The 245271-nt window shown below is 44.1% G+C and overlaps 2 protein-coding genes, 1 long non-coding RNA gene and 2 pseudogenes across 5 annotated transcripts in view; 3 read left to right on the top strand and 2 right to left on the bottom strand.

The window, feature by feature from the left end:
* The first annotated feature begins 11721 nt into the window (after positions 1-11721).
* Positions 11722-12192, top strand: LOC122215057 (annotated as a pseudogene).
* Positions 12193-72167: 59975 nt separating this feature from the next.
* TGFA (transforming growth factor alpha) lies at positions 72168-183641 on the top strand. Of its 2 annotated transcripts, none has more exons than XM_042932607.1 (6): positions 72168-72346; positions 109087-109140; positions 159725-159842; positions 172813-172962; positions 175899-176008; positions 178166-183641. In XM_042932607.1, exons 1-6 carry the CDS (start codon positions 72307-72309, stop codon positions 178171-178173), a joined length of 480 nt encoding a protein of 159 aa, XP_042788541.1. In that variant the 5' UTR covers positions 72168-72306; the 3' UTR covers positions 178174-183641. The 2 variants fall into 2 exon arrangements, with proteins under 2 accessions (XP_042788541.1, XP_042788540.1); XM_042932606.1 differs by having other exon boundaries at positions 159722-159842.
* An 8830-nt stretch (positions 183642-192471) lies between these two features.
* On the bottom strand, positions 192472-200842 carry LOC122215243 (annotated as a pseudogene).
* Positions 200843-214711: 13869 nt separating this feature from the next.
* LOC122215056 lies at positions 214712-219006 on the bottom strand. The gene is made up of 2 exons (XR_006200219.1): positions 218806-219006; positions 214712-214966 (listed from the first exon to the last, which is right to left on the bottom strand). It is a non-coding gene; the product is annotated as an uncharacterized LOC122215056 (long non-coding RNA).
* A 101-nt stretch (positions 219007-219107) lies between these two features.
* The window catches only part of FAM136A (family with sequence similarity 136 member A), a 74379-nt gene continuing 48215 nt past the window's right edge, over positions 219108-245271 (top strand). Inside the window, exons 1-3 of one of the 2 annotated variants that reach the window (XM_042932603.1) lie at positions 219108-219238; positions 223483-223556; positions 225128-225215. In XM_042932603.1, the coding sequence (XP_042788537.1) occupies positions 225147-225215 (69 nt within the window). In that variant the 5' untranslated portion in view covers positions 219108-219238; positions 223483-223556; positions 225128-225146. Of the gene's footprint in view, positions 219247-223482; positions 223557-225127; positions 225216-245271 lie in introns of both variants that reach the window. The other variant, XM_042932601.1, reaches the window with a different exon arrangement.

Raw genomic sequence — 245271 nt, 5'->3', positions numbered from 1 at the left:
GCCTGACCTCAGAGCGTGAGCAGGGTGCCAGGGTTCACACTGTGGAGCCCTGTTTGCAAGGTCTAAATGAGGAGGTGAGAAGGGGGATGCTTGAGCACCAGGATCCTGACAAGCATCAGAGAGGGGTGCCATGACCCTAGGTAATGCTGCCTACCCTAATAAATATGCAAAAGGAAATTTTCAGCCAAGTTATTGTGGATGCCATGGCTGCCACCTAGCCATAATCTGACAAAATGTAACAATTAGAAAAGTAGAAATCTTTCCTTTTTTCTTCCTTTGGGCCTTTGGACACAGATCCACACATCTCTGACAGGAACCACACTTAATCTGATAGAGATCTCACTCTATCAAGAATCAGCATGGAGAAAAATAATGTGGTAATAGTTTAAAACTATTGATTTAATAGTTCAAAAGAGGGAGGCCATTCTGACAAACTGGAAGACATGCTCCTCAATGAAGCAGAGTTACTGCAAGAAGCAGGAGGAAGGCTAAGAATATCTCTGTTAATATCCATTTATCAGAAAGCACCAGCCAGTCATGAAAAGGGAGCACTTCAAATCAAGAAAACATTTTTTGGTGATGAAAAACAATGCCATATTTTAAAATGAGGCATAGTCAGCAGCAGGTTGAATATTGTTGATGAATGAGGAGAACATAAAGATATGTTTAGACATGGAAAGATCCCAAGCCCGTCACTTGCAAAAAATTAGCCAGTCATGCATCCTGCTGATTGGGAAATCAATGTAAATAAATAATTCACAAATGAGGAAAACACTGAATTAAAAAATGGTAGTAAGCAATTAAGTCACATAAATTTGTAGCAAAGTCTAGTTTTGCATTATTAATTTAACAAACTTAAAGCAATTGTTTAAAAAGTAGCTATTGGAATACATACACATCTAGAACAGCAGAGAGGTAGACTATGCTAGACTTATCATTACTGATGAGAGAAAGATGTAATCATTTCATCTTTTAAATTGTTACTATAGGAATAATGGTTCACTTACATATAAAGTTGTAAACAGAGATGATTTATAAAAATGTAAAGATGATTTTTATTAAAACACTATATAGCTTCCATATCACGGAACAGAAAAATAACCATAAAAAAGAAATTAATAGGAATCCAGCTAAGATGGAATAACAGAGACCATTTTTACCATCCTGCTAAAATAAATACCCCCCAAACGGATAAAATATATGAAATAATGATTTTTACAGCACTTGGAAATGATTGTCCATGGAGGACACAAGAAAGTTTCCCTGCCTTAACCACCAATCCCAAAGCTAAGGCTGCTATGCCTCCTGCTGCCACTACTAAAGATGACCACCAGGAGGCGACATTTCTCTTCTCTGCTTCCACTTTGCAGAAACAGTCCCAAGCGGTACTCTTCCATTTTCTGACAGATAGACCCCAGCAGTGCTGTCGTGGAACCCGACCTCTTTTTGTCACCAGCAAAGGGATCAAGGATGAGCAGTGAGCCTCCTTACCCAAGACCTAACAACCTGATTTCTGAGCAGCTCTTAACACTTACCTAATACTCAGTACTCTCTGCCTGGTTTCCAGATTCCCCATCTTTTGGGGAGCTGGCCCACTGGCCCCAGCTCACCGAGATCTGTTCTGGCCAAGAGGCCATGCATGATAGTGAACTGGGTTCTAGAGCTCTGGAGCCACACTGCTTGGACTGAATCCTGACCCTGTGCCCTTGGACAAGTCATTTAACATCTCTAAACTACAGTTCCCTCAGCTGCAAAATGAGAAAATAATCGGTATGGAAAATCCCAATTTGGGGGTCTAATTTTGATGATTAACATTACTTTATTTTTCAATTGTACAGTGAAGGACACCATAAAATCTTCACTCCTTTGAGCTTCTAAAGGTCAGCCTCTACTATTCTTAAACCTAATGCATGTACAGACATATCCACACACACTCCCAGACACACACCCACACACATCCCCACACACACGCATAGTGCTCTCATGCACACCCCCACATACAACCAACACATCCACCCACACATTCTCTCTCTGTCTCTGTCTCTGTCTCTCTCTCTCTCTCTCTGTCTCTCTCTCTCATACTCACCCTTGGCCTTATTCTAAATGAACTTGAAATAGATTATCTCAGCCTCCATTGTTTTATCTGCTCAAAAGACCCTGACTTCAGAACAAGCAGCAGGAGACTCATCTCTCTAGAGATGGATTTTTGCCTCGTACAGTCTCAGCATATAACAAAGGTCACCCCTGACCAACATAACCACTCTGAACCTTTGGAAGTGCAGGCCCAGAATATACTTGGAAGCTCACATACCATATATCTAAACATCAAAAAGTTTTAGTGCACCTGGGTGGCTCAGTCGGTTAAACATCTGACTTTAGCTCAGGTCATGATCTCGCAATCCATGAATTTGAGCCCCGCATGAAGCTCTGTGGTGACAGCTCAGAGCCTGGGGTCTACTTCAGATTCTGTGTCTCCCTCTCTCTGCAACACCCCCCCACTCCCGCTCCACTCGCACTCTGTCTCTCTCCCTTGGCCCTGCTGACTCCACCCCCATGGAGAGCGTGGCTGGAGCAAGCATCAGGGCAGGACCTTCTATAGTACAGGACTCAAGGCAGGGGCCCCTCTTGTTCAGGTCTAAGGGCAGTATTTTTTCCCAAAGCCCTTGGGAGGGGCCAGGAAGCAGTGGCTACTGTCTGTAAAGTTCCTGAGAAGACAGCACAATATCCTTATTCCCATTAACCATAAAATGGACACTCACCATGGGCTTGGGTGAGAAATGTTTGGCTACAACAAGGGAAGATAAACACTTGACAAGACCTGGTCTAAGATGGTAGGTTGATTTGCCAGGTTCATGAGGGCTGAAAGAAACCAAGCTGTCTTTTGCCTTCACTGGATCTAAACAATCGCATGAGTTTCTTCCGGTGATGCCAAAATGCAGTGAGACAAGGAACCCTCTTGCGGTGTTGAAACCAGAATGGTGAGCATTTCCATTCTCTCCCTCTCATTCATGGCTACTGAAACATGGTGAGTACAAACAGGAAACAGCACTGGACTGTTGGTTAGTTCACTACCCATATGCCTCTCCCCTTTGTAGGGCCAGATAACTGATTTTATCAGATCCCCCAGGGGTGATCTGGCTCAGGATTATAGCTTATTTTCCAGAGATTGCATTTTTGTGTGACTATTTCCTGGTGACATGCAGGGAGGCACCTTCGTCTTATCCTTTAGGCCTCTCCCAAACACAGGCTCCTTCTGGGAGAAACTGCAGGTCTCTAATTCCAGCCTCCACATCTCCATGCTCCTTAGTGCCATACTGGCAATGGCATCTGCTGACCTGGCCTCTAGCTCTGGGCCTGCAGCCTCACTGTACTGTCTATTAATATCAACCATGACCCACAACTCACCTTGGGGTGCAGATGTGATCATCCCACTGATTGTTCAGTCTACATGGGACCATTTTTGCAGAAAGATCGGCTTTCCCCTCCTGAGGCCTTCCCCAGCTGCCTCTAGAATTGTCCTAACACCCAGGCTGGGGAGACTGGGTCTGAAGTCTGGCATTCAAACACTAGGAAGATAACCAGACAGTAACACGAACCCACTTCTGCCATTGTGCCTGTCAGTGAAGCTCTGCTTGGCTGTGGAAATGGATCACACATGGCCTGAGGGACACTTGCCTACAGTGCTTCTCTGACACTGGCCCAATCCCCACAGAGATCAAGCCTTGAGGCAGTCACTTCTTCCCAAAAGACTCCACCAGAGGCTGGGGGAGCCGGGTCCAGTGGATCATCCAGCCTCAGCCCCACCAGCTCCTAGGGTCTTTGCTGGGCCTGGGACACCAGCCACATTCCTTAGAAGCCTACTCATTCTTGCCAACCAACAGACATAAGTCACACACACTTTAGTCTATCCTAATGATCGAGACACAGGGAGAGCTTATAAGGTCTTGGTTTCTTCATTCTGCAAGGGCCCCTGGGTCTTACCAGAAACTAGCTTAAACAAAAAGTTTGGTTTACTGGATAGATGTGGAGGTGCTCAACAAACCAAAGGAAGCAGTGCAGGAATGGGGGCAAGAGCCTTGGGGACAGGAACCAGCGCTTAAAGTCCCAGGACTCAACTTTGCCTCGACTCATTATTTTCTCTGCTGCAGATAGGTTTTCATCAGGACACTCCATCTCATATCTCATACCCCCTCAGCTTCATAATCCAGGAGACAAGGGAGTCTGCTCCCTGAGATGCACACAAGAAATCTCAGGAAGGGCTCTGATTGGCCTGGCTGAGGCCCCATGTGCACTCCAGGGCCACTTACTAGGGCCAGGGGTGGCCACCACTGGCCCAGCTGGATCATTTGCCCATGCTGAGACAGGGAACGTGGGAGAAGGATCCGGCTGGAGGAGGGCGTGAGCTTCTCTTTGGCACACTACGTTGCAGAGCTCCGAGACATCCAAGTTGTCAGACGTTTGAATCTAGAGCTCAAAAGAGATGTCTGGCTGGACATGTCACCAATGACCAATGACCCGGCTTGGGGGACAGATGAGGATGATGAAGTGAGGAAATGGATGAAGGGAGAGAGTAAGAAAAGAGCCTTAAATGAAGTTTTGAGGAGACTCTAAGACATGGGGGAGAAGGGTGATCTGGTAAAGGAGACTGAGAAGGAGCAGCCAGCGTGGTAGGAGGGAAACGAAAGAGTGTGGTCCGTGGGGTCCAGGGGAAGAGTGTGCTGAGAAAGTGGGAGTCGTCAACAGTGGCAGCAGCTGCTGACAGGCAGCCTGAAAGTGCCTATTGAATTCAGTGACACGGAGGCCATCGGTGACCTTGGCAAGACCTGCTTCAGAGAGATGACGCGGGTCAGAAGAGAAGGAAGGCTCGAGATAGGGAAATGAAGACAGGGAGGATGGCAATGTGATTCTGAAAAGGAAGGAAAAAGAACAGTGACAGCTGGAGCAGTATGGGGGGTAAGGAGTATGAGTGTTTTAATTTATTACCATATGTGGTAATATATTTTTTATTTTATTAAAGATTAAATATGTCATAAAATAATAAAGTATGTTATTATATAATACACAACAGTGGTATATATACTAACATATTTTATTAGTATATAGTACATAATACATGCTGTGTATTATATATTACACATTATGTATACATGTGTACACATAAGAGCATATATAAGGATTATTATTAATATACTTTATAATAAGATTATATATAACAGTAATAATTGCATGTCTTAGTTCATAGCACATCCTCATCTTAGGTACATATCTGAGATATTTATTTACTAACATTAATATTATAGGAAACAGTTGTGAAATTATCGTCCTACATAAGAACTAGCCTACTGACAATAACTTACTATGTATTCCTTCCCCATCCCGCCCTTGGCCACCCCCCACCGAAAGTGACCACCATCCTGAATCCCATTTTTTATCATTCCTTTGTGGTCTTTTCCCACACAGAACATTTCAGAGCAGTTCATACAAATGAATTGCAATAACATGCAACCAAATGGAAGAGTCTTAGCGATGCATAGTAAGTGAAAAAGGTAAGTCCCAGAAGAATGCCTACCACATGCCATCCTTTTAATCACATTGCAGACAACGTTAAATAAATGTATTACGTTAAGAAAAACTACAACTGGAGTCCCTGCAGAGAAGGAACATGTGAAGTGTGAGGTGCAGATGGCTGGGCAGTGTGGCTACAGAACTGTGAGTGAGTTTCTTTGGGGTGACCGGTTATTGGTTCCTTCTGAAGCAGGAGGCGAGGTTGTCTGCCGCGAGTCAGGGGGACCCGGAAGGGAGGCTAGAGGTGTGCTGAGAGCAGAGACCGTTGAGGGGTAAGTGGGGGGGGGGGGGCGTGCTCACGAGACAAACCCCTACCACCGCCTGGCAGGCGGCTGGTGGGCACTGACTGTGCAGTGCCCGTGCTGCTGGCTTGTGGCTGCCCGAAAAGCCCGGGACCCGTAGAGTCAGGGGAACTGCTGTGGTGGTTGGCCTGGCAGGGAATTGAACTGAGCAGGGGCCAGAGGCATCTCGTTTGTTGTCAAGATGACACTGAGAGGTGAAGGGCAGAGAGACTGAACAGGGAGGGAAGCAGAGGAGCCTGCTGGCTGATGGGCTCTGTGAGGGTGAGGGAGGGCCAGTGGGGGCCGATGGATGAACACGGGAAGGGCAGAGTCTGAACCTGGGGTCACGACGAGCTCAGGCGTGACCTTGAGGGTGGGGCAGGTGGCTCAGGCTGATGGATGAGAAGATCCTAAAATGACACTGGATTCTGGAGAAAGAGCTAATACTGAAAACCTGACAGGAGGAAGTGAGGCCGTGCTCACTGGTAGATCACAACTCAGAGTCAGGCAGAGACGGCAGAATCTTTGTCCTGAGGGCTTAAGTAGGAAGCCCACTGGCCTCACGAGTAGGACTCCACTCACAGCAGCCTGGGGCACAGGAGTCCCGCACTCTCGGCTCCGTGGCCACCACTGTTCCAAGAGAGGCTCTGCCTTTATGGTCAGCCAGGCTGCTATCCCATCAAACTTTCCTCTCCCGGCCCCAGCTGTCAGGGAGGGAGACTGGACCTAATGGCTGTTTCCCTGTGGGGGAACACAAGCTTCTTGGAGGCACAGGCTGGTCTTACTCCCCTGTAGCCCAGGGCCCAGCAGAGCACTTGGACCATGCATGGTCCCTGGGGCTCAGATATTTCTCAGACTAACTCAGAGCAGCAGATATCAGAACTGCAAGAAGTCATGGAGATCACAGGGCTTACCACCCCTCCTTCATTCTACAGATGAGGAAACTGAGGCAAAGAGGGGCTGCCACCTGCCCAAAGTCACACTGCCACTCAGTGATTGAGACCAAGAAAGTGCCTAAAGCAAAGACTCTCTCTCCCAAAAAAATACACATGTACACAAAGCTCTTACGTGTATCTTCTGGCTAAAGAACCCTCTGCAGCTCAGTGCCACTAAATGCTGGGCACGTTGGACATGTCAAGTGATGAGACAGCAGATCAGCAGCCGAGAGGGGGCTCCAGAGCCAAACTGCTTATTTAATGTCCTCACCAACAAATGGGAGATAATAACAGGTCGTTGCAGACATTAACACACTGACCTGTTGAAAGTTCCTAGAGCACAGCAGGACATGTAGTAAATGTTCTCTAAGTGTTTGCTGTTGTCATTACGGTCACCAAGTGAACCCCTAAGTGAAGAACAGCAGCAGCAATACTTTTAAAAAGGATTTAACAGGGGCGCCTGGGTGGCTCAGTCTTCAGCTCAGGTCATGATCTCATGGCTGGTGAGTTCCAGCCCCTGGTGGGCTCTGGGCTGAAAGCCCAGAGCCTGGAGCTGCTTCCAATTCTGTGTCTCCCTCTCTCTCAAAATAAATAAACATTAAAAAAATTTTTTTAAAGGATTTAACAATCTCCTCCCCCCCGCCCCATAAATAAAAATAAGAATAAAATAAAAGGATCTAACAATCCATTGACGAATGATTTCTCTGTTCCAGTTTGTGCTGGGACCCTTACAGCAATCATGAAACAACTTACTTTTGAGGAAATCTTGTTTCGTGTCTTAGATTCTCACTAACTACACGGATGATTCAATAGGCAGCAGCTTCTTGCAGAATGCTGGACAAGGATTAAAAAGAACACTTGGCGTCCGGGTCGCCAGTGCGTTGCCGTCTGTCTCCCAGGCTTGGGGAAGCAGCCCCCTCCTCCCTGCCTCGCTGCACTGCCCCACAGCCGCCAGAGGGCGCCCGCCCACACAGGACTCTGGTCCCTCCGTTCACATCCTTGCTTCAGCGCCTTCAAGGACCGCCCGCTCCAGTAGGCCACGCCACCTATTTCACGAGACTTACCAGGATACCTTTTGGATCTGGACCTAAGCGCGCCGCAAGCCTCACCTGCTGGACTCTGGGACACCATCTTGTGTCCCAGCATCCCGTGTTCCTGTGCCTGCCTAGCCTACCCTTCACCTCTTCTGTCAATACTTCACCCATCTGTCAATACTGGCCAAGTGTGGACTCCTAGGGCTCTCCACCTGCAGCGGGGGTCTCCCCATCCTCCCCCCTCCCCCCCCCCCCGCCCCGTAACTGCAGCACCCAGCACCGTGCCCAGCAAACTTGTAGGGGGAGGAGTCGGGGGGGACAATCGAGAAAAGTCTCTTGGAGGGCGTGACAGGCCATGGGGACTTTTCTCCTGGCTGGTTATTCACCTGCACTCAGGCGAGTGCTATGGAACCCTGATGTCACTAATTTAGAGTGCACACCATTAATTACAAAATCAGCGATCTTTTCAACACCAAAAGGGGGAAAGACACTTCATATCCTACCCCAGTTTTTTTTTTTTTTTCCTCCATCTAACAATATTGCTCAAGCTTTGGGAAGGGGTACAAAGTAACACAGAGAATAGTCTTTTTTCAATTATCATCTCACTATGACAATTGTTTGTGCAGAATTGATTAAGGCTAGAATGGTTTGGCTTTCCTGGATGAAAGGATTCAGAAGCCGTGTGGGGGTTTTGAAAGGAACAAAATGTTTTAATCTAGAACATTCTATGCTGTTCCTCCCACAGAATCAAGCCACTGGAGATCTAAGTCTTGCACAAGCACCATCCCTGAGAAAGTTGGACCCAGAGATACAATAGCCTGTAGCCTGGGGTGGAAGGTGGGATGGCAGCCCCGGCCTGGAACTCTGGTCCTGACACTCACTTCTGTTACCATGCAATGTGGAACCTGCTTGAGCACTCTGCCACGTACTGTCTCATTAGATTTTCATATCAGCCTATCAGCCCTTGCTTTGCCCTCAGCTGACCTGTGTTCACCCACCAACATCTCTACTTACCTCCAAAGCCATTCATTCTCTCCAGGACTTGATGTTCTCATCTGCAAAATGGGTTCCATGGTGGTACCAGCCTCCTGAGATAAGGCAGGTGCAGCTCCACAGAATAGCACTGTGGACACATAGTGGACACATAGCACTGGCACAATATCCAGCTCCACAGAAGTGTTTCACAGAGGTTACTATTATCATTACTAGTATTATTACTCTTTCTCCCATTTGTAGCATAATGAAACTAAGACTCCAGTCAAGGAATTTGCCTGAGAACCACATGCTGACAGGCCAAGGCTGGAACTCCATCTCCTGGCTTCAGTCCATTGCTCTCCGCTTTCCCAGTGAGCTGAGATGTCCTTCCACGGTGACAACCATAGGGTTCCTTCTCTATCCAGAGGCAGGAAGACGTAATTAACGCTTTCAAGAGAATCCAGATGCTTAGATGAAAGGAAGCTCAGGCATGTCATTACCCAGCTTTTCTGTCTTATCACTGCCTTTGAAATTTGTTTTGGTGGAGGAACATAATGGTTTCCCTAGGTCTCGTCCATGTGGCTAGCCCCTGGGCCCTGGGCTCCCCATGGCTCTTGTCAGCCCCTGGGCCTCCATCTCTAGGCCCTCCTCTAGCTAGCAGACTGGGCTCCCAACACCAAATCCCACTGTCTACATCAGTTCTGAGCAGAGTTAGCGGTGAGCTAACTGGAAGCCCTCTCCCCCCAGATTGCCTTCTTTGTACAAAGGGTGCTTGGTGCTTCTGTGTCCCTCTTTCTGCTTTGCTCTTTAATAGTGCAAAGCCTCCTTGGAGGGATGACACCAGTTAACACACAGGCATGAGATACGGCTTTTAGAAGGACTGGTGGGACCTTAGGACAGCTAAAGGGAGAAGAGGAGCAAGGAAGGGGAAGTAGAGAAAAACTTCTCCTCCCTCAAAATTACGGGGAAGGCTGAATCATTAGAGGCATGAATCAGATTTATTCTCGTGGCTTTTAAAATAAACACCACAGGGCTATTGTGACCTGACAGCCTGTCCTTATCCACAGAGGCCTGTGGTCTCAATTTAAAAAAGAAAAGACAGCACGTTCCAGCCCAAAAGATTGTGTCATCCTAAATGGGTGAGACCATCATTCTTGTTCTTCCATGGCAAGAAAGAGACCCGTGACCCTGGGCTCCTGTTTCCATGTCATCATGAGCCGGGTCACGTCAATGTGGCAACTGGAGAGGAACAGGCCATTGGATGTGGGCAAGAAAGGCACAGACCACAGATGACAGCACAAAGGCAGGCATTATGGGAATGTTCTGTTGCCACCTGCTTTCCCAACCTCCCAGCCACTGCTGGAGGCCCGGGATATGGGGGTGCTGGCATATGGGAAGCAGAAGAGGAGATCTATCCTCTCGGATGAGGGCGAGCATTTCTATCCCCAAATGCCTGCCTTCACATCTGAGCTCATGAGGAGAGGGCAGAAACTCACAAAGTGCGATGGAGGGGTTCCAGGAAGGACACTTTCTCAAATATCTCCCCCCACACCTTTCACTGAGTTTGAAATTCTGTCTCTCATTTAATCACTTATTCCATTTATTTCGCTCTCAAAGGAATCTATGGTTTTTTAAGAGCCTCTTTTAATATGCAAACTGACATTAAGCAGTAATATTAAAGTATTCCTCCCAGCAAGCTGGACAAGCTGTCTTCATGGGGTGGGAGCTGGGTGGAGCCAGGCTGTCCAGCCTGGGGGGGCGGTGGGGGAGGGGACAGGAAGGCAACCATGCAAACAAGTGGGCAACCCAACTGGCCAGGTTTAGAAAACAGAAAATCCTTTTTCCATCTTGTTACGGGTGGTAATGGGTCCCCTCCCCAAAGCTACGTTCAAGTCTGAACTCCTGCTACCTCAGAATATGACCTCATCTGGAAATAGGGTTGTTGCAGATGTAGTTATGATGAAGTCATGTTGGAGTAGGGTGGGCCTTTTATCCAATATAATTGGTGTTTTTATACAAAGGAGATGTGAAGATAGGCGGGGAGAACACCATGCGAAGACGCCCAGCACAGAGGGAAGATGGCCACGTGAAGACAGGCAGAGATTGGAGCTAGTCTTTCACAAGCCAAGGAACTCTTGGGGCCACCAGAAGCTGGAAGAGGTAAGGAAAGACCCTCCCCCAGAGCCTTTGGAAGGAGCATGGCCCTGGCCACACCTTGATTCTGTACTTCTAGCCTCCAGAACCATGAGAGAATAAATTCCTGTTGTTTAATGCCACCCATTTCTTGGTGCTTTGTTACAGTGGCCCGAGGATATGAGTATGCACACCTACTTCCGTATCTAACTCACCAAGTGACCTGAACAAATGCTGGCTCCTGTCAGGGATTTTGCAAAATGAGGTGGTTGGACTAGATCAACTAGGATCCCTTCAGCTCTCACAGCAGTTTAAGGATTGTTGTGAGGTTAGAAAAGCAGTTCATTCATTCAGTTAATTATCCTAGACTATATTCTGTGCCAAGCTCTGGGTGGTGAGTGGGACACTGCTCTAAAGGAGGGGATGTCCTTGTTTTTCAAAGGGAAGATGAGCCGGTTGGAAAGAACTAGACACGGGCTTAAGTCAGCAGAAGCCTGGGCCCCACAGAGTCCCCAGAGCTGGTCCCGAAATGTGGGAAGCCATCAGTTGCCTGAGAACTGGACTTCAGTCCAGGAATGCAAGGGGGGAAACTAAAGATTTCCCAAGAGGTCAAAAAGGAAATTAGGGACATGAGAAATTAAGATGGCTGATAAATGCAAAGTGTTGAACTTGCATTTAAGGAATTTACAGTTCTAATTTTCTTGCCACGATCACTTTTTTCATTCTTCCATATAAAATTACATAGGGCACTGTTCTTTGAAATAATAGCCCACTTTAAGAAACACACACCTATAAAAGATGGCGAATCTCTGGAGGCTGAGTGTCCTGTGTGGTGCACAAGGACGCCAAGCTCCATTTCTCCGAATTCCAGCGGTCAGACCTGCTTATGTCTCAAGACCAACCTACCCCAGGACAGTGTAGAACACAACACATTCACCTGTCACCCAACCACCATGCTGGTTCCAAGGCTGTATCTCTCCGCTGGACTGGTGAGAGGGTGGTCAGTATTTTGCTCCTGGGCCTAATTCCAGCTGCTTATTTGAATCCCAGCTCTGCGATGGACTACTTCTTGGCTGCAGCCCTCATGCTCCATAGTCACTGGGGCCTTGGATAAATGGTTAACTGACTACATTCCTGGAGACGCTTTGCAGAAAACTGCCAAGGCAGGCATTTTGGCCCTGTCAGCTTTAACCTTTGCTGGGCTGTGTTATTTCAACTGTCATGATGTGGGCATCTGCAAAAGCTGTTGCCATGCTGTGGAAGCTCTGACCTTTTTGACTCAATACCACGAGAATTGATGTACACCTCTTTGCCTCTGCCTTGTCATGCCATTCAACTCACAATAAGGAGGAAATGACAGGTAAGTCCATTGGTGAGACAAACCTCTTCACCTAATTGCCTTGTTATTTTTAGAATTTTGTCTTTGAGGAGAAGGTTTGAGAGGAATTGTATCCAAGTATTTTGGGGACTGAGTTCCTTGTTCTGGTGAGTTTATAGGGGTTGCCTCCCAGCTTCTCATAAGACTCAGCATAACTAAACATTGCATATGAGCTTTTGCCTGTTAGCTTTTCAAATTCTTAAAGGGAATTCAGCTTTATTACTATCAATACCTGATCAAACGTATATGTTTGTCCTGGGAATGATGGTGAAAGGGCAAGACTGTTCATTCACAAGTAAAGACTTTGCAGAAAATTAGTCAGTGTTTAATTTTTGAAAACTTCCCTCTCTGTTATACCAGTTATTAATGGTTACATGTCCTAGGGAAACTTTAAAGTTAGGAAATACTGCTCATTTCTAAAACTTGGGAGGAGAAGCCTGGAGAGCTTCTGAGTGTAGAAAAATTCCATGTAGGGAAGAGGTCCCCTTATAGATGTATCAAAATATTACAGATTCTGAACTGGGACTTAATCCTCAAATGTGTTTATTTCACTTGTCCTAATGTTCTACAAATATAAAACTGTAAGTAATAGTTATTCTTCCACTGTAGGAATCTCTAATGTGAAAATGTATTCTATGAAATAAAGTTTTTTTTAAAAAAATTAAATGCTATAGGGGCGTCTGGGTGGCTCAGTCGGTTAAGCATCCGACTTCAGCTCAGGTCATGATCTCGCGGTTTGTGAGTTCGAGCCCCGCTTCGGGCTCTGTGCTGACAGCTTGGAGCCTGGAGCCTGCTTCAGATTCTGTGTCTCCCTCTCTCTCTGGCCCTTCCCGTCTCTCTTTGTCTCTCTCTCTCTCTCTCTCAAAAATAAATAAACATTAAAAAATTTTTTTTAATAAAATGCTATATAATAAAAAAAAAGAAAAGAAATATACACCTATAGAAAAATAAGAGGTAGTTTTTAAGGGTGTGTGGGATTGTCATCTTCTAAGCCTTACCCCTTGACCAGGGCAGCCAGAAAAAGACACCGGAGCATTCAGAGGCCATGAGGAGACGTGGAAGAAAAGATGCTAGGAAAAATCCATCCATTTTTAAAATTAATTTTTTAGCAGTGCACACAGTTTCAAATGTCAAATTGAACGAACGTATCTGGAACAAAATACAAATTCCTTGTTCCACCTGTCCTATTCCACATGGTTCCACCCCAGGGGCCAGCACTGCCAACTGCTGTTTCCCTGGGTGTCCTCATCCCTGTGTTTCTAAATAACAAGTTTATGCTACCTTTCACTTCATCAATTCTAGATGTGATCCACTGACTTCCTATTGTGGTAGATGAGGATCTCAATCTCATTCTTGGACACCACTGTCCGCATCCCTCTGTTTCCTGTCCCTCCTCCTCCTCATGTAGATTACAGTTTTTAGATCAATAGTCGCTGTTTACATTGTCCGCCTAGACAAATATTATTCACAGTGAGCATTGTAGTGCACTACGATTATGTTTCCTTTCTTAATTCTTGTTTTATCTGTAGTGGATAATTGCCTTGCTTTTTCATTTACTTAACTTTTTTGCATTTAATTGTCAATTAACCCTACAACTTCCAAAAGTCTCTCAGAACATTTTTCTACAAGGTCAACAACATCAAGCAATTTAATTTTCTTTCTTTCTTTCTTTCTTTCTTTCTTTCTTTCTTTCTTTCTTTCTTTTTCTTTCTTCTTTCTTTCTTTCGCTATTGGAACCACCTTTCATGAGGACCTGCTTTCTCCTACAGGAGCTGGCTTCTGGTCTGTAGGCCTGCTGCATAGCTGTATTCCTGGGACTGACTTCTCTTTGCTGCCATCCCTAAATTATTTTGCCTTTCTCTTTGGGTTGGATTTCCTGTTTCCTTGATGTCTTCCTCTTTTTAGTTTAATACCTTGTTGGAATGGAATTTGTGCTTCAGCAACCTCATCAGGTTAAAAAGATGGTCCAACAGTCTAGGGTATAGCCATGCTCATCACCACACCTGCCTTTTGCGTGACACTGCTCCAACCTGAGAAATACACCTGCCCTATCACCTGGCCTACAGCTGTCACTCTGGGATCTCCCTTCACCATATTTCTCATGATTTCTTCTCTGGGTTGAAGTTAATTTTCTTTATCCCATGTCCTTCTCTTCCTTGCTTTACTTCCAATAGTCTTCTTGAGAAGGATGCATGGGAGGTGGAGGTTTTGAGCCCAAAGATGTCTTTATTGTGCCTGCCCTCACATTTGCTTGATTGTTAACTGACTCTAGAATACTTTTTTTTTAATTTTTTTTACATTTATTTAATTTGAGAGACAGAGTGAGGCAAAGTGAGAGTGGGGGAGGGGCAGAGAGAGAGGGAGACACAGAATCCAAAGCAGGCTCCAGGCTCTGAGCTGTCAGCACAGAGCCCGACACAGGGCTTGAACCCACAGACCATGAGATCATGACCTGAGCCGAAGTCGGACGCTCAACCAACTGAGCCACCCAGGCGCCCTGACTCTAGAATTCTAAGTTGGAAATAATTCTTCTAGGCTGGAATTTTTTTTTTCATAATTTGCGGGGCATTTCTCCACTGCCCTTTATTTCCAGTGTGGCTATTGAGAAGCTATTTGAATTCTTTTTTTTTTTTATTTTTTTTAACATTTATTTATTTTTGAGACAGAGACAGAGCATGAACGGGGGGAGGGCCAGAGAAAGAGGGAGACACAGAATCTGAAGCAGGCTCCAGGCTCTGAGCTGTCAGCACAGAGCCTGATGCGGGGCTCGAACTCACGGACCGTGAGATCGTGACCCGAGCTAAGTCGGACGCTCAACCGACTGAGCCACCCAGGCACCCCTATTTGAATTCTTTTATATGTGATCTAGTTTTTCTCTCTGGAAGCTTGTAGGATCTTCTCTTTGCTCTGAAATTTCACAATGATGCCCCTTCACATGGATTTATTTTTAATTTGGGGGCTCTCACATGTGAGCACATGTGTGAGCAGGGGAGGGGCAGTGAGGGAGAGAGAATCCCAAGCAGGCTGCATGCTGTCAGTGCAGAGCCCGGGGCAGGGCTCAACCTCACAAGCCATCAGATCATGACCTGCGCTGAGATCAAGAGTCAGACACTTAACTGACTGAGCCACCTAGGTGCCCCTCACTGGGCTCTTTGAATCTGAAAAGTCATGTTCTTCAGCTCTGGTAAATATTCTTAAACTATTTTTGATGATCTAGTCCCCTTAGCCTTCTCTGTTCTCTTCTGAAATTCCTCTTGGTCAGATTTTGGATCTTTTATACTTATCCTCTAATTTCTCATGTCATATCTCCTAATTTCCATTTCTTTATTCTTTTTGTTCCATTTGCCAGGAAATTTCTTCCCATTTACCTTCTGGTTCTTCTACTGAGTGTCTCATTTCTGCCACCCTATTTTAATTTTCAAAAGCATTTTTTGTTGTTATTATTTTTATTTGAGGACTTTTCAGTAACACTTTGTTCTTGCTTCATTGATAACATCACCCTCATTCTCCAGGAGTATTAATGATAACTTAAAAAAAAAGTTTTCTTCTAAACTGCATTCATTCTATTTCCTCTAGATTTCATTATTTACCTGTTTGGACCTCTTTATTCCACATCAGAGAACTTTCTCGATGTCCGACAAGACTTGGCTGTCTACTCTTGGCTAAGACTGGGCTCTAAAAAGAGACTGGAAGTCCTAAATGTGTGAAGGGAAAGAGTGGCGTTTCATCCTGGGTGGTCCAAAGCCGTTGTGTATTGGGAACCTCCAAGTCAACGTCTTTCTTCTCAGGCTGGCCAGATTCCCTGAGGGAGAGTCTTCTCTCCCGATTGCAGGGAAATGTTCTGGATGCTGACATTTTTCAAGATGAATGAAGAAGTGAACTGGGGATCTCAACATTCAGGTGCACATGCCCCCAGAAGCCTGTTTTCTGTGTAGCACACAGGACTTTGTTTCCCTCCTTTGCAGAAAAGCCTTCAGTGTTGTACCGAGACGGGAAAAGGGCAGCCACAGCAGCGTGGGGTAAGGAAGAAATCTTATTACTCCTTGACAGCTCGCCCCCACTCCCTGGCTTCTTATTTGAGCCCCTCCCTTACCCCCTGTTCTGAAGGCACCCAATGCCACCCAGTTCTGAGCTCCGGGAGGTTCTTCGGGAGGTTCTGCGGGATGAATCAAGCTGAGTTCTCACATTCTCCACTGAGGGCATAACGTTCAGCTCCATCAGCTAAGCGGATTCAGCTGCCACGCGCCCTTCTGATTTGTAGCTTCACAAATTTGATAGCTCTTGTCTTCTCTTGTTCTCCCTGTTGCCTTGAGTTTATGTTTTTGTTCTGTTTTAAAGTTACTTTACTGAGGAAAAATGCTATATATATATATATTGTATCCAATCAGGCACCTCAACCCAGAGGGTCTCAAAGCTAATTGACAAGCTTAATGACAGCCAATATTTATTATTTATTGTGACCCAGGCAGTCATCTAAACACTCACATGTACTAATTCATTTAATTTTCATACCAGCCCTAAGAGAGAAGTATCATTATGAAATGGGGAAACTGAGGCAGAGATGTTTTGTAAGGCCTCCCAACCAGAAAGTGATATAGCTGGGATTCAAGCCCCCAAATTTGGACCCATATCTGTACATTGTCTTGCTCGGGAGATGTTACTGTATTTACTCTAAAACCTGTTACCAAAAGACAAAGAGGGATCTGCACAGATTCTCTTCAGTAACTTTTCTAGTTGTATCTTTGTCCACTTTGCCTGTTAAGTATCAGGCACTGTGTGCAATTTTCATGTAACTTTCACCACATTATTACATGATAGGTATTCATGGGCATATTATACAGGTGAGAACACCAGGGCAGAGAGATGCTAAGTAACCTACTGAGATCTCTTGTAGTAACTGGAAGAGACAAGATTTAAAGTCAAGATCATATGGCTTCAAAGCCAAAGGAGGCTTTGGTGTGCTCAGAATTTTGGAAGGTATTGTCAAAAATGAGAGACGAGAGCATATGCCGTCACTCCCTTTCCGCATGTCCAGATATTTAACGAAATATATACTTATGGTTCACGATTTTGGTTTTCTTCTTCAGTTATGCATATGTTGGGTCTCCTTTGTCTGCATCTCAAATCCCCAATTTTCCCTGTAATCCTTTTTAAGATTTTAGATGCATAGATTCCACGGTGGGAGTAAATGCACTTGTATGAGAAGAACAGGAAAGAGCTGGGCAAGTCCTGGAGGACCTTCAGACCCTGGTGTAGGTTAGATGCCAAGTGATGGAGACAGGGAAAGAAGGTTGGGTAGAAGTGTTCTAGACTGCCACTGAGTCAACAGAACGGTTTGGCAAAGACACTGGAGAGTCTCCTGTGTCCCAGAGGCAGGTTTGCTTTAGTGTCTCTGCTAGAGTCATAAACTAGCTAACACATGTGTAATGGATTTTAGGCACGAAAGTGGGCCCACCTCAGTTACAGTCCCCATAATCAGAGATCTGCAGCGTGCGTTTTCATAACAGCTGCACCTAATTTGCTCTGCATTTCTCAAAACATTTTACTGCAGCTTCACATTTGATTAGAATTCAAGATCCGAAATAATTTGTCCTTAGAACTTTGGAGGAATTGGATCCATCGTCTTCTAAAATCCAGCTGTTGATGAGAAACCTGATGACAACCTGACTTCCTATTTTCAAAGAATGTCCCTTTCTTCCCCTCTCTGTCTCGTTCTCTCCCTTCCCACCCCTGAATCACCTTCCCCCACCCCTCTCTCCCCTTTAGGATATACCCTATCCTCAGAATGTAGAAGTTTGTGTGTTTTTTAATGTTTATTTATTTTCGAGAGAGAGAGATGGAGACACAGAATCTGAAGCTGCTGCAGGCTCCGAGCGGTCAGCACAGAGCCCGATGCAGGGCTCGAACCCACAAACCATGAGATCATGACCTGAGCCGAAATCAAGAATCGGATGCTTAACCGACTGAGCCACTCAGGCACCCCTGTAGAAGTTTGTCAAACTTGTGCATGGCCGTCAATACTATTTGAACTTTTAAAATGTGAAAACTACATTCCTTTTGAACCCTAGGGAAGTAGCTTATGTTATTGTTTTGATCCACTTTCTCTGTTTCTCCTCTAGAATGTCTATTAAGCAGGTGATTGTCTTTCTGGATTGATACTTAGGGCTTTTAACTTTTCTCTCAGGTTTCCAGGTCTTTGCCTTATGTCCTAGGAAACTGCTTTGGCTTTATCTTCCAATTGTTCTATTAACTTTTTTCTAAATAATTTTCTGAATGTTTCTTTAATAGCACCGCCTGCTCTTGCTTTTATTCATATCCACACAAAATCTCAAAAATTCTGAGGATATAAGTTAGAGGGTTGCTTTTATGTTTCTTCTCTTCGCTGAAGTAACCTGTTTCCTTTGGAGTGATTTTGTTTGTAGAGTTGTTGTTTTACACTCAGGTGTTTGTTGCCTGGTGATTGTCAATTTCTACTTAATAATGGGAAGGGCACCTGGGTGGCCCAGTTGGTTGAGCCTCTGACTTCTACTCAGGTCATGATCTCATGTTTCATGAGTTCCAGTCCCGCGTCGGGCTCTGTCCTGACAGCTCGGAGCCTGGAGCCTGCTTCAGATTCTGTGTCTCCCTCTCTCTCTGCCCCTCCCCTACTTGCACTCTCTCTCTAGAATAACTAAACGTTAAAAAGAAATTTTTAAATAATAATGGGAAACGGTGTTGTTTTCTACAGAGCTGCTGTGGGCTTCCTGGCTTACGCAGGGGTGTGGCTGTTTTTCTATCTAGGTCTCTCCTAGGAGTGAGTATGCGGACCACTGTGGGCAGGGCTCAGCGGTGGGTGCACTGCTCTTTTTGCATTAGCATGTAGATAGCCAGACCTAAGCTGTGGCTTCCCAAATGCATAAGGGGAGGGCTTTACTCATCGGTACTAGAACCCAACCTGGAGTCCTGTTTGGCCCTGGAGGTAAGTCCAATATCTTCAGAGAAGAGGCTTATAGTTTGGGGCCTGAAGGAAAATGCTAGGCTTCCTACAAATGACCTGGTGGCGAAAGAGCTGAAAAGTTTGCAGCCTTGTGATCTCAGCTCTCTGGTGGTTTCAAGAAAAATTGTGATTGTGTAATGGGTGAGGATGGGTGACAATTGTAGCTTTCTGCATCCCCAGAAGAAGCAGCCTCTCCACTGATTGCACTTGAAACTCATGACTGTGTTCCCTTTACTGCTGCTTGGCAATCCTGCTGTGCTCCCCACCCCTCTCCGTGTAATCATTTTCTCCTTCTCCTAGATGACTATTTCAAACTTTTCACTCTTGCCTCATGGAAACTCAGGTGAGGGATTTGCTTCGCATTTCATTGGTAGATTCAAAAGAAACCTTCCACTGTGACACCTGCACACCTACCTGTGACTACACTCTGCCTTCCCTCCTGTTACAGGGTGAACAGCCCATGATCCCAGCAGAGAACCACACCCTCATCTGTTGGCCATGTCCCATCCTCTCTCATCTGCTGCTCGTATCACCCCTGCATGGCCTCCTCCCTCCCTCCTCATCAACTTCCTCTCTGTCTCAAACAGCAACCTGTGCGCCCTTCTAAACTTTTCCAGCTATACTCTATAACAGGGCCTGTATTTATGTATTTTACTTTCTCATAATGGTTATGTTGGACTTTATTGCCATTATAAAAGTAGAGGCAGGCCTAATAAGTTTCCTTGAACTTCTCAAGTTCTCTCAAATCCTCTCCCTGTAGACTAGGGCAAATTGGCTTGCAAATTGCTGAAAATACTCCTTGCTGCCAGCAGAGGGCACTCTCACCATGCCCACATTTTCCAGGAAGTGTATTCTGGAGTCCAGGGGAGCTTTCGTCTGGGAAACATTTGCCTGGGGTTTCTGGTTATCATATTTCCCCAACAGGCACCTGTTTGACTGGCATTTCCTGGCATGTACCCATCTTAGCATATTTCTTTGTCGGCTGAGTCTGGCTTGAAGGGAGGTTTCAGTAATTCATTACTTCACACCATCAGGTAAGTTCCAATTTCCTTAGCTTAGAAACCAACCTAAGCCAAGTGATGAAAATAAACATAATCTTGAGTAACTCTACATGGATATTGCTGTTATACTAATAGGGTGTTAATTAGAAAAGAGTGCTTAACTTTTTTACTGCCAACCTAAACAAGCCAGCTTCGTGTTTGGCTGTGGGCCCTACAATTGCATCTCAAAGTGATTTGCAAACATTAATTAAACACTTCAGTGCACATCCAAGCAGTAGGTATCATCAAGCCCTTTTCCAAAATGTAAAAAACAGATGCCCTAAGCCAGTCTATGACTTACCTAAGGTTAGCACCACACCGGGGCTATACTTCGAATTCTGTGAACAGTTCTAAGACTCTCTGTACCCATTTCCCCAGAACTCTCTGGCAAGTCTTCACCTTTCAGCAAACATGGACACTCTTCCTTTGCCAGCAACTACAGCATCAGAATGTTCCAGGGTGGTGCTGATGTCTTATGCCCTGTGCACTTGTCCCTACTGATACATAACCTGTCATCTCCCTGTCTCCTAATTTCTGTTCTAGAAAATGTGATCTTCAAGAGCATGGTTCACAGCATTCAATGCACAGACAGCCTAGACATTTCACAGTAACTACTACCCTGTAAGCACATTCACCACAGTTAGCTAATGTCCTCCAGAAAAGGGAGGCTTTGTCCTTTTATCATGGTGGCACTCAGTTTCCGGACCACAAGGTTTGGTGGTCCCAAACCTGGGAAATGCTCAAGCTCTCTGAGGAGTGAAGGGCTCCTTCCCTGGGTCTATTCTCAGAAAACAAATAGCCCCCGAAGCAAGGAGGCCCCCTATGCATTCCATGTTGGTGAGCCCAAGGCAAACTATTTGTGCTCTGTCCTGTCTGGGGGGCGGGGGGCAGTGGCTCACAGGCAGGCTGAGCCAGTTTCACAGAGAAGGTGGAAACACGTCCCATGCCCAGAGGCCAGACTGGCTCTCAGGTGTGAGCCCTGCAGAGTATCTGGCTCACAACTTCCGTTTTGTACACCCTGGACACGTGCTGGAGTTGCAAACCTGGAGGCTGCAACACGCCCTGGGCTTTACTGTCTGGCTTCCAAAAGTGATGTCAGGCTGACCTGTCCAGCTGTGACAAGCATCTGAGAGCAGGCCAATGACACCACTCTGCCGAGTTACTAGGGTATTCCCCCAAAGAAGTTTCATACCAGATGAGTAGTAGGAACTCAGAACGCGGCTACCCGTGTGTAGCTCACACCTGGCTCCTCCCCCAGGCCAATCCTCTCCTTTTAGTTAACTAGGGAAGGGGGAGTTTCATGGCAGTCCTGACCTCCAGCTGATACCCAACAAGGGTGGCCTAACCGGGTAAAAGATTTTATCTGCACAGAGAGCCAGGCAGTGTATAACACATTTATTCCAGGAATGAAAGGTAAGTGCAACATACAAAAAACAATCAACGTGGGGCACCTGGGTGGCTCAGTCAGTTAAGCTCAGATCACGATCTCACGATTTGTGAGATCTATCCCCAAGTCAGGCTCTGTGCTGACAGTGGAGCCGGCTTGGGATTCTCTCTCCCTCTCTCTCTGACCCTCCCCCCTCAAAATAAATAAATAAACTTAAAAAAAATAACAATCAATGTAATACACCAGATTAATAGAATAAAAGGGGGGGAACCCCACATGATTATCTCAATAGATACAGGCAAAGCATTTGACAAAATCCAACACTCTTTATGATAAAAACATTCGACAAACTAGGAATAGACAAAACTTCCTCAATTTGGTAAAAAGCATCTATGAAAATTCCACAGCTAACAACGTACTTAACGGAGAAAGACTGAAAGCTTTCCCACTAAAATCAGGAACAAGATAAGGATGTCTGTTCTCCCCATTTCTATTCAATAGTGTTCTGGAAGCTCTAGCAAGGGCAATGAGATGAAAAAAAATCAATAAAATGCATCCAGGATGGAAAGGAAGAAGTAAGACTATCTCTATTTGCAGATGACATGGTTGTGACCCTGAAAGGGAAGCATGGGAATGGCCCTTGGCCATCTTCTAGCCTCACAGGCTTCTGCTGAGGGGCAGCTTGTCCGTGAGGTCTTGACATCCTCTTTCTCCCCAGCTGCATCTGTGAGTCTGTCAGAGTCACATTCCCTTTACCCTCCTTGCCCGAGGACTGGGCCTGTTTGGGTCAGCTGGTCCTCCTGCCCACCTCCCTGAACCACACAGGGGGCACATGCCCTGCAAAACTGTTCTCAGGTCGACCCACCGAGATGCCAGCGCTTCTTGGGTGTCAGGGTGGAGACAGGTTTTTCAACCTCCCAGGCTATACCTGGGGGTACCAGGCCCGTGCTTTCCCGGAGAGTGAGCTGTTCAAGGCAGGAGGTGGGAAAAGGGGCTCTGTGAAGAGCCTGAGGACATGGGGATATGGAGCAGTGGTCTGCTCGAAGGGATTATATTCGAAAGGATTATCCCATTATTGGGAGGGTTGGGAAGGACATTCTCAATGGAGAATTCTCTCATGGAGGGAAGAATCAGGGAAGAAGTCAGAGCGGTGTGGCAGGAGCAGGTGTGGAAGTTTTCGTTGGTGGGGAGGAGGCTGCTACGGGAACATCCAGGCTGTGGAGGGAGGAGCCCAAGCAGGGGTCAGCAGCATGGAGTGTTTGTTCGGGGTCACACACAGATTGCGGGGCACGGTCACTCTGGTCTCCCCACCCCCACCCCAGAGAGGTACCTAGACAGCGCTTGCCAGAGGGACCAGCCCTGGGCCCTGGAGATTAGGGAAGAAGATTCGGTAGCTTTAAAGGGACTCACTTTCTGAGAAAATGAGCAACATTTCTGAAGAGAAGCTTCCAACATGCCACCCACTCAGAGATATTTATAGAAACTGATTTTAGACTCCATCTTCCACTGGCAGCAGGAGCAGAAGTCCATCTGAACAGCCGACGAGGGCCCTCCCACGTGCCGGGCAGTCCTGTGCTCACTGAGAATCGGTTCTACCCCACACAGATGTCTCCAGTATACCCTGATTCTCAGCACGGTGCTATCACTGTGATTCCAGCCAGATGTCTCATAATTGTAAACCCTTGCGTAAAAGTCATTGATGAAATGTGCGAATAAGTAGGTTGTCAGTCGTTGTGACTCCTTCTATTCGTACGTATTTATAAGTTAGAAAAAGGCCTGGTCAGACTATGTGTCCTGACTTTTGGTTCAGGAAAGATCACCACTTCACCTCCCTGCTCTATACATGATGTAGGGGCTGGGGCCCCGTCTGCTAGGTCTAACCTGAGTCAGGGCAGGAACAAGGGGAAAAAGGGGTGCTGTAGGCAGTGAGCACTCTAAGTTCAAAGACAATGAGCTGCACCCGGTCCAAAACCTACCAAAATGAAAAATGTCCCTCCCACCCCCTAGGCCATTGGGCAAATACCCACTTGCTCTCTGATGTCATTCAGTGTTGAGCTGCAAATGTTTATGATGTCTCAGTAGGCCCTCTGAGCAGAAGGAAACGCAAAACACATTACTTTATGGATTCCTTTGTATGTAATGGGAAGAGTATTAATATTAAGAGGCTTCCATGTCACAAAGCCTACGTTCTAATCCCAACTCCACCACTCAGATTTGTGTGGCCACAGCTAATCTCCTTAACCCACTTGAGTTCCCCACCCACCCCTTCTGTAAAAGGGAATCACAGATCTGCTTCGCGGGTATTGTGCAGATTAAGGAAGGCCTATTCAAGAAAGTGTCCACGACGGGTGTTAAATAAAATGCCTGTTCTTGTTCCTTCTTTAGTGGAAGGGAGAAATGACACAAGCCAATTTGGGACCGGTGAGGGCTCTTCGCACTGCCTGGGATAGAGGGACCACCCTGGGCTCCTTTTATTCTTGGGTTTATTTGGATGACTAATCCCAGGGCTTCATCTAAATAGAATTTGGTCACACAATGGAGCCTCCAGCATGAAAATATACAATTTGTTTCCCTCTCCCTCTGCCATCTCAGCCTTTCTTGGCAACCTCCTGAATAATGCATGAGCTCCTCAGAAGGCTTATCTTCATTGCCCTTCCAGTTTCAGCCATGCTCCAGCAGAAAGAGGGCCATACATCTTCCCTCCATAGAAACTGTCATGTCCTGGAACACAGCCTGCCTTTTCTGGGTCTGGGCCTTTCACCTCTCAGGCTGACGTCAGTCCTGGTCTCCTTGGGGCTCTGCACAGACTGAATAGGCGTTCTGCATTGAGTCCTCACCCTGGGGTTTTCAATGGCCATCGTGTGGGGAGCAAGACAGAGGATGTGTCCATGGCCCCAGCCGTCTCTGATGCTGTGGCCCAAGAACCCCCGGGTCACTGAGCCAAGTGCTGAGTTGGCGGGGGTTCCTACAATCACAGCGGCCAGGCCTCCACGTGACATAAAGAGCAGCATTGTCTTGGCAGCATAAGAGATGATTAGATGAATAAGGCTGGTAGCAGGACGGCTTATTATTACCTGACCTCAGTTGGTTCTATGCCCAAACAGTGAAATACAGGCGATTCATGGAATTCCTTTCTTTCCTTTTACAATCATTACACAGCACAAGCTATGCAAGCCTGCTACCAGTGGTATTTGCAAGTAGATGTCTTACAGACCAAATTTCACATTGATATTGTTTTCTGCATGGAAAGACCATCCCTAAAGTGTCTCATTCACTTCTTTCTTTTTCCATATGGCCAACCTGAGCCGAATCTTCAGACCTAGCTGATGACCCTTAATCTTGCCCATGGTCAGCATTTTCTCTCTTTCCAAGTCCTTAGAACTATATCCAAGCTCCCTATTCAATCAACCCCCTAGCTATTATGCCAACAGGGGACCTACCACCCACTTTATCAAGATAATTGGAGTGGGTACCAGGAAACCACTTCCCTTTCCTGTCTCCTGCTTACAAACTTATTCACATACCACCACCACCACCACCACCACCCCCCCCACCCCCTGCCCCACATCTTTACCTCCATCCCTCCAGACTCAGAGGACCCGGTGTCTGGACTGGGGCCCAAAGCCAACTTTCCCCTGCATTCCTGCTGTGTTGTTTGCTCCTTGCCTTTGGGACTTTGGTCTGCTAGCCGGCTCCACCCTTTCCATTATCTTTAGGCTCTCCCTCTCTACTGGCTCTTTCCCTTCATCCTATACAAATGCTGAAGCCTTTCCTACCTTAAAAAATGAGTACAAGGTCCCACCAGTTAGCTCCTTTCCTAGCTTCTTCTCGGTGAAGCCAAGCCTTGAGAAGCCAGTTTACACTTGCTCTGCCCCCTCCCTCCACTCAGTCCTCTGCATTGAAGCTCCTGCCTCAGCACCTTGCTGCAGCTTCTCTGGAAAAGGTTACTAGCCTTCTGGAAGGCTAAATCAAGAAGCTCTGTCCTTCCTCCACTGTGCCCTTTACGGCAGAATTTGCTGCACTGATCACTTCTGGCTTCAAAGTTTCCTTCTCGTTGTTTCCAAGACAACCATCCTCTCCTCCTGCCTCTAATTGCTCCTCTTCAGGGTTCCCTTCTTGGCATGCTGCTCTTCCCTCTCTGTTCTCACCATGTGATCTCCTTCCCTCATCATCTTACTACCGTGTTGTGCTGAGGCCATTCAAACAAAAAGCACCAGCCTTGGCTTCTCCGCTGTACTTCCTCACACTGGGGGGCGCAACTGCTCGAGAGCTGTCTCCACCTGGCGGATCTGTAAGCATCTCAGAGCCGAATATCTGAAATCCATCTTCCTTTTCCCCTTTCCCAGACCTACTCCTCCTCCGGGGCTCCCAATCTTATAATACATCCGCTATATTAAAATGCCAAGTTATGAACCCAGTGGTCTAGACTCCTTCCTTTCCTTCATCCTCCACTTTCCAATAATCACCTAGTCTTGTCCTGTTGATCTCCTAAATATTCCTAGAAGTTGTCCTTTCTCTCCACCCATCCTACTACTATCTCTTTTCAATAATGTTTCAATTTATTAGATTCCATTTGGGTCACGTTCAAATCCCCCTGCCACATAGCCTCTAGAAGAGTTTGCATTAAAAAAATATCTTATTGTTTTGCTTCCATGTGTGACAGGAACAGACAAATTAAATTTAAAGTTTTAAAATTCCTGCCTGACTTCTGCTTCGGGGGAGATAGAGTAGATACACCTTTCCTTATCCCTCCTGCTAAGTACAACAAAAACCCTGAGGAGGATGTGGAAAACCAATGTGAAAAAGACTCTAAAAGGTATAGAGAAGAAGGTAGACAAATGGGGACTTTGAGATCCAAGGAACCTCCACAGTGATGTCAGAGAAAGCCAGCTAAAACAGATCTAAATAAGATCCAGAATTTCCAAACACAATATAAAAATATCCAGGTTTTAACAGAAAATCACTCATCTGATTTTCAAGAGCCATGAAAATCTCAAGCTGAATTAAAAAAAAAAATCAATAGATGTCAATATCAAGACTTCAGAGATGGTAAGTTTATTTGACAAAGATTTTAAAGCACCGATGATAAAAATGTCCCAATAAGCAATTAGGAATATGTTTGAAACTTATGAAAAAAACAAACATAGAAAGACTTAGCAAAGAGACAGGACATAGAAAGGGTTAAATGGAAATTGTAGAGGTGAAAAATATAATAACTGGAAAAAAAAAACAACCCTCAGTGGATGGTCCTAACAGCAGAATGGAAGGGCAAAGGAAAGAATTTGTGATCTGGAAGATAAACCAATAGAAACTGGCAAATCTGAATAAAAGAGAGAAAATGAACTGAAAAAAAAAAAATGAGCAGACCCTCAGGGACCTGTGGAACTATAACAAGAGATGTAATATTCGTATTATTAGAATCTTAGAAAAAGAGAAGAAAGGCAACAGGACTGAAAAAGGGATATACACAAAAAAAATTGTCAGATCTTCCTAGAACTAATCAGTGACTCCATCAAGATCACAAGGTATAAGATAAACATATAACTATTGTATTTCTATACACTAGCAATGAACACATGGACACTGAAATTAAAGATGTAATATAATTAAATCTAACATAACATTGTGTACAACTCCACTTCAATAAAAAAATGAAAAATAAAACAATACCATTGAGAACCACTAAAAAGAAAAGAAACATATAGATATAATTCAGATTAAACATGTACAAGATTTCTATGCTGTACAGTAGGCGATACTGATGGAAGAAATCAAAGATCTAAAATAGTAGGAGGGACATAATGTGTTTATGGATGAAAAGATTCCACATAGTAAAGATGTCAGTTCTTTCCAAACTGATGTACTAGCATGACATGATTCCTATCAAAATCTCAGCACGATTTTTAAAAATATGGACAAGATTACTCTACGATTTATATGGAAAGGCAAAGGCACTAGAATAGCCCAAACAATTTTGGAGGAAAAAAAAAAAAAAGAAGAAGAAAGTGGGAGGAATCAGGCTACCCAATTTCAAGAATCCATAGCTACAGTAACCAAGACAGTATTGGTACTGTTGACAGGGTAGACCCATAGATCAATTACACAGAGCAGAGAACACAGCAATAGATCCACGTGAATTTGCCGAGTTCTTTTGAAAAAAATTTTTAATGTTTATTTATTTTTGAAAGAGAGAGAGAGAGAGAGACAGAGCCTGAGCAGGGGAGGGGCAGAGAGAGACAGACAGACAGACAGACAGAATCTGAAGCAGGCTCCAGGCTCCGGGCCGTCAGCAGAGAGCACGATGCAGGGCTCAAACCCACAGACGGGACCGTCGCAAGATCATGACCTGAGCTGGAGTCGGACATTTAGCCAACTGAGCCACCCAGGTGCCCCTGCCCAGTTTATTTTTGACAAAGAGAAAAATGCAGTTTAATAATAGCCTTTTAAACAAATGGTGTTTAAACAAATGGTGGAACAATTGGATATAATAAGAAAAACAAAAGAACCTTTCTCTAAATCTCATATCTTACATAAAAATTAACTCAAAACTGAATCGTGGACTCAAATCTAAAATCTAAAACTATAAAACTTTCAGACAAAAAACACAGGAGAAAATCTTTGAGATCTAGGCTTAGACAAATTCTTAGATTTGACCCTAAGAGCACAACCCATAAAAGGAAAAGTTGATAAATTTGACTTTACCAAAATTAAAAATGTTTGCTTTATGAAAGACCTTGTTAAATTGATGAAAACACAAGCTACAGAGAGGGAGAAAATATTTTTAAACTACGTATCTGACAAAAGACAAGTATCTAGGGTAAAGAACTCGCAAAACTCAACAGTAAAAAAAGCAAACAATTCAATTAGAAAATGGTCAAAAGACATGGAGAAACATTTCACTGAAGAGTATGTACAAATGGTAAATAAGCACTCAAAAAGTTGTTCAATATTGGGGCGCCTGGGTGGCTCAGTCGGTTAGGCATCTGACTTTGGCTCAGGTCATGATCTCGAGATTGTTGAGTTGGGGCCCTGTGTCAGGGCCTGCTTCGTATTCTATGTCTCCCTTTCTCTCTCTCTCTCTCTCTCTCTCTCTCTCTCTCTCTCTCCCCCCCCCACCCCCACTCACACTCTGTCTCTCAAAAATAAATAAAAAACATTCAAAAAATTTAAAAAGTTGTTCAATATCATTAGCCACCAGGGAAATGCAAAGTCAAACCGTAATGAGATATCACTACATACCTGTCACAATGGCTAACTTTTTTTTTTTTTTTTTTTAATGGTAACACCATAAAATGCTGGTGAGGATGCAGAGAAACTGGACTGATGGGAATGGAAAATGGGATAGCCACTCTGGAAAAATGTTTGGCAGTGCTTTAAAAATTAAGCATTCAACTACCATATGACTCAACAATTGCACTCTTAGGTATTTATCCCAGAGAAATGATGACTTCAGTTCATACAAAAACCTGTACACAAATATTTATAGCTGCTTTATTTGTAATAGCCTCAAGCTGGAAACAACCCAGATGTCTTTCAAGGGTTGAAAGGGTAAACAAACATCCTTACCATGAAATACTACTGTTCTTGTCTGAATGTTTGTGTCCTGCCAAATTCATATGTTGAAATCCTAACTCCCAAAGGTGATGGGGATTAGTAGGTAGGGCCTTTCAGAGGTGCTCAAGTCAAGTGGAACCCTCACAAATGGGATTAGTGTCTTGAAAAAAGAGGCTCCAGAGAGTTCCTCAGCCCCTTGCACCATGTGAGAATCCAGCCAGAGAGCACTGTGGCTGTAACCACGAAGTGGACCCTCATGAAAACGAGACTGGGCCGGCACTTGGTCTTGGACTTCCAGCCCCCGGAACCGTGGAGAAAGAAACTTCTGTTGTTTATAAGCTACGTAGTCTGTGGTATTTTATTATAGCAGCCCAAACAGACTAAGACACTACTCAACAATGAATGAATCTCCAGAGAATTAGGCTAAGTGAAAGAAACCAATTCCCAAAAGTTACATGCTGTGTAATTCCATTTCTTTAATGGTCTTGAAACGACATAATTACAGAGATAGAGAACAGATCAGTGGTGGTGGGGAGATGACGAGGAGACTGGTGAGGAAACGGGAGTGGCTATGAAAGGTGACCCCGAGGGATCCCCTGTGGTGTTGGAACTGTTCTGTACCTTGACTATTTCAATGACAATATCGTGGTTGTAAAATTGTACTAGAGTTTGCCACCTCTAGTTTTATCTTGTTGGGAAGACAGTTTTATCTTGTCGGCCAAAGAAGCGGATGTGATAAAACACAGGACAGAGGGAGAGAGGGAAAAAAGGAGAGAGGCAGAAAGATAGGGATGAAAGGACAGAGAAAAGGAGGGAAAAGCAGAGAGATTTAGATCTGGAGCACTCGCCATAAGAAACTGATGAGAAATCAAAGTTTGGGCATAAGAAAAAATTTTAGAAAAGATTTTAGGAGATATTTTTGTACGGCATGCTAAGTAATCCTTTCTTCTGGGTCTAGAAGAAAACTTCAGTAAAGACCCGCATTACTTATCAATTTTTTTTTTTTTTGATGGGATATGTGTTTATTTGGATATGACACCATAGCAGTGGTCTGCAAGGCAGCTTGGAATGTTCAGGTCATATTTGGTGGTTTGTGTGGGTTTTTACCCCCCTTGAACTGGGGCATGAATGAGCTTTCACGATGACCATCCAGTTGTTATGCTCATGGTGCAAAGGAGCAGAGAGGGTGGCCCAGCAGGAGTTGTGCAATCCTTGGAAAGTCCTTCAAGAAGAGGGAAATGGCAGGGGCTCTTCTGAAATCGGAATTAGAACCATGGTGGGAGGGCATAGAATTTTAGGGCCCAGATGGGCCCTAAAATGGAGAACCACACTTCATGTGGTTTTACGTAAGCAAGGCTGAGGGAGTCTGAGAAAGTCCGTCAGAATTAGTATTAGCTCATACTGGGAATTAGTATATAAATACACGATTTCTGTAGATACTGGGTTCTTTCCTGGATGAGGAGGTCAGTGGCAGACATGCCTGGACATGTTCAGAGCCCCTGTCTGGGCGCTGGAGAGAAGGTCACGGAGGGACCAGCGATCAAGCAGACCACCTGCTGTACCACACGCACCCAGTCTGTGGTTAAACACTCCTCCCAGCGCTGCAGGGGAGGCGGACCGGAGGCTGGCAGCAGAGGAGGTTAAGAGGATGTGCAAGGCCCAGCCCTAATAATTACCTGTGGGCACAAAGCCACAGAGACCAGCTCTGTGGCGGAATGCCTGCCAGGCCGAGAAAGGCTCTAGAGCAGAGTGGAGATGTGCCGGAATTCAGCCAAGCTCATCACTATGTGTCACGGGGAAGGGAAGTTGGGAATGAGGTGTGTGGTCAGGGCCCACGGCCTTCTGCCTCAGTTCATTCGAGGGCACAGCTGAGCGCTGTGTGGAAAGGCAGGAACAGCTGGCTCAGATAACTGAGGAACAATTAATGGTCAGGCCCGTGCGCAAACCTAGATTTCCTCAGGAAGCCTGATTTCTTGCTGTTGGGGAACCTAATTCAGGAGACGGAAGAGACGGCAGCTCCCCTCAGGGAATGTGCTGGGGCTGTGGGTGGGTTGGGGCCGGAAGAGGGATGCCGATCTGAGCCCCGGCAGTGATGCAGGTATGATTCAGCCTGCTGAGGTCAGGCCCCGACAGGACAGGTTTGGTGGGTGGGGATGAACCGATGGCCATGGTAGATTGCTTTAGGTAAGAAAACACAGAGAGGAAAAAGATTTTGGGGGTGGTGGAAGAGGAGGAGAAACAGATTCCAAGGAGAATTTTAGGAATGACTGCAGTGTCCCATCTCGGGCAGCCACCTCCCTCCTCGTCATCCTCAACTAGCCTCCAACTGTGTCCTATGTCACATTCCCCTTTCCCACTGGGGAGCAACTCCCCTATGGACAGCTTGTCAAGACTCCAGAACTTTTTTTTTTTTTTAATCACTTTTAATTATTGAAACAGCCTCACTCCAGTACCAGAAACTCCAGACTAAAGTTGTGACCCAGCAGCTTGGAGTTGGGGGAAGGGGCCCACCTCAGGTGCTTCCCATCCTGTCCCAAGCCCCAGCTCTGAGGGGAAACCAGGAAGAGGTCCCTCTAGTGGTCCCTCTGTGGGTGTTATTAATTTTCTAGGTAACACTGACAAGCCCCTGGCGGCTTCTGAGGGTCAGACACCCAAATGCTATCCTGTCTTGGGGCAATAAGTTCTCCCCCACGCATTTCCCTGACTGGGGTGGCCTATTCCTCAGAAAATGCTGCTGGGGTTTCTTCACCTAAAAGGCTGTTCAAGCTTTGCAATCTTCTGTGGTGTCTATTGAACCTTAGGAAACCCCCCTTTTTTGCTGAGCCAAACAAGAGGGGTGCAACTGTCCTGTGGCCACCCTTATAGCAGCTCTGCCATCTCTCTGCCACCCCTTTCTCCAGGCTCCAGGAGAACTAGAAGCTCTGTGGGTCCAAAGACCCAGGAAATCCCAGAAAGAGAGAACTACCAGGCCCCAATTTGGTGGAAGTGAGGATGATCCAACGTTCTCTTGGGTCACCCTCCATTAACGTGGGGTGCTGTATCGACCTCTCCAGCCTCAGCTATGGTGGCCTCCAGCATACATTTCATGTTCTGGTTACAATAAAGTGCTTCTATTTCCTCTGCTCTGTGGGGTCCACACTTCCAGGTTCTTGCTGCCCCTCCGCCCTGGAAAATACTATCCCTTGAAATCAGGTCAGTCTTTAGTCCTCTCCCATGCAGACTGAGCTAAGCGTCCCTTTCCACTGCTCCAATCCCACCTGTGGACATACATGTTTCTAGCATGTGCCTCATGATATTAAAACAGTGCCCCTAAGGACCTAACTCTCCCGATTGGACTCTATATTCCTTGAAGGCAGAAATTGGCTGTTTGATCTCTGTATGTTGTGCTCACAACAACTTCTGATTCATAGAAAACAGTCAGTATGTTCTTGGTGATCAGGCTAAGGGGAAGAAAGAGGAAGACGGTCTAAATCATCAGTCACTGTGATGGGTGTGTGCCATAGACACTTCAGTGTGGGGAAGGCCAGCCTCTGACACATTCCTAGGTTCAGAGAGTGGGAAGTGAGGCCAGCCTTTCTCGACTGAAGTTGAAAAACCCAAATACTGTCCTCCTAGACCCCTGGCAACTAGAGCCTGGGTGGGTGGCCTATGGGTGGCCTACATTCAGCTACTAGGAAGTCCCACCAGGATTTAACCCAGAGGAAGGGAGGTCAAGACAGGGAGGCCTGTGCCCTGGGGCTGTGGTGGCCGAATCATCAGCTTCCTGACCCCTGTACAGAAAGTTGGACTCAATAACTTAATGGAAGGTACCAAACTCCACTCCTCCAGCTTTCCCTAAAGCTTCAATAAGCACCTAACTTTCTGCTTTAAACTTCTTTCCATTTGAAGACCTAAGACAGTTTCTGTTTCCTCCACAGAAATCTGAGTAATATATACTGTTTACAAAAGGCAGGCCTAAAATAAAGTGACCCATAAAGCTCTTCTCTAAAACAATGACAAAGATGCGGTACATTAATGAAAAAGCAAAAACTAAAGTAAGGATGGCAATATTAATATCGAACAAAGAATATAGAATATTATCAATACAAGATGCAAATCACAAAGAAAATATAAGGCTCATGAATATTTATGTCCTGCATAAAATAGCATGTAAATATTAAAAATAAAAATCTCAGAAACCAAGAAGATGTTAGGACTGTAATCCTAAAGGTAGCATTTATCATTTCTTTTATGTACTTTGATCAAGTGGACACACAAATCAAGGAACTAAATAACAAGTTTTTCAACATTTATAGTCTACAAAAATCTACTTCATAGTCCTATAAAATAGCTGTTGGATATTTATAAAGTAAGGTACTATATTAGGCCATAAAAGAAATTCCAATAAATTCTTAGATGTAAACTCTTTTTGACCATAATCCAGCAAAACAAAGAATTAGAAAAATATTAAATAATAGAATCCAAATACCAGGAAATTAAGCAATATTCTTCTAAATAACCCTTGGGTAATAAAGGAAATAAAACATGTAATTAAATAGTGTTTTGAAAATAACCATAATAATAATACCAAGTTTCAAAACTTCTGGCATGTGACAAAGCCATACTCGGAAAAAAAAATTCTAAAATGCTATTATTATTTTTAAAAAGGAATCGTAAAAATGATTAAGTATTCATCTCAAGAAGGAAAGTTTTGTTGTTTTTTGTTTGTTTCCTGTGTAATTAGATGCTGTGGTTTCATCTCTTTATTCACTCACCTCTATCCAACAGCCTTCATTGTATATTCTTTTTTTCCCCAGCTTTATTGAAGTATTTAACAAAGAAAGATTGTATATATTCAAGATATGCAACTTGATGTTTTGATATACGTATACTCTGTGAAATGATCACCACAATGAAGTTGATTAACATATCTACCACCTCATGCAGTTACCATTTTTTCTTTTCTATTCCTTCTGTGTGTGTGGGGGGGTGGGGGGGTGGGGGGTGGGGGAGGGGTGATCTGCCCTCCTAGCAGGTTTCAAGAATGCAATACAGCATTGTTAACTATAGTCACTGTCCTGTACATGAGCTCTCCAGAACTTAATCATCTTGCATAACTGGAACTTTCGACCCTTTGACCATCACCACCCTGTTTCCCGCTCCTCCCAGCCCCCACTCTACTCTCTGCTTCCATATGTTTCACTATTTTAGACTAAGAAGGAAAGCGTTTTTTTAAATATAAAATAAACGTAAATCTATTAAAAAGTATTAATACAGTGAAAGCATAAATTCATTGAAAAGCAGAAAAGTATCATTGATCATTCCATCTAAAACAAAACAATAAATTAGACAACACCCCCAAAAGGCTAGTAAAAAAAGAGAGAAAAAACTATGATAGCTTGTTTGAAGATCTTGATGAAACAGACTGATTTTCTTTTTTTTTTTTTATTTTGTTTTAATTATTATGTTTATTTTGAGACAGAGAGAGAGAGACAGAGACAGAGCGCGAGTGGGGGAGGGGCAGAAAGAGAGGAAGACACAGAATCCTAAACAGGCTCCAGGCTCTGAACTGTCAGCACAGAGCCCGACATGGGGCTCGAACCCACGGACTGTGAGATCGTGACCTGAGCTGAAGTCGGACACTTAACCGACTGAACCACCCAGGCGCCCCGAAACAGACTGATTTTCAAAGGAATATGTAACTTACCAAAATGGACTAAATAGGAGGTAGAAAGCCTGATAATACTACTAATGCTTAAAGAAATTTAAAAGTTGTAGAAGAAAACTTCCAGTTATGGTGTTTGGGCAATCTCTTGAACATCTCTTGGCCGTACTTGGAATCCTCCAGACCTCAGTTCTTCCCTCAGTGTAGGATGCCACTGGGACCCTGCCTGCTCAACCAGGGTAAGAAGTAGTAAATGTCCTTTGGGGCAACCCTCAACCAAGGCTTGGGGGAGGGAGCAAGTGGATAAATGCTTCCCCATTTCTTTCCCTAGGAGCAAGGCACTGAGATGCATGTCATAAAATTCAGACTGTCCATTGAGATTGAGCATCCTGGAGCGGTAAGTCAATTTGATAACACACCCTTGTTTTGACTCTCCCTCTTTCCCTATTTCATTTCCCTATGCTTCCCTCACTCCTATCCCAATCCCAGATCTATCCTCACAGATGAACAATCATACATGAGCCTTGGTCCCAGGCTCTGCTTTTTTTTTTCCAGTTGGTTTTTTATTTCATTTTCAGTTTAAAAATCTTAGTTTTTACATTGGTGTATTTAATTCATTTATGTTTAATGTAATCATTGACACATTTGCATTTACATCAACTTAATATGCACCTATTTGTTCTTTTTGAAAGATTTTATATTTTTTACAGAAGTTTTAGGCTCACAGCAAAATTGAGACGAAGGCACCAAGATTTCCTGTATACTCCTACCCCCATGCATACCTAGCCTCCCTAGTGTTACATTCGTCATAACTGATGAACCTACACTGACACATCATGATCACCTAAAGCCCATTGTTTACCTTGGGGTTCACTCTTGGTGTTGTACATTCTACAGGTTTGGACAAACGTATAATAACATGACTCAATCATTATAATATCATACAGGGTTATTTTCACTACCTTAAAAATCTTCTGTATTCCATCATCCCTTTCCCAACCCCCAACCTCTGACAACCACTTTTCTTTTTACTGTCTCCATAGTTTTGTCTTCTCCAGAATTTCATACAGTTGGAGTCATATAGTATGTCAGCTTCTTTCACTTAGCAATGTGCATTTAAGTTTCCTCTATGTCTTTCTATGGCTTGATAGACATGGCTCATTATTTTTTAGCACTGAATAACAATCCATCATCCGGATGTTCATTCATTTACTGAGGGGCTTCTTGGTTGCTTACAAGTTTTGGCAATTATGCATAAAGCTTCTACAAACATCTGTGTGCGGGTTTTCATGTGGACGTAAGTTCTCAGCTCCTTTGGGCAAATACCAAGGAGTGTGATTGCTGGATCATACGGTAAGAGTATGTTTAGTTTTATAAGAAACTGCCAAACTGTCTTCCAAAGTGGCTGTGCCTCTTTCTATTGTCACCAGCAATATGTGAGAGTTCCTGCTGCTCCACATCCTTGTGAGCATTTGGGGTTGTCAGTGTTCCAGATTTAGGCCATTCCAATAGATATGTACTGGTATCTCATTGCTGTTTTAACTTGCGTTTCCCTGATGACACATGATGTGGAGCATCCTGTCATATACTTATCTGCCATGTGTATATCTTCTTTGAGGTGTCTGTTAAGGTCTTTGTCCCATTTTTTAAAATTGGGTTGTTTTGTTATTGTTGAGTTCTTTGTATATTTTGGATAACATTCCCTTATCAGATGTATCTTTCGAAAATTCTTTCTCCAATTTCTTTACTATATATAGGCCTATCCAGATTGTCTATTTCCTATTGCGAGAGTTTGACAGATTTTATGTTTCAAGAAATCTGTCCATTTCATCCAGATTATGAAATTTGTGGCATAGAATTGTTTGTAGTATTCCTTATTGTCTTTTTAAATTAATGGGATCTGTGCTGATATCCTCTCTTCCATTTCTGATATTAGTAATTTGTGTCCTGTAGAATTCGTTTTCTCATTAGCCTGGCTAGGGGCTTATTGCTTTTACTGATCTTTTCAAAGAACCAGCTTTGGGTTTTGTTGATTTTCTCTATTGATTTCCTGTTTTCAATTTCATTGACTTCTGCTTTAATTCTTATTTCTTTTATTTTGCTTACTTCGGATTTAATTTGTCCTTCTTTATCTAGTTCCCTCAGCTGGAAACTTAGATTATTGATTTTAGAACTTTCTTCTTTTCTAATATACGCTTTCAATGATATAAATTTCCTTCTAAGCACTTTTGCTGTATCCCAAAAATTTTCACAAGCTGTGTTTTCATTTTCATTTCATTCAGAATATTTTTTAAATTTCTCTTGAGAGTTCTTCTTTGACCCATGTGTTATTTAGAAGTGTGTTGTTTCACCTCCACATATTTTGGGATTTTTTAGTTATCTTTCTGTTATTGATTTCTAGTTTAATCCTATTGTGGTCTGAGAGCAGACATTGTATAATTTCTATTCTTTTACACTTATTAAGATATGATTTAGGGCCCATAATATGCTCTATCCTGGTGAATGTTCCATGTGAGCTTGAAAAGAATGTGTATGCTGCTATTGTTGGATGAAATCATCTATAGGTGTCAATTATCCAGTTGATTGATGGTGTGGTTGAACTCAGCTACGTCTTCACTGCTTCTCTGCTTTCTGGGTCTGTCTATTTCTAATAGAGGGGTGTGAAGTCTCTGATTATGATAGTGGATTCATCTATTTCTCCTTGCAATTCTAGATTCTGCTTTTAGGGGAACCCATGCTAAGATAGTTGGCACCAGGAGTGGTCCTAGAAAGTGGTCCCTCAGGATGGAACTTTACAGATGGGTCATTCACAGGACATAGGGCCATCAAATCCCCATAGCTGGTGGTAATGGTGGTGATAACTCCTAACACACATTGGCATCACAATTACCAAGTCTCTCACCTATGGTTAACTGGGATAAGGTATAGATGAAAGGTGAAGTGTTGGGTTTGGAGGGACGCGGGCTTGAATTATTGGAGGCAATTGCAATTATAAGGATTTTGGAGTTTAGTTTTTGTTAACTGCATTCAAAGTCTTGAAAAAAGAAAATGATGGAATCAGGACAGACAACTCGCAACATACAAAACAGGCTGAATTAGCCAGATTGCTTCTAGGGAAGTATTTAGTGAGACCCCACCCTCATTTCCAGCCGCTACAGGACACACCATGCCAAAAAGCAGGCCCAGAATCTAATTGTAAAGGTACCAGAATAGAAAAGGAAACAATATGTATCTACAATAGATGTCACGTGTTAGAGTCAGGGCCCTGATACAAAAAGAATGAATTTATGAATTTATGTCTCATAAATTAGATGTAAGACTCTAATGATCTTAACCCCCTAGATTCCCCCGAATTGTCTATACTAGGAGAATGGCCACCTCCCCCGTGTCAGGGAGAGCAATCTCCTCTTGCCTGGAGACTCTGCAAGGACTTCACCTGAGGCAGGTACCTTGCAATGTCGACCCTCATCATCCTAGTCATCTACAGCCTGACAACCATGATTGTGTCTCAGAGCAGCCTGAAGTTATAAATACGGTTCTTGATCCAGGAGGAATTGTAGGGCCTAACTCCTCAGTATTGGCAGGAACCAGGGAGCACATCTGGAGTGGACCTTGAAGATATGAGAGGTGGGGATGCAAAATGTAAGGCTGGGTAGGGAGAATACACTGATAAGGAGCACTCACCAGTGACTTGGGATGTAAGATTCTGAAAGGACAGATCCAAACAATTTACTGAGAGTTATTTCAAGCCTTTAAGAAAAAAATAATTAAGAAAAAGGTTTTTTTTTAATTGCTCCAACGAATACAAAACTATAAAGGCTTTCTGATTTATAAAATAAACTCAGTTCATAAAATAAAGCTAACAGAGCCCTGACGGCAAAAATGACAATAGAAATTACAGATCAATTTCTATTATCAATACAAGGGGAAATTCCTAAATAAAATATTAGCAAATCTTTTTTGAACATATGTATATTTTTAAAGATATACCACACAGTGTCCAGATAAGTGTTTATTCCAGACTCTAGTGGAGCTATCAGAAAGAGAATACGTTCAGAGGGAGGGGGTGCTCCTACATGATGGTACTGTACCAAACTGTTTTCAGGATTCATCTGTCATCTTTTGGAATAAATTATTATTCTGCTTTCTATGAAAGAGCATTTGAACTAATAGGAGAGTACTTAATTGTTATGTTCTAAAAATATATATTAAAAAGTCAAGGGTTTTACTATATTAGAAAGTCCAGATACAGATCAAAATATACATAACACCATGATAAAGGTGATCCTTCAAACTGGTTAAATAAAGGATAAAATTTTCAATAATTGGTAAATCGGCTAACCACTTGGGGAAAAAATGAAGTTCATATCTCACATATTAGATTTACTGGTATCACAACCAATAAATCTAATATGTAAATGTAAAAAGTGAAATTATAAAAACCTTAAGGAAAATAAAGAAACTGTTATATATATTTTGGGGGTGGGGAAGTACTTTCTAAGAATGATACCAAAAACAGAAATTATAAAAGAACTAGATCATTAAATTTTGACATAAAAAAATATGTATATCAAAAAAGAATCTTAAATAAGATCAACAGGCAAATAACCAACTGGAGGAAAATATTTGCAACTTGTAAAGGAAGCAAAGATTTACTATCTATTATATAGGCAGTGCTTTTATAAATTAATAGGAAAAAGACAAATGGTCTGACAGAAGAATGGATGAAAAGCATGATGATGCAATTCACAAAAGAAAACAAATGCTGCTGAAAAGAAAAATGGTCAAGGTCAATAATGACCAGGAAATGCAAATTTTAAAATATGAGATATCATTGTATACCTACCAATTTGATAAATATTTAATAATGCAAATAATAACTAGAATTAAAGAAGATGTAGGAAATGAGTCCTTTCATGCCCTGCTAGTTTGAGTATAGTAGCCATAAACTCTTTGAAGGACAATTTGGAAATAAGTATCAAAAATCTGAATAATGTTTATATATTTTTGAATGAGAAATTCAATACCTGGTGCCATTCTAGGGCATTTATATTAAAAATATGCACTTTGACTTAAAAAAAAAAGGCTTTGACCTCACAAATCTCAGGGCCAGTAGCAAAAGCTATAGAGGCAATCTAAATCTACAATAGGGAATAGATTAATATTAACATATACTGTCAAATATAATCGTATGCAAGAATTAAAAATAACGTGTTAGAGGCATCCTCAGTGACTTGGAGAGACTATAATGTTAAGTTAGAAATCAGTTTACTAAGCATGTGTACCACATTTTTATTTTTATAAAACAAAATATAATAAAGATACATGTCAATAGTGGTTAACACTGGCTTACGGGATTCTCGTTTAATTTACGTTATCTTGCATTACTTTCTGCCTTTTCTAATAGGCAACATGGCACTTTTATAATTTTTTAGGAAAACCATAAATGCTAAAACAAACAAACATACAAACTATAAGGTCATACCCCAGAAGTGGCTAAATTCTTTCTGTTGGGCTTATGAGCTGCCCGGGACAAAAGTGGCAATAGGAAATCGAAAATGAAGTTATTATTCTTGCATTAATTACTATTATTATGGAGGCACAATTGCAGTCTGTCGGTTGCTGAGTTCCTGTTATTACCTAAGTCTAAATCTTCAGGGAGTCTCTGTGCCCCTCTGGTCTCTTTCATCAGCAAATCTCAGAGCAGCACACAAACATCCCCTTCCGGGTGAATTAGCAATGTGGCAAAGACTATCCTGACTTCCGGATGGATAAACAGCCTCAGAGGGGAAAGGGGGTTTCCCCACCACAACAAAAGAATCCTTGAACCTCAGAGCTGGAAAGCACCCAAGGAGGCATCTGTCACCCAGTGCCCTGCGGAGTCCCCAGTCCCCTTCCTCGGTAGAGCTCCGTGCTTGAACCCAGAGCCAGGGAGTGGACCACGTGACAGAAAACATTCTTTCTCTTCCTGGGCCTTGCTGATAGTCAGAAGGCCTTTCCTGATATCAAGACAAAACGCACATCCCTGGAATTTCCACCCACTGGTCTTGGTCAGAGAAAACGGAACTTCTTGAGCTGTTCCATGCATCTCTGGGTTTTGCTGGGGTCACGAACAGTTGTTCATCCTGCAGGAGAAATAACTCTTTGCATCTATAATAGCTCTCTGTGCTCTGCCTTTTATTTTTTTTAATTTAACAGCTTTTGTGGTAAAACTCAGATAACGTAAGTGTGCAATTCAGTGATTTTTAGTGAATTTATGAAGTTATGCAACTTACCGCCACACTCTAATTTTAGAACACTCCCATCACCCCGAAAAGAAATCCTATGCCCCTTGGCAGTCACTGCCCTGGACCCTGCCCTTTTTACCTGTCCCCTAGGCTTCCGTTTTCTATAGGAGCCTACATCTAGAACATCTCTTGATTACATTTGAGACCAGCATTTGCCTCCATACCTTTTTTTTTTTAATGTTTATTTATTTTTTTTTACTTTATTTTTTTTCAATATATGAAATTTATTGTCAAAATGGTTTCCATACAACACCCAGTGCTCATCCCAAAAGGTGCCCTCCTCAATACCCATCACCCACCCTCCCCTCCCTCCCACCCCCCATCAACCCTCAGTTTGTTCTCAGTTTTTAAGAGTCTCTCATGCTTTGGCTCTCTCCCACTCTAAACCTCTTTTTTTTTTCCTTCCCCTCCCCCATGGGTTTCTGTCAAGTTTCTCAGGATCCACATAAGAGTGAAAACATATGGTATCTGTCTTTCTCTGTATGGCTTATTTCACTTAGCATCACACTCTCCAGTTCCATCCACGTTGCTACAAAGGGCCATATTTCATTCTTTCTCATTGCCACGTAGTACTCCATTGTGTATATAAACCACAATTTCTTTATCCATTCATCAGTTGATGGACATTTAGGCTCTTTCCATAATTTGGCTATTCTTGAGAGTGCTGCTATAAACATTGGGGTACAAGTGCCCCTATGCATCAGTACTCCTGTATCCCTTGGGTAAATTCCTAGCAGTGCTATTGCTGGGCCATAGGGTAAGTCTATTTTTAATTTTCTGAGGAACCTCCATACTGTTTTCCAGAGTGGCTGCACCAATTTGCATTCCCACCAACAGTGCAAGAGGGTTCCCGTTTCTCCACATCCTCTCCAGCACCTATAGTCTCCTGATTTGTTCATTTTGGCCACTCTGACTGGCGTGAGGTGATATCTGAGTGTGGTTTTGATTTGTATTTCCCTGATAAGGAGCGACATTGAGCATCTTTTCATGTGCCTGTTGGCCATCCGGATGTCTTCTTTAGAGAAGTGTCTATTCATGTTTATTTATTTTTGAGAGAGAGAGAAAAAAAAACAGGGCATGAGCAGGGGAGGGGTAGGGAGACAGGGAGACACAGAATCCGAAGCAAGCTCCAGGCTCTGAGCCATCAGCACAGAGCCCTATGCGGGGCTCGAACTCACAAACAGTGAGATCATGACCTGAGCCAAAGTCTGACACTTAAGCGGCCCAGCCACCCAGGTGCCCTGCTTGTCTTTTTTTTTTTTTTTTAAACTATTTACAACAGTATTCCCTGTTTTTTTCAGGACCAATTCTAAAGAATCCCAGCTAACCCAGGTTTAGAAACTGCAGAGGACTAAAGGTCAAAGGGATATCATGCCCACACTATGCCGAGACGCATGGGTGCTGGGCCCATCTCCACCAACACGCTTTGCAAGCGGCTTTTGAATAAGGTGGCCAGTCTGCTCGTGAATGAACATTGGGTGTGATGTAGTTCAGTTTACCAGGGGTCATTAATACCCAGGAGAGGACAGGACACATGGTCCACCTTTGAACCCTGCATATAGATTGTTTTTCAAAAAGAAACCCTTGCTTCACACTCACCTTGCTGTGGCCAACACTGATGATTCAAGAATGATGTCAGCCCTACATGGCACTGAATTGAATTGTGAGGGTGCTGGGTATCTTAAATTTTTTTTTAATGTTTATTTATTTTGCCGGGGGGGGGGGTGGAGAGAGAGAGAGAGAGAGCGAGCGAGCGCATGAGCGGGGGAGGGGCAGAGAGAGAAGGAGACACAGAATTGGAAGCAGGCTCTAGGCTCTGAACTGTTAGCACAGAGCCCGACTCGGGGCTTGAACTCACAGACTGCGAGATCATGACCTGAGCCGAAGTCAGACGCTAACCGACAGAGCCACCGAGGTGCCCCAAGGGTGCTGGGTATCTCAAGCAGAAACCCTTTGTACAGCAACTGGAGGCCAAGAAAAGCCTTCCCACATCTGTGTCCAGGATGATTGGGGATGCAGTTGAGGTAGCGAGAATTTGGGGAAGATGTAACCGTCTGCGTGGGCCCTGAAATGGAGATGTGTGTCCTGTTGCTGAATGTGTCAGGCAAAGCAAGGAACCTGAGGAGTTCTTTCCAAGTTGACTCTAACCAGGGACAGAAATCTTAAACTGCGAAATACTTCTGTAGCATACTACTCTGGCCATATGTTCCTAATTAATGCTGTTGTGCCCCCCCTTCATGTTAATGTCATCAAGCTAATCCCTTAATCAGCTACCCACTTCAGCCCGCCCCCACAAACGCTTTTTGGTTATGTTTCCTAATCCTCCTTCTTCCAGGAACCCTGCAGCCATTATGTTTAAACTAAACTGAGATGTTCAAGGTCTCTTTACCTCCCAGCTTGTTGAAAGATTTCACTCAAACTACCATTACCCGACCTATTTCTCAGAACGTGCTTCACCCACTGAAGTCTCAAATCACTATTCTTGGGGGTGTAGTGAAGGTGAGCGGTGAAGAAAGCCTCTGAAAAGCGGAAATAAAGCCCAGGAAAGGGTTTAAATTTCCCTGGGGTTTACTTCTGAATCTGAAGTTTCTGCAGCCCATGTTAGCCATCCTCTTCCACCTAAGGGGAGAGAAGGAAAATTTTTAAATGCTTGTGAAGTTCACAGTCCAGAGGCACAAGCTCACTAAAAGCCTGAGACCCAATCACAAGATTACAGAACATTTCCCCTCCTGCCACCAACACCTTACCACCACATTTTAAAGGCAATTCCTTTTACTTCATACGTCACGTCCTGCTATGAAGAAAAAATCAGGAGGCACACCAAAAGGCACCAAAACACCATTCAAAGTAGAAGCGTAAACATCAGAACAGACTGTGAAGGATGTTGGAATTATCAGGCCAACATTTTTTTTTTTAATGTTTCTTTATTTTTTTTTTAATTTTTTAATGTTTATTTATTTTTGAGACAGAGAGAAACAGAGCATGAATGGGGGGAGGGTCAGAGAGAGAGGGAGACACAGAATCGGAAGCAGGCTCCAGGCTCCGAGCTGTCAGCACAGAGCCCGACGAGGGACTCGAACTCGTGAACCACGAGATCATGACCTGAGCCGAAGTCGGACACTTAACCGACTGAGTCACCCAGGCACCCCGATGTTTCTTTATTTTTGAGAGAGACAGAGACAGAATGAGAGTGGGTTAGGGGCAGAGAGAGAGGGAGACACAGAATCCGAAGCAGGCTCCAGGCTCCGAGCTATCAGCACAGAGCCTGACGCAGGGCTCGAACTCACGAGCTGTGAGATCATGACCTGAGCCAAAGTCGGACGCTCAACTGGCTGAGCCACCCAGGCACCCCTCAGGCCAACAATTTAAAACAAATATTAATATGCTAAGGGCTCTAGTGGATACAGTAGACAACAGGCAAGAACACAAGGATAGTGTAAGCAGGGAGGTGGAAATCTTCCAAAAGAACCACAAAACAAAAAAAGTAGAAATAAAACACTGTAACAGAAATGAAAACTCCCTGTGAGGGGCTTACCAGTAGACTGGACACAGCTGAGGGGAGAATCTCTGAGCTTGAGGGTATGTCAATAGAACCCTTCGGAACTGAAAAACAAAGAGAAGGACTAAAGAAACAGAACAAAATACCCAAGGACTTGGTGCCATCACAGAAGGTGTAACACACATGTAATGAGAATACCAGAAGGAGGAGAAAGAAAGGAACAGAAGAAATGTTTGAAACCATAATGACAGATTTTCTCCCAAATTAATGTCCAACACCAAACCACAGATCCAGAAAGCCTAGAGAACACCAAGTAAGGTAAATGCCAAAATGATTATATCCAGGCGTATCATTTTCAAATTACAGAAAAATTTAAGATAAAAAATCGTGAAAGAAGATACAGGTAAAATAAACTATAAAACAAGAAACGCCTCGTCAATAGAGGGACAAAGAATGACATCTGACTTCTCTTCAGAAACCACGCAAGCAAAAAGAGTAGTGAAATATTCAAAGTGTTGAGGAAAAGGGTGCCAGTGTAGAACTCAGTGCCCCGTGGAACCATCCTTCAAAGGTGAAGGAGAAATAAAGACTTTCTCAGATAAACAAAACTTGAGGGAATTTATTGCCAGTAGACCGGCTTTGCAATAAATGCTAAAAGATGTTCTCTAAAGAGAAGGAAAATAATAAGTCAGAAACTCATATCTACATAAAGAAAGGAAGAGCATCAAAGAAGAATTGAGTGAAGGTAAAAAGCATAAAGCACAAAAAAGGGTTTGAGGAAGACAAGTAGTTCAGTCTGCCATCTGCGATTTGCAGAAGACACATTGAGTGTGCTTCTGCTTTTTTTTTTTTTTTTTTGAAAGAGGGTGCAAGTGAGCGAGGGTGGCAGAAGAGAGAGAGAGAGAGAATCCCATGAGGGACAAAGAGAGAGAGAGGCAGGGCTCACCCGAAGTGGAACCCAAGATCATGACCTGAACCAAAGTCAGATGCTTAACTGACTGAGCCACCCAGGCGCCCTGTGCTTCTGGTTTCTGAGAGAAGTCATCTGATGGAGGAACAATTAACTGCAGAGTTCAACATTTGGAAAACGTGGACAGTGAGCAGGAGGAGCAGGGAAAGGGAAAAGAGAGAGGAAAGGACGATGGATCTCTGCTTGATGAAAGCAGCTTGAAAAACCTTTTAGGTGCCCCAAGTAACAGCTTATTATAATTCATAATCTTGCCACATTCCCTACAGGGCAGGATATCCCACTTAAAATCAAACTACTTGTGACTTCCCAGGGTTTCCAATGCCAGGCTTGTGGCGACTCTTTCCAAAGATGTATCTAAAGATGCACATAAACTCAGGAAGTGTTTAAGAAGCCCCATCTCTGTCTTCTGATTTGGAGTTTTCAGATTCTCTTCTTCACCAGAACTCTGCATCCGGCATTGCTGAATCAGCTTTGATCACAGGAAGGGAAATTGTGAGGCTTACGTTTCCCGTTGGAGTGCTATGCTTGGGTTTAGAGATAACGCTATCCCGCAGATTTTAAACATTTGCTTACAGTTTGGCAGAAAATATATTTTATTATTCCAGTTGGTTAGGAAGGGGAAATATATATATTTATAAGCATATATACACCAAGCATATATATATATTTACAAATGTATGTACACTACATATACATATACATATACACACTTTCTTTTGTTGGCATAGAGGCAGAGATGGATAGCAGGAGAATTGTTTTCAAGTGGGACATTAGGATAAAGATCAATTTTATGCAGTCGAAATAGAGGCTTTAAGCAGCAGAATGGGGGCACATTGGGAGAGACTTCATCACGAGACTTATTGGATGGATGTTCCCTGGGCCCCACTGATGTCCTATCCGGGCATTTCTAAGCATCAGGTCCTGCAGAAAAGTGACATCATGATTCTAAAGTGTCAACCACTTTTATGCTCTCTCTTGGCGGTCAAACTGACAGTTTAACACAGAACTGTTCCGTTAGAGATTCCAAAACCCCATCCTTCCTGCTGCGGATCAAAGGTGGATTTTGTTGATGTTCAGTTGCTCCCTTTCAAGCTATCAACATCCCAAAGAGCTTATACAGAATGCCGTATTCATCTACTAATTCATTTATGGCATTACCTAAATTGTGGCGTCAGGGTGCCTGCAGTCGGAACAATTTTTGTTGGACCACCAGGGTGAGAGTCTCTATAACTTCGGCAAGACCGTGGGGCTGATATGGAGCTGCACAGTGCTGTGTGGACTCTGAGTGTGGCGAAGGTGGATTCTTTTTACAACTCTTCCAGTTGGACAAAGACAGCCCCCACTCCAAATGAGATCGTAGGGTTTCTGATAGCGTGCTATTAACTGTTTGGGAAATACCTAAACTAGGGTGACCGCAAGGGTGTGATTGGTTTGCTTAAGATGGCTTTTTATTTCCCTCAGAAATTGTAGCATTTATAACCTTCAGGGGCCCTGGTCGTTATTTCCTCATCATCCAGCCCTGCATTCACCTACCATGGCTAAATACGTAGAAGGTGTAAGAAGGTGAACAGACAGTAAGTTGGGTGTTTTGGTTTTAGGTATATTCAGTTTTGAAGACTGCAGAATCCACAATGCAAAAGTTGATTATGTTAATCAGTGTTGTGCAGGTATATCTTGTCATGAGGCCATTCAGAGAAGGATACGACTGTGGATATCTTGCTTGGGTTACACAAGCCCCACAAATGAAGCACATGCATAGTATTAAAGATTAGAATGAAGCCTTCTTCATCTCCTCCAGATGGTCATTCATAGAGTCGAGGTTGACAAATTAGCTCGTTTAAAACATCAGACACAGGGGCGCCTGGGTGGCTCAGTCGGTTGGGCGGCCGACTTCGGCTCAGGTCATGATCTCGCGGTCCGTGAGTTCGAGCCCCGCGTCGGGCTCTGTGCTGACAGCTCAGAGCCTGGAGCCTGTTTCAGATTCTGTGTCTCCTTCTCTCTGACCCTCCCCCGTTCATGCTCTGTCTCTCTGTCTCAAAAATAAATAAACGTTAAAAAAGAAAAAAAAAACAAAAAAAAAACATCAGACACACTTAAAGACTGCTACTACCAGAAACGAAATAAAATATCCAAAAGAGAGTGCTAAAAGTATATTTAGAGACCATTTATAACAAGAAAGAACACATTGCTCTTACAGAGCAGACAAATTCAATTCATGATCTACTAGAAATAAAAGCAATGGGCTATGCATATCAAGAACTTTGGTTGAAAGTGACAGGATATAAAGGAGAAATAAGAACAGCCAATGAATATATTAAGAAATGATCAACCTCACTGGTATATGAGGAAATGCAAATTAAAAATTGGCAAAGATGAAAAAATAGTGAAAAAGTTGTTTGCAGAGTGCTGATGAGAATATGAAAAGTGATTATTTGTAAGTTTCATGTGGCAACACAACCTCCAAATCGTCATTTGGGTCACCCTTAATTACAAGCCACGGTCATACCCAGGAAATCCTAGTATTGCCCTTGGTGCCCAAACCAGGCTTCAGAAGCCAGAGACAGCAAGGCTGAGACTGGAGAAACCCTCAGGCACGCTCATCATAACCACTAAGGACTGCTGGAGGTCCTCTGACCTTGACCTTGACCATTATGTTTTTTTCTTAAAAGGGAAAAAGTCTGAGAAAGGCACAGAAACAATTTTAAAATAGACTAATAATATTAATTTTTTCCAGTTTGTTCATTTCATGAACTCAGGTCCTATAACAAGGGCCTATAGCATCTATGGGTGACTTCCCAGAATACATTGATCTTGAAGATATTTTTCACCTTCAGCTCCATCACTCTGACTTAATTCACTGATATCACATTAGTTAAAAACTGGATACTGGTGTTTTTCTAGATCACATTTCAATGTGCTACAGAGCAATAGAGCAATTCCTGTGGATGTTGAGGTTAACACAATTGTGGTCTGAAAGCATGGGTGGAGCCCCAGATGGATGCAATCTGTTATTTACAGCTGTGTGATTGAAACTAAACCACCTAATCCTAAAAGCTTTAATTACGGAAATGATAATTTGCCTTTTCCTGCTTGTTTTCAGTATGAGGAGGACAAAATTTCAGCTAATAAAGCAGACCTTTTGTTCCATGAAGGTTTAAAATTCATATGTCCAGCCAGACTGGTATATTCAACTGCTTGCTCACTTGACATCTTTGTTTAGATATCTACTCTTAAACTTACCTTGTCCAAAACTGACCTTCTTATCCCACCCCCCGAAAAGTTCTAGTTCCTGAGCAACTAGAACACAATTGTCATTGTCTTCCCCATGTCAGTAACTGGCTTTTCCAACCTCCCAACTGCTTGGGCCAAAAATCTCTTTCTCCCACACATTCATCAGCTAATCTTGCCATTCCTATCTATCATCAATATTTTTCCAAAATTCAAGCTTTTATCACAAACTCCATAGGTATCACTCTGTTCCAAGTAACCTTTTTCTTCCACTTGCATTATTGCAAGAGCTTTCTGCCTGATCTTCCTGCATATACTCCTGTACCCTCATTCTGTTCTCAACATTGCAGCCAAAGCAATCCTTTTCAGTATAAATGTCATGTCACTCCTCTGCTTAAAACCTCCAGCAGCTCCCATCAACTCACTCAAACAATGGGCAAAGTCCTTAAAATGGCCTACAGGGCTTTTCACACCCTGCCCCATGATCAATTACAGGTCTACTACTCCCACTGCTTCTCTTTGATTCTCTTGCCTCGGGGCTTTTGCACTTCCTTAGCCTGGACCACTCTGTCCCAAATATCTGTAATGTTTACTCCTCACCTCCCTTAGATCTTTGCTCAAATGACTTCTCTTAACGAAATCTCTCTGACTACCCTTTTTAAAAGAGCTACTCAACCCCCGCCCCCCTGTTCTCTCTCCCTCTTCCCTGTTTTACTGTACTCCATGGTACTTATCATCATCACATAGTTTATATTTTATTTATCATGTGTTTACCCACTAGAATGTGAGCTTCATAAGTGCAAGAACTTTTGGGGGGGGGGGTTCTACTGCAACTAGACCAATGCCTCATGTATAAGTGCTCAACATTGAGGAATAAATGAATGAATGTACTTTGATAGTCTCTCAATAGTACTTACATCAAATTGAGTGTTATGGTTCTCTTCGGGTGCTATTAGCATGTTTTCTAATAAAGAGGACAGCAACATTTTGCTATGGGAGTCAACAAAATGGGCAAACATTTTTGTTTTTACCTCATAAACATCAGGCGTCCCCAGAGAAGAGGCTGGGTGCTTATGGATGTGATTACTGTCATTCTGCTTAAGGACATAAACTCAAAACTGCTGTGTGTACTTTTCCAGAACTTGTTGGTTGATCACCAACAACCTGAAAAGAATATGACCCAATGTTCTGCCATTGCTTGCACTGTAGCCCTTGGGGGGAGAGCTGGTTAAAACGGTTTCTTTGTTTGCTACAGTCCTAGGGGACCCACAAATGCAAGTCCAGCTGGCCATAGGAGGCAGACGGTCAAGGGCTGTGTACCCTGGGCAGCGGCCACAAAAGCCAGAGCACCAGATAGGTGCACAGCTTCTTCCAGGAAGACACTGATGACCTGGAGCAGGCCAGGGAGAGAATGCGGAAATGATACCTGTCAGCCTCCCCCGTCTCCCATCTCTGGGACAATCACAGTCAGCTCCTAGATGTGTGATAAAATAGAAGCCTGGCCCTTGACAGCAGCTTTTGAAGTATGCAGATAGGTTTTATTCAGGGATAGACTGGGAGATGGGCACTTCTGTCTGCTTCCTCTCTGCTGAGCTCTGGGGGGATAGCCAGAGTCCTCATGAGCCCCTTAAGAAGTATTTGGGCTTTTTTTGCTATAGTCTTGTGGGTCTCATGGATGAAAGCCCCACTGACTTTAGAGATAGGTGCTTTGGAGTCCGATCCTCAGGTGGGGGTCTTAAAAGTTGTGGTGCTAGATGCTGAGTCCAAACCCTTTGCTCCTCACGGAGGAGCTGGGGGTTGTGTGTTCCTTCCCAAATGTATGTGACTGTGAGGTTTATGACAAGAGTGTATCTCAGCCTTTTCTACCCATTTTGATGTGGGTGTTTTCTCATTTTCCCAGCATGTAGGAATCATGTATCTAGTTTCTAGATTTCTCTCAGAGGGAATTGAGGGAACTGATCCATGTGTAGCTATAGATTCGGTGGGAAGTGAGTTCAGGAGCCTCCTAGGTTGCCATCTTGGACTGAAACTTCCAGGAAAAAGTTCCTTGGCATGGTCTGGGTAGTGATTTTTTTGATATGACACCAAAATCCTAGGCAATAAAAGCAAAATAAGGAAGTGGGGCAACATGAAAAACAATCTGCACAGCAAAGGAAATCATCAGCAAAATGAAAAGACAACCTAAAGAACAGGAGAAAATATTTGCAACTATATATCTGATAAGGGGTCAGTATCCAAAATGTATAACAAACTCCTAAACTCAATGGCAAAAAGAACAAATAAGATTTGTTTTAAAAATGGGGAATAGATCCAAATAGACATTTCTCCGAAGAAGACATGCAAAAGGCCAGCAGGCATATAGAAAGGTGCTCAGTATCACTAATCACCAGAGAAATACAAATCAAAACCATAAAAACATATTACCTCACTCCTGCTAGGTTGCCTTTTATTAATTAATAACAAAAAAAGATAAGTGCTGGTGAGTATGTGGACGAGGGTATACTGAGATGAAAATGTAAATTAGTTACAGCCATTATGGAAAACAACATAGAGGTCCCTCAAGAATTAAAAATAGAGCTGTCATATGATCCAGCAATCTCACTTCTGGGTATTTATCCACAGGAATAGAAATCAGGATCTTGAAGAGATATTTGCACTCCCACGTTTAGTACAGCAGCATTCACAAGGTATGGAAACAACCTACAGCCTAGTGACAGATAAATAGGAGAGAAAATGTGGTATATACATACTGTTATAGCCTGAGTGTTTGTGCCCCCCACCGCGGTAAATTCATATGTTGAAATCCTAACCCCCAAGATGATGGTATTAGGAGGTAGAGCCTTTGGGAAGCAATTATATCATGAAGGTGGAGCTCTCATAGATGGGATTAGTGCCCTTTGAAAGAGGCCCAAGAGAGCTCCCCTTTCCCTTCTACCATGTGAGGACACAGCAAAAATATACCAGTTATGAACCACAAATGGATCCTAACCAGACAGCAGATCTGCCAGTACCTTGATCATAGATTTCCCAGCTTCCACACCGTGAAAAATAAATTTCTGTTGTTTATAAGCTACCCAGTCTCTGGTATTTTTTTTTTTTTTAAGTTTATTTATTTTGAGAGAGAGAGTATGTGTGGGAGGGGCAAAGAGGGAAAGACAGAGAATCCCAAGCAGGCTCCACACTGTCAGCACAGAGCCGAACGCGGGCTCAAACTCACAAACATGAGATCGTGACCTGAGCCGAAACAACAGTCAGACGCTTAAGGCAGTGAGCCACCCAGGGGCCCCAGTCTCTGGTATTTTGTTATAGCAGCCTAAACAGACTAAGACACATACAGTGGAATGTTATTCTGACTTAAAAAAGAAGGAAATTCTGCCCTTTGTGACAACATGGATGGACCCAGAAGACATTAAGTAAAATAAGCCAGCCAAAGAAAGACAAATACTGTGTGACTTCACTTATATATGGAATAGTCAAACTCCTAGAAGCATGGGGTAGAATGGTGATTTCCAGGGACTGCTGAGGAAGAAATGGGGAGATGATGGTTAAAGAGTACAAAGTTTCAGTTACATAAGATAAATAAGAGATTTACTATACAGCAGTGTATGTATAAAAACAATACTGTCTTTTATACTTAATTTGCTAAGAAAGTAGATCTTATGTTAAGTGTTCTTACCATATATACATCATACCTTCATCATTATCATCATTATCTTCATCATAATAGACATGGGAGGAAACTCTGGAAGTTGATGGATATGTCTATGGCCTTGATGATGATGATGGTTTCATGGTGTATACTTATGCCCAAACTCAAGTTGTATACATTAAATATGTACAGCTTTTTACATGTCAGTCATACCTCAGTAAAATGGATTTAAAAAATAAAACAATGTAGTGACTTAAAACAATAATTATTTTATTATCTCCTTTTGTTGCTGTGGGTCAGGAATGAAGGAAGGACTTAGCTCTATGCTTCTGGGGTTTCATGCAGTTGTAGTTGGATGATGGCTAGAGCTTGAACACCAGGGAGCTGGAGCCACTGGGGGCTGACCAGGTATTCACATAGTCTTCTCTTTACATAATCCAAGGGCCTTTCTGTGTGATCTCTTTACATAGGCTAGTTTGGGCTTCCTCATAGCATGGCACCTCAGTGCAGTTGGAATGCTTACATGGAAGCTGAAGTCTAAAAGAGTGAGTATTCCAATAATCCAGGTTGAAGCTGCTTTGCCATTTATGATCTGTCTAGAAAGTCATACAGCATACAGGGGCGCCTGGGTGGCTCAGTCGGTTAAGCGTCCAACTTCAGCTCAGGTCACGATCTCGCGGTCCGTGAGTTCGAGCCCCACGTCGAGCCCCGCGTCGGGCTCTGGGCTGATGGCTCAGAGCCTAGAGCCTGCTTCCGATTCTGTGTCTCCCTCTCTCTCTGCCCCTCCCCCGTTCATGCTCTCTCTCTGTCTCAAAAATAAATAAACGTTAAAAAAAAAAAAAAAAAGAAAGTCATACAGCATACAAACCCATTTGGATTCAAAGAAAGGAAAATTAGCCTTCATGTATCGATGAGGCAGTAGCAAAGTCACATTGTAGACAAGCATGTAGGATTTGGATTGGGACTGCAATCCTATTTGGAGAGAAGTGATATCTAAACAATATTATATATTTTGATCCATGAACATGGTACATTTCTCCATTTCTTTGGGTCTTTAATTTTTTTCTCTCAGTATTTTGTGGCTTTCAGTGGAGAATCTTGAACATCTTATATTCATTTCTAAGTATTTGATGATCCTGATGCTATTATACATGGTAATTTTCCTTCATCTTAAATTATATATTGCTAGTACCTAGAAATTAACTGATTTTTATATTGATCTTGTATTCTGCATCCTTGCTAACGTCACTTATTAATTCTAATTATACATTATATTGAATTTTATACATATGGAATCAATCATGTCGTCTACCAATAAAGTTTGGCTTCTCTCCAAGCTGTATGTTCCACCCCTGCCCCCAAGACTTCAGGTTCTATGTTGCATAGAAATGGTGACAGTGGACATCCCTGTCATGGTTTCAATTTCACAGGGAAAACATTTATTAACTCACCATTAATTATAATACAAGCTATAAGTTTTCTGAGACATACTTTAACCAGATCAAAGATGTTCCCTTCCATTCCTACTTTGCTGAGAATTTTATCATTCTTCTATGTTCAATTTTATCAAGTTCTTTTTCTTCATCTATCAAAAATTTTTTTCTCTATTCTGTCAATACATGAATTACATTGATTTTTGCAAAACTAAATCAAACTTACATTCCTGGAAGAAATTCATTTGGTCATGATGTTGTGTCTTTTAAAATGTCTTCTCTGGGTTCTATATGCTAAAATTTTCATTAGAAGTTTTTATCTTTTTATGAGAGATACTTCCGTATAACTGGTGTAATTATTATTAAAGCCCCCCACTTCACTCTCAATTAGATAAATTAAATGATCACCCTGATAAATACTACATCTTCCTTCATTTTACTGAAGTTGTAACCTTTCTGAAATGTTCTTCTGGTTCTACCATATACTGTTTAAAAGAATCTTCAGAATTCTATTCCCTTTTCCTCATTCTGTAGGATTTTTTACATATGACCAGTTTTCACGTATAAATAAATAGTAGGATTTGGGTGTTTTTTTTTTCTCATCTTGAACTAAGCTGGCCTTTCCAGACTAGATGTTGGTCATCAGTGAGTTGCCCTTGGCCACACGCTTAGTCTACTGCGTGATGAGTATCTCCTTTTCAGACCTGGAATACAAGTTGACATGCACAATGTTCATACCAAATTTCAGTTTTTAGCAGGCATGCACCAAGCCTGGCTCAGTTCTACTGAGGTAGCACATTCCCCCACCTCATTCTCTATTCCTCTGACCTAAGGAGTCACCTGCAAAACTGCAGTTGATAGCATAATAGCATATACTGGTATTAGTGATCTTCCTGTCCCCACCCTTGCTTGTAGTGTTGAACTTGTAAATATTGCACCTCCCAGGATATAATGCAAAATTGCTGGTTCTCTTTCCTCCCACCCCTCCCCCACATATATACACACTTCATGACCAGTTATTTCCTGGGAGGGGCTACCTCCCGACAGATGTAGGATCAGCATCCTCAAAAAGCACTTCCATGGCATATGAGTATCCACCTCATCTTCTACTTGGTACAGACCTTGGATCTCTGTACCTCTAACAAGAAGTAGGGCAGCTAGCTTCCTATTGACTTCTGTTGCATGAGATCTTATGCGGATAGGTTTGTATCAATCCAATGTGTCTCACTTTAGAATTAACGAAAATGCTCCCTAAATCTAGGTAAGCCATTGACTGGGTCGAAGTTTCTAGTATTCCTTTGAGTTCTTGTCTTTCTCTTTGTTTTCATAAGTATCACTGAAAAAAATTTGGGAGAGGCTCTCATACGCTTATAACTAAATGGCATTTAGAGCCAGAAGTCATTTCTTTGTGGCTACCTATTTTTATATGTGTGTCATTAAGGAGAGAGGCAAGTTGCCAGAAATCTGTGAAATAGGACCGTATGGTTTTGGTTGGGCAAGAATGGTGTAAAGAAATAGAGTCCAGGCCTCAGAGAATGCTATTATCTTGTCACTTAAAATAAGCTGTTTATATAGGACCTGATTTTCTCTGTACACATCGGAGGTCACTCCACTGATTTCAGCACAAAGAGACCCCTTTTGCTGTCTCTCCTCCCCCAAGCCCTCTTGACAAGACACTTTTCTAACCATTGGACCACTGCCTTTCCCATCAGTTGAAACTCCTAGAATGCAGACCTCCTGTCAGTACTTTCTCTGCAAAGTGAAAACTTCAGTGTCTGCTGCTTGCTTCTCAAGTCTCCCTTGGTTTATTCTTTTTTTTTTTTTTTTTTTTTTTTTTTTTTTTTTTTCAACGTTTTTTATTTATTTTTGGGACAGAGAGAGACACAGCATGAGCGGGGGAGGGGCAGAGAGAGAGGGAGACACAGAATCGGAAACAGGCTCCAGGCTCCGAGCCATCAGCCCAGAGCCTGACGCGGGGCTCGAACTCACGGACTCAGGGACCGCAAGATCGTGACCTGGCTGAAGTCGGACGCTTAACCGACTGCGCCACCCAGGCGCCCCCCTTGGTTTATTCTTTTACAAGCATTTGATCAGGTGGTTAAGGCTGGAAAAATACAAGAAGAGGAAGGGGTGGTCTGGCAGGACCCATCAGAGGTAGAGGGTGAGCCCTTGGTAAAGATACCTAATCCATAGGGACTGAGGCCCATTCTTAGCAAAAGTCTTTATTCTTCTTACCTTAAAAAAAAAACAAAAACCCAAAAACCTTTTTTCAAAATTTGTGATTTCATACTTGCAGGGCTGATACAGATTTCTCAAAAACATGGATCATGGTAGTTTTATGATTTTGCTTTGGTAAAAGTTTCCAACAAGAGGGTTTGTTATTATTGGAGGATCACAGAATTTTTTGAAGATTAATTCACATATCCATTGAATGAATATTTGTATCAATATTTGGATCAACTACATTGTAGCCTGTTCTAGGCATATAAGCTTCTAACAGGGGAAAGTAAAAGGAGGTTAGAGTGGGAGAGAGCCAAAGCATAAGAGACCCTTAAAAACTGAGAACAAACTGAGTTGATGGGGGGTGGGAGGGAGGGGAGGGTGGGGGATGGGTATTGAGGGGGGCACCTTTTGGGATGAGCACTGGGTGTTGTATGGAAACCAATTTGACAATAAACTTCATATATTGAAAAAAAACTAACAGGGGAAAGTAGACATAAAACTGACAATTTTGGAAGTCCTTACGTAATTATAATTGTGGGATGAGTATAGTAGTTATGAATTTAGATAAAAGACCCTTTACTTTCCCTAAGTCAAATTAAATATTGCCTGAGAATCTACTTGCCCAGAATGGTGAAGTTCTCGCTGGTGACTCCTATTACCCTGGAGCTGATGCCGTCCAGGAAAACAGGGCAGGGCCCCATTGCTCAGGCTGGATGGCTCCCACCTTGGCTGACATTTATCCTGGCCCACATGTCCCTCAGTGGCAGGCGATTCTTCTAGAGGTTCTACCCTCTCCATCCAAGCTTGACCACGAAAGGGTCAAGGGTCAGAAGGGTCCACGTTGGCAGACTTAGTTCCTGGACTCCACAGGCCTTTTAGCAGTTGTCTACCAGAGGTGTTACCTCCAGAGAAGACGGTGTCATCTGTTCAGGCTCACAAAATCAGCAACTTTTCCAGCCCCAATCCTTCATGTTTCCAATGCCTACTTTGGCTCCCACCCACACCCAGGAGGGCCATCACCTCCACATCCTTCAGGGGATCCTTCTATTTAACACCCCAGAATACTTGTCAGCCCAGAAGAACCTAGTGAGGGGTGAGGTAGAACAGAAGAGCATCCATATCTGCATTTGGGGGTCAGATGAAATTCCCTGAGATGGGAACAAAAGAAATGCTAGGAGTGCCCTTGAGAAGCCTGCAGGGTACTGTCAGAGTTCATGGGTGGCCCTGAGCATGTCTGAGGAATCAGAGGAGGCTGCCTTGAGGAAGTGACATTTAGGCTGAGCCATGAAAGGGAGTTGGAGTTAACTAGGAAAGTTTTAGATTCAGTGGCATGGAAGGGTGTGTGTGTGTGTGTGTGTGTGTGTGTGTGTGTGTGTGTGAGAGAGGGGGGGGGTGGTTCTGAGAATGTAGCAAGGGTGAGAAATTTGTTAATGACTTAGAAGGATGACATTTTGATTGTGATCATAGCTTGGTGAGTAGGGCCACTTCAACTAAATCTCATATTTAGATACTTCTAAATGACTTTTGGAGACATTCCCAAGGAAACAGGTATTGGTCCTTACTTCCCAGCTGAACTGTGCAAGAGTCAGGGAATTCCAAGATGTCTCCCCAATTTTAGGTTGCCTAGAATGATCTACAGGGATAAATCATTAAACACGTTCCAGACTCTTCTTTGTTCTGACTTCAATTTCTCTCAAACTGCTCACCACCACCATACATGTGAGAGCATGTTTGGTGCTGAGATCCCTTGTGTGTGACGATGCTCGCAGGTGGAGCCCCTCCCAGAGGAGGCATGCGTGTCATTCCTCACTCTCTTAGTCACCTGCCTCTCTATCAAACTTCTTTTGGCTGTTGAGTTTTAAAATGTTTTTTTTTTAAATTGTTCCTTTCTCTTTTGTCTTTCCCCCCCACCAAGTTTTTAAAAATAAAAAATGGGCAAACCAGCTTTCTTTTTCAGAATCAAAATGAAAACAAAAACAAAAAAAGGAAAAATTACAGTATTTAACCTCTCCCAGTTGGAGTCCCCACAAATAATGCAGCCAAGTCTTACATTTTCATCAGCCCTTCGACATATACTCCACCATCTCTAACTTGGTGCCAAGTTTTACCTTCACTCCCAATTTTGCCAATTCCATTGTCATTTGAAAGGAAAAATCTTTCCCAGTTGCCCAGAAAACTCTAGAGAGGATGACGTGGAATGTGAGAGTCGAATGTAGTTCATGAGGGCCAGACTTAGTTCTCATGTGAAGCTGGTTGCTAACATTTCTATTAGATTGTGCCAATGATTCTCAACTGTCATTTCTGTGAAAAATGGGAAAATTCCTTTCTTCTTCATGCAAGTAGTACATAAAACAGCAGTCTCAGGGGAGCCAGAAGGGAAAATCCAAAGAGGCCAAGAAAGTTTGGAGACCTAAATAATTAATATCACAGCAGGACCATGTTTTTAATTCTTCTTTGCTGCAGGTCCTGGTAGTGGTAATGTCCTCTCCTGGAGAGGTGGCCCTCTAAGAGAGAAGCAGTGACTTTTGTTTAGCTTACAGAAGGTGTAATAGGACAGATCTTTACTGAGCCTACTCTGTGCCACGCCCTGGATTTGGAGTTCAGAGGCCAGTACTCAGATGCTTGCCCTGACACTTCCTTGCTGTGTAACCCTGGACAAATCACTTAGTCTCTCTGACTCTCAGTTCATACATCTATAAAACAGGGCTACACCCATAGCTTCACCACACATGGTTGGTGGCAAGAGCAAATGAGATAAGAATTCAGAAGCCCTTTGTAAGCGGTACCATAAGAGAGAAAGGTTGGTTATCTTACTCGGTGTGATCCAACAGCAATACCATAGAACCTGTCCTTCCTAGGAGGTCCCGACCAGGGGAATTCCAAGGTCTCACCTAACTGGAGAAGCAGGTCACTTGGCAGATTCCTGTCTGGCATCAGGAAGCCTGTAATAGCCAGCAGGCCAGATCTTAGTGATACTTAAGTCAGGGATCGGGCAAGAGGTACTGTAGGCAGGCGTGTTTGCTCTCGGATTCAGGATGCGGTTTCAAGATGCAGGTAAAGGTGAGGTCACGGGCAGGAAACCAGTTGTGCTGAGCTGCTTACTACTATCTTTGCAAACATGTGCCGTTAGGTTTATATGAATGCTCACAAGAAAAAATATTAAAAATCAGAGGTCCAGTTATATTAAGAGTAAGAAATAAAATAACTGCATAGAGTATCTTCCAGACCAGGATAGAGATCAGAGGATTTTTATTGTTGTTGTTGTTAACTGAGAATGACATACCCACTAAAAGGGGAAAAAGTGAAGTGAATCACATCTGGACAAAGGCCAACTAAATTTAGACTTAAAAAAAAAAAAAGATAAAATATTAACATACTCTCCTGAAACTAAGGACAAATTCTAAAACCTTACTTGTTTAAATGAAGTAAACAATCGTTGGACTGCTTAATTTCTTGTGTGGCTGGTAAACAGAGGGAGAAGGTGAGAGATGGCAGAATGAGAGGAAGAGGCAAAGAGGGAGAGGAGAGCAGGGCAGGGTAAGGGGCAGGGTTAGGCAGCAGGAGAGCAAGCTGAAACAGAGTAGAGGGGAGGGAAAGGCGAACCAACAGAAGGTTCTGGAGTCAGTCTGGAGCCAAAGAAACTGCACTTGCCACTTGCCACGTGGACTTCCAGATAACTTATTACTGACTTTTGCCTTCTGGTTATTTGTCCGAGCAATCACTTCTGCTCTAGAAACAGCTCATCTACCCATGGTAGGAAGAAATGCTAGTTTCCACTGGAACTCTGAGAAGTGTGTGATAGAATGGCTTAACTCTTAGGAGTTTTCTTTGTGTGATCTTAGTTCTATCTTAAAATCCACTGGCTTATTTTTTTTTCTATGTTCCTGCTGGTGGCCAATAAAAACTCAGTGGCTAAAGAGAAGTGGGAATGCCCACCTTACCGGCTAGCTAGCTATTCTGCTTGGTGTCTCAGGGTCTCAACTCTAAATAACATCCCTAGAAGAACTGAATGAGGGACTCTCTGGATCTGGAATGTGACAAGCAAATGTCCCTTCAGGCATTTGCCTCTGGTGTTAGTGACTGCTGAGATTCGACAGCGCTGGGGATGATCACGTGGATGTAAACCAGTGTCTCGCGTTTCCCCTTTCAATACCGTCCATTTGCACACCACACACCCCTGATGGGGACACCTCACCTCACAGGTGGCCCTTCTCAATCTCACACTGCTAGAAGAGCTCGTCAGACTCAGAGGGCAGGGTCAGATGTGCAGCACAAAAGCCCCTCCCCTAGGTGTCCACCCCCTTTGACCGTTACTGATGCTATGGTAGCTCCTCAAGAAGGAGCTGGTGTCAGGCAGAACACCACTGTCCATGCAAGCTGTGCTTTGCCAGAGCTACAAGCGCATCGGTTTGGCCCCATCTGCCCAAATTGGGCAAATACTGCGACTGCCTGTCCCATTAGAGGTGACAACAGCTGCAGGTCACAGCAGTAACACGGCTGTGATCACACCCTTTACACACATCGCCTCATTTCAGCTTCATCCAGGACTCTCTGTGCTGGGTGTAAGGATTATCCCCATGGTGCAGGTTAAACAATGGACTATTAGAAAGGTTTAGAAAGTTGTCTTTGGCTCCTCAGTGCCAGAGCTAGGATCTGAACCCAGAAACTACACGCCTGCATACAATTTGTGTCACCGTCACCTTCAAGAGCCTATTCCCTGTAGTCTCAGGCACAGTCTCTCAATGTAGAACCACCTTGACTTTTATGATGTAAAGAATCCTTTGTCTGATAAAACTTCGATCCTTTTGTGGGTCTCATTTCCTAAGAGATGGGGCTTTGAATGAGTATCCGAGAGGAAAAGTGTATTCCGATGTGTGGGAGGTTAGACGGGAGGGAGGGAGGACAGGGCGTGGCCATGAATCTGTGGGTGCTTCCAGCCTGTAATGGGCTTGTTGCAAAAGGTCAAAAGTCACTTGTTCCAGCTGACCAAGGTATTGGGAATGCCCCATTTCCTGGGAAATGAATGGACAATTCAGGGGCCTAGTCAGTCACTGCTACTTCTTAGCTTTTATACCATAAACCTAAAAAAATAATAAAATAAAATAAACAAGGGAAGCTCTTGAAGACTCCCTCGGCAATCTAGTCTGATTGATTTTTATTCAGGGAAGATGCCAAAAAGTCCCCAATTCACATTTTTTTTGGTAAGAAACTGAAAAGAAGGAAAATTCAAATGTTTTTGCTGTCCTTCATTTGAGCGTTTCTAATCCAAAGTAAACAGGGGACCTCTGTCCTTTGTGCTGGACAGTGGCAGACACAGGGCCCTTGTTCGAGGAGCGCGGTATCGGCCCATCACAGGCCGGGCACACACTGAGGCCCTGTGTCTCGAAAGTGAGATGGGGCCCATTCCTGCCCCTGCTGGGGCAGCAGCGCAAACAGTTGGTGTTCAAACTTCATCTCTCCAGACCCACCCATGGTCACCTCTACCGTGAAAAGTGGCTCTTTCTCGGCAACTCTGAAATCCACCACACTGCCCCTCACTGCCTTTCTTTCTGAAAGAAATCAGTTTCTTCACTGTGGAATATTTAAATCAGAAGTACAGAGAATAGACAGAGAATCCCTCACTTTAACCACCCAGACACAAGGGTCAGGCGTTTCGGTATCTCTATAGCCTCTTTCTGTTTCTCTCTGTGTGTTTGGATCATACTGTACATTTGTTAGGAATGTATTGTAAAGAATCCCTCGAAGCATGTCAATTGGATTTAAGAATTAAATGTAAAAGGTGTTGGAATAAGTATAAATGAATATTTCAGTTGCTGTTAACCTGGAGTCCATGCATAATCTTCAGGGTCTGTAAATGCATATAATAATATGCACAATTTGGTATATAAATGTAGATAGAAGCAGATAAGGATACAGATACAGACAGAGCTGTCTGGGGATGGTGGGGAAGACACTTCATAGTTTTCATTAGATTCTCCAAGGTACATGTGACCCCCAAACCTATGATTTATATTATCTTGGCTTGGGGAAAAATACCTAATACAGGAAACTGCCTACCACACAGCTGGTTGGAGTGTTAATTTGTTAAACTTTTCTGTAGGACACTTTGGGTACCCTCGTGTGTGTGTGTGTGTGTGTGTGTGTGGTTTAAAATACACATAAGAACATATTATGAAGTTAAAATAATGCAAAACAGTGTAAATTAAGGGACAGAGATAGACAAATTAGTAATACAGAGTATAAAGCCTGGGATGGGCGGGACCAAGAACATAACAGATTTGTGGTATGGTGAAGGTATTATTGCAAATCAGTGCAGAAAGAATTGGGAAAGTTAACGAGTTCCAAAAACCTTAAAGTTCTTCACTACCAAATCAAATTGTATGCAGAATGTTAATTAGCATTCTTGTTTGCTTCCTGCCTGCTAATGGGAATGCTTCTAATGTTTTCAGATGAAGGATTTTATGCATGCTGATTTGACACAGGATTTCCTTATGTTAATGAAGTAGCCTATTTCTAGGTAACTAAGAACTTTTCCCACAACTATAGAGATAATTATATTTTATCTTTGATTTTAAAATGTGAAAAAGTGGGGGTGCACTTGGGTGGTTCAGTCGGTTGAGTGTCCGACTTGGGCTCAGGTCATGATCTCACGGTTTGTGGGTTTGAGCCCCATTTAGGCTCTGTGCTGACAGCTCGGAGCCTGGAGCCTGCTTCCGATTCTGTGTCTCCCTCTCTCTGCCTCTCCCCTGATCGCGCTGTCTCTCTCTCTGTGTCTGTCTCTCTCTCTCAGAAATAAACATTAAAAAAATTAAAATGTGAAAAAAAGGGCACCTTTTTTTGGGTAGCTGAGTAGGTTAAATGTCTGACTCTTGATTTTGGCGCAGGTCATGATCTCACAGTTCGTGAATTTGAGCCCCACCCTGGGCTCTTTGATGACAGCACAGAGCCTTCCTGGGATTCTCTCTCCCTCTCTCTCTGCCCCTCCCCTGCTTGCGTGCACTCTCTCACTCTCTCTCTCAAAATAATAAATACATAAACATTTAGAAATAAATAAAATATGGAAAAAGTGTAATTACACGTGGGATGCATTTATCTAGACTTATGGTGATCATTTTGCAGTATATACAAATATTGAATCATTACGTTGTACAGGTAAGATTAATGTTATATGCCCATTACATCTCAACTTAAAATGTAATTATTTACGTTGATAAAATATTACCTGAATTACCAGAGCAAACTCTACTTAGCCATAGTAAATTGTTTTAAATAACATTTTGGATTTGATTTGCTAACATTGTATTTTACTTTTTTTCATCTGTGCTTTTAAGTCAGATTGGTCTTTAGTTTGGGCTCCTCCCCCCCTTTTTTATTTATTTTTTCACTTTTGTTAGTTTGGGATATCAGGGTTATTTTAGTTTAAAAGACTGAATTGGGATACTTTTTATCCTCTTTTATGTTCTAGAACTTTTATATAGCAAGGACATTAAATTCCTCGAGGGCTAAAAGAAATATACTTTATAACTGTGGAGAAGGCATCTTTTACAGAGTAACTGTTTAACAACTTTTCCATTTCTTCTCTGATTATTAGTCTTTTCAAATTTCTACTTCTTCTTAAGCCAATTTGGCAATTATATTTTCCTAGAAAAGTTAATAGTTTTAATGAGTTTTCAAACTCATTGAGTCATACATACTATTTTCTTATAATTTAAAGATCTTTTCTACATATGTTCTATCCTACTTCTCATTCCCAATGCTGTAAAGTTTTCCTCTTTTTGCCATACTTTTACCATTCTTCTCAAAAATGTTCTCGCATTTATTCTCTGATTTTTTGCTTTTCCTAATTCATTAATTTGTGCCTTAATTGTGTGACCTCGTATTTCTGCTTTCCTTAGAGTTTTCTTCTTTTAATTTCTACTTCAGTTAAATTGGTACTTCATTGTCTATTATTTCTTAATAATAAAAGAAAATTTGTGGCTACAAATGTTTCTTTGCACAGCTTTGGCTGAATCCCCAAATGTTTTCATTACTTACTTCATTGCATAATTTTAATTTTTCTCTTAGATCCAAGAGTAATTTAGGAAGCCAAAATTTTATTTCCAAGTGATTGTACATTTAAGTTGTCCTTTGTTATTAAGTTCTAATTTAATTGTATTGTAGTTAGTGACTGTAGCCTAAACAGTTTTTTCTTCTTAGAATTTTTTAAGGTTTCATTTGAGGGTCAGCATACAATCGTTCCTTAAACATCTTCTATGAATATTTGAAAGGAATGTGTTTATATTTGCAGAAGAGAACATCTTGATTTGTATATATGAAATTAATTGTATTAGATAAATTATTCAAATTCATCACAACTTTACTTAATTTTTACCCTTTTGAGGTGCCACAGATAGAAAGAAATGCTCAGATTTCAAAAAGCATATCCATTATCTATTGCTACATAACAAACTATTATCTATTACTACAAACAAACCCAAAATTTATAGTTTAAAACAATGACATTTGATTATTTTTCATGACTCTGTGAGTTGGCTGGGTTCACTCTTCCAACTGAATTCAACTGGTGGACCAGACGTGGCTAGGTTAAGGAATGGTGGCTTCTTTCTGCCCCACGTGGCTTCCCATCCTCTGGTAGACTAGATGGAGCTTCTACCCATGACGGCAGAAAGCAAGCTGTAATGCACAAAAGTGTTTGTAACTATTTGCTTGTACCATCCTTCTTGTTCACTGAAGTCCCACTGAACTAAGCAAGATGCATGGCTCAACCCGGATTCAGTATGGGAGGGGACTACACAAAGCCATGGGTGACAGGAAATATGCTTCACTGGGGGGCCATTAACGTGACATTCTGCCACACATGGACTATAATTTGTCTCTTCAGTCCTTCTTATCTCCTTATATTTCTAATAGTTTTGACCAAAATGATCTGGTTTGTAATCTAATTCCTCTTTTTTTTATCCTACAAATTTTAGTTTTCTCATAATTATATTGCCTCATCAGATTTCTTTTGGTCTGCACTTACAGGGCAATTGTTTTAGCTTTTTTTTTTTTTTAAGTTTATTTATTTATTTTGAGAGAGAGAAAGGGAGAGTGGGACAGGGGCAGAGAGAGAGGGAGAAGAATCCCAAGCAGGATCCACACTGTCAGCACAGAACCTGGTGTGCGGCTCGAACCCATCAACCATGAGATCATGACCTGAGCCAAAGTTGGATGCTTAACCTACTAAGCCACCCAAGCACCCGTTTTTGCTTTTTGTATCACTGTTGAGTCTGTTTCTTAAAAGCTTCTAGTTAGATTTTGTCTTTTAAAAGGTCAGTTAAAGTTATTAATGTTTAATGGGAATACAGATACATTTATGCTTGCTTAATACCATCTGATCATATATGTGCTTTCTGTTTTTCACATTTCTTGCTAACTCAATCTCCCTCCCTCCCTCTGTCTCCCCCTCTCTCCCTCCACTCCCTTTTTCCTCTAGAAATTTGAATGTTACATGTTCAATTTTTGTTCTGTTACTGGTTACTTTTAAAAATGTTTAGTGATTTGATGTCTCTATCAAACAAAAGGATTTTACAGCAGCTCTTCGAGGAAAAAGGACAAAATAAGCACATTTTTGCTTTCCCTTCTCCTATGCCATCCTGTCCTCCAAGTGTCTATAATAACCTGGGCCTTTAGATTTAGATGATTATGATTACTTAACTCTAAATCCTAACCAATGCATATATGTGTTCTTTCAAGAATTATCTTCTATAATTTTATTAAATTTCCAACCATACCGTCACCTTCACATATCAAAGTACCTAACAGTGGCTTTGACATTAAGGGCATTTAATTACACCATACAGAAAGGAGGGTGGAGGGAGGCAGGTCCATGTTGGTTCAGTAGCTCTTAAATGTCAAGGTGCTATGTGGGCCTCTCTCAGATTCTCTTGGCCTTCTCCTCGTGGTCACAAGGTTGATGTCATACTCCAGATATTTCATCCCTAGACAACCATCTTCAAGGGAGGAAGAAAGGTCAGGCCACCTCACTACCCGTCTATATCAGGAAGCAATTCTTCCCCCAGAAGCCTGACAGGAGACTTTCCCTGACATTTCATTGGTCAGAACTCAGTCACATACCCAGCCCTCGGCCAAACGTCAACAATGAGCAATGAGTTGTCTTGCTTCACCCTCTGGGTCAGGGCATGTTGTGATCACACAAAATTGGGATTCTCTTAGTAGGAAGGGAAGGAAAATGTGCATCCTTCTGGCATCCACAGGAATGCCACAATGTATTCAAAATCAGGCATAAGGTTCATTCATTAAGTTCTATTGTTTCCATCACTCACCGCCATTTCTTTTACACTATTTCTCTTACATTGTTGAGTTTATTTGCTTTTCTGGAACACTTTTATGTAGAGTCTTTTTTTTTTTTTTCTCAGTTGGGTAGTATCTGAATAGTTTATGTTTTTTAGAGCTGCTTGTCTAAGATATCTTGATAAGAAACAAATTTGTGTCACAGTCCTCTCCCCTCAAAATTCCATGCATATTGCTTTGTGGTCTTTGGCATTTATGTAGCAAATGCAAAGATGATTTTTTTTTTCTTTCTGAGGTAAGCTGAATTCTTTTGAGTGACTTCACAAAACAGAGAACACTCTACTTGTCCATTGTTGAATCCCTAGTGCCTAACTCAGTGCCTGGAACATAGCAGGCTTGTCATGAATGAATGGATGAAAGAAAACAATTAAGAGCCAGTTGTCTGTGGAGACTCTCAAAAGAGCAGTTTCGCCTTCATATTAAAGAGTTTCTTTTCCCTGCACGTAACCACATCAAGCTAGCTCCTTGGCAATGTTCTCTCTGTGCCAGGCATCAAATGTGAGCCCCCAGTGGGACCCTTGTCCTGTGTGCACCCCCATACCTGGGCAATCCTGCATGCTTCAAGACGAAGGAGATTTGCCCCTCCTGACTTTTCTGGGATTAATTTTTGCCCACAGCCCTTGTCACCACCAATTCTGGGAGCATCACTGGGTCCTGGTGGGGGTCCCTCCCTGGAGAGGCGGTTCTTTTCTGTGAGGGGAATTGAAGGTTGTCAAACCCTTCTCTCAAACTGGTTTCATCTGCATTAAGTCTCACAGAAATTCCTTGAAATGTCTGGTATGTGGGTGTAATCCTTCTTCAGTTTTGAAGAATGACAGATTTTCCCCTATCATTATTTTCCTTTGGCTGTTTCAATGGGAGTTTGGAAGAAAGGCAGGATGAGAAGTTCAATGTGAGGGTTTAAATGCCTGTCACAGAGTGGAAGTCTGTCCTTGTACTTTTCATAGGCCCTTTAGACAAAGTCCCCTCCACCTTATAGACCTATGGGATGTATAACCCCTCCTGGCGTCACTGACTCCTCCGATGTAGGGTACAAGAACAGTTTCTCCTCTATCAGCTCTATGCTCCCTTTCTGGGCACGTTATGAAAAGATTTTTAATATCTTGGCTTTGTCTTTTCTCTGTCTCAACTTTTATCTCTCACAATTTCTTTTGTCCTTTTCCTCTGAGCTTAAGGAGAATTTCTTGAGTTTATCAGGCAGATTGAGCCATCACTGAAAACTAAATTACCCACTCCTCTTTGTACCTCTCTTTCTTTGATTTCTCCTTGCTCAGTTCTTTATGCTTCCTTTTCGCTGCCTCCCTGTTGCTTTTCTGGATCATCACTACCCTATTTCCATCAAAATTGTTAGTTTTGCTTGCCTAAGGATTTCTAGGTGTTTAATTTAGGACTTTTCCCTCCAACTCCTGAGAATTCTGGGGCCGATCTTCTTCTCAGAAAGCTGTGGCTGTTGGGGCAAGGGCAGCAAAGACAGGATCGAGGGCATAGCTCTTCTGCCTCCAAGCGTGCTAGCTGGAATGGTTTGACATCAGCTGAGCCGCATCCTCTACTGCATCCTGGTCAGCTAGGCCGTTCACAAACTATATGAGCAAATGAATGTCTTTAGTTGTAGCAGCCAGCTGGTAACTGTCTCAGAAACTCTGACCCGTGCCTTAATGTCCTGGAGCTGCTTAGACCACATGTAGAGCCATCAACCTCCAGACTTCATGACTGGGCATTAGAGCCATGCTGTGATATCCCTTGTGGAGGACAGAGCCAAGCTCAATATATAACTTCAGTGTGCATTCCGGAAGTAGGCTTGAGAGCTGGAGGGTGGAAGACATTAAGCAGAAGGTCAGATCAGTCTCTGGAGAACATTGGCCATGAAAATCACCCAGGTAGCTGAGGATGAAGCAAATGCCTCTCAGGGCTTCACACCCCACCCATTATGCTGATGAAAACTGTAAAAATGATTCAGCACAAAGTTTCCTATTTTTTCTTTTGGCTACAGGTAAGGAGGACACTGATAGCTGAGGCTGCAGAGGGGGCTGATACTTGGACAATACCTTACATTGGACTAGATTTCTGTTCCTAAATCCCTCCGCACAGTCAAATCTCCTGTCTAAACACAGTTCTCCAGAGTTCTTTATAAAACCTTTCTTTCTCTCTCTCTCCCTCTCTCTCATACACAGATGACATTTGACTTTTGCCATCCTATTGGGCCAGGCACCCCTTCCTGTTTTCCCTCAGAGCACTCCATCTGCGGCTGCCACCCGAAACCAACTCTGGTCATTGCTCTCTGAAGCTTGTCTGTAGGAATCGCAGTCCATTCAGTGCTGTGGCCCAGAGCCGTGCTTCCTCCCCAAGAGTGTCCAGGCCATTTACTCCCTAATATCTTGGGTAACTGCCGAGCTCAACAGCAAGCTTAGCTGGCTTGAATCATTCAGGGAAGACTCTGGTGCTTATGGCCCCATAATCACTTCCCAGATGAATCAGGAAGGAGGGGGAGGCTGATTACAGTGAAGAAGGGGACTCTTTAAACCATACACTCTGTAATAAGTATGTAGAAGGAAGGGGAAAAGTGACAGTGGGATTTTACCAGCTTCTGAGTAGAACATAACATAGTTCTCTTGTTTGCACAGGGAGGAGAGGCTGTCACTGGCTTAGTACAGAAGGGACTGTCCTTGAGCTCAAGGCCAGCTGAAGCAAGGGTGTGCAAAGGCAGCCCAGGCGTATTCCTGGTGGGAAGGCCACGCAGTCACCAGGCCCCACATGCACACAGAAACCAGGTGGCCTGGCGAGGGAGCTGCAGCGCCTGTAGGTGAAGGAACACACTCACATCTCTGCAGAGCTTTAGGGGCCACAGCTAAAACTTCATGCAGCTCAGACAGCAACGTATTCCATACGGCTAAAACACAAAAAGAGCACACCACCCTTTAAAAAAAAAATGATTTCTTGGCTCTAAACAGCATTCTGTAATTTTCCCCCCTCTTTACTCTTATACCACAGGCTGAGAAACTAAATCCATGGCTCCCAATGAGCCTATGAAACTCTCCCCATAGGAAGGTGCGCACACACGCACACACACACACACACACACACACACATGAACAGGCATGAGCAAAGGAACTGATACGGAAGTGATAAAGGTAATGGTAGGAAATTGAGAGAGGAGAAAATATGTCCACTGAGAGAGATTTTCTTTAAACAATAGCTATATTTTTTGATAAATACTGTGCTACACATGCAAATAAATTCTTGCATCTAGTCCCCACATCAGCCCAGTGAGTTCAGTATTATCCTTATTAAAAATGTGGTAACTGAGGCAGCAAAGCATAGAAGCCAACATATCAGCCTTGAACCAGCTCGTTTTGCTTTCAAAATCAGGCTCTCGCAGGCTTTGGAACTCTGGTTATTTTCTAAGTTCTCTGGGTCTCAATTATTTTCAAATAAAAGGAAGATGGACTCTACCTCATAAGGGTTGCTATGAGGATTCAATGAGATGTGGAAGACGCCAAAGGCAGAATGTTCACATTTTAGGATATTGGGTTTCCTCCTACTTCTATAAATAAGTGTTCAAAAACTACCTCAACTCAGTTTACCAAGAAATGCTACAGATGTTTTTTTAAGAAAATGTTGATTATCTGTTTGACTTGAATGAGTTGGAAGGTTTATAAAACTGCACATGTGGGCTGGCTCCTGAACATGTTGGTGGAGAATTAATGATTCCAAAGCATTCGATGTACTTTGATTTGAGTACTCTTTAGTTTACAAGATATCAAATTATCTCTTGATTAAAAAGATTTTACAGACCTGAAGGGGATAAGCTCATTGGTTTGATTCTGCTGCTACTTCCCCCCACCTACGACTTTGTGTGTGGGCAGGAGAAAGAGAAGGGGAGACTGCTCAACCCACTCTTGCCAGCCTGGACAGCCAGCTCTCAGCCACAGTGAACTTGATGTGTGCATTCTAGCAGGAAACGGGGCGATGGGTCCATTCTCCAGTCCTAGCTGGGGGTCCTGGAGAACAGGAGAAGGCCATTGAAAATGGATTTCTTCCCTCCTGTAACCAAGGCAGGCCAGTCTAGGAAGGAGATGGAAAAGCCATCAAAATAGGTTAACACCAGCCTAAAGAGGTGAACACTGAATCAGGGAGTCAGGAACCACTTACTAAAGAGAGAGTCTGTGTGCATTCACCCTGTACAAGCATGGTATGGATACAGGAAAAGGTGCACTCCAGGACTTAGCACACAACCCTCACTGCAGATTATTAAAGGTTGAGAGAACAGCAAGGTATCCTCTGACAAATGTATTGAAAGGAATGGCTTCTCAAAGTAAATTCACACTGTTTTCAAAATCCCTTTCTACACTGGTATTTGCTGCCAAATGTCAAGGCCAATGGCCTGATGCTTCCTTTTCAGAATTAGGCCCCTCAGCTCATATGAAACAAACTTAACAGAAGTCAAACCTGAGAGTCCGAGTTTTAGGCCAAGAAAACATCAGGAGACTCCCCCCATCCCCATCCTCCAAGGAAAGTGGGTGTATCTCCTCCTAGTCTGGCGGGGCCAGGAGAAGAGTGTCCCTCAGCTTGGGGCATCTGGTATAGGATGGGTCACTGCCTCCTGGGAGCATACTGTCCCCTATGGACCGTCCTAAGGGAACTTATGGATGGTCCCCAAGAAACCTATGGTTCGTCCATTCTCTACCCAGAATGTCTTCCCTCTTCACTTCCCCAAATTCCAGCACTGGGGGCGAGCTCCAGGCCACAAATCCTGAAAGGGACACCCAGGTGGCTCCAGCCCATACATCCCTCTCTCTGGGCCCACCAGGCTGCATGCTAGCTACCCTGTTCTTGGCCCCGGCTGCCTGTGGCGGGGTCGGGGTGGGGGGCGGCCTGAATGGTAGTAATAATGGTGGATAACCAGGTGCCCCTTAGAGACCCATCTTCATTATTAATCCCAGGCCAGATGTGCGGAAGCTCGCTGATCTCAACAACGCCGCCTGACAACTTGGGGTGGCTGTGCCCTGGCCGGCATCCCTAGAATCGAGAATTCTCAGCTGGGATAGGGGTGCAGGTTGGAAACCTGGTTTAACAAATTCTTTGCTGGATACTGGGGAGCCCTTTCCTCTGGCCAAGTCTTTGGCAGGCGGCGGGCGAGGCTCTCAGGTCCCGTTCCGGGGCGCGTCTGCAGTCCCAGCGGGGAGAGCCCCCCGCAGCGGCCGTCCGCGCAGGTGCCGGACGCCCGGGCGGCTCCGCTCCCCCGCGCAGAGCCTGGAAGCGACCACCGCGCCCGGACGCTCGAGCCCCGCCGCGGCCGCACTGCGCTGCTAGTCTGAGGGTGGTGTCTGAAGTCGGGCGCTTCCTGCCTTTCCCTCCGCCTGGGTGCCCGGCTAGCGCGGCGGGGTTCCGAGATTCCCCGCTCGCCCCGCCCCGCCCGCCGCCCGCGCCCTGCACAGTGCGCGCGGCGTCCCCGCCCCCAGCCCCAAACCCCCACCCGCTGTGGCCGTAGGGGGGCACCCCCATCGGGGAGGGAGGGTGGTCCGCAGTGGCCCGGTCCCCGAGTGGCGGAGAGGTGACGGTAACCGCCTTCCCATTTCCGCCCGGCCGGCCGCGCGTCAGGGTGAGTGCGGCAGAGAGCGTTCGGTCCTGCCTCCGCCCGCCCGCGCCGGGGGCTGGCCTTGCCTCGCCGGCGCCTTTTTCCCCCGCAGCGCGGCGCCGCTTCGCCACTCGGGCACCGCAGGTAGGGCAGGAGGCTGGAGCGCCTGCTGCCCGCCGCCCGTAAGATGGTCCCCTCGGCTGGACAGCTCGCCTTGCTCGCGCTGGGTACGTACGCTGCCTGCTGCGCGCCCTGAGCCACCTGCCCTCGGCGACACCCCGCTTTCCGCTGGCCCCTCCATTTCTTTTTCCTGGGGGTTTTCTGCGCCCGCCTAGGAGAGTCGAGGGAGGTTCATGCTTTTCAAGGGTTGGAGGCTGGGGGTGGGGGGCAGTGGAAGTCACGAGGGCTTACTAGGGTTTTGGAGGAGCCCATTCCAAAGAGGGGGACCGTCGAGCGCCCAGGCTTTCCCCGGGGAGTGGCCGCCTGGGCCGTGCGTGAGAACGCCGGCCGGGGAAGGGGAAGCGGTGTGCGAACCGGCTTGAACTTTAATCCGCCGCGGCTCGGTGTTCGTACACTTGCCCACACCTACCTGCATACCTGGCTGTCTCCAACCAAGCCCGTCCTCACTGGTGGCGGTAAGCATAGACGCGGAGAAGGTGGCTGGCGTCAGACCCTATGCCTCTTCCCGGTCGTATCCCCTGCCTACCCCTGAGACCCAGTGACGGGCAGAAGGTCACAATCAGCAGAGGAGCCCTCAATCTTCTAACTTCAGGAGCTCTTGAGCTTTGGGGTATGTTTTGGATTTTTGTGCGGATTAATTGTGCTTTTAATTAACTTCCCTGGGAGAAGTGGTTTAAGTGTCAGCCGAGGGCAGGAGTGAAACCCTAGACGGAGCGTTGCCAATTTCCTTTGCGTTTGTTCTTGGAAGGGAACGCGAGTTGGGGGAAGGGAGGGAAAGTTAAACTTGCCAAACCTGGGTCTCGTCTGTGGAGCCCGTGAGTTTTTCCGCGGTGAAGTTCACAGGACCGTATGTAAGGGGTAAGGGGCGCAGTGCAGTGCGCTGCCTGGCGGGCTCTCGCCCCTCTCCGTGCCGGGCCTCTCTGCTATTGAGATAGCTGGTTAACAGCCCAGGTGTTCAGGTTTATTGGTGCAGCTTCCGTAAAATGAATTGCTCAGTCGACATCCCCTGAGCTTAACCCTATAAAGCAAGTTGCTCCTACCTGGATAATTTACTGTAGCCTGAGAAAAGCTGTGGAGCCCTTCCCCTCAAAAAATGCCCAGAGCCGCAGCCTCACCCAGTTCCTGTACAGTTTCAGAGGGCTCACGGACCCGCCTGTAATTCTGCCCATGAAACGCTGGTTAAGAACCGCAGCAGGAGGGGAGGCATCGTTTTAGAGGGAAACGGAGCAGTGGTGGAACCCAGGCTCAGAGATGCAGCTTACCCTGAAACTCACCAACAGGTGGCATGATTATGGATGGCTTTTCCTCCCCGTTTACAAAACCTTTTTAATTTTTTGTATTGACGGTTCTGATTTTAGATGGTTTTTAAAGCAACAAAACATTACTGGTACATCAGAAGCCTCCTGTCTGCAGGTGCCTTTGTAGTGTTTTTTTGTTTGTTTGCAAATTCTGGTAGTAATAATAGCTTATGCTATTTGAGCACTTACTCTGTGCCAGGCACTGTTCTAAGTGCTTTTCATTTAATTAATAAGTGCTATTCATTTAATTTTCCCACCAACCTGATGAAGAAGGTATTATCTTCCCTGTTTTACAGAGGAGGAAGGTGAAGTACCCAAAGCCCACAGTGAGTAAGTACTTAGGCCAGGATTGTTAGAGTGTGGGAGAATCAAGGGGTTGAAAGGTCACTTAACTGTGGTTGGTCACTAGAGTCCCATCTCCCAGTTTGGGGACTTTTCCTGAAGGTGAGATTATATGGAATACCCTAGAACTTGCTGTTAAATTGGGTTTTCTGTTGGACTCCTAGGATCTGAAGGCGGTCTTAGGTTATTCAGTGAAAATTAGAGGCAGGAAAAGATGGTGAACAAGTTTGAAGGCACCTTTGAAAGTTGCCCTGCCCTTGCCCATGAAGATTGCATGCATTCGTCATGTTATTTTTCCTTTTTGCCTCGGAGTTCAACCTGAACTTTGTTTCTTAAGAAAAGAATGTATAAACTTAAAAAGATTGATCAGTATGTAAAAGCTGGCTCATACAGTTCTAAAATATGAGCAGTTTCACTGGGTGTTGTATGGAAACCAATTTGACAATAAATTTCATATATAAAAAAAATAAAAAAATAAAGAGCTTTACCAATCCCCAAAAATAAATAAATAAATAAAAATAAAATATGAGCAGTTGGAAAGAGAAAAAAAAAGGAAAAAGAAGGTAGGAGTACTTTACACCAGTTTTTTTATTTATATTTCTTTTTTCTTAAGGCTTTAGTTCTGATCATTGACTACAACTTCTGCCTCCCACCTCACTTTCTGCTAGATTACTGAATAGCACTCATCAGTGCCACATGCATCTTTAATTTGCACATTTCCTCTCTAATTTCTCTTAAATTGGTTGAAGGCAGTTCCAGGCAAATCGGCAAATCTAGAAAGCCGAGATCTCTCCCCTCCTCCCCAATCTTTGTGGAGACAGTCTGAAAAGAAACTGGTTGTTTGGAGTCTCAGCTGATGCTCCTGATTACTTGGAACCTGAGCGATGATTGATGTTTTGGCTGGAAGAGTGTGGAGACTGTTGCTTAAATGGCAACATTGGAAATGTGATCCGGGTTCCTGTGGTGGCTGCCTCCATGTCAGATTTCCGTCCCTGACCAGGCACACCTCATAGGAGCTTGGCACCTTCAGTCCCACATCCTCCTCTGTGAGCAGGGAACAAGATGGTGTGATCCTGGGCAAGTCACTTAGCTTTTCTGTGTCTTGTTTTGCTCATCTGTGAAATTAACAGGATTGTTGGATATATTTAACGAACATAGAATGGTGCCTGTCACGTAGTAAGAATTGAATTAATCTTAATCTTAGTGCCATCATCACCATTGTTGTTATAACTTTGAACCCCATAGAATTCCAGATGTTACAGCAGATTGTGTCCATTCTGTAGCTGGAAAGTTTGTCTGTCTTATCTTCTAGCTCCCCACCTTTCCTAAGCCAGAAAATACCACCCAACCTAAAAACCCACTTAATGATTTAGTGAGGGTCATTTGGCAGATGCCAATTCAAGCAAGTTTGGGATTTTTTTTTTTTTGGACGTCATGAATTCTTTAATTTTTGATGCAAAACATTTGGATTTTCTCAGTGTTCAGTGGTCGGTTTATTGAAGTCAGCACTAAGTTCCAGTTTTCTTACCTGTAAAGTGGGAATAATAAAACTGCACCCACCTCACAGGCTGTTAGGAGAATCAAATGAGATGGTAAATATAGAAGCTATTTATAAACTATACTTATAAAGGACTACACACAAAATGAAATTGATTTGATAATACAGAAATGGATTTTATAATCCAGAAATAACCATTATGTTTATGGCAGTTCCCAGAAGTAGGACTGGTTGTAACCTAAAGAAGGGTCCTAGGACCCCAGGTGTCATTAAGGATGGGTACAGATGAAGCAGGTCAGCTTCCCTGTGGATTTGGGACTGAGGGACCAGTAGAGGGCATGAAGTAAGACAGCCCTCTTCTCCATTACATGGAAATGATGTCTTTCAGAGTAGACAGTGGAGGTTTGCCCAGGACACATGTTTTCCTTATTGGGCAGCCATAATTAGGGAAAGTTCACTTAGAACATGGGCTGTAAAGGTGTATATGGAAGGCTTAGAGGCTAAGTTTCCCATATTTGCTTTTCCAAAATTTGGTTTCCTAGGATAAAGAGATCTTTCTGTAAATATTCAATGTCCCCTGCAAAGGGGACCTTTCTTACAGGAGTAAATGATGCTTCCTGTTACTATGGTAACATAGGAAAAATAGCTGACTTTTCCATTAGACCTATCTCTAAGGGCCTTTTGAAAGTGTGTTTGAACAAAGTCCTACTCTGTGGACTGCCCGCTGAAAGGGATGGGCATTGGGAAGTGGAGGTTGGGTCAGCCAAAATGGGATTAGCGTGGCACACTGAATTGGGTATCTTGTGCCTGGTTTCACATGTAAAACCTCTGTAGGACCTTCCACAGCGTGCCTCAAATCACAGCCACCTGGAGGGCTTGGTAAACCAGGTTGCCTGGCAGGAGGTAGGAGTTTGCATGTCTGACAAGTGTCCAGGTGTAGCTTAAGCTGCTGGTGGGGAGGAGAGGAGAGGGGCCCTTGGAGAACCACTGCTCTTCAGCCGGTTCCTGTTAGGGAAGCTTCTGGCTTACCCAGTTGCGTTTTATCTAAAGTACGTGCTGATGTTTATGAATGCTGCTGTGGATTTACGAGCCATTATTAAAGGTGCTTCTGTGGCCTGTCTTGCTGACCAGAGCAGAGTTAGAACTCTTGCTGAGATCTCTTAATTGTCATAAGTGTCCTTGACCTTTACCTCTGGAAAATGTGACCATCTTCTCTCATTAGACTTAAGCTGACCAATGCTAAGCATCTCCCACTTTCTTTTTTGGGGGGTTGCCAAAAATTGACCGTTGTTTGGCTGTCATTTCAACTATTTTTAATCACCTCATTTTAAAGTACGAATTTAATTTTATGCTGAAGGCTAATATATTTAAGATTGCATCTAGATGGAGAATTCGAGCACTTTTACAGTGACTTCTGGTTTTGTTTTGCCTTTTTTTTTCCCTTGTGAAATGTCAAGTATAAAAAATCTTTCATAGAATCAGGAAAGCCTAAAATCTAGGCTACCAGAACCATCTCTTTGGAGCTCTTCAAGTACAAGGCACATTCTCTTTAGACCAACTCCAAAAATCTGGGTAGTCTTTTGACACATTATGAATTGGTTGTACTGGGGTGCCTGGGTGGCTTAGTCAATTAAGTGTCTGGTTCTTGGTTTCAGCTCAGGTCATGATCTCATGGTTTGTGAGTTCGAGCCCCACATTGGTGCTGTCAGCCCGGAGCCTGCTTAGGATTCTGTTTCTCTCTTTCCTCTCTCTCTCTCTCTCTCTCTCTCTCTCTCTCTCTCTCTGTCACACACACACAATAAATAAATAAACTGAAAAAAATGAATTGGTTGTATTGACTATGACGTAAATAGTTGTTACCTGGGCTTGGAAAAAGAAGTTTGTTGAAATGGAGTTTTATATTTGCTAGTGCCTTTTTCCCCCCTCAAGTCATAGGAAACACAATTTCACATGGAGTCTCTCCCCTAGTCAAGTGAATTCTGTGCTCAGCACTTTTGCTTTTAATTTTTTGTTGTCTGCTTCCTTACCTTGAAAAGCATTCAGTTTCCCCCACTCTAGTGTTTGCATTTCTCAAGTACTTGCAGAGAAATGGTTAGGACTTCCTCAAGAAGGGATGTATGCGTAACTCCTTTGTGTAACAAGCTTGTGTAACTTACAGAACACCAGCCAGCTATTGTCTTACGTTTTTTGGTTTTATCTTTGAATGTGTTAACTTTTCTGTCTGGGAACCTCAGCAGCAGCGCTCTGCTCCCTCCATGTCCTGCCTTGGATTAACATTGGTTGGTGCTTGTCCTCTCTAGCAGTTGGGGATTCTTTAGAGGCAGAGATCCTGGGTGTTCATCTCTGCCCTTGGCCCATCTAGAGCACAAGTGGAACCTCAGAGGAGACCACTACACACTTGAGGACCCTCTGGGGTAGTGTAGACTCTGTTGGCAAACACTTGGCCACATAGTTAACATTTATCCTAAACTATCAAGGGTGGTTGCATACAAATTCTACCAATGCTGATACAATTAGTCTTCAGAATAATTGTTTTATTGTTATTTTTCAAAAATAGATTAGGATTTAATGTTTTTAATGATTGCAGAAAAACATTTTTCCCCTTTTCTAGACCATTTGCAAATTCTGGAAAGCATAAGAGAAAAAAGTGTTTCAGTGACCTGTTGTTCTAACACCCAAAGATAACCATGAATAACATTTTGTTATAGAGCCTATGGATGAATATATAGGTAGATATTCTTTGAAAGCATATCTGAATTTTGATGGATTCACACTGCTTAACTTACTTGTTTTTGCAATTTAACAACCTTCATAATAAACACTTTTTAAGTCATTCATTTTTTAAGTCATTAAACATTCACCCATTACATCATTCCTAGTGGCTGGGAAATAACCGCTTGACTAGATTTAATATAATTAACCAATTTTGAAACACTTTTGTCCATATACATTTTTCCCATTTCTCACTGTGAAGAATCTGCACACTATTGGGAATATAAGTTGATACAACTGTTTTGGAAGGTAGTGTGGCAATAGCTATCAATTTTAGGCGGGCATAACTTGGGTTATCAGTTCCACTTTTTGATATATATCCTGTTTAAATAGTTGCCTAAATACGCAAATAAAAATGTAAAGGATGGTGATTATTGATTAGTTTATAACAATAACAAGTTGCCAGTACCCACTGTTATAACTATTTAAGGAGATTCCTTAAACAAGTTATCTTTGTATAACAGTACAATGATTTGCTATGTAGCTATTTGAAAGAATAAAGGTTTCATGGTCTATTAAACTTAGAAAGGCATAGAACTGTATATATAGGACAGTGCCTTGGTTTCAATTGGTTAATTTTTTTTAACAAGCCTATATTAAAATGCCTGAAATCAAGGAAGATAAATGATACAACAGACATTTGTGTACATAAATGTTTGGCACATCTTTAGAAAAATTCCTAGCAATTGGTCTTTTCTCCCACCAGCAGTGTATGAACACCATTTTCTTGAATCTTCCATAACTCTAGAAGTTAGTTTTAACATTTGCCAAGTTGATTGGAGACCTCAGTCCAGTCTTCATATTTAATATTTGCTGAGATGACTAAATTATTTTTGTTGGCCATGTCATCTTATTTGCAACTTAATCTTTTCAATTTTTTTTCATATTGATTGAGCATCCTTAGAGCTTTATAATAACCATTTATATAAAAAGGATATTAATATTTTGCAGGTGCTTCCCCCATTTATTGTATATCTTTTTTGGTTATGGTATTTTTGACATACCAAAGGTTTTTATGTAGCAGAAACCAAAAAAAATATATCTTTCCCCTTTAAGCTCTCTACCATCACTTACACAGTTAGGAGAACCTTCCTAAGGCAAGGAAAATCTTGCCTAAGATAAGGCAAATATTTACTTATTTTTTTTCTCCTAAGTCTCATATATTATGTTCAACTATTCTATCTAGAATCTATTCTTTTATATGGTATGAAGTACAACTCACATTTCATTTTTTTTAATAGTCAACCAGTTAATGGTCTCAATTGCTATTTGTGGAATAATCTATCCTGTCTACTATGGTTTTGATATTCCATTTTTATCCCATGCTAAATTCCTATAAGTACTTGAATCTGTATTTAATTTGGTTCTATTATTTTGTATTTTTGCACTTATTGTGAATTTGTTCATACATGTATTCTGCAAATGTTTATTGAGCACCTATTCTGTGCCAAGACAGCTTCTAGATGCTAGGGAATCAGCCAAAAATAAGACCTAGAGCTTGTGTTTTAGCGAGTTAGACATTTCCTCCTGCTCTCTATTATAACCAGTTGTTGCTAGTATTTAAAAATATATATTTCTGGGGCACCTGGGTGGCTCAGTCGGTTGGACATCCGACTTCAGATCACTTCATGATCTCACGGTTTGTGAGTTCGAGCCCCACGTCAGGCTCTGTGCTGACAGCTCAGAGCCTGGAGCCTGCTTCAGATTCTGTGTCTCCCTCTCTCTCTGCCCCTCCCCTGCTCATGCTCTGTCTCTCTCTGTCTCAAAAATAAATAAAAACATCAAAAATTTTTTTAAAAAAATAAAAATATATATTTCTTTTGTAATGGGTTTTGTTAATTCTAATAGTCCTTCAGTTTATTCTCTTTGGTTTGCCGGTACATGATCATGTAATCTTGAATAGTGATAGCTTTTCCTCCTTCCATTCCATGTTTTTAGCCCTTACTACTTTTTCTTATAGCTGGCTAGAATTTGAAGAACATTTTTTATTTTTTTTAATTTATTTTTTAAATATTTATTTATTTTTGAGAGGAGAGAGACTGAGTGGGGAAGGGGCAAAGAGAAAGGGAGACATAGAATTGGAAGCAGGCTTCAGGCTCTGAGCTGTCAGCCCAGGGTCCCATGCGGGGCTCAAACTCCAGAACTGTGAGATCATGACCTGAGCCGAAGTGGGACGCTTAACTGACTGAGCCAGTCAGGCACCCCAAAGAACATTTTTTAAAAGGCAATAGATATCCTTTCATTTTTCTTAATTACTGATAATATTTGTAGCATAAACAGTTAAGGATGACTTTGTGATTATGTATATGTGAGGACATATTATATATACATAGGTGTGAAAATGTATATATAGTAAAACCATGGTTTGTGAGCATAATCTGTCCCAGAAACATGCTTGTAATCCAAAGCACTTGTATATCAAAGTGAATTTCAAGAACCATTTGGCTCAGTTGTGATCACGTGACATTTACCGTCACATATTACTCACATTGCAAGACGTCACTCGTTTATCAAGTTAAAATATATTGGAAGTGTTTGCTCATCTTGCAGAACACTGGCAGAACAAGTTACTCGCAATCCAAGGTTTTACTGTATGTGTATATATACAAATAAACTTTATCACGTTAATAAAATGCACTTTATAACCTACTAAAAGATTTGGCATTTAGCTTTGTTTTTTAAAGCAGAGGAGATAATACGAGTTGTGGGTCTTGCTTTTTTCAAATGTTTTGAGGACTTTTATTGACCTGATTATGTTAAAGCCATCCTTCACTTCCCCGGAATGAACCCTCCTTGGCTCTGTGGGATTATTCTCTGTACATACTGCTGGATTTGATCCATTCTGAAGTTTGGGGGCCTTGTTTTCTTTTTTAGTGTTCTGTTTTGTGTTTTGTTTTTTGTTTTTTATTTAAGAGAGTGTGAGCGAGGGAGAGGGGCAGAGAGGGAGAGAGAAAGAATCTTAAGCAGGCTCCACGCTCAGCAATGAGCCCAACTCGGGCTCTGTCCTATGATTATGACCTGAGATCATGACCTGAGCCGAAATCAAGACGCTCAACCAACTGAGCCACCCAGGTGCCCCTCCTTTTTAGGTTTTGATATCAGCATTATGTCAGCTTTATAAAATACATTTTAAAACATTCCGTCTGTTATATACTCTTAAGTAGTTGAGATATGGAAGCAAATGGCTCTGTGAAGGCTTGAAAGAAATTGCTAGTGGTCAGTTTAAATTTTCCACCTCTTGAGTCATTTTTGGTAATTATTTTCCTCACCATCTATTCAATTCAGATTTCTAAATTTCTAGCATAGATTTGTAAACAATCTCATTTTAACTTAAAGTTTTCTTTTGCATCTGTGGTCCCAGCTAATGTGACTTTACCAAATATGAAAATAAGTAAGTACCTAGGCCCCCAAAACAAAATACATTTTTAAGTTTGTTTTTCTTGATAATACTTGGGGGGGGGGGACCCAAAATCTATCTATCTTTCTTTCTTTCTTTCTTTCTTTCTTTCTTCCTTCCTTCCTTCCTTCCTTTCATTCACAGGGAGAGACAGAGCATGAACAGGGGAGGGGCAGAGAGAGAGGGAGACACAGAATCTGAACCAGGCTCCAGGCTCTGAGCTGTCAGCACAGAGCCCCATGCAGGGCTCGAACTCACAAACCGCGAGATCTTGACTTGAGCCGAAGTCGGACGCTTAACCGACTGAGCCACCCAGGCGCCCCTTCTTTTTAATCTTAAACCAAATTCAAGCTAAGGCTTCATTTTAATAGTGTTCCCAGGAGCCCAGGGAAATAACCAGTTTATTTGCATAACTGCATGTGCCAAAGTTGTTATAGTAATGCCATTTCTGATTTGGATGATGCGTGGCATTGTAATTTCTAGCAAAGGCTACTAACTAGCTTCCTGTTGGCTCAAGCTTTAAAAAGTTTAAAAACCTCCAAATACACTACTGTGTCCATGAGATGCCACTAGAGTGTTTGAAGCAAGACAGCCAGTACTGGTGTGGGAGATTTTTGCCATTTGCTCATTTGCTTTTTGGTTCTTTTTTGTTTTTACGATCAGAACTTCTCAGTAAAAAAAAATATTGGATTCTTACAAAGAGACCATATCTTCAGCTTGAGTTCTTTAGGGCCTTTGATCTGAGTTTGAATGAGGTCAGTAAACAATTCTCCTGGGCACTTAAAGGACAGATGCACCTTTACTGCTGTTTCGTCATCTCTTGCCAGGTCAGAGGCATTCTCTGGGTAATTACTTCCAAGAGGTGCAGGAGATTAACTGGCTAAATGGTACACGTAATGCGGTGACACAAAAGTGGCTGAAGCAGATAAATGAGAGGTTTGCAATTACACACTCTGTTCCCCTCCCTCTGCTGGGCCTTGGGAACCAATACAGCGAACACAAACATAAGATACTTTTCTTGGTTGAAAGAGAAAGCGTAAGACCTATAACTTTGACCATGGCAGTGGCTCTGAGGAGCTGGCATGTGAACTATGGAGGGACATAACCTGTTCATCTTCTATGTCACTGAGCTCAGTCGGAAACTCTGGGCTTGAACACTTCTCACCTTGGAACAGCTTCTGGGTTATTATTTTTGCTTTGGAGGAGCGTTATCATCAGGCCTGTTTGCATGCTGTACACATTCCCTGCCAGCAAATTTAAACAATGACAGATGTTTTTTGCACATAGCAGACCTTGGGTGTTATAATTAGGGTTTCAGGGGATGAATCATAGGCCCCTGAACTGGAATGAAAGCAAGCTTGGAGCCTGAGCATTATTTAGAGAGGTGAGGTAAACTCATAGATCACACAGATGGGGAATCTTTCAGGATCTGGACTGTCTCTAAATCTCATCAGCCCCTCCCTTGCCACACAAAGAAAACCCCAAAACGGGCGCCTGGGTGGCTCAGTCGGTTGAGCGTCCAGCTTCGGCTCAGGTCATGTTCTCAGGGCTCCTGGGTTCAAGCCCCACATGGAGCTTTGTGCTGACAGCAGGGAGCCTCCTTCGGATTCTCTGACTCCCCTCTCTCTGCACCTCGCCTGCACTCGCTTGCTCTCTCACTCTCTCAAAAAAACATTAAAAAGAAAACCCCAAAACAAACAGGCTTCTTAGTGTCCACAGAACACGTCCACCCTCTGGTCACCACCTCCCCACGTGGGTCATTCGGGGTACACACCTTCTCTGCTGGCCTCGGTTAAATCCCCCTCACTCTTTTTCCAAAATGAAGTTCAAATCAGAATCTATAAACAAAAGAATCAAAAAAGCACCCCCCAAATTTGACATCATTTTACTAGGTTTAACTGGCAAGTATCCTACCAGATCTCTTTCTCTGTATGGATACAGATATTTGTAAACTCACTTCTTCCTTCAAACAAAAAAAAGCACTTGGTATTTTTAAATCTGCTTTTCACTTACAGTATGTAGGGAAGATATTTCTGTAGCAAAAATGCAAAAAAAAAAAAATCTATCAACCTATCCTTTTTATGATGTCTATAACACATTCCATTGTACAACTCTATCATTGTTCATTTGTCCATCCTTTATGGGTAGAGATATAGGTTGTCTCAAACTCGGATATTCAAACCTGAAATGAAAATTCTTGCAGCTAAATCATTACTAGTATCTTCTAATTATCTTCTATGACCAAATCCCCAGAAATGCACTACTAGGTCAAAAGGTACACACTTTTTCACCTCTTAATATGTTTTGACAATCTGCCCTCCAAAAAGCTGTACAGATTTATATGTCTACCACCTACGTGTGAATGCCTATTTGTTGGCAAACTTGCCTATGATTAGTATTTTAATTTTCTAGATTCTGTTAACTGTGTTAGAAAAATGGTGTCTCGTTGTTTTAATTTGTATTTCTTTGGTTAAAACCAAAGTTTGATAACATTGAATGCTTTTTTTCATGTTTGAGTGTTTGGATTTTCTTGTGAATTAGACCATGTTTCAGGTAGATTATTTTCTTATTGATTTTTAAGCAGTTTTTTTAAAAGATCTATTGAAAATATTTCCTTCATTGTCCTGGGTACATTTGTATGTGTTGTGTTTGGGTTTACAGAAGTATCATTTTGTTTTTGTTTTTAACTTTTAAGGACTTAAAATCTGTTCATTTTTCCTTTAGGATTTCTACTTGGGATAGGAAGGAATTTGCTGTGACTCTTTGTCTCATTTCCCCTTCTACTTTAAAAATTTTTATTAACGTTTATTTGTCATTGAGAGACAGAGCATGAGCAGGGGAGGGGCAGAGAGAGGAGGAGACACAGATTCCGAAGCAGGCTCCAGGCTCCCAGCTGTCAGCGGGGCTCGAACTCACAAACCGCAAGATCATGATGTGAGCCGAAGTCGGCCGCTCAACTGACTGAGCCACCCAGGCGCCCCTCCCCTCCTACTTTTATGTTGTTACTTTTTGGATTTAAATTTCAATTCTTGGGGCACGTGGGTGGATCAGTTGGTTGAGCGTCAGACTCTTGATTTTGGCTCAGGTCATGATCCCGGGGTCGTGAGATCAAGCCCTGTGTCAGGCTCAGCGATGAGCATGGAACCGGCTTGAGATTGTCTCTCTCTCTCTCTCCCTCTGTCCCTCTCCCCTGCTCGCTCACTCTCGCTCACTCTTGCTCTCAAATAAAAAAATAAATCAATTTCAATTCTTTGGGAATATATTTCGGTGTAACATGTGGGATAGGAATCTAACTTGCCTTTTTGCCAAATACTGATCCAGTTACTCTATGCCATTCGTTGAATAATTTATTCTCTAATCACTGATTCCAAATCCTACTTTTGTCACTTGAGACAGTTTAGGAGTATTTGAGTCTATTTGTGGAGTTTTCATTCTGTTCCATTAATTTGAGGCTCATCCTATAGTGAAACATTGTTTTGAGTTGGGAATGCGTCATTTGCCCCAGGAGGTGGGGGCAGAAAATATTGAAAACTGGGAAAGTAGACAGTGTAGTACAGTAGATAGCACTTCACATTCATGGCTCCCTTTCATGACAAGACTTCTACTTCTGTCCCACCTAGAGCCTGTTGGAGGAAGAAACACTTGTGGTGGTGGAGAGAAGGATTACTTACCATGTTTGAATCCCTGGGGAGAAAGGATGACTGACCTCATTCCTTAGCTTGCCTGAAGACTGATGGGCACTCGGTCTCACTGTTCTGAAAGGCATGGTGAACCTGCTTGTATGTTCTTATTGTTTCTGGAACTTTGTGCTTTGCAGGAACTGGGGGCATGAGGCAGGACTGCAGTCCTCCGTGTGTGATGTTCTGGTTAACGGAGACTGTATTTTCACGTCCCCTTTTCAGATGGGAGTACTGTGGAGTAAGTGTGCCATGGCATTCTCAGAGCCACAGACCAAATCTGGTGTGCCTCCTAGGAATAGAGAATAATTAAAGAATCAAAGAAGAATTTAACAGAAAAAAATCATCTATTATCTTCTATATTAAAACAAACTCAGGGGCACCGGGGTTGCTCAGTCAGTTAAGCATCCGATATTGACGCAAGTCATGATCTTGCGGTTTGTGGGTTCTGGCCCCGCATTGGGCTCTGTGCTGATAGCTCAGAGCCTGGAGCCTTCTTCGGATTCTGTGTCTTCCTCTCTCTCTCTGCCCCTCCCCCGCCAAAATAAATAAACATTAAAAAAATAAAACCCTCGGCTGTATTAGTTAATAGAATGCAAGATTGAAATACCAAAATTAACTTTTAGGATATAGGACTTCAGATAAATTTCTATTCTTTTTGTCCTTTTGGAATGTTTCAGGGTGTGCCCCCAGACTCTTGAGGAATAGGTATGAGTTCCTTCTCTTTGCCATTTAGGGGGCTTTAGTGGCAAAGTTTGAGGAGTACTGTCTCACGTGGATGACTGATTTTCAGATATTTAAAGTAGTCAAAACAGTAACTAAACCTATTATTCTAGCTTCGTTATTCTTCTGCTTGTTTTAGATTTAATTTGCTTTTCTAAGTTTTCCCAAGATGAAAACTTAGACTACTGATTTTAGATTTTTCTTTTCTAATATATTCATTCAGTAATGTAAATTTCCCTCTAAGCACTGCTTTTGCTGCATCCCACAAATTTTGATGAGTTGTGTTTCCATTTTTATTTAGTTCAAAATATTTTTTTTTAATTTTTTTTTTTAACATTTATTTATTTTTGAGACAGAGAGAGACAGAGCATGAACGGGGGAGGGGCAGAGAGAGAGGGAGACACAGAATCCGAAACAGGCTCCAGGCTCTGAGCTGTCAGCACAGAGCCTGACGCGGGGCTCAAACTCACGGACCGCGAGATCATGACCTGAGCTGAAGTCGGCCGCTTAACCGACTGAGCCACCCAGGCGCCCCAGTTCAAAATATTTTTTTAACTCCTCTTGAGATCTCTTCCTTGACCCAGGTGTTTTTTAGATGTATTTTGTTTAATGTCCAGTATTTGGGGGGTTTTCCAGTTATATTCCTCTTACTGACTTCAGGTGTAACTCCATTCCGGTCTAAGAGCAGACACTGTATGATTTCTAGTATTTTAAATGTGTTAAAGTGTATTTTATAATCCAGAATATGGTGTATCTTGGTGAAGTTCACATGAGGTTCTGAAGACCGTGTATTCTGTTGTTGAATGTAGTAGTCTGCGAATGTCCTATCCAGTTGGTTGATGGCGTGTCCTTACTGATTTTCTGCCTGATGAATCCATCCATTTCTGATAGGGGGTTATTGAAGTCTCTGAATATAATAGCGGATTCATCCATTTCTCCTTGTAGTTCCATTAATTTTTTCCTTCGGTATTCTGGCATTCTGTTAGGCACATACACATTAACATTAAGCCACCTCATTCTTCAATGATTTAGAAGCTGTTTCAGCATTTCTCAGTGACTTCAATGCCTGAAGGTCATCACTAGTAAACTCTTTAGCCCCACATGGTACCCGTAGTTGATGCAAAACTTCCCATGTTATCTGTAAATGAGAAGTCAAGTCTTCTGACTTGAATAGCAGAACTCTGCTCTGTTTTAACTTATGGAGAGAAAAAAATATAAAAGTAATTACTCCCAAGTTTCTGACTAGTGCTCTATTAGGGTCAAGAGAGTGGGATCTTCTTTGATAGAGATCATTTCAAGTACATTCTTATTTTGAATCCTATCCTCTGTAGGTTGTAGAAGATTTCCAAATGGACTGGGTATGCCTGGTGAACCACCTGAAAGTTAGAGATTTACATTTAGGAAAACAACACCAACTCACTACGTAATGTGAGCTTATTGTCTTGTGAAGTGCCTCTTTTCCCTACTGTGGAAGAGAGGGAAAAATAAACAAAACAGACCTTTAAACTAAATGGGATTTTTTGGATTTTCAGATAAAAGGCAGGCCATTTTTCTTTTAACAGTAATAACAGAGGCATTTGGAGTATCTCTGCTATCATCCCGTTTAGAATATATCCAAGGGATCCAACAGTAGTTGTGATCTTTGTGAACCAAGCCTAGTGTAACTGTTGGTTCTTAATTCACCCCAACTAGCTACTTTATTCATTTAATGCTGTGCTATAGAGCCAAAGGCATGAATAACCAAAATGAGATCTATCAGCTTGTAATGAGGGGTGCTATTTATTCGCTTTAGGTCATTTGTTTTCTACATGGAATTGTTCACTGCAGCAAACATTTAATGTGTATCAGATCATCTGCTGGGTTTGGTGATATTAATGCAAAGAGGGTCATGCCCTAGCCTTTGCCCTCAAGCCCTGAATTCTTGGTAGATTGTGGCAGAAGCAGACATAGTTTTTTACAATATGACGTGAGGTACACAGCGAGCACCTTGCACTCAAGAGGAAGGTTAGGGGTATGACAGGACAAGGCACAATCTGAACAGATAATGGCCATCACTTACAACAACACCTGCTAAGTGGTAATTTCTTTAGAGTCTTACCTGTTGCACAAACTCCTTTAACCCATCTAGCAACCCTTGGACATATGGTGATTATCCCCATTGTACAGATGAGCTGTAAAGCTGAAGCATTTACTTGCCCAGTATCCCACAGCAAGCAAGTGGCAGAACAAGAATTTGAACCTGGGACCCTTGACTGCTGGCCTAGTAATCCTGCTGCTCTGTGTCCATCACAGAAGGCTGTGGATGCTGAGATGCCTAGCCCTGTTCATGTATGAAAATGCCATTTTGTAGCAGACATTAAGCTAAATGTAATCAGACTTAAACAGCTGCTCTCTTAAGTTTTTTCTGTCATAGTGACAGTAAGTGTCATGCAAGTAATTGCCATGCTGGCTCACAAGAAATATTGCCACTTCCCAATGCTGTGAAATACAAACGAATGTGGTCTGGTCCTTTCTTCTCTCCTTCAGGTCAAGAGTTAGCTGTTCGGAAGACAGATAGTCACATGAGGCATGCTACTTAACATGTTGTGTTGTGACCAGGGAACCTCTAAAATGAATTCATTGGGGCGCCTGGGTGGCTCAGTCGGTTAAGCATCCGACTTCAGCTCAGGTCACGATCTCACGGTCCGTGAGTTCAAGCCCTGTGTCGGGCTCTGGGCTGATGGCTCAGAGCCTGGAGCCTGCTTCGGATTCTGTGTCTCCCTCGCTCTCTGCCCCTCCCCCATTCATGCTCTGTCTCTCTCTGCCTCAAAAATAAATAAACGTTTAAAAAAAATTTTTTTTAAATAAATAAAATGAATTCATTAATGGAGGCTGCTATGCATTTCTACCATACAGTTCAGAAAAATTTTTTACTATTTTATTTTTGAGAGAGAGAGAGAACGCGTGCATGGAGAGGGACGGGCAGAGACAGAGGGGGACAGAGGATCTGAAGAGAGCTCTGTACTGACCGCAGCGAGCCTGATGCAGGGCTCAAACTCACTAACTGAAAGATCAGGACTTGAGCTGAAGTCGGACTCTCAACCAACTGAACCACCCAGGCACCACCCCTCCACCGTACATTTCTTAAAAGGTTTTTGTTATAAAGGGTGATTTCTTCGATTTATGCAGGCAGGCTGTCCTCCAATGCGTGATGTCCCTGAAAGTCACAGTGTGTGTGCGCTCTAGCCTGTAAGACCTCTGCTGGAGTTCTGGCTTCACCTCCTCACCCTACCTCCATGTCTCTCCAGTTGACATTTCCCCCAAATAATAGTGGGAGAAGGCAAAGTCTTTACTGCTTTTACATTAACACCTTTAGTTCTTCACAGCCCAGCTAAAGATAGAATCTGTGTTAGCACATTTGCTAATAGCTGGCTTACGTTCAGACTGTTCACCCTTAACTTTAGCCATGACGTGTACCCACAAAAGAACACAGGTACTTATATTAACTTGATAGGACAGTAGATCAGGAAGGAAAGAACACTTAGCATTTCACTTGTATCTGGGAACTTCCTTTATTTGGCCGGCAGCACTTTTTGATGGCCTTTGCACCTCCGAGTAGATAATTTAATATCTGGCTCCTCGGGTGATGGAGCAGTGCTGTAGTGTGGACATTTTACAAATGTGTATTAAAAGTGCGGGTTTCCCCTTTAGGTAAAGAGGTAAGACCCTTTGTCAAGTCGTCTGCAGGTACCCCCTCCCTGTGTGCATTAGGCCACTTCACTTTGACAAAAGACATACATTAGTACCTCTTTTCACGAACCAAAAAGAAATCTAAAGAGAAATCGTAAAAGTTAAAATAGCTTCTGGCATTTGTTTTGAGCTTTTATAGAGGCAGCATGTGCCCCAAGCAGCAAGAACGGCCATGCCAAGCTTGTTCCCCAAACTATGCTCAGCATCTAGCTGCCATATTTTTGCACTGTGTCTGTGAGCGTCTGTGTTTTATCTCTATTTATTTTGTGCATCTGTTAGCAAGATGTGTCCTATAGTATCAGAAAAGCCCATGAGGTTATTTTTGGGGTCTAGGAATGCTCAAAAATGTTTCCATATAAATTAGCGGTGATTGCTTCTTCACTTCACGCCACTGTGGCTTACAGAAGATTTCATGAGAATACCCTTCTTTCAGATAGCGGCGGAAACCTGTGTGTATTGCTAACACAAAACAGCCAGCGGGATGGGCTACTTCTGCAATGACACACCTCTTTCTGGAAAAAAAAAATGTGGCTTTAAAAATCACTGTCTAGGGGCAAGTGGGTGGCTCAGTTGGTTGAGCATTCGACTTCGGCTCAGGTCATGATCTCATGGTTTGTGGGTTCGAGCCCTGTGTTGGGCTCTGTGCTGACAGCTCAGAGCCTGGAGCCTGCTTCAGATTCTGTGTCTCCCTCTCTCACTGCACCACTGTTTGCACTCTGTCTCTCAAAAATGAATAAATGTTTAAAAAAAAATGTTTTAAATCACTGTCTTCTTTAAAGGACTTTTCTAGAACATTCTCTCCTTTGCTTGTAAGTCCGAATCATTCATCTCTCTAGTTTGCTTGGATTGCCTCCACTGCAGTACCTTCCCAAACCCTCTAGAAAAGTTGACCAGTTGGTAATTTTGTAAAAGCCCATCCTGCTGGCCCATGGGGGAGGAAAAGTTGATGTTTTAGGCAGCCAGGAAACTAAACTATCTCCTGAGATTTAAACACCCAGATAGCACCTCCTCATAAAAATTCTGTTGTTCTCCGAGCAGAAGGCCTGCTTGTATTTTCCATGGGGCTTTTCCTCACTGCCCTGTAGGCTCCCTTGATCTATATTTGCGTCACCTCATCTCCAGCAACCCACTATCTAACATTTCTTCCTCCGATTGATGCTCTTCAGTTGTGACATTCATCAGGAGAAAAAGAAAGAAAGGTTTAACCTTTTGGAACGGAGCAGTCCCTTTGGGTCCAAATGCCCTCATCCTTTCAACTTGCACCTCAGACCCCGATGAACCCAAATTGCACGGAGCTAGTGAGTGGTAACAAGGACAAGATGTTGGTGGAATAACCCCACTGTTTTCCAGCAGTAAAGAAAATAAATGCGCTTAATCATTAGTAGATGTGCTTCACCTACTAATCAGGGCACAACCCTCTCCAGCTGTTTTCTCTTCCCCTGTGGGAGGCGCCGCCTGCAGTGGGGAGAGGGCTCTGCTCCAGTGGGTGACTGTTCCCGGGCCAAGGATGGAGCCGCTCTGTCTGAGAGCGCCAGCTCTTGCAAGCCCGCCCTGCGGACAGTTGATCTGAGCTCTCAGTCTTGAGAAGTGAACCAGGGAGGTTGCGGGGGCGGGGGGGATTATCCTAGAAAATAGGATATGATATGTGTCTTCCCTTGAATATGCCTCATTAAATGAGGCAGGTACCTGTGGCCCTTGCAAATGGAGAAGAAGGTTGGACTGCAAGGTAGAAGCCCTTCCTCCGCCTGTGGTCTTCATCCCTGAGGGCACCACGGCCCCCAGGCTGGTCCTGGCTCAGCCAAGAATGCCCTCTGGGGGCCGTGATGTCATCTGACTCCACTGCTGGCCGTGCAGAAGTGGGCGAATGGCCTCACTGTTTGGTCTTAAAGATAAAGTCATTAACTTTGTATAAAAGCATGTTTAGGCGCCCAATGAGGTCATTAGAAAGCATTGAAGAAGTCTGGATTGTTCTAAACCACTACCCATGCACTGTTCTTGGTTTTCCCCACTTTAGCTTCTTCGGAAAGGGCCTTGTTGTTTTTACCTGGGCTGTTTATCACTTGATAAGCTATTTTAGAGGCTCCAAAGGCAGAAATTTTCTGAAAATCTAGAACTTTGTTTATAGAAAAACCTTTCGCTTTGAGGATGGAGATAAATTGGTATGAATAGCTATTGGTATTTTTAGGTACTGCCTCCCTTATACTGGGGGGAAAGAATCCACTTTTATTTTGTCATACCAGTGAGTGTCTGCAGGTGACCTCTTGCTCCGTTGACAGTAATCGTGTGTGTGATGTGCGTCTCATCTAGAGGTTTCTGTTCCTACTTCTTGGCATTTTCTTTCACCTTCCCTCTTACCCTTATTCTCAACTTCTGCAGTGCCTTGCATAATACCTAACATTTAATGGTTGACTGATACACTTTTATTGATGACGAATAATTTACTTCGAGTCTCTTTCCTCTTCTCTCTCCTCTTCCTTTCCCTTCTTATCCTTACTCCCAAAATAGCATCAACATAGCAGCAGATAGGAACACTGACTTCTACCTTCCTTGGGGAAAAGGACTCCTTTCCCAAGGCTATGTGGCCTGTCCTAGCATTCCAGCCCCACACGCATCTCACCATCATGACACCCGCATTAGTGGGGGTGACCATCTCTGTTTCTCTCCCACAGCCACTGTAGGGGAGTATGAAGGACAATAGAAAGCTGGGCTATGCTCGTACAGGGCATAAAAGGTTGCTACAGAGGCAGGACATTTACAGCAGAAAAACCCAGAGCAGAGAATAGTCTCCTGGTCTGTACATTTTGCAGCTTGTGTGTCCTCTGGTCACAAGTGAGTGCAAAGCCTGTTTGCTTTGCTCCTTGTGGGCCCTTCTCTCTTGATCCTGGGATGCTTTAGTCCAGCCTGCAGGCGGTAATGGAAAGGATATGTGGTAAGTAGGGTTAGATACCATGTAAGCTTCCAGAAAGCCTTGAACACAGCTACCGTTACCCAGAGACTGACTTATCCTGGATGTTGTATGTATGTCACATAGATGAGCCTGTGATTAACTTGGACAGAGATTCCTTGGACATGCCTGGGGATGACCAGGGGAGGAAACTTCATTCCAGTTTGTAGCATTCTGGGGGATCTGAGGGATCCTGAGAAGACTCTGGAAGGGAACTGTCAGTAAAAGCTCTTTAGAGAAGTTTGAGAACATCAGGACCAAGATAAACTGACTTGTGTGGCTTTGACTCTTGTGGGTATTGAGCCTCTAGGCCTGTGTTCTTGTTCGTTCAGTCATTTTTTTTGCTTTTTAATTTTTTGAGGGAGGTGAGGTCCTCCATCTGAGGGGGTCAGGAAAGATATTTGAAGACGTTGGTGTTTGAACTGGGCCTTGAAGGTTGACCATGGCCTAGGAAGGTGAAGAGAAAGCAGAGGAATAGCAGAGGCAGAGACAAGGTGAAGAGAGGAGGGCCCCCAAAACACAGCCCCCAAAATAGTCTTGTCAGCTCTGTATCTATTCTGTTCCATACCTGACCACCTCTTATGTCCTCCCCCGCCACCCCTCTCATCTTTCACCTGGACTTCTGCAGTGGTCTCAGCCCCATTCTTCCAGTTTCCACTCTTGCCTCCATAAGGTTTCTTCCCTTCTCAGTATCCCAAGCAATTCTTCTAATACCTACATCGGGTGCCCTTGTCCCTCTGCCCAAAACCTGCCAGTGGCTGCCCATCTGGGAAGGAAATCCAGACTCTCACCTCTCTCTATGAGAGACATCTGCCCTGGCATCTCTCCAGCCTTGTTTCTCACCACTATCCTGCTCCAGCCTTCTTGCTTTTCCTTGAACAGGCTGAATTTACTCTTACCCCAGTGCCTTTGCACTTGTTTTCTCTTCAGCTTTGGTTGCTCTTCACCCAGATATTTGCAGTCCTTTTTCCCTCATTCAAGTTGCCATTAGATGTCACCAGTTCAGAACATGATGACTCTATTTATCTGTCCACACACACACACCCGTGATGAAGAAGATGCTCCGATGTCTGAGTTATTTCTTGAAGACCTGTCACCACAGAAAAGTTCTACTGGTGTCTTCTTCCAGAATGAAGAACCTAGATTTTATAACGTCCTTTTAAAGCGTTCCTGCTCAAATAGGAATTCAAGTGTTGGCTTTTGTGGTTCACACACCCTGGCCATCCCTGGAACTGTCTGACAGGTTTGGCTTAAAAAGGAACTGAATTCATTCAGGAAGTATTGTTGAGAGCTATCTATGTGTCAGGTACTGTTCTTGGCACTGAGAATACAGCCAACCGAAAAATTCCATCTCCCCCGCCCTGACTTGATCCCAAGGAGACAGAAAATAAACAAATAAGCATATGATAAATTGTCAGGTTATGACCATGCTGGGGATGGGGAGTAAGCCCCTTGCTTCATTACCTTGCTGGTTAGGTCTTCACAGAAGGATGATGTTGGACAATTAAAAAGCTCCCTGCAATGTCTTGTTCCTTTCCTGCCTAAATTACAAAAAGGACAGGAAAAGGGGGATGGAAGAGTTCTCTGTAACTGTAGCTTCATCTTGATGTGATAAAGGCTGTGCTTGACCCCCACTGGGAGTCCACTCTTCCGTGTAGCTAGGGGGTCACGAAATTGGATTAAACCACCCTTCTAGCAACTCTTGTGTTCTGCGCCCTTGGTCTCAGAGCTGACAGCCGGTTGACAACAGACTAAAAATTGCATTAATGACTTGTCCTCAGCTGAGAGATAGCGTGTCTACAATATGTCATCTATTTTATATTAGAAACCATCAAAGCAAGGCCAGTTTCCCTGAAACCAAGATGCTGGATTTCCTTGGTTGTTTCAAAGGCCTCAGATTCCTGATTGTACCTCCAGCCTCTCGTTGGAAGAAGACCCCTCACTTTCCCTCCCGTCGTCTCTCTCTGGCCTATTTCTATAGGGAACATGATTCTCCTCTGCTTCCTCTCATCTGACAGGCTCTCGGTTTGAGAGTGAGGCTTGGGGTACGTGGCAGCCCAGACCAGTCACCGACCCAAGCTGCTCATTGCCTCTCCCTGGGAGCCGCTGTCAGTAAAGGTTTATTGAGCACACTCATACAACACACTTCAAGACGTAAGAGAGCTGATTGTGCTTCTTGCCCTCTGAGCTTTCAGGCGGCTGGAATTCATAGTGATGGCAGAGCCTGGCCAGGGAGCGGGCTTTGTCCTCTGTACTTACACCCCACCAAGATGGTGGGCAGGGGGTGGTGCCGAGAGCTGTGGGGCTCAGCCATAGAAGGCTGAGCAGCGTCTTGTCTGCATTTCCAGAAAAGCTCAATTCGAGCTGCTTATGCCATGGTCTTCCTAGGAGAAGGACATTTTACTTGAACTTAGGGAAGCAGTATGACTGGACAATTTAGAATGTGGAGTAAAATAATTCAGCTTCATCGTGGTATCATTGTTATCAGCTATTTTTTTAATAGATTTTTTTTTTTAGTAGTAGTTTCAGGGTTCTAGAAAAATTGAGTGTAAAGCACAGAGAATTCCCATATACTTCCTTACCCCACCCCACAAAATCTCCCCTACTGTTAACATCTTGCTTGAGTGTGGTACGTTTGCTACAGTTGACGAGCCAATATTAGTACATTACTATTAACTAAAATGAATGTTTTTTTAACAAAATGAATGAGTAAGCAAACAGCAGAATCAGACCTATAAGAGAGCACAAACTGATGGTTGCCAGAGGGAGTGAGGGGATGGGCGAAATGGGTGAAGGGAAGTGGGAGATCTAGGCTTCCAGTTATGGAATGAATGTCACGGTAAATAAAAGGCACTGCACAGGGAATACAGTCAATAATACTGTAAGAGTGATATATGGTGACAGATGGCATCTATCCTTGTGGTGAGCACAGCATAACCTACAGAGAAGTTGAATCACTGTGTTGCGTGCTTGAAATTAACGTAACATTGTATATGGACTCTACTCAAAAACATAATAATAAATGGGAGGATAGCATAAACAGTAGCTGTAAGCTCAAAGGTATCAACCACACTGTTATTACAGATCATAAATATGGTGGCCAACAGTAGAGAAAATGCTGAAGAAAGTATGGTAGAGCTGCAGGGCCAACCATTAAGTTCCAGGGCATAGAAAATGGCAATTCTGAAAACTGGGCAGTGCAGGAACAGCGCTTGTGGGAAAAAATCAAGATCTAAACCTGCAGGAAAAATATTCAGAAGGTGAAACAGTCAACTGCTAATTAAAGTGGTATCCCCCCCCCCCCCAAAAAAAAAGTTAATGCTTTTTTGAACTAAATTTAAACTAAAGTCCTGGTTTAGACAAGAGCTTATTCTTTGTGTTGTGCATTCTATGAGTTTTACAAATGGATGGTGACCTGTATCCCCCCCATCGTAGTATCCTACAGAGTAGTTGCTCTGTCCAGAAGCCCTCTGTGCTTCCCCTACTGCTCCCTCCCTCTCTCCTTCTAAACCCCTGGCAGCCACTGATCTTTTTACAGTCTCCACGGTTTTACCATTTCCAGAATGTTGTATAACAGGGCTCACACAGTCACAGTTCGGAGCCTCATCTGATTGGCTTATTTCACTTAATAGCACACATTTAATGTTTTCCCCGGGGTCTCCTTGTGCTCGATAGCTAGCTCGTTTCTTTTTAGTGCTGAATAATATTCCATCATCTGGATGTACCACTGTTTATCCACTCATCTACTGAAGGACCTCTTGTTTACTTAAAAGTTTTTGCAATTATGAATAAAGCCACTATAGACGTGTGTGCAGGTTTTTCTGTGGACTTCAGTTTTGAGTCCTTTGGGTAAATACCAAGGAGCTCTATTGCTGGACCGTATGGTGACGCGATGTTCTGTTTTGCCACAAACCACCCAACTGTCCTCCAAAGTAGCTGCACCATCTCATTAGCTGGGTTTGGTTACTACACCACTTTCATTTAGAGGGGTCTGATTTTTCTAGTCAATGCTTCAGAAATACCCTGAATATTAATCAAGACCCTCTTCTCTCTGCCCTCCTCCCTGGGACTTACATGTGCAAGGTTGCCACCCATGTTGTTCTGTCATTCTCCTATTCTTGCCTGAGCTAAACCATCCTGGTGGAAAATGCCCTCTTTTCCCTGCTCCCTCTTCCCTTTTGCTTCTCATCTCTACCCTTGTGTCCCTCCAAAAATTCAAAAAAGTAAGTAGAGAAAGGGGCGGGAGCAGGACTGGCAGGGGAGACCCCATTCCCGTTTCCCCGTAGGAGAGCTACTATGTCCTCCCCAGGCTCTTGGTCTTCCCTTAAAATGCTTTAAGTTGACACCACTAAGAGGTACGTGATGCTCTCCACCCCCAAGCTGCGGGGACAGGCCTGCCCTCTTCCTTACTGATGTGTCTCCTGGCAGCAGACGAGACTTCTTCCATGTGACTAAGTGCTTTGGGGGCATTTACTGAGCAGCTGCGCTGCTTGTGACCAGAAGAACACGTTAGCCAGAGAAATTCATCAGGGGCCTGAAAATGAGGCAGTGGGCCAAGAGACAGAAGGATGCATCCCTACTCCTATCAGTTCCTTCCCCTTAGGGCTTCTGGGAGTCTCTCTGGAACCCCGTGACTATAAAACACTGGGAGTGGGTTCTGTTTGTGCTTTGTCAGTCTCGTTCCTTTATAGGTAGGCTTCATATTGTGCAACCCAAATGCTTCAGGTTAATACAGAGAGACAGATGAACATAAGAATAGGGGGAATCACTGAAGGGGGAGGGGAGCACCCCAGTTAAAGGAGAGCAAGCAGTTGAGCAGAAACCCTTTGTGAACTTCCCAAAGACCATTCACAAGGCTCTAACGAGTGACACTGTCCATTCATGTGACTTCTGGCTTGTTCCATTTCCCCTGAGTTTTTGGTGCTTCTGCCCATGTGCATTTGAAGGCTGAATGCCTTGTGGTTGAAGGGACCATCCCTGTGGGGGTGCAGAATTTCTCAACAGGGTGCTGTATGAGCAGGATAAAATCCTGTGCATTATAGCAATTTAGCAGCCCTGTTCTGGCTGCCTAAATACCAGGAGTGCCCCCCAGTCATTGTGACAATCAGAAACTACCCCCACAGGTTTCCAGAGGCACGCTAGGGAGCACCACCAGCGATGAGAACCCCTGGGGTAGAGGTGGCCTGCTCAGGGTCTCCCAGTACAAGGAGGTCAATCCAGTACCTCCTGCCCACTCTTTGCCCGGGTCCTTTCCAGCTGCTGGCACCTGCACTTGTCACCCAGGCCCTTTCTCACCCATTCTTGCCTCTTCCTCTCCTACCCCTCACTTCCAGAGCCCAAGGAAAAGCACTTAGATATTTTCCCAGTCAGCAATGTGATGTGGGTTGAGAAATGTAGGGTTACAAGAACTTCAGGGTGTTTTCCCCTTAACTCTTAAAAATCCGTAGTTCTGGGAATCTGTTCCCTCTGTTTGCACCTCAGTGGCCCTCATCTGATCAAGAGAGTTCTCCTAAAGGGTGTTCTGTGGCCAGCCTTGAGAACACAGAACACAGTGGAAAGCTGACAGTGGTGATTGGCATTGGGGCATCGCTGACCCCTCTGTCCACCACCCCCTTCCTGGGATGATGTTGCATTGATGAAATTCTTCCAACTCATACTGGTATTTATCTTGGCCCAAGCATCCCAATGCCTTTTTTCAGGGTGGTTCCGGGGGTGTCCTGAGTGAAGCAGTGGGAAGGGATGAGTTTGTCACCACCAAGCTATTCACATGGAGGAAATGGGGCAGGGTTCAAGGATTGCTTATTTTTTATCTCCTCCCAGCACATAGCCTGCTTCTAAGCCACTAGCTGTTGAGTGCTGTGTACATATCGCTGAGGGATTGGCCTGGCTTTGTTGGGACTTCTGAGAGGCTACCTCTGCTGGTCTGAGGTCCAGGTGGAGCTACTGCTGACCCTTGGCCTGGAGGATGGCAATTCTGGGGCCACAAGGCCCGGGGAAACTGAGACGTGGCCATGGGTCTCTGTGGAGGGGAAGGGAGATTATAACATCCGGCAGACTCTTCCAGAGCTGGCATTTGATTTCTGGGTTTCCTGGCAGCGAGGTCTTGGCCCATCTGGTCCTGGTACTGGGGGGAATGAGCCCTGCAGATAAAGTCAGCACCTCTGCCGCTTCACCCTGGCCTGGTCTCTAGCCCAGTCCTCCACTCCTTCCATCCTCTGGGACTCTGGCAAAGTCAAGCATGGCCTTTTCCACAGACATTTTGATGCCTCGTATCAGCTGGCACAGGTTTCTGAGCGCCTCAGCTTGGCACAGCTTCTTGCGACCTTAGAGCTCAGCCCTGGTCGAGCCTGTTGGTGATTCAACAGCCGGGGATCTCCAGCCGGCTTGGGAGGGCTCCGGGATCCTCGCCCTGCTACCCTGCAGTCCCTGGACAGGGCCCTCGGCCAGCCAGCATGGGAGCTGGCCTGCCAGAAGAGGAAGTCTGACTCAGTACCCAGGTCTTTGCTAAGGCTTTAACTCTCCCCGAGAATGACTGCTTCCTCCCAACAAAAAAAGGACGTGGCATCGATCTGTGTGGGTGGGAGTGGGCACAGGGCCTTTCCCAGCCAGAGGAGGTGCTTGGTGCATCCTGGTTGACTGACTTTTTGATAAAGATATTTATGCTGTTCGCTTTGGCAGAGCAGGTCCTCTTAACCACCGAATCAGCGGCCGCATTGTGCTATGAGACTTTGGAGTGGGTGGGGGTGTTGGAAAAGGAAGATGTCCGCAGGGCGGTGTGAGGTGCGACATCACCTACCAGACCTTACAAACAAAGGTACCTCAACAAGCAGCCTCTGCATCCTCCTGTGAGGGTCTCTGTGGCTTTTTTTTTTATTTGGTCCTTTTTTTTTTTTTTTTTTTTTTTTTTTTTTTTTTTTGCATGCCTTTCCAGAAGTCGGGAAGAGCATCCATCACCTTTTGTAGCTGCCCTCCTTCTCTGATGCCTGTGCATGCAGTGTCACTCCTGGGCGTTAATCAAGTTCTTGACTAAAAAGAACTCAAAGCACTTTGCAAATATTTGCATTTGCCCCTTGATGTAGGGGAAGAAAGACTAGATCAGAGGTGGTGGGAAATGAGGCCTGGGCTGAGAGAGGGAGAGTGAGGGAGACGGCCCATGTGAGTGACTGCTCTGGGCCCCACACCCACCCAGCGCTGAAGGGACTGATGGTGTCAGGGGGTGGAAGGAGAGGGTGTGCCTGCGGGAGAGGTCTGGAGGGCGCTCTGGAGGATGTTGGGGTCTAGCGGGCCCAGAAGGCTGGGCGGAAGAGGCCAGGGCAGCAGGAAAGAACGAGTGTATTTAGGAGACCTGAACCAGGTAGATACATTTGGGTGGAATAAAGGGCTTGAATGGGGAGCATGAGAGATACTTGCAGAACATGGGTGAGTGTGTTTGCTTCACTTGAGTCTCCTCCTCCAGACTGCTAAGTCCTTGTGGGAAGTCCTGCCTTTGCCCAAAGAGCCCCTGGGCGTGTAGTGCTCAGCAAATGCTGGGGCTGGCCATCCTGCTGCACCAAGCCATTCTCTAGGCTCTGTACCCCTTCTGACACTGTGCCTTCCTCCTTGGGGTCACCAGGTGCAGGTCTTCCTGTTTTCTCATCAAGTTTTCAGGAAAAGCCTACAAAATGAGTTAAGAATGTGAAAATGGAGGTTTCTAGGGTCATGTCATCAAGTGACCAAGCAAGTCAGGGTCATCTTGGCGTGCAGGTTCAGGAGACTCGCTCCAGGCTCGGGGGAAGGACGGCACTCCCCGCTTTTCCTCTGCTGAGGCTAGTTCACTCTGTTATTGAAATAGAAGACACACTTTAACTCCCCTCCCACCACAATTGATGGTGCGGTCAGACATTTATAATGTAGTTCAGTGTGAATGGTTGCCAAGAATTGGAAGGATTATTTCTCACAGGAAGGATATGTTGCAGACACTGTAAGAGAAGAGACTTTTAGTCCTTTTCTTTGTCTGCAGCACTTGGAATGGTGTCTGCCCTGTACTGGTGCTCAGCAAACACTTCTTGAATGAATGCATGCACGCATGCCAGGTTTCAAGAGTTCTTCATGAATAAGAACCAAGACTGAGAGCTGTAGCTCTGGAGGGTCCCACATAGAAGTGAGGAAGGAATTGTGAGGATCAGCTGGTTTTCCCATTCCCCCTCCGCACACTCTCAACACTCACCTCCCCCCCGACTCTGTTTTCAAGCTGGTGACCTCTTAGAGAAATTCAGTTCAACCCACATGTGTCAAAAACCTAACTTGGTGTGGGGCGCCTGGGTGGCTCAGTCGGTTAAGCCTCTGACTTCGGCTCAGGTCGTGATCTCACAGTTCGTGAGTTCGAGCCCCACATTGAGCTCTATGCGGACAGCTCAGAGCCTGCAGCCTGCTTCGGATTCTGTGTCTCCCTCTCTCTCTGCCCTCCCCCACTCATGCTCTGTCTCTCTCTCAAAAATAAATAAACGTTAAACAAAAAACCTAACTAGGTGCAAGGCATGGTGCCTACTGTGACGGCAGAGATGAGTGCTGCATGGTTCCTGGCTGCACCAGACGGGGAGATGAAGATGTGAAAAAACTTCCAAACTACAAGGCAGAATCCGATAAGGACTGCTCTAAAAACGAAATGATTATTTCTGACATTTGGGTGGGGATTTGACAGGCGAATTTGACTTCCATGGGTGGAAGAAGGGGCATGCCAACTTGAGAGATTAGAATATTCATGGCATCTCTCAATGACAGCTACCGGGTGTTGCGTGTTTGTTATGTGCCATTCAGTACACTCCACGTTTTCCATGTGTCCCCTCCCCCATTTAATCTTCACAACCCTGTGCAGGAGAGGGATATCTTTATCTCTTTCTACAGCAAAGAAAACTAAGGCTCAGACAACTAAGCAAATATCACAGAGCCACAAGGATTGGAGTCCAGGCCCTGGTAGCCTGAGCCCGTGGCACTGAGCTGAGTGAGGGCAGGTTGTGCACAGGGAAAGGGGGGGAGTGACAGGCAGCTGGAGTCCATGTGTCCAAAGAGAGTAGGCAGGAGGAAGCAGATGGAAATGGGGTTTGGGACCAGGTTCTGTACCTTACATCTCTGCTCAGGACTTCAGACTGAATTCTCTGAGCGGGGAGCCTGCGGGAAGTTTAGAGGAAAGAAGTGCTATGGCCCAGCAAGTGTTTCAGGAAACTCACTCTGGCAGCAGGAGCAAAGGTAAAAAAAAAAAAAAAAAAAAAAAAAAAAAAAAAGGCTGTTGGCAGGCAAACCAGTTAGGCAACTATTATGATAGCTCAGGAGGGATGATGAGGCCTGAATTGGGGCATTGGCAGTAGGGACATGGGGTGGGGGTGGGGGGTGATGGATGAGATGGATAGTGTGGGGGTGATCTGTGTAGGAGGCCTTGGCTTGAATATGGAGTAAAGGGGAGGGAGGGGTAGACAATGTCTTTCGGGTCCTCAGCCCCACCCAGAAGCCAGGCGGAGGTGGAACAGGTCAGGGATGAGACGGAGTTTATTTTTGAACACATGGTTTGAGGTGCAGTCTTCTGGAGAGTGGTCAGGGTGCTTAGGGCATGGAAGCAGGGGAAGTATCTATGGAGATGTGATCTCCATGGGTGCCTTTGGCAGCCCATACTCCTCTTCCTTTGCTTTAGTATGGAAGGTTCTATTTTTTTCTGATTTCGTATACTCCATTTTATTTTATTTAATCCTTGCAGTGGCCATGTGAAGAGTTATCCTTATTCATGAATGAGGATATGCCAAGGCTCAGCAAAGTTAGATAACACACCTTGAGGTGTCACAGGTAAGGAGTGGTAGATCTAGGATTTGCACCCAGTTCTGACAGCAAGGCTCCTTTCTGCTCTGCCATAACAGGCCCTGAGTCAGAATTAGAAAAGGGTGGAGGGCTGAAGTCTAGGCACCCATCTGCTCGTCTCTTCCTCCCTAATCCTGAAGGTTCATTCTGAATACATTGTTTTTTTTTTTCCATCTGCAGATATATTGAGATGGTTATGGAAAATACCTATGAGCATGCGGGTAACACTGGTTTATCTTCTGTGATGTCATAATCATGAGGTATTGCCTTAGCCTCATCATGGTGGACTTTGCCACTTATGGCCACCCCAGGGGTCATCAGGAAGGGCACCCTGGTCCCAAGCGCACTGACCTGAGTGCATTGCATTCCCCTGTGGATGGCAAGCCTGTAGTATATTATTAAGACTGTGTTGAAAACGTAGAGATGGAAAGTGCTTGTTTAGGATTAGATTTAGGGTCTCCTCCATCTTCTGATATTTGATGTAAACGCCATGCTAAATTGAAGGACAAAATTACCATAAACCAAGTTCACTCACTGAGACAAGAACGCAAAGCCTTTACTTTGTCTGATCCTCCTTCAGGGCAGGGTCTACCTACAAAGTGTTGGAATGAAGCCAGTGGGCCCCCTTGTCCCCTAGCTAGATGGTCGAGGAAGATGGACAGCCTTGTATCTTCATAGATGCCTGGAATTTATGGACTGGGCAGATATTCTGGCCCAAGTCTGCCATTTAAAGACAAAGAGCCTAAGATTGAGAGAGGTGAAGTGACTTGCTAAAGGTGACCACATTCATAGTTCACCCTAGTCTCTGGACTCCCTGTTAGCCTGTGTTCCCTAGGTCACAATGGATACCTGGCTTCTAGGCAGGACAAAAAAAGGAGGAGGAGGTGGTCTTCTCTAGCATGTCTGTGTTCTTTGTACTTCACGAGACAAGCAAAAACAAAGTGAGGCCAACTGGAACTTGTGATATGAGCTTGCAACGTCTGTCACTAATAAGCTAGGTGACCTTGGGCAGGTTATTTAATCTCCTATACCTCTACTTTCTTACCTCCAGAATGGGAGCCTAATAGGACCTACTTCCTAGGACTTGCTCTGAGTACTGAATGAAACTATGCGGGGCATGTAGTAAGTGCTCAAGCAAATGTTCCTGCTTATTACTATTACTAACGCCATCAGCCAGAATGGTAATCGTGACTGAATCATGTGAGGAGGGAGCTTGGGAGACCAATCAGACTCCAGTGATTTTCCCTCTGCCACCTGCCACTGGCATAGAAACATCTTCCTGATTAACTTGTCATGTCATGGCTGTGTTTGGACAAAGGGGCCAGGACCTCACCTGTATGGGTTTGTAACTAAAAGCTGCCCCCTCCCTTGCATAGTTGGTTTTCTTTCATGAGCACCAGGACCTGCCACCTGAGACACAACACTAACTTTTTCAGATAATTTCTCTGTAAGGCTGTCTCCTTGGGTAGCAGGGTCCAGCTTGTGTTTTAAAAGCAGTGTTCCAGATGCTGGGATGGTAAAAGAAAGAGCCCTCTGTCCCATAAGCCTGTCTGCCCATGGTGATTCATTCCCATGTCACATATTTCTACACTCTCCCTGCTATCCCCAGAGTATTCCTAATCCTGTCTGGCCAGTTCTTCCACAAATTCCTCTGCAGCTTTTCCTGACATCCTCTGAAGCCGGTGTCACTGGTGTATCCATAAGCAGGGGCAAATACGAATTGCTGCCCCTTCCTTGGAGAGAAACCATGGACTCTTCTGAGGGCCATCCTCCCCACACCCGGGCGATGGAGGATGCCATGTGGCTGCTTTCTGCTATGACCTGTAGGGATATCCTCTCCAGGGGCAGGCTCTTTGTCTCCTGGTCCCGCCAGCTTTCCGCTTTGTCCCTACCTGCAGTGTGTTCTTTTCTTTTTTTTCCTTCCTAATCAGTTCTTATCCTGAAGCCAGCATCTTCACCTAGATCAAAACGTTTTGCATTTAAAAATACAGATAAAGTCATACAATATTGCAGTTTTTGCTATGCAGTTAAAACCCTGCCACATTTGCAGGTAAAATTTAAATGTTGGGATGTAATTCATAGTATTTTTTTTAATGTATATTATTTTTGAGAGAGAGAGAGACAGAGTGCGAGTAGGGGAGGAGCAAAGAGAGGGAGACACAGAATCAGAAGCAGGCTCCAGGCTCTGAGCTGTCAGCACAGAGCCCAAGGCGGGGCTCGAACCCACGGACCACGAGATCATGACCTGAGCTGAAGTTGGCTTAACCAACTGAGCCACCCAGGCTCAGAATTGGGATGTAATTCATAAAGGAAGAGGCCTTAGAAGCTGTACCGAAGGCCCTGGGTACGATGTGACCCATTTACACAGTTTTGTGCCCACACGATTGCCCCGTGCATGTCCCTGTAGACTTCATGCTGAACTGCAGGATGCTTGCTCTAGGTACCACCCACCACTTCCTTAGTTCCTGGCTGTGTCCCTTATGACCTTCCAATCCCAAGTATGGTAGGAGAGGAAGGGGAGATCTTGGCTCACCCCCACCAGCACCCACCCTCCCTGCTGCTTCTCTCTCCCGCCTGCATTGTTTCTTTACCCATAGGTCTTTTCTCAGAGCCTCCTTTAAATCCAGGGTACACTTTATCCAAAAGGACCTCCTGCAGCCTCTCTCCATCTTCTCCACATCTCCCTGACACCACCACCTCGCCTTCACCCCTTCACTCGGGCAGCCTGACTTAGGGGATCTGAAACTGGATGGCATATGGAACTCTTGATTTTTGGGGTGGGGGGTGGCAGGGGGAGGGGAGGGAGAGGAACAACTGATCCCAACAGTGGAGTAGGTCAGAGCCTGGAAGCAAATACTGGCTGTCACAGAGGCCAGAGCCTGAGGCTGCTTCTCCCCTATCTGGGCACCAGAGCTGAGTATCCACAGAGGGAGGTGGCCACAAGGCTGGCAGGTGGGATAGGATAGAGAATGTCCCATGCTAAAGGCCCAGCCTGGGGCCCAGTCCCATACATGAGTTAGGGGCTGTGTTGAGGGGCTGGGGAAGGAGGTGCTCCTCTGTGGCCCAGGGAAGATAGGGACCCAGCACCTCTCAAAGCATTTTCCATTGGTACATCAGTGGATGGGTTTCATGGTGGCTTCAGTCTGTGAACTCATGAGATAAAAATGCTAACCTCTTTTATGGCATTCTTGCTGTTGTAAACTTTTATTTACTCTCCAAACAGCTGAATTATAAGCACTGCAACCCTTGTTCCCCCTTGAGGGCAGGCCTGGGTTTCTACTCTACTTTGGGTGGGGGATCAGCTTTCATAGGTTTTTTCTTCCCTCCCTTCTTCCCCTTATTTTTTTTTTTTTTTTTTTTTCTTTTTTGGAATCCACACAATCCAGGCATTCCCCTGTTTGGAGCTGTTTAAGCAGAAATATGCTGGCAAGAGCAGCCTGGTAGGGATTCTTGCCCCGGAGGGAGGCTGCTGGGGGATCCCTGCAGCCTCCAAGCTTCTGCCTGAACTCAGTGTTGTCTTCCTGGAGCCACTGCATGTGGCAGCTGTACTGTCCCCACACAGGTGCCCCAGACTGTACTGTTCTGATGAGCCTCAGAGCCTTCCAGGGCCACGTGTTTCTGGAAGACCTTCACACAGCCCGACTTTTCCAAGCATAGCCACGGGGCTGGCAGTCCAGGCACCTGGGCTTACACAGACTAGGCAGCAGGGGGTCTGGGTGTTCACACCCTGGCTCCTCAGACCTTGCTCAGAGCGGGGTGCAGGGGGGATTTGGGGTCTGCTTTCAGAATACAGAGATCAAGCTTAACTGTGGGGCCTGCCGAATCTGTGCATTTGTGCATTTGGGGGTTGTAGCTGGTGAGTACACACCCACCAGTGTTTTGTGACAGACTATGGTTAGAGGACTCCCGAGTGGTGTGGTGATAAAACACTGTCTCGGGCATGGGCATGGGACAGACTTGAACTTGACTGCAAGAGCTTGGGCAAATTCCTAACCTCTGTAAAGCCTCCGTTTCCTCACCTGTTAAACCATGTGTTTCCAGAGGCTGGACCAGAAGGCAGGGAGGCTGGGAGGTGCCTAGATTGTGGGTAATCATGAAGATGAAATAAGATAGCACATAAGTGGTACCCGCCCCCACTCGGGGGCTGAAGGAGGTCTGACCCCTCTCCTCTGGTCTGGGCCCCTCCGGAAAGCAGAGGCCTCACCTCTCATCACCAGAAGCTGTGCCTGAACAGAGATTGCAGAGAGATGCTCGGGCATTAAGCTATTTATCAGGGGACTTGGAGGGTATAGAGAGCAACTGTTCTATTCCGTGTTGCTCAAATTATGAATAAAAACCCAGTCGTCTCTCATCTGTGGAACATGGTGGTTTTTGCAAACTCTGATTAGTTCCCAGAACGCCTTTGTGAGTTTGGCAGCTGGTAGCTTATGGGTGAGGGACCGAGCGGATGGAGTAGCTTGCCCCACAGCTGGGGTAGTGGCCCCCCATGTATTCCAAAGAGTCAGTGTCCATCCCTGCTCCGTCCTGGCTGCATTTGTACAGTATTTGCTTTCCTGCTTTGGTTTTGCTCTAGCAGAGATCGATATGGAGACCAGAAACGGTGCTGGCTCTGCTCTCGATGACTGACCGGATATGGGGCCAGGGAGGGAGGCTGCAAGGTAAGTTCAGGGACAGTTTGCGACAGGCCAGCAGTGCCTCCTCAGAGATATGCAAAGAATTCCTGTATTCTTTATTTTACTCTGGGTCACTGGCTGACTTTGGCCCAGAGTGGTTTGTGGCAGTACCAGCGAAGTCAGGTCGTGACAGGTTCCCAGCTGGCAGTGTGGAACCTCTAAAACCTTTCCTGGCCTTGGCAGGAATGCTTCACTTTGATGCTTGGTGTGTGGATTGCAGACTTGACTGTTTAAACATATCCAGAGGAACCCTAAGAGCCATGCTTCCAAACTGAGCAGCAAGAAAGAATTGCACGGGGAAGGCATTTGATTTTACTCCTGTTCTCTCCTTGCCCCCTACCCCTACTCTAGCCCAATATCTGGTTCCAGGATGGTGTAGCAGTACTTGGGAAATCCCTGCCAGGCCTCCAGGAAAAGGAGTCTGAAGTTTTTATGATGTTTCTTGTTTCAAAGGCCTAAAGAAAAGTCATGAGCGTGATTACTTTACCTGTTGCGAGTATCTTTCTTGCCTGAGAGTCCAGGCCTTCTATGTCTCTACCCTGAGTGAAAAGGGGAGGGGAGTCCTGGCAACATGCATAGCAGAGGTTTGGGTTAGTCCTGTGCAGCAAGCGGTGACAGCACAGAACCTTGCTTGTTTTCTGTTCTGCTTGATTCAGCTGCCTTCCAGGCTAACCACCCACAGGTGGCCCAGCCTGTGCAGGGCCACCATGGCATCTTTTTGCCTTTCAGTTTTAGGAAGTCAGTCTAACTTAGTTCATGCTGATTGCATAACTCGCAAGAGGTTCCTTCTTCATTAGAACTTTGCTGCTGTTTCTGAAAACTTTTGGTACTTTAACGTGAGGTCACATAAGGTCATCTATTAGCAGAGGCAGCTTCATGGGTGTGTGACCTGTGTAGTCTCACAGAGTCCCATGTTCAGATGCCCCGAGCTTGGGGTTTTAGTGCTATGCAGCGGTAGTCTTGAAATTCTTAGTGATTTTATCTTTGAATTTATAGTTTGTAAGTGAACTCCAATGGGACAATGGAGTGTGTCCTGGGAACTTGGAGCCTTGGCCCAAGTTGATCGTATCAACTACCATCTATCAGTGGGTTCTCGCCCCTGCCACACTCTGCCCCTGTTAGGGCCTGGACACAAGAAAAGTTGGTGTTAGGTGCGTGTACCCCATGGCATCTCAGGGCAGGGCATGGTGGCAGCTGTCCCCACACTGGGCTGCTAGCTCCACGGCCTGCCTGTTCAGTGGGTGACTAGACAGGGGCAAGGCTCTCCTCCACCCCTGATCGAGGTACCTGATGATGCTTTCTGACCACGGAGGCTCCAATACCCTCGGGGGTCAGCTGTCTGCCTCAGTTGGGGTCCCTGAGAAGAAGAAATACCTGTCTGGATTGCCCTGCCCCAGCTGGGTCACAGCACATCTGCCCAGCTTCTGGCAGGAAGGAAACCCAGCGGTGGGTGGTTGCCTGTGTATTCACTCACTTGTCACAAGGGCCCCCACGTGCTCAGCCTGCAAGAATCCTCAAGCCTCAAAGAGAGAGATCATGACATGCACAACAACGTGAATGGACTTAATGCCACTGAACTGTATACTTGAAAGTGGTTAAAACAGTAAATTTTATGTATGTTTCACCACCACAAAAAAATTACAGGGTATTTAAAAAACACCAGAACAGGTGGAGAGAGACCATGGAAGGAAGGAAGGAAAAAACTTTATGGTTTTTTCCTGATTTATGAATAAGGGACCCACATTTTCATTTTGCACTGAGCCCCCCACCCCCCAAGCTATGTAGCCAGGCCTGCCTTTTGGCCACTTTGTAAAGTTGCCTGGTCTTTACCTTTCAAGCAGTCTGCCCTCGAGTCCTGAAAGTGTTTTGCTGAGCAGATGCTTACCTTTCCTCTCTTCTCCCCACACAGGTCTTCTGTTGGCTGTGTGCCAGGCCCTGGAGAACAGCACGTCTGCCCTGAGTGGTGAGTCCTGTCCCCTCCACGGGAGATGGTGTGGGAATACAGGAAGGGGGCAGGCCTTGGCTATTTTGTGGAGCCTGCTCTCTGAACTTCCTCTGGGGCTCCTGCCCTCTATGCTCACACGGGGCTGTCCCCTGAGCCCTTGCTGCCCTCTACCCCAGGGCCCGATTGCATTCCTGGGGGGTCTCCACTGTGGGAGCAGGAGGGCTGTTCCCCCTCCCTGAAGGTTCGCCATCTCCCATCTCTGCTCCGACAGTCTGTGTGGGCAAGCGTCGTGGACAGCAGAGCCTGCAGGACCCGAGATCTCAGAACTGTCCTCAGTTTCCCCGCTCATGTAATCATGCATCTAAAGTGGAACCCAGATTCCTAAACCCTTTTGTCTGCTTCTGCCTGGTGATCTTTGTTTCATTATTTTATGGCTTATCTTTGACATTTCTGGTAGTATTTCCCTTATTTCATTTTAAAGATCCTAGATCAACATATTGGAAGGTTTGGGAAATGTAGGAGACAGACCTCCCCTGGTCAGAATACCACAGAAACATCCACTATTGCATTGTGCATTGCTTTTAGCCTTTGTCCAGGTGCGCTCATGTTTTTATACAGTTAGTCATGGTGAGAGAACTATTCTGATTCCTGCTTTTTAAATGCAAGTTTTGGAGTTGTGCATTTTTCCATGTCGCTGGGAGGTCTTGAAATGTATCCTTTTAAAATGTCATGATGTTCCATCAAGATGGATAGATGTGATTCAATTAAGCATTCCCCATTGGATATTTATGCTACCCCCACTTTAAATTATGATGCTACCTGTTCATGCCTAGAAGCTTTTTCTTCTTCGGTTTCTTTCCTCAGGATATATCTCTGGGAGCAAGGACAAATTTATTTATGACCCTTGTAACAAATTGCCAGATAGCTTTCTGAGGGAATTAAGCTAACTTTAATGTCAGCAGTGCGTGAATCTTCCAGGTTCACTATTCCCTTGGTGACATGGAGTATGCTGTCATCTGTCACTGCAGTGGACACCTGCTGTATCTCCCTAGTTATTTCAGGGAGGTATATGTGGTGGGGGGGGGGGGTTGTTCTTATATATTCATAAATTCTCTCACCAACCACACAGTGTCCCTGGTACTTTGCTCTTCTCTTCCAGACCTTTCCCTCCAAACACACTGGAGGTATGACTCCCACTGGGTACCACTGATTCTGTAGCCCCACAGACTGCCCCTTGGAGCTGTTGTCCTTGATGCAATTGAACTCTTAAGGTGTCCAAACCACTTGGTGGCCCGTGATGCTACAGAAGAAAATGCCTTACTTTCTCTATATTCTATATTTCTGGGGCTGGGGTGGAAGGGTGTGTCCATCCCAAAGCAGTACTTCCCAAAGTCCAGGATCTATCAGAGTTTCTACTTTTTAATGACCTTCCCCATCACAAAGGGCTCAGATGTGAATATATTGGGGGTAAAGGAGGGGCATTGGTTTATGACTCCACCATGCTGGTCTCAGAATTGTCCTATCTCCCTTCCTAGGATCCATTTACCCCCAGATGCATCCTCAGCCTCTCCTGGTCCTCACTGTAGGACCTGGTAGGTTAGAGCCAGGTCGTCTACTGAGTCACTCAGTAAGTGATGTAGGCGGTAAGTTGCAGTGATGGCAAATACTGATGCTACCATCCATGGGGAGAGGGGGCTCCTCCTCCCAGTCTCCAGCCATTCATACAGACTACAGACAAGAAAGGCCTGGGGGATGATGTACCTGAGTCTATTCTCTCAGCTGTGGCTCCTGCCAAGATCCTTTGGGGTTTCCCCTGTCTCTCCTGGGCAGACATGAGGAGACCTGCTATATTCATCCCAAAATTACTGTCCTTGGTGCACTAGTGACCAGCTTCTGTTCCATCTTCTGGACTTGCTTCTGTGAGAATGCCTCTGATATCAACAAGTACTTGAGGTTTAGTCTTCCTCATTGTGTATCTTCAAAGAACTAGTCACACCCTACTGTGTTGCACATTACCCTATAACTGGCTGAGGGCCACTCTGTGACCCAATGTGGTGGGTGAGAGCAGGGGCAATGCCACAACTTCTAGTGTCCAAGGGACCTGAGGATTCCAATGCTGGTGGACAATCTATGGAGAAGGGAAGTGCACTGCCTGCCTGGCCTCTGCATTACTCTCTGTTTGATGGGTCAGTTAGCCATGGGACTTGTGCCCCAGAGAGGTTGATGGAATAGCTCTATCCATTTTTACTTACTCTCCACCCTGCCTCTTTGGACCCAGATGTGAGTCCAGAGAGAGCTGGGCTGGGAGACAAGTCCAAATGGCAGTGATGGTATCATAGCCACCTCTTCAAGGACTAGGGCTTTGTGACTGAATCAGGCTTGTTTGCTTAACTTCCTCTTCCTTTAGAGTGACCTTCCTTCTCCCCAAAGACTCCTCAGGCCCTGGGAGGCCTTGAGCACTCCCATCCCACCCCCACTCTGACCTTACCAGACATAACTGAAATCCTGTTGTGGGTGCAGTGCAAATGGGGGACCACCCCACCAGCCATATTCACCACCCCAACATCGAAGTGTGTGTATTGAACTCTAGGCTAATTCAATAAGTAAAACTATTTGTTACTGTTAACTATGGAAATCTTCATATCCGGAAGTAATAATGAAATCAGTCCCCAAATACCTGTCACCCAGCTTCAGCAGTTACCATCGCTCTACCATTTTTCTTTCATCTGTTCTCGCGCCATTTTGTTTTTTTCCCTTTGCTGGGATATTTCAAAGCAAAGCCCATTTCACTTGTGAATGTTACTTCTCTCTCACAGATAAGGACTTTAAAAAACAAACCGATAGTCCCGTTACACCAGTAAAAACAACAACAATCCCTTTTTGTTCGATCCTTAAATATGGAGGGTAGATGATGCTGCATTCAGTTTTTCAAGCTGTACTTTCAAGCTATATTTAATTTGCATTTCCTTTAATGTTTTCATATTTTGCTTTCTATTTAATTTCCTTTCTGGTGAACACTGTTTTTGTAAAGTGTGCTCATTTGTATACTGGATGACTGACTCACATCTGAGTCCCTCCTAACCCCTTATCATCTGGATGTTGGCAGGCTCACTTACCACTTACTGAGTCTCAGAGCTGTGCATTGAGGTGTAAAGATGGGTTGTTGTAGGACAAGAGCTACAAGGCTTTACCCATGATGTGAATATTCAGGTCTCTTCACTCAAGCGTTGACAGGAATGAGAAACAATATTGGTTATAAGAAGGCTTTGATACATTCTGTGCTGGAGCATAGACGTACTCAGGATTCAGCTCTCACTTCTTGATGGAGCAGCATAGAGAGAAAATTACAAACTCTGTATGCCAATCAAGGGTGGTGTGTGCACTTGAGGGAACATGGGACTGATCCCATGTGGCTTTCTTGTACTTTCTGGGGAAAAAAAAGTTCCATGCACTTATTACTTAACAGTTACCCTTGGCCTTTCTTGTTGAAGTTTCATTGGTTTCTTCCAATCTTCCTCTCTCTTAGACCCCCAAATGTGAAGGGTAAATTATGCCAGAGGCAGAGGAAACTGGCATCGTTGTCGTCAGTAAATGCTTTTCAGACCTCCATTTTGAGTGGGACACTGGAGCGATACATGCCTTAGGCTGGAGGTCAGGAATGCTGTGCATTGGGGCCCAACTGGTCTCCGTTTTGCCAAGACCCTGGGCAAGTTGTTCATCTGGTTCCTGTTTGGATCTGAGTTTCCTCATCTATTGGACTTGAATCAGGAATAGCCTATAAGATTTTTCACACAACCACTCTGATAAATTGGTAGAGACTGCTTGGAAAGCTTTGTTCAGAAGGATTATAACTCTGCCTTGAGGCATATTATGAAATATGGTCACGATCAATTATTGGTGATGCCTGCCACGGACCCAAGGTGGAGAAGCAATGGTGTGACTGCCATATATTTAATTATCTTGGAACCAGATTCTCTTTTACATTTCGGTTCTAACATTCTAGTTGAAGAAGCAGACCTTCTTCCTCCTTGTCCTCAAGGAGCCCACCACACAGGTGACAAGAGAGCGTGGGAATCCATAATGCGAGCCTCATTATGACCTGAGGCCACCTCAGCTGACTGCTTCGTGGGTGATTTAGACAATAATTGCTGTGGGAGTGAAGTCAATAGTCTGGGGGTTAGGACAGAAAATTTGTAACTGGTTGGTTGTTAATTTGTCAAGCACACAGAGAAACATAGCTGGAGGCAGAATGAGGGTGACAGAACCTACAGCTTAGAACATCCATCACACCCTCCCAAGGAAGGAGTTACGACCCATCTTCAAAAGGCACCTTTTACTGCCCCTTGAAAGGCACAGAATGCACCCGGTTAAGTTGTTGTGTGGCTCCTTGCTTAACCCTCTGAAATGTTGTGCATTTCCCAGGCTGCCCATCTGGTTCTCATGTTTTCATGAGACTCTAATGACTGAGGGGTGTGGTAAGGGCCTTGTTCAGACACCTGGCAGCAGGCTCCGGGCTTCGCTCTGCTATCTGCCTTGCTTGATCTGCATGCCTCTTTACCTCTGAACTTCTCCTTCCTCTAGCCGTGTCTGACACCACCTAGCTGGAATCAGGAAGCCTTTGAAGGCCCGCTGGAGTTAGCATCTGGGACTTTTCAGAGGTGGGGGTGAAAGAAGATGGTGAAGATGTTCTTTGGGGGTGTCGTTCGTGGGGAAGGTCACCATGATCGCTGGCTTGGGGAGGTGGTGGCGGCCGGATTTGGGTGAGGACATCGGGCTTAACGATACAGAGAAGGTGAGCTCAGGCTGAGGGCACACAGAGGGAGGGAGATCAGATCATATGGAAAAGCCTTTGAAGGCGTTACTTGTTTGAGAAACAGGTAGAATGTGGATCAGCCAGCAAGCAAGAGATCTATTGATTGCTCATCTCCCCTAACAAAAGCTTTTCAGAACTGCAAACTGCTTCCCCGTTCCATTGTCTGGAGTTTTCCCATGTGGAGCTGGAGTCATTCTAAAATTAGAAGGCTCACGTGCTCTACCCAGGTACACAGTTCGCCGTTCCAAGTAAGTGTCTGTAGCACAAGACACGTGGTGTGCTTTAGTTCGGGGGAAAAGCACATACAACTGAGTGTGGCAGGACTTGCCTGCTGCAGAGAATGTTTGGAGGAAAGTGGGGCCTCAGGAGAGAATCGGGGATTCTTTCCTTTCCTCTCTAGGATTTATCCCTGTCATCCAAATTTGAACTTCTATTTTTTGCAAAGGAGACCATGCCAGGGGAGAGGGAAGGTAGCTCAGGGTAGTAGACAGGCCAGAGGATGTGGAATCAAGGATTATGATTCTGACTCACCAGCTGCGTAGCCTTAGTAGATCTCTTCAGTCCCCCTGAACCATCAACAAAATTAAGGAGGGGGATTAGGCAGTATCTTTTCAAACCCTGAGTCACAAAATCACTTTAGTGGATCACAGCCAGCAGTTTCAAAAATGAAATTAAATAGCTTAGAATAGACAATTTTAGAGTGAAGGAAGGTCAGGGAATGATTCGTGAGAGTCTTGTTTTAGTTATGAATGGGCACATACTGACTGGCATTCTGCATCATTTACTTGTATAAACTATACCTCTATTGTACCCTCCATAATCTCCAGATTTATTTCTTTAGTATAAGAACTTGGACACTTAAAGTGCTATAAGTCTTTCTAAACCTGTATATGACCCTCCGCATCATACACCTAGTTTTTTATAGCTGACTTGTTCACCTCTAATTTAAAGCAGTTCTTTTAATCTATTCACCTTTATCAAGTCTTTCCAAAACAGTGAACTTACAATAGAAACAACCACTTATACACAGACAATTCATTAGTTTATGTAATATATAATTAAGTTACGTAAATACAGTGAGTATAACCAACATAAACAGGTTTGGGAACAAAACACAAATGTCCTGTGGGTAAACAGTTGGCTTACCTGGTAAAAACAGAAATGGGCTGGTAAACCAGACTAGCTAACTCACTACATTTTTGCACGCTGATCTAGATGATTTTAGGAGAGAGTGGGGCTATGTAAATCAGGGGCTTGGTTTAAGCCAAGCTCAGGTAAGAGACCATCTGCCATCTTCGAAAGAAACAAGGCAAACGATGCAACTTGTGGATTTTTAAAAACATCAGGGCCCATAGAAGGCTTCCTGTTCTCCCACTTCTCAGCTGTGGACATTTGTTAGCACACATTGATTGAGTACTACCTCCTCCTGGACATGGGGCTAGGCCCTGGGGATACATGTGAGAACTAAATGAGCCCTGCCATCAGAGGGCATAGGGCCGGTAGATAAAAGTGGATGATTTTTACATCTCAGAGAAGAGCATCAACAGAGACAATCTACCAAAATGGATTTCTTTGAAGAAAACACCTGCTTTTGTTCAGACTTACCTTTTAAAAAAATTTTTTTTTAATTTTTTGATGTTTATTTATTTTTGAGAGAGAGACAGAGTGTGAGTAGGGGAGGGGCAGAGAGAAAAGGAGACACAGAATCCAAAGCAGGCTCCAGGCTCTGAGCTGTCAGCACAGAGCCCAGTGCAGCGCTCAAACCCAAGGACGGCGAGATCATGACCTGAGCCGAAGTCGGACACTTAATCGACTGAGCCACCCAGGAGCCCCTCAGACTTCCCAGTTTTAATCAAAGTGCCACCTTCTACTTTTTATTCTCTTTGTTAAATTGTGTCTTGCTCCTTTTTTCTTTTCTTCCTGCATCTACTGTGAGCACGAAGACCTTGTCAGCCATCACTCCAGAAAACATCAACATCTCTCTGAAGGGCCCCGCTGTTATTGTGAAGGGCCCCAGAGGAGCCTGTGGAAGGACTTCAGTCACATCAGTGTAGAACTCAGTCTTCTCTGAAGGAAAAAAGAAAAGGCTCCGGGTTGACAAACAGTGGAGAAATAAAAGGGAATCGGCTACCGTTCACACTGTCTGTAGTCATGTACAGAACATGATCAAGTGTTACACTGGGCTTCCATTACAAGATGAGGTCTGTATATGCCCACTTCCCCATCAACGTCGTTAGTCAGGAGAATAGTTCTTTTGTAGAAATCCAAAATCTCTCGGGCAAAAAATACATCCGTGGGGTTTAGACAGGGCCAAGAGTTGCTCATTTAGTATCTCAAGCCCGGAAAGATGAGTTAATTCTTGAAGGAAACAATGCTGAACTTGTATCAAATTTCAGCTGCTTTGATTCAGCAAGCCACAACGGTTAAAAACAAAGCAGAAAATTTTTGGATGGTGTCTATGTTTCTGAAAAAGGAACAGTTTAGCAGTCCAATAAATAAGATCTAGGTTGTCCAGCTACAGAAACAGCAAAATCCTGGCTGATTCCTCAGCATTTTGATATTTTAAATGTGGAATAAAAGCTATATATTGATTTGAAGGGGGAAAAAAATTGCATCTTGCTCAGCGTGGCCCATGGTACTGAGCTGGCTTTCCCTGCAATTGGTCATTCTCCTGACTCTGCCAGGCACCTTGTGTTGCAAGAACAGAACCTGACTACACATCAGTGTAGGTAAAAGGGGCTTGATTTTTAAGGGATCAGCCCTCACAGAATCACTGGAAATGCTGCACAGCCTGGCCCAAGGAATTCAGGAGCCAGGGGATCCTCAGCTTTAGCTGTTTGTACACCCTGTACCTACTGCAGAGATCATTCTATACCAACTCCTCCCATCTCTGTGCCTCTTAACTCAGAGTCTCCAGAGAGAGAATCAGGTTTGTCTTGTCTTCCTTGGTCAAGCGGTCACCCAGCTGCTGTGGTCAGGCTGGGAGAGGAATTACCTCTGGCTAATGGAAATATAGGTGATTTTAATTTCCTTTGTACTTTCCTGTTTTTCTATCATGTCAGAAATGGGCATATTTTAATACCATAATCAGGAAAGGGGTTGTCTAGATTTTTTAAAGGACAGAAAAGGCAGTAGCTCCTGTCCGTTCGCAGGTCTGTGGGTCAGCATGGATTGAGCGCAGACAACGTCTGTCTTGCCCAGCGCCTGCTGCTATCACTAAGTCCCAAGTGGTGTTGCTGTTTCTGGAGCATGGGGACCTGCCCTCCTGGCCTGCTTGAGGGCTGCCTGCTCCCTGCAGCTTGAAGCCTACACCTTGCTCCTCGGCACAGCAGGCCCTGCAGAGACCTTGCTGTTTGGAGAGATGGCCCCTGATAGGACAATCACCAGTTCACCTCCCAGTTCTGGGGGTGCTTCTCCAAACTCTTCTCCAGTAGCCCTTTGGCTCCTAGATCTTGATCTACTTTGCAGAAATGCTCAGTACCTGATACCTCTGAGTTTCAACAGAGAAGGGGGGTCTTTCTGGGCTCCTGGCCTTGGGGTCAGTCTCTAGAATGTGAGACTCTAGAACTAGACAGGCTAGGTTCAAATTCTACCTCTGCCCCTTACTAGCCATGAGATCTTAACTACTTAACCTGTCTATACCTCAGCTTCTCTATCTATAACATAGGAATGGTCATAGCACCTGCTCGTAGGGTTCTTCTGACAATGAAGAGCTTACACGGCAAGCACTTGAAGCTATGTGGGCATACAGTAGGTGCTCAAAGTGTGAACCGCTGTTGCTTCTGTGCTCAGTATATGATTGGTGATACGCATATTGTGAAGCAAGACCTGTATCCTCACACTGCTTTTACCCCCTGGAGTGGCATCCTCAGGCAGTGGTTCTCATTTCTGTGTGTGAAAGAGTCCTCCCGGTGACTGCTGAAGCTCCAGTTCCGGGGCCCCGCCCCAGTGTGGTCCAGAAATCTGCACTTTTAGTCCTCAGCCACATGGTGCTAAGGCCCAGTGGGAAGAAGCCAATGGCACATGACCTCGTAGGCTGCGGTGCGTTCTCCTGAGGGCAACGGCACTTCCCTTCCCTGGAACTCTCGCTCTTCCTCAGCTGGACAGTGCTGGTTCTGGGAGTCCACAACAGACTTTCTAGCATTCACTGGAGAGCTTGGTAAAGAGAATCAAAAACCTCAGAACTCAGCCCATCACCTCAAAAGATCCTCTTTCTCATTATCCTTGCCTCTAGTGAAATGATGAGCATGATAGCTTGGGATAAGGGATCAGCTTTATTTTCTGAGAGCCCAGGCACAAGCCTCCAACTTCTGAGTTTGGGAACAGCCTGGAGGGTCCAGTTATTTACTAACGAAGGGACCTTTAGCTAATCCAGCCAGGCTCAGATGTCCTCCTTAGCAGGCTCAGCAGCTGTTTGATTTGCTGACTCCTTCCAAATCTTTCTTCTTAATTTCCTGACTTGAAAGTTATGGCCTTACTCTTTTATCAGGATGTGTAATGGGAGGTAATTTCTATATCTGGACATTTTTTTCAACAGGTTGCATTGACTAAGATGTTTCTTGAATGCCAAAGCATGCTAGCGCTGTTTTAAACGAGGGGAAAAACAGATAAGCTGAAATAGAATAGAGGTCTGTCTTAATTCTGCTCACATGTTGGTGCCATGTAGCCTGGGGTTCAGAAGGGGAACCTTTTTCTTCCCAACTGTCATTTGGCAGCCGGGCTAAGAATCTCTTTTTCTGGGCCTTTTTGCATCCTGTCTTTGGGGACTGGGGATATAATGAACATCTCTCCTTGCCTTACACAGTACGTCTCAGAAAGGCATTTTTAGAATCTTAAAAGGGGAAGGTGTTAGATCTTGCTATGAAGTCTGTCACAGTGACTCTTCCTGGTGTTCTGAGGCAGGACAAATGGCAATAGAATCAGGAATCACACAACACTCAAGGGGAGACTTGATAAAATTCTGGGGCTAGCAGGCTTTCCACCTGACACCCTGTTAAAGAAACACAGCCCAGCACAGTGAAAGGCTCTAGAAACCCAGACACTCATCCAACCAAATGACATCCATATTGCAGTTGTCATTACACACAGTTTCCCAAGGCTAGTACTCCCCAACCTTTTCCAGAATAAAGACCCAATCTGAACATCAAAAGTGTGTGACACACCACAGTGAGGTACCATTTCATACCCGTCAGAGTGGCCGCTATCAAAAGACAAGAAATAACAAGTGTTGGTGAGGAGGTGGAAAAAGGAACCTACTGGTGGGAATGTAAATTGGTGCAGCCACTGTGGAACACAGTATGGATGTTCCTCAAAAAATTAAAAATAAGGGGTGCCTGGATAGCTCAGTCAGTTGAGTGTCTGACTTTGGTTCAGGTCATGATCTTGCAGCTTGTGAGTTCAAGCCCCACATCGGGTTCTGTGCGGTCAGTGGAGAGCCTGCTTTGGATCATCTGTCTCCCTCTCTCTCTGTCTCTCTCTCTGTCTCTCTCTCTCTCTCTCTCTCTCTCTGTCTCTCTCTCTCTCTGTCTCTCTCTCTCTCTCTCTGTCTCTCTCTCTCTCTCTCTCTGTCTCTCTCTCTCTCTCTCTCTCTCTCACTCAAAAGTAAAGAAACATTTTAAAAATTCGAAAAATAGAAAAAATAAAAACAGAACGACCCTACGATCCAGCAGTTCTACTTGAGTATTTACCGGAAATGAAAACACTAATTCGAAAAGATATATACACCTCTGTGTTCATTGCAACATTCTTCACAATAGCTAAGATATGGAAACAACCAAAGTATCCACTGATGGAAGAATGGATAAAGAAGAGGTGTGCGCGCACACACACACACACACACACACACACACACACACACACACAGTGAAATACTACTCAGCCATAAAAAAGAAGGAATTCTCTCCATTTGCAACAACACGGATGGACCTTGAGGGTATTATGCTAAGTGAGCTAAGCCAGAGAGTGAAAATGCTATATGATCTCACTTATATTTGGAATTTAAAAAAACAAAACAAATGAACAAACAAGATAAACTCACAGATGCAGAGAACCAGATCGGTGGTTGCCCCAGAGGAGGGCACTGGCAAAATGGAAGAAGGGAGTCAAAAGGTACAAACTTCAAGTGTTAAATAAGTCATAGGGATATAATGGATGGCATGGGGAATCCAGTCCATAACATTGTATTTCATATTATGTGACTTTATATGGTGACAAAGGCTACTAGATTTACTGTAGTGCATGTTTCACAGTGTATACAAATACTTAGTCACAGATAGGTGTTTCTTAAAAGAATCTTTTTCATAGATTTATCTAAAACAACAGTGTTATTAGGCATATGAAACACAGGGGAATAAACCTGTAGGACCCCAAGCTCACACAGCCCATAGGGATGAAAACACAGTCTACCCAGGCTATGTGCAGTGCCCCCACTTGCTAGCTGCCTGGGCTGTGTATCCGGGGGATGGTTGCTAGGTTAGAAATTCTCACATTATTCAGAGCTTATGCTTTCCTTGATTTCAGCTTCTCATTAGCAGGTGAGGGAATTATGCCTTTTTTCATCTATTTAAGTTTGGCTTGATGGCAGGGTGCTTAAAATAAAAATCCTATGAATCTGATAGCACAGTGGTTGCAGTATAAGCTAGAGCCAAACAGCCATGGTTTAAGCCTTAACCGTGCCCCTCGAGGACTGTGACCTTGGGGGAGCTCCTTAACCGCTCTGTGCCTCAGTTTCCCCATCTGTAAAGTGGAGACAACAACTGAGCCTACCTCATAGGGCCATTATGAGGATTAAACGAGATGACCTATGTAAAGCATTTGAACAGTGCCGGGTGCATAGGAAGTTCTGTGTAAGTATCTGTTACATGAATCTTTTTGTTTAGATTTACAAAGACAGAGTGAGAAAGCAGTAATGTTTGTGTGAGAAATGGTATCTGAAATACCAAGAGGGCCTGAGCCAGTTTGGTGGCAGGGATGTGATTAGAGTCTGAAGGCGGACCAGTCCAAGGCAGGGTCAGCCTCACAACTCAGTGCTCAGGGGCGTGCCCTTGACGCACAGTGCAGGTCAGAGGAAGCCCCATTTTGCCACTGGGCAGTGATGTTCTAGAACCTGCCCCTCCAGTAGATGCTGAAAAGTGCAGCTTTGCTTTCAGAATTACGGCACCCAATGCAGAGGAAACAGTCTGCCCCTTTGGTGACAGGGGAAGCGTGGGATGGTGTGCTCTCTTTCTGAGCGGTGAGATTCAGGAGGAACAGAGGGAAATTGGAGAGCCACCATGTGGAAATGCTGGAGGTCAGCCAAGGCACCAGAGGGTAGAGAAGGTTGAGAACTTCTTGGCTTCCTGTGTCAGGTGCCTGACACGTGTCACAGGACCCCAGAAGGGAAAATGGTGTGGTCACTTGCCTGAGGATCTCACATTCTCTCTTGCTACACGGAAGCCCTTGGACACCGTTGTTTGAAGTCTGAACAGGCTGCTCTCACATCATGGGCAGGGTTCAGGGAGAAGATGATGATCACATGTAGGGACTATTTATAGTGATTTATATGAGAACAGTGCGCTCCTAATTCCCCTTTTGATTGTAATGATTTAAGAATCTAAGTGGGAGCACAGGTTAGAAATGCATAAAGATGGGAAAATAATTAGACAGTTAAGCCGAGAGTATACCTAATTGAGGAGCTGAAGGTTGGGATTCAGTGGCTCTTAGGATTAACCATCCAGGTGACAACGTGGAAGAAAATCCTATCTTTTCAAAAAAAGAAAAACTAGTTCTTTGGTACCCTTGAGAAAGGGGATATTATACTGGAGGGATCTTTGGCCCAATTTGAGTTGAATATATCTATCTAACTTCTTTTCTTTCTTTCTCTCTCTCTTTCTTACTTTCTCCCTTTTTCTCTTTGCTTCAGGATTCTTATGTTAAGAATATTTTAAGATTCTTATGATTGAATGTGAGGACTTACTGTGGAGGGCTGTGCTGGGCACCAAAGACAGACAACGGACAGCCCCTGCCCTCGGGGCCTTTAAGTGGTGGGGGTGAAGGCTAGAACTGCAAAGGGTAACCTGAATTAGATGACTGTCCACTAGAGTTATAAATTGAGCAGTGGCAGGAAGGGCCCACCACGGGCTGTCCTGCCTGAGGGGACTGAAGAAGGGCTCTTCAAGGCTGAATCTTTAATCTGTGCTCCGCTGCGGGGAAGGTCTTCCTGGTTTGGAAATTGCTTCAGCCATGACGGAGGGCTTGAGGATGTGTGTTGAGAGGATCCTTGATGGATTCAGAATCCAGGATCTCTTGTCTGTGAACCATGGAAAGGAGTACAGCCTCCAGACCATTTTTTAACAAGTTAAGTTTAATGTTTGTTAAGGATTCTGAAACACAGTGAAACATCTAGGCCTCCTGTTACCCATATGCACGTTGGCATGTCTTGTGCCGGTTATGCCCACAGTTGGCTTCTCTAAAAGGACGAAGGGCACTTCTGATTAGGAGAGAGTGGAGGACGCCCCCAACAGCCTGTTTTTACTGCGCTTGAGGGAAGGAGCTCAGCTGAACAGGTCTTCCCCCACTGCTCGTCCCTCTTCAAGTTAAAATTCTCAACCTTGGTTTAAGAGTGTTGATACTACTGAGCTATCCAAATAGTGTACTCTTGTAAAAAAGTCTTAAAAGGTGTGCTTTTGCCATTAATACTGCAAATTGACTTATTTTCTTAAAGTTGGCTTAAGTACTATAATTTGTGAGTAAATATAATCTCCTGAACCAAGATGTTGTTTGGGGAGAGGGCTTTGACAATGATAATATTTTTAAATATGCCTGTATTTTTATTGGTGTTCAAAGGCTTATCTAGTTAAAAATATGACACATGGAGGATACTGAGTTCTTGTTTTGTTTTTAAGTGAATGAGTGCCCAGTGCTCAGTGTATCCTCCTTGAAGATTTTTTTTTTTTAAAGTAAGCTCTACACCCAGCATGGGGCTTGAACTCACAACCCCGAGATCAAGAGTCGCATGCCCCAATGACTGAGCCAGACAGATGCCCTAGAAAAGTGTGTCTTTAGAAGCCTCTGGCAGCTGTCAAGAGCTGCATGGTTCAGCACTGCAGCCACAAGTGGCCACGGAGCACTTACCATGTGGCTAGTCCAAATTGAGGTGTGTTAAAAATATACAATGTACACTGGATGTTGAAGACTGTTTCTTCATGCTTCTTTTTATGCACTCTTATTAATGTTTATATTGGTGGCTTATTGAAATGACACTATCTTGACTATGCTGGGTTAAATATTCAAATCCATCTCACTCTTTTCTTCCCCCTAAAGGTGGCTTCTAGAAAGTGTGAAATCACCTAGGTGGCTCACATTTGTTTCTACTGGACAGCAGGGCTCTAGAACCTTGCGTTACCTTTGTTCCCTCTCACTTCCCTCCATCCCTGAATGCCAGCCCCTTGGGCCATCTCTCCTCAAGCTCATCCCGTTGTTTTGCGCCAACTTAGCTGTCTAATGCTTTCTTGCATAGCTGTACCCATGAACATGCTCTGCTTAGGCTGTGTTGACTTGTCCTTTAAGATCTAGGTCCTATACCTCCCCTTTCACAAAGCTGCTCTATCTTCAGGCAAAATTAATTTATCCCTCTTCTGTCCCATCCCCTTGTTTTTTTAAATATTTAGTATTTCCCCCTGCTGCCTTTTCTCTTCTGGTCTGCTCCTAGAGGACAGGGGTGCCTGCCTTATTCATCTGTTTCTAAGGTGAACACTTAAATCAGTGCCCGACATGGGTGAGTGCACAGTAAAAGTTTAACGAATCAATGAATCCTCTCTCCCTGAGCTCAACCAATTTCTGTATAAAGACCTGAAACACACACGCACACACAAAGACATGAAACACAGGAGGTTAACCCAGCATTGGGCTTACTTCTAAAAGTGGAGGCCACAGGCTGCTAGCATAAGAATCACCCCGATGTTTATAAAAGGTGATATTACCAGACTTCAGACCAACAGGTTCTGTCAGGAAATGTTAGGTTGTGCCGCAGTGACACACGTCATTACCTTCATAGCAAAAGTTTAATTCAGAGTGTACTGTGGGCCCTGGGTCACTCTCCAGGGAAACTGATGATTCAGGTTAGACCTTCAGATCAGCAAGAGGAATGTAAGGTCTAGTGACAGTGGTTGACACTCTCACCCAGATATGTGTCACTTTTTTTTTTGTAGTTTTATTTTTCATATTTGTGAGAGAGATCGAGACAGAGCACGAGCAGGGGAGGGGCAGAGAGATGGAGACAGAATCTGAAGCAGGCTCCAGGCTCTGAGCTGTTAGCACAGAGCCCGACGCAGGGCTCAAACCCACGAGCAGCGAGATCATGACCCGAGCTGAAGTCGGACACCCAAGCGACTGAGCCACCCAGGCGCCCCGATATGTGTCACTTTTTAGTGTTCACCTTTCATTGCCTGAAGCACTTATGTGGTTATTCCAAACTTCCAGAGGTTGAGGAAGACCAAGACTTCTGCATGCCTAGAAGTAGAGATACGTGTATATTGCTACACAAGCCTAATATGAATCTCGAAGTGAGGTCCAGGAATCTACATTTTTAATTCCCTTGGTGACCCACATTCACACTAAAGTTTGAGGGCCTTTGGGTAGGCCAGGAGTTCTCAACCTTAGCTGCTCATTATAGTTACCTGGGGAATTTTAAAAACACTGAGGCCCTAGCCCTACCCCCAGAGATCCTAATTCACAGGGGCTAGGGGAGAGTCCAGGCATCAGTAATTTTTCAGTCTTCCTAGGGAATTCTAGTACATGTCCAGGGTGGAAAGCCACAGGGGTAAGAAAAAGAGCAAAGACCTTTGAATCCTGACCATAATACTGACTAAGCCTCAGTTTGCATATCTGTCAATAGTAGTGAAGACCAAACAAATGTGAAAATATTTGTTAACTACAGTATTGAACAAATATTGGCTATTATTATTCACTGGCAGGTATGGACATTTAGATAAACTGGGTTTGTATACACTCTTACATGCACATGCCGTTTACTCCCTCCCCCACACAAAGCCAGGGAAGAAGGAAAGTGTCCTCTCCACCTCTGCCTTCTGCCTCCTCTTACAGTCGGTAAATGGGCGGTCCCTTCTCCCTCCCTTCTGCTGATGTTGCTGATAAAGGGGAGAAAGGGAAGGAGAAAAACATCTTCCCTGCCTCTATCTTCCTCTCCATGGCCTATTCCAGAATCCTCAGCCTAGGGCTTTTGTTCTGCCATAGCCTTTCCAAGGCCCCTTCCCCTCACACTCCCTTCAGTCCAAGACCTGTGTCTTATGCCTATAATTCATTACAACCCTATTTCCAACCTCTTCCCATAGCTCATTCCCCACTGACCCCCAGTCCCATGCCAGGACAGACAGCAAGCACCATGGCCCTGGGGGAGGCCCTTTCCTGCTCTCCAATAGGTTGAGCAGCATAGGAAATCCATATACTCAGAAAATGGGTCTCCAAGGCATTGTCCCAGAGCAGTGTCATTGGGACTGGCAGATTCGGCAGCTCTGTGTTTGAGGGGTAGGGTAATACCAGCTTTGGTGAGTTGCTCTAGCATTCTCACCCACTCTTTATAATATGTTGTTTCCTATGGTTTAGTATTTGGTGTTAGGTTAGATCCTGAGGTCTAACAACTGGTTTGCAAACAACTTCTTGAAATGCCTCTGTTCTGTCACCTGGAAATTGCCTCAGAAGTAGGCTTTCTTTAGTTACAAAAATACCACATTGGCTTTCTTCCATTGACAGAGCTAAGAGTTAATGCTGAAGTAAGCTGTTTTTAATTATTTTTCCTCTCATGTCCAACAGTTTTCAAGTCAGAACAATGCACGAGTCCCTCGGAGGAAATAAATGCTTATAAAAAATACAGATTTGTGCATGTGATGTGAATCGTGGGCTTATAAAAGGATCGAACGAATCCCTCAGCCTAAACAGCTGTGATATTATAGATCCTTGGAAATGATTCTTACTGGTATGACTAATACCACTGAGGTCCTTGGCAGTGGAGATTTGATGTCCATCATCAGATTTTGGCCACACTGGCCTGTCCAAAAGCTGGACCCCACTTCCTTCCTATGCAGCAGTCGGAGCCTCCCCCCTACCATGGGCTCTTAATCAGAAGTCAGCAGGGCTGGAATGCAGTGTGCCCAAAGGGAAAGATGCTCAGGGAGCTTGCACTTTGTCAGCAGGGACTGCTGGTGCAGCTTTTCCCTATTCCACCTGCCACATAGGTGCAGTTTTCTGTTTGTTTGTTTTTTTCATTGATTTGTGCCTGACATTAGGTCTAAAATCGATACTGGAGACTCATTGAATGAAACAGAAATGCTTAGCAATCTTCAAATGAGCCTCTGTATGTCTCTGTGGTATACTTTCTTGCAAATGACATAGTTGAACATGTATTTGAGTTTCTGATTTAAATTACAATCCAGTGCAGTATCTCCACGTGTCACCATCAGTTATAACAACAACAGCAGGGGTGCCTGGGTAGCTCAGTAGGTTGAGTGACTCAATTTCAGCTCAGGTTATGATCTTCCAGTTCATGGGATTGAGCCCCATGTTAGGCTCTGCATTGACAGCATGGAGCATGCTTAGGATTGTCTCTTCTTCTCCCTCTCCCTCCCTTCCCTCCCTTTCTGTCTCCGTCTCTCTCCCCCCCTTCCCCCACTCACTCATGCTTTCTCTCTCTCTTTCCCTCTCTCTCTCAAAATAAATAAATAAATTTAAAAAAAAAAAAAAGCAGCAGGAGAAGCAATGTGCTTTCAGAGTAAGACCCAGGCAGTCTCCTGCTGCATGCATCCCCTGCCTCCCCTCCCCGGCTGCAGCTAGCAGATCTGTCCTCCTTCCTCTCTGTACTCCAGCTCTCTGGCATCCTTTCCTTTTCTCCCATGTGGTGGACACCTCTCTGTCTCTGGGCTTCTGCACTTGATACTCCTTCTGCCTAGGATGCTCTTTCCCCAGTTTCCCCCACGACTGACCCATTTGTGCCCTTCGGACCTCAGATCTGCTTCCCCTTCTCAGAGACATCTTCCCTAATGGTAACATCCTACAGCAGCTCTCTGTCCCACCTCTGTTTCTGTCAATTCCAAGTGCTCACTGCTGTCTCTAACGCTTTCATTATTTCATTTGTTTGTTTACTTATCATTTGTCTGCCTCCCCCAGTAGACCTAAGTTCCTTGAGGGTGGTGATCTTGTCTGTCTGGTTCATTCATGTAGCACCCAGTACAGTGCTTGGCACACAGATGGCACTTGATAGTTGAGTGAGTGAGTGAATGAATTAATACCGAGCCTGGCCCAGTGCTTTACATCATGTTTTTATAACATTCACTATTGATACATGAGGAAACTATGGCCCAGAGGGTTTTGAATTAGTAAAAATTAGTAAAAAGAGGTCAGAATTAGTAAAAAGAGCTGAGATTTGAACTTAGTCTACCTGCCTGCAAAAGTTTGTGCCACAGTCGGGTCTGAAGTTACGGTTCAATCTTAAATTTTTGCCTCATTCTGTAACTTTGTAGATTTGTTAGTAATAAGTATTTTGCTTATTCTTATGGCTTAAAACTTTTTGTCCATGGGCCATGAAAACAGGTCATTTCCCATAGTTTTGTGCAAAAGAACTCGGTGGTAACAAAGAAATACTCCGACAGAAGCATATTTTGGGAAGAGTTGCAGACATCTGCTTGAGCGTGGGGATTTTGGATGATTCTTATTTGAGAAGTAAGGCATGTCTTAAAGTCTAGTTTTTGGAAAACAAAACAATGAAAGGAATTGTGGCAGCAAACAGAGAGCAGAGCCAAGCTCCAGACAGCATCGATGAGCCTCTGGTAGCAATCCTGCCCCCAGCGACAGGAGCTTCTGGGGCTCACCCATGTGGCCTTGGAGGGCAGCTCCGCCATGTTGCTGAGATCCCTGCAGCACCTGACTCTGTAGACTAGGCGTCTGACAAAAGGTGCTCAGTAAACTCTGGTCGGAAAGGAAATAAATTGCTGCTTTTACAAACTATATAATTACATACCTGAGGAATACAAACTACCAGAATGCCTAGCAGAAATATTAAGAGTATTTAGCAGGGTGCAAGTAAGAAAATAAACAATCCGTGGTTTTCCTATAAACCAGTTAAAAATACGCTGGGGAAGATCACCTTCAAGATGGTTGTGAAATAGACTATAGACTATGTAGGAGTGAACTTCAGAAGCTGTTCAAAATCTATTTGAAGAACGCCATAAAACTTTCCTTTTGAGATAATTTATTTAACTAAATACGGGAACCTGTGCCTCGATGGGAAAGTGCAATGTTCTAAAATTGTTCATTCTTCCCATTATTACTTTAGAAATTTAAGTGAGTTCTAGTCTTTCAGAACGGGTAGCAGAAATTTTACTAAAGGTTTCTAAAGTTTGCCTTCATAAATAAGGCACAAGAAAATGTTGATTTGAAAAGTAGAAGGGGAGGGGTGCCTGGGTGGCCCAGTCGATTGAGCATCCAACTTCAGCTCCAATCTTGATCTCATGGTTTGTGGGTTCGAGCCCCACATCGGGCTCTGTGCTGACAGCTCAGAGCCTGCTTGGGATTGTGTGTCTCCCTCTCTCTCTGTCCCTCCCTTGCTCGTGCTCACGGGAGCACTCTCTCTCTCTCTCAAAAATAAACATTAAAAAAATTGTTTTAAAGAAAGGTAGAAGAATTTGTACTATCAAATGTTATTAATAAATAATATAAAACTGCTCTAATTAAAACTTTGTGACACCAGCACAAGAATAGATCCATTCAAGTCAACATGGAAACCTCCGGAAGAGAGCCAATCACACAAAATAGTTTGATGTGATACAAAGTAGCATTCCGCATCCCTAGTGGAAAAGAGGGAAAAGGTCACAAATGATCCTGGGGTCATAGGCTAAACATTGAAAAAGAAATAAAGTTAAATAGGGTAGGCTAATGACATTCTTTAAAAAGTTCTAGGTTATGGGAATATTTTTTAGTGGAAGTGTAAAATTTCTCTAAGAAAATATAGGTGAATATTTATATAACTTCTAAAAGAGGGGACTAATCAGAACATTGAGGACAGAAACCATAAAGGAAAATAGGTACATAAAAATTATAATGTTCTGATCATCACCCAGAAAAACACAAAAACACTGTAAATAAAACCCATGGGCAATATTTGCCAATATTTGAATCCTAGAGAGGAGTCCTATCTCTAATAACAAAGTACTCTAGGGGCACATGGCTGGCTCAGTTGGTTAAGCGTCTGACTCTTGATTTTGGCTCAGGTCATGATCTCAGGGTTCGTGAGTTTGAGCCCCACGTCGGACTCAGTGCCAACAACACAGAGCCTTGCTTGGGATTCTCTCTCTCTCTCTCTCTCTCTCTCTCTCTCTCTCTCAAAACAAATAAACATTAAAAAAAAATAGCAAATTACTCTTACAAACAGATAACAAAACTTTTAACACACCAATAGGAAAACAAGCAAACTATTTGAATAAGTAAGTCACAAAATAACAACTGTGACCAACAGACATTGGAAAAGATATCTAGCCTTGCTAGATATCATCAAAGAAATGCAAATTAATGTGAGATATCATTTTCACTGATCAGATTAGCAAAGATAAAAATAACCAACTTGGTTGATGAACAAAGTAGATAAGGTTGGAGACTGGTATTGTTGGGTGTGTAAATTGTTACAGTTTACATGAGCCATTTGTTAATATTCATCATAAGGCTTTAAAATGCCTTGCCTACCCGTTGACCCAGAAATATCACTTCGAAGAATTTATCCTAAGAAAATAAGCATGGGTAGGTGGATTTGGATTATGTGTTAGCTACAATGATGTCCACTGAAGGAAGATACTGAGCAGGAAAACTCCAAGTGTTGAGATGGTAAGAGGTGCTGGGGAAGGATTAAAATTGCTTTGAAGTGGATTGACAGGGCCTGTGTCCGTATTACTGGACCACACTGAACATTTAGTGCTCAGATCACTAGCTGAGGCATGCATGTTAATGGCAATGATGCATTTGGTGGTCTATTATTTGGGGTTTTTTTCCCATTTTGTTGGAAGTTTTTCAAGTTTGTATTTTTCAAGTTACTGAGAATTTGGGACCAAATTTACAGTTTTATGTTGAATATCTGCTTAGGTGTGGATACTACTCGTGAACATGGTCATTTGCTTCAATTTCTAACTTATGTTGGCCCTCGGATTATAACTGTACAGACAGAACACTGGTTTCTTCTTCCTACTGCTCTACCCAGCTTTGCATTTTAGAGGGGCTGACAAATTTGCAAATATTCTTCTACAGACAGCAGATAACTGGACAAACACAAGAGAATTCTTTTTGCTTGGTGTGGTAGGATGAATAACAGTCTCCCAAAGATATCCACATCCTGAGCCCTAGAATTTGTGAACATGTTGCTTTACATGACAAAAGGGACTTTGCAGATTCATTAGGGCTTTGAAATGGAGAGATTTTCCCGGTACGCCTATTGTAATCAAAGGGCCCTTGTAAGAGGGAGGCGGAAGGTCCAGAGTCAGAGTGGGAAAAGAGTTAGGAAGCCGAGATTGGAGTCAAAGAATTCTGGCCAACCATAGAGCTGGAAAAAGCAAGGAAATGCATTCTCCCTGAAAGGAATCAGCCCTTAATGACACCGTGATTTTAGCCCATTCAGATTCCTGACCTCCAGAGCTGTAGAATGAATGATACATTTGTGTTGTTTTAAGTTGCCAAGTTTGTGGTAATTTGTTACAGCAGCAATCAAAAACGAATACATTTGGAAAAGGTGAAAAACTCAAATGTATACTTGAGCCAATAGTTGTACATCAGTTGGTCCTGGGTGAGAAGTTCGGAGACCTGGATTTGGGTAACAACCTCTCTCGATCTCATTTTCATCCCTAAAGTTGGCTTCTTGCTCCAAAATTCTGTGCCTCCTTAAGCATTTGTTTACCACCATTAGCTACATCGCTGTTATGACACCAAGAAGTATGGGTGAGGCTGGTGAGTAGATTTTAGTTTATTTGTTTTGGAAGCTTGCTACACTGTTGTTAGCATTTTCCTTTTTGGGGTGTGTGCCTGGGTGTGTGGCATGTTCTCATACAGCAAGCAGATTCTGGAATATTGCAGTGAGCATTGTGAAGGCAAAGGGAGACACACACAGAGGTTAGAAGCCACTGGGACCATGACAAAAGAATAGCAAAGTGAGCCTGAGATTGGGTACACAACCTTCACGAGGCCTCCCATGGTGATCTGAGATCCCCCTGAAGGATTTTTCTGGAAGATCCCTCCTACTCAGACCCCTCCTCCAATGGCTGCAAAGGTTTGCACACACAGGATGAGAAGTTTGAGGTTATAATGGCCCAGCGAGGTCCTTGTATAGGAACAGGCTAGGTGTCAGTCACTTGCCCAGCAGACCTCCAGGAGCTGCCCAGGAGAAAGAGTAGGGCTGATCCAGTCTTCTCTGCTCACGTGCTGTGTGCCCTCTGGACCACGGGAGGCACCCAGTAAGTGCTGCCAAAGAACAGTTTGAAATGTTAGCAGTGAGCATTATCACTTGATATCACAGAGCGTATGTGTGTTTAATAATTTGGTCTGTGGGCATTTGTCCATGCTTTCCTCTACATATTAGCACAGGAACCATAATCAATATCCATTACTGTTTGAGTTTGAATATATGAAAGATAAATATATACATATAATTTTCAAGCTATTGTTTGTGCCTAGGGATCAGGACTGCATTTAAAAATGAGAATGAGGGGCGCCTGGGTGGCTCAGTCAGTTAAGCGTCGGACGTCAGCTTAGGGCATGATCTCACAGTCTGTGAGTTCAAGCCCCGCATCAGGCTCCGTGCTGACAGCTCAGAGCCTGGAGCCTGCTTTGGACTCCATGTCTCCCTCTCTCTCTGCCCCTCCCCTGCTCATGCTCTGTCTCTCTCTGTCCCAAAAATAAATAAAAACATTAAAAAAAATTTTTTTAATGAGAATAAATTAATCTTATCAGCATTAGGAACAACCTACTGTAGAATTTAGCATTCACACCAAAAGTAAAGCTGTTTTTATTGGGGAATGACATGAAAGGCACCTTTGTTTTTTGGCGCACATTTGAAACACGATTGGTGATTGAGAAACATGCAGGGGGGTCATAGTTATCACTTGTTATCCCAGCCTATGGAAAGAAAGGTTGTTAAATGGACCTGGGGTTTTGCAGTTTAACATGGGAATATGGAAAACCCCTACTTTACACAGATGGAGTTCAAAAAGGATATCAAGGAACATCAAGGTGAACAAAAGAGCCGAGCACAGTGAAAAGGGGCGGGTCCGTAGAATCCCAGGCTTGATTAACCAGAAAGGCTCAGGTCCCTGCCGTGGCTCTGATACCAACCAGCGAACCAACTCTTGATTCTGTTTCCTTGTCTATTAAACAGGAAAAATAATAGTTGCTTGTCTGGTGGTGAGAAAGAGGGGCAATGGCTGACACATGCAGGTAGATAGTCATCTTGTCCCTGCCTGACCACAAGGGATGCGCAAGCCACCTGAGAAGATTGCCAGGGCCGTGCTCAACTGAGTAGGATCCAAGACATAACTCATTAATTCCTGCTCCACAATCCTCTCCCCTCGGCCCCACCTTGGCCAGGTGTGAAGGAAGTGCACATCTGAGTGCCTGTTGGCCCGTGGTAGGTCCATGGTAGTCCTGATCTCCATAATGATTGGAAGGCTCCAATCATTATGAGACATGCTCGATGGCTCTTCTTCCCTTTCTCAATCCCCTATTGTATTGAGGCCAAGGTTTTGTCCACAGTGTTTCCCTCCTTTCCTCTCATCCCTCTGAATATCTTTGTTTTTCTCAGTATTGTGGTTTTCTCTTCTACAGTAAGTTTTCTATAGTAAGTTTTCCCTGCACGGGTAATAAACCCTGTTCAGTTAATATGTGGTGGAAAAAAGTGTAAAGTTGAAGGTCTCACCTGTGAAACACTGGAGATGTGCCTTCATGCAACTCATTCCTGGTCTTTGTGAACCTTACCCCAAGCCATGTGGACTGGTGCCCTGGAGTTCCCAAAGGATGAGGGCAGGAAACGGACAAAGTCATGGTATCTGCCCTATGTCAAGGAAGCTGTATGTGAGCCTTTCCTTAGGGGATCAGAGGAGAGCAGAGAGGGCCATTCACTCAGCAGAGCAGAGCCCTTCTGAGAAGGAAGATGGTGCCACTAGTCACATGTATAAGACCCTGTTATGCCACTGTCACCAGGAAGGGGCCTGGCTGGGGATAGGGTATGAGGGAGGCTCTTCACAGTGTATGCTTGTGTTCCTCTTGAATTTTCATGAAGATAAAGAGAACTGATATTTTTGAAAACCAAATTTTCCTGTAGGCCTGTGCATAATCCAGAGAGACTCATGGAAGCATAGGTGGGCTTTGGTGGAGCCCTCTGGAGTAGAGCAGGTCTCCTTTGCACATGCGTGGTAGAGTGACTTCGGAATCATGCCAAGCTGGAAAGTCTGGTTTGAGTCTAGAGGGTTGTTGGTCCCCTGCATGCTACAGAACTGAAAGGCACTGGTCCTGGCCGACCTCCTGACAGCTCATTGTTTCCTACCTCAACATGCATCTGTCCTGGGGGACTCCGTTCCAATGCCCTTCCTGACACCGCATACCCCGGGGGCTGACTAGCCTGCAGGAAGCACAGCAGCCCAAGTCCTTGTCCTCAGCCCGCTCTCCGAGAACTTCCTGGGTTTCTGGTGGGGCCATGGGAGCTAACAGCACCTTCTTTAGAAGTTAAATTAAAGGTAGGTAGACGGGGGTGTGAAATCTGTGCTGCCCCTGGGCTTGGAACACTGAATACTGACCGTTTTTTCCGATATCCGTTTCCACTGAATATAGTCACGTCATATGTAAAACCTGATATGATTGGGGAAACCTGAGCCAAGAGTCACTTGGTATCTTCCTGAATGACTTTTACGAATGACTCGAATTGAAAGGCAGCAGCAACCGGCACACAGATATGTCTACACATTGTTGCGTTGACTTGCTCCGGCACCAGATAAATGTGCAAAGCGCAGGAAACCCCAGAACCCTCAGCTTGGCTTTGGGGCTGCCATCCTGCCTAGTGGCTGGAACGTTAGGGCAGATGTCTTTTCATAGCTCACCTATGAGTTTAAAGCAAAATAAGGCAGGAAGCCAGAGAGAGACCAATTCATACTCCCTTGATTATTTACTCAACATGATGCTGAAAGACATTTGTGTTTTTTGGAAGTTCTGTCCCCTGGCAATGAAATAAAACCTCCTTTTTAGGCTAGAAAGATTGATGTCCAACTACATTAAAGGAGTATGTGAGTAAAAGGAAACTCTGTATTCTGCAAGTGAACACAAGAACTTCCACTGTACTTACGTTACCATAAAGCAAAGCTCATTATTGGACCCAAAATGTGCAATGCAAAAATAAAATTGTCCTAATAAGACCAAAGCATGAAAATATTCTCACTTGCTGTGGTCTGAATTGTTATGTGAGGAGGAGGAGTTGTTTTTTTATTATTAGTCACAAGATGGGAAGAAGATAGGAGAGAGGAAGTACTATCTTTTAACTTCACTGAAGAGTCTGATTCACCCTTGTTTTAATTCTTCTCAAGGACATCATTTATGGATGCTACATGATAAAGATACATCAAATAAGCGGTTATATGTTCAGTTTCTTCTCAGTTGAATTTGCTTAGTTTGCAAAGCTTTTTTTAATTTTTTTAATGTTTGTTCATTTTCTGAGAGAGCAAGAGAGAGCACGAGTGGGGAGGTGCAGAGACAGAGGGAGACACAGAATCTTAAGCAGGCTCCACACTCTGAGCTGTCAGCACAGAGCCCAACGCAGGGCCCGAACCCATGACCTGAGCTGAAGTCAGATGCTTAACCAACTAAGCCACCCAGGCGCCCCTGCAAAGCTTTCTATGATTCCATTTTATAGTACTAGGAGGAATTTCTTATTTTTTTTCTTTTAATCTATTTATATATATACTAAACCAGAGATTTGCTGGGGAATCACCTGAGGAGTCTTTTAAAGCTCCCATTGTCTCAGCTGCACACGGGAGAAATTAAATGGTAATCTCTGGGGGTGGATCTAAACATGGGTACTTTTCCAAGGTGGTTCCGTCTTGCAGCCAAGATTGAGGAGCACTGTACCAGGGCAGCATTTCTCAGTCTTGGGGGACTTGGGGACCGGGTGTGGGGAAGGGTCCAGTTAGACTGCAGATTCTGATTCAGCAACTCTAGGGCGGGGCCTGAGATTCTGCGTTTCTAACAAGCTCCTGGACGGCACCAACACTGCTGATGTGTGGGCCACAGTTTGAGCAGCAAGACCCTACACTATAGAACTGACAGCTAGAACACCAGATTGGAGACACAGTGATTATAAAATGCTGCACGGGTTCTCACTTGTCCCTTGACTGCCAGCTCCTGCTTTTGCAAACAAACAGCAAAGCCACCTGAGTTCTTTCTCTTCCTTTTTCTGCAAGGGTGTTGTTGTTGTTGTTGTTGTTGTTGTTGTTGTTGTTATTATTATTATTATTATTATTATTATTATTATTTGCAAACCCAAAGGAAAAACCCCTCTTTCTCAGACATTGCCTGACAGTTTTCTTGTCCTTGAGAACATCAGCCACCCCCAAGGTGGCGATTGGGGTCCTTCGCCCTGGAGGGGTGCCCGGGTGCTGCAGTCTACAGGGTGGCAACCTGTGTTCTCTGCTCTGGCGGCTCGCCCAGTTGTGGGAACATTCCCCAGGCAGCCCAGGGAGTCCTGGTCTCGTGCTTCATCTGGTGGGGAGGAGAGATTTTAGTAAACACTGTGTGGGAAGAGGAATGAAATGGCAGAGAATGAGGTTAAGGAATGGGTGTGTGAAACTCCAGGTTGAGCGAGGCCAGGGTGCCTGGGAGCAGCATTCCTACGCCCACCTCTCCACCAGCTGGTGGGAGAAGGAGCTCACCTGCGGAGGGAGACAGGCAGCGTGGAGCTTTGGGACGCGTGTGCCCCGAGGGCCCACAGGCCCGCCACTCTGGCACAGCTCTGGGCGCATGGCCTGTCTGAGCCTCACTCTGGGGCCTGAGTGTGCAAGGAAGGGGCAGCTCCTGCCTGTGCCTCCTATTCTGGACGCTCCACAAAAGGTCTCCATGCTCTGTCCTGTTTCCTGGGCCAGGAAAGGTCATATTCTCTGTCTCCCCAGGCCCTCTCAACTGCTATAAAGGTCTGATTCAAGGCCAAGACCCCAAAGTTAATTTACCTGGATTCTTTGGCCATCTTTGGACTAAGGAAATCTTAGGATTGGGCTGCACTTTCTGGACAAGCCCTCTCTGGGGAGACTGGCTGGATTCTATGGCACTGCCCCCCAGGACTAAGCTAAAAGAAACAAACCTATGAAAACTGGCTCAGACTCTGTATTCCTCCAGTGTCACTCCCAAGTCAAGAGTCTACCATGGTCTGACTCTCTGGTGCATTAGATCTTACCTGCCTCACCCTACCTGCCAACCCTTATCCCTGTGCCTCTGTACCTGTGCACATGCGCTCTGCATCAGGGCACTGATTCCCACAATCAATCTCACCTCCTCCAACAAGCTTTCTCAGATTAAACTAGCCGCAAATAATCACCCCCGTATTCTTTACTCCTTCAGCACCTAAGCATACCACTAATAATAAGCATCACACTTTAATTTCGGTGAGACTCCATCCTCCTCAAAGGTTCTCCCATCTACCATCTCACTTTTGGGAGGATCCTAACTTTAATATGAAGGGAACCTTGGCTATATAGAGAAACCCATTTTACAGAGGAGCAAACAGAGACCCATGGAAGGGAATGATTTGGCCAGAATCATCAAGAGTCTTAGCCACCCCTAGGACTCATGTTGCTAACTTGGAGCTATTGCATGGCTCCCCTTCCAGCACTGACACTCCCTTGAAGCCTCCAGTGCACGCTTTTGCAGTGAGCAGAGTGGCTAGAGGCCTTTGCAGGTCCTATCGGGGACAGTTAACACTATGCTGAGGGTATTAACACAAAAATAATAAACCCAGCAATGGTGGTTGTGTGTGGGAGCTCCATGGAACTTTACTGCAGGATGCACAATGAAGACTGGAATAAATGGAAAAGCATAGCATTTGTGACTAGGAAATCTTCGTATTTATATGAGTCAGTAATCTCTAAGCTAATTTAAAAGTCTCCAAAAGATTTGGCTATGGGGGAGGGAACTTGAAAATGAGTTCATCGGGCAAAACTAAGCATGAGAATATCTGTTTAAAAAAAAAGAGTGAGGACAAAGGAAAATGACAGATTTGCACTGCCAGGTGTTCAACCATGTTGCAAAGTTACGATAAATAAAACGGTTTGGTACTGGTGCAGAAACAGCCAGAATCTCAAAGGAACTAAGTAGGAAGAACACACAAGGAGCACTTAGTGCATGATAAAGACCACATTTCAAATCAATAGGGAGGTGACGAACTGGACAATAAGTGGTATTGGGAAAATTGGTTGGCTGTTCAGAAAATAACAAAGTACACACTATACACTAAAGTGTAGACGGCTTAGAATTAAATGTAAACAATAAAATAATAGAAGGAAAAGTAGGTACATGTCTATATAATTAAGGGAAGGCCTCTACTCATAATGCAAGGTGACCTCTGCATAAACAAAATGAAGATCCAACTACAAATTATTTGCAATATATAGATAACAGGATACCAAGCTCATATTATTTTAAAGAACTCTTTCAAAGAAATAGGAAAGGACACATCAGTAGGAAAATGAGCCCAAAATGTAAAAAACTAATTAACCAGAGTTAAAATAAAAATGCTGATAATCATATGAAAACACGTTGGACATCATACGTGATCAAGAAAATGCAATACGAGATTTCCACATACCTGCATGAAGTTGGCAAAGAGGGAAAGGGAAGATAATATCCAGTGTTGGGAAGGATACGTAGAACCATTTATCTCCCCCTTAGGGGAGTGTAAATTGTTACAAATGTCCTGGAATGCAGCTTGACATTCTCAGAAGTCTTAGAAATAAGCATTCTTTTGTCACACTAATTCTATTCCCAGGAAAATGATCAAGATGTGCATGAACAAAGATGACGTAGGAGGGTATTTGGTTCTGCATTATTTACAAGACTGAGGCATTGGCAAGCCATCACAGTGTCTGACAAGAGGAGGTTGGCTGAAGAACATCTATCAGTGGAAAACTTCAGTCATTGAAGATTACCTTGCACTATAATACTTAGCTGAGGAAATGTTCATGGTAGTATCATTTTATTCCCTCTTGGGGACAAAGTGGGGACACAGAATAAAGAAAAGACAAAGGTTACCCTTCAAAGTGTTAACAGCGATTATCTATGAGAGATAGGCTTACAGGTGACTTAGGTTTTATCTTTCTTTGTGCTTTTCTGTTATCTCAAGTTTTCTGCCTTGAACACATGTTACTTTTAGAATTTCAAAAGTTACTAAAACAAGGGGGGAAAAGGGGCTGCAGTAAGAATCCGGGTGGGATTTACTCAGATATTTTTTGAGAGGCCTCTTAGATGCTTGTGGTTGGGGTCTGCACCCTGTGGGTGGAGGAATGCACCCTGGAGATACCCAAACAAAGATCAAAGGGGTGAAATATCCTGCCTTGTTCCTTGGGTCCTTCCCATAAGGACTGGTGTGGAATAGATGTGAATGTTCATTGTTTCACCATCTAGGTCTACAGGGGGGATGTTTGCTATGTTGTCTGGAGGCAAAATATAGCCCTTCCCCATTTTTATGAAGTATCTCACAAGTGACACATGCAGAAAAGGTCCACTTCAGTGGGCAGTAAAAAGCAATGACTTACTGACTTGGGAGGCTAGGAAGAATATATGACACATGAACAGGACACATGAACTAAGAGACTTACTTGCTCTGTGAGCCTTTGCCTTTCAAATACTATCACCTTGATACATGGGAAAGCAGAAGATCCTAAAGAGTCCCCAATTCCAGGAGGAGACAATATGGTTAGGAATTGTGATTTCTTATCCAAGGGTGTAGTGTTGACCCTGACGCAGCCAGTTAGCAGGTATCTGGTTTTTCTTGACCATCCATCTGAGACATGATGTAGAATGGCCAGCACAGCCATCAAAGTGGTCTTCTGCCTATACAAACATTATATATAATTACGACCACAGGGGGCCTGGGTGGCTCAGTCAGTTAAGGGTCTGACTTCAGCTCAGGTCATGATCTCGCGGTTTGTGAGTTCCAGCCCTGCATCAGACTCCACGCTGACAGTGCACAGCCTGCTTGGGATCCCCTCTCTCTCTCCCTGTCTCTCTCTGCCCCTCACCCCCACTTGTGCACCGTCTTTCTCTCACAAAATAAGTAAATAAACTTAAAAAAACTACGACCATGGCCTATAAAGATTCCTTCAGAAGAAGGACTATAGCATGTAAAGACAGGGAAATAAGTACAGGTTTGGCAAAAAGAGCCACCCACCTGACAAGTATGTCCTTGAACAGAAATTTGGAGGAGAGAGAAAGACTCAAAACTGTAAACCAGATGCTATGGAGAGGGTAGCAGGTGTAGTTTGTTTTTTGTTTTTTTTTAATTTTTTTTTCAACGTTTTTTATTTATTTTTGGGACAGAGAGAGACAGAGCATGAACGGGGGAGGGGCAGAGAGAGAGGGAGACACAGAGTCGGAAACAGGCTCCAGGCTCCGAGCCATCAGCCCAGAGCCTGACGCGGGGCTCGAACTCACAGACCGCGAGATCGTGACCTGGCTGAAGTCGGACGCTTAACCGACTGCGCCACCCAGGCGCCCCATGTAGTTTGAAAACTAAGTAGCACTCAGTCCTTTGAATTGATTCTCAGTTCTCAGATACAATATTGAATCTGTTGAAAACTAAGTAGCACTCAGTCCTTTGAATTGATTCTCAGTTCTCAGATACAATATTGAATCTGTTTTGAAATTTCACAAAACATTAAAGGAGGCCATGAAGTTATGTTACCTGCATAGAGACAGCTTGAGTTAAGAAAGAACAGTAATGATGTAGAGCACAGTATTACTATAAACAATACTTAAGACTTTCAGATTACTAGGGGTGCCTGGGTGGCTCAGTTGGTTGAGCATCTGACTCTTCATTTTGGCTCAGGTCAGATCCCAGGGTCGTGGGGTTGAGCCCTGTGTCAGGATCCACACTGATCCTCCCTCTCTCCCCCTCGGCCCCTCCATCGTGTTCTCTCGCACGCTCTCTAAAAAATAAAAAGACTTCAGATAACTATAGGCTTAGAGCTCACTTGGAGGCAGCCAATAGATTAAACTTGAAATTTTAATTCCCCTGTCCCTTGTGAGCTTGTTGGGGAAATGGAAATGGAAATAGATGACTCCAGTGAGTTGAGTAGGTAATCCAGGATGCTGTGGGCATCAGAGACTTGGTGGAAAGGAACAGTGTTGGAATCCATCATTGGAGAAATGTACCTTGTTCTGGAGCACACCAGCCGGGGTTCTTTGGTTACAGCAATCAATTCTAACTTGAAAAAACAACCTTGTTGAAAGGCTGTTGGAAGCCCACAAATCAGAAAAAAAAACAAAGCTGGAGAATCATAATTAGGAATGAACAGTAACCAAGGTAGCCCCAGGAAACCAAGAATTGGGAAATAGAGAACCCCTTTCCAAACACACACCGTGTTCAACATGCCACAGTTATATGCATGACCTCCACTTCTGCTGTGTCTTTGTCTTCTCCAAATTCAAATTCTAGAGAGCATGTAAGGGAGAGTAGGGCATCTGATTGTGGCCTTAAACCAGTGTAAACCCATGATGGAAAAGATAATTCCCAAAAAGAAAATCTGTGTGCTATTAGGAAGTAGAAAAGTGTTTGCCAGGCAGCCCCAAATTGTTGAGCACACGCTCAACAGAAACATCTATGTTTGATTCAAGATTAAAAGGAGGGAACGTCAAAAGTAATATCATATCACAGATCAACTCCGTGGATGATTTATCCAAGTAATTAATACTGGATGTTGATTACAAAGTAGTCATAAAGGTAGAATGTGGTTTGACAGCAAACTTCAGATTGGTACATTTTCTGGAAATTTCAGCGTGCCACAAATTGAACACCTGAAAAATTCTTTACATACCTGCTGGCTGTGGCATTACTCAAAAGGTTAGAGAAGACAACAGGGACACCTGTTGCTTTGAATGCATCTTGACCAGAAAGGATAGCAGGTTGATATCTGTGTCATTTTAAAGTTTATAACCTTGAAAGCCGGAAACACTGGACATAGTTCAGCTTCAGGAAAGCAGAATCTACAAAAATTCAGAGAAAAACCAGATGTGATTCCATGATTAGAATTCTAAAAAGGAATATGGCCTGAGGAGGTTGGAAGGCTTGTAAAGGTTCCAATTTTTAGTCAGAGGGTGCGTGAGACAGACAAGGAATTCACATTTAAAGACCCAGGTACATCTGGGTTCTCTGATGTAGTTCTCTGGTGCACCATTTAATAAGCTGTGCAGAGAAGATCAAAAGAAAGACATGTCCCAAGAGGTATGACAAAGAACGGTATTGAATGACACTTTGTTGAGTGAACAAGGATGTTGGTGCTTCCTGGGTGGCAGGTGTTTCTGTGGGTGCTGGCAGGTGTTTACAAGAATGTCAGGAAAACTGAAGGACAGAAGAAACTGAGGCATGGCCCACATGACGATTGGCCACACTCGAATAAAGGGCATTTTAAAGCTATATTTGGGAACAGACAAGTGAAAAAGGAAGGAATAAGTCCATTCTTTGGGGCAGGTGAAATACGGTTAGTACGGAACCAAGAAAAGACTACTCCTAACTATAATTTTGTTTTCATATTTTCTGTCAAGGAGAAGGATCTTCAAATTAGAGAAGATAAAACAAAGATAGTAAATAATAGAAGGAATCTTAGTAAAAGACTACCTAATGCTATAAATCCATTTATTTTCAAGGGTACAGCTGAATCACACTTCAGTATACTGAGGAAAGTTGTAGCAAATATCATTCCATCCCTGTTGGTAATTTTTAAGAAGCAGTAGCAAATGTGAAAATGGCTCAGACAGTGGAAGAAGGCAAATGTGCTCCTGATTTTAAGTAAAAACGCCTGGAGAATCTTTAGACTATAGATGATGGGGCACCTGGGTGGCTCAGTTGGTCAAGCATCAGACTCTTGATGTCAGCTCAGGTCATGCTATCACAGTCTCTGAGATGGAGCCCTGCCTCAGGCTTGCTTGGGATTCTCTCTCCCCCTCTCTCGTTGTCTCCCCCTCACTCGTGTGCACCTGTGCACATGCTCTCCAAATAAATAAATAAATAAGCATTTAAAAAAAAATACAGATGATAAAATTTAATGGTTCTTGGAAGAAAACGCTAGACCAAATTACTGCACCAGAGAATGAATACTTGGGCCCCTGAATGGATCCACCAAAACTGAGTTACAGCAGACTGACTTTATTTCTTTTCTAGCATTATAGGACTGATGAAGGAAATGCTGCTTCCAAGATAATGCTATCAAGAAAATACAACCTGATTTCAGCAAGGCACATGACAAAATCAAAGTGTTCAGTAGGGCAGAATGGAGAAGTGTGAGTTAAAAGGGTGGCTGGTCAGTGAGATGGAACAATGACTGAGACCTCCTTAAATGAATGGGTCCCCAGGCATATCCTTCCTAGGTTCACCTGGGAGCTTTTAGGAAGGGTAGGAAGTTTTTAGCCAGAGTATCCCCAGAAAATGTTCATGATGTATTCCTATTAACCTGGGAGGGGATGTCTGGGGTGTGCCAATAGTATTTATCTTCCACTCCTGTTGAGAATTTTATGAACAAATGGAAAAGAAGGCCTATACAGCAAATGGGTCACATTTACAGACGATGCAAAGCCCACAGTGATAGCTGGAGTGTTGGATGACAGAATAAAGACTCAAAGAGTAAAAGTATTTTGCTGGCACGGTAGATCAAAGCCAATCAACCAGGTTAAATTGAACAGTGACACACTTAACACTATTTAGGTTAAGAATGATTTAATTAGGGGGAAAGAATGATTTAATTAGGAAGACTATGAGGCCAAGTTTGACAACAGTTTATGTGGAGAAAATCTAGAAGCCTTAATTGACCATGAGCTGATATAACCCAATAGCATTCCAGCACTGCCAGCAAAATTGCTGGAGAATTAAGTTATATTAGTGTAGAAATCAGGTCATGGGAGATGGTATTTCTACTGTAGTCTGTTCCCATAGCGCAGAGCTTTAGAGTATGGGCTCTGGGGTCACACTGCCTGTTTTTAGATTTCCTTTCAGCCTCTTCTAGCTCCATGACCTTGGGCAAGGCCCTAAACTTCTCTAAACCTGTATTCCTCATCTGTAAAATGGGTAGAATAACAGAGCTATGATGTCATAGGTTTTTCTAAGAATTAATCTAGATAAAGGGTGCCTGGGTAGCTCTGTTGGTTAAGTGTCCGACTTCAGCTCGGGTCATGATCTCGCAGTCTGTGAGTTTGAGCCCCGCATCGGGCTCTGTGCTGACGGCTCAGAGCCTGGAGCCTGCTTCGGATTCTGTGTCTCCCTCTATCTCTGTCCCTCTCCCACTCACACTCTGTCTCTGTCTCTCTCTCTCAAAAATAAACATTAAAAAAATTTTTTTAAAGAATTAATCTAGATGGTACATATAAAACTCTTAGCACAGAGGCCAACCCCTAAAGCATTTAGTCAGTGTTTTTGTTATTGATGTTATTATTGTCATTGTTACCCTGTAGTGGACTATTTTAAGGTGGACACTAAAAAAAAGTCAGAATCTATCCAGAGGTAAAGTGTTTACGGGTTTGCTCGCTTAAAGAGAATTTATAGGAACTTGGAGGGTATATTTGTCATTTATTGCAGTATAACAAATTACTCCAAAATTTAGCAGCTTAAATTGGTAAACATTCATCACACACAGGCTCTGAGAGTCAGGAATTCGGAAGCAGCTTAGCTGGAAGTTCTGATTCAGGGTCTCTTCTGGAGATTGCTGTCAAGATGTCCGCTGGGGCCACCCTGTCATCTGAAAGCTTGACTGGAAACCAGATAATGGCTCATTCACATAACTTTTGGGAGGAGCCCTCAGTTTCTTGCTACATGGACCTCTCCTTTGGGCACCCCGGTGATCTCTCAACCAGCTTCCCCCAGAGTGAGCCATGAGAAAGAAGGCAAGTGAGTGAGCGTGTACAAAGAAGAAGTTACAGTGCCTTTTGAGACCTAGCCTCTGAAGTCACTCGCCCTGAGACAGCATGGGAGGGGATATTACAAGGCCATGGACACCAGGAGGTGAGGATCCCAGGAGCCATCTTGGAGGCTGGCCATTACACGGAGTTGATCACCACAAAGATTCAGATTTGGTGGCTGACTGCACCTTGATGAAAGATTTGTTGTTTAGAAGAAGGACGCTTAATCTGTGTGGCTTCCAAGGACAGAATTCAAACCAACAGGCAGAGATATCTTTAGGGCTTTTCTACTTACATCATTTCACTTTTTTTTATTACGAATTTTTAAAAAATATTTATTTTGAGAGAGAGAGAGAGAGCAGGGGAGGGGCAGAGACAGAGAATCCCAAGCAGACTCTGCAGAGTCACTGAAGAGCCCAATGTGGGGCTTGAACTGACGAACCATGAGATCATGACCTGAGCCGAAATCAAGACTGAGACACTTAACTGACCGAACCACTCAGGCGCCCCTGTATTATTTCACTTTTGATGGAAAAGAACCATTTTGTTGAAATATAAGGTCTTTGTTCCTGAACCAGTATGCCCTCAAGAAACTATTAGGAGAGAAAATGACCTTGGCGTTTCTGGACTCCTCTAACATTTCTGCTTTTAAGAACAAAGTTCCAACGTGGCCGGTTTATACTTAGCCTGTGGGGTTTAAACCAGGAATTCGCAACTTTTTATGAGGCAAAGCCTTTAGATGACAGAAGGGGCAGAAACCTGGGCACTGGGTTTTTCTCACTGGGAATCTGGCAGACCTTGAAGAGAGGGGTAGGGACGCAGTTCTGAGAGATATTGACCAGGTAAGGCTCAGGCGTCCAGCAGGGGAAATGGGTCTACTCTCTGAGCATGCCAAAGTTCTTGCTGCCACTTTGCTGGGGATTCCCATTGGGAGACAGATAATCCACTCAGTTTTTAAATAGCATCCAGGAGAAACTTTTTAAGTGGTGGAGGTGGTGAGGTACTATTGTATTAGTCACCCAGTTTGCACATAAGGTAGGAAATGTCTGGCTTCCTGGATAATGCTGGAGAACTTTTATTCCTCCCTTTTCTCATCTGCCCCTGGATGCTCACTGAAGTGAGTGATCAGTGAAATATGAAACTATCCGTACTAGAAGCACTGAAGGATTTCTGTCACTGAGTGTACAGATGGGACCCATTCTGCCCCAGTGCAGCACCCATTCTTCCAGTTGGAAGAGGAGGTGAGGGGATTATCATAAGCAAAATCACATCAAAAGCCCAACCTTGGAAGGCCAGAGCATGGGGAGAAAGGCCGGCCATGTGGCAGTGGGGTTGGGGGAGGTCAGTCTGGATCTTACTGATGCCTCAAGAAAGGACACCGGTGAAGGCCACACCTCATGATGAACCCAGTCAGCTCTCACTCCTGGTACGGCATGGATGCCTGGCAAACAAGAGAAGAAAACAATAAATTCCTTCTTGCCCAAAGAGGAAACTGCTGTGTTTGCTTGGTCTCCTGCTTCTACCCAACAGATTCCTCAGATGTTTGAAGCCAGTACATTTAAACTGTCCCTTTTCTGTCTTTATTTGGAGCCAAAATATTGAGCGGGGCACACAGTCTTTGATGGAACCTACTTTAACTCCCCATCATACTCAACAATGTAGATTTTTGTCTGTAAAAATGATGATGAAAGAAATTACTGGCCAGGTGAAAAGATTCATTATATGAGAACATTATTGAGGAATTTCAGCAACTGTCTGTACTCCTAAGAGATGGGAGAAGGTGTTGGGTAATCTCAAAATGTGTCTTTAGGAATGAAGTTGACATTACATCTATGAAACCATACCAGAGAGCTGTAAGTAAGAGACATCTGCATACACCTCCATGTTCATTGAAGCATTATTTACAATAGCTAAGACATGGAAGCAACCTAAATGTCATCAGTATGAATGGATGATACACACATACACAGAATGGAATATTATTCAGCCACACAACAAAATGAAAATTGCCTTTTGCAACAACATGGATGGACCTGGAGGGCATTATGCTAAGTGAAATAAATCAGAGAAAAACAAGTGCCATATGATCTTATTTAAATGTGGAATCTAAAAATGGGAAACAACAAGGTCATACAAAGAACAGATTGGTGGTTGCCAGAGGCAGAGATTGTGGAGGATGGGTAAAATGGATAAAGGGGGTCAAAAGGTATAAACTTCCAGTTATAAGATAAGTAAGTCATAAGGATGTAGTTTACAGCATGGCAACTGTAGTTAGTACTGTATTTCACACCTGTAAGTCGCTAAGAGAATAGATCTTTAGAGTGCTCATCTCAAGAAAAGAAACTGTAACTATGTATAGTGATGATGTTAGACTTACTCTAGAGCTCATTTTGCAGTACATACATTTCAAATCATTATGTTGTACACCTGAAACTAATATAACAGGTCAGTTATACCTCAATAAAAAGTATTCCCTTTACTTAGGCAAATTATACTGTGTATTAAACGCTAAGAACAGGGGTGCCTGGTTGGCTCAGTCGGTTGAGCGTCCGACTTCATGAGTTCAAGCCCTGTGTCGGGCCCTGTGCTGACAGCTCAGAGCCTGGAGCCTGCTTCAGATTCTGTGTCTCTCTCTCTCTCTGCCCCTCCCCTGCTCATGCTCTTTGTCTCTCACAAATAAATAAATGTTAAAAATTTTTTCTTAAATAAAAACTAAGAACAGTTGGTATAGAAATCTGAAATATATTCAGGTTATTAGTCAAGTAGGTATTAAAAAAAAGAAATGGCCAAAAGAAAAAAGAAAAAAAAGAAATTGCTGCAAGGAGATAAAAAATATGACAACCAATTTTGAATATTCACAGTGGACCAATGAGCAACGAATTGTATATTACAGTAAATCAAATCAGCAAAATTTAAAAATGACCTGGTAAATATCTCCCAGAACTCAGAAGGACAAAAAACCAAAAATCATGACAAACAAATCTAGAAAATAGAACTAGATGCTGCAAGATACAGTATAATAATTCCAAAAGAAGAAGAGAAAGCAAACCAGGGTTGACCTAAAGAAATAATTGCAGAGAACTTTCTCAAGCTGAAAAAGACTTGTTCTTAACGTTAAAACTATTGCTTTCAATGTAATTTAACAATTTGCATTACAAAAAAATAAAATGGTAGAAGGCCTATGGAGTCTACAGATTGTGACTCAAGTTGCCATTCATATGCAAAGCCATGAATCTGGATGGGAACGCAGATGTTCTTAGACATATAATGCTTCATTATGTAGACATACCCTCACATGCCTCCCTTCCTGGAAAAAAATATCCCAGGCAGGCTCTGTGCTGTCAGTGCAGAGCCCGATGTGGGGCTCCAACTCACGAACCCTGAGATCATGACCTGAACTGAAACCGAGAGTCAGACACTTAACTGACTGAGCCACCCAGGTGCCCCATGAACACATATTACTTTTTAAATAACAAACTATAAAACTCTTTGTGCAGTTGCTATAAAAGTTGTTTACATAGAATACACTACCAGTAAAACTAAAGGATGGATAAAAAGCCCCCAGTGATAATGATGAGATATTATCAAGATATTCTGGGTCAGGTAGTCACATATTTTTTCCCCCAGTATTAATTTAAGATTTTGCAAGATATGGAAATTTACTGAAATTATAGGGCATTCACCTTCTGGTTCCTGAAGACTGAAGTTATAGTAGTTATGGTGCTATCCTGCCTTGGTGATTTTTGTCTAAAGGGCTGTGATGTCCCAGGAAATTGACATCAGCTGTGTCATTTGGGTCCAAACAGCTGGGTGCTGTCTGTTGTTGATTGTGGCAGCCCTGCCTTATATTTTGTTTTGTTCTCAGACTTTGACTTGAAGAAGCAACCTTTGCTCCATCCATACTTTGCACAGGTACAAGTGCTGATCTCATAAACATTCAGAGCAAGGATGGGTCACTCCTGGCCCCCAAAAGACTATTACCACCCTTGTAGAGGTTTGTGAGGGTTGACCTGACCTCTCTATGCTAGAGAACAGACAGGACGTACTTTAAGCTGAAGAGCAAGGGTTTCAAAGTAGAGGTTTCCAATCATGGCCAGATTGACTTCACATCAATTGTAAGACATGTTAGTGTTTGGGTGAAGTTCCCAGAAAGGACAATGGGAGAAGGGAGAAAGGGATATGATCTATTGTGAGGATTTCTTCCTCATCAGAAACTCCATAACCAACCCCCCAGACGCTATTCAGACTTCAGGTTTGGCATTAGAGTAACACTCCCTGCTATAACAGATAAGTCCTGAGTGCTGTTTACGTCGTGCTCATGTCAAAGTCTGTGCAGGTGTTCCTAGCCTTGCAGACTTCTTTCCATGCAGTTAGTCAAGAACCCAGGCTATTTCCATCTAGTGGTTCTTCCCTCCTCCATGCCCTTGGAAGAATTCTCTCCTTCCACCCTCAGCTAGGGAAAGAAAAAGATCTCACAGAGGTTGTTATGGACCAAATCTGGGAAGAGCACACATCACTTCTGCTCACATCCATTGGCCACAATCTGGTCACATGACCATACCTGTCTGCAAGAGAGCTGGGAGATGTAGTCTCCATGTCCAGCAGGGAAAGGAACGCAAGTTTGGGGAAACTCCTGGGAATCTCCGTACTAGTTATTTTCCTTCTTCTCATTCTCTGCCTTCTTCAATAGAACAGTTTCACTGTTGTTGGCTTTCAACTGAAAAAGCAAAACAAAAAGTGTGAGTATATGGGTTAGAAATGGAGTAGATCACGTCGGCCATATTTTTTCTGGTGTTTGTTTATAGTGAGAGCATTTAAGGTTTCTATGCCTAGAGGCCGAGCCTGAACTCAGCCTTTACTACACATCTTTCATCTGAGCATCCTCTGTCTTCTCTAAATGTTTATTTTGTGTCTCCTTCTTCCTTATCCCCTTTTAATGATAAAACGTGAGACAGTAACATGTTTTATGCAGATCCAAATCTAGATTCCTTAAGGCCAGTTTCCTAGAAAGCTGCAGTCCTTTGAGCGAAACAATAAAAAATTGTTTAAATTTTAATCTTTATAGTGTTTTATCTATAGTGTCTATATCTATAGTGTTTTATATTTATAGTGTTGTATATAAGGTTTTGTTTTGCTTTGTAAATTTATTTTGAGAGGGATCGAGCATGAGTGGGGGAGAGGAGCAGAAGGAGAGGGGAAAGAGAGAATCCCAAGCAGGCTCCATGCTCAGCACAAAACCTGACACAGGGCTCAATCCCATGACCATGAGATCATGACCTGAGTTCAGGTCAAGAGTCCAGCACTTAACCAACTGAACCACCCAGACACCCCAAGGTTTTAATTTTAAATAATGTTTATTTTCAAACTCAAATGTTTATAAAATTTGGAAAATTATAAAAGAAAATGCCCATAAATACCACCACTCCCTTAAAATCTAGGCATCTTCCCTCTGGAATATAATCTTGATCAGAGGGCTTTTTATCTAAGGGCAACCAAATATCATCGCTGTAACACCAGGATGAAAAAAGAAGAGTCACATTTTTGCCATGGGACAAATTCCCAGCCACTAATTCACATCTGTGTTTTTAAGGCTCTTGAGCTTTGCCTTAAATTTACCTCTGGATGCCTCAATTTCCTCACTTAAAATGAAGAGTATCCTTCGTCCACCCAGACTACATCTACAGACTGTAAATGAAAAAGGCATCTGTCAAAAGTTCTGAGGGAATAGAATGTTCTAGAAAAATAATCATCCCAGTAATACTTGTATGTATTCAGTGTGGAGGGTTTGAAGGGATTATGGTTCAAAGACTCAACAAGAGGAAGCATTTTTTCCTAAGGGTGGATTGAGGATTTCCTGCCAACCACTTTACCTAACAATTTTGATATTAATAAAGAGGAGAACAGAGACACACAGAGACTGTAAAGCCAGGTAGCCCTGGGCTCCAACGGGGCTGTTCCTTCAACAAAGCCAAAACAGAAATCCCCATCCAGCAGGACTCCGCTCTAGTTCCCAGAGCCATTCACGTTTTGGTTCAAAGCTGGCTGATGAGAGCCAAACATAGATATCCTTGTTTGCTTTGTAAATGGAAATTTGAAATGAAGTTTCAGATGCTGGTTGACACCCAAGAGGATGTAATTAGAATAAGGGGCTTTCTGGTTTGCAGATATGAAAGATCTATCTCTCTGAAATCAAATTATTAAGTAATAAGAGAGATGAGAGGTTTGGCTTTCAGTCTTCAAAGCAAAATCATGACCTGCAATTTTCTTAATTGATTTTTTGCTGAAAATTACTAAGGCCAAGGTAGGGAGAGAAGGAGCAACCTACGGGCTGGAGAAACAGGATGATGAAGAGGAAGAGGAGCTCAGTGGGAGGGGTAATCTTCTGTGTCAGGTGTATCCCCCTTCTATTTCCATCTCATTTTAATCTATAATGGGTCTAGATTGCAGTCTGGGGACAATTTGGGGCATCTCACACATGTGTCTCCCTTCCTCGTGCCCTTTAGGGGAGGAAGAAGTGTTACTGGGGGCATCTGGGTGCAAGTCAGAGGCCATGTTGAAATATGCATGCTGGGCATAATTAGAGGAGTATACAAACTCTGGATCTAGCCTGTACTTCACATGACTACGCTGAGATTGTGTTTTTGATTCCTAAAGCCTCTTTGCTAATTAAAGCCATTTCGCCGGGGAACTTTTAGCTCTTTACTTCTAAAATGGTCCTGAGGATTTCATGTCTCGTGGTAATTCCTGATTTGTTTATTCATCAAATAGAAGAGTTGTCTTAACTACAGAAGGTGCCCTTAAGGATTTCTTAACCTCAATTTATTCATATTCTCTCTCTCTCTCTCTCTCTCTCTCTCTCTCTCTCTCTCTCTCTCTCTCTCACACACACACACACACACACACACACACACACACACACCCTCTGAAGTGACAGTGTGGTATATTACAGCAAGAGCTTTAGAGACAGCCGCCCATGAGTTCTGGTTTCAGCTCTGCCATTTGCTAACTTAGCATCATTGAACAAGCTTTACCTCCTTCATCTTCATTTTCCTCATCGATAAAATGGGACTTGTGAGGATTAAATGGAATTCTCTATATACAATGCTAGGCATAGTGCTTGCAGTTATAGACAATTTATTAGTAGTAGCTAGTATTAATAATAAGTCATCATTAGCATCATCAAAATCCAACCTCAGAAAATCCACACTGAGTTAAAAACTCCAAGCCCAGGTACTTTAGGTGGGATATGAACCTAGCAAAGTATTCTGTGTTCATGTTGTCTTTTCTCTTCTCTGTGTTGGACTAGGAAAAGGTGATACAGGTTCTGCCTTCTGTAGAAGCACAAACAGGATGAACCTCACTGGGGTCAAATACCACCTGTGACTTTTCTCAGAATGTATAATGCTTTCCCATCTCTCCCTCTCCCTCTCCCCCCCCCCCCCCCACACACACACGTGTCTTGTGTTACTAAAAACCAGTATCTTTGTGGGAAAGTGGAAAATACGTCCTCTACTTTTTTATTGATACCCTTCTGTGAATTCAGTTCCATCACATCTGATGCCCCCCTTGGATTTTACCCAAAGAGAGAAATGATCACAGAGGGAATTGAATTAGCTCAAATGTTCCCTTAGGGTTCCCCCCCCCCACCCCCCAGCATCTTGTTTAAAGCTGCAAAAGCAATTCAAGAGTCCGTTGTAACTCTGCTCTGAGCCAGAAGGCTCCCAGTCTTTTCGGCATGAGCACCACCTAGCCCAGAGGTTGGGGCTGTACTTTGTGAGGGGGCTGAGTACCATCCTGTGAATCAGCCCCCACCCTACTGCCAGCTGTTCCTCGGTTAACCATAGTCTGTGGACGTATAGAAATCTCTTTTGCATCTGTGTTTCTCAGCCACTGCTCTCTTGTGGGAATAATAAGTTCCATATGTGTAGTTTCCCACTCTTCCCCAAAATAAAGTAATGCTTCTTCTTGTTTCTCCTAAAAGTGCCCCTTTACCAGAAGCTGCCTAACAAGTGTTCTCCTTCCTCACTGCCTCATGATTTGTAGACTTAGATTGTGTGCCTTCCCAGCATTCTTCCTGGACCTGAATAGTGTCTAATTTTCTGCAGCTCTTCATTCTCTTAACATCAGAAAGAACAGAGATAAAATTACAATTCTAGTACCTTCTAGCACTTTCTAGCTATATGTCCATTGGCAAGGTTATCTAAACCTTGAGGCTAGTAATGCTTACACCATAGGGTGGTTGGAGCTTTAAAGAGATGATGCTGTGTCTATTCCGTTGAGTGGGGTGGAGGGGTGGGTAGGGTCTAAAGCCGGTTTAAGAAAGCCAAGTAGGGTTAAAATGAGCCAGTTTGGGAAATGATTACTGAAGAATCAGTAAATCTGGGTTCAGGGATCGTGTTATAGGAAAAATCTGTATCTTTTAGATATAGGAGTTACTTTCAGGAAGTTGAGAATCTTGGGGAGGGGGATGGTAATGGCAAAAATGGCACTGCCTTCCATCCCCCACCCCTTCCCCCCACACACACCTCATCAAGTGGAGTGGGGGGAGGAACCTCAGCACTACTTACGGTGACTTTTTCTTTTGTTGCTTAATTAAAATGAATGTCCCTTCTCTCTTAAGTGACAGTCCTCTGAAGCCAAACTGTCTTCCAGTTGCTTTACATCTGTTTTTAAGGTATTCACTGCCTTGGTTTTAATAGTGAATGAGCTGGATGATTATATTTATCTCATCCTACACACACATCCCCAAAACCGCAAAACTGATCCCCTCACCGGTCAGTAGTGCTGGAGAGTAAGCTGTGTTCTACTCCCGTGAGCGTGACTGGGATTTCTTTTCTGCGCTCTCCTGGTTTCTCCTGCTGGTCTGAAAGCTGCCCCCTTGTTCTGCCCACTCACAGGGCCTGAGGAAATGTCCGTACTGATTCTCTTTCTTAGCGGGCATTCCTCTCTGTGGTAAAGGTCAGCAGCGTTGCCACACTTGAGACTGACCGTGCTTTCCGTCTTCAGGATCCCTTATAAATCTTCTCAGAGTTTTTATTCTCACCCCTCAAACACCCAGGAGCCAGAGTTTCTCCTCACCAGTCTGTACCTGGAGAGGCACCTGGGTTCCATACCACTGATTTCTCTAAGCCCTGGCTTAGCACTCCTGCCACCCTGCACATAAGCCTCTGCACCAGCCTTTCCTTCCCACGCACGCTAACTCTGTAGGGTCATTCATTGCTTCATGTGAGCTTGGAATGTCATTCCTGTAAAATGGGCCTGATGGTGGCCTGAAGCAAGCCTCCCCCATCCGAGAACTGAGCCTAGAACCGTGTGTGACTCTCGCCTGGCACCTGGGAGCATCAGACTGCAGGTCTCACGTGCATACACTCCCCCAGCTTCACCAGGGGCTGCTTGCCGACTCCCATCTTCATTAAATTAATCTCCTGCCTTTTCTCCTAGACATTCCAGAAGCATTAGTTGGTTTTGCCATTGTAGTGTCTGAAGAGAAAATATTTAGTCCCAGGTCAAAAACCTTGGCTGCAAATTCCTACTAAAAAGCCAGGCGTCGTTATTAAATTGTCACAAAGTTAGCCGTGATATTCGAGGAAGTGATGAAATGGCTATAAATGATGTAAGCTTTGCAGAGGGCAAGTGTGTCCGCAACTTCTGACATCTGGAGGAGAGAGTGAGGAGCGGCCGCTTCGGCCGGCTCCCCCTGGCCAGCCCAGAAAGCCCAATTAGGACTGCTTTGAAAGGGGTGTGATTGTACTTGGTGATGTGGATGCTGCTCTTCGGGGAACCGTCCAGATGGCTACCACCCCCGCCCTTCTGAGCCGGAGAGACCCCTCCTGTGAACTGAATCCCTGGTTTCCATGCCCCTCGATTGCTCTTCCAGACCCTCTTCCCGTGAGTGGAGCTGGGCTCCAGGCCCTAGTAGCGGGCCTGTGGTCTCTGGGCAAAGCTATCACAGCTTCCCTGGAGAACAGTGGTGTCTGCAAGATGTCCATTTGCTTAACAGGTCGGAGAGGCCTCTCGTAAATTTCAGAGCAACAGGAACCCAGCAGCTTTGAAATTCCAGCTATGGATGGGCTCAGTATGAGGTCTGTTCTGAAAACTGGAGCATTTGGTTTTCCGATCAGCCCTGAGTACTAATCAGGCTCGGGGCCTGGAGGCAAACACAGGGTCCAGAGCCCTGGGGAGTGCAGCCAGCTGGGTCTCCCCTCTGCCTGGACTTCCGGGGGGCCCTCCTTGGAGTTGCTTGTCAGCCTTCACTGCCTTCCTTTCTTAAGTGGGAGGTTTTCTACATTTTAAGTATCTAGGCCTTTCCTTCCTTCTCTTGATATTTCTTTGAGTTTTCAGAAAGAAGAGAAAGAAAAATTAAGAGGGTACGGTGCAAGAGAGTGGAGGAAGGTAGAGAAAGGAGGAGGGGAGAGAGAAAGATAAGGAGGAAGGGAAAAAGAGACACTCATTCTCTGGGATGATGCTGGGAATTTGGAGGTTTCCTAGTAAAGCTCATTTTTACTTAAATTACTGAGCAAATCCTCCACCTATTGCTGCCTACCCTGCCTAGTTTGGAGAGGTGATCTATGAACACCACCAGCGCACAGTCAGAAAGTGGTAAGCCCTCTTCTCCCCTCCCCAACCTCCCACAGACTCCCTTTCCTCCTGAACCTTGGGGAAGCTTTGAACATCAGTAGGAACAGTCTTGTCTGTCTGGCCTGACCGTGCTGCAGTATTGGGGTTTTCCCTGCCGATTCTGGCAGTATCTGAGGCAATCATCTTTAGAAGCCCTGGAACGTGGTGTGCCTCGGTGGCTAGTCAAGTATCCGACTTCAGCTCCCGTCATGATCTCGCGGTTTGTGAGCTCGAGCCCTGCGTCAGGCACAGAACCTGTTTCAGATTCTATGTCTCCCTCTCTCTCTCTCTGCCCCTCCCCTGCACTCACTCTGTCTCTGTCTCTCTCTCTCTCAAAACTTAATAAACATTAAAAAAATAAATAAAAAATCTTTCGAAGCCCTGGAACAAGAACAGTCACTGCCCCTCACCGTGGCTTCACACTTTGCATGTGCCTTTTAGGCACATGAGCCCCGGAGGGCCACACATCACCCCTAGGGCCAGACGTGCCCAGTGCCTGCCTCCATTCTGTGGCTGGCTCGCACCAAGATGGCTCCGTGAAAGCTCAGGGCTACAGTGTGGCTCACCCTTGGGGACCATTGTTTGATTCTCTTCTCAAGTGCAGGTCACGTCCCCCGAAGCTGCCAAGAGTACACTAGAAACAGGACCTGCCCTATGCATTACACACATTGAACTTCTTGGGGTCAGGGACCAGGACTTCACCCTGTGCACATTCTTGGACTAAATGCTCACTTTTAAGATGTTTGTGATTATATCAAGGGGAAAAAATGCAAGTAACAGAAGGAAACCGTAATTTTACATGAGTGCACATGTGCACTGTGTACTGACGTAGTTCTCTAAGTGGTGGATAAAAATGGGTTTTATTCTCTAAGGTGCTTTTGTTTAATTTTATGTTGGCATTTACAAAAGGGTTTCTACAGTGATGTATCGCTTTTATGATCAGGAAAAAGGTTTTAAAAATAAACATTGTTTGGGCCGCCCGGGTGGCTCAGTCGGTTAAGCGTCTGACTTCGGATCAGGTCACGATCTTGCGGTTTACGAGTTTGAACCCGCGTCGGGCTCTACAAACATTTTTTCAAAAATAAATAAACAAACAAATAAACATCATTTTAATGATCTGGCATTGTTTAGGTGACTGGCATCGAGCTCCCTTGGCACCTCACTGCCTTGGGCCAAGTCAGGAAGGTGGGATTATGGAAGGCCAGGGCCTGGGTTCTACATCAGACTCCTATCCTCATCCTGGTCTCTGACCGCAGACAGCAAAACCAGTGTGCGTTAGCTGCCATCCCCATGATGGTGGCAGGGAGCTTCCTCATTGCCTGGGCTTTGGCTTCTTAGTGAGCTGGGTGACCCAGGGAGGGTTTACACTGGCGAATGCCTCTGTATGGTCTCCAGGAAGTCCAGGAGGATATTGTCCACGGTAACACATAAAATCCTCTTGAAAAGGGGGCGTCTGGGTGGCTCAGTCAGTTGAGCGTCCGACTTCAGCTCAGGTCATGATCTCACGGTCTGTGGGTTCGAGCCCCGCGTCGGGCTCTGTGCTCACAGCTCAGAGCCTGGAGCCTGCTTCTGATCCTGTGTCTCCCTCTCTCTCTGCCCCTCCCCCGCTCTCACTTTGTCTCACTCTGTCTCTCAAAAATAAATAAAGGTAAAAAAAAAAATTTTTTTTTTAAATCCTCTTCAAGGGCAGCCACAAATAAAAGTTGCTCTGTGACCATAGACTCGGGCAAAGCTGAGCCTGTCCTCCATGTGCAAAACAAGTGCATTTACATCTACTGGCCCATGTGCACCCTTGCATAGACTGTGCTAGGAGACATAGGGCTCCATTTGCCACTCAGCTTCAGCACATACATGTGTCCTAATGTGTGTCATGTACTAACCAGATACAAACTTCTTTGCTCTTTTCCACCCCATCTTATTTTTCTTTGTCCTCATCTCTCCTTCCCTTTCGCACTGCCCGTCTCGGTCTCCCTCGGTTCCTCTCTTTCCCCCCTCTCCTCCCCTTCTCTGCCTCTGTCTGTCTCTCTCACACACACACGCCTTTCCCATTTTCATTCGCTTTTTATGGTATCTATTTTTATAAAGATTCCTTGAGTCATTTATGAGATGAGGCAAAATATCCATAAATACAGGCTGAATGAGATCATGGCATTGGGTCTCCTCCTTACCAATCAGTTTTGGAGAGTAGTTCTCCCAAAGACAGATCCAGAGTTCTTCGGGTAGTTTGTATCTATTGACCTGACACTTTGCTACAAAGACTGTTAGCAGATCTCGAGTTTTAGTGTCATTTATATTTTGAAGAGCTGACAGATGACCAGCTCCAAAAAGGGTCCCTTTCAAGACCCCCGATGTATCATGTGTGATACAAGCCTGTGTCTCAGCCTGTGCCTAGCAGAATCACCTGAAGGGCACAGGTACTCTCTATCAATTCTATCCCAGTAAACCTGACTTTTGAAAAAAATCACCCAGAGAGCTTGTCACACAGATTCCTGGGCACCATCCCCAAGACCCTAATTCAGTATGTCTAGGGTGTGGACTGTGAAGTTGGCTTTCTGACGAACTCCAGGGGATGTAAAGCTGCTGGTCCACAGACCACGTATGAAGAGCCCAACTCTGAGCCCTGACGGGGGACTCCCACTAGCCACTTGGAGGTAGTCTTCTAAATGGCCTTTTGTGGAGCTTATCAAAAGCCTTTTTCAGGGTCTACATCAAATTAGATTCACTAGCCCTTCATCATTCTGTATTTGCTCCTCGACAAGTTTGATGAACACAGAGAAGCCAGTTATGAGAACCGCAGCAGATCTTTGCAGCCTCAACATCCCAGTGTCCACTGTCAGCCAGTGACCAAGCCCGTTCATCGACTACCCAGGCCTGGGACTCATAGGTAACTGTAACCAGCAGAGGCACTTGGAGCACATGTCCTGGAGGCGGCTGCTAGACAGGGACAGCAAGACTGGCCAGCAGCTCTGGGTCGACATCTCCACCTGGCTCTGGGCATCTCTGCCTGTCCTCACACGTGAAAGTACATAAGGATGCTTGGACTTTTAGTTACACTACGCTGGATTTATGGCAGCAGGGAGAGATTATATACAGTAATGGTCTTACCGCATATGGAGGTTCTTTAGCATCTTGGGACTATCAGTGATCATGACAGAAGAGCAGCAGCTGAATGATATGTACCAGACGATTGGTTGAGTACAGTACTGAGCAACTTTTGCCTAGTTCAGCCCTCAGAGCCACCCAGGAAGCAGGTGGACTCCCCATGGCAGAAGCAGGCTAAAAAAGCTCAAGTAGTCCTTCATCCAGGTGGCAGGGGCAGGATTCGAACCCCTCTCTGCTTAAGCCCATGTTCATAGCCACTAAGCATTCTCTCACCTTCTGCATCAAGGAATCTTGAGTTTTCACCCTCTGCTTTTTCTACTGGAATTATGAGATTTCCAAATATGATACTTCTGGAAGCAATTCCTGGAGAGATAGCAATGTGGTTTTAATATTTAGTGGTAGTCTAAAACCCCACAATAAGAAATGGACTGCCTTTTCTCAAAGAGCAAGAGTTCTAAGAACATGTTTTTGCCAAAATAAATAGATAGATAGATAGATAGATAGATAGATAGATAGATAGATAGATAAAGTGGGAAGGGCACCTGGGTGGCTCAGTCAGTTAAGTGTCTGACTCTTGACTTTGGCTCAGGTCATGATCTTGTGGTTCGTGAGATTGAGCCCTGCATCAGGGTCTGTGAGAGCCTGCTTGAGATTCTCTCCCTCCCTCCCTCCCTCCCTCCCTCCCTCCCTCTGCCCCTCCCCTGCTCACCCACACACTCTCTCTCTCTAAATATATATATATATATATATATATATATATATATATATATATATATATATATATATATGTATATGTATATACACACACACACACACACACACACACACACACATATATATATATATATATATATATATATATATATATATATATAAAAGTGAGGAAGACTCACTCCCCAAAACACAAACATAAGAGGACCTTTTGAAAGAAGCAGTGGCAACTGCATCTATCATGCCATTGTAAACTAGCTACCTACTGTTCTCAAGTGTTATTTGGACAAAACAGGGCTATTGGAGTCTAATAAAGTAAGCCATAGTGAGGCCCTTAGGGTGGTCAGTGGCTGGCTGTTTTTATTCCTATCTGAAAGCCAAGGAAGGAAAACCCTGAGAGGTTTGGTGACACCCCAAGCTCTTATGAGTTATAGGTGCGAGAGCTGCAATGGGGACCCATCCCTGCCCCCCACTCCACTGCCTTTCCCGCCCACTCCCAGCTTTTCCAGTACTGTCTGTGCTGCTCCCAGATGGATTTCTGGGCTTTAAGTCCTCTTCGTGGCAGCATCCCTCCCAATCACCCTGCCCCAGAGAAGCTCTTGCTACCATTTTTATGTATAGCTTTCCCAGACTTCTTTGGATCTAAATTTCTGTTTATTTAAGTAGAATCCTATACAGACCACATTGGAAATGTACCTAATTTCACTTACAATAATATGTCATGAACACCTTTTTGTATCATGAACCGTTCTTCCTCAGCATCAATTTAATGGTTATTTAGAACTCCTCTGTAACTACGTTCTGGTTTCTTGTCTTTAAAACAGAGTTTCATGAAGCCTATCTTAAGAGAATGATCACAGTCACTTTACAAAAGTAAAATTAGGTCACGCAGGTAATAGGTTTTAAACGCGCTGGTAGCTAAAACTGCTCTGGTATCTCTGAATAGCACTGAATCTTTTGGAGAGATTGTTTTGTTTTCTACGAACATAAGTAAATAATAAAGCCCGGCTGGAAAGCACGTGACACAGATGTCTCTGGTCCTGGACTAGTTGTTAGAAAGTGAAGGAGAGCTGACCAGGAAATGCTGGTAGGGACCAGAAATCCCAGCCATCAGGGTTCCTCTGCAACTTGATCGGTGAGGTAGGGACCTGTGGGTGTGTCTGGCTAATCCGGATCTGAACCAAATGTCTTTTCTTTCCCCAGCAGACCCGCCTGTGGCCGCAGCTGTGGTGTCCCATTTTAATGACTGCCCAGATTCCCACAGTCAGTTCTGCTTCCATGGAACCTGCAGATTTTTGGTGCAGGAAGACAAGCCAGCATGTGTGTAAGTGTTCCCTGGTATCCTGGGGTCCTGGGGCTGGAGGCGTCCCAGCACCAATTAAAGGGACATTAACTTCCATAAGGCATGCCTGAGACCCCTGAGGCTGGGCATGTTGGAGGATCGGAAAACAGGCTGAGGGACACCTGCTTCAAATCCAGCTGGCTGGTGCGCCTGGGTGGTTCAGCGGGTTCAGTGGGTTAAGCGTCCGACTCTTGCTTTCAGCTCAGGTCATGATCTCAGGGTTTGTGGGATCGAGCCCCGAGCTGGGCTCTGCGCTGACAATGTGGAGCCTGCTTGGGATTCTCTCTCTCCCTCGTCCTCTCTATCTCTCTCTGCCCCTCCCCCCCCTCAATAAATAAATAAATATTTTTTAAAAATAATAAAACAGGTTAAACATTCAGGTTCCAGGGCCCTCGCCCAAGCCACTGAGGCATAACTGCTAGGGGTCGGAGCCTGGAAATCTGCATTTTCAACAAGCACCTCAGGTCACTCTTGGGTTCAGCAAAATCTGAAAATTCCTGGATTCAAGTTTAATTCACCAGTTAGAATTTGTGGAGGGCAAAGCACTGGGTTGGATCCCTCCGAGTAGCAAGTCTCCAAAAAGAGGTCTTTGCCCTCCAGCATCTTTACAGCACAGCTAATAAAATAAGCTGGAAGTGCCTGCAAACGGTTAGTGTACATAAGTGGTAACAGAACAAAGAACAGCTTGGAAATAAAGATGCCTGCCAGGGCACGGTGGTTTCCACACCAGGGAGAGCATGAGCCCCCTGGGGCTTCTGAAAGTATGGCTGAGCCCCACCCCAACCCACTGAATCGTAATCTCTAAGAATGGGACCCCGGGAGTCACGTTAGTTAAGAGCCACCAGGGATCGCCGTGGTCAGCCAGGCTGGACAGAAAGGCACTTTGGGAGAAACTCCCCGGAGCAGGTGTTAGGGTTTGCCTAGTGGGGAGAGCAGAGAGGTTATTCCAGACCCGGAGTGTTGAAGGACCTGCCGTTATAGGCTACCTTTTGTGGCTACAGCAGGAGGAGACAAGACTGGAGACAAATTGGAGGCCAGAGCCTATTGGAAGTGAGCCTTCCTTCTCTAGGCAGTGGGAGCCATGTTGGTTTTAAAAAGGGATGTTTTAAGAAAATCTGTGCAGGGGCGCCTGGGTGGCTCGGTCAGTTAAGCGTCCGACTTCGGCTCAGGTCATGATCTCACGGTCCGTGAGTTTGAGCCCCATGTTGGGCTCTGTGCTGTCAGCTCCGAGCCTGGAGCCTGTTTCAGATTCTGTGTCTCCCTCTCTCTCTGCCCCTCCCCTGTTCATGCTCTGTCTCTCTCTGTCTCAAAAATAAATAAAAACGTTAAAAAAAAAAATCTGTGCATAGTAGAATACTATTAGGTGGCCCCCTACTCACCCTTGGCACTATTGACATTTGGGGCTGGATAAGTCTTTGCTGTTGGAGTTCTCCTGTTAGCATCCCTGGCCTCTTAATAGCACCAGTAAGTAAATGTGAACAAAAGCTGGCATTTATTGAGCTTTTGCTTCATGCCAGATTTCCAGGCATTCGCCATATGTTAACTCATGTAATCCTCATAAAGACCCCATGAGTTAGGCACAGAGAGGTTGTGCCCAGGTCACATAGCAGAGCTCACGTTCAGACTCAGATAATCTGGCTCCTGAAGCTGAGTTCTTAACTATGATGCTAAGGGTATCTGATGCTTTAGCCCAGGAGATATTGTGGGTCCAGAGAGCTGCCACAGTAAAGTGGTGGGCTGGACGTTACTCTTCCTGAGATGCAGCTGTATGAACATGGACAGGCCCCTCAGGTGGCTCTGAGCCTCACCTGGAGAAGCATGCCAGCTACCTTCCTCCAGACAGGACTGTGGGAGGCCCCCAGGTCTTGTCCCCAGAGCTTGAGACCTCCCTACCCTGTAAACGCAAAGCACAGTGATGATGACAGTCAATCATTATTCATGATCATTTTTATTCAAATACACATAGGGGGCCCTGAGGGACTTTTTGTTAGTAGCCAAGTCATTGTGGAAAAACACTAGCCCTGAAGGGAAGTTTTACCTCTGGCCCAGACATCAGGAAGCCCCCCAATGCAGCAGGCAGAAGGCATTTGACCCTCCAGCAGTGCCCAGTTGTACCCGTCTAGAGGTGGGGAGGATCCTCTTTGAAGAAAGAGGGCAAATCTTTGCCGAGTTCTGACCAAATGTGTGTCAGTTTAGTTTTCCTTCCTTGGGTGCCTTCCCCACCAGATGAGAAGCTGGTATAAACTTTTCGAGAGTGGACAACCTCAAGCCTGGGTCATCAGATGAGTCAAAACAACAGCCTCATCTGTAGCTGAGACCCCCAGCAGCTGGCGGAAGCCCTCTGAAAGCAGGGGAGAGGCAAGTGCTTTTCTTAGCCTCTTCGGTCTGTGCCCCAAGCCCCGCTCTTGGCTCAGGGAGGTGACTGTCCATCACACTTACACACCATTGCATTTTGATAATCATGATGACCGGCTGTCCCTCCCCCCATCCACATTATAAATATTTCTATTAATAATCAGCTTTCAATAAAAACTGCAGCTATGTGCCAGGCATGGTTCCCAGCACTCTATATACAGTGACTCATGGAGTCCTCACAACTCCATCCTCAAGTGGGAATTCTTGTTGTAGAAATGAGAAAACTGAGTCGGCTCACAGGAGCAATTTTCCCAGAGTCCCAGAGTGAGTAAATGGTAGAGTATGGGATTCAGGCTGATCAATTCCACCTACCAAGCCCATGTTCTCAGCCACTGCCCCAGAGGGCACTCTGTCTCAGCCTTAAAAAGTTCACCTCTGTTACAAAAAAATAAATAAGTACAAGTTCACCTCTGTTTAAAAAAAAAGGACAGCAGGTCCAAAATGGAGTCTCTTGTGCTAAGTCCACATCACCAAACCAAAACTTAATACCTAACCTAATTGCAGTTTCAGCCTTCACCAGAAATGTGCTTAGCTAGTCAGGCTGGAATTTCCTGGTGTGCTCTAGTGAGGTAATTCACCTGATAGACCCCTTCTGTCCCCCAAAGAAAGATGAGGTCATCCACTCTTTCCCTGTCCCTGCCCCCTCCTGCTTATACAAGTCTTCCATCTCATACAGCTCCTTGGAGCTCCTTTCTAATTTGATCTTAACATTTACAAAGTTGGGGGCGCCTGGGTGGCTCAATCGGTTAAGTGTCCAACTTCGGCTCAGATCATGATCTCATGAGTTCATGAGTTCGAGCCCTGTGCCAGGCTCTGTGCTGACAGCTCGGAGCCTGGAGCCTGCTTCAGATTCTGTCTCCCTCTCTCTCTGCCTCTCCCCCACTCACACTCTGTCTCTCAAAAAATAAACATTAAAAAAAATTTTATAAAATGTACTCAATTGAATTTTGTTTTTTAACACCTCAAATAACTAAGCTCTTTTGTTTCCAAGAACGGTGTTGGCATCTTTCCCCAGCATGTGAAGAGAAAGGTCAAGGTCATTCTCAGGTTCTTTGCTCTGACCACAGACTTAAAGTCCTTTCTGTGGGCTGAGTGCAGGGTCTCTGGAAACAGCTGGGCCATCCTTGTGGTTTGGAAAAGCTGACCATCTGTGGGGACGCACAGCAATGCAAGCAATTACGACCTCTTTACCTCAGTTTCCCCACTGGATCTTGGCAGTCCAGGGGGTGGTATTCAGCCAACAGATAAGTTTTACATAGTGGTAGGTGATGATCTGCATTGTTCTTTGGTAGTTTTAGTTAGCTGTCAGGATTTTAGAAGTCAGGTTTCACTCTCCAGGCGGATGCCCAGCCCTCTTGAATAGGCAGCATCAGGCCTGAACTCCCAAATGTGCCATGTGGCTGGAACACAGGTGCACCTGCCCCACCATCCCCAGACAGGGCTTGCCCTCTCCGCTTCTCATTTCCACCTCTCTCTCCCCTGTTCCCCAACACTGAAGCAGATGTCAGCCCCTGATCATTCCACTGCCACTTCTGCTCTCCTCACACCAGCCCACTTTGCTCACTTCTGCCATGTGAGCTTGTAAGCTTGGTGAGGACAGGACCACACCTTATGCCCTTTGTATTTACAGCGCCTAGAAGAATGCGATAATTAATTAATTCCCACTGGACCAGAAACTCTGAGTCCATTCAAAGAAAGCAGAACATTCTGTTCTCACTCTTAGGAACCACCCCAGATTTGGGTCACTGACATTCTGGTCAATTTATTGACATTCTGGTCAATAAAACCAACATACCTTGAGGTAAGGCCACTATCTGTCAAGGCCATATAAAGAAAACCTACAGTGACCCAAGACTATAGTCTCAAAAGAGGGAGCGCTTTCTAAAATACTGTCACGCCAAAGCTTTGTTTTTTATAAGAACAATAGTCTTTAGGTTTCCGGAAAACCTAAATAAAATGACACATCACACTAAATAAAATATGAGGTGAAGAAAAAAAGTTAAAACAAATAACTAGTCAGAAATAGCCAAAGGTAGTGAACAGAATCCTTAAACATTTATGTTTCCGATGAACCCTCGATTTTATTTTGTGTCTTCCTTTAGTTAATTCTCACTAGAACCCAATTACATCAGGAAACAAATGGGAGAAGGATTGCCAAAGATCATAAAGCCATAGAAATGCAGGGTTAGGACTTGCACACCGTTTTTCCCCTGAGGCCAATTCAGCACACTGTTGGTCTGCTGCCTGCAGAAGCCTTCAAACAAAGGAAAACAGTTGAAGGAAGACACCCAGAAAAGTTCCAGTGTCGTCAGCCAGTGGCAACCAGTTAGAAGTTTCTCACCTGTCCAAAATGCTCTTCAGTGATTGAACTCCCTGACTTAACTTTCCCACAGCAAAGTGTGAAAACAAATTGCTGAGCCAAGGAAAACATCTCGCATGGCCCTGGCCACAGTACATTCTAGAGCCAAACATCCACAGAGAAGTGAGTGCCATCAGTGTGCCAGCAGGCTGCGATGTGACTAAGGATGTATCCCCCCACCCCGCACCAACCCCACCAAGGGTTTGGTGCTTGAGTGACTCGACCTAGATCTTGTTTCATCTCAATGGCTGCCAGATGGTGGGGTAGAGGGGTTAAGAAGTTACGACATTTGGGCACCTGGCCGGCTCTGTCCATAGAGCATGTGACTCTTGATCTCAGAGTCATGGGTTCAGGCCTCACGTTGGGTGTAGAGCTTACTTTGAACAAGAAAATAGTTATGACATCATTCCATCCATATGTCTGGAGAAAGCGCACATCCTCATTCTCTCTCTCCCCACACCAGAAGCAGACACTGAGTCGCACGCTAGGCAGGATAATGCAGCAGTTAAAGGCATGGATTTGGAGGTCAGACCTGAGTCTCTTACGCAAGTGACTTAGCCCCATTAATCCTCAGTTTCTCTGTGTATAAAATGGGGATGTTAATATTTCGCAGGATTGTGGTGAGGACCCAGTGACCATATGTGTGTACAGCTATTGCTGTCCCGGATGAGAACCTCTAGACACCCGGAGCTATTTAAATTAATTCATTCAAAAATTAAAAATAGACCTACCCTATGACCCAGCAATAGCACTGCTAGGAATTTACCCAAGGGATACAGGAGTACTGATGCATAGGGGCACTTGTACCCCAATGTTTATAGCAGCACTCTCAACAATAGCCAGATTATGGAAAGAGCCTAAATGTCCATCAACTGATGAATGGATAAAGAAATTGTAGTTTATATACACAATGGAATACTACGTGGCAATGAGAAAAAATGAAATATGGCCTTTTGTAGCAACGTGGATGGAACTGGAGAGTGTGATGCTAAGTGAAATAAGCCATACAGAGAAAGAGAGATACCATATGGTTTCACTCTTATGTGGATCCTGAGAAACTTAACAGAAACCCATGGGGGAGGGGAAGGAAAAAAAAAAGAGGTTAGAGTGGGAGAGAGCCAAAGCATAAGAGACTGTTAAAAACTGAGAACAAACTGAGGGTTGATGGGGGGTGGGAGGGAGGGGAGGGTGGGTGATGGGTATTGAGGAGGGCACCTTTTGGGATGAGCACTGGGTGTTGTATGGAAACCAATTTGACAATAAATTTCGTGTATTGAAAAAAAATAAAAAAAATAAATTCATTCATTCAATTAAAATGTAGTTTCCAAGGCTCACTAGCCACACTTCAGATACTCAGCACCTGCAGGTGGCTAGTGGCTACTGTGTTTGACAGCACAGATATGGACTGTTTCCATCATTGCAGGAGTCCTACTAGATAGCGGTGGAGAACATCCAAGCCTGGTTCCCCGCAGAGCATAAGGGCTCTGTTATCAGGCATTGTTACCATTGCCGCAGCTGGAAGATGCTATAGGGTCCTGCCAAAAGGAGCCATGGAAGGCGGGTAGACCATGGAACCCATGCTGTCCATGAGGCCCTGGGATCAGAGCTGCAGAGAGAGAGCCCTTACCCCATCCAGACCCCTACTCCCCAGCCCTTGAGGCAGAGAAGCTATAGGACTTTGCGAATCCACTTCTTAAGAGGCCAACAGTGGGTAAGCAGAACACAGGTGTCTTTGTGCTCAGGTCCCCCACTCCTACCCCGGCCCTATGGAACTTCTCCATGTTAAAGGCAAGTTAGTGTAAACGTATTTTTAAAACCATGGTCCTTGGTCCTTAATCACTTTGGTCCTTGGCCCCCATATTGAAGACCATATCTTAGGACCTATGCCAAAAGACTTGGCTAAAAGACAGAGGACTAGCCTCCTGCCAGAGAATACATCATTGTTTATAAAGACAATGTCTCTCAAGAGCATTAAAAATGCTGCCATCCTTTTATTTACATTTTTAGCACTTACACAGCACTTGTGTCAGACACTTCACAATCTTGTGGAGTGCTTATAACAACTCCGTAAGTTTTACTATCCTATTTTAAAGATGCAGAATCAGTGGCACAGAGAGGCTAAGTAATTTGCTGAGGGTCACACAGGCATTCAAGTGGGGGTTGAGATTTGAACCCAGGAAAGTTTCGCTCCAAAGTTTGTACCATGTTGTGCCCTCGCGTGGGACCCTATCCTGAGGAAACAATCTCAAATGCAAACAAAGTGTGTACCTTAAGGTAATCACCTGACAGTATTTATGATATCAAAATTGGAGACTGCCTAAATGGTAAGGGTTTGGTGAAGCAAACTGTGCACGTATATTACTGCACAACATTTTAAATGACTTGCAATTCTCTTATGACAGCAAAATAGTAAGGAGATAGGAGATGAGATACTGACACAAAATTGTAAAACAAAACACAAAAAAACCCCAAAACTATGTTTAAAAGTACATAGCAATAGTTCAAAAAGAAACATGTCAGTTTGCAATTTGGGGAGGTGGGCAACAATGTGAGCTTTTACTTTCTGCCTTGTTATTTATGTGCTTTCCAATTTGCTTAGACACATTCCTTTTCTAGTTGGAGAAATTTTTTTAAGAAAAAAATATTTAAGAGCATAACTCTATATGCATTATTATATTTTTTTGAAAATTGTAAAAGGGCCCTGTGAACCAGGCAAAACAGGAACTTAGGGGGAAAACTTAGCAACTCCTGGGGACCAGAAGGCCTTAAAGCCCTCAGCACAGGAGAAAGAAAGGCATATCATAGATAATGTCATTCTTCTTGTTCAGACAGAGAGGCCCACAGCCACAATTTGCTCCTGTGAAAAGCACCAAAGCATTCTTGACTTAGTAACCAAAATGAAAAGGCCTTGGGGATCCACCTGGCTGGAGCACATTGCCTTTTTCTCCAGCCACAATGGCTCCTTTTGCAGCTCAGCCAGACTCCTTTTCCCTTCTATGTGGCACTCTTTCTTTCTTGTACACTTCTTTCGTTTGGGTTCTTATTTGGGGGAAATAGCCTGAATGGGATCCCAGAGCCTCATTTCAGAATTATGAAGACAAAACAGCATTCCACAATCCTGAGTTTGGCAAAACCCGCTCTAGACAGATGAAATCGGTCAAATGATGTAAGGACATGTTCATTCTTACACATTTTCCATTCCACCCTTGTGATAAAACGACTCCTATTTCATTCAGATTCCTTTCTTAAACAGGGGGATAGCATCTCCCATTTCTCCTGCGCCTGATAGGAGGGGGCCTATTTTATAGCCACCATCCTGGGGCAATGCCCAGAAGGAGGGAAGGAGAAAGGAGACTTAGAAATAGTAGGTTTTGAGTTGTTGGTTCTTGATTGTGTACTTAAATAATAGTCCTACCTCAGTGGTTCTCAGGCCTGGATGCACATTCGAATCACCTGGGTGCCCACTCCACTTGGATGAGCATCTCTGGGGGTGTGACCTTGGCCTTGGCATTTTCCAAATCTTCCCTGGTGATTGTACTGTGTAGTCAGGTGGGAACCAAGGCCTACTTGAGGTAAAGTACAGGACCTTAACTGAGTCAAGCATGATTCATTTGCAACCAGGTGAGATGACTCTTCCCCTCCTTATGTGACTTGTACCTAAAATAATGGGCATAATTAAGTCGGGTATCAGTAGAAGCTTGGGAAGTTTAAAAAAAAAAAAAAAAAGGTATGTCACCAAACCTTTTCTTTTTCCCCACCTTATAAAAAGCAACTGCAAAGCATCCCCATTACTACCAACGATTGGGGAGGAGAAAGAACCTCCCGCAATCTCAAGGCCAAAAATTCTAAATTGTGGCTCTCAACTTTAGCTGCCCGGGGGAATCATCTAGGAGCTTTAAAAATACTAATACTCAGGCCTTACTCCCAGAGATTTTGATACAGTTGGTCTAGGGTGTGGCCTGGACATCAGGATTTTTTCAAGTTCCCCAGGCAATTCCAGTGGGCGGCCAAAGTCAATGTCACTAGTAAAACCTTCATGGTGGCTCTCAACTCTGGCTTCATCAGAATTACCTTTGGCCTTTTCTTCAAAACACCCATTTTCAGAGAAATTCTGATCTTGGGTAAAGCCCAAGGATCTGAACCACAGGTTATTCTGCCTCCCAGCTGCAGTCGTGCTGCCTGGGGCTAAGATCTGCTATTCTCAGAGCTCACCTAGGCCATGACCTAGAGTCTTGCCTGTTAGGCAGCAACCCGTGTGCCTCCTGTGCCTCGCTGGAGAAGTTTTCGTTCATAAGCACATTGGGCTCCCTAATTCAATGAGACTGAAATGTGAGTGTTTGCAACCGTGACACTAGGTGACTGGGGCATTCCTGTTGACATGAAGACCTTCCCAGTGGGCTAGTACCCCTGCCAGGGGTGTTTTTGAGGCAGGGCTGGTTGTGAAGGGCCCAGCACACAAATGGGAAATGTTCCTCTGGAAGGAAGAATATGGAAAATCAACAAAAGATGACCCAGCCCAAAGAGCTATCTTCTTAGTGAGTTAAGACGACACCATCTGGGGGCATCTTGGCACCTTGCCACACCACAGCAAGGAGACCTCTTTACAGGGGAGTGAGCAACCTGGCCTTTTTGCAGTGAGGTTTGTGAGCTTGTCACGAAATCACTGTCCCAGAGTATCTTCCAGACCAGTCTGCATTACCCTAGAAAGGTAGCCTTCATGGTTGAGATTGTTAGTTTTTAAACCTAGAAGCCCCTGTTTCCTCATCTGTAAAGAAGGTAAATAGCAACGCTGACCTCACATGCAGCTGTGATTGTTGGGAATAAGAGAGATGGATTCATATGGAAGTTTGGCACAGTGCCTGCAATAAATGGTGTGTGTTGTAATTAGCGCTTGGCTGCCGCTCGTTTATTTAAACAGGTTTTCTTGGAGTCCCCAGCATTGATGTGTTAATCCGTAAGGTTTGCAGAACCAAGTGGTTGTGAAGGTGTTAGAATCCTTCTCTCCCAAGGGCCTGCAGGTCAGAGTAGGACTATTTCAGAAATAGGCGTGCTTAGCCTGGACCTCTCACAGATAGTTACACAGATCCTCACTGCACTGCCCTGGGAGGAAGCAGCATAGACACCTGTCTGTAGAAGTCCCATTGGCTCGGCTGCAAGTCCCGAGGAGGAATGTAACAGTTGATCCCAAGGCCCAACCTCCTCAGCCCCCTCCTGTTCAGTGGTTCACCAGTCTTTGTAGACCTGGGTCTTGCCCGAAGGAGCACGGAGACTGACCTGAAGTGAGGCTGGTGGGGAGGGCAGTGATTCTGAGGGCGTTCAGAAGAGGTGAAGTTAGATCCATGCAAAGAGATAAGGCAAACGGATGTATGGGTGACTGGGTGAAGGAATGAGTCTGTAAATTACCTTTTTGGAGAATGTGATCTTTGAGACGGAGTCTGATGGGGAGAGTGAGGAATAACATTCCAGTCAGAGAAGGTGGCAGGAGGTGAGATGGGCAAGTGGAGAGTGGTAGGTGATCATGCATAGACCAGGCAGGTATGTCCATGTGCCTATATGCCCGGCACTGGTTTATTTGACACTGGGCTGGGGGGGGGGGGGGGGGGGGCGGCGCATCTTGGGTCGGCTGGAACCTAGGTTATGGGAGATAAAGTGGAGAGGATTCAGGCCCTGCAGAGAGGGGGTGTCAAATACCAAAAAGTGGAAGTCCACAGGGAGCCAACTGGGTGCAGGGTGAAAACTGAAGGTCAGGCTGGAACAGGGACCCCATACAGGGTTCTCTCTGGACGCTGACAGCTTCGATCTATGCGGCACCTCCACTGTTGCTTAGCCCATCAGCCTCCGGTCCAGTCCACTGTCTGCTTCCCCCAGTGGGAAGGGGCCAGTGCCTTTGTTTTCTCCACAGCCCACAGGTTGAGCTGTTTCTTGATTTTGACCTTCACATAATTTTGTTATTAAAACCAAACAAAAACCTGCCCCTGGCCCACAGGCCCTCAGTCTCCTCCCTCAGCCCAGGTCTGGGACAGTCAAGAGTTCTGTGATCTAGATCCTTTTTAAGGAAAGTCTTGCTAGAGATCCCCCTCTACAACTTTGTCCCTCCTGCATCTGGAGGCTGCTGTCTTATCCTCGGGTCTGTAGAGAACCCTACATGGTGCCCTGTGTCCTAGTTGGCCCTTCTTAGCTTCTTTACTTGCACCTTTGTTGAACCGAAAACTTCAAATCTCTTTTACCTTTTCAAGATTGGAGCCTAAACCAAAAGGCACGTTTGATCAAGAGCTTAACCTGTGGCATTCTTGCCCCAATCCCTTTTGAGTATGTGGGGGGAAGCAGCCTGATGAATGAGCAAGAATCCAGACTCTGGGCTAAACAGACCTGGGTGTGAATTTCTCTCTCTTGTCTAGCAGTGTGACACAGGCAAATGACTTTGACTTTTCTGTGCAAGGATTAAATGGGAAAACGTAGGTGAAATGTACAATAACCCTTAACAGAAAAGCAAGGGCCTGAATTCAAACTGAAAAAAAAAAAAAAAAAAAAAACAACCTTTAAGAAAGGTATATAACAAGTGGGCTATGGGACAAAGAGCCCCCACAAAAGACTCTTCCATTAAGCAGTGCTAGAGACAAGCTTCTATGTTGTGGTAGTCCAGGGTGAAGCCTTAACCAGCAATTTTCGCAGTATCTCCTGTTTGTCACAAATCTTAAACTCTACACTACCGGTTCCTTTAACATGAAAATTATTACATTTTTGTTAACATTGAGCAAAACCTATGTTCCAGAAAAAGATACTGTGTTTATCCTGTGGCCCCAAGGATCCCTCTGGCATCTGGGGTCTGGTGGCCCAGGAGTCCAGGTGTAGGGGAACCACAAATGTAACGCCCCTGGGGCTGGCCCTGGGCACAATAGCAGGCAACCAGAACCCTTAATCCCCTTTTATTTCTCCTTGTTTTTCAAATGCCTTTAAATTTAAAAGTGAAGGAGACAGACTGACTACTTCATCAAAAGGTAGACTCTTGGGGAAAAAAAAAAAGTTTACAGCTATCATTGCCATGGCTGGGGGGGAAACCAAAACAAAACTTTAAATCCAGTGTGTGATGTTTGGTGCAGGGCTGCTCTTGGGGAAGTCCCCTGTGGGAAGGAAACTTCCCCACCTGAGAAGACCATGGTGATCAACCATTTTCTTTAGAATAACAAAGTCACCCGAACAAAGGGACCTGTACATAAGCAAAGAATCTTCTGTTGAGAAGAACCCTATGCTTGGAGGGGGAAAAAATGCCTTCATCAGAAAATGAGCATCCCTTCCTTATGACTAGAACCTTTCCTGAGGGTTCGTCCTCCAAGAACCACTTGTGGCTGCCCCAGGATTGAGGGGGTGGGGAGGTTAGCATAAGCAAGAGTTATATGGAAGGAGTAGCAACAGCCTTCTGCACACAGGAGGAGGCTGTTACAGAAGCGAAAGAGCCCTTGGATACTAGCAATACCAGTAATAATATCCCCTCGTGTCAGTATTGCCCTTCACAGGCCATGTGCACGTTCAAGAGCATGGCCTCTTTTGTGCCCTTTACTGATCCTCCTCCAGTGGAATGAGGCCAGGTGGTGTTGGAAATGAGAAGCAGACTAGTGGCTTCTCAAGTCCTGCATTTCCCAGAGAGTGGCACCGGCCCCTACTTGAGTACGCCCCCGCCCCCACCCCCACCCCATGTGCTGGGCACTGGGTAAATGCTTGCAGGGCTAATTAAATGTGATGAAGAGGATAAAAAAGCAAACCACAGCCTGTGTCTCCCTCTGGGTTAGCGTGTGTTCTCTCTCTCACCATCGAATTCTGAATACACACACTTAGTTTAAAAATAACCTGGATTTTTATGAACTGCCAAAATGAACTTCGTGTCCTGAACACGTTTGCTGCCTTCTCTATCCCCACCATCTGACATGGTAACAATAATAATGAATGCTTCCACAGATGAGCAAGCCGATTTAGTTACTCCTCATTCTCCAAGGAAGAGGTGCCCATTCAGGGAAATGGCAGGGAGTTTGCTGATCCCTTTGCATCCAATAGCAGAGGCTGGAGGGGCCCCTTTGAGCTTTTCCTAGGGCTTTGGGTCCCTCTGGCCCAGCCTTCCTAGGAGAAGATGGGGGAACAAGACCTTCCATCAGAAGAGCATGCTGACATTCCTTTCTTCCCCAGCTGCCATTCTGGGTATGTTGGTGCACGCTGTGAGCATGCCGACCTCCTGGCTGTGGTGGCCGCCAGCCAGAAGAAGCAAGCCATCACCGCCTTGGTGGTGGTCTCCATCGTGGCCCTGGCTGTCCTCATCATCGCATGTGTGCTGATACAGTAAGTATTTGCTGCCCCTAAGTTCGAGGCCCTCTCCGGGACATTTGCGGCATGCCCGGATAACAGGGCCACCTCGGCATGGTTTATTCTGTGGCGTCTGATTGGTGTCAGCAAAGCCAAGAGGAACTCGGGTAACAGCCAGGCTGTGTGAAGGACACACATCCTGGGAAGGTCCCCAGCAGTGAGTCTGCACATTGCTGGAAGCTGGCATAGAAGCAAAGGCACGTGTTCTCTCCTGCTGTTGGGTTTGGAGCCTTCAGAGTTGTGATAGCAATGTGCAGGTGTTCCAGAGGAACTAGAAATGGCTCTCAGCCTCATTTAGCAAGTGGCAGAGGTGCTTCCTCTCCGCCAAAGTCACTCTGCAAATCCCAAAGCCACGTCAAATGTCTTGGTTGTTATTTTGACAGGCTGGTGACAGCCCTTCCCCTTTCTCCATGTCTCTGCCCCTCCTCAGCTTCCAAAACTCAGTTTCTGCCCTGCTTCTTCCAGAACATCTTCCCAAGCCAGTAGACACCCTTTTCTTGGGCCTACTTGCTTGCCTGTATCTCCCAACGGGACTGCTCCACAAAGGGAGACACCCAAGTCCTGTATTTGCAGCAGCTGGCCAGATTTATTCCCTGGAAATATCTAGAGACCTCTAATTCACAGAGCAAGTCCTCTGAGAATTTATATCTAATTGGATATGCACAAGGAATCCACAAAATAACTAAAGGCTACCAGTCAGCTCGGTGTGGATTAACTCATGGCAGAGACTAGTGGATGGGCCATTCCGGCAAAGGCTGGAGTAAGCAGCTGTGTGTTAATGAAGGAAGCCAGACTTCAGCCCTCTAAGGTTGTCTGGAATTTGGACAGATAATTATGAGTCTCTGTCCTGTTTATTTATTGGTTTGTTGCTGTTGGGGCAACCTGGTTCTGGCAGTGAATGGAGTGCCCCTCAGAGCCATAGTTTCACATCCTTCTCCTGGCCCAAGCCAGCATTAAGTGGTGAGGGATGAGGTTCAATTGAGCTGGCCTTTCCTTCCACTTCAAGCAGTGTCTGTTCCACTCTCACCTGCCTTGGAAAAGGTGGTAGGCAGACAGCTGTGGTTGAGACTGGGGCAAAGCCCAGGCTCTGCCACTCACAAGGACAATTCTCATGACTAGCTGTGTGCACACCCATCATTTCCATAGTCCTATTTCTATGGCCAGGAGGGTTCCAGAGTCTTAGGAACAAGATTTGGTGCCTCCGTGAGCTTCTTCAAAGGGATTTAAAAGCAATTTTGCCAGATTCTCTGAAGACAGGGACAATTTAGGATTCCTGGGCAGCCTCTCTCATTCTCAAGGAGGCAGCCAGTCTCTCCTCTCTTCTGTCTTTTCCCAGCCTATCCTTGCCAAAGACCAAGGTCGGAATCCCTGAGCCAGGGGCGCTTGGGTAGCTCAGTCAGTTCAGTGACCCTTGATTTCGGCTCAGGTCATGATGGTTGTGAGATTGAACCCTGCATTGGGCCCCACACTCAGTGTGGAGCCTGCTTGGGATTCCCTCGCTCTGCCTCTCCCTCTCCCTCCCCCTCTTTTCTTCTCTCCCTCTTCCCCCGCCTTTCTCAAAATAAATAAACATTTTAAAAAATAATCCCTGAGCCAGAAACCAAGCCCTCACCCCAACCAGGCTGCTGGTTGCCTAGGCATGGGGCCCTTCTGAGTTGCATAGTTGGTTGGGACCAGCTTATCTCATGCTAGAGGGACCTGGAGGCCTTGGTCTCACTGCCCTGTGATGGATGCTCCTTGTTAGGCAGTGACTGGAGTAAGCCCACTGCTAGCTGACTGCAAAAGAACAGTCTCTGGTGGATCTGTAATCAGATCCTCTAGATCCTTCCCGATCTTGGACTCTACAATCAGGAGGGCGCCATGTCGAGATGGACTGCTCTGACCACCATGGCAGAAGTATGTTGGGCGGAAAGGTCTTGGGCTCCTTCTCGGCTCTGCTGCCCAAAGATTTGGGGGCCCTGGTAGCCTTCCCAGGACAGCACCAGGAAAGAGGGGCTAGGGTAGAAGTCATGAGATGCCACCAGGTACCAAGAGGGAAGCACAGCAACACGGGCTCGTTTTCTCACTTGACTCCAGGCCCATGTCCACCAGGAGACCCTGCCCAGCCCCGGTGGGCGGATGCATGGATTGTGCCCATGTCAAGGTTAGAATGAGTAGAAACAAAGTCCTCTGCAGTATCCCACAGGATACAGCTCTAAGTGTCTCTAGGTAATCAATGTCTTACTCCGTGCTTGCTTCTCTGCCCTCCTTTTGGGCTCCCTGACTCTTTTTTCATGCTAACTCTGCAAACTGTTCATTCCTGCCCACAGAAGAAGGCAGGAGCATTCATAACTCTGATGCTTCAGGACTCTGGGTGACAGAGGTTCACCAAGAGGTTGGGTTTGCCACAACTAGAGAATATTAGTCCTCAGAGATTCAAAACCACAGAGACTCATGACTCATTCTTTCATTCTTTCCACGGGTCAGTTCAGCCATGTTGCTGGCAATACTGATGGACGATTCCCTTCCCCAAGCCCTCACAGCCCTGCCAGCCTGAAGTGGCTGCTTTGTCCCAGTCCTGACAGCAGTGCTGAGGCTATTACTACATTTAGGGAGTCACCCAACTGCTGCTTTATGGACAGAGCAGCCGGGTGGGTGGTCAGGTTGCCCTGCAAGCCCAGAGCAGAGCTGTGCAAACAGAGGCGGTTCCTTGAAGTGACCAACAGGTGCTCTTGTTAGCTGGCCTCTTCCCCCAAAAGACACCATCCTGCAAGACACTCGGCCGCCTGCTGTGTGTGTCTGTCCCTCCAGAGGCCTCCACAGGAAGGCCAGTTCAGAGCCCAGAGCTGCCCAGCAGGCTCTTTAGGCAGACACTGCACCAGCCGAGCACTCCTGCCAGGCTCCCACCCAGCCCATGTTCTCTGTGTCTGCAGCTGCTGCCAGGTCCGGAAACACTGTGAGTGGTGCCAGGCCCTGATCTGCCGGCACGAGAAGCCCAGTGCCCTGCTGAAGGGAAGGACTGCTTGCTGCCACTCAGAGACAGGTAAGGGGCTGCCTCGGGGAGGGGCCTTTTTCCCTTGGGAGACACAACTGGGTGGAGAAAGCAACCACCTTCTCCAGGGCAGGGCAGAAGTTCTTAGAGGGTGTAGCAGGAAGAGGGAGAAAAGGGAGAGGACGTTTATCCTACCAAGTCAAGTTTAGTTTATTCTGAGGTATGTTTTACACAGAAGGAAGCTCTTTTGGGGCACCTGGGTGGCTGAGTCGGTTAAGCTTCCAACTTCAGCTCAAGTCATGATCTCAGGGCTCATGGGTTTGAGCCCCACCTTGGGCTCCAGAGCCCGGAGACTGCTTCGGATTCTGTGTGTCTCTGTCTCTGTCTCTCTCTCTCTCTCTCTCTCTCTCTCTCTCTGCCCATCCCTCACATGCACTCTGTCTCTCTCTCATAAAAATAAATAAACATTTTTAAAAATTTTTACAAAAGGAAGCTCTTTTATCTTTACTGGCCTGTGTGACCTTTGACAAGTTAATTAACCTCTCTGAGCATCTGTTTTCTTATTTAAAAGATGTGCAAATTGAATGAGTACCTACATAAAGTACCTAGTACAGTGTACCACAGGTTGTAGACACACAACCGATGTTTGTTCTCTTTCCCTTGAGAAAGTCCCCTTCCTTTTCCCATCGGTGAAATTAGGGATTTAACCTACAGGTCTCTCAGGACTCTTTAGCTCTTACATCCCGTGATCTTCGTTAAGCTTTGATGTCTGATGTTTCATGAACATTCTCACTGACACCCACGACGAATATCGGGCATCCCGATGTGGAACCAAACCTGCACCTCAGGAGTCCTCATCTGAGCATTACTAGCTTGGGGCTCACGGAGGCCAACAGCTCTTTTATCAAGACGAGTTCTGAAAAGTTGCACGTCAACAAATTTTTCTAAAATGCTCTTTTGACCAGCAGAGCCCATTATAAATTTAAAGTTCCTTTTCAGGAAGTAATGAGACAAGAGACAGTCACCACAGGCTAATCCACCAAGAGTGACCTTCTCTAGTAAACAGTTGGCATTCCAGAAGCTCAAGGTTGCATGAACAGAGTAGGAAGAAGGGCGACTGGGAAGCTGGAGCACCGACGTGTTCACTAAACCTCCTGGCGGTCTGACCTGGAAGGTGCTGAAGGCCCAGGAGCAGGTTATTCAGGACCTGTAGTAATCATGCATGAGCAGGTCTTTTTAGTTAGGGGGCCCGCAACTCTTGAGGATGTTAATCCATCAGTCCTCGTAATGGCCTTCAGAGGAAGAGGCTTTGTCAGTGATGTAGGTAAACTGAGTCTGCCAAAGTTCTGCATGCATCCCACCATAAGTCCATGGGGGAGCTAGGATGTGAGCCAGGAACTCTGAAGACTCCACTCAAATCTCTCTTCCACTGACTCGGAGGACCATCCATTGAGCTAACGCGCTTCTTATTTTGTTATTTAGCACCAATGGAGAAATTATTTAAAATTTATAGTAGATTTTGTACTATTTGTGCGCACCTCAGCAGAGTCATTTAGGGTAGAGTAGTTTCTTATTAATGTCACTTCTCTACCCACATTTGGGAGGACATTAGCGTGGAGCCTCAGATGGGTCCGGCCTTCCAGAGGTGGGCACTGAGGCTAAAGCCCCCTCCCTGAGATGATGCATACCTCTCCACCTCCAGAGGAACCACAGGAGGGACCAGGGCAGGAAGATGTCCGGGCCAAGCTGGATTCTTGAGCTGTGGGGAGCTAAGTCCATGCTGCCTCCCGTGAGCCACAGAGGATGCCTCAGAGCCCCACCCACTGAGAAACAAATGGGTCCATTCTCATATGGCCTGAGGAGAAGCCATTCTGCCACCAGAGCCCTCAGCCAGCTCATTGGCTGCCCACGAAGCCACCCCTTATGGAGGCACCAGCACAGGCTGGGCTGACTGTCCTCCAGTTGAACGAAGGCCCTCATAACACGTTGCATCCCCATTCTCTTCAGCCTTTCCTTTGGCACTAGAAGTACAATTTCAGAAGCTGCTGCCCCTGAGGTTGAACCAGAGGACCTTGGACCTGGGCCTGACGGCCCCAGAGAACCCGGTGACATTGGCTGATGCATCTCCAAGTTTCTGTCCCAAGCTTGTCTTCCTAGCATGGTTGGGGTCTGGCATGCAGAACTTAACTTGTCTCTCCTTCCTTCCAGTGGTCTGAAGAGCCCAGAGGGAGTTTGGCCAGGTAGACTGCGGCAGCCTGAGGAAGAAAGGACTTCTTCAGGACGAGCCGACAGACCTTCCTACTCTGCCTGCAATCACCTGTGCAGCCTTTTTGTCTTTTGTGGGCCTTCCTTCGAAACTCTGTCAAGAACTCTGTCTGCTTGGGGTTATTTGGTGTGACCTAGAGAAGAAAACAGTGGACCACAGCTTAAAGACTGGTCAAAAAAGAATTGCAAAGGGGTGGACTTCCTGTTTACCTAGCTAAGGTGTGCCTCTGTCTGCACCTGAGCCCAGGTGTAGGTGTGGTTGCCTTCTGCCGGTCACGGAGGCTGGGCTATGTTTCTTTTTAATGGACTCCTCTCCCCACAATGGTGTCCATCCTGCCCAAAACTGGAGGTTGCCGTAGTTGAGTTTTTCCTCATCCGCTTATTGGAGAAGAAGGCGGAGGAAGGGTAACTGTTTGCCACATGAAGATGCCAAGGGTAAGAGGAACTGTGTATGTCCTCTGTCTCTGTCCACGAGACCCTCAACCAGCCTGACGTCTTCCACAGACATACGACGCTGAGGACCTTCCCAAGCCGTCGGCACCCTCGGAGATAATTTCTTATTTATTAGATGGATGATGGTTTTATTTTATCTTTAATCTCTTAAGTCGATGTAAAAAGCATCAAACCTTTTCAGACTTCTACATTAACGATGTATGTAATGCTGGCTGAAAAGTCAACTGACTGATTAGAGCTGTCTGGCCTCTTTGGGACAGCTAAGGCTTGGGGAAGGCCACCCAGGGGGGTGCAGAGATGGAAGCAGAGGACGGGTTGCTGATGAGAGCAAAGATTGGGTCTCAGAGGCCTTGTCATTTAAGACACAAAACAGGTAAAGGCCCCCTGATACATTCCAGTAGAAAAGTTAGCAAATCCAGCAGCAGAGATCTGTCAGCTTTGTTGGGGGAGACAGGAAGAGAGTGCCTGTGTGCCTCTACACAAGAGAAACATGGTACCACACTGCTTTGTGATTAAGCATGTTCACTTCCTAATGCGCCCTCCAAGTGCATGTTTAGAAACAGAGCACATGCGGAAAGCCACGGGCATTTGGGCCGCATTCGTGAAAGGGGGGCTAGGCATTTCCTTCCTATGTTGTTGCATGGTTGATTTGTTGCTTTATTTTTAAAAGGAGAAATTTACCTTTCCTATTTATTTTCTAGCATTAGGAAAAATATCCCAGTGACTTATTTTTCCCTTTTCCCTTCAGGATCCTGGTTTTATTAACAAAAACTCTTAACAAGTCACCTCCACCAGCGTGGACCTCGCTTTCCCTTGAGAGAAGGAGAAATTGTTTTCATGGGCATCTGGGTACATTCTGCCCCACTGGGCTTGCCTGTGGAAAGCACTGGTTCCCTCTCCAACTAAACAACAGTTCATCCCTAGCAATTTTCATTAAAATTTGGAAGTAGAATCACAGCAAAATAATATGTGAAGTCCTTATGTGAGGAAACTCTTGTTCACTAACATTTGAAAAATGAAAGATTTCTACCTATTAACTTCGTGCATCTAGCTCCACACATCATGAAAGGGACCTTTAAAATATGGCAGGTTGGCTTAAAATTTCTGTCAGGTAGTTTTGTCCCCCTCTAATTCTTCTTCCCCAATCTGTGTATTTCGATGAATTTTCTCTTTATTCTGTACGACTGAGACAATTGTATGACCCGTGTCTTAGCTTTGGCACTTTTCTGGAATGATGCTGCACCTGAAGCAAAAGGAGCAGAAATGGGATCAATTCACCAGCTGGCCCACTGACGATATACTTGACACAGTTCCCGGGTCTTGATATAAAAGAATAGGTTTAAGCTTGCATTTCTTGGGTACATCCTACAGCAGCAGGTATGTGGGCTGAGGCCTAACTGTAGCATCTTGCTCAGAGACCAGTCCCATTGACACTGGTTTGTAGACCCCCATTTTCACTCCTCTATCTCTCTCATCAGACCCTCCTGAAAGTCTGAGAGTCTGGTTAGAGACACCAATGGCAGTGGAGTAGTGTGTTTTTAACTTGAGATCACATTTTACTTAGAACAATCTTTCCTCAGTCTTTTAGAGACTATTTGAGATCTGACTGCCTTTAAAGAATATGAACTGATGGGAAATGTTTCGTTCAGCCTTCAGGCGTCCCAGAGCCTTTGCAGAGGTGTGGGAAGAGGATGCAAGCAGAGGGAACCTTCTCGGTTCCCTGAAGGGGCTCCACAGTTAGGGTCCGTGAAGGCTCTGATCCTCACATTACAGGTGCCAGCACCCCTTTCCTTGTGCCAGGGCAACCATGCGGTGAACCGTGCAGAGAAGGAGTGTGTGCCTCCCTGCAGGTGGCTCCCAAGTCAGTCCTCTGTAAACCAGTAGGTCTGAAAGAGTTGGAAGCAGAGGCTGGGGTGAAGGCAGGCCTCAATGGACCTTCGTCCATGCCCAGGATAGGAGAGCCTTGCTTCTTTGGTGATTTCTCTTTTAGAAATCAGGTGGCCAACAAGCATTGGATTCCTGTGCCATTTCATGGTGTTGATATTTTTTGGGTTAGCCCCCTTTTCAGGTTAAAAAAGCATCTTCTAATCCATCTTCACAGGTTCCCTGTGTTTCCTTGCCCTTTAGAAAGCCGAATATTACAGTTCGGGAATTGTTCCTGAGGCCCTTCCTGGTAAGGAGTCGCACACCTGAGAGTGGGGATCAGAGCCGCTTCCAGTGTCTATCTCAGGAGAAATGAAAAGCCCCCATTAGAAGGAGGGGGTGCTTCCAAATATTTTATGGAGCCTAGATTCTCCCACTGCTCTACAGGCTGTAACGTCTTTGAGCATACTGGCAGGAAACATTTTCTTCTAGACAGAAAGACCTATAGCAGCCAACCCTACTCTGGAAAAGATGCATCTGGACACACATGGAATCAAGCAAGATATGAGCTTGCCATGGTATCTGCTCCATCCAAGTGGGCAGAATGGCCCAGAGTCTATTTTCCTAAGAAAGGAGAAGGAGGTGTGATTGGTACCCCTTCACCAATGCGTTGGTGAGGGAGGAAGAGGTGTGGTTCTAGAACTTCTTGGGAAATTATGCTCTGCAGGTGGAGAAAAGTGTCTGTCTTCACCCAGGTTTTCCAGGGCCAGGTGGTCTCCGTGCACATGGGCCACTAGTCACTTTTCCAGGCAATTTTGGCAGAAATGGATTGGCAAGGTTCCAGCACCATTCAGGAGACCCTGACCTCCTAGTAGGGCCTGGGCCTCGATTTCTGCCAACCCACTCAGCCAAGGAAGGTGGAGGCTTCAAAAGCCCAGGACCAAAGGGGACATCACAGAAACAAGAGGAACACATATGTTTGTTCTTAATGTTGGAACGTAAGACCTGTTCTCTGCAGCCACTGATTTTACCAGGCTTCCTGAAAGATCTAGTGGTGAACATACACACAGTACTGAAAAACAGCCCCTCTCCCTGGTATAGTAACTTACTGAAGTATTCAACTTTTCATTATCTTTATTATAACAAACCTGATGCTTTTTTTTTATTTTTAGAACTTGTTACTCTGACTTCTGTATATGTTGCACTGAAAAGGTTAATATTTAATGTTTTAATTTATTTTGTGTGATAAGTTAATTTTGATTTCTGTAATGAGTTAATGTGATTAGCAGTTCTTTTCCTTAATATCTGAATTATACTTATTTAAAGAGTAGTGAGCAATATAAAATGTAGTTGTGTTTTTCAGTCATGTGCATTGTTGTCTAGTTGTACTGTTTGTACCTTGTTTGGAAGGATGAAGGAATGAACTCTTTTTTTTTTTTTTTTTTCCTAAATCAAGACTGGAGCTTTTCTTTCATGAGACTGGCATGTTGCTGAAAAGCAAATTAAGAATTTTCTCTGCAAATGTGAATGATGAGAAAAAATTAGATGCTCTTTTGCAACATGTGGGGATACTAAAATTAACTACAGTTGATCCCTGTCTGCTTGAAGAAATCAAATCCTCCAAAGTTCCCAATATATGTCTTTCATCCACTATGGGTCTGCCAATATGCTAAATAATGCAGAGGGAAATATAAAACACACAATCCCTGCCCCAAAAGAATTGAGATCTGCCTGAGAGACTGACATGCAAAAAATAGTTCTGGACAAATTCCAGACAAAATACAAAGCCTGAAATTGTAAAGTAGAGAGCATGTGTTAACAACTGTGGGTCTCCAAGTGTGGTCCCCAGGCCAGCAGTGTCTGTATCACCTGGGGTCTTCTTGAGTCTCTTAGGAATGCAAATTTTCATGCCCCACCCCAGGCTGTTAAACTCCAGAGTTGCCCCACTCCCCCTCCATATTCTAGGTGATTCTGGTACATGAGCAAGTTTGAGAACTGCTGTGCTATAGGACTCAGCAAAGGGCAAGTTAGTGTGGGGCCATAGTTTTTAGGAAAAGCTTTATAGAGGCTTTGCCGAGGAAGTGAAGTGTAATTCAGTTCACCTCTTCAGTGTTCAAAGTTAACAGCCATCAGAACGTAGGGGCTTGAATTAAGGCCTGCATTTATTTGGATCTTCTCTGCCTAGCCTCGTTGAAGGGAAAAACAGGCCTGTCCACCCCCTACCATACCCCCACTCACCCACCCCGTTCCCCGCTGCCCAGTTTCGAACTGTAAGGAATAGAAACTGTTCTGTCAACCCAGTTTGTACAAGCCTCGCTTGCACGTGCAATCCCATGTTTAAGCCCCTGCACTTCCAACCCGTGTGTGGACCTTACATGTGCAGCATACGAGGAGCTCATGGAGAAGCAGCAGATAGTGAAATAGTTGTGCAACAGCGTGAGATCTTGGTCCCAAGGGATGCTCGGCTTTGGTGGCAAAGGTGAGCCTGTAGAGCCTGTGGTCCAGGCCTCGGAGGGCTTGGGATGTGCCTGATTTACGAGATGAGAAGCTGGGCAGCTCCTTGTCCCCAGTGCACTAGCCTGGGAGCTGTCCCTCCACGGCACCTTTACCCATCTCTGAGGAGACAGAGACCTGCTACCCGAACTTGGCATTCCCCTCTTGGCCCTATTCTGTCTTCAGGGACCTCTTCAGGCCCTATTTCTAACCCATGGGATTTTCTTCTTGTCCCCCTCCTTCTCCTCCCTGATTTCCAAGCCCTCTGGCCAAGACTGCCTCTACCAGAGCCTGGTGACTGTCCCTGGCAGGTGCACTGGGCTGTCCAGGATGCCGCAGGCAGGACCTTTCCCGAGAAAAAGCACCTATGAACTCTGAGTCAAGCCAAACCAACCTTTCCTCATTTACCCAGGTGACTTGCAGTTGCCAACTTGAATCTGTGATCTGGACTGTTCAGGACTAGTCTTTTTGAATTCTGTTGGCCCAAACTTCAGACCCCCGTGTGCCCCACCTCCTGCCTAGCCCAGTTTTGGGGTGTGTGTGACCTAGCCTTGCCTCCTCTCTAACTCGGAGCTCTTTGCACAGCAGCCGCCTGGGGATTCTAGCACCAGCATCCCTTCCTCTGTCTTCTGAAACTCCCTCCTCCACATCTGCTCTCTGTCAGGGCTTGCTACCTCCAGGAGGCCCTGAAGTTTCTGTCACAGCCTTTCACCTTCAAAAATAGAGAGGATGTGTTTGTGGCCACACAACCTGGGTCTAGCAGTGTCTTTTCCTCCAGGCTAGTTAGTGTCTCCCACCCAGATCAATCAAATTGTAGAATCTGGGGGGACGGAACTTGGGCATCTGTTTAAAATCTCTCCTGGAGATTCTGACCCAATCCCTACTGCTCTCTAAACACACCACACCCCAGGGAGCAGATGGCACAGGAGGGGTTTGGTGTCTGGAGCTGAGGGTGCCTGGTACCCACTCAGGGCGATCCCCCCAGTCCATGCTTAAGTACCCCTTCCATCCGGCAGATGGTATACCTGGGGAAGCATGGAGGCTTGGACCTCCTTTCAGGTGGGATCATCTATGGTAGAGAAGTGAGAAAACTCTTATGGGAACAAGAGCCTATAAGGAATACCATGTGACTAGCTTGAGGTCATGCACAAGTGGGTGATGGTTTTTCAGGAGCCAAATTTTGCAACTGGGAATAAAAAGCGTGACGTTTAAGCTGAAAGGGAAACAGGAGAGAGAAAGAAAAAGCAAAGTGTCCACAGGACATTTCCTCTAATGGAAGCTTCAGGCCCTGGTGTGCAGCTGCACAGGTCCCCTGGGACAAGAGGATGCCCTGTGTCATGAAGTCTCCAGGGCAAGTCCAGGTCCCGCCCAGGAGCCCCTCCAAGGAGTTCAGAGGAGTACAGTTGAGAGTGGGACAAAGGAACCGCTCCACTACCTGGGGCTAGGCTGCCCCACATGTTCCAGAAAGGGATTCCACAGGTCTGGAAATGTGACATCCCCCAAGGGCTGTGCCGGGAGGGGCTGGTATCCTTTAGACCCTGTCCTGTCATACAGCAGAAAGCTGAATGACTCTCCTGCCTTTGTAAATGGAAACCCTGAACCCCAGCGAACCAGAGCGCAGGGGTTCTGGACCTGTGTGGTGGAGAGAGGCTGGAGGCAGAGACCTGGGTTGGTGGCAGGCCTGCTTCTTGCTGGCCTTGCTACCCTGGCACGTTACTGAGCCCCCAGTGCCTACCTATCTAGCTCCTGCATGTTTCATTCAGGGAGCTGTTGAGATAAAGTTTACAAATTCCCACTTGCTCAATCTGAATCTTGTAATCAAGAAAATCTAGTGTGACCCTAAATGCCACTAGTATATTATCCAGTTCAAGGGAGGCCCCACTCTCTGATCCTCTACCGACCTTCAATTCAAGGTAAAAGAAGGCATGGGGAGGGGATGTGTCATGAGGAAAATTTCCAGAGAGTCAGTGGCAAATGGGGCCATAATCAGAGGGTCAAGTTCCCAGTGGTTAAGGACCCAGAGGAGTGAGGAAACTGCCCTTGGACATAGAAGGTTGCTCAGTGTGACCTCAAAGAACAGGGCCAGCAGCAAAAAGGTTGATTTCTGCTCAACAGGGTCTTTTTCATCGCCAGAACCTCTTCCTGGGCTAGCGTACTCCCTGACACCAAAGTGGCCAAGCAGAGGCTGGGTGACCGCCAGGGCACAGGGGGTCCCCTGCTGGGCTAGAGCCTGTGCTGGAAAAGCCTCTGGGGTCCAGTCCACCTCCAGCGCTCGAATTACCACCTCTTGCCCAAGAGTCCATGGGTTACCAGTGCTCCAAGACTTCACCTCCCACAGCTCCCTTCTGGAATAGTCTATGAGCCCAGACTTGAGCCTCTGCCCTCCCTGTGCCCTGCTATGGGTCCTATAGCCTCCCAGGGCTTCCTGGTGATGGAGGGGCATCTCAGGCCTGCTCAACCCCTTCGTTCCCACCTCCTGGCTTTTGAGCCTATAGCTTAACCATCCTTGGGAGGGGGGGAGGCCCACACAGCGACCACAGTCCAAATGACTCTCAGGAGAGGGCCTGTCCAAGCTCTCTCTATCCCCAAGTGCCAAGGTGTGCTGGTGATTTGCTCTTCCATATCCACTGTACACCCTGTACCCCTGTGGACAGGCTGCCCAGGGCCCTCCCAACCCTGTGGCTTCCAGCATGGCCCTGGGGGAGAGCCGAGGTTTTTCATCCCCACTGCCTCCCTGCTCCACAGTAATTACAACCCAGGACTGGGCCCTCACCACACTTCATTTACACCACTTCCTCCCCTCACCCCTTCAGCCCAAAGGCTGTTGATGGCTTCCCACAGCTAGTTCACCTCTGCGATCTTTCCCTCTCCTTGCTCTTCAATTTCCAAGAATGTTTAATGGGAGGCAAAAAATTCAAATGCTTCCAGGAGTGAAGCTGGTAATCAGAATCAGTGGGACTGCTCACTGGAAGCGTGAATGCCCTAGTCTAGGAATCTGGAGAGGAAGGTGGACCTTGTGAAGAACTGGAGGGCCCAGACCTCTTCAGAAGGGGGCGCCACTCCTCCCCTCCAGTTCCTCGTGGATATCCTGCACAGTGGCCAGATTTGCCATTTTTTCAAGAGGAGCAGAGAATCTGGACTTTTTCATAAAATATCTCTATTTCTAAATGTGGCCCAAATTTATAAACCGCTCTGTGACCCCACCAAAATCTGTCTGCAGGTCACCATCCACAGTTGCTGTTCGCAGCTTCCACTCTCAAGCTGTTTGCTTGTCTCGGGCTCTGCCAGGCCTCTTCATGCCTCTCTGCCTTGGCAGTTCTCTTTGCTGAAAATGCCTTTTTTCTGCTCCTCTCTCTTAGCACGCTTCTGTTCCTTCCAGAACAGAAGGCTTACGCCTCACATTCTCTCTGAAACCTTCCAGGAGCCCCCATACAGAGCCTTCACGCTATGCAGACTTCTATTACTGTGCCTACCGCCACCATGTTTGTTGACAAGTCCTCCCCAAGTTGTCCTGTGCCCCAGGTCATGAGCTTCACAAGGTCAAGCACTCCTATCCTCTCTGTCTTTATAGCCAAGCATTTACCTAATGCCAGAGACACTGAAGGTAATGCAGTAACATTTTGTGTAACAAAAGCGTCAGATATATTGATGGACCCAGGTATGTCTCCTGAGGCAGAGGAGCAATGTCATATGGGACGACTGGGTCCCGCGGGGCCAGGTTATTAGATGAAGGGACTTGGTATTGACTACCACAGTCAGACACCTCACAAGTCAAAAGGTCATTGTGACCCTCCCTGGTTCCCTATCTATCATGAAAAGCTTCCTTCTAGGCAAAAATATATTACACGTTCTGACCAGTGGTTTACCAAGAACTCTGTCACAGCCCAGGTGGATGTGACAGGAATTTTTTTCCCTCTTTTTCCTTCCATGGCTGTATTAAGATATAATTGACATATAGCTTATGTAAGTTTATGGTAGACAGTATGATAATTTGATGCATACGTTTATTGCAAAGTAACTACCACGTTTATTGCAAAGTAACTACCTCCATCCTCTCACATAATGACCATTTTCGTGTGTGTACCGAGAACACTGCAGATCTCATCTATCAGTAACTTCCAAGTATATGGTATATGATACAGTATTGTTAACTATAGTCACCATGTTGTACATTGGATCCCTAAAACTTATTCCTCTTATACTTGGTTGATTGTACCCTTTGACCAACATCTCTCCATTTCCCCCACCCCACCCCCGGCTCCTTGCAATCACCATTGTACTTCTTCCCGTTGCTCTGAGTCCAACTTGTTTAGATTCCATATAGAAGTGAGTATTTGTCATACAGTATTTCTTTTTCTCTGTCTGACTTAGATCACTTAGAAAAATTCTCTTAGGGCCCATCCACGTTGTCACAAATGGTGTTGGGAAATGTATTTGACAAGAAATAACCTGGCTCATTTTCCTACACAAAAATCAGTTTTCTAGTAACGAAAGTGATGAACTGAAGTGCATTCTAATTTGAGGAGGTGAAAATTGAATTCCATAAATGAGCCCCTGTCATTAAATCATGAAAGTGAATTAAAATTACTCAATTGTCTTTCTTAATTAACACTGATGGTGTAAATAAAGGACTGTGAAGAGTTTTTAAAATCTAGCACTGAACACTAAGAAGACATTGGTGTACCAGAATTCTACAAGTGTTCCTGGGATGGTTATCCTCATTATTTATTTTAACTGTGCAAATACTGTATCTCTATTTAGGAATACCACATTTTTAAACCGGGTAAAAAGTACCAGGTAAAGGATTCAAAACTAAATTCTGCCTTCATATCATTAAAAGGAAAATACCACCTATCTTTGAATTCTTGGTACAGGGGAAAATAAAATTGGAATTAATGTTCTACAAAAAAAGGGGGGATAAGAAACTATGAGAAAACAAAAATGTATAATTTGAAATTTTTCTTCTATTCGGCTTATACAACTTAACATCCAAAAAACAGAACCCAAATTAAAAATGGGCAGAAGACAAGAACATACATTTCTCCAAAGAAGACATCCAGATGGCCAACAGACACGTGGAAAGATGCTCAACATCATTCATCAACAGGGAAATGCAAATCAATACCGTGATGAGATATCACCTCACACCTGTCAGAATGGATAAAATCAAAAACACAAGGACAACAAATGTTGGCAAGGATGTAGAGAAAAAGGAACCCTCACGCAATATTGGGTGGGAATGCAAACTGGTGCAGCCACTCTGGAAAACAGTATGGAGGTTCCTCAAAATATTAAAAGTAGAATTACCATATGATCCAGTAGTTCTACTAGGTATTTACCCAAAGAATATAAAAACACTAATTTGAAAAGATATATGTGCCCCTGTGTCTATTGCAGCATTATTTACAGTAGCCAAGCTATGGAAGCAGCCCAAATGTTCATCAATAGATGAATGGATAAAGAAGATGTGGTATATATATATACGATGGAATAATACTCAGCCATAAGAAAGAATGAAATCTTGTCATTTGCAACAATGTGGATGGACCTATAGAGTGTAATGCTTAGTCAGAGAAAGACAAACACCAAATAATTTCACTCATGTGTGAAATTTAAGAAACAAAACAAATGAAGAAAAAGACAAACCAAAAAACAGACTCTTTTTTTTTTAATTTTTTTTTATGTTATTTTATTTTTGGGAGAGAGAGAGAGAGAGGGAGACACAGAATCCGAAGCAGGCTCCAGGCTCTGAGCTGTCAGCACAGAGCCCGATGTGGGGCTCAAACCCACCAACTGTGAGATCATGACCTGAGCCAAAGTCGGAGGCTTAACTGACTGAGCCACCCAGGCACCCCAACAGACTCTTAACTATAGACAACAAACTGATGGTTACCAGAGGGAAGGTAGGTGAGAGGATCACAAAAATAGGTGAAGAGGATTAGAGAGTACATTTATGATGAGCACTGAGTAATGTATAGAATTGTTGAGGGGTGCCTGGATGGCTCAGTCAGTTAAGCATCCAACTTCCACTCAGATCATGATCTTGCGGTTCATGGGTCCAAACCCCACATAAGGCTCTCTGCTGTCGGTGCCGAGTCCACTTCAGATCTTCTGTCCCTCTCTCTCTGCCCCTCCCCAACTCATGCTCTCTCTCTCTCAAAAATAAACTTTAAAAAAAAAAAAGAATTGTTGAATCACTATATTGTACACCTGAAACAAATATAATACTGTATGTTTACTGGAATTTTTTTAAATCTTTTGAAAAGTATAAAAAAAGAGTCAATTGAAAAAAGCAATTATATAGAGGCAACTGGGTGGCTCAGTCAGTTGAGCATCCGACTCTTGGTTTCAGCTCAGGTCATGATCTCAAGGTTCGTGGGATCAAGTCCCGCATTAGGCTCTGTACTGAGAGCGTGGAGCCTGCTTGGGATTCTCTTTTGCCCTCTCTCTCTGCCCCTCCCCCATTCTCTCTCTTTAAATAAATAAATAAATAAATAAATAAATAAATAAATAAATAAACTTAAAAAAATGTTTAAGGAATTATATAATAAAATTTGTGTGTGTAAAAACTTTTTTCTTCTATTCAACTTCGTATTTAAAACATAATTGCCAATATCATGTATATTTATGTCACATTAGATGCTTCTCTTCATAGTTGAATAAAGTTTGATAATCTTTAAAGCAGATTATTTTCTTCTACCAGACTTGTTTTCATTCAAATGTGTTCCTCCTCTCATTCCTGCCGATGTTTTTTAATCCCTTTTTCCTATGATTGTGTAGACATATACAAACATTTACACACATATAGAAAGATCTTTTTTATAAGTAATAGATTGTACTATAAATGTTAACCATTCAATTTTCTGTTCTTACATAATTCATCATTAACATCAAGTTCAGTAAGCACCCTTTTAAATCATTTTTTTCTAATAGCTATATAGCAATTTATTATATGGATATACTACATTTTATATAGCCATCTAGCTATTAATAGACATTCCACTTGTTCTCAGTTCTTTGCTTCCAAAAACAATGTTATACATAAGTTCTACATAAATCTCTACATACTGGTACTTTCATTTCTCTAGGATGGAGTCACATATAGAATGGCCAAGTCAAAAGGAATGTATGTGTCTGATTAGAGGTATATTCAATGATCAGTAATGGAAACCGACTAACAGAGGCTTAAACAAACAAGGATTTGTTTTTCTCACATAACAAAGGCCTGGAGGTAAGTAGTAATGAGTATTGGTTGAAGAACTCAAGCTCTCATATATTTTTCTGTTCTGCTATCCTTAGCATGTTAGCATTTTGTCCTCACACTTGCCTCCTTGTGGTTACAAAATGGCTGCCACAACTCCAGGTTTGTATTAAAGGTAAAGGGAGAAAGGTAGTAACACCCACAATTGTACCTTATATAAGCAAAGCAAAGCAAAGGCCTTCCCAGAGATCTGTCAGCAGTCTTTCCTTTACATTTTCTTGACCAGAATTGGGTGATATGACCACAGCTAGACTGGGAAATTGAGCAACTGGAAAAGAACAGTATTCTCATGATGGTTTAAATCACTTACAATTCATTATCTTGCTAACATAAACAAAATTAGGATTCTATTGGAAAGGAAGAAAAAAGCTATGGATACTGAGTAGGCAACTAACAATGTCTCCTGTAGTGTTTATTTTAACATAATTATTTAATAGATATTGCCAGGACAGTTTCCAAAAAATATATAATAATCCACACTTCTGTCATAAAGAGAGTGCTTGTTTTCTGCATTCTTATCAACCCCATATATAAAAACTTTTTTCACTTTTACTGGTCTGATACATGAAAAAGTATACCAATGATGTTTTAATTTGCATTTTCCTGATAATAAGATTGAGTATCTTGTCATGTGATTATTGGTCATTTGGATTTCCTCTTCTCTGAATTAGTATTCAAATTTTTATTCATTTTTAATTGGCCTGAGTTTTTTTCCTTATAACTTGTAGAATCTTTTTGTGTGATATTAACTATTTTCCTGTCATTTGTCTTATAAATACTTTCTCAAGATATGTGTTGTCTTTCGACTTTATGGTGTCTTTTGCCATCTTTTAAAAAATGTTATATATGTAGTCAATTTTGTCTGATTTTTTCTTTTTTTTTAATGTTTGTTTATTTTTGAAGGAAAGAGAGACAGAATGTGAGTAGGGGAGGGGCAAAGAGAGAGGGTGGCACAGAATCCAAAACGGGCTCCAGGCTCCAAGCTGTCAGCACAAAGCCCAAAGCAGGATTCAAACTCACAAACCATGAAGATCATGACCAGAGCTGAAGTAAGTGGCCCAACCAACTTAGCCACCCAGGCACCCCCATTGTCTGCTTTTTTCCTAATTGGTTCTGGGTTTCCTGTCTTTTTTTTTTTTTAATTTTCCCAAAACTCAGCTTTTATTACAGAGTACTCTAAATTAGATCTACTTCTCTTTTAGCATTTTGCATGCTCACTAAAAGTCTGGTCTCATAAATAGGCATAAAGAACAAATACAGGCAGAACTGTTCAAGAAATTTACCCTTGAAACTGAAATTAGCTATTACTGTCTTTGAAACTCAGTGATTTTTTCTACAACTCCATTTACGTTCGAATCTCATGTCTCACATTATCACTTTTCATTTCTTCACTGCACTTTCACCTTTGTTGGCCAGTTCTTTTGATGATCCACTTTTGTAAAATGTCACATGGGTGCCAAGGATACAACACAACGAATGCTTTGCTGTCTTTGAGTGAACTGAATGACAAATATGCAGTAACCAATCACTAGCAAAGTTTGAGAGAAGTACTGTGATTGGTCACAGGTCATGAAGCACATCTCTTACATAATGACTTGCAGACCTAATAGCTAGCAGGGATGTTTGTAGTTCACATGACTACTCACAGTATATACGCTGGTAACAGAAATTTGAATTGTGCTAATCGAGAACTGCCTTTACCTACTTGACATTGACCCAAACAGGCTTGAAGCTGACTGCTGAGTAATGGCACGATTAAATATACATCCAAATAATGAATCTTAAAGCACCCTAAATGCAAAATTAGCACACACTGAGTGCATGTTGAGATGGTTTTCAAATTTCCATCATTTAGCAATCAACTTTAAAATGTATCTTGGGGGTGCCCAGGTGGCTCAGTTGGTCAAGCATCCAACTTCAGCTCAGGTCATGATCTCACGGTTCGTGAGTTCAGACTCCACCAGGGGCTCTGTGCTGACAGCTCAGAGCCTGGAGCCTGCTTCGGATTCTGTGTCTCCCTCTCTCTCTGCTCCTCAAAAATAAATAAAACACTCTCTCAAAAATAAGTAAAACATTTAAAAAATATAAGGAAAAGTAAAAAATAAAATGTATCTTAGAATGACAGAGTTTTAGAAATACAGAAAGGACCTTTAAAGATTCCATAATTTGGTACCACAAATTATCCAGCATGTTTATTATGAATGACTTCTCCTCCTATTTCAACTTGCTCATTCAGTTACTTGTGGTCCCAGTGGCATTCAGCTTCACATTTGGTGGAACCACAGGCAGGACAAGTATAGAAACGTCCTAAATAGTCTTCATCAAGGCAGTCAGAGAGTCCATTGCACTGAGAGTCAGGAGACCCAGGCTATCACAGACCTGATTCTTTACTGGTATCACTTACCTGTGAGAACCAGTGGTTGCCTTTTTTGTGAACCTTCTTTTTTTCTCGTTCTCCAGTTTCTGGAGCAAATTCAGTTTGCTTTCCTGGGTTTGCAAACTGTAATGACCTCAAAGCTTTAGCAGTTATTCCATTCTGAATCAGGTTTTCTTTCTGCTGTTCCGAGAATCAACAGCCACATTGCCATTGATTATCTGTGTACATTTTGGACAAAGCTTCCAGCCAAGTACAAGCTGTCTTCCAAATTTTGTTCTCAGAAAAAAATGGCATCATCTAAGTCAATTACATGCAAAAAAATTTTTGGCTGGTTTTTTGTGTGTGTTAAATGGGCCACAGTATGACTTCTGCAAATCCTCAAATCTGCCAATACTGGGCTTCCTGTCTTGCTTGGGAAAGTCTTCCTTTTTCTCCTTTAGTGAATTAGAATACTTCCAGAGCTCAGAAAGCTATTCATTTCAAATTCAAAGCAAATATGACTTGGTGTCCAAACAACAGAGGGAGAGGGTATTAATTGTACCTAACTCAAATAGGTTTTGTGAGGCTTAAATATATAAGCTAATGCAGGGGCACCCTGGGTGGCTCAGTCAGTTGAGCATCCAACTTTGGCTCAGATCATGATCCCACAGTTTGTGGGTTCGAGCCCCGCATCAGGCTCTATGCTGACAGCTTGCTCAGAGCCTGCAGCCTGCTTCAGATTCTGTGTCTCCTTCTCTCTCTCTGCCCCTCCCCTGCTCATGCTCTGTCCCTGTCTCAAAAATAAATAAATATTAAAGAAAAAAATTTACATATATACATATATATATATATATATACACACACACACACACACACACACACACACACACACACACACATACACACATATATAAAAGCTAATGCATAAAAGCTCTTAGCCCAAGGACTGGCACATAGCAAATGCTCAGTAAACAGCTATTGTATTAATTATTATTAGCAATACAAACAATCTGCATTACACATCTGTTTGTTTTGTTGGTTTCACCTTCATTGATCCCTGGGAATCGTGTTACATACACACAAAGCAGAATCTCACTCAACACAGGGTGTTGTGAATGCTCTTTGAAACCAGTTCCCACTACCATGTCAAGTGTCTGTTCAGGGAACACAGTGGAGATGAGGGGAGCCAAGTGTTCACAGGGGAGCTGGGCCAGCCAGGTTTCATCATGCCAGCTGCCTGGGAAATGTACTCAGACCTGTGCCCTGCCACTCAGCAGCCATTGCACAAGGCACAGGGAACACACCCTCAGGGAGATGCACGTAGTCACAAAGCAGGTATAGTGTGTCTGCCAGGGCCCCCCACCCCTAAACCAGAGGGCAGTGAGAGGTGACAGACACAAAGATGAGACTCAGAGGCCATGTGACAACCTCATTCCTGAGGGACTCTGGAAGGCCCTCCTCACTCACCCCCTCCAGCCCGCCCCAGGGGCACCTGCCCGAGAGGAGACAGCTGGGGGGCCTCGCAAGGCTGACTGTTAGAAATTGCTACTCAGCCAGCACTTGAAGTCGTCCTTCCAGGACTGGACATGGATTTGCCTGTAGCTTTTCTTCCACTCCTAGCTCTGCCATCAGAGAGTAACATTAGCAGGACGCAAATGTAGAAGCTTCCTACCAACTCCTAGAGCCCCTAAGGAGCCCAGGAGCATGTGTGGTTTACACCCACGCAGTTTGTTTAATTAAACTTTCCTAAAAGGATTCACACTCGGGGCATGATTTAATTTTGATTTGAGTTTCACTTAAAGATCTGCAGTGACTGACTTAGCCTTCCTCCTCTCCCTCCTAGATTGCTCTCTCTGCCAGTTTTTATCCTTTCCTACATTCCAACCCCTGCCCCAGCATGGGATGCAGGCATCCTACCACTGTAGCATGACAGGTGACATTTCAGTGAGTGAACAGAACAACCAGCCAGGACTCAGAAAGGAGTTTTATTCTGACAGAATTTGAATATGTAAGGCTCTGTGAGCCATTACCCTGGCACCAGACTGAGATACCACCATTCAAAAATAAGTTTGCAGAGAGATTGTAATGATAAGGGGGGAAATTATCCTAATCTCGCATCAGGAAAGAAGGCTGTAGGAGAAAAAGAAAAGACTGTAAGAAAAAATATTAAAAATTGGTGATTTTTCTGCAGTTCATTCCTAGGTATTTTATTGGTTTTGGTGAAATCGTAAATGGGATTGTTTTCTTAATTTCACTTTCCTAATTTCTGCATAGCAGGACTGTGATTTTCATTTTCTTCTTTGTGCGTCTCTACATTTTCTTTGGTGTGCTTTTTTATCTCATTTTCCTGTTTCACACTTAGACCAGGATTCAGCTTCTGTCCTTCAGAAGCCCATGCTCCCGGTTCCATCTCCCTGCATCTCCACCCCCTGCTCTGCACTCCTAACCCCAAATGCCTCTAGCTCTAGGCTTTGCTTCCAGATGTGTGTCCTATAATGCACACACTCAGGAAGCAAAGGGATATATATTTTTTAAACATCTTTAGCCCAGGTTTTTATTTTTTATTTTCTATTTTTTTAATATGAAATTTATTGTCAAATTGGTTTCCATACAACACCCAGTGCTCATCCCAACAGGTGCCCTCCTCGATGCCCATCACCCACCCTCCCCTCCCTCCCACCCCCCATCAACCCTCAGTTTGTTCTCAGTTTTTAAGAGTCTCTTATGGTTTGCCTCCTTCCCTCTCTGTAAATCCCCCCCCTTCTCCTTCCTCCTGGTCTTCTGTTGAGTTTCTCAGGATCCACATAAGAGTGAAAACATATGGTATCTGTCTTTCTTTCTCTGTATGGCTTATTTCACTTAGCATCACACTCTCCAGTTCCATCCACGTCGCTACAAAAGGTTAGATTTCATTCTTTCTCATTGCCAAGTAGTATTCCATTGCATATATAAACCACAACTTCTTTATCCATTCGTCAGTTGATGGACATTTAGGCTCTTTCCATAATTTGGCTATTGTTAAAAGTGCTGCTATAAACACTGGGGTACAAGTGCCCCTATGCATCAGCACTCCTGTATCCCTTGGGTAAATTCCTATCAGTGCTATTGCTGGGTCATAGGATAGACCTATTTTTAATTTTTTGAGGAACATCCACACTGGTTTCCAGAGCAGCTGCACCAGTTTGCATTCCCACCAACAGTGCAAGAGGGTTCCCGTTTCTCCACATCCTCTCCAGCATCTATAGTCTCCTGATTTGTTCATTTTAGCCACTCTGACCAGCATGAGGTGATATCTCAGTGTGGTTTTGATTTGTATTAAGGGATATATTTTTAAAATATTTTTAACCAGGGGCACCTGGGTGGCTCAATCGGTTAAGCATCTGACTTCGACTCAGGTCATGATCTCAATCTCACAATTTATGAGTTCAAGCCCCGTATCAGGCTCTGTGCTAACAGCTCAGAACCTGGAGCCTGCTTCAGATTTTGTGTCTCCAGCTCTCTCTCTGCCCCTCCCCTACTCATGATATGTCTCTCTCTCCTTCAAAAAATAAACATTAAAAAATTTTTTTCAGGACACATGGGTGGCTCAGTCAGTTAAGCAGTTAAGCGTTCGACTTCAGCCCAGGTTATGATCTCGTGGTCCATGGGTTCAAGCCCTGAGGTCAAAGTCAGTGCTGACAGCTCAGAGCCTGGAGTCTGCTTCAGATTCTTTGTCTCCCTTCCTCTCTGCCCCTCCCCTACTCGGGCTCACTCACTCGCTCTCTCTCTCTCTCAAAAATAAATAAACATTAAAATATATATACATACATATATTTTTAAAAATCATATTTCAGGCTTCTCTTGAGAAGTCAGAAGACCTATCATCCTGCTCCAAGATTCCCATTTGGCAACAACCACTTGGTGCCACCTATAGTCATCCCCTTTCCAGGTCACAACATTCCTAGTACAGCCTATTGTCCCCACAGCCTGGAGGCTGTATTAGGTGGTTTATTTTTCAATAGAGAACTGTTTCTTTTTTTCTTTTTCCATTCCCATAAGAAAATGAATGGTCAACCAAGAGGTCCATCTGCATCAGGAAAAATTATAGAGAGCAACTTTCTTCATGAAATAAAGACTATCCTACATGTTTCATACGCAAACACAGGTTGGCTTCATTCATTTACATCACCTGCCTGACCTCTGACCTAAATAATGGCCAAGATGCCCTCCCAGCTTGGGTGCTCATGATTTCTGGATGTGCTGGACACTCTCTTGCCTAAGATGAAAATGAAAGGGAGGCTTCCTGACCCCTGTGCCAGCCCCTGATCTTCGTCTTCTCCCTCAGGACAGGCCACTTCAGTATTCAACAATACACCCTGGAGTCTACAGGCTTGACCTTGGGGAAATCAGAGAAACAAATGACACCTACTGTGACCCCATTACTACAAGCCAGGCAATAGCCATGCCACCTGCACTGGGCTACATCCCACCTGCATAACACTTTGAGTTCCTAGTAACTGAAGATCCAACTAAAAGTAACCTAAATGAAGTCAGAAGCAGCCTCCCTGAGCATAAAGGTGAACAAATAACACCAGTGCAGCAAGAAAGAATGGGGAGTAACTGGTAGGTGGATGACTCATGGAATTTTCCACATTACCTACACACACTTCAAGACCCAGCTCAAGTTCATCTGCCTCTGGGACCCCACCCCGGAAAGTCCCCCAACTCCTTTGAACCAAGAGGGCGGATTGCCTGGATGTCTTCTTTGTAATTAATAACTCACAGCCTTGTGGCATTTATTGAATGTGTTTGGCACAGAGACAAGTCAATTCTCATGGAATATCGAACGAACGAACGAATGAATTAATGAATATATAATTAAATTGATGGGAAGGGGATGTGACTGAAGAAAGCCAGGAGACCAATGCATTCATTCAGGAAAGGAAGAAGGATGTAGACTAAACCAGAGATAATAAAGATGGAAAAGTGGATCAGAGATCTTAGAGATTTGGTAAGATCTAGTCACAAGGGGAATATGGGGGTGAGGAGTTGGAAGGAGTTGACAAAGACTTGGCTTTCACCTTGGACTCTAATTCTTTTTTGTTTGTTCGTTTTTTATTTTTTGAGGGAGAGACACAAAGCAAGCTGGGGAGGGGCAGAGAGAGAGAGAGACATAGAATCTGAAGCAGGCTCCAGGCTCTGAGCTATCAGCACAGACCCCGACGTGGGGCTCGAACTCATGAACCATGAGATCATGACCTGAGCGGAAGTCAGAGGCTCAACCGACTGAGCCACCCAAGTGCCCCTACCTTGGACTCTAATTCTGTTCATAGGAGAGGGAAGTCAAAGGCTCCTGGGGCCTTAACAGTACCTTTCTCTTACTGCATTGTTCACTCATGCTTTGGGTACAAGAGGATGCTTTCTGAGAAACAGGATAAAGAGCCCAGTTATGAGATCGGAGTCAAGACTGTTGCAATGAAGCAGGGAGAGGACACATAGAAGGAGGGTCGATATTCGGGTTATATGCCATCAGTGGAAACTCACTGAATGCAGAACACTTACTTGCTCAGGTCCTGTGGAGAGAGGGGACCTCTCAGCTGCTGGGCTGGGCTGCTGTCATATTAACTCTGGTGCCAGAGTCAACATCCAGGCAGAGGACGTAGCTCCATAATGATTCCTAAAAAGTACTGAGGCCACATGCTGCTGAAGAGGACTTCCTAACACTACAGTAGAAAGAGCCCCCAAGCTTTTAATTGAATGAAACCAGATTGACCTGACCACTGTGTTTTAAATTTTTCTAGCTTTAAAAAAAAAAAAAAAAAAAGGAACACAGATGTACCTGGAAGATCATGCTCCATGATTTGAGGTATAGGAGAACAGCATCAAAGTTGTCTCCAATTGAGTTGAAATGTCTCGAAGAATAGAAATGTAGACTAGAACTGATACTTATAATGAGAAAGAACTTCCTTAAACTGAATAAAGCCCACCTATGGCAATTCAAGTTGGTCTACGCTCTGGAAGAAAGTACTCATCAGCCACCCTTCTTGAAAGACTCATCACTCAGAAAGTTAAGGCTTTTCTCCTTTCCACTGCCCCTTTCAGGCTTCTGTTCTCTAGCCTAAACAAGCTTTATTCATTTTGCTTTTCCAGACTGTGTGTGTGTGTGTGTGTGTGTGTGTGTGTGTGTGTGTACCACATCTTCTTTATCCATTCATCTACATATGCACGTGGGTTGCTTCCATACCTAGGGGTGCATGTATCTTTTCGAATTAGTATTTTTGTCTTCTTTAAGTAAATATCCAGTAGTATAATTACTGGATCATATAGTATTTCTATTTTTAATTTTTTGAGGAACCTCCATACTGTTTGCCACAGTGACTATACCTATTTGCATTCCCACCAGCAATGAAGAAGAGTTCTTTCTTCTCCACAGCCTCGCCAGTGCTTATTTCTTATCTTTTTGATTCTAGCTATTTTGTTCTGACAGGTGTAAGATGATATCTCACTGTGGTTTTGATGTGCATTTCCCTAACGATGAGTTATGTTGAGCATCTTTTCATGTGTCCATTTGCCATCTGTATGTCTTCTTTGGCAAAATGGCCACTCAGGTCCTCTATATTTTTCCATCAGATTATTTGAGGGGTTTTTTGGTGTTGAGTTGTTTCCTGTTTCTCTTCTGTGGCACCTCCAAATGTTTCTGCAAGGTGTCAGGAGCCCAAGCTATGCCCAGCAGAGTGAAGAAATTGCCATACATTTTTTCTGCCATTCTGAATTCCTTTTCCCGAAAAAACAGGCAAAGGATATAAGTAGGCATGCTACAGAAAAAGAAATACAACTGGCCGATAACATACGCCTAACTTTACTCATATAGACATGCAAATTAAAACAGTCTAGCATTTTTCACCTATCAATAAGCAAAGATAAAAATTATTCTTAACATTTGATGTTGATGAAAGAGTCTTCAAATTCTATTGGTAGGAATATAATGTGGAACAAACTTTATGGGAGGAGGGAATAACCTGACAGCTGTATATCATCTGAAGACATGTAATCTCTGTCAACCATCTATTCCACTTTTGTGAATTTATCCTTCATAATTATTAGCACAAAAGTGTAAATATATATGAAAAGATCTGTAGTGTTGTTTATAGTAGGGGAAAATGGAAACAATCTGAACATTCAGTAATAGAGACTAGTTAAATAAATAATGGTACAGACATACAATCGAATTCTATGCAGCCATTAAAAAGAATGATGTAGATCCTAACCTACAGACCTGGAATGATGTCTGGGATATTTTGTTAAATGAAAACAAACACGTTTCAAAATTCTAAGTAAAGCATGGGTCCATTTTTAAAAATCTGTGTTTGTAAACATGCAGAGCTATAGTGAGATACAGAGGAAAAATAAAAACACTATCAAACAGTGATTCTTAAAGCGAGGTCCCTGTACCAGCAGCATCAGCATCATTAAGAAGTTTACTGGGAACACACATTCTCAGGCCCTGCCCCAGACCAGCTGAATCAGAACCTCTACAGCTAAGGCCCAGCAGTCTGCTTCACAAGCCTTCCAGGTGATGGTGCTCACTAAAATTTAAGAATCGCTATTCTAGAAAGAGCATTTATCCGGAGGTAGAGAAAGAAGAGACGTAGGTACAGGGGAATTTCTACTTGTTTATTCATTTCCGTGCTGTCGAAATTTGAATTATGTTAAAAGGAATGCTTCTCAGAGTCACGTACCCATCTTAGTAGACTGTGCTAACTTAGTGGAGTCGACTTCATGCTCTCTCTTTTTTTTTAATTTTAATTTTTATTTACTTACTTATTTAAACTTCATGCTCTCTTAAGGAAAATCCAAATTCAAATGTGTAAAAATTCAAATTTGTGAAGCAAACAACATAGGGAAATACTTAAATTACTGAACGGTTTCTGACATCACTGAAGTCACACATCAGTGAAAACACACACATCAGGAACTGAACTTGACTCTGCTATGTGAGCTGAAGAAAGGGAATTCAGGCTCTCGGAGCCTTGGTTGCCTCCTCTGTAACTGAGGATGACAACAGCCACCTTGTCCCCTCGCAGGTCACGGGGAAGAGATGACACATGGAAAGCACACTACTAATTGTCATATCATTAGCCCCAAGGTTTCTTAAAACACTGAAGTGGCCTCAACAACTTTATCAACTCACTCCATTTCTCAGAAGCATCGTCATTGCATAAAGCTGTCCCAGAATGACCCTCCTCGCAGCAAGGCTCTGCCAGAGAACCTTGACACAGGCGTGCCCAGGTCACTTTTACTAGTGAAACGTGTGAAACCCTGATGAGCCAGTGAATAGGTGCAAATGATTTCTTCCCACCCATTCCCAAGCCCTCCGCCCATGCGCCTCAAGCCTGTTTTGTGTGGTATGTCTCTTTTACGGCCTGTGAAAGGCCTCCTCGTCTCTCTCACCTCCCTGTCCTCAGACAACAAAGCAGGCTTTTCTCTTCGCACAGAGTGCTTGTTGCTTTCTTGATCCATGAGAAAACGTGGAGCAGAAGAACAATAATGTGCTACTTCTTTTTGCTCCAATAAAAAAGAGTTATGACACAGAAGCCTGGGGCCAAACCAGGCTCACTGTTGTGTGTTATGACAAAGAAATCTTTTCTGTAAGCACAGTACAAGGGCAGATGGCAGTAAATGAGCCCGGGCAGCATAGATCATGTCACTGGGAGGCTCCTCCCCTGGCCATGGGACCTTGGTCTCCGAACCCAGCTAGGTGCTCAGAGTAGCAGGCAGGGCCCTGGCCTTCCATTCAGAAGGCCCCAAACCCAGCCCCATGGAAGAGGATTGCAGAGGGCAGCCTGTACCTACATGGAATTGGAGGCCCCTGGGGCTGGGCCCAGCACCTAGCCCTGCCCCCCAATAGCATTTCCAGGATCTCTATATGGCTACAGAAACCTGGTGGGACAAACATAGGTAGATTCTGTTCTCCCCACTGAGACACTGACTTGACAGGTCTGGGGAGGAGTCCAGGAACCAGCTTTTTTTTTTTTTTTTTCTTTTAACCTCTCTGGATGATTCTGATGGGCAGCCAAATTTAAGAGCTAAGAACACGTTTTAGAGCCATCTGAAACGTTTCCTCTTCTGTGAAAACCTGACCGTCTCAGGCAAAAGTGGTCTCACCACCCACCTTGGTCTTCTCTCCATCCTTCTCGTCGGCCCTTTAAGGGAGCCTGTACCAATGTGAAACTGATTACTCCCTTTACACACCTCTCTTACCCCCTAAAGATGAGTAGGGGTTAGGTCAACATGGTTTACCTCCAAGTGTGCCACTTGTGAGGATTATTTTTAAATCCCAAAATACATTCGTGTGCATTGCAGTTTGTCTCAGTATGCTAAAAATGAACAAATGAAAACCTGAGGAATGCCACTGTCTGCCTTCTGAGTGGCCGTAACCCCCCTTCTACCCTCAAGATGTCTCATGTGCCAGGTACAAAGGTGCTAGTTGCCATTAAATACAAGTGTTCTTAATTTCTTTCTTATTTTTTAGATTAGAAAATCAATATAAATAGTTCTATTATGTTCTAGTATGTTCTTCCTGCTTTCCAATGGGTCATCCTTAGGTATCTCACACCCCACTTTGGAGAGTGTGAGTATAAATCGCATAAGGGGTGCCTCACATATAGTGGGTGCTTAGTTAATGCAAATCCTCTTCCCTGGGGAAACATGTTTGGAAGAGACATAGGGTGTCATCCAGTCCTCACCTCTCTGGTGAATCTTAGGAGTTTATCTCTATAGGCAGGGGACTCAGGAAAGAACAAAGAAGTGGCCCAGGTGAGAAGGGCACCTGAGGACTCTTGAGACTGGCTTGTCTGAGGCTGACAGCAAGGGATGAGAGTCACTGAGTCACTCCACTGGGGTCCTCACCAAGGCCATAAGCGTGGGGACAGCCATCAGCAGAGACAGCTCACCCAGATGTTCTTAAAAACAGACTCTCCAAGGGGCGCCTGGGTGGCTCAGTCAGATGAGCGTCCAACTTCAGCTCAGGTCATGATCTCACAGTCCATGAGTTCAAGCCCCGCGTCGGGCTCTGTGTTGACAGCTCAGAGCCTGGAGCCTGCTTCAGATTCTGTGTCTCCCTCTCTCTCTGACCCTCTCCTGCTCATGCTCTGTCTCTCTCTGTCTCAAAAATAAATCAAAACATTAAAAAAAAAAAAGAACCAGACTCTCCAGTAAAGGAGGGAAGACTGATAAGAGAGCCCAGGTCCCCAACCAGGCAATCTGGCCCACTGAACGTCTGCCTTTATCTAGCTGACAAGAGTCATGTAGGTCCCCGTGGACCAGAGCCTCCCTCAGATTTCCAGCAACATCCAATGACCCTGACTCAAAAATGCAACTCTCCTCTTTTCTAAGTGTTGTCTTAAATACAAAGTTGATGGAGACACTGCATCCAAAGCCACCAGCTTCCACATCCTTAGGTGTGACCATGAATATCGCTTGTCTTGCCTGCTGCTGTTGGGACCTGGACAAATGCCACAGGCCCCTTTCTCTTCCTTCATCTTCCTCTCTACAGAGGGGATGGAAAGCAGCCCTGTGGCTCCTCTGAGGGGCAGCCTGACAAGGAGTCTCTGTGCCCACACAGGAACAGCTCTGTGTATCTAGCTGCTGGCCTGTGGCCTTTGATAAAGCCACACAGGGAAAACCTCTTTCAGGCAACAGGCCTGTAGCAGTCCTGCGATGGCAAGTCACAGCCCCTCCCTCCAGCCCACTTCAGAAGCACAACTTAAATAGCGGCTTTCATGTTAAGTTTGAAGTGAGCCAAGGTTTGGGAAGCTCTGGGCTTTTAACATGTGGCTTTCCTCCTGCTTTGAATGGTCTCCTTTGACCAACCCTAAACTAAGCTATCAATCAACAAAAATTTACTGAGCACTTACTATATTTCATGTCACTGCAACAAACTTTTTTTTAAACATGCTCACTTGTTCCCAGTTACAAGCAACTAAGACAAGGTGGAAAACAGAGGCACGGTCCTAGGGATGTCATGTACCGTACAGTGACTATAGTTAACAATCTGTAGTGTGTATTTGAAAGTTGCTAAGAGAGTAGATCCTAAAAGCTCTCCTCACAAGAAAGAAAAATTTGCAACTATGTGTGGTGATAGACATTAACTGAACTTATTATGATAATCATCTCACAAGATACATATGTCAACACATGTCAAATCATTATATTGTATACCTAAGACTACTACAAGTATATATCAATTTGATCTCAATTTTTAAAATCTAAAATTTTAATTAAAACATTTTATTTTTTTTTTTACATTTTATTTATTTTTGATAGAGAGAGACAGAGCACAAGTGGGGGAGGGGCAAAGAGAGAGGGAGACACAGAATCTGAAGCAGGCTCCAGGCTCTGAGCTGTCAGCACAGAGCCCGACGCGGGGCTCGAATTCACGGACCGCGAGATCATGACCTGAGCCGAAGTCGGCCGCTTAACCGACTGAGTCACCCAGGTGCCACCTAATTAAAACATTTTAAAAAGAAAAGAAAGGCATGGGGCTCCAGAGCTAGGAGACACTATAGCTTAACTTCTGTTTTAAAGATGATGAAACAGAGGCCCAAAAGGTAGCTAAAATGCCCAAGGGCTTCCAGCTAGTCCCAGTTCATAAACAGCATTAGAAGTTGAACCATGGACTCTTAGAGTGGGGAAGGACACCACACTGATTCCTAGATCCTTCCCCAAGATATGCTGATGCAAGAGGTCTGGGAAAGGTCCAGAGATCTGCATTTCTTTTTTTTTTTTTTTTAATGTTTATTTTTGAGAGAGAAAGACAGCATGTACAGGGGAGGGGGAGAGAGAGAGGGAGACACAGAATCTAAAGCAGGCTCCAGGCTCTGAGCCGTCAGCACAGAGCCCGACATGGGGCTCAAACCCACAGACCGTGAGATCATGACCTGAGCCGAAGTCAGATGCTTAACTGACTGAGCCGCCCAGGTGCCCTGAGATCTGCAGTTCTAACAACCCCTCCCCAAATGCACCCTCACACTCACAGCTGATTCTGATGCAGATGGCACTCCTTGAGAAACATTAGTCTAGTCCAAATTTCCAGGAAATGCCAAATTTCCAGGAAGCTATGCCACCTGAGCGGAAGCAAGCTCAGTGATTAGACAATACGTGCATCCTGAGAAGACAGCATACTCCACCTCTGGGTGGCTCTTAGCATTAGGAAGTGTTTCTTTATCTGATGGTGTTTCAAGGAGTGCCTTCAGGTCCCGGGAAGACATGCACTCAGGTGACCCTAGGTGATAAGGCAAAAAGAAGAAAGGAGGACTTCCAAGACAGGACTTGTGGCCAGGATTTAAGGGGTCCCTCATGGGGAACTGAAACAAGGGCCAATTGTCATCAGGTGCAATAAGCATTCCCAGGGGACCCTGTGGGTTGTCTACCCTCAGAAGTGGGCACTCGTTCTTCCCAAGAGAGAAAATTTGGGTTGATTTGTCATCATCCATGATCATATGCACATAATTTATAAATAAGTATGCATTTACTAAAAAGATGCTGAAAATATTTTACTGATTCAGATGAAAAACTTTTAAAATTTGGAGAGTAGAGCTTTAGAGCAATAATGAATGAAACTAATCTCTCTTTCACATGATACTGCATAATATTTAAAGGCAGTAGTCTGTCCTTCCTAAGTCAGCTTTTCTTCAAAAATGCACCTTCAGGTGCCTCAGTCAGATCAGGCTACAGGACCCCTCAGCAGCCCTGCCTGTGCTTGTTAGTTGCCAAGAGATGGTATTTGGCTAAGATCCAGGGCCATTCACCTCCTTTTTAGGTTTATTTATTTCTTTTGAGAGAAAGAGGGAGTGCGAGTAGGGGAGGGAAAAAGAGAGGAAGAGAGAGAACTCCAAGCAGGCTCCGCACTGTCTGCGCAGAGCCCAGTGTGGGGCTTGAACTTGAACCCATGAGATAATGACCTGAGCTGAAATCAAGAGTTGGACGCTCAACTGACTGAGCCACCCAGGTGCCCCTCCATCACAAGTTCTCAAAGAAACTATGCAGAGAAACATGCCAGGAACAATCATTCTGTTTAATTCAAGTGTTCACTCAAAATATGTTTATTGAGTACCTTCTATGGGCAGTCACTGCCTAAGCACTGAAGATACAATGATAAAGAAGACAGAGGGGCACTTGGGTGGCTAGTCAGTCGAGCGTCTGACTCTTGATTTCAGCTCAGATCATGATCCCAGGGTCATGGGATCGAGCCCTGCATCAGGGATTTGTGCTTTTTCTCTCTCTCTCTCTCTAAAAAAAAAAAAAAAAAAAAAAAAAAAGGAAGAAGAGACAGAAAAATTCCCTGCTCTCACAAGCTTACATTCCAGTAGAGAAAACAGACAATAAACAATAAATATATAATGTTGTATACAATGTAAGCGCTATGATTAAAATAAATAAATAAAGCAGGATCAGAGGCTAAAAAGCCATGGGATTGGGTTGTCTATCTTAGATAGGATGGTCAAAGAAGGTCTCAATTGTAAGTGAATTCTTAATATCTGAATGAAGCGAGAGAGAGACATGAGACTGTGTGAAGCAAGTACATTAAAAAACAGCCCATGCACTCAGGTCATGATCCCACAGCTCATGAGTTTGAACCCTGCACCAGGCTCTGTGCTAACAGCTCAGAGCCTGGAGACTACTTCGGATTCTGTGTCTCCCTCTCTCTCTGCCTCTCCCCCCGCTCACACTCTGTCTCTCAAAAATGAATAAATGTTAAAAAAAAAAAAAAAAGAAAAAAGAAAAAGAAAAACAGCCCATGCAAAGACCCTTAAAAGGAACTAGGTTGGTTTTGAAGAGAACAATTAGTTCAGTTGGTTAGAGGGCTGAGAGGGGAAGGAGATGAGGTCAGAAGGACTGGTTAAAGTCACCAAGAAGGCTTAATGGGAACAGTAGTGGAGAGAAAAACAGTGAGCTATGCACTGAAATCCCAGTGAAGAAGGGAGAATGAGTGAAGGTGGGTGAGTGATTTCAAGAAAGAGGGATAGCCTGTGAGTAGAGTCTGATGCTTCATGGAGACTGGGGGGGGGGGGGGGGCAGTTCTGAGGAAGAAAGAGGGAGAAACTGCCTGTACATGGCTATGAGGAACAAGGAGGACTCCTACCCAACCTGTGCACCCCAGTTGCCTTAAGAAAGATGGAGAAAGAACCTGGAGATAGCCAGGTTTTCCTTGAGCAAAGTCAAGTTCCATCCAATGCAAGGGTTGAAGTCACAAGCAGTTTTTCTGGTGGCAGGCCAAGAGTTCCAGAAGGCACAGTAAGAGGACTGGGGGCAGAGAGAGGTAGGAGATTGGTCAGATTAGGAATATACAGAGCTACCTTGCAGAGATAGGTTTTCTGGGTGGTGATGGCCTGAGAGTCTCAGATTTTTGGTGGGACTTGCCATAAACAGGAGTGCAGGCTGATAGAACTGGTCTCTGCCTATGTGCGAGGGAAGTGAGTCTCCATCTTGGGACTGGTCTCTCACAGACTTTATAGTAGTGAAACAGACTTGTTAGGCCATGGGTATGATGGTCTTCCCACTTACCAAGATCACACCACTCTGTCAGCCTCCTTCAAATCACCTGATTCAATAACACTTTTGCCCCAAGCTCCAGTTGGTCTCCTGGTGAGCTGGACTGAAGTGTGTGCAGCTCTGAGCCTCCAGCTATGAGCCTAAGGCTGTGTTTTAAAACCAAATGGAGCTGCCTTCTGGGCCCTTTTTCCCAAGGCCCACACTTAAACTCAGTCCTTTCCAGAGAGAAAAAGAAGGCTCAGAGTAAAAGGTCAGAGTAAAACTGATCCTCCTCAGGTTTTCCCAGCTTCCCAGGCCAGCAGAAGCTGCTGGAGCATCTTCTCACACAGACCCCACAAGAGGAGAACAAGCCTCATCCAAAAAGAGACCAGGCCCCAGCAAGAAGACCCTGTGAGTTCTGTGTCCTTGAGCCACTCCCAGGGAGTTGACTGAGGTGGCAGAGGGCATCTGGAGCATGCCCTAGAGAATGAAAGAACTGCCTTTTGCTTGTGTACTTAAAACCCTGGAATGAAATGCAGTGTCCCAGTGCATAGGTCGGTGGGTTATGTCATAGCTGCACTGCCACGGTGAGTTCAGCCCAAGATTATGAGCTGTACGTATCTTGCGGCCAAGCACAAGTGTGCAAGAAATCTCCCTTCTTTATTTTTTATAACTTGGTTCCGGATTCCATGCCCCCTTCCCAACAGGATGGCATAAGATTTAACTCGATTTTCTTTGATGTGTTCTTCTTCAGAGTTAGGTCAGAGTTCCAGGATTCTATGCAGTCAGTGCCAGAAAATCACTGGGGTAGGAGAGGAGGAAAGCCCTTGGTCATCAGCCATCTGTCCCCACAGGTTTCCCCTGAAAGGCTCATTGCCCCCTGTTCCCATGGCCCTCCAAATCCAAGGACTCCATGCTGACCATGCTGGTACTATGCCACACAAGGGTAAAGGATCCTTTATTTTGAGGCCACCAAAAGGCCCATGTGCATGGAATCCAGGCCATTCTCTGGGGTCCAACTGCTCTCTACCCCCTGTCATCTGGAGAAATCTCTAGCTTGGGGGAAGATACCTGTCTTCCCTGGCTCTGCCCTGAATTACCCTTCTCCCTTCAAGCTCCTTAGATTGAGTTCTCCTAAAAGATTAGGCTTTCTGAAAACTATTTGCCTCGTTATAGAGATGGGAAAGGGGAATACACAGGGTGAAAATAATTAATATCTGAATATTATCCAGCTACTATCCACTACATTATATAGCTCACATTGAATTTGATGTCATGAAAATCCTTCAGATTTTTTTCCAGTGTACTGGTGTTAAGAGTTATTCCCCACATCATACCGATTATTTTTTTTTAATTTTTTTTAACGTTTATTTATTTTTGAGACAGGGAGAGACAGAGCATGAACGGGGGAGGGTCAGAGAGAGGGAGACACAGAATCTGAAACAGGCTCCAGGCTCTGAGCTGTCAGCACAGAGCCCGATGCGGGGCTCGAACTCACGGACCGCAAGATGGTGACCTGAGCCGAAGTCGGCCGCTCAACCGACTGAGCCACCCAGGCGCCCCCCAATTATTTTTTTAAAACTGTGTGGCTTAACATCTCACCCTATTAAATTACCTCCTTTTAGTGTCAGTCAATCAATCAGAATGGATTTTAAGACTGATTCTGTGACCCGACATAGCATATAAACCACTATTCTATTTTTCTGCCTCCATTCCAAGATACAGGATTTTTCACATTTTAGTGTTGTGGAAATCAAGATACTATCTTCCTATCAATGTCAAAAGAAACCTAACCCGCCACCAGGCAGAGAAATAAATTAAAATGCTGTTGTTATTTGACATGCATATGGAGAATTACCCATGCATAAAAGTATTTGTTCATCAGACTCTTACTTCAGTTGAATATTTGCATTTTTAGCACCATTCACTCTTTTAAGTCTATATCCCTAATTGCCAATTAAAATACCTTTGAAAAACAACGACATCATGATGAAGCACTGACACAGAAAGCTGTGCAATGTAGAACTTTTCCTGCCACATATAAAGCAACTCAGTTAACTAGTCCCCTCAGAATAGACTAAAATTTCCAAAGCTAAGAGACATTGGGGCGATCAAGTCATGCCAGTTGTAAAGAATCATCCATGAGATGCTGACTATCCATCTCTCAAAAGCTCCCAGCTGACTTCCAAAAGACATTTTTTTAATTTCCAATAATATTAACTAAATAAAACTGAGAGTTTAACCAAATTAGGCAATTTAATAAGCAGGTATTTTGTGCTTCCCCTCCTGCTTGTCTTCTTAGACTTCAAAGCCCAAGATCTCCAATTATGAACAACCACCACCACCTCCATGGTAATTCTGTTTGGCCTTAAACAATTATGGTGGCCTCCATCCCCCAAGAGAGATTAGCTTCAGAGTGGCCTGGTGACCCCATTCTTGCAATGAAAAAGAAAAAGAAAAGCCACGAAGCTTCTCGGAAAATTCCTCCTTCCTATGAAAAAAACTGAAAGACAGCCCCTAACTATCTGGATGTTTCTGTGTCCGGATGCAATGCTGGGACTGCTCCAGCCACCTGCCAGCAGCCTGAAGGGGAAGCCAGCAGAGTCGGAGTGGCAGAGAAGAAAGACAGACACAAGCTGGGACCTTGATGACATTGTTGGTTGGCTGAATCAACCAGCCCTGGGTCAAGCGTGTTTGACCTCAGAACCTCCATACATGTAAGATAATCAATTTCCTGATTGCTTAAGCCGGGGACTGGGGAGAGTGGGGGAGCCTGCCGCTGTGACTGCACCTTTATCCATGGATAAAAGTGACTTAGAAAGATCATTAAATTCTGAATGTAACATAATATTTTGTTTTCAAAAACCTGTTGTCAGATTAATGATGTGGCTCTTACTTGGTGGTGTCTTAGAATCAAGGAAATAGAGCATAGGAGAAGTACTGCTCAAAATTAGAAGATGTGTTTTGGAAGGACATCAATTCCTTCAAAATAATTTGTGAGTTTGTTTTAATACCAACTGAAAAGCACATGGAATTTTCTTGCAACTTGACGTCATGATTTGGAAGTTCGGCTAGAAAATAACAGAGATAAAATAGCAAAGAAATATTTGAAAATGCAGTTCATTTAGTTCTCACCCTATCACATATTAAAATAGGCCACAGGGGCGCCTGGGTGGCTCAGTCGGTTGAGCGTCCGGCTTCGGCTCAGGTCATGATCTCACAGTCTGTGAGTTCGAGCCCCGCGTCAGGCTCTGGGCTGACAGCTCAGAGCCTGGAGCCTGCTTCTGATTCTGTGTCTCCCTCTCTCTCTGCCTCTCCCCTGCTCATGCTCTGCCTCTCTCTGTCTCAAAAATAAATTTAAAAACATTAAAAAAATTTTTTTAAAAAAATAGGCCACAAAACTAAAAGATTGAAAACAATGTGGTATGGTAGAGAAACAGACCAACAAATCAGCAAAACAGGATAGACAGTCCAGAAACATACCCAAGTACCTACAAATGTTAGATAGATATGTCATCATAAATCACCTCAAGCAAATGGTAGGAGGCACCTGAATAAAACTTTCGAGCAGAGGGAAGAACTTTATCCCTACCTTATACCATATATCAGCATAAATCTTAGACAAAGATGTAAATGTGTAAAATGAATTTATGAAATAAAAAGTAAACACACCTTATCTTGGTGAAAAGAAAAGCTTTATTAGCATGATGCCAAAGGCAAAAACCATAAAAGGAAGAAGACTGATCAAATATGATTAACATCTAAAGTATTTTTAAAATCTCTTCATAGGGAGAAAACAAACCTTAACCCAAGTTAAAAGATACATAAAAACTGGGTAAAATATTTCCAACATATATGGCAGTCCATCTATAAAATGTTTATACCAGGGGCGCCTGGGTGGCTCAGTCGGTTGAGTGTCCGACTTCAGCTCAGGTCACGATCTCGCGGTCCGTGAGTTCGAGCCCCACGTCGGGCTCTGGGCTGATGGCTCAGAGCCTGGAGCCTGCTTCCGATTCTGTCTCCCTCTCTCTCTGCCCCTCCCCCGTTCATGCTCTGTCTCTGTCTCAAAAATAAATAAAACGTTAAAAAATAAAAAATAAATAAAATGTTTATACCAGTCATTAAAAAAAAATAGAAAGGGAGCATAAACATGTAACTGACAAAAGAAAACCATGCCAATGGTCAATAAATGGCATTCAACTTCATAAATAATGAAAGAGATGTGCTTTAGAGCCGTGACCAGGACTGATACACAACAGGTGTTGCTGGTAAAGCCATACTCTCTAGCCACACGGCATAATCCCTCCAGACTGCTTAATAAAGAGCTGCTGCCCAGAGCCCTGTGTTCCCCCACCACACTGGCTGCCCTGGCACCCTGTGTCACACCCCCATGATCCAGCAACTAAAGAGTTAAATGTGTGACCAACAGGAGACTCCACGACACTGCACCCTGTCACGGCTGACCTGACGTCTGCTCCTGATATCCCACCTCTAGTTCTGACATATTACATAACTGAATTTGTAAATACATAATAGTGATAATAGCAATAATAATACCAGATGTTGGTTAGAGTTTGGGGAAGTGAGTATTCCCCTACTCTACTGAGGAAATGTAATTTGGCACCATAATAAAAGCCATAAAAATAGGTGTTTCCTTTGACTCAGAAATTTCACATCTAAGAATCGTCCTGAGGAAATAATGTAGGGCGTATATGAAAATATAACTGCAAAATGAGGTGCGCCTGGGTGGCTCGGTTAAGCATCTGACTTCAGCTCAGATCATGACCTCACGGTTCATGGGCTCAAGTCCCGCATCAGGCTCTGTTGCTGACAGCTCAGGGCCTGGAGCCTGCTTTGGATTCTGTCTCCCTCTCTCTCTCTGCCCCTCCCCCACTTGCACTCGGTCTCTCTCTCTCAAAAATAAATAAACATTAAAAAAAAAATTTTAGGGGTGCCTGGGTGGCTCCGTCGGTTAAGCGTCTGACTTCAGCTCAGGTCATGATCTCACAGTCCGTGAGTTCAAGCCCCACGTCAGGCTCTGTGCTGACAGCTCAGAGCCTGGAGCCTGCTTCAGATTCTGTGCCTCCCTCTCTCTCTGCCTCTCCCCTGCTCATGCTCTGTCTCTGTCTCAAAAATAAATAAAAACATTAAAAAAATTTTTTTAATTTTAAGAAAAACAAAAGAAAATATAACTGCAAAATGAAAACCAAACCCAATTGATTTGAAGATCAATCTCCAAAAGCTGAAGAAATGTATGTTAATATGACAGGGAGACACTGATTTTCCACTATCAAACTGTCAATTTTAGGCAGAAGGCCACCCATGGTGAGTGAGTGGGGAGCACAGAGCCTCTTACCTGAGCTGCTAGTAGAAATATGGATGGACACAAGTTGCCTAAAGAGCATAGGACATTGTTTTAAATGCATATTCAGGGGCCCCTGGGTGGCTCATTCGGTTAAGCGTCCGACTTCAGCTCAGGTCAGGATCTCGCGGTCCGCACGTTTGAGCCCCGCGTCGGGCTCTGGGCTGACAGCTCAGAGCCTGGAGCCTGTTTCAGATTCTGTGTCTCCCTCTCTCTGACCCTCCCCCATTCATGCTCTGTCTCTCTCTGTCTCAAAAATAAATAAACGTTAAAAAAAAAAAATTAAAAAAAATGCATATTCAGCTATTCCTCTTCTAGACAATTATACTGAGGAAATCATGATGGATGTAGGAGAAATTTCACCTCGGAGGTTGTTCATCAAAGTGTTTCTAATAGATAAAAGCTAGAAACTACATCCAAAGGGAATTGGTTGAATAAATTATAATACATGAATATTATGGCTTTCTGTGAAGTCACTAAAATTGTGAGAGAGAAGAATACTTAATGACACAGACAAAATGTCCCAGTTATTTTGTTAAATGAAAAAGCAACTTACAAAGTAATATGTACTATGCAAATTTACCTTCATAAAATATTTATTTACACATTCCTGTATACAGCTTTTTATTTTTTTAATGTTTATTTATTTATTTTGAGAGAGAAAGAGAGTGGGGGAGGAGCAGAGAGAGAGGGAGATAGAGAGAATCCCAGGCAGGATCCTCATGATCAGTGCAGAGCTCAACTTGGGACTCGAACTCGAGAACCGTGAGATCATAACCTGAGCCAAAATCAAGAATCTGACTCTCAACCGACTGAGCCACCCAGGCATCCCATGTATTCAGATTTTTTAAATGAGATCATTACATTAAAAAAAAATTTTTAAGGGGCACCTGGGTGGCTCAGTCAGTTAAGTGTCCAACTTTGGCTCAGGTCATGACCTCACGGTTCATGAGTTCGAGCCCCGCATTGGGCTCTGGCTGACAGCTCAGAGCCTGGAACCTGTTTGGGATTCTGTGTCTCCCTCTCTCTCTGCCCCTCCCCCACTCACACTCTGTCTCTCTCAAAAATAAGCATTAAAAAAAATTTTTTAGTAAAATAAAATAAAATGAGGTCATCATGTAAAGGAGTTAGAATAATAACTGGCATGTGGTAAGAATTCAATAAATTCAATAAATGGTAGCCATTATGTTTTAATCCTCACATCCACCCTATAAGAGAGATACTATTACTACCCCCATTTTACAGATGTGGAAACAGAGGCCCAGGTTGATGAAGTCCTTGCTCAGCATCACACAACTTGAAAGGGTGGAGAATTAACATATGTGATGCACCGAGAAGAATGACCATAACATACAAAGTACCCCATTACTTTATAAATATTGCTGGAATCCTTTAAAAAAAAAAATACACATGTAACTGGGTATTACCTTTTTGTGAGAATTTATGAAAATATTTTTTAAAAAAGAGCATTCCTAGGGGCGCCTGGGTGGCTCGGTCGGTTAAGTGTCCGACTTCGGCTCAGGTCATGATCTCACGGTCCGTGGGTTTGAGCCCCGCGTCAGGCTCTGTGCTGACCGCTCAGAGCCTGGAGCCTGTTTCAGATTCTGTGTCTCCCTCTCTCTCTGCCCCCACCCTGTTCATGCTCTGTCTCTCTGTGTCTCCAAAATAAATAAACGTTAAAAAAAAAAAATTTTTTTAATAAAAAATAAAAAAGAGCATTCCTACGCTTGACTACGGAGAAACCTACCTTTAATTCTTTTGTTTATTCCTGAGCCCTATATTCCTTTCTCTAAACTCTCCCCAGGACTAAGGTGACCTTTATTTTTCACAGAACAGAACCTCGTAAGAGTTATCTTTGAGAGCCCAGAGCCAGGGACTGGCTGACTCCAGTGAATGGTTATCTTCCCCTCCACTACCTATTGCTTGGCTCAGAGCCCAGTGTTGCTTTCTAGGGACAGTTAACTTTTCCCATAGGGTCCAAGCTAAATGAAAACCTGCCCACTGGTGTTTCTTTACACTCACTGATGCCTCTTTAAGGAACATTTTATGGGAATAGGATCTTAGAAGTTTCTCAACCATCAAAAGTCTCCTTCATATTTAAAAAGCAAATATAGATGGTTTAAATAGGAAGGCAGTTAGGAACATTCAAATGAAATAAACCAAATTAGAATATTTAAGAGAGAAGGCTTATTCAACATGAACCAGTGTATAAGTTTTATAATTAGGTCTTAAAAGTTGAAGACTGGGGAGAGACACTTGGAAACTTTGGATTTCTCACATTAATGCTAAGTTCTTTCAGGCCAGACCTGAAAGACCAAAACCCTGCAATCTTCTAATGAAATGTGCAGGATGATAAGCCAGGTTGCACAAGACTCCTCGCCACCTTCTCTCTCCCTATAGCTAAAGCACAGGATGTTGCTAGCACGCTGTCGCCCAGGGCTTTCCCTGCACTCAGAAAGAAAAGACACAGAATTATGTATATCAGCTATATGCATTTATACAAGTCAACAAATACTATATACATATAATGTAACATAGTCCATGGATCTCAGGCCATCCTAGCTTGAGATCACAGTAATGGAGACAACCCACCCCTACCTAGACAATCACTTAACCCTCCTCAGTTTCCTTTCTGGTTTGAGACGAGCCTTTCCTCGTACACTGCTCTCAGTGGTCACCTATCCCCCAGTGTCTCTCACTGTCCCTAAGGGGGCATCACTCCTGTTCTTTTGAGTTCCTTGGTATCAGCCATCTTGACTGAAAATGATTGTTGTCCCATTTTGATGATACCCAAGTGTGTGAGGGCCTGCATTCCAACCTATCAGAGCATTCATAGTGCCAAAATCCAGCAAAACCCCCTCCTGTCCTCTGGGTCAGACTCTGGGTGACCTTGGACTCTAGTCTATGGCAGCTCTAACCTGATCTTCCTGTTTCAGGCCTTTATTCCCAGGGCTCTAGCCTTTGACTCTCCCATTAGGTGAGATTTATCAGGCCTTCACAGTGACTAGCTCTGCCAGTCTTAAAATTATACATACTTTCAAATTCAGCTTAGGCCCTAGTTTAGGGATACTTGCTATTCAACACATCCTAAACAATTCCCATTACTTCTGGGCCAGATATTGGCTTCCAGGACCTCCTAGACATGACTTACTCTTCCATTTAGCTGAACCCAAGCATCAATATTTCTTGAGACTAATTAGGTCTTCCACATCAAGTTGCTCTATTCAGCATTTTTACCTTTAGGAATTTACTCTCCATCTATTCTGTTCGGGGTTTTTTTTTTTTTTTCCTTTTTTTTAACTTGAATTTTAGTTAATATATAGTGCAATACTGGTTTCATGAGTAGAATTCAGCGATTCATCACTTACATACAACACCCAGTGCTCATCATAACAAGTGCCCTCCTTAGTACCCACAACTCCCGCCCACCTCTTTCCATCAACCCATAGTTTGTTCACTATCATTAAGAGTCTCTTGTGGTTTGTTTCCCTCTATTCTCTTTCCCACCCCCCCCTTCCCAAATGTTCATCTGTTTTGTTTCTTAAATTCCACATATGAGTGAAATCATATGGTATTTGTCTTTCTCTGATTTACTTATTTCACTTAGCAAAATACATTCTAGCTCCATCCACATCATTGCAAATGGCAAGATGTCATTCTTTTTGATGACTAATATTCCATCATATATATATATATGTATATGTATATATACACACACATACATATGTGTACGTATATATACATATAAATGTACATATATATATATATATATATATATATATATATATATCACATCTTCTTTATCCATTCATCAGTGGATGGACATTTAGGCTCTCTCCATAGTTGGGCTATTGTTGATAATGCTACTATAAACATTGGGGTGCATGTACCCCTGTGAATCTGTGTTTTTATATCCTTCAGGTAAATACCTAACAGTGCAATTGCTGGATCATAGGGTAGTTCTATTTTTAGTTTCTTGAGGAACCTCCATACTGTTCTCCAGAGTGGCTGCACCAGTTTGCATTCCCACCAACAGTGCAAGACAGTTCCCCTTTCTCCACATCCTCACCAACACCTGTTGTTTTTTTGTGTTGTTCATTTTAGCCATTCTGACATGTGTGAGGTGGTATCTCAATGTGGTTTTGATTTATATTTCCCTGATAATGAGTGATGCTGAGCATCTTTTCATGTGTCTGTTAGCCATCTGGATGTCTTCTTTGAAAAAGTATCTATTCATGTCTTCTGCCCATTTCTTACCTGGGTTATTTGTTTTTTGGGTGTTTAGTCTGATAGGTTCTTTATAGATTTTGGGTACTAACCTTTTTCAGATATGTCATTTACAAATATTTTCTCCCATTCCATAGGCTGCCTTCTAGTTTTGTTGATTGTTTCCTTTGCTGTGCAGAAGCTTTTATCTTGATGGGGTCCCAGTAGTTCGTGTTTGCTTTTGTTTCCCTTACCTCTGGAGATATGTCAAGTAAGAAGGTGCTGTGGCCAAGGTCAAAGAGGTTTCTGCCTGTGTTTTCCTGTAGGAGTTTGATGGTTTCCTATCTCACATTTAGGTCTTTCATCCATTCTGAATTTATATTTGTAAGGTGTAAGAAAGTGGTCCAGTTTCATTCTTCTACATGTCGCCTTCCGGTTTTCCCAACACCATTTGTTGAAGAGACATTTTTTCCGTTGGATATTCTTTCCTGCTTCGTTGAAGATTAGTTGACCATATAGTTGTGGGTCTATTTCTGGGTTTTCTGTCCTGTTCCATTGATCTATGTGTCTGTTTTTGTGCCAGTACCATACTGTCTTGAGGATTACAGTGACCACAGCTTGAAATCTGGAATCGTGACGCCTCCAGTTCTGTGTTTCTTTTTCAGGATTGCTTTGGCTATTCGGGTTCTTTTGTGGTTCCGTACAAATTTTAGGATTGTTTGTTCTAGCTCTGCAAAAAAAATGCTGGTGGTATTTTGATAGGGATTGCGTTAAATGTGTAAATTGCTTCGGGTAGCATAGACATTTTAACAATATTCTTCCAATGGATGAGCATGGGATGTTTTTTTATTTCTTTGTGTCCTCTTCAATTTCTTCCACAAGTGTTCTATAGTTTTCAGAGTATAGATCTTTTATCTCTGTAGTTAGGCTTATTCCTAGGTATCTTATTGTTTTGGTACAATTGCAAATGGGATCATTTCCTTGATTTGTTTTTCTGCTTCTTCATTATTGGTGTATACAAATGCAACAGATTTCTGCACATTGATTTTATATCCTGCAACTTTGCTGAATTCATGTATTAATTCTAGCAATTTTTTGGTGGAGTCTTTTGGGTTTTTTAATACAGTATCATGTCATCTGCAAATAGTGAAAGTTTGACTTCTTCCTTGCTGATTTGCCTTTTATTTCTTTTTGTTGTCTGATTGCAGAGGCTAAGACTTCCAGTACTATGTTAAATAGTATCTTATTTTCAATACTGTTACCTAGGTGACGTGAAAAATTTCTTGTCACCAGTATGGTGATGTTAGTTTCACTGCAGCAATGCTTAAGTTATAGGAAATGATTTGGGTTCATTGTGTTTAAAGGGATGCTGATGAAAGGGACATTCCTTTTCCTCCTCATTCAAGACACAGAGATTTTTCTCTCTAGCATCATTGTTTTGAGTTGGGCGTAATCTGTTTGCATTTCTGCTCTCTGCTCCCCAGGGGAAGCAGAGTCAGGCGCTGCACCCGCCTCCTAAAAGTGCACTGGGACATCTCCCTGCCTCCTCCACCAGCCTCACCCCTCCCCCACACCAGCCCCACCCTCACCCCTCTGGCCCACCACCACTCAGCTTTCTCTACCTGGCAGTTTCCTCTTCCTTTCATCTCTGTGTTTCCAGTAACTGATTGTTTGCTTACTGGGCTGAAATGAACTTCAAATGCTTGTTTAAAATGATCTGTCAATAAAACATGTAGCTTGAAGCGCTTCATAAACTCTAAAAATTCATGCACAGGCAGCATCAGCCTTTTGATTCGTTTTTTTGGCCTCTTAACAACCACTCAAATCTGTGGCAACAGCTGAAAGAAGATTCCAGTTACCAAGCACCAGGGCTTCCTCTGGATTTGACTTCAGCCTGAGCTCTCTTGAAACGCAGATCTGCATCCCTTTTTCTGAGACAGGAAGGAACCTGAAGGAACTCTCTCAGTAAATTATTAATAACTCATCCAAGCTCCGCTGGGAACAAACCACTCTGAGAGCAGGCACTATTGTTATATGGGTGCAGACCGGCAGAAGTGTCAGCCGCAGGGCATTCCTACCTCATATTTCTTTGCCTCCACATCCTGGAATCCCCACAGGCCCTGGAGAAATGGTGAATGTCCAGGATGGAGCATGAACCAGTTCATATCCCATCCCACATAGCCTTCTTACAATGTAATATAACGTTGACACTCCTCCATCAAGAAATGGAGTCTCTGTTCCCTCCTCTTGAACTTAAGCAGAACTTTGTACTCCTTGAGCAATAGAATGGAGTGGATTGATGCTACACAACTTTTGGGACAAGGTCATAAAAGTTACCATGGTTTCCATCTTGCTCTCTTTCTCCAGACCTGCACTTTGGAGTCTGAGCTGACATGTAAGAAGTCCAACTACCCTGAAACTGCCCTACTGGAGAGACCAGATAGAGAGACACATGGAGAGGTTAGAGGAGCCCTCAGATCTTGAATCTTCCCAGCATCGACAAGCAAGCCTGTGAGTGGGTGAGCACGTGATGTTTCTTTCTTTTTTTTAATGTTTATTTATTTTTGAGAGACGGAGAGTGAGCAGGGGAGGAGCAGAGAGAGAGGGAGACACAGAATCCGAAGGAGGCTCCAGGCTCCAGGCTCCAAGCTGTCAGCTCAGAGCCTGACACAGGGCCTGAACTCATGAAGTATGAGATCATGACCTGAGCCAAAGTCGTACACTTAACCAACTGGGCCACCAAGGCACCCCGAGTGATATTTCAAATGATTCTAGCACCGGGCTTCAAGCTGCCCCACCAAGGTGAGTCTCCCCACTGTGCCCTGTCTGAATTCCTGACTCACAAAATCTGTGATCATTATAAATGGTAGTTTATATCACTAAATTTTGGAATAATTTGTTAAGCAGCCAAAGCAATTAGAATTCAGTTTGATCTCAAACTATAAAGTAGAACCTACTGTTACCAAGGTGACTGCAAATATCCAATTGATTCGTTATGAGCTGATTTTATTAATCCTTCTCTCAGAGTTATGGGACTCTCAAAAGATACTGAATTCACCAACAAAGCCTTGCTTACCAGCTTGGGTCAGTTCATGATCTATATGCTCTTCACCTGAAAGGGGTTTCAGGCCTCCTAATTATTGTTATATATCACTAAGACTTCAAGCAAAATAAATAGGAGATGGCTATCCTGCCAGAGATGCTGGAAGAAGGCAACCCTTTTACAGAGGGACTTCCTTATAAAAAATTGTTTTGCTAGGTAATAATTGGATGCATGCATTTTAAATTGTTCCCTTAATCAATCAACTAGGAACCCATCATGTGCCCAGTATTGGGTGCTGTGAAGAACCTATCATTCCAGACCTCTGTATGAGGCTTAATGTTTTCAGTTATAAGAAATAGAAAACGCTATTACAAATGACTTTAAGCAAGAGGAAAATTTAACTTACACGACAAGAAGTCCAGAGGAGGGCAGCTCCAGAGTAGATTCATTCAGTGGCACAATGATGTCATCAAAGACCAACGTTACTTCCACCTTTCTGCTCTACTATCCTCGGTGGGTCCTGCTCAGACTAACTTGCCTCATGGTCCCAATATAGCTGCCACAGTTCCAGCCATCAACAGGCATACAAGACAATGACCAGAAGGAGAAAAGGGACTATTTCTTTGGTATCTATTTCTTGACTTAAACTACTTATGGTTTACCCTGTGGAGCTGGACATGGGACCTCTCTGAAGACGTGGAAGGTGGACAGCAGGAAGTAGAACATAGGCCTCATCCAACAGTGTCTGTTCCAAACTCAATCTGGTTAGGGAAGATAGGACTAACAAATGAGACACCTAGACTCTAGTTACACTCTCTCACAGTACTTGAAGTTTCTCTCTGGCTGCTTCCTCCTTCCTGAGGATACCATAAGAGTGTCCATTCATAGTTCTTGCTACAATGTCCTCAGCTCCTTAGAGAAAATCCATGACTCAAAGAGCTCAAAATCTAAGTATCTTTCCTAACAATCACCTGCTGGAGTACATGAGCACCTTTTGTTCAGGACAAAATGCCTGGGGAAATAAAGTAGGATTCCTATCTTGATTGACACTCCTTGTGGGAAGAGCTGGTTTGCAGATCATTGCCTGTGGAGAAATGGGAAAGGCCAGGAAGGGGAAGTTGGGAAGGCATCTGCCATTTCTCAAGCTGTGGAGAGAGGCTGCCACTCGTCTCTTGGAGGAGGGAACTGGAAGGCCAAATCCATGCCACCACACTCTTGCATATGATGCACAAACGAAGAATGGTTTTTACATTTTTTTATCGCTGGAAAAAACCAAAAGAAGACTATTTCATGACAAGTGAAAATTGTGTAAAATTCCAATTTCAGTGGCCATAAATGAAGTTTTTTGGAACACAGCTGTGCCTGTGTATTTACATATTGCATATGGCTATTTTCCCACTACAACAGCAAAATTAAGTAGCTATGACTCAGACCAAATGGCCCCTGGAACATTAACATATTTACTGTCTGGCCCTTTGCATTAAAAGTGTGCTGTCCCCTAGGGCACCTGGGTGGCTCAATCAGTTAAGCATCCAACTTCAGCTCAGGTGGTGATCTTGCAGTTCGTGGGTTCAAGCTCTGCATGGAGCTCTCTGTGGTCAGTGTGGAGCCCGCTTTGGATCGTCAGTCTCCTTCTCTATCTGCCCCTCCCCTGCCAGCTCGTGCTCTCTCTCTCTCTCTCTCTCTCAAAAATAAATAAACATTTTTTAAAAAGTGTGCTGACCCCTGACTTGGAGTAAAAGTCCTGATGAGGCCCCCAGATATGGGGGGGGGGGGGGGGGGGGCAGGGGAGAAGGGGTATGCCTAGAGCCTCCAGAGCTACCAGCCCTCTGCCCCTTTGCAGGCAAGGCTCTTTCTTCCCATTTGAGCAAGAAAGGAACATTCCATCTAATCCATTTAGAACAAGGTTCTCAGACTGGCTGCACATTAGAATCACCAAGGAGCTTTTTTTTTTTAATGTTTATTTGTTTACTTTGTTTTTTTAAAAAAAATTTTTAAATATTTGTTTATTTTTGAGAAAGAGAGAGAGAGAGAGTGAGAGCAGGAGAGGGGTGGAGAGAGGGAGACACAGAATCTGAAGCAGGCTCCAGGCTCTGAGTTGTCAGCACAGAGCCCGACATGGGGCTTGAACTCACGAGCTGTGAGATCATGACCTGAGACAAAGTCAGACGTTTAACCGACTGAGCCACCCAGGCACCCCTATTTATTTTGAAGGAAAGAGAGAGCACGGAGGAGGGGCAGAGAGAGAGGAGAGACAGAATCCCAAGCATGCTCTATGCTGTCAGTGCACAGCCTGATGCAGGGCTCGGTCTCATGAACTGCGAGGTCATGACCTGAACTGAAATCAAGTCGGACTCTTAACCGAGTGAGCCATCCAGGTGCCCCTCACCTAGAAGCCTTTTAAAAATACCAATCATGGTGCCCCCCTCCAAAACCAATTAAAGCAAAATCTCTGGGGATGGGCCCAGGTATCCATGTCTTTCAAAAAACTCCCACATGATTGCAAAGTGCAGTCAAGTTCGAGAACCACGGCTAGAGGCTTGTTTGCCAAAATCAGGCCTAGTCTCTGGAGCTTTGTCCAAGCGCACCCGTCACCCACCCTTAGGCAGATGTTTTGGAAACAGCACAGGCTGCCATGCTAGGGTGAAGCAAGGCAATAAGACAAGGCAAAGCAAGCCGTGGTTAACCCCGTTTTTACAGGTGCACTGTCAAATGACCTCACCTGTGTACAGGTGAGTTCCACAGGTTTCCTGGGAGGAGGAGCCCTTGCCACCAGAGATCCCCACATATGACAGAAGACATACAGTGTCTTACCCTAACTGCCACTCACTGGTTTACCTTCCTCCACCTAAGAGGGGGCAAACAAGAGCCTGGTATCTGCCTCACCCAGGGACAGTGTGGATGCAGGTCTTTCTCCATGACACCAGAGACCTCCCTTCTCCTTGGCATGTAGCTGAAGATGAACCACATGCCTTCTTTCCTTCATTCCCTCACTCAACAGCTATTTACAAGCACCAACACTTACTACACACTGAGGATTTTTCAAATACAGTGACGAATAAGCACCCCAAAAGAGCTCATAGACCAGGGGAAGAGAGTCAGCCAAATTAACCCAAAGTAGGAAACGCTGGAAAAGAATCAGTTTGGGGAGGAGTCCTTAGTTCTGTTCTGGAAAGTTAACGTTTGAGATGGCTTATGGATATCCTGGTGAAGATGTCTCGTTTGTTTGTATGTTTGAATCTGGAGTTCAACGAAAAAGTCAAAGCTGAAGATATTAATTAGGGAGTCATCAGCATATTGGTGGCATTTGGTAATATGCAGATGAGACCAAGGGGACAGGGAAGGGGCTGCCAGAAGGTTTAAAAGCAAACCAGAAGAGGGCATATCAGGGAAGCTAAAAGGGGTGGTTATTTCCAGCAGGAGGAGGAAGGTAACCCTGTTGGATGCTGATAAACAGTCCAGTAAGAGGACAAGCAGAAGAGTGACCACTGTGTTGGCAGCATGGACATTATTGCCAACCCAGACACAGCTGCTTCAGTGAAACAGTAGAGGCAGAAGCCAGACAGAGGTGGGCTGAAGAGCAAATGTGAGGTGGCCGAGCCAAGGCAGGGAGTATAGACAACTCCCTAGAAGGTTTTCACCAAGAGGGAGCAAAGAACTGGATGGCAGGAGGATGCATGGTCAAAATGAATATATTTTGTTTTGTTTTAAGGTGAGCTATATTAGAGGACGTTTATACTTTGGGAAACGGATCCAGGAGAAAGAAGACTGATGTGTTGAAAGAAGGTGAGTCAGGCACAGGAGTGAAGTTGCTGAGAAAGGGAGGAATCCAGGCAAAAATGGGCAGACTCCCCTCTGTGGTGACAGGGAAGATGGATAATGTGAGTACGGGTCCGAAGAGGCTGGTAGATCGGATGGCAGAAAGATGTAGGAGTTTCTGTCCAAGTCCTTCAATTCTCTTTGAATTAAGAGGTAAGGTTCATCAGCAGAGGCAGGCAGGGGAAGACACAGAGGAGTTTTAAGAAAAGAGAAGAGACTATTCACCACCTTGGTGAATTTAAAAGCCACCATACTAGGGCAACATAATGGGGTATCTAGACTGCGGTGAATGCTCATTTAAGGTAAGGGGTCATGACATTGAAATGGGGGGAAAAATAACCCCATTGTGTGATTCACCTACACGTTGCACTACATTCAGCTGCAACGAGGTGAATAGTTGGGTTCAACTACAGCTGTGATTGTGCAAGGAAAATGTAAGAGAAGAGAAGGAGTGGTTATGATCAACTGCTGATTCTAGAGTAGACAAGAAAGGAAGTGAGGCCAAAGGGAGAGAGGAATAATGACAGAACCATAGGGGCAATGGACGGGTGGTCCTGAGGGGATCAGGGAATTCTTCAGTGTGGGTGCCAGAGAGCCAGAGGAAGACTAGATCATTCTCAGAGAAGAGAATCCTTGAAACCAAATTTTAGACTAAGAGCAATTGCTGGTGACGGTGTGATCTAGGTAACCAAGACAGTGGAAGGCGAAGCTGGGTTGCAGAAAGATTTTTGGAGGTGAGGTCAAGGAATGAAGAAGCCAGGGTGTTGGATGGATCATGCAAATAGATGCATTACCTTATTTTACCCCCACAACAACTCTCGAATTGTCCCAGTTGACAGATGAGGAAACAGCCCCAGAGATATGCAGCAATTTGCCCAATGTAACATGACTAATAACTTCCAGAGAACCTGGGCTCCCTTGACCTCTAGTTCAGGGCCCGCTCAGCTTCCTGTGTCACAGATCCAAAGCTCAGCAGAGCCAGCTCCCTAATTTTCACTTTGGATGAAAATCCAACTTTAAAGCTTTGGCAGGTATCGCTTTTCCTGACTCTTGGGCATTTGGCATTGGTTAGTGTATGTTTCCAGAGATACTTTTCTGCATGGAGGCTAAAAATGGGGAATATATTTCTGTTTGACTAAGAAACATGTAATCCCAAGGCCTCTACGCATTTTTTTAAGCTTCCAAATAACAGCGATCTATGCAAGTGGGAGAGACAGGAAAGCACTGAGTTGTTTGAAAACATGATCCCAAGAGGAGGAAAAAAGGATTTTCCAAGGCTCTCCCACACTGAGTGGAGCTCTGTATTTCAGAGGACCTGGGGGCCCTTATGTCTCACAAGTCAGAAGCTTTGCCCTGGAGTCCTGTATGTGCACAGATAGGCACAGTGGAATCAGCCCTGGTGGCCTTGAAAGCCACATTCAACATCATCAGGGGTCTTTGCTGTGGCAAAGCCTTCAACACATGACTCTGGAGGAAAAGAAGATGTTCCATAGCCCTCATCACTATCAGAAATGACCTTGTTAATTGCTTACATGTAGGTACTTCTATGTATGTTCCATGGAGTCAAGGACATTGGTTACTGCTGGATCCCCAACTCTTACAACAGTGTCTGGCACACAGAAGGAGGTCAGTAAATATTCTTTGAGTGGATATAGTACAGTTTCCAACTCAGACCTATTATGTTAGCTACCAGAAAGACAAAGGGTACTGTCCTCTCGTTGGTCATGGGGTAAGGAAAGCCAGGTAGCCAGCTTTAGTCAGCTACCCAGTGGCCAAAGGTTATTGCCATGTGGTCATAGAGGAGGTCAAGGGCATCTGCCCTATTCATATCTCTCCCCAGGGTTTTTGACATTTATTTGTTTGTTGTTAGTAATGAGTACTATAAAGAACTTCTTTGACAAATGGCCCATTTCATTAAAGTCACCAAATATCTTTTCTATCCAAATCTTATATAAGCAATAATTATTAGTAACGGCTATTATTTGCTGATTGACCACAATGTGCCACACGTATATTATCTCATCAAGTTCTTAAAACAACTTTTAGATCTGTACTATTATTCCTGTTTTACTGGTAAAGAAACTGAGGCTTGGAGAAGGTAAGAAACTTGGCCTAGGGCATATAGCTCTTAAGCAATGGACACAAGATGTGAGTCAAGTGAGCCCAAAGCCCATGCTCTTAACCACCATGCTGTACTGTCTCTCACAAGGTAACAAAATCAGTGAATTGCCTTTTTTTTCCTCCTTATATCAACATTCCACAAGGAGGGACATCTAGCTCAAATCCTGTCATACCTGGATTACTCAGTTGTTTGCTGGTAGGCAGCAAAACTGCCTTTCTGGGTTGACTGGGCCACAAAGGTCATCTCTTCCTGGTGTGCTAGTACATCAGACCGGAACTAACGTGGTGACCAGCCATGGGAACACTTAACTGCCCAAGAATAACGCAGATGGAAGCAGCAGGGTGAAAGGAAAGTGTGTTTTCTATCCATTTGTGGTCTTCCCTCTATGGGTCTGCCTCCCCTTCTCGCACTTGTCTTGGAAGGAGATGGGCATAGGTGAATTAATTCACAGGAACGTTCCAGTGCTCTAGGAAGGTACTTTTCCAAGGCCTCTAAAGCAATCATCTAAATCATCTTAATGACACCCTCATTAGGTCATGTGTCCATTCCACCACCTAAGAAAGACCAAGGCCCACCCAAATTCCTCTTGATGATATTTTCAGTAACAAAGTTACCTGTTACCAATGGCTCCTGGCGTTCTCTAAGGAAGTGATTCTCCTATCAGGGTAAAGAAGAAAAATCTGTTCTCTCCTGTTAAATTGCTGGTTTCCTATGATAGCTTGGTAGCTGTTGCCACATCCGGCATCCCTCTCTTCCCTTGAGCCCTCAGACCTTACCAGGTAAACCAGCACATTAACTCCTACCAGTGCCACCCCTGTCCCACTGGAGGGCAATGAACTCTGGAACTCCCATCTGAAGGGAGTCAGAGTTCAGACTGATTTAGAAAGGATGAGGGTCTTTCAGTGTCCATTTTTTAGAAAAGGCTTTTGCAAATTCCACCCTCTCAGAAGACCCATCCCACACTGCTTTTTTAGTGGCCACCTCAGAGGAAGCCATGGAGTGGCCCTCCGCTTTCTGTCAGGGTTGACAGTCCAAAATCAATCTCTCATCTGCTCCACTGGCAGTGCACACAATTTTGGGTGCCAACAAAGTGGTAGTTTAGCTGAAGGGGTTCGAGCGGAAAGGAAAAGATACATAACTGCAGCTGTGCTGAGTCATGACATCAGGGTCTGGAAAGTGAAAAAGGTATGGAATGGAGAAAGGGGAAGGGTGTTTATTTGGAAACCATCTCACACAGTCCAAATTAAACAGGCTGCTTTTTCAAGTCCACTTTCCATCTCTGGCCCTTCTCTCTGCTAGTTCTTACCTCTCCTAAGATCCCTCTCTCTTAATTCAACATCTCACTTTCATGAGTCCAGGGGGTTCTTCTGATCCTCCGAGGCCTGAGATGTCCGCATAAACTACTATCACTTGTCTCCTAAAATGCCAAGAACAGATCAAGGCTCACATTTGCTCTTTGAAGTCTTTCCTAAAATTGCCGTCATCTCTAATTTCTCCCCTTTCTCCCCAGTCCTGAAACTTACTGACTCAATTATCAATTTGAGCACTCGAGCCTCTATTCAGCCTAACAGAGACTATTGCTCTTTTCATCTTGACCATTCTCAGATTGTTTCACGTATGTATCTTATCTTCCTGGGAAAACTGTAAGCTCTCTGGGGTCTAGGACTGCGTCATGTAGTCCTTTTGTATGTGACACTGTGTATCCTTGTGGTTCTCAATACATAGGAAGAACTTAAATTTATGAAGCTGCATTGAGCTAAACAGAATTAAAGAGGGGCACATTAGCAAAACAAGAAGCCACTGGACATTCATCAGGAAAATGGTTAGTGGCCTCCAATTTCAGGTGAATAAATCCTAGAATGAGCTCAAAGTGTGTGCCACAATGACACATGGGCCAGTACCTGTTATAACAGGTATAATAGGTAAGCTGATAAAGAGTTCCAAGGCTGGATTCAGTGGCTGCACACGGAATGGGGAAAAGGAGGAAGATCCATACTTCATTTGGACCAAGGCTCAACACCAAACCGTAGGCCAAGCCATACTGCCAAAATGGCAGAGCTTCCCTGGAGTAGGTGCTGGGTTCACAGGACTTGCTGCTCACAAATTGATTTTTGCACTATTTTAGATCTCCATGATCATCCAGTTTTCAAGGAACATTTAACCTCAACCATTGCCTATGTTGAAGAAAAAGTAATTCATCAATTTGTCTAATTGGGAATTTAACTGACAGCTCTAAGATTTGGGGTCTCCTCCCAGGAATTGGAACTATGGCTCCTGGTTCTCTCACTAGCATATATGAGCTCTGAAAGGACCTTCTTTCTACTGGCCTCCCTTACAGATATTAGCAAGAAGGAATTTTCTAGCTACTTTATGATGGGAAGAAATCAGCAACCTGAGAAAAGGCAGAGCTCTCTAGAGTATCCAGTGAGGTTAATGGAAGACTTGGGAGTATCTTTCAGAGCTAGAGAAGGACTTTAGCAAGCACCGGCTCCACCACTGGTTTATAGGCCAGGAGTCTGAGGCCCTGGCACTTCTGTGACCTCCCCAAGGTCATAGCTTGACAACAATGTTCTTGGCTTCAGTCTTTTAACCTCCAGTCCCAGGTTTTCCCAGAACATCAGGAGGAAAAGAATGCGAAGAATAAAAAAGTGAGGTAAAACTCTGTGGCAAAATTTGATTGGCGAGATATGATTTCACTTAGATGTGGAATCTAAAAAGACAAAACAAACAAACAAAAAACAACAACAAAAATGGACATGTAAACAAAGAACAAACAGATGGTTGCCAGAGGGGAAGGGTGGGCAGAGGAGGGAATGAGTGAAATAGATAAAGGGGATTAAGAGGTACAAACTTCCAGTTATGAAATAAATAAGTCATAGAGATGAAAAGAGCAGCATAGGGAATATAGTTAATAATATTGTAATAATGTTGTCTGGTGACAGATGGTGACTATACATGGCATGGTGGCATTGAGTAATATATAGAATTGTCGAATCAATACCTTGTACATCTGAAACTAATATAACATTGTATATCAATTATACTTCTATAATTAAAGAAAATAAAAACCGATGGGCAAGAAGAGCAATGTCCTTTGAGAGCTCACTGAGAACTGCAAAAGGAAACTTCCACAGAGCACCTAGAATTGGCTGAGAAGCTCATAGTAGCCAGAAAAAGGAGGAGCACTGGACCCAGTATGTTCGTTTTCTAGGGCTGTGCTATCAGCAATACCACAGGCTAGGTGTCTTAAACGAGAGAAATGTTATTTCCTCGCAGTTCTCGAGGCCAGAAGTCTGAGACTGAGGTGTCAGCAAAGTTGGTTTCTTCTGAGGCCTCTCTCCTCAGCTTGTGGATGGCCGCATGCTCCCTGGGCCTTCACAAAGTCTTCCCCCTTGTGTGCAGCTGTGTCCTAATTTCCTCTTCTTATAAGGATACCAGTCACATTGGATTAGGACTCACTAAATCTCCTCATTTAAACTAAACTTCTGGGGCACCTGGGTGGCTCAGTCGGTTAAGCACCCAACTTCAGCTCAGGTCATGATCTCGCGGTTCATGGGTTCAAGCCCCGTGTTGGGCTCTGTGCTGACAGCTTGAAGCCTGGAGCCTTCTTTGGATTCTGTGTCTCCTTCTCTCTCTCTCTGCCCGTCTCCTGCTTGTGCTCTATCTCTCTCTCTCTCTCTCAAAAACAAATTAAAAAAAAAAAAAAAACATTTAAAAAACTAAATAAACTGAACTACTTCTTTAAAGGTCCTGTCTCCAAATATAGTCACATTCTGAGGTACTAGGGGTTAGGACTTCAACAAAAGAATGGGGGGTGGGGAGGACACAATTCGGCCCATAACACCCAGTACGTTTTTTTCTGAATATACTAGTGGGGAGTTGTCTAAATTCTACAAAGGGAATTTGGGTGAGTCTGGTGGACATTGGCCTACAAGCCATAGTGGGGCTGGAGTCCCTTGAGTCCAGCAACCAGAGCAGGACTCCCCGAAGAGTCACAGGTCACCCTGCTCTGAACCATGCCACACAATCTTGTCAGATTCTCTTCACCGATCTCCACGATCTCCACGATCTCCACGTGCAAGTACAGAAGAAACAGAAGACTTTCTGAGGTTCTCCCGCTAGTCCATCTACGTGGAACACAACTTCTGGGTTAAAGAGGAAGAGGCAGATACTAACAAGATGAAGGTTCTGCTGCAGCCCTGGCCTGGGCCCAAATGAGCAGTGTGCCCTCAGGCCTTGAGGCTGTCAGGCCGCTGCCAACCCAACCAGCCTCTACCGAGCAGGCGAGGGGTGGGGGGGCCTCACTCCTCCTCCGGCTTCACACTTTCTTCATATTCTTCCCACATCTGCAGCAGCTTCCTGCAGACAACTCTGTCAGTGCCTGCCTGGGTTTGGAAAACCACAAAAGCAAAAAGCAAAACAGTATTCTAATTAGTAAGAAATACTGTTTTAAGTCTTGAAAACAGTCAATCTTGGGATGCCTGGGTGGCCCAGTTGGTTGAGCATCTGACCTCCGCTCAGGTCATGATCTCTTGGTTTGTGAGTTCGAGCCCCGTGTCCAGCTCTGTACTGACCACTCAGAGCCTGGAGCCTGCTTCCAATTCTGTGTTTCCTTCTCTGCCCCTCCCCCACTTGTGCATGCGTTTTCTCTCTCTCTCTCTCTCTCTCTCTCTCAAAAATAAATAAATAAACATTAAAAAATGTTTACAAAAAAAGAAAATCTTAAAGAATCTTATAATTCTATAAGAATTATATTATATTCTATTCTGTAATTCTATAAGAATCTTAAATTCTATAAGAAACCAGCCATAAAGATAGCACAGAAATTATATCACACAGGGCAAAGTGCATGTTGATTTAAAAAAAAAAAACATGCAGGCAGTAGAAACTATGTTATGAATTATGCCCCATATTTGGGGCACTGGGACAACAAAGTTCAAAGAAACACCAAAAATGCTTCTCTAACCTTGCCTGGACTCACCTGACCATTCACAAGTGAGCCTGTCCACCTACAAATGTGCAGGTCACTATTAGATGAAACTTTGGTTACTTGTTTACCTAAAATCACACAGCCCTTTGGCCCACACTTGTCAGAAGGAATACATAATATTGGACACAAAGCAAAATGCCAAAAGCCACCCAAACCTTTTGTATTCACACTCCCTTACAGTTACAGTGCTTTCCTTAACAAAGTCAGTGGGGCAGGCCAGTCACATGAGATATCCCCAAATTAGTTAAGGTGACTTCCCACTCACAGCTTCATGGCCCCTTTGCTTCCCATTGATAATTCAGCATTAGCCAGTCCCAGGGGGTTTTTATGGGCCTGGCACAAAGCACTGCCTTTATGGAAAACATGACATGTTCAAGGAATAGCAAACGGTTCCTCGTGCCTAGCAGCACCTCGGATGTGTTTTGCTTTGTAGAAAGTGAATTTTTCCTCTCAATGTCCAACTACATATGAATTCTAAGGAAGACTGGTTAACCAGGTGTGTGCTATATAGGAATTTAAAAATTAGAAAATCCAAAGTCCAGGGCACCCTGGGTGGCTCTGCCGGTCAAGCGTCTGACTCTTGATTTCGGCTCAGGTCATGATCTCACTGTCAGGATCAAGCTCCATGTCAGGCTCCATGCTAGGCATGGAACCTGCTTAAGATTCTCTCTCTCCCCCTCTCTCTGCCCCTCCCTCATTTGCTCTCTCAAAAAATAGTAATAATAAAATATGTATGTGTGTATATACATATGTATATATGCATATGTATGTATATGTATATGTGTATATGTATATGTGTGTATATATATGTGTGTATATATATATGTATACATATATACACACATATATATATGTGTATATATATATATATATAAAAGATATACTATATATATATATATGTATATATAAAAGATATATCATACTATATATATATATATATATATAAGAAAATCCAAACTCCATGTGTGGAAAACAAATCATACCGATGGAAAATGTTGTCTTCTCATTTGTTAGTACTTAGCAGATGCACAAGAAAAAGTGAATGAATGAAGGATCCTGACCATTTGGTCCCACACTGGTTCCCATCCTCAGTGAGAAAGAGAAATGTCCATGGGACCTTCATTCCCTTGCAGCTGGGTTCCCAGAGGCCACTTCATAAGCTGCCCGGGAGAGTGTAGGAAGTGAACACCCTATTTCTTAAATGTGTATTTTTTCTGCTGGAACATCAATGATAATAATTAATATCCACATTGGTTTAATAAAAAGTGTTCATTTCCCCCCCATATAATCAAAATAAAAGTTGACACCAAAATAAAGAGCATCAAAAAGAGCTCCAGTATGTAAATGTAATTAGACATCCCCATGACATTCATGGCTTTCAGAGCAACAGAATGTTAATTATTCTGCAAAAAGAGAACAAGGCAGGTAAGCATTCATTTGTGGTGATAATACAGTTTGGTTTTTTTATTCACTAGGGAAAGGCTGCCACTAGCCAAACTCTGACGTTATCCTAATCAGGGAAAAGGTCCAGCCCTGACATACCACAGCCTTAAGGAGAGCACAGGGCAGGATGAATCAACCCACCTATTAGGATAACAAATCGAAAAAGAGACTGGACGTAGGATAGGTTTAAAAGTAGCCTCCAGAGCCTGGATGAGATGGGAAGTCCCAGCTCTGTACAGGAACTGGCTGTGGGCAGATGAGGAGAAACTTCTACCAGGACCCCACCTCCTACTGTGCCTGGTGCCAGCCCAAACCCCCAGGGCATGCAGATGAGGTAGACAGTACAGCCCTGCCCTACCGTTGTGGAAGTGACAGTCCTTCTGGGAAGAGGAGACCGATGCCCATGGAATTATCAGGAAACAATCCAGTCCAGGTGCAAGGTGCTGGGTAGAGGCTCCAACCACGCAGAAAAGGGAGGGACGGATGGCCTGTGTTAGCCAGAGTAGGTTCTCAAAGGAGAAGGACTTAAACTGGGTGCCTAGGGAGACGAATGAGGGAAAGCATCTGGAATGGAGGGAAGAAAAAAAAAAGGTAGAAAGAGATTTCTTAATAAAATGGAGTCACATCTAAAGAGTTGTTGGGAGTTTTCTACATCATGGGTTATTAATTATGGAAAACTCATGAGAGCCTGGTTCTCTCTTTCTCTCTCTCTCTGTTTCTCTGTGTGTCTCTCTCCCTGTCTCTGTGTCTCTCTATCTGTTAATGTGCATTTTCTCCAGTTATGAAATCAGAAGACAGCATTCTGTAATCTGTACTTTCAAGAAAGTAGAGGCAGACCTCTGAGGTGGCTCAGAGTCATTTAAAAATTATCATTAGCTACTAAGGGTGACTCTCCACAACGCTCTGTAAGCGGGTAGATCAGGTAGGAGTGGGTCATGATTCATTCTTCCTCACACCAGAAACCAGGCACCCTGGTGGGGTAGGACGTGGCCCCTGACTTCTCTAGAGCCACTGACAGAGACTTTCTGGAGGGTTGGATGAGCTTGCTCAGCCCGCCTCTCCTGAAGGCTGCTGGGACTTACTGGAAAGGGCGCAGCTCAGGAAGGGAACACCACATCAAATCTGGGGAATTCAAGAATGAGGCATCAAAGCCTGAATCCACTGCACCCTTCACCCACAGAACTTCTTTCCCTAAGCATCTCATAGGTTCAAAACATAGGTCCCAGAAGTTTGGCCACAAGGATGGGCCTTATACATCATCTGCTTGCTTCACAAGCAAGGACATTAATCCTGAAGAGTTGAGAGATCTACCAGAAGTCACAGAGTTCATGCCTATCAGACTGGAGCCCAGGCTTCCTGGCTCTGAGTCAGGACTCCCTTGACAGTACTTGGTAATATTAACAACCAGAAACCAGCAAACTATTTCTATAAAGGACTAGAAAATACTTTAGGCTTTGCAGCTATCACAGCTACTCAACTCTGCCTTTATAACTTGAAAGAACTCATATAAAATGTGTGAACACATGGATGTGGCTGTGTTCCAATAAAACTTTATTTATAATAACAGGAGGCTGACTGGATTTGGCCCACTATCCGCAATTTGCTGACATCTGAACAAGAGTATTGATCATTTATTGATTCCTTACAATGTTCCAGAGCCTGTGCCAAACATTTTGTAGGCATTCTCTCAATTCTCAACAGTCCTGTGAGATTGTTATTCCTACAGTTCCACAGATGTGAAAAGCAAGGCTCAGAATGATAGATAACTGGCCCAAAGTCTGGAAACTGTAACTAACAGAGTCAAAAGTCTCCCTAGGCCAAAAGTCTCCCTAGGTCTTAAACTCCAGGGTCTTAATTAATCATCAATAGACCATAGTACCTCCCAGATGCATTAAAACCTTTGGCTTCAGATATATAATGAAACTCCTTTGAAGATTGCTCCTATGTAGACATACTGAGAGAGTAAGCAACCCATTCCAGTTTGCCTGGGGCTAAGGGGCTTCCCAGGATGCAGGATTTTCCATGTAAAACTGGGATACTCTTAGGCAAACCAGCATGGTTGGCCACCCTACAGTCAGGCATTTTGAGGGTGCATTTGTGGCCTGCTCAACAGAACAAAGTAAACATTTGTGGCTACCTGAGGCAGGATTTGAAATGAGGCCCATTGCCCTGGGTAGAGCAGAATGCCATAGAATAAAGTCACATGACAGACCAAGGGAAGAGGGTTTCTGGGAAGAGAAGGATGACAAGGATGAGTAATTTCTCTCAAGAAGCCATGAGGAAGTCATATTTATGCTTCCTGGTTGGACTGAACCATTCTTTCTATTTCTCCTTAGACTTACTCAGTCCTCCAGGACCCTTGAAGGACTCCTGCTAGAGGTCTACACACTCCTATTTGCACAATAATCAAATAGGGAAGGAGAAATCACTGGAGCACTGGTCCTAGTAGAGGGCCAGTTGGGGCTTTGTATGTATCTGAAACACACTTGGGTCCCCTACCTACTTTCCAAGATGTCACAATCCAATCTGCTTCCTTTGAGAATCCTTTCCCCCTTTTGCTCTCCCAGTTTCCTCTCTGCTGTGTTCCTATATCACTCTGTACATCCCTCCCATAAACTGTGTTGCTGTCATGAGTGTATAATTATCAGTTTGGCTTGTCTATCTCCCTGATTAGACCTTGAGCACAGTGCTGGCCACTCCCATTCAGCACCATGTACTGGGTGCCTAGAAAAGAATATGTCAGAAAGAAGTTCTCAATAAGTGTCCATTGAAAAAGAAATGTATTAGTCCAAGGGAAGAACATTCCCATTAGACTTTTAGGATACCATAAATGCTCCACATTTGTTTTGTTTTTGATAAATGGATACATGTATGGTCACCAACTAGGACGCTGAGCACACAGTGCGTATCCTTTCAAGCTTCTCTCCAGAGGTTGGTCCAGTAAATTTTAGTCTTTCCAATCTCTTAACACACCATTTCTCAGGACAAAGGATAAGAAAAAGAAATTAAAAGTATCCGGATTGAAAGGAAGAAGTAAAACTATCTCTAGTCACAGATGATCTGATCTTGTATGTAAAAAATCCTAAGAAATCCACTAAAAATACTATTAGACCTGATAAACTAGATCAGCAAGATTGCAGGATACAAGATCAAAATACAAAAAATCCATTATATTTCTATGCATTTGCAATGAATAATCGGAAAATGAAATTAAGAAAACAAATCAAATAAGAAAGAAAGAAAAGAAAACAAATCCATTCACAATAGTATCAAAAAGTAAAATATTTAGGAATAAATTTAACAAAGAAGTGCAAAATTTTATACTCTATTCTAAAGACTACAAAATGGTCTTGAAAGAAATTAAAGAATTTAAATAAATGGAAAACCATCCCATGTTCATGGATCAGTAGACTTAAAATTGGTAAGATGGCAAAGCTCCCCAAACTTACCTACAGATTCAACCAAAATACCTATCAGAATTCAGCTAACTTCCATATAGAAATTGATCAGATAATTGTAAAATTCATATGGAATTTCAAGGGACCAAAATAATCAAACAGTCCTGTAAAAGAACAAAGTAGGATTCACACTTCCCAACTTCAAAATTTACTACAAACAACAGTAATCAAGACAGTGTGATACTTGCATAAGGATATACATATAAACCAATGGAATAAAAATAAGAGTCCAGAGGGGCGCCTGGATGGCTCAGGTGGTTAAGTGTCCGACTTCGGCTCAGGTCATGATCTCACAGCTCGTGGGTTCAAGCCCTCCGTCAGACTCTGTGCTGACAGCTCAGAGCCTGGAGCCTGCGTCAGATTCTGTGTCTCCCTCTCTCTCTGCCCCTCCCCCGTTCATGCTCTATCTCTCTCTCAAAAATAAAATAAAAACATTTAAAAAAATTAAAAATATTAATAAGAGTCCAGAAATAAACCCATACATATATGGTCAATTGTTTTTCAACAAAGGGTGCCCAAACCATTAGATGGAGAACACTCTTTTCAACAAACGATGCTGGACAACCACATGCAAAAGAATAAAGTGGGAACCTTACCCCATACCATATTCAAAAATTAACTCAACGAGTCGTTAAGGAAATGCAAATCAAAATTACAATGAGATACCACTTAATAACCACAAGGATGGCTACTACAATATTAAAAAAAAAATAACAAGTTTTTATGAGGATGTGGAGAAGTTGGAACTCTTCTGCATTGCTGGTAAGGATGTAAAATGATACAGCTGCTGTGGAAAATTGTTCCTCAAAGAGATAAACATAGAATTACCATATGACCCAGCAATTCCACTCCTGGATATTTACTCGAGAACTGAAAACATATGCCCACATAGAAACTTTTACATGGTTGTTTATAGCAGCATTATTTATAATCACCAAAAGGTAGAAACAACCTAAATGTCCATAAACTGATGAATGTATAAACAAAAGCACCACATCCATACAATGGGATATTATTTAACCATAAAAAGGAATGAAATATTGAAACATGCTACAACATGGATGAACGTTGAAAACATTATGCTAAGTGAAAGAAGCCAATTACTAAGGACCACATATTATATGATTCCATTTATATGAAAGTCCAGAATAGGGAAATCTATAGAGGCAGAAAGTACATGGTTGTTTAGGCCTAGGGTGGGGTGGGAAGTTGGAGGTGGGAGGGTTGCTAAAAGGCACAGAGCTTCTTTTTCAAGTGATAAATGTTCTAAAATTAATTTTGGTGATGGTTGCACAATTCTGTGTGTATACTAAAGAGCAGGGAATTGTACACTTTAAATGGGTAAATTGTATGGTATGTGAATTATATCTCAATAAAGCTGTTCTTAAAAAAATGAAACTCTATTCCTCCCCCACACTTCCATACACCCACACAAAGCCATGCTGTCTCCAGATCTGTTCCTGGAACTTTTTAAAACTGGGTCAGCTCATTCCCTGACTTTAGGAAACTGATCCTTACTTGAGACTTCTGGGCCCTTTTGACAGTTTGAGATAATTGGCCATTTACGCACAAGGGCAAAGTAGTACCTGGATAATTACTAAAGCCACAGTCCTGAATCACAGGAGTTTGGAGTTTGGAAAAACACATCAACCAACTCAACAGCCAGGTTTCCATGAAAGGAGGCCTCAGCTTCTGATAACTCTCAAGTACATTCCTAACACACTCCACCCTTCTCTAGCTCCTCCTTTACCATTTTGGCAAATTTCCCTCTCCCTTCCCCCTTTCCCCACCCCAACAAACTCTTGACTGAGGAAAAGCAAGAACATTCCTGCCATCCCCTTTCCAACCGAACTCAACCGCCTCCAGCCCCCGGCTCACAGGCTCACACGTAAAGGCCAACTGAACTCTCTGATCTGAGTTAAAAGCTTTGTGTTGTGTGTGCTAACAAGCTGTGTGTGTGTGTGGGGGGGGGGGGGGTGCCTTTTTCCTCTAGCTTGGATTACCTAGCTTCCAAGTGGGCCAACTCTGGGAGAAACCCTCCCAATCAATGCCTTCAGTTGAGGTCTAAATGTCCATGCCTCTTACTCCAGAGGAATAAGAAACAGACCAGAGGAAAAACATGTTGCAACACAATTATTGCATTATTTCTCTATAACCAAGGTCTCCAGGTGGGGGGTGGGTGGGGGATGAAAGGTTTTCATACTTAATGAATAAATGCCTTGTAGTTCTCTTGGCTTTTCTTTAAAGAACTCCAAACACATCGCAAATGTTCTCTCAGTCTTCTGTATACCACCCCCTCATCAAGGAGAGAGATGGAGAAATAAAGCCCATTTCACAGATCCAGAAATGAAGGCAGCAAATAACCTGATAACTTTACTGATCGCCAAACAAGTTCTCAGGCTACAACTCTCATCCTCAAATTAATTTCCCACATTCCTTCGAATGTTCCTCCTAGAGTCCCACTAGGCCAAACTCCCTTCTTCCATGATGTCACCACCAAAACCCAGTCCACGCTGATCCTTGCTTTTCTAGAGCACACAGTCACTAGTTATACTGTATCATATTCGCTAGTCTTTTTCATGTGGATGGGGTATCCTAGCAGAGTGGTGCCCTGCAAGAGATTAAATTTGTGGGGTTTTTTGTTTGTTTCTTCATTTTCTTTTTTGTAAAAGGAGAATTCCCCGCTTCTTCGAGGCATTGGCCATGATAGGAGATAAAATGGCCTAGAAAATTTTTATCTGAAAGAAACAAATATATAAGATTTTTAGGACATGACAAAGGAAGAACATCTGTTGAACTAAAAAATAAACTGAACTGAAACCCAATTCAATGGAAATGGAAAGGAATAACCAATATAGAGTGTTGGGATGGTTGGTTGGTTATTTATAAAATAATTTAGGGGTGCCTGGGTGGCTCTGTTGGTTAAGAGTCCAACTTCAGCTCAGGTCATGATCTCACTGTCTGTGGGTTCGAGCCCTGCGTCGGGCCCTGTACCGTCATAACAGCTCAAAGCCTGGAGCCTATTTGGGATTCTGTGTCTCCCTCTCTCTCTGCCCCTCCCCAGCTCACGCTCTGTCTTTCTCAAAAATAAGCGTTAAAAAAATATTTTTAAAAATAAAATAAATTAATTTAGATTTTGACCTTACACTGTATATCAAAATCAATTCCAGGAGGGTTCCGGAAGATGGCGGCGTAGGAGGACGCGGGGCTCACAGCGCGTCCTGCCGATCACTTAGATTCCACCTACACCTGCCTAAAGAACCCAGAAAACCACCAGAGGATTAGCAGAAGGGAGTCTCCGGAGTCAAGCGCAGACCAGAGGCCCACAGAAGAGGGTAGGAAGGGCGGCGAGGCGGTGCGCGCTCCACGGACTGGCGGGAGGGAGCCGGGGCGGAGGGGCGGCTCGCCGGCCAAGCAGAGCCCCCGAGTCTGGCTGGCAAAAGTGGAGGGGCCGGACAGACTGTGTTCCGACAGCAAGCGCGACTTAGCGTCTGGGAGGTCATAAGTTAACAGCTCTGCTCGGAAAGCGGGAAGGCTGGAGGACAAAGGGAGGGAGAGCTGCTGAGCCCCCGGACGGCAGAGCTCAGCTTGGCGGGGAACAAAGGCGCCAGCGCCATCTCCCCCGCCCATCCCCCAGCCAAAATCCCAAAGGGAACCAGTTCCTGCCAGGGAACTTGCTCGCTCCGCGCAAACACCCAACTCTGTGCTTCTGCGGAGCCAAACCTCCGGCAGCGGATCTGACTCCCTCCCGCTGCCACAGGGCTCCTCCTGAAGTGGATCACCTAAGGAGAAGCGAGCTAAGCCTGCCCCTCCAGCCCCCGTGCACCTTGCCTACCCACCCCAGCTAATACGCCAGATCCCCAGCAACACAAGCCTGGCAGTGTGCAAGTAGCCCAGACGGGACACGCCACCCCACAGTGAATCCCGCCCCTAGGAGAGGGGAAGAGAAGGCACACACCAGTCTGACTGTGGCCCCAGCAGTGGGCTGGGGGCAGACATCGGGTCGGACTGCGGCCCCGCCCACTAACTCCAGTTATACACCACAGCACAGGGGAAGTGCACTGCAGGTCCTCACCACGCCAGGGACTCTCCAAAATGACCAAACGGAAGAATTCCCCTCAGAAGAATCTCCAGGAAATAACAACAGCTAATGAACTGATCAAAAAGGATTTAAATAATATAACAGAAAGTGAATTTAGAATAATAGTCATAAAATTAATCGCTGGGCTTGAAAACAGTATACAGGACAGCAGAGAATCTCTTGCCACAAAGATCGAGGGACTAAGGAACAGTCACGAGGAGTTGAAAAACGCTTTAAACGAATTGCAAAACAAAATGGAATCCACGATGGCTCGGCTTGAAGAGGCAGAGGAGAGAATAGGTGAACTAGAAGATAAAGTTATGGAGAAAGAGGAAGCTGAAAGAAAGAGAGATAAAAAAATCCAGGAGTATGAGGGGAAAATTAGAGAACTAAGTGATACACTAAAAAAAAATAATATATGCATAATTGGTATCCCAGAGGAGGAAGAGAGAGGGAAGGGTGCTGAAGGGGTACTTGAACAAATTATAGCTGAGAACTTCCCTGAACTGGGGAAGGAAAAAGGCATTGAAATCCAAGAGGCACAGAGAACTCCCTTCAGACGTAACTTGAATCGATCTTCTGCACGACATATCATAGTGAAACTGGCAAAATACAAGGATAAAGAGAAAATTCTGAAAGCAGCAAGGGATAAACGTGCCCTCACATATAAAGGGAGACCTATAAGACTCGTGACTGATCTCTCCTTTGAAACTTGGCAGGCCAGAAAGGCTTGGCACGATATCTACAGTGTGCTAAACAGAAAAAATATGCAGCCGAGAATCCTTTATCCAGCAAGTCTGTCATTTAGAATAGAAGGAGAGATAAAGGTCTTCCCAAACAAACAAAAACTGAAGGAATTTGTCACCACGAAACCAGCCCTACAAGAGATCCTAAGGGGGATCCTGTGAGACAAAGTACCAGAGACATCACTACAAGCATAAAACATACAGACATCACAATGACTCTAAACCCATATCTTTCTATAATAACACTGAATGTAAATGGATTAAATGCGCCAACTAAAAGACATAGGGTATCAGAATGGATAAAAAAACAAGACCCATCTATTTGCTGTCTACAAGAGACTCATTTTAGATCTGAGGACACCTTTAGATTGAGAGTGAGGGGATGGAGAACTATTTATCATGCTCCTGGAAGCCAAAAGAAAGCTGGAGTAGCCATACTTATATCAGACAAACTAGACTTTAAATTAAAGGCTGTAACAAGAGATGAAGAAGGGCATTATATAATAATCACAGGGTCTATCCACCAGGAAGAGCTAACTATTATAAATGTCTATGTGCCAAATACCCGAGCCCCCAGATATATAAAACAATTACTCATAAACATAAGCAACCTTATTGATAAGAATGTGGTCATTGCAGGGGACTTTAACACCCCACTTACAGAAATGGATAGATCATCTAGACACACAGTCAATAAAGAAACAAGGGCCCTGAATGATACATTGGATCAGATGGACTTGACAGATATATTTAGAACTCTGCATCCCAAAGCAACAGAATATACTTTCTTCTCAAGTGCACATGGAACATTCTCCAAGATAGATCATATACTGGGTCACAAAACAGCCCTTCATAAGTTTACAAGAATTGAAATTATACCATGCATACTTTCAGACCACAATGCTATGAAGCTTGAAATCAACCACAGGAAAAAGTCTGGAAAACCTCCAAAAGCATGGAGGTTAAAGAACACCCTACTAACGAATGAGTGGGTCAACCAGGCAATTAGAGAAGAAATTAAAACATATATGGAAACAAACGAAAATGAAAATACAACAATCCAAATGCTTTGGGATGCAGCGAAGGCAGTCCTGAGAGGAAAATACATTGCAATCCAGGCCTATCTCAAGAAACAAGAAAAATCCCAAATACAAAATCTAACAGCACACCTAAAGGAAATAGAAGCAGAACAGCAAAGGCAGCCTAAACCCGGCAGAAGAAGAGAAATAATAAAGATCAGAGCAGAAATAAACAATATAGAATCTAAAAAAACTGTAGAGCAGATCAACGAAACCAAGAGTTGGTTTTTTGAAAAAATAAACAAAATTGACAAACCTCTAGCCAGGCTTCTCAAAAAGAAAAGGGAGATGACCCAAATAGATAAAATCATGAATGAAAATGGAATGATTACAACCAATCTCTCAGAGATACAAACAATTATCAGGGAATACTATGAAAAATTATATGCCAGCAAATTGGACAACCTGGAAGAAATGGACAAATTTCTAAACACCCACACTCTTCCAAAACTCAATCAGGAGGAAATAGAAAGCTTGAACAGACCCATAACCAGCGAAGAAATTGAATCGGTTATCAAAAATCTCCCAACAAATAAGAGTCCAGGACCAGATGGCTTCCCAGGGGAGTTCTACCAGACATTTAAAGCAGAGATAATACCTATCCTTCTCAAGCTATTCCAAGAAATAGAAAGGGAAGGAAAACTTCCAGACTCATTCTATGAAGCCAGTATTACTTTGATTCCTAAACCAGACAGAGACCCAGTAAAAAAAGAGAACTACAGGCCAATATCCCTGATGAATATGGATGCAAAAATTCTTAATAAGATACTAGCAAATCGAATTCAACAGCATATAAAAAGAATTATTCACCATGATCAAGTGGGATTCATTCCTGGGATGCAGGGCTGGTTCAACATTCGCAAATCAATCAACGTGATACATCACATTAACAAAAAAAAAGAGAAGAACCATATGATCCTGTCAATCGATGCAGAAAAGGCCTTTGACAAAATCCAGCACCCTTTCTTAATAAAAACCCTTGAGAAAGTCGGGATAGAAGGAACATACTTAAAGATCATAAAGGCCATTTATGAAAAGCCCACAGCTAACATCATCCTCAACGGGGAAAAACTGAGAGCTTTTTCTCTGAGATCAGGAACACGACAGGGATGCCCACTGTCACCGCTGCTGTTTAATATAGTGCTGGAAGTTCTAGCATCAGCAATCAGACAACAAAAGGAAATCAAAGGCATCAAAATTGGCAAAGATGAAGTCAAGCTTTCGCTTTTTGCAGATGACATGATATTATACATGGAAAATCCGATAGACTCCACCAAAAGTCTGCTAGAACTGATACATGAATTCAGCAAAGTTGCAGGATACAAAATCAATGTGCAGAAATCAGTTGCATTCTTATACACTAACAATGAAGCAACAGAAAGACAAATGAAGAAACTGATCCCATTCACAATTGCACCAAGAAGCATAAAATACCTAGGAATAAATCTAACCAAAGATGTAAAAGATCTGTATGCTGAAAACTATAGAAAGCTTATGCAGGTAATTGAAGAAGATATAAAGAAATGGAAAAACATTCCGTGCTCATGGATTGGAAGAATAAATATTGTCAAAATGTCAATACTACCCAAAGCTATCTACACATTCAATGCAATCCCAATCAAAATTGCACCAGCATTCTTCTCGAAACTAGAACAAGCAATCCTAAAATTCATATGGAACCACAAAAGGCCCCGAATAGCCAAAGTAATTTTGAAGAAGAAGACCAAAGCAGGAGGCATCACAATCCCAGACTTTAGCCTCTACTACAAAGCTGTCATCATCAAGACAGCATGGTATTGGCATAAAAACAGACACATAGACCAATGGAATAGAATAGAAACCCCAGAACTAGACCCACAAACGTATGGCCAACTCATCTTTGACAAAGCAGGAAAGAACATCCAATGGAAAAAAGACAGTCTCTTTAACAAATGGTGCTGGGAGAACTGGACAGCAACATGCAGAAGGTTGAAACTAGACCACTTTCTCACACCATTCACAAAAATAAACTCAAAATGGATAAAGGACTTGAATGTGAGACAGGAAACCATCAAAACCTTAGAGGAGAAAGCAGGAAAAGACCTCTCTGACCTCAGCCGTAGCAATCTCTTACTCGGCACATCCCCAAAGGCAAGGGAATTAAAAACAAAAGTGAATTACTGGGACCTTATGAAGATAAAAAGCTTCTGCACAGCAAAGGAAACAACCAACAAAACTAAAAGGCAACCAACGGAATGGGAAAAGATATTTGCAAATGACACATCGGACAAAGGGCTAGTATCCAAAATCTATAAAGAGCTCATCAAACTCCACACCCGAAAAACAAATAACCCAGTGAAGAAATGGGCAGAAAACATGAATAGACACTTCTCTAAAGAAGACATCCGGATGGCCAACAGGCACATGAAAAGATGTTCAACGTCGCTCCTTATCAGAGAAATACAAATCAAAACCACACTCAGATACCACCTCATGCCAGTCAGAGTGGCCAAAATGAAGAAATCAGGAGACTATAGATGCTGGAGAGGATGTGGAGAAACAGGAACCCTCTTGCACTGTTGGTGGGAATGCAAATTGGTGCAGCCGCTCTGGAAAGCAGTGTGGAGGTTCCTCAGAAAATTAAAAATAGACCTACCCTATGACCCAGAAATAGCACTGCTAGGAATTTATCCAAGGGATACAGGAGTACTGATGCATAGGGGCACCTGTACCCCAATGTTTATAGTGGCACTCTCAACAATAGCCAAATTATGGAAAGAGCCTAAATGTCCATCAACTGATGAATGGATAAAGAAATTGTGGTTTATATACACAATGGAATACTACGTGGCAATGAGAAAAAATGAAATATGGCCTTTTGTAGCAACATGGATGGAACTGGAGAGTGTGATGCTAAGTGAAATAAGCCATACAGAGAAAGACAGATACCATATGGTTTCACTCTTATGTGGATCCTGAGAAACATAACAGAAACCCATGGGGGAGGGGAAGGAAAAAAAAAAAAAAAAAAAAGAGGTTAGAGTGGGAGAGAGCCAAAGCATTAGAGACTGTTAAAAACTGAGAACAAACTGAGGGTTGATGGGGGGTGGGAGGGAGGGCAGGGTGGGAGGGAGGGCAGGGTGGGTGATGGGTATTGAGGAGGGCACCTTTTGGGATGAGCACTGGGTGTTGTATGGAAACCAATTTGACAGTAAATTTCTATATTAAAAAATAAAAAAAAATAAAAAATAAAATAAAATATAAAAAAAATAAATAAAAAAAAAAAAAAAAACAAAATCAATTCCAGGATAATTGAAAAGCTAAATGGAAAAAAAAAAACAGATCATAGCTGCTGTGATGGTTAGTTTTAGGTGTCAACTTGCCTGGGCCACAGGATGCCCAGATATTTGGTCAAATATCACTCTGGTTGTTTCCATGAGAATGTTTTTAGATAGATTCTCATTTAAATTCATAGACTGAGTAAAACAGATTGCCCTTCATAATGTATCTGGGCCACACTTAATCAGTCAAAGACCTGAGTAGAAGAAAAGATTGACCCTTTCTTGAGCAAAAGGGAATTCTCCTGCCTGATGGATCTTTGACTTGGAACATTTTCTTTTCCGGGTTCTACAGTAGCCTGCACCCTTCAGACTCAAACTGGAACACCAGGTCTGAAGATCTGGGGCTTACCAGCCTCCATAATCACATGAGTCAATTCCTTATAATAAACCTCTTTATACACACACTCACACACACACATACACACACGCACGCACACACACAC

Source organism: Panthera leo, chromosome A3, assembly GCF_018350215.1.
Source record: "Panthera leo isolate Ple1 chromosome A3, P.leo_Ple1_pat1.1, whole genome shotgun sequence".
Taxonomy (NCBI): Eukaryota; Metazoa; Chordata; class Mammalia; order Carnivora; family Felidae; genus Panthera; species Panthera leo.
Note: the sequence above shows the minus strand (reverse complement) of the source record. Positions and strands in the feature narration are given on the sequence as shown.

Bases quoted from the DNA above. Each gene is read 5' to 3' on its own strand.
- TGFA (XM_042932606.1), top strand. From the start codon at position 72,307: ATGGTCCCCTCGGCTGGACAGCTCGCCTTGCTCGCGCTGG. The intron at 109,141-159,721 runs GTGAGTCCTGTC...TTCTTTCCCCAG, and splicing joins CAGCACGTCTGCCCTGAGTG to CAGACCCGCCTGTGGCCGCA. The intron at 159,843-172,812 runs GTAAGTGTTCCC...TTTCTTCCCCAG, and splicing joins GAAGACAAGCCAGCATGTGT to CTGCCATTCTGGGTATGTTG.